This window comes from Larimichthys crocea, chromosome XIII (genome assembly GCF_000972845.2).
Source record: "Larimichthys crocea isolate SSNF chromosome XIII, L_crocea_2.0, whole genome shotgun sequence".
Classification (NCBI taxonomy): domain Eukaryota; kingdom Metazoa; phylum Chordata; class Actinopteri; family Sciaenidae; genus Larimichthys; species Larimichthys crocea.
In genome coordinates this window covers 44,353,551-44,641,908 of record NC_040023.1, presented here as the reverse complement: position 1 = coordinate 44,641,908, position 288,358 = coordinate 44,353,551, and the positions used below count along the sequence as shown (strand labels likewise).

The 288,358-nt window shown below is 42.8% G+C and overlaps 5 protein-coding genes across 9 annotated transcripts in view; 3 read left to right on the top strand and 2 right to left on the bottom strand.

Moving 5' to 3' along the window:
* Positions 1–87,720: 87,720 nt before the first annotated feature.
* Positions 87,721–191,567, top strand: jarid2b (jumonji and AT-rich interaction domain containing 2b). The gene is made up of 18 exons (XM_019263299.2): positions 87,721–88,376; positions 136,852–136,975; positions 144,187–144,310; positions 161,185–161,408; positions 170,789–171,007; positions 174,357–174,601; positions 179,852–181,313; positions 182,497–183,044; positions 185,566–185,658; positions 185,785–185,903; positions 186,038–186,108; positions 186,286–186,400; positions 186,495–186,600; positions 186,696–186,878; positions 187,707–187,837; positions 187,929–188,115; positions 188,590–188,697; positions 188,943–191,567. Exons 1-18 carry the CDS (start codon positions 88,332–88,334, stop codon positions 189,204–189,206), a joined length of 4,368 nt encoding a protein of 1,455 aa, XP_019118844.2. The 5' UTR covers positions 87,721–88,331; the 3' UTR covers positions 189,207–191,567.
* Positions 191,568–192,960: 1,393 nt separating this feature from the next.
* Positions 192,961–222,937, bottom strand: dtnbp1b (dystrobrevin binding protein 1b). Of its 3 annotated transcripts, none has more exons than XM_010734995.3 (4): positions 222,417–222,937; positions 199,409–199,576; positions 195,759–195,902; positions 192,961–194,759 (listed from the first exon to the last, which is right to left on the bottom strand). In XM_010734995.3, exons 1-4 carry the CDS (start codon positions 222,460–222,462, stop codon positions 194,443–194,445), a joined length of 675 nt encoding a protein of 224 aa, XP_010733297.1. In that variant the 5' UTR covers positions 222,463–222,937; the 3' UTR covers positions 192,961–194,442. The 3 variants fall into 3 exon arrangements, with proteins under 3 accessions (XP_010733297.1, XP_010733296.1, XP_019123951.1); XM_010734994.3 differs by lacking the exon at positions 222,417–222,937 and adding an exon at positions 203,764–204,125; XM_019268406.2 differs by lacking the exon at positions 222,417–222,937 and adding an exon at positions 203,764–204,125 and having other exon boundaries at positions 195,759–195,893.
* A 16,762-nt stretch (positions 222,938–239,699) lies between these two features.
* On the bottom strand, positions 239,700–261,275 carry LOC109140745 (uncharacterized). 3 transcript variants are annotated; one of them, XR_002042537.2, is made up of 4 exons: positions 261,120–261,275; positions 247,364–247,524; positions 247,054–247,124; positions 239,700–243,983 (listed from the first exon to the last, which is right to left on the bottom strand). XR_002042537.2 is itself a non-coding variant. In XM_027286273.1 (2 exons), the coding sequence occupies exon 2, from the start codon at positions 258,174–258,176 to the stop codon at positions 257,328–257,330; it is 849 nt and encodes a 282-aa protein (XP_027142074.1). In that variant the 5' UTR covers positions 258,177–258,231; positions 261,120–261,275; the 3' UTR covers positions 256,950–257,327. The 3 variants fall into 3 exon arrangements, 1 of the variants encoding a protein (XP_027142074.1); XR_003463505.1 differs by lacking the exons at positions 239,700–243,983; positions 247,054–247,124; positions 247,364–247,524 and adding an exon at positions 253,816–253,917; XM_027286273.1 differs by lacking the exons at positions 239,700–243,983; positions 247,054–247,124; positions 247,364–247,524 and adding an exon at positions 256,950–258,231.
* A 113-nt stretch (positions 261,276–261,388) lies between these two features.
* On the top strand, positions 261,389–277,422 carry mylipa (myosin regulatory light chain interacting protein a). The gene is made up of 7 exons (XM_010734993.3): positions 261,389–261,616; positions 262,936–263,126; positions 271,793–271,978; positions 273,020–273,217; positions 273,325–273,489; positions 274,485–274,908; positions 275,724–277,422. The coding sequence occupies exons 1-7, from the start codon at positions 261,530–261,532 to the stop codon at positions 275,919–275,921; spliced, it is 1,449 nt and encodes a 482-aa protein (XP_010733295.1). The 5' UTR covers positions 261,389–261,529; the 3' UTR covers positions 275,922–277,422.
* A 10,102-nt stretch (positions 277,423–287,524) lies between these two features.
* Positions 287,525–288,358, top strand: part of gmpr (guanosine monophosphate reductase) — a 6,704-nt gene continuing 5,870 nt past the window's right edge. Inside the window, exon 1 of the mRNA XM_010734992.3 lies at positions 287,525–287,867. Within this exon, the coding sequence (XP_010733294.1) occupies positions 287,781–287,867 (87 nt within the window). The 5' untranslated portion in view covers positions 287,525–287,780. The remainder of the gene's footprint in view (positions 287,868–288,358) is intronic.

Genomic DNA, 288,358 nt, shown 5'->3' with positions numbered 1-288,358 from the left:
AATTATAAATGATGTAACTGAGTATAGTAAACAATAATATATTGCATGTAACTTGATAGGGTTCATCATGAATGCTAAAGCTTAGGGCGCCCACTCAAGGTCAGTGTTAGGTATTGCACCACATCAGGTTCCATTTCTTACAGTAATGTTGTGCCATTTCTAAATAATTTCTTATTCAATAAAATTATATGATTATCTAGTTATCGCTGATCATTTTGGAGATGATTCATGGGACCATTGGTTTTGTTGTTCTAACACGATGAAGACTAATGTCAGATCTTCCATTGAGGCAATCTTTCCGCCTTTTAAGCAGAAGAATCTGATAAAATATCTCAGTGGAATTTGAAATGAAAAAACAAATCCTAGTCAAAAATACTTCATAGTCTTCCCCTGAGACTTCATGCTCAGCGGGTTGTGCAGGGCAAACAAACAAATCTGGAGCAGAAACAAAATGCACGAACAAAATCATGTCAAAGATTGCTTCAAACTGAAAAACATACACGAGTCAGATCAAATAAAATCAAGAATCACGCGTATGTATCAGGATCAGGAGCCAGCCCAATCATACCTTGGCTAAACAAAACCATAGAAAGCTTTCTTGCTTTATGAATTGTTATTGTGAAACATGGCACAAGAGGCTGCAGCTATTTCAGTGTTCAGTCATTCTAGCAGACTGAAGATAGTATTTTATTGCAGGTGACGCATACAAATATAATCTAAATGTTGGCTGTATATGTAGACAGGAGACATGGACGTATCTTACATTTCAATGCAAAAGTCTTTCCAGAGGCAGACTGAGGGTGAACTTTTTGACCAATTGAAAGTCATTCTGTGACATTTAGGACTCTGTCTGACAGTCCAACAACAAGGAGGACAAGCAATGATATTATAATGCCTACGTGGTGCCTTGACACAGTCGTAACATTAGGATAACTTACCCCTCTAATATATAGTGCCTTTTACAAAGGCAAAAGTCAGTAAGAACTAAATTGCACATACATGAGATGCAGTAAGTGCAATCAGGGTTGCCAAATGCTACATGTGTGAGTCAATAATTAAGTCTGTGGGTACCTTTTTCTAGGATGAAACTCAACTATCATTTTCCCCTCATTATTGTAATTAGTCCCACATATGTCCAGCAGAGGTCAGCACACACCCACATAAAGGACAGTCTCCACGCAGAGGGCTTTGTCAGGCACAGAGAGCGCTGACACAATTACCAAGCATGTTGTTTCACTTTCAGCCTAAAAATGCCTGAATCATATTACCACAATTGCAAGATTTTTTAGTAGTGTAACATGCATGCACACATAAATTGCAGCAGCAGAAACAGAACAGACTTTGCACCCAAAACCAGACTTGGCAATTACTGAAACAGATAAAAGAGAAATCACTCGGAGAAAAATCTGTTTTTCTGTGATGCAGAGAGACAGATGGTTTTGAGAGACTGACGGTAGAGAGCTGTGATGAGACAGAAGGAGGTTTTAGAACTCAGGAGACGGGAGAGAGGGGGAAAACAAAACAACAAAAAACATCATTTCTAAATTTCATATTAAAGAATATATACACAATTTTGGATAAATGACTGCTAATTAGTAAGCTAAACAAATAATGTATTTTTAATATAGCTTCAGGTATAATAGAATGTCAAAAATCATTCTGACAAAATGAATTTGAAATGTTTACAGTGCTGAGCCTTCTGAAGCTTGATGAATAAGGCTCTCGAATAAGCCCAGATCCAGTATCAGTGGGTATATGTGAATGAATGAGTTTTTAACGACATCACTGAGCTGCACTGAAAGACAAAGACAAGGACAAACAAGGCTAGACAAAGAAGAAGGCCAGGATGGATGATAAAAATGTTTGAGGAGGGGAAAGGAAATGAACAAAAGACAAAAAGGATTAAATGAATGAAGGAAGGAATGATACAAAGGAAAGGTAGAAAGGAGAAAAAATCAGGGTGGCTGAGTTAATCATTGCATTCAGTCTGCAACTCTTTCTCTCCACTTCTCATATGATGTTGTGCGTAATGAAGAGCATGGCAGACTGTCACTTCATAACCAGAACTCATTGCTGTGTGTGGTTTTAATCCAGCTCCATATGTCTGAATTCAGGTGGTCCTCTGGTGGTAATGTGAGAGGAGAAGATTACAGTGAGATGAAAAGATACTTGCAGTAATCCATCCCCTCTATAGAGAGAGAGAGAAACATGCGGAGCTGGTTATAGAGGGGTATTTAGACGGCAGCAGTGCCAGCCTGAAGTCAGCCAGACCGGCAGAAAGGCCCCTGATTCAACCCTCCGCTCTGTTCTGCTCCACTCGCTCTCTGATTAAAGAGAAAGGAGGGCACACACACACACAAATGCTGCATTCATATGCATCTCCGGGTGATCTCAGCATTCAGGTCATATTGAACAGACTTTGTGGTTGTGTTTTAACATAAGCACAGCTACGGCCTTTCCTCTGGATCACACTGAGTAATGACACACCATCAGACTCTCCAGCCGTGTCCTCTGATTCGTCTGCTCTGTGGACAAAATGAAATGCAGGCTCTGTGCAAGTTGCAAAATGGAAAAGTAATTTTTTCACTGTTGCCATCACTCTGTCTTTCTCTCCCGCTGTCTAGTCTCACTCAAAGTATATGTCTGTGTGTGTGCGGCAGAGAGAGGGAGGAGGTGGAAAGAAAAGAGGTCGCAAAGGATGGTGAGAGCTTGTGGAGGAGGTAGAAAGACAGACAGCGAAGTGAACACATGCAGTGTTGTTGGCAGAAGCTCTCTAGAAGGCTGTCACCTCTGTTACGGGGGCGACTTGGCTAAGTAGTGCTGACCGCACATCTGCTGTCATTGGATAAAAAAGAAAAAAAGAAACATCTATACATGTGATGCTGGTGACTGCTCTACTCTGGTAGTACTAGTCCTTGTCTGGATTTGGTCTTGAAGACCTTCCTCTTCCCACCTAAAAATCTATTTTTCAACTCACTCTTCAACTCTTACTCCATGCACCTACAACTGTGTCAGATGCAATTTGAAACTGAACATTGTGCCACTCTGCTTGATAACCTCTGATTGATCTACTCTGGCTTGGGCTGTACCTCTTAGTACCTTGCTTTGTACAAAAGATTCAGCTCAATCAACAAATGTAAAAAAGAAAAAAAAAGAAAAAGTGGGTTTAACATTTCTTATAGTACCCTACTGTGGTTTAAATCCTATCTTGCCCATATAACGTTGACTGCTGAACCACTGTAGAAAAGGCTTCTTCCTCTATCGCCCATCCTACTTGTGGTGTTCCTTAAGGCTCAATTTTAGGTCCCCTATTTTTCTGTATTCATACTTTTTGTAAATGAATTAACATTTTTATGCTGATGACATCCAGCTGTATGTACCAATAAGATCTCACTACAAGCTAGCAGTTTAGTTGCTCAGTTGAGAACATGCTACAGATCCAAATGAATGTCACTAAATCTGAAATTGAATGCACATTTCAAGTCTTAAGACATCCTTTTTTCTAGTCCTATACTGCAATTTTATGTCTTCCTATTGGAGGCAGAGTTCTCTGCTACAAATGCTACAAAGAGCAAGGATATTGACCAATTCAAGAGAGCATGACCACATTACTCCCATCCTAGTGTACCTTCACCAGCTAATATTAAAATCAATGAAACATTTTTAGTGATTACATTCCAGGCAAAACTATAGGCCTGTTCCTTGATCCAGGCTAGCAAAAAGAAATGACAGAGAGGTATCAGGCTCCCTGCTTTGTAAGACCTTGCTTCTATTTAAACTTTAAAATCCCTGTGTAAGACATATTTCTCCAGACAAGTGCTTTAATATATGTACAGCCTCCAGTTACAGCCACTGCCTTTCTGGTGATGACTTTATTTTACCCTTTGCCTTGGATATTAGTGGTTTTTATCTGATGTTTTATTCATTATTGTTTCATCTGGTCTTTTTCTTCTCTTTGTTTTTTGTTTCATTTTACCCCCGTGTGCTGAGGTCTTTGTGGTGAGTTTCTTTGTTTCCATGAGTTTTGAACTCTGAAGTCAGTTTAGATTTTATAAGTAAAAATGAGATTTATTCATCATGCTTATTTGACTTGACATGAGATGCACACAATACAAATAGAAACATGCACATACCCCTGTCACGAAACCACCACCACCTGAGGGTGCCATTGGCATACTGGTAGCTACATGTGAACATGCGTTCAGGCACGTAAAACAGACCTGTGAAATTGCTGCTTTCACTCATTCATTAGATCTCCTTCTTGCAACACACACACAGACACGCACACGCGCGCACACATTTTCACACAATGCCACCTCTCACACATTGACACCTGCTTAGTTTCAATCCCGTATGGACGCTGCCTCTCGTTCACGCTGTGTGATTTGTGGAATCTTTTGATGTGTAAAGTGGCAAAGACCTGCAGCCTGATCTGGACTTTGTCAGAGTTTGTATAGTCAGCAAAGTCTTACAGGCCAATGGAAGAAATGAGAGTGTGTAAAGGTGCTTTTACATTGGCACATAAGTCCAAATCCAAAATCTGGTAATATGAATCCTTTTTTATATACCTGTGCGAGGTAGTCAGAAAATCTACCATACTGGTGAACAAGCAGTTTCTTCCTCCTCTCAATATCAAACTGTTTCTTCTGGTTATGATATATCAGTTTGGCCTCATGGGAACCCAGTTTTCTTCACAAAGAATATAAGTCTACAATGGCTCCCTCTGATTCAGCAATAGCTCTATGTGATCCCCCTGCTGATAGAAAACCCTGTCATCCTCCAACACATTCGTCCTCCCTCCCGTCTTGTGCCACTGTGCGGTGTAGAGCCACTCCAGCTTCATTTCTTCTCCCTCCAGAATGAAAACATCAGCCATCTGGTCCAGGGGTGAAAGGTCAAATCTCAGGCTGGTAATGAGGATGGCGTCGCTAGGGGTATGTAGGAGGGGTGTGTGTATGTGTGTGCGCTTGCTGAGCGTGTCTGCTTCCTGAGTGAGCATTAAACATTAACGAGTCAGCTCTCTGAGTCTGGAGAGAGGAGAGGGGAGACGAGAGGACGGGAGATGTGAGTAGAGGCAAAGTCACTTCAGAGAGAGAGAGGGTAGAGAGATGTGTGCAGGTAGACACATGAATGTATGCACACAATACTAACACACACACACACACACAGGTAGAGAAATGAACAGAAAGATGGACTGCATGTGGATACACTCTTTCCTTTCAGTCACTCACCTCTCAAAAAGCTTTTCCTCTTGTTTATTGACTCAGCCTTCCAACATTCAGTACATCAATAGCTCTGGTCGATGAGAAAGAAAAAGGCACAGAGCCTACTGCTGTGATGGAGGTGTTTGTGTGTAAGTGTGTGCGGCTGCATGTTCACCAGCCTTTTCTTCCGCCCAGCCCATTTCATCTAACACATCCCATAATTTGTTCCAGTTATTTTCCACCATGACTGAGAATAATTTTCTCTGGATTTCTACGGGCAGTAACTATAACATGCAGGTCTATCTGAAGGTGAAGCTGTTAGATAATAGTAAGAGGTCTCATTTGGCCTCTGCAGCACAGCTAATTGGCTGGAAATAACTACGGGCTAATGGTGAGACTCAGCAGTGTAATCAAGTACAGAGAGCTCACAAGTAAACTGACTTACACTTCATGTTATGCTCTTTATCATGTGTGTCTCTCTGTGTATGTGGGTGTTGGTGTAGTTGCCATGGAGATGCAAAAGATGGGAATAATGGAATACCCATGTCCTCAGCGGTAAGCCCACCTTTCGCACTGTATCAGTAACCTTTGGGTGTGATCTTTTTAGTCGCTGTCCTCAACCACAGAGCAGTTTACTAATAATGTATGCACAGCAGAGGGTTTCTACATACATTACATGTGCAAACAGTGCTACATATGGTGTAAGGACAGCGGCTCTCAGGGGGGCACATGGATGATGAGGAGGCAAAATTGGTCCCGGTTTCCACCTCAAACCATCAACCATGTTACAGTACTAATGGAAAACTAACACAGTTTTAATAGAAAAAAAGAGTTCTGTATTGCAAATTCTATAGCACATATACAGCAGTGCAACAGGTTGCCCAGTATATTTTTACAGGGGTTTTGCAGCAATATTTTACATATTTAGGTACATTTAAATGTTTACATATTTACATGAATTTTTACATGATGAAAGGCGTGTTTCCTCTTTTTATTTCAGTACATTTGGAATTCACTAATGGCCACTAGAGGAACATCAAAATCTACTCCACTTTTCAGCCATTGTGGCTGCAGTTTGATAGATTTCTCATTTAGAATTTTCAGTGCAGTGAAATTAAACCAACAGTGTGTAAAGCTCTCTACAACAGGACAAATATATTTCTCTTTAAATATTTAAAGGTTTGCTTTTCTTTACAAAGACGCTTTGTGCAAACACACTTGTTAAAATTCAGGTTGTAGATTTGGGCTCTTCTCTGCCCACAGGAATTGAAATTGTTTGTCTCCTGAACAGCTGTGAGTCAGAGGAAGCTGGACTCTCTCGATTTTTAATGTTTTGCCTCCGATGTCCCTTCGGTATCTTTTGGTATAAAATATCAGAGAGTGGCTGGGTTCTAGCATTTGTGTGTGTGCTGTATACTGTATTGATTATTTATCTTTTAAAAGTGCAAGCATGAATCTTTCACTCATGGGAAAAAAAACTAGGGAGAGTTTGTGCTTCTCCCCTCGCCTCGAAGGCAGGATAAGTACAGTTTGTCTTAGAATCTGAATACTCATGGACAGCCTGGAGAAATTAAAGATATAATTCACAATGTATTCACAGAACGTCTGCTGGTGGGAAAATTAAACTCCTCTTTCTGACAGACCTCGAGACATTTTATAACCATACCCTCTTTTGTTTTTACGATACATAAGGCCTTGAGGGCGCATTTTAGTCTGGTGAATGATTTCTACATAGATGAACTTCTCATGCACATGCAAAAGCAGTCATACTTAAACTCAAATGCACTCATGTAGTTATCAGCCCATTTCCTTGTGTCTGCTGGGCGTAAAGGACGACATCATAGCAATGATAGCGGTACATCTTCATCATCATCCACACTGTCACTGCCTTGTGGCACTGAATATCATGAGTAGGCCAAACGGAGGTGAGATGAGAACATTTGTTGTACCACTAACAAAGGTTTGTCTTTCTAATGTCGCCACACTTTCTTGTAGTTCTTCCGTACTTGGGAGGAAACAACTGTAGCACCCCTGGATGCAACTGCTAAATTTGAGCTATCCTTTTCTGCTCAGCTCTGGGCTGTAATGACAGTTTGCCTTTCTGTACTTTGTGGAAGTCAACATTTAACTATCCTGGCCTGATTCAACCCCAACTATCTCAACTGACACTGACACAATATTATATTTTAGGGTTACTTTAAATAAGTAAATGCTGTACAGCAGTCAAAACTTTAAAGTTTAAAATATACAGGCTACTGTTTTCCTACATGTTCATGCCTTTGCACCAATGTAGTAAAAGGCACAGGAAGACAGATTGCTGGAGAGAAATCTGGGATGAATTCAAGGTAGGATAAATCCGAAATGACTATAATATTAGTCTAGATCAGCTGCTACAGCACTGCCGATCATGAAATCCACCATGCACAGTTGCATTTTAATTGAAAACAAGCCCCGTACAGCATATGTTGTCAGCATTTTGAAACCTCTAGAAACACGTAGGTTACAGTAAGTTCCCATGCGAAAAGTTCCCATCAGGCCTTCAGAGAGAGACACATCGACGGAGACGGACATGGAGATGGAGACAGTTGGATGCAGACACAGTGTCTACGCCTGTCTTCCTCCCTACACTCACAGCAAAGAGTGTTTATGCGAGCAGTCTTCAGCGTGAGCGCGTCCCACACGGCTCCTTGATTGAAAGAAAACAACATCAATCTAGCACAGGCCCCAAGGCCTTTAAATAACCGTCAGGCTGTTTAGAGCAGAGATCATTCCCTCCCTGCTGCTGCTGACTGTGGACACAACACACACACACACTCACACACACACACACACACACACATATATATATATCTATGAATATATAGACAGATCTTTGTCTCTCTGCTACTCCTTCACCATTTAAACCTCACTTGCCCCTTATCATCTTCTCCTCCCTTCCCTTCTCCTCACTCCCTCCTTTCCTCCCAAGTGTATTGTGGTCATTTTCATTCATCGCCCCCATGATGCTAAAATGTCAAGGTTAGAGTGTGCCAGTTCTCACACACACACACACACACACACACACACACACACACACACACACACACACACACACACACACAGCCAGAGGAGAGGGAAAGGGAAAGGACTACCGACTCTGAATACAAGAATTAGTCAAGCGTGCATTTTCCTTCTTCTCCCTTTCTTTGCTTCTATCGCTCCTCTGCTGCCCCCTCTCTTTGTTGGTGGGGGCCTTTGGTGTGTGCGTGTGTGAGAGACAGACTTTAGGGGTGAGGAGTTGCAAAGAGTGTGTAGGGGTCTATCAGAGGTGTGGGCTGGGGTTTAATGTGGTTTGGAGGTTTCATTTGCGCTGGTGTTTATGTGCATGAATTTGATCTGGATAGACTCAAATTAACAAGCGGCGTAAAACAAACGAGCATTCCGGTGTTTATCAGTGTTTTTCTGCCTTTTTTTACAAGCTCACTTGACAGCCAAATTGAGACGCAGACCATCTGAAAGCATGATACTTGCTTGTTACAAACTAAACAGCGCAAAATGAAAAAGAGTCCTCGGTTGACGAAGACTGCTTTGTGATTATGAATTTCAGGAAACATTTACTTTCCCTTTCAAAATTGATTCATGCGGCACATTGAAAATTCACTTTTGAATTATTTTTGAGAGAAGCAGAGAGAAAGCAGAGCAGAGGAGAAAGAAAGCAGCCAGCAGGGATTCATGTGCTTCCAGACGTTGATGTTTTTACCAAATCTCCACCCACAGCTGACTATTTATTTTTTCCTCCGCGTACAGTACCCCCACACCGCTCGAGTGTGAAAGTCTTGCGAAGTGAGGGAGCGAAATGTGTGATAGTCTGAGGAAGTGATCAGCGTGTGCAGGATGGTTTGCTGTTTATCAGATTGTGTGGGTTAGATTTTTTTCTCATGCTTTGTTGGGCCCTCTGCCAAATGAAAATAAGCCTTGTTAAGAGAGGCCAGCGCAACTACACAACTACTAACCCTGATCCTAACCCTTCCTGAAATATCTAATTTTTACCCCCTCCTAAAGTCCTCCCCAAAACTCCCCCTTCCCCTTTAGAAAGAACAGGCGAACCCCCCTGACACCATCCCTAAAGCAGTGCCCCAAGAGAACAGAGGTAAACATGCCCCCATTCCCCTCACCGCACTCCTCCTCCTCCTCCTCCTCCTCCTCCTCCTTATCCTCTTTCTCTGTTTGTTTGCCAACGGGCTGCTTTTTGGACTTTTTGTTTGGTCGGTACGAGGCCTCAAACTCAGGGAACACTTTAAAGATGCTGCAAAAAAAAAAAGAAAAAGAGGCAAACCTATGATGAAGATCAATCTGTAAGGTTAGGGGAGCATCTGTGCGTGCTTTCTCTGTGTGCACAACAAGAAGTCATTGGGCTGATGGCTGCCACGCCGCCTAGCAACTGAGACGTTAACACTTAGCTCTCAGTCACCTCATTTTCAGGCTCAAAACAAAGAGAGATGCAGGAGGAGTGTAGACAAAGCTGGACAATATAAAGTGAGAGCTGTTATTACAATGAACGGGTCAAGATTTGGAAAAGATGCTCGCTCACAATCAGAAATTGTTCCTTTAAATTATGTTCATCCTTGAAGAAGATATCCTTCATTCACTCCAGCTATTTTCAGAGAGAGAGAGAGAGAATGTCAAGACGTGTCCATTTTTTTAAATAGATGACATGTTTACAGTATGTTCATGCGGTGCTGGAGTAGAGACTGTGTAGGAGTGAAAGGTAAGCGTGGGAGAGACGAGCGCAGAGGAAGGAGAACTGCTGTTCGGGGCTATGTGCGTGTGTTGTTTTCTTCCCTGCAGTGCAATTAATGCTCATTCCACGAGACAGAGAAAGAAAAGAAAATGTTAAATGAGTTGTACTACTACTACAAGTGGAAAAGTCAAAACACTGATTAGAATAAAATACAAATCGTATAAAAATGTGTGTCTTCTCAGAGAGGCACCACATGTGGAAAAAGGAGTTCTGAGGAGATCTGCATACCAGCTTTACACCAATTTGCATCTTATCCATCTCCAATCACCACCCCCTCCACCCGTCTTCACTGCAGATGTTGAGATGGATGAGGCTTTGTTGTGCATCTCTGTCACCCAGTGACACAGTCCACTGGGTCACCGAGTAAAACAGCTCAAATGGTGGGAGGTTTGCGTGCACGCACATGCTGTGTTAGTGAAGGGTAGAGCCTGCAGACTCTCCAAAATGTCTCCTCCTCTTTTTAAACTTGTAACATGATGCAGACCAGTCCTCATACCTCCCCCCACTACACGCACATTTAAACACACGTACATTTCAGTGTTACGAGGTGTCGCTGGTTGAAGACAGACAAGGCTGGTCTGGTTAGGATTAGTTCACCACGACCCTATAGCATTGCCCCAACAGTCTGGACTTGGCTTCCTTGTCTTAGTATCTTTCTTCCACACCTGTTCCAGCACTGATTTGTACAGTAGCTCTCTCAATACTTAGCTATTACATTTCCTTTGAACCCCCGTTTTTCTTTTTATGTGTGGATATTTTGTGGCAGCAGATACACAGCAGGGATTCAGAGTATTAGAATTTTACACTTATCTGCTGCTGAGAAGTTACTGGAGCTCGGTGAGAACGCCATGTGCCCTTCAAAGGTCCCTACAGGCTGAATTTATTTGCTTCAGAGCCTCCAGGAAACAATCTCAATTGTTCTAAAGGTTCTCTCCCCCCTGAAAGACTCTAGGGGTACGCTACCTCATAAAAGAGACTGTTAATGTACTCTGACCCGAGGTGGGATTAATATTTCGACAGTCTCTTGGCAAACAGGGAGGATTCAGCTCAGTGTACGGCCTGCCCGGCTGGATCATTCGGAGCAGGTTGGACAAGGTGCCATCAAAACACAGATGTAGGATCAGCTATCAAAGAAAGCTAACTAGGTGTTTTGGCTCAGCTTGTGACACGTGAGCGGTGGAAATGAAACAAAGGAAATATGTACAAAGACGGTTTGATGCTTTTTGCACAAGCGCACACACAGATATATATAAAGAGCGTGTACATGCTGACAATCACACAGACAAACTGTTTTCTCAACAAATCATATCGCTGTGAGTGACTGCGCTTTTGTTATGAACGTGTTTACTGGAGGAAGTTCTCTGAAGTTCAGAGCAGGCTGACGCATTTTGTCATCTGCGCACACAGATGTAGAAATGTGGAGCGGTTGTCTCTGTTTAAACTTGTGCCAGAATAATTTGGGTGTTTTTCTTTTTTTGCATGATAGTTGCACACATGCACTAAGAGAACCACTAATGAAAAAAACATAAAGCCATGATTTATATTGTTTTAACAACAGTGTTTCAGCATACAATGTGAGAATGATAACAAGGGAATCACTCATAGTGATAAGCCTTGAGAGTTATCACCTGAATCTGCAGCTCCTCTTGGCTTTACAGAGATTTGTTAACTGTCCGGCCTGCAACTTTATCGTTGTGGTTCACTCTAACTGTTTTCACAGCATCGTTTTTAGGCAGCTGTTCTTAGTGAAAGGGCTGTAAAAACCCACTGTACACTACCTGCCAAGCACCAAACATCAGACAGACGCAGTGAGTGACTGGCTGGCAGCTAAAGGGACAGATTGCCTTGGAAGTTGAAAACAGAGTGAAATTTAAATTTACATTCACCAAGCTGACAGTTACAAAACTGCAAATGAAAGATAAAGTAGTTCTGTAACTGGTGGATGTGTCAGGAATTCATTGTTCCACATCAGCTAGAAAGGTGATGGTGAGCACTGTTGCCTCACAGCAAGAAGGTTCTCGATTTGAAGGCATGGGGCCTTTCTGTGCATGTCCAAAGACGTGCAGGTTTATAGGTTAATTGGTGACTCTAAGAATTACCCGTGAATGTAAATCTACTGTACCCCGCCTCTCCCCATGTCAGCTGGGATTGTTTCCAGCCCTCTGCAACTCTGATAAGGATAAGCTATTATCGGAAAAAAATAATACAAGTTTTTTGGCTGGATACCGTATGTCAGTTACCTTGCTACCTTGTTTCTCCTGCCCCCAAGTGGCCACTACAATTAGCTAGAGCAAAAAAAAAAAAGAAAAGAAGAAGAAAAAAAAAAAGTAATGAAATCTCCTTTGTAACTATTTCAGAAATATACAGAACATCTTCATTTATTCATGTTTGGACTGAAACTATCAGGCAAAAACCTTAAAGCCAGTACAGAACTCAGCAACTCAGCTGTAAACAGAGGAAAGCATACACAGCTGTTGTTCTATTCTGCTTTTGCTGGTTTAATATAACTTCATCATTGATTTTAAGCTTCTACTCATCACCTATAATGCAATCAATAGTCTAGCTTCAGTGAATTTGCCAAGCTGCACTCATGAAAGATTCAAAATCTCAAATAAAAACAAATCAAATGAAAAAGGAAGGAAAATTTTCTCTTTAATAACTGAATGAATTGTTTTTAATTGTCCCACATTAAAACAAAATCATAACACAACATTTGTGTTGAATTCCAGTGTAAATAATTGTCCTTTCAACACATACCTTTCATTTAACTATGATAGTAAATGCATACATAAAAAAGAAATACATATAACATTTTACTGTATTTGTATTTATTAATTTTTACTGAGGCATCTTTAATCCTTCACATAATTCTTCGTACACTTTAAAGACCCAAATAATTTCAATAGAAGTTTCTTTTAAGACATTTTGCAATAATTTCAAATGTCTCATTTTTAAACTTGTTTTTCTTCCTTCTTGCTTTTTTTTGTTTTCAAGACCTGTAATTGCAAACATGAGAGTGTGCTGTAGTTTGGGCTGTAATGAATGATTTAATGATTCCATTTTCTCTTTTTTGGTCAATAAAATAGTGACAAATGTTTCCCAAAGTGACATCCAGTCCAAACATATTCCATTTATTCTCACAGAAAACTAAAGAAAGCAGAACATTTGAGAGGCTGAAATCAGAAAATTTGCACTCATATCAATTCATTTCATTTTTAATTTCAGTTGACAACTGATCGATTAATTGACTGGCTGTTGCAGCTCGTACTGTAACAAACAAAACCAAGAAATGAAATCATCTTGCAGGCGTTATTCTCACTCTATGATTTTGAAACTTGCAGATGTTGCCGAGGTGTGATTTGAACTGCTTTTATATGCCTGTGTTTGTTTGCTTCTGTGCACGTTTGCTTGTGTGTTTGTTTGTCTGCTGCACCTTCACACGTACGGGACCTCACAAAGCTTGTATAGCTTCTGGTGCACCTCGCCACATATACATGCATACACACATAAACAGGAGGCCCTTGAGGAAGTGGTTGGTTTGGTTGGTCTGGTTTCACATATCTTGTTCCGTTTGCATGCATGTGTGTGTGTGTGTGTGTGTGTGTGTGTGTGTGTGTGTGCGCACATGGCGGGTATTAAGAGAGGCCCAGCTGAAGGTAAAAAGACAGACATGGTCACTCCTTCCTTTGTCTCACTCTTCTGTTCTTTCTTTCTCTCCCTTTCCCATCTTTCCCCTCCCGTCCTCTCTCCTTTCTCCGTCTCTCTCCCCAGTGGCACAGTGATGGATGGCAGACTGCAGGGGTGAAGGTGGAGGAGTGTGTGATCAACAGCCAGGCCTCTGTGTGTGTGTGTGTGTGTGTGTGTGTGTGTGTGTGTGAAGTTTCCTCCAGGACTGGTCGTATACAGAGGTAAGCAGTATGCGGTATGAAACCTGTAATGATGAAATGAGTCACTAATCACGGTGATTAGCGTGTTGATGAGGGGGAGGCAGTGACTGGCTCAGGGATGGTGCTGCTTTTAAACACCAGCAGGCTCTGAAACACATGCAAAAGAGCACATACATGAACAAAAACACACACAAAAGGACTTCTACGCAGTTTAGCAGCACATACACACACACACACACACACACACACACACACACACACACACACACACACACACACACACACACAATGTATGTCCTCCAAAGATTGAATCATTTGGAGATACTCACACATGTGCACACACATGTGGTTGCATAAAATTAATTCATTGAGCTCATTTAATGGTCTGTGGGTTTATGCTCTCACGTGTCACCATCACTTACAATGGAAATAAAACCTTAGCACATTACACTTCAATTGGCCGTTTAATACAACCCATTAAATGACTCCTTTTTCAACTGGTGTATGATAACAGTTTGAAAAGTGATATAGGATTTTATGGGCTATCCTCAGTAAATCTATACGATAAGGGGCCGAAGGTGGCGAGACTAAATATGGTGAAATTGAGCAACGATGATGTGTCTTTAAGGGGAAGACCATTAAGATAAAAAGTCATAGATTATCCAGGACAGGGTAACATTTTGGTGAACTTACTGAGATCCTCAAAATGCAAATTTTGCGAGGGCTCCTGGAAGTAAAGTTCGCTTCTGGTAAAACGCTGGAAAGGTTTGTTGTTTGCACCGTACTTAAAGGTCCAGTATGTAGAATTGAATTGTATCTAGTGGTGTGATTCCTGCATTGCAATCTCCTCACATCACCCTCGCCTTCTTAGTGTAAAGGAGAAACAACTCTTTAAGGGCCCTGTCTAGAGTCAGTATTTGGTTTGTCTATTCTGGGCTACTGTAGAAACACAGTGTTTCAACATGGCGGCCTTCACGAAAGAGGACCCGCTCCCACTGTAGATATAAAAGGAGAATTTTTAAGAAAAACAAAAATGTTCTTATTTTCAGGTGATTATACATACATGAAAACATAGTGTAGTGCTGGTTACTCTTAACGTTAACTATAAAATTGACTTTGACTTTGACTTAGTTATATTAGTTGCAGACTGTGGGTCCAGCAAACACAACATGAATACTTTAATGTCCGTCTCAACCATAGGACAACTGAACACTGACCAACAATGTGATACATCATATCAGTATATAAAATATAGTTCTTGTCCTGAATTAAGAAATAGAATACAAATATGTATTAATTAAATTATACTAGTTCTCTGATCATTTTAAAAATAAATCTCATCTTACAATAGTTATGAATAACATATTTCATGCCTGCCTTCTTCTGACAATAGAGGTCCCAAATCTTACACACTGCACCTTTAAAAACGTGTCAAACATATGTCAGTACACTGTGACAAAATATGTAACTGCCAAACTAGCTCTGCTCTCTGATCACATCTAAATACAGAAATTATAATATCTGGTCACAGGGCATTTAACTCTGCAGCCATTGCTGTACCACATGTTCTAACTGGAAAAACTGGTTTTAATTACTGTGCGCCTCACAACTGTAATGAGTTACAGAATGTTTTGAAAGTAAAAACCTCTCATTTTCTTTTGAAGAGCAGAACATTGTGAATGTGTATTGTGTGTGTAGATTGTGTGTTGTGGTGGGTTTTGTCTTCTGCATATGTTTATTCTTGTACACAGGTCAGTCTTGAAAAAAGAGAGCTCTTGATCCTGATGAGGCTACATTTAAAGAACAAACTGTATTTTAAACGACTAACATTAGCTGCATATAGACCAGTTATAGCATAAAAATACTGCTTCTATGTTAATGCCTGCACAGGATATTTGTTACATTCTGCAGATAAGAATTGTGGACTTCTACTTAAAGTGGCTATTTTATTCTAAAATATCACATAACAATTCAAAAGGGGGTTCCTTGTTGTGATCATCACCAGGGTCTGCAGCTCTGCAGCGCTTTTTTGCAAGTTTCAGTTCATTGCTGCTCGGCTATGTGGCCTGCAACTTTACTGTTTAAGTTCACTCTCACCACTCTCTCATAGAATCGTTTTCAGCCACAGCGGCCAACTGTTTTCAGCAACAACAAAAAAAAAGCTCCAAAAAAACCACACTACCTGCTCAGAGCAGGTCACAGTTCATGACTAACTGGTAGACACAGTGGAGCATCTAGCAGCTTAGGAGAAGAGATATTCTCCTTCAGGAGTCGATAGAGAACAAAAACAGAGCTAAGAATGAGTGGTTATAGGGCTCACGTTTGGTGGCCAGACACATGACTCCAAATGAGTGTAACTGCTGGATGTGTATGTCAGTGACTGCTTGAGAAAAAGTTCACCACATCATCTTAAAAGGTGATCACACGTCAGTGATGTGTTCACTTTTTTAAAACTTCTGCCTCCAAATAGCTGAAAAGACATCTGTTATAGCAAATGCAAACACATTCTAACTGAGTATTCTTATATTTTAAGGTACTTTTACTGAATTAAAGAGTATGAACATTGTTCCACCACTGCAAATATTAAAATAAGTCTTGTATTTATTGTCTATGTGTACATAAAGCCAGCTGAGTTCTCATGTTTTCAGATTAAGTATGTGCTATTTAAGGCTTCCCTTTCTTCACACATATTGCGCTGTATAGATAAAGTCACATGGGAATGTTTCGGTCACCTTTTTAGAGATGCTTTTACGTAAACTTGTTAAATGCATTTAAACATCTTACACATGCTGCACCTTACATCCTGTGTGTGTGTGTGTGTGTGTGTGTGTGTGAGTGAGAGAGATCACACAGGATAATATATGTCAAACCACTGCGGTGTCTCACCCACACCTTAAACACACAAGTTTTTTTTTTTTTTTTTTTTTTTTGCAAATGCACAAGTGCACACACACTTGTACACAAACGTGCAGCCATGTAAAAGTAGCATGCAAAACAAGCCCCACCACCAGCAGCGCCATGATGAGGCCTCGGTGTTCAACAAGGCACACACACGTGCTCCTTTCCAAATGCCAAGCAGAAAATAAGCAGCTATAAAGACACAAGCAGCCCTTCTTCTTGCCAAAACACCGACTCTGGTTTGTTCCCTGCGTGTTGTGCCGCTGTCTGGATCTTACAAGCCAAAACAAATGAGAACCATGTCCTTAAAAAAAACCAGATGCATTGCTAAACGATGATCAGTGTAATTCTTCACGGCTATGTGTTTAAAAACCAGCATCCTCTGCAATTTATCATTCTCAGTGTGTGTGTGTGTGTGTGTGTGTGTGGGTGTGGGTTTGTGTGTTGATGCTTGTTGATGCTTATTTCTGCATGTCTCTGCTGGTGATTTGTCATGTACCTACAAGCCTTTATGTATATCAGTGTGTATCATTGTGTGTGTGTGTGTGTGTGTGTGTGTGTGTGTGTGTGTGTGTGTGTGTATGTGTGTGTGTGTGTGTGTGTGCAGTCTATAGCATACTAAACAATCTAGCGGTAAGGAAACTGTGATCATTTGATGATTGCCTGTGGGCAGTATTTATTAACATCTCCATATTAGTGTAATGAAATGTTCAGGCACATATTCTCACACACACACGCACACACACACACAAACACATAAACAAGGGGGAGCAAGACAGAAACCGTGAGCCTGATTATTTGACCATCTCACACTATAATCACCATACATTCTGTCGAGGGTGTAAATCATCTCGGTGGTTTCTGTTTTCCGATATCAATTTAGCCTGAATTAGAACGTTTCCCACACATTTTACTTTCTGCTGCCAGGAAATTCACACTGTATAATCAATACGTCGCATCACTCCAACCACTCCAACACCTAATTATGTTGTTATCAGTGCTCACTGTATATTAATTTAGATGTCATTTGTTTGAGACAGTAAAATAAGATGCTGTACTTCCTCTGTATATCTTGTGTAAATGAGCCACCTTAGGTGTCTTGAAGAAATCCATGAAGTATAAAAATGATAATTAATACAGTCTGCAAATGCTCAAAAATGAAATCTTGTTTTCTTCTGTATGTGATCCGCACTGGCAGACATAAATATCACACACACACACACACACACACGGGCACAGACACACACATATTACGAGCACAGAGGGAATTCACTACCAGAGGCGAGCCTGCCATGCTGTCCTATGCTTGAACGGCATCAGATGGATTATGAGCGTACCTCGGATACCTGCAGGTAGCAAAGGAATCCATTTTGGGACAGACTGTCAAGCGTAAAGTTTTATTTTGCTCATCAATGGATAGACGCTGCTAATGCATCCATCTTGGCTCCCGTGCAGCGCTGCGAGCAAACTGTGTCAGAGATGATAGCTATCTGATAGAGGCTGAGCTAAACAATTCAGCACTCGTACGTTCACCCTGTGGAAAACAAGATAAGGCCGAGGCCTTGTGGAGGCTGGTGCAGCAGACAGCGCGGTAATGGCGTTGATTCGGGTTGCGTTTGATGTAATTCTGGTTACCTGGGGTGCATAAGAGGTTGGATGTATGGAAAAGTATGTTTAGATCACAATCACAAACATCAGGATGTTGTCTGGAGAGAAGAACATTCCTACAGTGCTATGAACTCTCCAGAACCAAAAGAATTGTGAGTCAGTAAAACCACCTGCATGGACCCTGAGGAGCAGTTTTCAACTTAGAAGGATGTCTTCAGAAGCACACATCCTCCTTACACACACAAAACAGCTCTGAGCTGTTTGTACAGCACAAGGAATTAGAAATAACAGTCTGTTTCCCCCTCACCTTACTATGAAATGACTCACTTTCACATTATTTGTTCTTCCAGATATTTCTGCATGCTGTGATAAGAAGTGCTGGTGAGGAAATCAAACACAGCATCTTTGTTTCGTCTGTGTTTTTACAAGTTTTCATCTGCATATGAATTATTCTTATGAGGCCACTGATCCTCTGTTCCTTTTTATACAACTGTCAGACGAAAAAGTCAAAAGTTCAGCTTCAGTGGGGATGCTTCAATGCTTTTTCTATACTCAGTTATATATATACATATATGTACTGTCTGAAGTTATTGCTGATTGGCTGGGTGAGGTTCAGCATTATGGGATAGATGGATCCTATTGCTAGTTTTGACATGGATGAGGTTGGAATTCTGTATACATACGCACATAATGATAATGGACCACAGTCTTAATTTTGTCAAGTTTCTTATTACATATCAGGCAAAACTAGCACTGTGTGTCTAATACCAGCAGGAGTAATGAAATTTTGCACAGAAATTAATTAGCAGGGATCAGCTTCATGCCCCGACAGGCTGGAATTTCTGCAGCCGGCACAAACACAATAATTCAGCTGGACTGTGTTAAAAAAAATCACACCAAAGATGTGAATTTGCCCAGGTGGAGCAAATTGACGCAAAGATTGTTTCACCCAAGTTTAAAATGTTTCAGCTTGAACAAAATCATTCACATTCATCCCTCTTCATGAATGTGCTTTGTAAACACACAGAGAGGAAATGGGAATGGAGAGAGACTGGAGGGACATGAGAGGAGAGAGAGGAGTTTCTGGCGAGTTCTGGGATCACATGGAGAGCTGATCTGTTGCTAATATCTGTACAGTTGATACATTGGCTGTTTGGAGGTGAATCAACATGGAGACAGCCCAGTATTTTTCTGAAACCCCAATAGTCTGAAAAATGTCTGACTGGTACGAATGCCCTTTTGTCTTACAACCAGTTAGCATGAGAACAAAAGTCTGCTGCTCTAAAGGCCTGTTTTTCCACTTCTTAAATATTTGTGTATTTGTACATACAATAAAAGACAAAATCAGGTGACCTTTGTGGTCATGGTAACAATAATGTACATGTGGTTAACTTTGTGAAATGGTCACAGTTTTGTCAGATTCAGGTATACTTCAGGTTCAGATTTAGGAAAAGATCACATAACGTTAATAACGTTACATTGAAATGTTGCTGAAATCAGAGTGTATTGTATTGTGTATTCTGAATAAACAGGCTTTCAGAGCAGTGGAATAATAAGGCTGTCACACAAATGGGCTTTTGGCCCAATGGGACATTTTTCTTTAGACTATTGGGCTTTTGGAATAAAAGGACATTGGAACAATGACATTGGCACCAACAACATAGAGTGCACAAACAATTCAGCACTCAAATTTGAGTGAATGATGAGAGGTGAAAATGCCCATTGCTTTTTGTCCGGACACGCCGTTACAACAAACACGGAAAAAAACAACAACTGTGCAACAATAAAAGTCATAGATCTACCTGTCAGAGCAGAGAAAGACTCAACTAACACATTCATTCTACTTTGCTATTAACTTCAGAGTTAAAGAAACACACTTCTTTGAAGTCACTCGCACACTTTTCCTCTCGCTATAATTCATTGTCAAAACAGTGATAATATTTAAATATTTAAAAGTGCTAGTGCTAAAATGTTCCCTCTACACGATGAAGGGTGAGGAAAGAACACTTTACTGTTGGTACTTACTGTACTTGTCTTTCAGTGTCCCTCAGACTTCTCTCAGCTTACTCACATCCTTCAAACACTTAACTATTTTCTTCAGGATTTATGCCTTGTCATTGCCAGAAATACAAAGTTTAAAAATGATGGATCTGGTCATATATTACCTATGCTGCACTTGTCAAATGTGATCCCACTGCCCTGTATTTGTTGATGAAAGGCCGACGCTGGCAGGGGTAAGTAAATCTAATTCCTGCTCAAATTGAGGAGATTGTCAGAGCAAAGCAGAGCTGACAGAGTCTCAGGAAAAACCCATCAGATCCCCTTCCAGGCAGAAAGCACCCACTGGATATGTCTGCACATTTAACAAAGCTGACAGACAACCACACCGGGCAAACAAGCATGTAAACAAGTGTATACAAACACACATAGAGCTACATCAGCTTGTGTGGTTTAGCAAATGTGCAGACACAGACGTTTAAGTACTTTGGTTTGGCAGAAAATTTATGACAAACGGACGCATAATTCTTTTGGACACATACACATTTTTTTGTTTAAAGTTTGTCTATTTTTTGATATGCATTTTTTGGAATCTGCAAAATGAAATAACTTTGAAAGAGCACAGAGGTTTGGCTTATGTCTGTATAACGGATTGAAATTGAATGCTGCACTGATTCAGAAGGGGGCATTCGAGACACACACACACACACACACACACACACACACACACACACACACACACACACGAGCACACGCACACACACACACACACACACGAGCACTCTCCCGGGCATGCACGCACAAACTGTCAATTACATGAAAATATTACCTTCCCTGATGGCACATGCTCCATGCAATTATTCAGTTTGCTTGGTCTGCAGATCACTGCTGCGCAGAAGACCTGATGAGCACAACTGAATCTGCCAGCCCTCTCTCTCTCTCTCTCTCTCTCTCTCTCTCTCTCTCTCTGTAATATGGGAGTATGGGAGGAGAACAAACAGAGAATAGACAGATTAAGTGGGAGAAAGTTCAATGGCTTTGCAGCCAATCTAAATCAGACTAAATGATCAAATTGTGTGATTGTAATTGTCCTTTTCCGGTTTACCAAAAGCACTCAACTGCTCTGCTCCAATGAAGTTAATAATTTTATATAATTAATACATCAGTCCTCTTTAGAGATACCAAACTATTTAGTTTGATTGTTATGTAGCTAGTTAACTTGGTGGCTTTGTTCTGTGCCGTGCTGATGTGGGATTAATTGATTTTAGGAGCTCATTACTTCCTTTGTATTATTATTATTAATTCTATATTTTTGATTTGTACTTGTTATTGTTGCTGACTTATGTAAAAAAAACTGTGAGCCACTGTGAGGTTTGTGTATTTTAAAGGGTTGCTTGACAAAGACAATACTCAACAAGATATAAAGTGAAACGAACAGCTACAAGGATTCCGTGTAACAAATTTACCATGCTGTCACGCTAAATAACTTAAAGCATAAAAGATCTCCTCCAATGGCACACTGCTGTGAAAGAGCCAGCCTTCAAGTGTTTACACAAGGTGTCACAGAAACTAGTTGTACAAAGCAGATTCATGAACTCATGCTGGTATTTATGAAAACACACGCATGCATTCAGTACATGTGTACATACACACACGACTTATAGATATGCCTTGGTATAGGGGCAGAGCTTTAACAGATCTGTTTGGGTTTGTAGTACAACCAGCAAAGAGAAGACAAGACAATAAAATCCAGTCTGACATGTTTTTACATTTCCAATCTTCTGTTGGTTTCTTTAGACCATACAGCTCTGTCCACAGGCTAGAACACATTCATGCTTTATGTTGTTTTGATTTGTTTGGTTTGGTTTGAACTCGATATCCACTTGCTACTTTTTCCCAGTTTTTCTTCTTTGGCTTGGTTTTAATTTCAAATTGCCAGTCAAACATGTCTCATTTGTAAAGCCATGTGGTCGTGTTAGTCAATTTCATAAGCACTGATTTTGTCCAATCAAACCAACCCAATATGACACTGATGTCATTTAAAGTTAACCAGGAATGGTCAAGTGAATGGACCCAGGCAAGTTTTTTTTTTTATTCTGGAAATGTTTTTTTTTTTAAAGATTTTTCTAAAAAATTACAAGCAAAAGAGGGAATGCGTTTTTTTTTCCAAAGCATCCTGGAAACATACCTGTGTATCATACCGCAGGTCTTATCTTTGCTGTATTTCAAACCTTCCATATCTGTGCTTTTCTCTCTGATCTCTCTATAGTAATTTGCTATAGAAGTTTTATCACATAGATGCAATGTCAGTGTCATTGTGTTCGTGTGTGTGTGTGTGTGTGTGTGTATTGACTTTTTTTAACAAGTCTTATTTTAGGGTTATTCTGATGTCAAAAATTCACTCAACTTCAACACAACGAAACATCTTCACCAATTTGACAGCACATGGGCAGCAGTCAATGAAAAAGTTACAAATAGAGAAAACACAGTCAGATACAGAAACATGCTGTAAATGCACGTGCATATGTCCTGTGTCATGTGTGTTGAGTTTTTAGGACCACCATAACACTCAAGCCAGAGCTGCACTTTCTATAAAGTCACTTCCACAATCTGCAAAACCTGAGCGTAAAGAGGAGCACATGCTGCATCTGTAATTTTTATACTCCTTTGAATCATTCCCACTTTTCGCCTGTTCTTGCATTATGTAACTTTGTGCTTCTGCTGTTAGCTAATGTTCGCCCAGTTTCCAGACAGCTGGAAAAATCCAAAGAAAAGACAATGACCGAGCAAGAAGCTGCTGGACAAGACTAAATCTAAAACTGACTTTTAGTACTTAATAGACGCCGATAGATGCTGTTGGACTAATAAGTAATATGCCGGCTGCTATGTCGCCTGTGTACTTGATTGATGTTTGGCTGTTTGCTCATTTTTTAAATCATAATGTAAATGTAATCACAACAAATACACGTGTACAGCTGTCCATATTTACAACAGTGGTATTACAATGCCAAACTGCGGGGCACTGAATCACAAAAATATCACTTTCCAAGCAGTGTTGATTTATTTTTCATAACTCATAAACATAGCAGTTTTATAGCCATAATTTCCTTATGCATACCTCTTTGTTTCCTCCATGTTGTAATGCACCTTGCAAATCACATTAGTGCCACCTGTATACCGTTCCAGCATCATTTCGCTAACACAATGTCACCTTTGTTCTCCAGGTTGCTACCTGCATCATCCCACTGTCACCCAAATGTTCCCTCAAAGACACCTTTGCATCACCTGTTAGTCTGACACGTCTGTGGCACAGCTTGGTGTCTTGTGTGACTGCAGAAAGAAGGAGACGAGATAGGAAAGTCCTTCCTCCTTCCTTTTGTTCCTCTGCGCCTCACTTGAGTCAGTCCTCCAATCCCCCCACTGTGTCCATCTGTTCATCTCTCAGCGGAGCAGGGTGAGGAGGAGGTGAGACCTGCATACGCAGGCACGCAAACACTTACATGGGCTGTAAACACGTAGTCTCTGCTGGCACACACGCACGCACACACACAAATAGACTACAGTGGAAATCCAGCAATCAGCATTACCTTGTCATTCTGAAATATTGCAAAATCATTAATATACTCAAATCAGTCTATGATATTAACATTATGTTTATGTAGTAAACTACATGTAGTATTTTTTGATACAAATACTTGACAGACCCGCCACATGATCAGTGAAGGAAGTAATTTGATTCCAAACAATTTATACTTACTAATATAAATCTCACTGCTCATATTCATGTTAACTGTTCACCACACACTAACTGTCATGATGATGGGGGTTAATCTTCATTATTAAAATATAAACTTCATTGTCAATTTCCTTTCGGTTCGTTATTTTGAAACTTTACTGTCCACAGAGTGGAAACATGTAACTGGCTTCACCACACAGAAAACACTTGAGATCAGATATCCAGAATAGAACTCGTTACATGACTTTAAAAGACATAAATGCACTTATGAAACATCCTGCGGTTGCACACATTTTTCAAATGTAACTTTACAAGTGCTAACGCATCACTAGTTGGATTTAGTAACCACACACTGGTGGGAATGTTCCCCCTGAGAATGATGTTACCACGGCGACAAGGGCGTGCCCTTTGCACTGTGGCCCCATGCCCTTTGCTACCCTTGAGGGGGCATGTGCCGTCAGCCCTGCAGAAAAGAGCTGACGGCACAGCCCCCTCCCACCCCACATCGCCTCTCAGAGCCGAGAGTGCACGCGCGTGTTTGACTGTGTGCGAATGCAGGTGTCTATGTGCGTGCATGAAAACACACACACGATTGCAAATGCACACAATAAAAAAGGAAGGAAAATGCAAATATTTGATCAATTGACAGCTGCTTTAATCTGTGAGCCAGCAGCCAGGCAGCAGAGGAACACTTCCTTTGTAGAATGAGATTCTCATTTCCTTTGCACACAATTGTTTTTCCTCCCGGTGTGTTCCTCATCGTGTTTCTGTCAGGCACAGCCGGGCCTCATATATAGACTCTCTTTCTCTACTTACAGCACATACTGTACATAACTCTTTTATATTTGCTGTAAAGATGTAGATCTGCTCAATATTAGCTGTTGAGGAGAACTTTGAGATCCTCTTAATATCGTAAAACTTAAAATAGACAAGTGCAATTCAGCCAGTTCTTTGTCAGCAATGTCTAAATATATCAAGATATAATAACATGATGACAGCATGTATATATATGAAACAGTTCATTTTATTTAGCTAATGATAAGGAACAGATTCTTTGACATCTCTATCCCTTACCGCTGAAAACTCACAGACAGTTCCACAACTATGCAAACACGAGCCAAGCCGACCACGCTCTAGGAACGTTTAACTGTTATTTGTCATTTCAAATGGCAGAAATCTTAAATAATAAGAACTTGGTTCACCACCTCGGTAAACCAAACTGCTTCTGAGTTGTGTATTCACATATTTTTCTATTCCAAATAACATCATCAAACATTTTCATTTGGTCTTTATTTTACTTTCCACATGCGACTCGAACACTCCCTTCCCTCCGTTGTGTCTCAGTTTCCTCCAGTTTACAACAAAGAAATAAAATGATCTGTTAAAAGCAAACACAGGCAATAAAAAACACTCACAGCAAGTGTAATATAAGAACGTATAAAACAGATGTGCACAGAAAAGACATAGTTAAAACAGAAGAAACATGAAATGAAAGTCTTCTAATAAAATCTAGCACGGGTTATTGTGTTGAATTTCCTTAGCAGAGACACAGATTGATGACTGATCTTTCTTTTTGAAGTCATCTCAACTGATTCGACCACGAGTGTTGAATTTTAGGTTTGTCCAGGCTGTTGTGTCGGCCAAATGCAGGTTGAAGTTTGGATTATAGAGCTTGTAGGGTTTAGAATGCATCCACAATCTGTGTCCTTCATTCTTTACTCTTCCTCTCTTGTCTTTATCTGTCTTCACACTTCCAATCTGTGTGTTTCTGCACATAATTGTAAAATACACTTCAGTCGTCTTAACAGCTTCTGAAGCATCGCCACTGCACGTCTGCTCTTTCAGCACTTAGAAAAGAAGAAACAAAAGGAGGGGAACGATTTTTTTCCAAGCAACATTACACTGGAGATGAAGCAATACAATATAATAAAGGAGCATAATGGTTTGTAATAACAGCCTGGAGTCCTAGCTCTATAATTTAGTCTTTGTTTTTTTGTTTGTTTGCTTCTGTGTTTGTGTGTGTGAACTGGGAGCAGAGTTTGATAGAGAGACTGATTGAGAGAGAAAACATCCTATGTGTGTTTGTGTGTGTTTATTTCTTGCGACCGCTTGTAAACAATCACGGGTCGCTCCTAATTTTGTTGTCAAACACACACACACACACACACACACACACACACACACACACTCATGTAAAACGGGGGCCTCCGTGTGCGCACAATGAGCACACACACACACACACACACACACACACACACCACTCGACCGCTCCTGCTATGGTGCTAGCTGGGAGTGTGTGTATAATAAGTGTGAAAAATCTCATTAATGCAGTGCGGCTGCTGAGCTGCGGCTGCTGCTAAGTCCCTTGTATTGTCACTTTTCTCCAGGGCCCCCGAGCGCTAGCTAGCTAACTAGCATCATCGCCATGGAGACCACGGCAGCTATGCCTCCCCACTCATCCTCAGCACTTTCACCCTTATACTGTGTACACACACACACAGGCAAGACAGGGAGGGAGGCGCGCACACACACACACACACACACACACCTTCCCTCCCTGCCTCGCTCTCCCTTTTTGTCCTCTGACAAAGCTTGACAAACCGCATGTGACTTGGAGGGCTTAGCACCGGGGAATTGTCACAGTCCCCCCCACCCTGTCCGATTCACACACAGTTCAAACTCTAAATAAGCAGCCATATTGATTTTTAATGATGCCAGCCAGTGGCAGACCCTCTCTGCTGTGGGGATGAGATGGAAAGAGCGACGGAAGGAAGGAAGGACGTAAAGAGGAAAGGATGAGCTGGGTCACTTTTCCTCTGTTTGCTGTTTTCTTATTATGTTGTTATCAGTTAAAACATCCTCGGTTTGTTGCAGGGAGAGTCGTACTCAACTCAAGAAGTTTGAACCAGTTCATGTGAAGCAAATATTACAAGTAAAATATGACTTCTTACGGCACGGTTATTCAAGTTACACGCTGAACACGAACATAGTAGCAGCAGCAGGGCGACCGCTATATAAAGTAGCCGCCCGAGCCGCTGTGACACATTTAGACACACGCTTCTGTTCTCAGCTGTTGCAGTCATGTTTTCTGAGAGGAGTCATCTGTTTAGAAAATGTGTGTGATAACAATCATTACAGCTTTTTTTTTTAAAAAAAGAACTGGACAATTAATCCATGATTTTGTAGTTTTCTTTACATTTTCAAAACCACACAGCAATCTGTCGTGCACAAATTCGTTTTACAGGCTTTTATGTCAAATCACACACAATTAACAGTCGATTACATCAAATTAAATACACATTAGTGCGCTCCAACCTTTACATCCCCACCACCATCTATAGATCAACTTTTATTTGTTTATTTCTTTGCTCTGTCTTCCTTTTTTGCTGGCTCAAAGGATTTTGGGAGACCCACATTCAACCACAAAGCATGCAACCAAAATCCCACATACAGTGGCCCTGCCTACATATACAAACCTCCCTCGCTGCTGGAGACGTAGCTGGTTACACATATGGAGGTGATTTCATAGATCAAAGTGTCGCTACAGCTAATTAATCTATATCAATGTTAATTAATCAACTTAACCTCAGGGTTTACAGACCACCCTCTAATCAGTCTGTGTGTGTGTGTGTGTGTGTGTGTGTGTGCGTGTGCACGTGTGTGTGTGTGTGTGCTGTAGAGAGAGCGTATATGCATATGGAATATACAAAAAAGTCAAGCAAATAATTGACTTTTAAATATATGAATGTAGTTTAAGAGAGAGAGCAGACAAAAAAAAAAGATTAAACACAGGATAAAGAATTGTTATGAGAGGAAAAAATCAGCACATACAGAAGTGTGTTGAGACAAAGCCTGTGAGCACAGTGTGCAGAAAAAGAACTGAGAAGGGGGAGAATGATTAACCTCTGAGACATTTGCCTAATTAATTCTGTCCGTGCTTTAAATTAAGTGAGCAACCTCAGAGCAGTAGCCGGTCAGTGGAACTCATGTAAAATATATGTCACCCTATATTACCATGTGTGGAGCAAGAGCTGCTGCTGCTTAATATAATGACACATGTAATCTTTATTCAGCTTGCACCCTGGAGGCGTGCAGCTTTGTTGCAGACACGGAAACAGCTAAACCTTTAGCCCAAAGCTGATGCTAAATAAACTGACAGTCTATTGACACAGGTGGGAGCCTATGGAGCAACGTTTGCATGTAATTATGAGCGTTTATGTTGGTATTAATGATGTACTAACATGGAATTTCAGCGGTTAGACGGAGTGAATTTCCAATGTTGCAGATGTATGTGTGTGGAATTATAGGAAATTGTTTTAACCTGTGGAGCTGCTCGTATGCAAGATGCCAAATCTGTGTGCAGACTTGAACTTCAACAGTTCAAAATGTAGAAACTAAACGTGTCTGTTTTACTATTTGAATTCTTTTGTAAGAATTTTGGATCTCTCTGTGAGGTTTGTAAGTGAAAACTACAGCAGAAAAATCAACTCATTTTTAAAAAAAACATCACGATATTTCAAACCACTCACCTGCTGCCAGACTGTGATTATGGCTTCAGTCCACCTCACGAACTAAATAAAGATAAAATTAGAAGTCAGACGTCTGGTCAACAGAATTTGCGACAATTTGCATAATAGTTAAAGTTGTTAATCAAGCAAAAAGCAAAAACTATTCACTGGTCCAGCTTCTCAAATGTGAATCTTTCCATATTGGACTTTTTTGTTTGTGCAAAAACAACCACTTTGAAGACAATCATTTCCCCATATTATAGACTAAATAATGAATTAATTAAAATAATTATTATATGCATCCTAGGATGAAATCTTGTTTTTGGGCAAGTAGGCCTAATAGGTTCTCTTAAAACACATTGACGTGATCACAAAACATCAAATGTACATTTACAAAGTGCTGACCAGTTGGAAGGTCAAGTTTTTTAAAACGTAGCCACACACACACACACACACACACACACACACACACACACACACACACACACACACACACACACACACACACACACACACACACACACACAAACATACAGTAGATCAAGGATTGTGGAATTCAGATGAAAACTTCCTTCAAAGGAGCTGAACGGGCTGATGGCAGCTGTCAAGTGCTGCAAAGAATCTGCCTGAGCATTCCTGCGGTTTGACACCCCCCGCTCGCTTCCACACTCCACCCCTGTATGCCATAAAAATATCAGAGGCTCCTGCCCACAGCGAAGAAAGGGAGGGAAAGAGTTTGAGGGCATGCCCCTGCACAGACAATCACACATGTACACATGACACACACCAGAACGTATGTGTTGTATTTCCTGCGTAAACCTTTAGTGGCTGTGGTCTTAAGTATACGGTGGCCTACAAGCAAAGACAGCATATGTTATAGTTTCAGAAACGATGATGTAACTAAGCAAAAGTTGTAAAAGTATAAAAAGTGTCTCCCATATTTTAGCATGGAGTGCACATGAGGACACTGTGGTGACACCTCAGCTGACTGCCAGCTGTGTGTGACCACCCAGCACAGATAAAAGAGCCGGCAGCTGTGGAGCCAAGGACCCAAAACTACAGTGGAAAAAAATAAAAGAAGCATTTTAAAAACCCAGGCAGTGTTAGATTGATTAGAGTTGCATCATTTGATACCAAACCAAAATTTCTTGACTAGATTAAGTGTGAAAGTTCAATCTTGATCTCTTGTCAAAATAATCTTAAAATAATCTAGTCTTATTGGCTTTTCCACTTCTTGTTGGAACTTTCAACAACATCTTACAGTCTTCATCAGTGTCTGGAGTTTGTTCATGGACCTTGTTGTCATGGAGATGACTCATATTTCAAGATGTGACCCAAGTACTGGACAGGACAGACTCCAATTCAACCCACTGGATGATTCTGCAAAGCTGGAAAGTTGCAGAGAAGTCATTAATACCAAGTTTGTCTGAATGTGGAAAATCTGACATATTCATTTTTCTTGCACTTATTGACATCTCAGGCTGTTTGTCTGTTTTCATAGATTGAGAACCTTGTCAGAATGTGCTTATACTTCTTTACACTAAAAAAAATGGAACATTCAGAGGTTTTTTTTTTGTAGGTTATTACACTGTGGTTTTACTGGTCCTGCCCACTTAGGCTGTATGTAGCCCATGAACTAAAATGAGTCTGACACCCCCACAGTTAGTAGACCTTGAGGTAAAGGAAGTTTGGCTGTCTGCTAAATATAAGGTTTAAACCAGCTGCCAGTTAGCTTAGATTACCATGAAGACTTCAATTAGAGGGAAGCAGCTCGTCTGGTTCTGTCTGAATGAAACATGTTCCGATTATTAACATTTTCTAATGCTCACAAATTAATGCGTCACATCTTGTTTGTTTGATCCATACAAAAGCCACATATAAAAATGACAATTTGAATAATTTGATGGTCCAGAAACAAGTTTCATAATGTAGTCTGCCAGATAATGGTTTACAGTTGTTGGTTAGAGTTTTTCAGCTTAAAGCCTTTGCAGAAAATGGTTTCAAGTTCCTGTTAGTCACAGCAAAATGAAGCTATATTTGTTTGTTTTTTACTTTAACATCCGGACAGGAGACTACTATCATTGATTCTGGTCAGTAATTGTGTAGTGTGTAGGGTCAGCAGTTCAGACCCATATTTATGTTTCTTATGACACATCTGCAGAATGTGAGAACAGCACTTGTCACAGCTGCACGTTGGTGGTTTCTAGAAGCTGCTCTGAAGTGACATTTTAATCTGACAAATTTCTCTCGATGATATTCAGCTTGGCAGCACTATTAACTCCCATCTGTTCCACACAAACGCTCACAAAAAGGAGGCATCAGATATGCAGTCATGACAGACCATTCGTGAATGTGTTTGTGCACTGGAAGCGCGTATGTGTGGCTTTATGCATATGCGTGAATGACTGTTTGCGTGTGTGGGAGTGAGCGTAGGCAGTAAGGGTGAGGCAGCCAGTTCACCACAAAAGACATCCAGTTGAACAGAGAGCACGAAGCATATGACCAGCCCCGAGGAAGTGTGTGTGCACGTGCGTTTGTGTACACTACATCTGGTGTATCACATCGACTTGTGCAAAACTTTCACTGTTTTTAAACCTCTGCAGCCAAAAAGCAGCAAAACACAGAAGAAAATATGAATCACAATGTTTCTTCTGGAAACCAAATAATGATGTTATCTGCCACATGTTCACTGTGAAATGAAGAATATACTATTCATAATTATGTTTCCATGCATGTATAATCACCTGAAAATAAGAATCTTTTTGGTTTTGTTAGTTAAAAAAATTCTCCTTTTGTATACAGTGGGAGCGGGTTCTCTTCAATGGAGGCCACCATGTTGAAACAGAGTGTTTCTACAGTAGCCCAGAATAGACAAACTAAATACTGACTGTAGACAGGGTCCTTAATGTGTTGTTTCTCTTTTACACTACGCAGGTGAGGGTGATGTGAGGAGATTGCAATGCAGCGATTAGACCACTAGATGCAACTAAATTCTACACACTGGTTTAGCACCTGTGATACCAAGGCAAATTAAAATTTAAAAAAAATATTAAAAAAATATCAAGAAAATCTGATGCAGCTTGAAGCATCATTATGTAGACAGAAATCTATAAAATAGTTGGTGGTGTGTGACAAACTCAGTGCTGTAAGGTGTTCGGAGATCGTAAGGAGTTAAATAGTGTGAGAACAGAGTGGGAATGACAGAGACACCATTTGCCTGATTACAAGTCAGTGAAGCATCAAAATGATTTATTTATTGTATGGTAAAAAAGTTTCACAATCTAGCTTTAAATACATGTATAATTTTATCTAAGATTTAGAATCACTTTTACATCTGTGGCAATGTGCCAAAATGAATAATATTTCTGTCCCAGGGGACATTTGACAATTTTATTCTCTTCAGAAAAACATTTTTAGGCATACCCGACTAAATATTCCTCCAAACATAAGCGGCTGCCTCTTCCAAATCCTTTTTTTCTTTCTTTGCTTTGTTGTTGATTTGTTGTGTGTGTTGAGTGATTGGTAATTTTATCAGCTCAGTATCCTATGAATTACCACCATATTTTACAGTTCACATCCACACCTCATAATTTACATCCAGCTCCAAAGTTCAGCGCCAATGCAGGAAGTAACGGGGCCCTACACATATGTAGCAGGGTGGAAAGAAAGGGTGTGGAAGTCAGTGAGGTGGATAGGCATGTAGCACATCTGACTTCACTTCCATGCTGCCTTTTAACTGTTACAACCATCTTTCCTTGACTTTACCGGAGCATTTTAGCTGCTTAACTTTGACTAGACCTCAACCATTATGTTTATCTGCCATATTCACACTATAGCTGCCATGTACCGATATGATGTGTCCCAACCCGTCCTCCAGATTAAATTACAGACTAGGTTTTGCATCTATTCCCCCTAATCCAGCACATAGAAGTGTTTTCTAAACTGATGCTCTGCCATTAGCAACATTTTTCATCATGTGTCTGTGACTCTAAATCTTACGAATCTCACAAGTCACTAGGTTTTATGATGCATCGACACTATGGTTTAGGATTGTTTTGGTTTTGGCACAAAAAACGACAATTTAGGATTTAGGGAAAGATCAAGGTTTGGGTTAAAATAAGTAGCCCTGGTTTGTTATGGACCTTCATCGTCATGGTTACAATAATAAACATATGGTTAAGGTTATGGAACGAGTATGGTTAGGCTTTAAAAAAAAAAAAAAAGCAATGCTGACAGGAAATGAACACCAATCTCCTGTGTTAAAGTCTGATGTTTTGTTGACCTATCTATCCACCCGAGCCTCCTGCCTGCACGGACTCAATAAAAAAATCACCTGACTTCCTCCGTTGCTCCTATCATAATTACTAGTGCTGCCGGAGGCTGCCAGCATTTCTCGTTTTGCTGAAACGACTGATGCTGTTGTTCCTCTTGGGAGGACAGTGTCGTGTACTGTACGAGTGCTATTTTAGTAATCAGTAGCAGGAATAATATTTGCATATTAAACTACAAGGGTGTTGACAGACAAGTCTCACAACTTGTCATGTGATCTTAGTTGAATTTGATGTCTCTTGACCTCTAAAATATGCAGAATTATTGCTTACCCAGGGTCTGTGATAACAGTTGATCTCAGTCTGAAGGAGACCTGACTGACATGCAGCCTCCCATACAAAGAATGCTGGGATTTTTGTGCATATACTCTTTTGTATCCTCGATGTTGGGGACACAATCTCAAAAAACACACACATAAAAGCTGATGCTGTGTATTAAACCAGTCTGGGCCAACTGTGTCACTCAGAACCAGACAGCCTCCATCAAAGGCGGCGTGCCCCGCTGCTGAGAAGTTGCGGTATTGCCTGCCGTAGGGGTTTGGCATGGAGGTTGAAATGTCATGTAAAGGGCCTCCTCTGCCAAATGACAAAAAATGTATTTAGTTTGACAAAAGAGGTGTGACATACTCTGTGCCGCTCTGCTGCCAAGCCCGCAGTGAGAGAATAACTCACTGAAAAATGGAAATATTCGCTGAAACAATCTACTGGATAATTTTGGTGCAAATTAATCTGCTTCCCTCTCACTGTTCTCGACTTCTGCCAATGTGAGGCGCACACTGGTTTATGTTCTGGTCAGACAGTGGTATTCTAATTTGATTAAATGGTATTACATATTTAGAAGCCCCTGCACGCCTGCTTGAGGAGATTTCAAGCTGCCTTGCACCTTCGGATTAGTGGCATTATATTTACATTACAGAGACATTAGATTTCCTTATATGACTTCCAGTGGCAGTGATAAAAGCCATTTCTGAATATATGCACGCTGCTATCCTGAAATCAATCGGCTGATTTCCATTTTTGGATGGGAACACAGCCTGTCCAATATTTATTCAGGTCAGGCCATCGTGTTTCCCCACATGCTATGAATTCATTTTGAGTGGAAATGTGCTTATATATCTCAAGTGTGTGGTGTTTTCTCTCTGTCTCTCCCCTAATGCTCACACAGACACACCATAATGGCATTTTATAGCAGTTCTGTGCTGGCTAATTGTTGTGTTTGGCTTTCTTCTCAGAGTATGAGCAGGCAGGTGGCAGGTTATGTTTTATTTTTCTGCAAATCTAAACAACATAAAGTGTTGGAGACAGGCAACTTCCCCAATTGAGCAGCCTGCAGAAGTCACTGAACCACAAAAGCTTTATTGCTTGTTAGGGAAGAGAAGGAGGAAGGAGAGGGGGAGGGCGAGGGAGAAGGTGGAGAAAACAAGTGAGAGAGTGAGAGATGAAAATAGACAGCATTTGTGTTTGTGTATATATATGTGTGTGTGTGTGTGTGTGTGTGTGTGTGTGTGTGTGTGTGGTTGGTCCCCAAGTCTAATCCTCGCTCCAATCTCTGGCCATAATAGAGGCGTTTGGTCTTCCAAAGCCAGAGGCGACGTCCACTTCAGTCAGAGGTTGGTGGGTGCAGAGCTGAGGTCAAAGGTCATCATCTGGATAGTTTTAGCTATTTGGCAACGTCCCCTTTAGCAATGATTGAGGTCATGCGGTGTGGCCTCAAAACCTGCGACCCCTAATCCCCTCTGCATCCCCTCTCTCATCTGGCTGTTGGCGTAGAGTTTCCACTCACAGGCGAGAAGTCCTTTGACTATGCAAATAATCAAGAAAGCCACAAAGGAAACCTGAATGAATTGAATGTTTTTGTTTGTTGGATAAAGATGTACCATGGCATTTATTTTTGACTGTCAAAGAAAGACCTTAACACACACACATAAATCAAAGAAGCACACATAGACTCACAGGTTATCTACAAACCATTTACAGAAAATGACTGATCAACATCAACCTGAATTCTCGGTTTGCACCAGCCAATGACTGATTGAGCCTCCGTGTCGCTTTATCCAATATACTTTTATGTACTCCCACTGTGTTAATAACATGAAGTTTATGGAGTGTGCTCAGTAATTAAATAATGCAGGATGACTTTGAGGGGAACACAGTGGATTTTTTTTTTCATGCGTTCTGCACCGCGGCCCTCTTGTGGCTCTAATGGGATACAGATGGTGGCCAGAGGTTGGCCGACAGGCGGTCGGCACCGCAGACTGAGACCAGCGGGGAGTGTCCTGAAACTTGTTCACCACATTACTGTGCCCCACATGCCATGCCTGGGGCCACTGAGTGTGTGTGTGTGTGTGTGTGTGTGTGTTTGGGACATAAAAAGATAGAGAAAGAGACTTCCACATTCTTATACACCTGAATCAGAGGAAATAAAAAGAATTTGAGTTCCACGCTATGTTGATTAATCTGCTTCATCTGTACAAAATGTCACATGGTAGCATGCTAAATGGCGAGCTTTGTGTTTGATATTTCATTACTGACCACATCAATTTGTTTTATTTGGTTTTTATAGACTTGTTATTGATACAACTTAATTTCTATCACTAAATAATGACTTCTTTCTCTCACTAAATGAAACTGTAGTCTTCACCAGACTCTCTCCAATTTCATACAACCTTCATGGCCTGGAGCAAGGCTAGACCATTAAAATATATTGCCACAGAAGCATCTGTTGGGTGGAAGGCATTAAATACAAACAACTTGACAGTAAAAGAGCCAATTTATCTTGAATCCAGACTGTCTTGCAGCAGCAGAACACTCCCTAATTATTAACCTATAACATCCACAAGTTAGTTTGAGATTAGCCAGACTGTGAACACTGGTTAGAGTTTGAGAAATGCCATATACAGGCAGCACATACTGCATGCGGTGACACAAGTCTATTAAAGAGCTTTTGTCATTTTTCACAGGCTAGAATTTGTTCGAATTCGACTATTTCACTATTTCATCACGCAGAATGTTTCGGGGTGTTTTTGGTACATAGCAGTAGTTTGCAATAACACCAGAAACCTCCTTTTTTGTGTGCTAAACTGAATCCCCAACAGCCAATAGGGATTGAAGAAAATCTGGTTATTTCTAGTGATATTATACTGTTTAAAATAGTTACAGAAATCATATTTATTCCCAATAACACCAACACATGTAAATGCTACTGTCTGTCTATATGACAAAGGTTTGTGCACAGTGTCTTTCACTATATTACAATTACAGATAACACACACATGAATCCACAAGTGTTACAGAGGCATGAAGTTAATTTGCTGTGTTGACTCTGCTCTGTGCTTTGGGAAAAGGCTCACAGTGGGACAGTGCTTAGTTTGGGACACTGGGAGGGAGAGGGGGTAGCCCTTTGATTAATCATACAAATCCTCCTCAGAATGCTCCAGAGGGCTGATGGGATGTGGCGTTTCAAAAGATCCCTGGGTCAGAGAGCCTTTGAACTTTGACCCCTGAACTGTGGCTCTTCACAAAAGCCAGAGACAAAGGAGGTAAGGCAAAGTCGCACCTCCTGAGCCGCACAGCGTGAGCATCGTGGGGCATACGTGAGGCAAACAGAGCTGGAAGACGTAGAAGGGTTAGCAAACTAAGGTTCTGTAGCGTTATCAGGTGAGAAAGATGAAGTTATGAAGGGATCATAATGCTAATTGCTGTGCTGATAGGGACAATATCCAACTTGGAAAGTGCATGCATATTAATAAGAAGCTTGGATCTCATAAAGAAATCATAAAGAAGAGAAAATGAGAGTGTGTAGGACAGCTAGAGAAAGCCATCGAGGGTTGGCAGCCCTCCAGTTTGATTAGCCATTAGCCTCTGGTGATGGGAGTCGCAGTCAGAGCGCCACTCCCTTTGATTACAGCACAGGAGAACACTGGGAAAATAAATCTCCCCAGCCAATACACATCACTTCAGGGGGCTGATTTGGCTTGTTGCTTTTTCACTCCCTCTCATGTTGTAATCAGGCATGCTGTCATTTGGAAAAAAAAAACAAAAAAAAATGAAACATAATCATAAATAAACATGATAAGTAGAGTCAGAACTTTTGAGGGAAGGGGGTGACATTTGTTGGATTCCAAAAAGCATCCTAATGAGCCAACAAGCTTAGCTGAAACTACTTTAGAGGACTATCCGGAGAGCTGAAATTGACAGATAGCTTTACACACCAGGAGTAATTTTCATGCGGGGAAGGCAAACAGCAAAGTGTGAGAAAGAGGGCACACCGTAACAACAGAGTAGATGAGGTTTTAGGATCCACCCCTCCTCAGAGCAACACGGTGAGTAACATTTTTATGATACCAAAAGGACTTTGTGTCGACCTAATAAAGCTTTCCTTTCAAGTAAATACCCACACAATGCTACAGGTCCAACAACAAAAACAGCAGATTACTTACAGTGTAATACTATAGGCTGCTTTCAAGGAAACTCTCTCTCAAGGCTTAGGTTCAAATGACGGTGACAAAATGCTCCCGTCCCGCTGAAGCGTCCTTGAAAATGACAATAACTCCCAGCCGCCTCCAGGGTCACTGCTCCTTACTCAAATCTCCCTGAATGGAAGTTAAATTAATCTTCAGGGCATCAATTGTGTGTCTCATTTTATAGAAACCTGAATGGAAAAACATGGCGAAATTTTGTTTTATTGTGACAGACGTGCACAAATAAGAACATGGTCAGTGGTTCATATATGATGCATCAACACTCACAACACCTGAAGCTAATCTTGGACTTGTGATCCAGTCCGAGATGAATTTTTGGCACTCTTTACTCAAGGAGAAGTGCAGTGTTGAACACAACAGCTGGCAGTTCATGCCCCCTGCTATTTTCTTTCCAACACACCCCTAATTTCTTTTCGGCTCCCCCTCCCTTGCTTTCATGCTTGACTTGCAGCAGCTTTTGTCCAGTGGCAGAGGAGCTCATCAGGGAGTGGAGGGGGTGGGGTGGGGGGCGGCGGGGGCAATGGATGTGGTGGTGTTGGGGCCCAGTGGTTAGATTGTGCTTTAAGATGACTGGAGGAGGCTTCCTAGTACTGCCCTTCCTCGTGCAGATGTACGGTCAACATCTGAAGAACATGCTTTCTTTGTCTTGAGGCCTGCCAGGTGCAACATCTGTCAGTAAACACACATGCAATTCCCTCTTCATTTACCTATTCCCCTCTTTCAACCCCTCCCTATCTCTTTTTTATGTGGGGGTACAATCTTCCCCTTTTAATTATCCCTCTTACACACTCACAACAAAACTCCACCTGCGAGAAAATACCTCTTTACTGGCTGTGATGTACAATGCAAAAATGGCCGTCCAATCATCGCCCTGGCGTCTGCTCCATTCACTATCTCGAGTCTCTACAGGTTCCCTGGTGAGCGTCATGTGTATGCGTGTGACAGCCTGAGGGCTACACGGCTGACCGTCCACTCACAAGACCTCCTGCAGTGTTTGTAGCCGGGGTTAAATCTGCCAAACATGACAAGCAACTTAAAGCGTAAGAGAAACATTTATGTGAAAAACTAACTGAGAGTTCCTGGGAAAAAAAAAAGAATGTGCCTAAATTCTTTGTTTCTTCACAACCTGTTTCAGCATTACAAAAAGATGCCCTTATATGGGCTCTGTAATAAACATTAGATAATGTTAATGACGCCACGGCATCGTACTGAAATGACTTATTCCAACAGGAGAGAGTCTGGTGAAGTACACAACTGAGTAACAGTCTTTTGATGTAGCCCTCAGACAGATGATGTACACCATAAAGAGCCTACAGACTCCTCGATGCTGTTCATCTTCTCAATGCTAATATGCTGATGTTTTGTATATCCACTTTTGGATTGTTGTGTGTTAGTCTGATAACATTATGTAGTTAGCACTGAGAATGAGATAAAAATGTGTTTTTGCACATATTTGGTCATAACCCAAAGTGTTGAGCCAACTGATGGTGCTAGATGAAAGTTAAGAGATCACAATATTAGTGGAAATTGACTTCATCCTCATGGGGAGGTGAATGTCCATACCAAATTTTATGGCAATCTATCCAAGAAGAAGGAAAGATCAAGCAATCACCAAAGTCTGAAAGCTTCATCCTTATGGGACTGTGATTGTCTGAACAAACAGTCCATCCAACAGTTGTTGAGTCTGGACCAAAGTGGTGGACTGACAGACAATGCATTCCCCAGAGCGAGGCCACTAGCATGGCAAAAAATATGTTAAAAAAAAAAAAAAGTCCACTACAAAGGGGATGGAGGGAGGGAGCCAGACAGAGGAAATAGCTGGGCGTTTGTTGGCCTGCTTGTATTAGGGAGTGTTAGAGTCAAACGAGATTGTAAAAATGCCAGTCTTAACAGGCAGCAGCAGGATGTGTGGCTATTAAAGGAGAACAGCCAGGTACACACATGCAATGCAGCACAAACACACACACACACACGCACACACATGCATGTAGTGATACGCACTGAAAACGCAGATTGCATGCAAATGTGCCGATGCATCACACTTTGTAATCAGACTTTACACTCCCTCCCTCCCTCCCTCCCTGCAGGTCGGCCACGTGCTTCGTCCCCACAGCATTGTGGTTAATTCTGCCATTGACAGCCAGAGCTGCGCGCTAAGCCGTTACTAGATTGTGGAAATTGATTAGTGTGCAGAGGACTCGCCCATGGTAATGAAGTTAGAGCTCAATCAGCTAATTATAAAGCATGTGACATATGTGCATGTGTGTGCGTATGTGGGTATATGTTTACACGAATGCGCAAGCGTGGGTGGATGGCAGACATTACATGTGCAGACATGTTGGTATACACATGTACGCATACACATCTGCATGTAAACATAAAAATGTGCAGCGTAACATGATAGCGGTTAAAAAATTCCTTTAGGGGCAGTTTAAGAGGTTCAAAGTCCTCATAGTCCTCGCTGCCTTCAGTGTATATACACATCCACCAAATCCTGTTTTTCCCTTTCTACTTGTATGTCTACCTCTCATTCCCTGTCTGTCTGTCTCTCCCTCCACCTAAACACAGGCCCGGCTGTCCATCTCCAGTATTTTAAGCCAATCAACCAGGCGTTCCACACATCCTTAATGAGCTCACGGGGGATGTGACTTGAATATGTCAACAAGCGCCCACCGCTTCCCAAAAAATCAACATCCAGCTGCTAGCGTCTAATTGTCAAGTAAGTGGCAAATCATAGTAATATGGAATGCAGTGGGGAATCCACATTTTTTACAGGCACTCACACACACACACACACACACACACACAGTCCTTGTTTTCTTGATTGTAAATTAATTTCATCTGTAAAATTATTCCCACAAAATAATAATAAAAAAAAGTTCAGACTACAGCACATTTGCAAACAGAGCATCGTTTCACAGTTTTACATCACAGTGGTCAAACACTGCCTTCGTGCTTCTGGAGATAATCAGAATCAATAATAAAAATAGTTTATTCATTTTGAACCTAATTTAAGAACAGAGCTGACATTAGACTACTGCATTAGTCTTTCTGCCCCGCTTCATTAATCCTCTGTCCTGTTTTTTTTCTGTTGGATGCAGGCTGAGTGTACTGGTCGCCATAGCAACATAGTCATAATTTATCATAACCAAGTGGCTAATATGCCTATAAGCACTCTGTGATCTTTGACCTCACACTCACTGGCTGAAACACTTAATATTCCCATTCCATTGTCTGTTAATTCCCCCATCACCATCACCACCACCACCCCCACTCTCTCTCTCTCTCTCTCTCTCTCCCTCTCTCTCTCTCTCTCTCTCTCTCTCCAGCTCTCGTTAAACGCATGTAATTGCCTAATTCAACATGCATTAGAAATGTAGTGTTTAAGTAATCATCTCAGATAAGATTGGGATAACATTTCAATTACCTTGTCGTTGCGTTATCTTTGCCGCAGTGTACATAACAATTAAATAATCAGCACAGCTTGACAGCAACAGCTGTTATGTATACGCAGCATGTATTCACATATTCAGAAGTCTCATTTTATAGAATGTGTTATAGCACATGTTTTCTCTTCGACTGGGAAAAAAATAAGAGGAGGGCAGTTTGAATTCAACTTGACTGAGCCAAGCGCATGACGGGCTATAACCTGCAGATCAAATAGCAGCATTCACGTTCTTTTGTGTTCATAGCCGCTGTGTTTGTACAGAACCTTTGCAAAAAAATTAATCTCCAGGTGGTTAATAAGAACAAATAATCTTAAAGAGAGGAAATCAGTGAACTTGGTCAAAGTTGATAGAAACAATCTTTTCCTGCTGTTTGAGATGATTTTCCCAAAACTGAGCTCCCCTGAACTTCATGACTAAAAGCTGCACAGATGACTTGCAGAAACAGTAGCAGATGTTTTCTGTTAAGCAGGGTTGCCCTTAAATAAGCTTGGGTTGCCACTTCCACTCCTTCCCTTCCCCTACAACACATTTTTATTAAAAAACACGCAAGGAATGTTCTCTAATAACTTCCTGACCGAGTCTTGCGGCTTTCTAGGTGGATGGGATTGTGTACATGTTGTTGTTACTGTTACGACCTAGTAACAGAAACGCGGCATCCAGAGACGAGCCATCTGGAAATGTTGATATCAACAGTTGCGCTGAAACTGCATTTTGATAAGGCAACAATTAACCCCTTTAACCACTACGCACACACACATACGTGCACAAACACACACACTGGGCTTTTTTGTTTCTGCATGACTCAGAGATAGAGCAGTCTGAAGAAACAGAAGGGGAGATACAGGTATGCTGAGATAAAGACAAGGGGATATGGTGATAAACTCCATGTTCATGCCAGCGTGATAACCCTGCACATATTCTCAAGTGCTCCTGTTTGTCTGGCATGTGGGTTGGAACATTTACAACCGGATATCCATTTCTGCTTCAACTTCAAAACTTGTTTTTCACTGCCTGAAACAGATAGTGATCACAAACTGTTCACTTGCGACTTCAGAGTAAGTCTAAGATTTGTGATATTTACGAGGGGAAACTCTCACTGCACTGTTGCAGGCCAGGGCTGATGAGGCCATACTATAAATTGGTAGAAAAGCCTGCAAGGAAGTTGCGTTTCTCCCCTCTTCTATTTATGGGTTTGGGGGGAAAAACACACACATAGTAACACACACACACACGCACACACACACACACACACACACACACACACACACACACACACACACACACACACACACACAAAGCCACGAGTCCAAGACCTTTTATTCCACTGTCAGAGACTAGTCTGCACACAAAAAAGTGTCTCTTGTTGTTATGTTTATGAGAAAATAATGGCATTTCACAAAAAGTCTCGCAAATGACATCAAGGACATTTAGAGCTCTCGCAGAGCATCATCCAAAATCAAATAATACATCATTAGCTTTATTGCTATGTTGTTTACAGAGAACAATGAAGAATTTATGAGGAGGACCATTTAATCAACAAAACATACAAATGAAGATTAATAAGGAAGCAGAGGAGGATATCCCAGAGATGAGAATATGTAAATGTTTGCCCTCATTAGAAATCCTTTATTTTTTTTTCAGATTTGTTGCAAGGTTATATTTAGTATATGACAGTTAGCTCTTTGAAAACAAGTCTTTGTTTTGCTTAATGATCAAGGAAACACGCAGTAGTTAGTTCATAGATTTAAGACCCAATATTAGACAAAATTTAAGATTAGATACTGGCAGCTAAAATTAAGGTTTCACAATTTTTTCATTGTTTGTAAGTAAATGTGGCATTTTGACTACTTTTGGCGCAGAAAAAAAAAAATACACTTGATAGAGGCACACAGCAGTTAGTGGGTCCGACCACAGACTTATATTTAGATCAGGGAAACCACAATGTCTTGTTTCTCAACCGTCTCCTCTTCTCTCACATGCAACATGGAAAGAAGTGTGCAGCTCGAGCCATCACAGCGCTTTTTATCTGCCTGCCTCAGTCCCTCCCTCTCTATTTGTCTTTTTCCTTCTCACACATTCCACCTCTTTTGTTCTCTCACCTTTAAACACTCCGTCACTTGACTCTATACGTTCTGTATCTCACATCTTCTGTTATTTTTGTCTCTCACCAAACTTGTTTTTCATTGTTTCTCTCATCTGCTTCTTCTTATTTCCTTCACAAGCTGTCCTTCCTACCCTTAGGTCCTCATTCTTCCTCCATCTCACTGGGCTGTGCCCCCCGATATTCTTTCTCTTCATCTGCAGCTGCGTCTGAATTGAGCTGAGCACATCTGCCTCAGGAGCAGCCTTAAAAAAAGAGAAGAAAAAAATAAATCCCCGACAAAGTACAATTCTCATGAGCGGCGGCCCCTGAGGGTTAGACAGCAAGCACGAAGGGCCTTCGCCTTGAAACCTATTGTTCTCGACCCTGTTTGAGGGGAAAGATGTGTGGGGAGAAGAGGGCAGACTTGCCATGTACCTGAGGCTACAAGACCAAAGGCTTTATGGGGGGCACATTACTTTAAAAAACAGGCAAATCAGACTTGTGTAGAGGTGTACAGACTGTCTCAAAAGAATGTCCACAATCAGAAGCATCTCCACGTTCTTTCAACTTCCCTGTTTGTTTTCACTTTGTTGCACATAACCTGAGCCAGAACGCAGATTCGAGATAAATACGCGACTCTTCAACATGATGATTTTCAAAGGGGATGAGAGATGGAGAGTGGGGGGAGGGGGGGGGGGCACATCCAGTGATCCCATGATTTGCTCGCAGACAAGCTCTGTATAGCTCTTCAGCACAGGCACAATGAGCACTCTATCGAGGAGCTAACCAGCCATGTCAAACCATTGCCTGTTTGATTAAAGGGCAAGAAAGAGGGGCTTTATCTGCTAATGATTGGGGGGAGAACAAAACTTATTCTGTTTTCCACTGGTATGGCTGGGAGGAGGACTTTTCTGTGCAGGCTTTTTTTCTTCTAGTCATGCACAAGAAGAAAATGTCAATGTTTGACCCAATGTTTGGGTGGAAGGATATCGTGGCTTATCCAGGCAGAGGTCAGTGAGCCCACAGAAAGTCAATATGAGATACGGAGATGTATTCAGGCAGTCAGGCTTAAGGAAACATGTTAGCGCAGACACAGTACACACACATAACACATAACTGTTCACACACGTAGAAACCCTGTCTTCTGTCTCACTTCCTTCCCCCTTACTTTTATTATCTGAAATATTTAAGCCACTACATAATGTTTACACTCTAAAGTCACATGGTATCACTTCAGACAGAACAGCATGGTGACATGAGGCTTTGTTCTCGATCCCTCGTCTTGATCTTTGTCTTCATCCCAGTGTTAACTTACTTTTAACACCAAATAAAAAGAATATAATAAAATGTACACTGGTGGGCAATGTGAAAGGATTTGCTTAGTGATGAACCCACAGAAGCTCTAAAACCCACCGTACTACTAACAGGCCAATGTTTCAGGGGGTTACGGTAAAGCCAGTGGATATCCGGATGATGGATAATAGATCTCTGACAAAAACTTCCTCTGCAATCTGATGAGCAACTTGATATGCGAGAACGACGAGAAAGACACTGTTCTGCTAATGTCTATCAACAGATATCTGTATATGAAAGCTAATGGCTGATGCAACCAAAGCCCGTTCAAACATGATTGGTCAATACTACTCTGACTATAAATAGAAACCAGAACACTTCCAAACTCTTGGTGTCTTGCCTGCAGATGATGCATTCATATGCAGATAGCTATTTATAGAGAGTAGCATTTTTTAATTTAACAATTAAAAAGCCAAATATTTCCCTCATTTTACCAGGTGCCTGGAAACACAACTCCAAATAAATGACAATGTTGCCCCGTTACTGCTGGATGTGTAAACAAGCAATTGTTCCCTAACAAGTTCCCCAGAGCAACTTTAAAAGGCGATGATATGTCAATGTTGTGCTGACAACTTGTTTCCCCAAAGTGGCTAAAAAAATCACTAGCAGGTAGATAAACTGCTCCAGGCCTAAATCTAACTGAAAATAATGTAGATCCAAAGTCCCTGGAGCTGATTAAATGATACATTCAACCAAAATCTATATGTTGTGCTAAGCTGTGGGTTCTCCTCAGTCTTTTCACAGAGGAAATTTTGACATATCACATTTATAAGAGACATTATTAACATTTTTTGTAGCACAGGTGCTCCTCCTGTTATGACAGTCAGTGTGTGCTGTGGAAAATTGCTCCGACATGGTTTTCATTTCTCAGTTAGGGAGAAGCTTTTCTCTGTTATTATGAGCTGACATTTTGCCTTCCACAATGACTGCTGAGTGTCCTATAGCGTTCCACCGGGGACCTAAATCTTTGTATTTAAGGACCTATTAATTGCAAGCTCTCTGATAATAATGGGACTCTTAATTAGCGCCTCATTAAAGACAGGAATTCTGGAAAGGTCAAATACGAGCACGGTTGACATCAGTTGTAAGACAAATATACAGTATGTTGTCTGCTGCAGGTGTCTAATTGGAGTGATCAAGATTGAGGGCATTGCTAATTAAATTCAATGGTTTTAATTAAAGTAGTACCTCACAACAGTTAGCTCTTCTTCACCTACACCTCACTTAGTTAAGGTATTTACAATATTGTAATGTACAGTGAAAACAAACTCCTTAAGTGCAAATGTAATTATTTATTGACACTTCTGAGGAGAAGAAATATAAAAGAGTACATAAAGCTGAACATAAACATAAGAGTGGCTATAATGCTATGTAATCCTGTTAATGTATTGCATGCAGACATGGAGGGCGAAGCTTTTCAAGAACGAATTTGAAGAGCTCTGAGCTTGAAACGTGTTGTCGACCTGTATTTGCACACTGCATTAATTCCAGTCTTAACATCATGAAGCCCCTTGCTCTTCAGTCAGACTTCACAGTCACTCCCCTTCATCTGCCATAAACTAAAATGCCATCTCTTCAGTGTAGAACTCACAGTTGCCGACCTCCAGCCTTCCTACTCCTCCTACATACAATTCACTGTGCTTTTAAGTTTCCCCACTCATACAACAAAAGCACTCTTCTATCCTTTTTTTCACTTCCCTGTATGCAGATAATTAGCAATAAACAGGCTGAGTGTTGACCAATTCACAGTTTCTGACTTAAATGTCTCTAATGGGAAGTGTAAAGCTCTGAAATGTTCATTTTACGAAGTCCATCATCCAGTTTCTCTTGTATATGAGACCAGTGTTGGACAAGCATAACTTTTGTAATTTACACATTACAAAAAGTGAGTGGCCATTATTATAACGAATTAGTCAAAAGCAAAAGTAATTAGTTACACGAAATGTTATTTTACTTTAGTTATTCAGAGCAGCTCTGTCAAACTGCATTTCAAACTTTAAAGCCTCCCACATGCAGCGTCATCTGTGTTAGCATATGTAGAATTATGTGTTGCTGTTTAAAAAGCATCCAGCCAATGTTTTGGAGGTATTTACTGATCATCAACAGCCAGCTTAACGTTAAGTCGCAGTGATTGTGAACTAATCCAGGGAATGTTAGCAAACCAGCCATAAAAAACAATATGTATTCAAAGATTTTCTATAACAGAACATAACACATTTAAATCTATGGCAGTGATATGAATTAGTATACACTTTCTGTAATCTAAGTTGGCGTAGCCTTGTGAACCATCGTGTTAATGGATGAAAGCAGACTGAGTTGTACCAGAAACGGTTCATAAAGTTATTTAAGCTTTAGTTCAGTTGTTATAATTCATCTCTGGTGAAACAGACCGACTCATTTTCTCCTGATCTGTCTGTCTGAAAATAGCATTTTGAATGTTCAGAAGATATGTCGCTTGTGAGTCCAATATTTACATCAGTGACTTTGCTCACGTTCACGTCTTCTATTTGAGTCAGCACGCTCAACCTGCTGCTGGTCTCCTAAAGGGGAGCCTCAGTGGCTAAACCGTCTCTGATGTAAATAAGACAACTGAAAGTAGCTCAGCTCACCACACCTCCAGCCTGAACTACCAGAACATTCATTCATTACCAGCGGTCATTTTAGCCTCTTTTTAGCGGTGTTCACACACACAATGACCGCAACATACTGGTAAGGGGTGAAGTTTTATTGTTATCCCGACATCATCAAGTTTCACTTTCATTTTTCGGTGGAGCTACTACATCTGAAGGTAGACGTTGGAATGCAAAGCAGAATGATGACGGTCACAAGCAATCATTAACAAACGGTAAGACCACGAGCCAACAGTCATAAAGTTCCTCCACACTAAACTCACAGCATGATGTGAAGCAGCTCATTTTTAAAAAAGGAAGAAATGAACGTGCATTTTTAGTGCAACTTAATTCAAAATCGTATTCACAAGACTGTGAACTAGTTTGACTGAGTTTAACTTTGAGCCAGCTCTTGTAAAAGTGTGTGTAAACACCTCTCATATCAAACCTCCATCAACTACTAACTATACTATTAAGACGGCAAACAAGCTGACCCCCAAGACAGATAGATAGATAGATAGATAGATAGATAGATAGATAGATAGATAGATAGATAGATAGATAGATAGATAGATAGATAGATAGATAGATAGTTTGAAGCAGCTGTTTATTCTATCAGAGTGTACTCTGCCTCTTCTTCTGGTGCATGCTGGGAAAGTCCACCGACTCTCAGGCTTCTCTGTCTCATGGCAGTCATAACGCTGCTGTCAAAGGCTCCAGAGTATATGTGTGTGTGTGTGGTGTATGTGTGTGTATGTGTGTGTGTGTATTTGTGCGTGGGTGAGTGTATCGTTTATAGTTCAGTAGTGCAATGGGCTGTGTAGGCCATAATTCATAGTCCACACACATACACACACACGCACACACATTGTGTACACGTTTATGTATCAGTCACAGAAATTCAGCCTCAAAATTATTTCCCTAGAACAATAATATTTTATGATATCATACCATGTGATGAAACTGAAAGAGCGCATCAAACAAGATGTGTTTGTATATGTGTGTGTGTGTGTGTGTGTGTGTATGCGGATGTGATTGCCATTGAGTGTATCTCAGTCCTGCCAAGCATAACATTTTCCCTTGGTTTATGTATCAGTGAGTGGCATGTCGAGGGAGTCCTAAAAACAAAGGCAGTTTTCAAAAAGCCTGTTGGCCATCAGGCCGCTATGATAGCCATAACAGATGTATAAACACACCTCAGACTTCCCACTGAGTGCTAAATGTTGGGAAGTCACACAAGTGTGTGAGTAATGATACAACATCTGAACCTACAAAGTTTTACGGGGCAAAGTTTTCATTTGGCAATTGTAAAGTGGAGAATAGATTAGAGGATCATTAGGAAAAAGGTGATTTTTCTCTCAAGAGTGTAATTAAAATATGGCCCCGATTTGAATGCAAGCAACATCTAACAAATCTGTATGGAAATGTTTTCATCCACACAATGAAAAATGACCTGTCAACCATGGCAGAGGTTACTGCAACAAAGTTTATACATCCCCCAGGATTAGAAATCTTTTTTTTTCTTTTTGCTTCTTTAATGATCTTCAACTTCTAACTGTTAATCAAAGATGTGGAAGTCCTTTGCTGAACACAGACAAGATCTTATATCTCCTTTTAATAATCAGGAGGTGTTTTAAGGAAGTAGAACAATGATCTTGCCAGTGTTGCTCCTTGGCACAGCAAGCAGATGATGCATTACGGCCATTTGCTTCGCACTCGGTCCCATCGGGGGGAAAAACTTTCTAAAAAGAAACTTGTTTTATATCTGCTATGCTGTGATGCAAAATACGTGAAAATTTTTGCATTACTGTTTAATGTTTAATGCCAAATTAACATCACACTTTGTAGTTTTTAATGTCCGGTGAATCAAAAGAATATAATAGTATAATCACAAGGGGAAAGACAATGCATTTTATAGTTCCAATCGTTCCAATCTGCAGCCCAAAGGGTAAAACATTAAAGGACTTAACTGCTTGGCTAATATGCCTCAGTGTATTCATTGACTAGCATCGTTGAAAAAGAGCTCACTTTTCTTCATGATATGGTTGAGTGGTTTCAGTGGGCCATGTGGTTCTACAGTCTGTGGTTAGTGGGTGTATCTTTTGAATGAAGCCATAGGGTGCTATATTTTACAAGCTGTGCCACTGGAGGAAGTTTTTGTGAGGAACAGGGCAGGCCATTTGCATTTGAAACAGACTTGCCCTGCCCCTTTTTCTGCCTCTCTCCCTGCCTCCATGGCCCCGGGCTAATGCTCTCTTTTCCGTCCAGAGCAGGCCTGTGCACCTGTGGATTATACACACACGAACATGGAAACACACACACACACACACACACACACACACACACACACACTCCATGGTCCAGCTGTGGGCCGGGGTGGGCTGCTTGGTATAGCTAAGCTAGCAGTCCAGGCTTCGTAGGCCTAATGATGTGCAACTGGCCATCTGTGAGCCTCTGCCTCTCTGTGACAGGAGAGACACGGAGGAGAGCAACCTCTCTTCCGCTTCATTTAAGGTAGTCCTGCTAATGAGGGCCATGAGATGCCTGCCAAACATGCGTCTGTTTGATAAATTCAGATATAGACTAAAGACGATATGATCTAATCACTGCTTTATCTGTAACGTGATTACTACAAGTCCTCTGTCTCCTCTGTTTGCTGGTTGATTGCAGTCAGAGGCTATGCACTGCAGAGCCATCCCCTTTGTCTGGTAAGTAACCAGTGCACTGCAGTTCTTATTACTGTTAGCATCCATTGCACATGGAGGGTGTTGACAGAGCCCATAGAGACGCCAGTTGCTTCCACTTAGACCTGTGTAAGTGATGGGCTTCACCTGAAGGATAAACGACACAGGGAGGTTTAGATTCCAACCCTCTGTGCCTCTGACATTGTGTAGGGAAAGGGACATGATCCCTCACTGACATCCCACCCCATAAGACTGGCAGTTGTGTATGGTAGAGGACATGCCAAAATTAAAAGGACCACAGCTAAAGGCTGTTTGCAGGAGTTTCCACTGACTTTGTGTGCCCGTGAAAAATCTTTTGGGTTTTGGCCATTAGCCTTTTGTCTTTCACAAGCCTCATGGCCACTGTAGGTTCACCTGCTCATTTGGAAGAGGAAGGTGAGTCGAGCGGTTATTAGATGGTTGCAGTGTACAACCTCACTGCCAGATTCCACTGTATCCTGCACAGTGGACCTTTAAATCTCTCTTGTCTTCAAATATGTGTGTCAACAACAGAGTTAGAGATGTGCTTATTATATTATCCCACTGACTTATCACTGTTCTGCTGTAGATTAATGCGAGGGATTGTAACTTCTTGGGCTCTGTTGGCCATTCCAAAACACAATTTTGATCCGTCTGAGTAAAATTTCATGAACTCTGTGAAAACCTAGTTTGAAAGATTTGAAACTGGACATACTGGTAAATGGAACTCAACAAATTGGATCTTTTTTAAGTTTCTGGAAGCATGGTGTGCTGAGACTGATGAGGTGGTCCCCTGAATTACATTACTGTACATTGTTGTCGAGCAGGGACTGTACAAGTGGAGAAAAAGACTATCTTTCAGTTTTTCAAATGATAGCATTTCATTACATGTTGTACATGACAGCTGCATGATGTAAGATTGAAGCTTAATGGAGCTGTATACATGTCCTCAACACTGATACTGAACATAACAATAGAATCATCACAGTTATTTTTGCTCAAATTTTCAAGGGTAATAAAACAGTTTGTACACATTTCTGTATTTTCTCCCTTTTGTTTGCGTTTTGACAGGGCTAAGTTTGGCACAATGGGCCAGATTTATCAAGGCCATTAAAACACAAGCTCTCCTGTCAAAATGAAAGCATTCATTTGAATGGAAATGGTTTCTGTGTCAGGCGTTTGTACTTTCCCTCACTGACAGTAATGTAATTCAGGGGACCACCACACCGTGCCAGTTGTCCGGGTGCCAGGCAAACTGGCACTTGGGGCACTTAACCATTTAGGGCATTGGCATGGCACCTGTACAAGGCCTCTCATCTATACATCTTGGCGTTTGCTGGCACTTGAATCAAAACACAGAATCCAGCTCCTCGAGATGGTTTCTCTGCTCCAATTCATTTAACGGGAGATTTTTTGAAGCTTTTTTTTAAGCTTTAATCCATAAAAAGAGGGACAAAGTCTGTCCTTGCACTTTCCCTACGGAATCACTGAAGCTTTTGAATGTCTATCATCTTTTCTGCATTCTGTCACTCTTTAAATTGGGCTTTGTATGCAGCTGGCAAATGGAAGACTTTGGAATTGTCCTCTAAAGACACTTTAATTTCATACCGTATTCTTAAAAATGAGTGCCTTAACCACAGTATTAGAGAATCATGAGGGAAAACTGTGGTGCTGGGGACATTTCACCCGTTAGAGAGCAAGAAGGACACCGTTGATGTTGTTAAGTCTTTAATACGGAACCTTTTCAGCGGGCCGATCAATACATACATCCGTCCACAACGCTGACTCTGACCCTAACTGCCTGACCTTAAACAGACTAATTAAAATATGCCTGACTGAATTTATTCAGTTATTCAAGTCAAGATTATATTTAAACAAATTAACATATTACAAATATGCATGTGCCTACTCTCAAGGGGAATTTATAACACATAGGCTTTTAAACTCCCTGCATAGTGAAAGAGTAATTTTTTCTTTAAACAAATGATGGTCTCTATCACACACCATCTTCCTTTCTTCACAGCTGAGTGTTGAAAATCTGTCTTACTGTGAAGGAAAGCTCGGCCAGATGTGAAATAATTTACAAGAGTCAATGTAGCCTTTGATGTAGAGTCAAGGAAGCTCAATTGGTTTCCATGTATGGCATGATCATTGACTCGTGGTTTCCTGTAACGCGCCTGTATGAAACATGCAGCATTTTCAGCCTGATAAAAATACAGTCCACAGCGTGCTAGGATAATGACTGTGGGCTGGGGAATATCCAGCACAGACATTCACATACACACACACACACACTTGTGAGCACTGACACTCACACAGCATCTACTTCATCTTTTTTCTGTCACTCCACTGGCAGAACACAGTGTTTCTACATCTCAGACGGTCGATATCCAAGTGCTTACACATTCTATAGCAACAGAGCAGGTCTGGATTGATGAATGCTGCTTAAGTGAGAGAGAGGACTGACCATATAGGGATCTCAGCCCTGAGGCGAAGTTAAGCCACTGTAGGGGGGAAAACAGGAATATGCTGCCACTTTACTAGAAGGCATTTCTCTACTTTTTTGTGTCTGTGAAACATCTATATCCAAAGTAAATGACCGGGACATGAATTCCCACATGGCTCTGCAAACCAAAGGAAATTACCCTAAAATATCCCAAAAGATTTCCCTTGATTTATTGTCCTAAATATGTCTAAATATGAATACAAAAAAAGATGCCTATTTTTGATAATGGGATCTGGGAATATGGGATTGGACTATGGGACACTGAAATAAATATTTAAATATTTTTCATACTGGTTCAATGACACTGTGTGCTAAAGTATGTGCATGAAAAGGCACAACTGCATATCTGAAATAACTTTAAAGAAACATACTGGATACTGCTTTTACAGGAAGATGCAAATAAATTACATTGAGATTAACTGAAAATGGCTCATAACATAACATTCCAGTGACATAAGAAATTTACAGAAACAGGGATGGTAGGATGTCAGAACATAATGTATAAAGTGCATTTAAGTGAAAAACAAATTTAGGTCCAGATTTAGGTCCTAATACATATTGTACAAATTAAGATTCCATCTTTTAACAAGTATAAAGCAGTAAAGAAGTGCTATATGAAGAATGAAAGTATCATATCGCTTTTTAAGGATTTACGTAACGTTGTGATGTCACAAATATACAGTCCATCAGCCACACCCCAAACAAAGATTGCCCAGATCAACCATCCAGGAGGAATACAATTCGTTAGCTGTGGTTGGTCACTCAGAAAACAGCCAATAAGAAGAGAGGCTCCTTAATATTATGAAGAAAAAAAGGCAACGACTGTCCACAAATGTCCCACAAATCCATACAATAGTTTTCACGACATTTTACTCAAAATGGTATTGGGATTAGAATTCACCTTCTGTGAACCATGAATGTATGAACACATTTTGTACCAGTCCAACTTGTTCCAGTTCTAGTTAATATTTCACTGGATAAGTGAAATTAGTACAGGTGATGCTAAAATTAAAGCCAGGGCATCACCAAAGTCAAAAGTATTCATCTTCTGGAAACCATGAATATTTGTACCAACTTCCATGACAATCAATCAAGCAATCAAGTTATCAAGACTTTCCTCTAAAATCCAAATGTGTCAATTTCATGGTGGTGCTAGAGATAAAATCAGAGGATCACCAAAGTCAACAAAGCTTCATCCTCTGGACACTATGAATAAATATACATAACATTAACATTACTACTACATTATTGTGTTCTACTAATACAATCGACAATTTTATGGTATTGTGTTCAATAGATATTTGAGTCTGGATGACAAACTGAGAGACCAAAAGACTAATGTTGCCATACAGCCACAAAGAAAGTCTGACTAAAACTGAAACATGAGACAAAAGACAGGATGGAATAAAATCTGTCAGCGATTCAAGCTCTTCTATCAAGAAGAATCTGAAATTTAAGGACACACAAGACAATTCAACTGGACAAGCCAACTGCTTCTGTCATCTTTTTCCTCCACCTTTTTTCTCTGGCATCATTTCGAAACACTTATCCAGAGAAGCTGGGAGTGTAATGGCACTGTAGTTTAAGCTGCCATCAGTCAACAGGTCTTAATCTGTTGAGTCCTGCTCAATACTCCTCTGGGAGAGAAGGCCTATTAGATTTCACTTATTTGAGCTCTCATAGTAACAGAAATACCAACTGACCAACTGGGATTTACAAAAACCACTCTCTCCTGCTAACACATTAGAGCCAAGAAGTCTTTTACATTCCCAGACACATGTACATGCACAAACACACCTATGCTTGTTCATGGATACTCGCATGCACGGCAACTTGCTGTGAACACACACGTCTAAAGAGTACACCAAGTTGGCAAATGCGCTTGAACAGCTGTGCTGAAGTGATGGATTTTTACTTGTGTTTTACAGGCTCGAAAGTCAGACTGCTGGATTATTTCTGCTTTAATGATCTATGCACTGTGGCCTTGCCAAGTGTATATGAAGTGTAGAGCTCTTATTGCGGTCATGCATGAAAAGCCGTCGCTTCAGATCTAAATGAGGTCTGATGTGTATCGGCTTACACTTCCTGCCTTCAGCCCAGCGGTCATCCAACCCCCAGCCTAATCCCAAAGTGAAAAAAGCTTCACCCAGGCCCTGTAGTGAAGGTCACAGGTCAGGAATCATTCATGCAAGAGGCAAACAAGAACAGTTTGTGTCCACCTGAAAAACACCACTAACGCAAAGACATTTTTCCTTGATGGTTGTTTTTTGCGAATGGTTTAGAATGAGGTAAAGTTCATCGAGTATTGGTTGATAAATGGAAAAAAATGAAAATATTTGTGGGTTCCCCTTCACTGAATGCCGTATCTCATTTGCATCTCCCCCCATTGGGCTGTCACAAAGACCAATGAAACTGAATGTGGGCGTGTCGGCAGGACAATGCAGGCCAGAGTCCATTTATCTCCATACGTCAACAGTGCTGGTAGAGCAGAGGCTTTGAGCCAGCTACATTCTGGTTAGTTTAAAGAGTCTGCTCCACCAGACATGAGTTAATGGGCTACTGATGGACACGCAAAGGCAGGTGCTGTTTTTGTGGGCTGGAGCTTTGGACAAAAAGCCAAAGGCTACTGCCTGACTTAAAGCTGTAGTACAAAGCACTGCAGAGTCTGGGGGAGCATCAAGTGACAAATTTCAATACAATTTTCTTCTTGATTTATTTGCTTCTGGGCGACCAGCGTTTAAAGCTAGCTTGATCCAGTTTAAGGGTTTTATTTCTTTAGAAATGGTGGGTGACATAAAAACAATTACAATTAATGTTAATACCATATACCATGCCATCATTTTAAAGCACTGTTAAACTTGCCAATTCCCAAGTTATGACTGACAGGCAGCGGGATTAAATCCTCAAATTCTCTGATTGGACATCACAATCATCACAGTCAATCACACAGTTATGCAACGCAATAAAACTCAATCCAAGATGAAACAAGGAAACTGCCAAGACAATTTGCTAACAAAGACCTGGGGAGACTAACAGACACTGATTTACAACAGAGAGAACAATTAGCGTTGAAAAGGCTCCAATTAAAATGACTCCCTTTGATCAGCAGAGGGAACGGGCCCGTGCGCGCCCACCATCTGCGATGGCGTAGTCAGATCAATCTGAAATGAAATAATTATGGCAAATTAATGGGTGTAAAAGTCACCAATTGATACGCCGAGGATGATTTCATATGTCTAATTGGGAGAGGGAGGAGGATGCGCCCGAACAGAGAGATATTTTACAGGATTACAGCGGGGGGGGGGAGACTTTAAGAGATACACTGACAAGAGACAAAAGGATAGATAGATAGATAGATAGATAGATAGATAGATAGATAGATAGATAGATAGATAGATAGATAGATAGATAGATAGATAGATAGATAGATAGATAGGAAGATAGGATAGGAAGGAAAGGAAGCCAAGGTTTTGACATCTGCATCGCTCTCCTCCCCGGCATATGACTGTAGACAGAATATTAAAGCACACAAATCCTGTCACTGCAATATTCCATAAAGGTGCAATAAATTCATTATGGATTCAAGAGAGGCCGTAATGCTTTCAAATCATTCCCAATACGGCTGCGATCAAAACCAACAGCCGCAAATCAAATTTGGACCAAATAACTGTCAAGTGGGGTAGATTAATGAGCGCAATACAAGTCCTTTGACGTGAAATGATACCGCTCGAGAGTTAACACTGGAAAATATGTGTTCATATCTACTTTGGAAAACAAAAGAAAAATACAGCAGCTGCCAAGGACTGTTATTGGATTGTATATTTCTGCTTCTGCGCTCACCTGAAAGCTGTGTGACAGTCCTGGTCGATATTCAAATGCAGACACTCAAGCATTCTGCGAGGAGGAAAAAAGAGAATAACTGAATAGTTAATGTACCTGACAATGGTGTTGAGTTGTTTTGTTGCCTGCTTTTAGACGGAGAAAAAAAAAACTTGCAAGGAAAGGATGAATTTAGGGTAAAAATCAAACTGTTCAGATGGTGGAAAAACTGGCAAATTAAACCAGATTTGCACAGCTTATTTACATTTAATGTATTCCTATCGTTTCTGATCAAATCACTTCAGATTCCTATGCTTCCTATTTCTGGAATTCTCCAGTCTTTTTTCCCCCTCCTCAGCAGAGATGACTGGAACACCTGCTGACTGAACAGGTGTGACGATCTTCCAGGAGGAAAAAAAAAAAAAACAGGCTCCTGCTCGCTCCCTCTGAGGAAACCCAAACACCCCGAGTAACTGAGGTGTTAATTAAAACGAAAAGGGAGAATGTTAAAACAGTGAGAAAAACGCCCGCCCCCCTCAAGTTCAGCTTGGCTTGGCAGACGGCTGAGCCGGGACGGGAGGTTCATGCTAATTGTCATGGCCTTTCATTTTGGGAAGGCACGTCAGAATCCTCAACGGAGGCTAATTTGTAAGTTTCCCTCTGAGTATGTTCAGTCTGTCCCGTTTTTTTTTGTCATGTCAAATATGCCTTTCCCCCCCGCTTCCCCCTCAATTTCCACAAATAGCCAAAAGAGAGTGTTGATCTCTAAAAAAGAGGAAGAATTTTAATAAGATGCAACATTTTTAACCTTTTTAAGTGTTGAAACCTGCCGGGATCTCCAAAAATACAACAGCTGTTTTCCTCCAGCTTCATCATTTTGATAAATCACCTCAGTGCATTATTTTCAAGCCAAAAACTGCAGCGTGTGCATATGCAACGGCGAAAAGAACTGTTTAGATCAAGAAAGTGCTTCATATGGTCGAGACTTGTCCAGCTGTTGGATCATTTATCATGCGATTTGGGGTGTTGAAGTTGGGACGAGTGGAAAAAAAAAAAAAAACACACAAATTGTGGCAGGAGTTTCTTTTTTGGGGGGCAGCTGTGATGAAATGAGGCCTGTAAGTAAATGAGGCATCAGCGCATGTGTGGGGGTGTGTGTGTTGGACCGGTCTGCCCACAGTCACGTTTTTTTTTTCCTGCTGACATAACCAATGCCAGCTGAATCACGATGAGGACGGAGAGACAGAGAGGCTACCACGTCCCTCTGCAGCCTCTGTCTCACTTTCTGTTCATTTGAATACTTTGATGAACACGAAACAGTCACACACACACACACAAGTCTATTAAAGTGCTCTCTCATCAGCGATGTGGGAGGGTATGTGTGTGTGTGTGTGTGTGGGGCAGTTGTGGTAAGCTGAGTCATTCACACACACACACACAAAGTTCTCAGGTACACTGGAGTGGGATCACACAAAAGAGAGATAAGGATAGGCAGATCTACACACACACACACACACTAATACAGAATACACACACAAGCACACATACAGTGCGTCACCATGTAGTTAAATTGTGGTTGTCTTGTACCCCCCTCCCCTCTGTCTGCCTCCTGTTTACTTTAAGCTCTTGTTTTCCTTTGTGGCTTGTTTGAAGGGGGTGAGGTCTGCCTGCAGAGCTTCACTATTCTCCCAGGAGCACGTCTGTGTTGTGGCCTGCCATCCATGTACATGTGTTTCAGTGTGTGTGTGTATGTGTGTAAATATGGTGGCTCTTATAAACAGTACCTCAAATGATTTTTCATTCGGTGCTTTGTCAATTCCATCGTTTTCTGTTTTCAGTCAACTTTGAGGAGCGGTGAGTGGACACGATGTGTGTTTGTGTCTTAATATACAATGGAAGAGGCATCCAAACATAGTGGCTCAAGTCATTCCCAGTGAAAGTTGCTTGATTTTCACATATGCTGTAAAAGGTTTTTTTTTCCTACTTGGGTGTCCTAAACTCATGCAGGTTTGTGTCTTTCCTGGCCGAGTGCCCACGGATGACACAGCGCTTGGTGGTTTTTGTTTGTGTGTTTTAATGGTTCAGACCATTTGAATACGTGTGTGAATTTGACTCTTAGTTTACATATCCTCTGTAGTGCGTGAGTAAAGAGTCATCTCTGAGATCTCAGAGTGCTACATGATCCGCTTTTCCGGATCTGGCCACCACACAAAAACTGACACGTCGCCCTCGGAGCTGTTGCCTTGCTGCCCCGTGGCGCATAAACAGGTTCTGGTGTTGACTTGATTTGCTGCACTAACATTTGTCATGTTCACTTGCTGTCTGGAAAAACTGCACACCCTGCACTATGATCAAAGAAAAAAAGTGCAAAAACAGACCCACCTAAAGTACACAAAACTGTTTTGAGGTGATTCTTCTCTCTTTTTTTTTCCAGTGTCACATTAATCAGCACAACATTTCAATGTCAGAACTTTCCAAATCAATTTCCACACGTCAAAATAAGATCCATGGCAGGCGTTGCTGCTAAAATCCCTGAACTGCTGAACAACTTCACTTACTAATATCCCACTTCAGTTCCAATGTCTGTTCAGGATTAAAGCATGGTCATATACCATTATATAGACATACTGCACATAAATTGCTATTAGTTGTATGTGTGTGTGTGTTTGTGTTCTGGTCTTCTAAAACCTTTCAGGATAAACAGCATGTCTCCTTTGGGTTTTCTGAGTGCTCTACCCATGCGGAATAGAAACAGGTGTTATGTGTTGTCAATAATTACTGTGTATAGCTCTTCCTCTCTCTCTCTCTTTCTCTGTGTGTGTGTGTGTGCACGTGTGTGTGTGGTCCCATATGGTTTTGATTGGTATTTGGACAGGTGACAACATGTCAAAAAAAAAAGGAGAAAGAAAAACAACAGGCCTGTGGAATTCCCTCGTGAGCTTCTTTTGCAAGTAGTACATTATATCTTTCATCCACACTGGTTTGTTCTCTTACACATTTTGGTCTTTCTATTTGATTTTTCAGTGGTGAGACTTCACCGCAGAGAAACATCACACTATTTTTTCCTTCCTCTGTTTAACTGTGAACTGTGTTTGACTTTGTTGGGCATCAGAAGACATGAAGAAGTCAACATCTTTTCATAGCCTCATTTTTCTTGCACAGAATGTGATGTTACATCAAGGCCACGAAGTCGCAGCTATTATCATTTAGAACAAAACACATTCTTTGTGAATGCTTCACCAGATATGTCCTTTTTGACTTCTTATCTAAATAAAACTCAGTATTTAAGCTGGCAGGTTTTTTTGTGCGATGACAATAAACTTTTGTTTTTTTCAAGTCAGAGGGGCTCAAATGTATGCTTACTCAACAAGTGTAGCACAAGCATCCCAAATGACACTAAGCTCTGAATGCAGTGCTTTGAATCGAGAGCAACTTTTTTTGTGTGTGTGTGGTTTTGCATTGTGCCTCAATGTTCAGACTTCCTGTAGTAGTCTCTCCAAAACAAAGCCAACAATTCTTCTGCCGGTACAACCCCACCTCCGCCTTCCACGTGTAACAAATACTTCCCCAGCGGACTCTCCCTGGTGAACACAATCAAATAAACAATACGGCTTCTTTTACTGAAAAACCAGAGTGCCTATTAGAGAGAGCAAACGACCTGATTGTTGATTGTGTTAGCATGTCTGAGTGCCTCACTAAATTGCCCACAAGGGTTGAACGAAGGAGTGAGGAGGGAGGGGAGGGAGCGCAGAAGGGGTGAGAAAAAAAAAAAGAAATAACAAAACTCTTGACTTCTAGATGAGAGGGAATAAAATGAGTGCTCGTTTCGAGACACGGGAATAGATTAGCCGGGGTTCTGGGGTTGGAGCGTGATTACAGAGCTATTGTTGCTGTTGGAATATATCATATCGCAGCGTCTCCTGCAGCCTTGGCTAAATAAATCTGTCGTAATCCCCCTGGTGAGCCCCGGCGGCTTCGCGAGCGCCTACTTAACCAGGCTAATTAAAACTCTTCCTTGTCTTGCTTTCCCCAAATTTACATGCCAGCTTCTGTCTGTGAGGTTGGAGAGGCTCCATTGGCGGGATGCATCTTATAAAATAACACCCTCCTCCCCGCTTTTTCTACGCCCTCCCTCAGCGTGTGCACACGCAGAAAAAGAAAGAAAAAAAAAAGAGCGGGGGAGCAGAGAAACAATGTGAAACTTGCCAAGGAAATGTGCTTAGGAATTGTCCTTGTGTGTTCTAAATATGGGGCATTTCATTGATGACCCACTTTATCAGGAGACACATGAGGAAGAATGAGGAGAGCTGGGAAGTGTGACTTCATACACACATGCACACGCTTTATCAGTTCAACAATTATTGTCACTGGGCTAATTATGAAAGGCAATTAGTACTGCTTACATGGCAGGGGAAAGAAAGATGGAGAGAGAGAGAGTGGCATGTTTTTTTTTTCTTTTTTCTCAGCACAACATTTCAAGATTTGCATCTTGAAAATTGGAAAGGAGAAGAAGCGTTGGGGTTTCCTGGGAAATAAAGCTTCCTCACATGGGAGTGCTTGTCACTTAATCATCTGGATTTGTTCAAGGTGACATGGTGATGCACTTGGGAGCCCGCGGTCCAATTCCTCCTCTGGGGTGGAGGGGGCTTAATGAATGGATGTGTCCTCGGGCGACCTGCAAGTTCCACTCCTCGTGGCACGAAAAAAAGATGGATGAGGAATTTTATGCCATTTCTTTACTTATTACATTGTGTACAGTGGAGACAGATGAGGATGATGGGAGATAAAGAGGATGACATGTGGTCAAGGTTGTAAGTCAGGTTTGAATCCATAGCCCTGAAAGAAAACATTTGTCCTCTTTCATTAAGCTACAACAACAGAGAGCCTGAATTATCATTAATTTTGTGACAATAGAAACAGGAATAAAAAAAGTGACTGATGTTTTATTGATCGGTTTCGAAGTGAGCTGGTAGGGATTTAGTTTTAGTTCAAGGACCCTACAGCAGGGTGGATTTTTTATGCCTTTTCAGAGGCACACATTTGTTGTCGTGTTGTTTGCTGGTGAAAAAAAAGGGGTGAGAAGTTGTTATTTTAAGCATTCTCTTACTGTTTTGGAACTTGAATGTGGACATAAAGCAATGAGAATAGGCACCTGTGTGGATGGAGCTGAATTTGAGGCACAGCAAGTATATTTGCTGTCTAATTTCATCATATATCTGTGTTCATAGACGAGAACATTTTTGCTGCATAGCAACAGCTAGAAGTGCAAACAACTTACACGCTGTTAGATGCTCCGTCATCTTATGATATAGTTTGTTCTTGCTCACATGTGATCATAAAAGAGCTACATGAAACCAAAGTACCCTTGATATGAACGGATCCATCAGGATGCAGCATCACTTCCCTTTCCTTTCTTCTTTTAATTGTCCATAGTCGTTCCTTTCAAAACAGTTGACACGCAGCCACACATGGTGTTGCGAGTTGATTTGTGATCATGAACATGCTGATGAAACAAAAAAGAAATGCCCCCAATAGATTCACAGTTATTTACAGTCACAGTCATGCTGCACATATGTAAATGATTGTTTTATGCATGGGTTATTAAATCTGAACACGCAGACAGCTTTTTTTTTCACTAACTGAGTTGAGGCAATCTCCATCGTTAATCTTAGAATAACTTCTCCAGAACTCTCTACAGACGCAAAAAAAAAAAAAAAAGCTGGTGTACGAGTTGCACTCCAGAACAGTAGCAGACAGCCCTCCCATAGTGAAAGACAAGCACAGACTAAATATGACAATGTTGATTGATTGGACTGTAGATCCCTGGCTCCCTGCCGGCACTGCATGTGCCCAACCCAATCGTTTAAAAAGTCATAATGTATGTGTATTGTGCAGAAAGAAAATACAGAAAGTTAGCTGCAACAAAACCATCCACCACCTGGTCTGAGAAGACAAAAAAAAAAAAAACCTGGACAGGACTAATGGAGAGTCGCTGTGCCTCACTGGAGCGACTGACCTAATTGGAGCAATTGGAGATGGACACACTGCCATCAATCACGACACGACACAATGGATTTGGGAAGGATTTAAACAAGGGAAGAGGGACAGAGAAAGGCAAAGCACGGGCAATCAGGTGTGCACTTGAATGCGTGTGCAGACTTTTGAAGGGTGGGGGTCGAATTTGACACATTGCCAAAGTTGGATTTTCCCCGGGTGAAACCTGAGGCATTTGGAACAGCAGGCTGCAGCGTCGGCAGGCCTGGGTTTAGGGTCGCTGTGTTTTTGCAGTGCTGGGTGAGAGGGGGAGACTGGGGGGGGGCAGCTTGTCATCTGTAATGGAGGAATGTGGGGTAGGGTAGGGTATTCCCTTTCACACTATGGTAAAAAAAAAAAAAAGAAGGGCAGGAGGAGAGGGAAGGGCTGGGTGGAGTTGGGCCTCTCTCTCAGACGTTTGAAGGGGTTGGACGTTGTGTTCCAGTGGCCTATTTTCAGTTCCTAGAAACTGCAGACGGGCTGAACCTTCTCAAGGTAATGCCGCTGAACAAACTCCTGACTAACACAATCAAAGCTGGAACCATGTTCGCTAAAATCTGCCACGGCAGATTTAGTAAACCGAAACCAGCTCAAGACATTAATCATATGTTATCTAATCAGCCACATTCAGGCAGCTGTTTAAAATGTGGTCAGCTACAATAAAAACAACATTCTTGTAATCAATCCAAAACAAACTGATTACAGTAACGATTTAAGCACATTAATTGAAGAATTTTGGAAAAAGCAAATTCCATGTGTTCAACCTGTGGAAACGCTGGAATACATCAAAATATGTCACCGTCTATGCAGCACTGTAGCTGGCAAGTTGAAGAGACAGTAAGCAAGTCCTTTAAAATGTGTTTGGAGTTTGATTATTGAAGTTCCTGGAGATGAAAGAGAAAATGAAAAGTTCAAACTCCAAAACTTCCAACAATTTATTTTACTTAAAAAAAAAAGAAGTAGAAGAAAAGTCTTCAGACTCTCCGTGCGCTTTTCTGAAATCCAAAACTTCAAACTTCTCTGCAGTAACTTCAGCCTCTCTAAAACACACACACAGTCTTAACCACAGCTGCTGCAGCGGGACAGTGAAAGTGCAGCTAAAGATCTCCAAAAAGATGCCCCACAGATGTGAGCCCACATGTGTTTTTTGAAGGATGTGTAAGTATTGACAGCGAAGGATAAGCTCCAAATGTGGAATGCCATTAACAAGATCAATGCCTTCCTCTCTGAATATGGTATGTTTTCATGTTTTATGGTTACAGGGTTTGAAGATGGAAGTGCTGATGTCAGGTTGAGCTCCAGGTTGGGGTTGGGTTCATCTGCGGTTCACTTAACTTGAGGCTTCCTTCTGTGCGAGCAGCTTGCCGTGACTCTTGTAGGTGTGTGTGTGTGTGTGTGTGTTTGCATGTCTGTATGTGTTTTCGCAGTGGGTGTGTAAAGTATCCAAAGTGTGATTCACTGGTATCTGTTGATCTTCTGTGTCTTGATATGCCCACTCTTTTTGTATCCTACATAACACTCACACACAGGCACACACCTTTTTCCTTTCACGCAGCTCTTTTAGTCCTTCACGCTTGATTTTCCTCCCTCGCTTTAAATTGAAAAGACAGGGGACATACTGTATTTACACAATGAAATAATTAGAACACTCTTTGGCACGTGTTTGGAGGGGAAAAAAACGGGTCCATTCAGACTGGAGACCTGCTCTTACCACCTTTGGCCCCTGGCATCTGTCACCGACATCAAATGGAAAAAAATAAATACAACTGAGTTGTATTTATTTTGGTGTAATCATTAGGATTAAGCCGGTGCAGAAACGCATTAATTCCTAATCCTACCCGTGTCCCCCTCTCCCTATCCCATCTCCTCCCTTGTTCCCCCTACCTCTCCTTTCTCCTCCTCTGTCTTCCCTCCCTCTCTCCCCCCATGCTTTACAGCACCAAACACTTTTAATTTGTCAGGGAGGGTTGGAGGAGTTGGAGGAGGGAGGAGGTGGGGGGTTACTTAGAGGCACTCGTTCAGAGCAGCTTTGAGCCTCTGCCAAGCTCTCGTTCGCATTGTGCTGCTTACAGCTGGGCTTGCCCTCCTTCCCTGCTCTCTCCCTCTTTTTTCTGCTCTGTTCTTCGTCTCCCTTTCTTTTCTCTCTCTCTTTTCTCTTTTTTTTTGTGTGCGGCGGCGCTGTCTGCTTTTCTTGATGGTTTCTGCTACGGGGAGTTGGGGAGAAAAAGGGGGTCACTCGTCATGGGGCCAACTTTCGGGGTTTCCATCCCTTGTGCATGGACACACACACACACACACAACACACACACACAAAGACACTCATGCACATACACATGCGCACAAACACACACCAGTGGCAATAAACACCAGGGAGGCAAAGCCTGAGGGGAGGAGGGACAAGGGTTGAGGAGAGAGAGAGAAGGGGGGGGGGGGGGGGGGGGGGGGGGTGGGGGGGGGGTGGGGGGGGTGGGGGGGGGGGGGGGGGGGGGGGGGGGGGGGGGGGGGGTAAGAGGGAGGTGAAGGGGGCAACATGGCACACTCTTTCGAGGCAACCTCACAGCTCTACTTTCACTTTCTCTCTCTTTCCCCTTTCCCCTTCCTCAGTCCTCTTTCAAGGTTTTCGCCTAAGTACAAAGATGAGTTGGAGAAGAAGAAGGGCAAAAAAAAAGAAGGAACATCTAGAAAAATTGTAGACCCTAATTATGTCAGAAATAAACTAAGACACAGTCCGCAAAAAAGACGGGATCGATGGATGAAACAGAGTGAGAGAAAGAATCAAAGTGGCAAGTGTAGTGATAGGAAGTGTGAGCGCTGCAGAAGAAAAGACAGAGATAGAGAGAAAAGAGGGGGACAGATGAAATGAGAGAGATAAAGAGGGGCAAAAACGAGACAGGGATGCAGCAGAGAAACTCCAATAAAGGCGTGGATCAGATAACAGCGTCTCTGAGGACTTTCAAATGTCTTTTTATCTCAGCAAGAAACGCTGATATTAAAAACCAGACTGAGATAGTGTACCATCATTTACTGCCTCTACCAAGTAGTGAGTTATTACTGTAAATTGGATCAGAAAATACTCATCTCCAACACACTTAGTGACTAAAGTTTCCTCTTCCAACGTCTCATTGTGCGTCGCTCTGACAGCATATTGTATTTGCTGAAAAGACTCGAAGGAAAGAGGAGTGACACATTCGTTGGGTAAAAACCACACAGTTAGTCAGGGCTTACTGACTCATCCTGTGGGCTGATTTGCCAGTCAGGTTATCCCACAGTATCAGGTGTATACTTAGTTAGATGCCAGATGTCGCCTACAAATGTGAAAGACACATTTAGTTCTGTTTGAATGGAGAAGAACAGAGATGAATTCTCTCAGAATGGGAGATTATATATGATTCAAAGGTCAGTTTACAAAATGTCTGCTTTATTGTTGGCTAACGGTCTAATAGGCGAGTAACGACTGATTCAGTGCTAACTGAAAGAGGCCCTCTTGTAAAAAGCCCACTTATGCAGTCATGTTTTGAGATGAGATGAGACATTTTAATTTAGTCACAGATCATTTTAATATCACCACTTCTCAGTTTGAGAAATTGTTGTCTTGCTTGAATCAGATCCAAAGCTATATTTGAAATGGCTCATTATTTATATATTATTTCACAGATTACTTCCTCCAAGACTTTTGGGGAAACTGAAATTGTACAAGTTCATGTGACAATGATTTATAGGAATTGGTCTAAAATTGTCTAATAGAGCAACTATACAAACGTAGACGTAGGTCTGTGAACTTCCCCTTTTTGTGCAATCTTTACCACTTTTCACAGCAAAAACAGAACAGATGACTAAACAAGTTATGGGAAATGTGATGACTGGAGCTCTGTCATCCAAACTCACCAAATCCCTAATAAATGAAACATCTTTATCAGCTGGCTGTAAAGATAATGGTTGCCAAAGCAGATCCAAAAAAAAAAAAAAAAAATCACATTTAATTTGAATAACAATTGAATCCTTTTAGAGCTGCAATTTTCCTCAACGTGCGTGGATACGGATCTGACTTCCAAAGGGTTCAAATTCAATTTGGTAAAGGTTACATCACCATGACGGTGACGGTCATCAGAGAGGGCAGTTGATGGAGGTGGGGGGCAGGTTTCACTGATGAGAACCAGCGGTGAAGGACAGCATGTCTTTCTTATATTTAAATAGAATAGAATATCTTTATTGTTAACCATTGAAATACTTGGAGTGTTATTGGTGGATATAAGAAGAAGAAAAAAAGTTTCAGTTTCAAAAAAAGTTTTAAAGAAAGAAAAATGTTACAATATATATGGTCACCTATATATATATATATATATATATATATATTACCTACCTAATATATTTAGATGAAGATTATATTATATACCTATATATTTTTGGGCGTCCTTATATATGGATGCCCAAAAATCCCCCAAATATGTTGTAACATTTATTTCTAAATTAAAAATCAGGCATATATCTTACAGAACTTATGACAGATACATTAGAGGCCATAGCAACGCTGCCTGTGATGTAGCCTGACATTTGCTGATTGGCTGGAGAAAGTCACGTGATTCTGCTCCTACATTGAGAGAACGTGGGGCACCGTTTTAAAAGCGTGTGGAAGTGACCATATTCCTCGCCTGATGAAGGGTTAAAGATTCCCTGAAATGACACAGTCTGGACAACGCATCAATCCAGACTTTGGCGTCAACGTGGTCAGACAACATGGAGCTTCATATTCACGTGTATAAAGAATGAAGGAAGAAGTTTTTTTCTGTGTGTAATCCTCACACACACACACACACACACACACACACACACACACAGTCTTCTTCCTATAAATTATCCCATGTTATTTTCTAGCAGGTGTAAGGCACATATCGCCATAAGTTGCCTAAATGCATTCACGAGACATAGCAGGAATTCTCGTGTGACACAGCGGCAGCTCGCAGATGTAACAGCACAGAGGCCTATTCAGCTACGTAACACACACGCACACTGCAGCGCGTGGAGGGAGTTAAGTGAAACAATGTGCTCAGGATGTACTCAGCAGCAACACACATATGTAAATTTTTGGCATCGGGCTGAGCTCAGAGCAGTTCGGCCCTCCTCGGCTCTCTTCTCTCATTCCCTTTAAAGCACAGGAGGAAACATGACCGTGCCGTGACTCCTCCAGGCTTACATTTCACTCTAATCGCCTGGGAAAACAGGAAATTGCGGTCTTGGAAAATGCAATGTTTATACTTAGGTCACATTTACACAAGAGCCCCTCCCCCACCTTGGTGCTCCTTTTGTTATTTGATTTTTCTTTGTGTTTGATCTTTGTTGATTTTCCCATTTGATTTTTTGACACCTCTCCTGTGATGGGAAGAGCTACCACACTAAAGTTTGTAATAAACCTGATTTAAAGAGCGACGTCTGGACTTTGATTACTGCAGTTGCATCAAACAGCAACAGTAACTTTGCAGAGGAAATCAAATGAACAGAGCTAACTCTGCCTTTAAATCAGTTAAAAGCACATTGCTCCACGACTTGAGCAAAGTGAGACCTAAAAGCAGACATGTGTAGACTGATGCTTCAATGAGGTGCAGGAGGCTCGAGGTTTCTTGAAAACTCAGCATCGTATTTTTCGTCCTCTCAAGTTTTATGATTCCGTGAAAAGGCTTCGACCGCCGTGGTCACAATTGGCACGCGTCCAGTCATGTGCTCGCTCTGTTTGTCACTCCACCCTTCACTCCTCTGCGATCGCCACAAACCACTTGATATTTTGTTCTCGTTTCCTTTCTGTGCTTCTCTTTTTGCCTATCTGTGTGAACCCTTTTCATACACTCATGCGTGTTTTCATTTATCTGCCTAAGTCGGTGTCCATATCTCTGTCCTACCTGTAACACTACCTGCAGAACTTCCTGATCCTCACCATCAATCATGCCGCTCCCTTCCTCTCCGCAGTTTTCGCACTGGCCTCAAGCCCTTACTCCCCATTTCATGGATCATGGACCTCCTGCATACTTCTACGCACTGTTGTGTGCCCGTGTGAGTGATGAGAAACAGCAAGAGAGAGAGAGAGAGAGAGAGAGGTGTAACTTGATCGTTGGACATCTTGAGTGCCTTTGCCTCTGCTCCGTTCTTCTTGACAGGATGTAAATGGCAGACAGGTGAACACACCTGGAGCCCCGCGGCGCCACGTGCACACAGACATACACACACACAAACACACACATTCCCAACCCTGCTGTAATGCCTCTTCAAAGCCCTGGAGTTAAAGGGCGAGCCTCTTGGTGTCTCTTTTTACAGGACTGTGAAGTGTTGACAGTTGCACATTATGGAGACAAATTGAGGCCCTGAGTTTGGTGCGTCTCCAGACGTGTTAGATGGATGTTTCATAACGCTCACAGGATAAACTAGATGGAATCTCAGACTTTTTGGAGTAATCTCTGCAGCCTTGGCTTGTGGTGTGCTTGAATGACAAATGAGGAAAACTGGAACAAAAAGCTCCATATGATTCCTCATGTGCAACTGAAAATACAAAAAGTGATGTTGGGCAATAAATGAAAAGAGAAGCTCCTCTCTGAGGAGTGAGAGGATGGAGCAGCAGCGATAGATTTACAAACCTTTTAGCCTGATATAATAATGTCAGTTCCTATTGTAACACCGGGGCTATTTTGGGACAGGAAATGGAACATCGGGAAGTTATTTCTGGAAAAGACTTGTCTACTAAGTGCTTAGATACATGGTGGTCAGGTGGACTTCTCAGATTTGCATTCAAATACCGAGAAATTTTTAGTGTTGGCGGCAGAAGGGCAGACGGGGGTTAAGTGGTCGCAGTGAGTCGGTTTACCCAGCAAGCCTTGATTTAGTCTGTGGCGAAGGGCAAAGCTATCATTAGGAACTCACCAGGCTCACCGCCACTACACACTGATAATACACCAGTCTGGTTCAGTCTGCTGGAGGAGAGCAGCTTGTACGGCAAAAGTTTGTTCCAACTTCTCACAGCAGTGATAATCCTTTATTAGTTTCAGTCTCGGTAGAAAGAAAAGAAAAGCTCACTCTCTCTGCAGGAGAGTCTCTGCTGGTTTAAGTTTATGCTTTAAATGAAGCTTCTTTTTAATCCTTTTTAAATGGTCCTCAGACTGCGTTTGTTGATGTCTTGTAAGAACCATGTATCTTTTTTTTTTACTTGAAAAATTATGTGGAAATGCATTTTCAGCTAATTGGTTTTTACTTAAATGATTTATTTAATTCAGTAAGTAAAATCAGTTTCTTCTAATTCTTCAGTTTAATTCTAAATTGGGTCAAATTTGGCGATAACTGTAGTTGTTCTCTTTTGTCTTGCATGTATTCTGATGTCTGACATTAGCAGCTCCTTAGTTATTTTACTTACATTTTGAAGGCATAAGCATATATGTATCAGGGCGATATTTGTAATATAGAAACTCACAACATATTTCATTATCAAATCAAATCAAATCAAATTTTATTTGTATATCCCGAAGTCACAAAGTACATTTGCCTCAGAGGGCTTTACAATCTGTACAGGGAGTGACACCCTCTGTCCTTAGACCCTCGGTTCGAGTGAGGAAAAACCTGCCCACAAAAAACCTTTAACAGGGAAAAAAGGTGGAAGAAACCTCAGGAAGAGCCACAGAGGAGGGATCCCTCTCCCAGGACGGACAGACGTGCAATGGATGTCACGTATACAGAACAAACTGTATATATATATATAAACTGTAACTTAAAGACAACCTTTCACTGAACACACAGATTCAAAACAAATGAACACAAATAAAAAGGTTAACACCAAGACTAAATATCAACAGTTTTGACAATGAAGAAGGAATAATTTATTCTGTATTCGTTTCCCACCCAAACTTTCAGTAAGTAGCTGCCCCACTTAATTTTTCTTTTATAATTAATATTCTAAATATATGGTCATCGTCTATATTTAAAATGTCTACTTCTTTAACACAAGTTTGCTGAACAAAAACATCAAAGAAATCTGTCAAAAAAGCCATAAAAAATTATACAGTGTTCATTGAAATATTCACATTTGTATTTATTTTGACCATTCATGATCCTTGCTCATATCTTGGTGAGTGACCTAAAAAACTAAACTTTTGAAGTTTGATATCTTTATTTACTCATAATTTAAGTTTTACATTCACTGAATTTTTTTTTTAATCAGGCTTCTAGGCCTCTGTGTAATCCAATGATCTTGGATTTTTTTTTAAATGACACAGCAGGCCATGGTCAGGTCAAAAAGCCACAAAAACCTGATTTGTTGTTGATTAAGAAAGTTATGCAGTTTTGTTTGTATAGCAGTTAATAGTTCTTTTATCGTGTCATCGTGTGTTCCTTTGTTGAGCAACACCTAAACTCTTGCATACTTTCACACCACTGACCTTGTGCTGACATGTCTCTAAAAAAGGATGTGCATTTTTTCGACATGGCTCCAAAAGTGTTTCACCCTGATATAGAATAGATTGCATCCAATAAACATTTTGTAGCAGTCATAGACTCTATAATTGACACTGACATGTTCCTCTCATAATAAGTCAGTCTATTTATAACCAGAGCCACTTGCGGTTTCACAATTAGAGCACAGCATCTACAGTGGTAGCACATGTAATTAGCAGAGTGCGTGTGTGTGTGCACGTGTGTTTGTTTGTGTGTGTGCTAAAGGAAATAGAAGAGAAGTGGTGAGCTGTTTCCTGCCCCTTAGCACCTCTCTGCCTTTGTCTTGCATTTTAAGAGGGGTTCAACCTCATTGTCGACAATAAACACTACAAAAGGGACTTACCACGGCCCTCCCTTGACACACACACACACACACACACACACACACACACACACACACACACACACACACACACACACACACACACACCAAACCTCAAATGGCGTAATTTGAATTTAAATAGAAGTGTACAGTATTGTGCACCGGTGAGTAAAGTGCATCATCCATTAGTGAGGACATCCTTAGGTCTCCTTTAAATAACCCCTTTGCTCTGCCTCGCCCGCTCCGGCTTTGTTAGGAGATGACAGGACAACAATGAGAAAATTATCACAATCCTCATTCAGATTTTTTTCCCCCCACTTTGCTCTATTAATATTAGATGGTATAAAAATAATTAACCTGGCCTGGCAGAATTAAACAATAGTTTCTTTGAAAAAACAAACCACAGGGCCAAGCACTGACTATTAAAGGCCTGGTTTTAACATGTTTGAACAAATCAGTTATAAATTACATTATTTCTTGTCTTGAGACTTGCTTGGGATAGAGTAAATCTATTAGGCTAAAATAATGTTTTGTTTGAATCAAAAAAGCTGTAAAAGAATTTGATTTATGAGTGATAAGTTAAGACAATCAAAGCCAGAACACAAACAAAAAGTAAATGGCAGATTTGGTTCATTTCTTGGATTCTAAAAGTTGGAACGCAAGTGAAAGCAGCAGCCAGAGTTCTCTTTCTGCACAACTGCTTAATAACACAATGAAAACTGACAGCCATTTAGGCGACAGCTTGTTTGCGGTCATTAAATCACTCTAAAATTTCACAATGTGCTTTCATTAATGGCAGCATGTTAGACGGGATAAGATGGCTTGTTTTGATCTGCGCCTGCTTTCTTCTGTAATGACACATTGTGCTTTTGCAGGGAGTTACAGTATGCTGGACAGTCTGTTGGGCTTCATGCTTTTTAGACAGAGAGATACTTTATTGTCCTCACAAGGAAATTTGTTACCACACTTTGTACAGAGTCTCACATAAATACATAATTAATACATTAAATACCACAACACAACCACATAAATAAACTTTCAGTACAGTGCATTTATTTCACTCTTATCCCATCCCTATAGTTCTCACATTGCAGCTACCACCGTGTTTTGTTAAGAGATGCTCTGGCAGAAGGGACAAAACAAACTGCTAGACTAAACTGTAATGTGATAACTGATGGTTACATGAAGTAAATGCAGTGGAATCTGGCTACTGTGAACAGAAATGCATCAATAGCATCAAAACATCATAACTTAAAGTATGCACTATAAATTGACTGGCTTAGATGTGCTATGATACTCGTGTTTGATAGCGTTGTGTAATTGCAAATCCATGGATTTAGATTTAATTAGATCCTTTAAATGATGAAACCTTGTTAGATTCTTTCTTGTCAGACATCCAGAATATTCACAGTTCAAGGGCAAATGTTTTACATTACCTAAGAGTACACAGCTGTCTTCAACTACAAATGAAAAAGACCAGTTTCAGTTTTTACCCACCGGCCAAAAAAACCTAAAACAGATTTTTTGGTATATGGCCCTTTGTTTGAAAGAACAATTGCACTGAATCACATCAACACTTGGACAATGTATTCCAGATTCTGATCATTTGTCTCAAAGCCTGCAACATGTGTAAAGACATCTAACTAATTCTCCACTGACGAGTAAAGCCGTTCTTCCAGACTGACGTTCTGTGGCTAAAATAATGTCAGGGACAGGAAAAAGCTGTTGTGTTATCTTGTCAAAGCACGGGGGCCACGTAACAATGGCGAAACGCGTCCGCTGCCAAGGGAAGCGTTTTATACGTAAATTGGGGGTTGATGACATATATTTGATGACTGGCAACGGTTTGAACTATGAGACTGACACTTCAAAGGGAATCGGGTTTCCTCACAAGTTTATTTCCAGTTCCTCTCTGCAATGAGTTTTTAGTGGTGTGGGCTTGGCTGAGGGAGAAAGGGAAGGAGAGGGAGATTTCACACACAGGGACGCACAGATGTATGCAGGCTTGCTCACGCACACACACACACACACACACACACACACACACACACACACACACACACACACACACACACACAAGGGCCTCGACAGAGTGCTTGCACTTCAAACAAATGGGACTTCATCAGTGTACATCAGTAATGGTTCCAGGCTGCCCCAACAGCCCTAATCATTTCCAGAGGGAGACATAGAGCGAGAGACACAGAGAGACAGAGCTAAAGCCTCGGTTGCAAGCAAGTTACCTTGAGCAAATCAAACATTAAAGCACATTGTAGGATGCATTTCAGCCTGCTAGAAGAGACAGGTGAAGGACACTACGAAGAGAATATAAAGGCCCGTGCTTTTATTGAGTGTAAGCACTTCCACATTTCCTACAATAAAAACAGTGTTTTCAACATCATAAACTACTCTCTCAGCATGTTCTGTGTATGTTCAACCTGTACAGGATGCAAGCATAAACATAATCTCTGACTGTCTCTGTCTACGGTTTAACTCCACTGTAAAACAGGTACACAAACAGAGACCAGGAGAGGTAACGTTCAAGAAACCGCAATGGGACCTTTTGTTGCAAACAGCTGGCCGTGTGATTGGGAACAAAGTGTTGCAGGCTCGCCTTGAATAGCAATATTTCAGCTGAAGTGATCCGACTGAAGCCAAGATGTCCTTTTGTTTATGTCCAAAACAAACACGGTGTTTGTTGTTCCTCGGAGAGTTAATGTAGTGTGGATATCCAGTGCAGAATCTCCGTATTTAGAATGAAACGAAGCTGAAAATGGCCAGGTGTTGTAGATACAAAAAGCCAGTCATCGGCCCGGGTCAATGTAGGCCGCAACAAAGAGTGCGATAATGTTTGTGCACCTGTGGAAAATCTTTTGTGAGAGACACGGCGTGTTCTCAATTTCGAGAGAAAAGAAAAAGAAAGTGGGAACTCCTCTCACTTTCATCTTTTCATCTTTTTTTTTTTTTTAACCAGCCTGTAGGAAGGCACAGGAGAGTTTTGGCAAGATTCATAGCCATCAGGGGAGTGCAGCTCCAGAACCTGCGCATTGAACCACTTAGCTATCTGAGCACAATGTGTGTCAAAAACGCACAAAAAACATACAACTACAAAAGGATATGATCGGGCTCCTATTGAAGTCTACTTCCTAACTGCAGGAAAAGCATGTTTGAATCCAACAGAAAAAGGAGGGTTTTTTTTATCCCCCTTCAGATAACAAGGATAAATGGATGGATTGTTTCTCCGACACAAATGGACAGATTTGAGAGAGAAAGAGACCATGTGTGGTGACAGTTGGTCCCATCATGTGACGCCCCCTTGGCAGACCAGTGGGATCTGGGCGTGCTGGTTGGCTAGTTGTCATTGCTAGGTCACGCCTGATTGGACAATGGTCAACGCACACAGCCACACCCCTCTGTGGGGAAGCTAATCTCTAGGTAGCAGGTCCATAAGTTAGGAGACAGAAGACAAATGTATGTGTGTGTGTGTCTCTAACACACACACACACACACACACACACACACACACACACACACACACACACACACACACACCAATTTGCACTCACAACAGTGCCAGTTCATGGCTGCAGTGGAAACTTCCCTATCTGCACACACAGAGACACACAAATACAGTATCTTCTACACCACCCACCTTTCCTGTTACACACAATCTCTTCCTCTTCTCACACTACTGTATTTACACACACACACCCACACACACACACACACACACACATACGCCCACATGGCGGTGGTGAAACAACCCCGTGTGGGAAATAATCTGTAACATAGATTCCCTGTGATCATTTTGGTCATTTTCCTGTGACCTTACACCACAAACATCTGACAAACGACATGCTTCCACGATATAATACTAATGCAGTTTACGAGCCATTACCGGCCCTGACATCCGCGCGGTGCTTCCAGTTGACACAATTTGTGGTCGCAGCTTCATCGCCTCACCAGTCAAAACAGAGAACAGTTCTTGACAGTAAATTATTACTTACCTTGGAATGTGGAAAGGGCTTTGCAGCCAGCGAGAAGTGAAAAGATTCGGAACAGAGTGAGAATTCATAGTGCTTTGCGACGAGGAAAGAAAGTGACTGTAATCGAACAATGGTCGCAGCCAGTGAGCTGTGTTTGAGGTGATGCGCCATTCTAATAAACACAATGTCTCCAAAAAGCAGTGTAGCTCAGCTGTCGGGTCTGTTCATGTTTTTTTTTTGCAGGTTTAATTTCAGTCCAGCTTGTCTGTCCTCTTTTGTGCTTTTAATAATTCCTTTAATTCTTCTTCCTCTTTCTGCATTAAAAAAAGCCACCTTGATGAACATTTCCATTTTTTTATTTACTTGTTTTTTCCTCCTAACAAATACACAATCTGTAAATGTATGTCACTGTTTCTTTTCTTTTATATTTACCAAACCTTTCCCTTAAATTAAAGAGACAAACAGCCACTGAAGTCACTTTGAGCAGAGTGCATTATTAAGTTTACAGTAAACGGCTGCATGGAAAATCAGTGGATGGGTTCACAGAGATCACTCACAGTTTATGCTGTAGGGAGCAATGACAGCTCATTAAATCAAAGTTAATGGATATTACCTTTAATAACAGAGACACGGCACAAGAGCTGGTCATTCTATATTGTGATTAAATAGAGAGTTGGTTACAAAGTGAAAAACACACACTAGTATTGTTTTTCGTGATGCTTTCTTAATATGTGGGCTGAACCCAGTGAAAACCTGGTGGAAATAATATAGAGAAGCATCACTGCCGCTGTGTCTGAGACAGATATGGGAGGACAGAAGGTTTTGTCAGACAGCTATCACCGTTTAACTTGTAACTAGTCGTGACATTGAAAAACAGACGTCCACTGTCTTCCTCTTTCTCAACCACAACTCCTACTTTCTTTATCTCTATCACTTTCTCTTCCTCTCTTCGCCCAGTGCTGCATGTCGAGCTTGTCACACACTCCTTGACATGTTGAGTATGGCTGCTTATCTGGCTTGCTTGTGAAATTGGCCACGATGTTCCAATGATGTGGTCAGACAAGCCGGCTATACAAAAGACAGGCAGCAGGAAAGAGACAGGGACTCAGAGAGAGGAAGCGTATTTCCTGGGAGGGATATTGATCTGATCATCTCTTCCTCTCTTCTTCCAGCTCTAGCTCCTTTCCTCGGAGAAAGAGGCTGAGTGACAAAGACAGGGGGAAGAGGATAGCGGCTGAAAGAGAGTGAAGGAGACAGAGAGAAAGAGACAGATAAGGGGATGATGGCGCCAAAGCAGCGTTCTTTCTGCCAGGCCCACAGTTCAGTAGTATACAGCAATGGCACAGGGAACAGATTAATAATATATCCACACAATCTCTCAAGTGGCGTGGCTCCCAAGTACTCCATTATAACCACAAGTGCACGAGCTGCAGTGAAGCACTTTAGTCAGCAAGCCCTCAAAATGCTCTATCTGTCCATCTGAAATGCACACCCCTCTTGCTCAAGTTCATCGCTATCAATCACAAGCTATTAGGCCCGAGGAAAAAAAGCCACAACTGATAAAACCCTCACCGAAGTACATCTTAATTGATGCTTCCATATCCATCCTTCATATCCCTGTGGTGCGACGCTGACGTGATCTACAAGCTCATCAGGAGGAAATTAACCAACTCAACAGGCCATGCTTAGTCCAGTGAGACCAACCAAATAAATATCCTGAACTATTTGACCCACGCATTACAGCACTATCTCCACAGTCCCACTATCTCTCACCCCCTTCTTAGATCCTCTGGGACATATATGAGATTTTAGTGCTGCAGGGGTACGTAGTGTACAATCTCAACAATCTACCCTGAAATGAACTTAAATTAATTACATTTCTGTTCAGTATATCCTGGATGTTTGAACTAATTTGTTCCAAACTGTAATCAACACAAAGAAGAAATGTAAGTCTAATTTATTTGCAGTGACAGAAACCCCGTCATTAGTGTCAGTGAGCATGAATTGCCGCTGTCAGATTAAGTTGCTACTGGTAATTTGACGGATGCAATATTTGCGCTAAAAACTGTTTGTAATATTTATTCAGTTCCAACAGCTTGGGGGGTTGATGTAAGCATTTGCTTATTCTCATCCGTGTAAAAGAGTACTTCTTATGTTATCATGCCACAGTTTGAATCACAGACTAAGGTATAGAGTGCTGAGGGTACAGGACTACTCATTGCTATGAATTAAGATTCATTTGCCATCATGGCCATCACCGCTGCTATACCCACGAGACAGTTAATGCTTGTAGAGCCCCTTTCTTTGAATAATGTAAGACTTCCGCACGCTCGGTATCCAGTGCCTCGACAGGTGCTGAAATAACAAGAAAGAAAAGTACCATGTAGTTCAAATCAGTGCTAATGTTAGCAAGGGGAGCTAACTCGCTTTTGGTTTGGAAATGACAACTACAAATCCCAGCATGCTAACTTCTACTTCCTAGGCGGAATGTAAAAAACTGTGCTATGTGGGCTTGCGTTAATGTTCGTAAGCTATACAGGACTATGACGCAAATGTGTCTTCTATAACAGTATCATTATGGTTCATATTTGCTTTTAGAAAAAAGTAGAAGATTCCTTAAGTGTAGATTTGCAAACAAGTTTGCATGAGTTGATTTAAGAAGGCCGCTGTTCATCTTCCATTAAATGGTGCTGCTGATTTTTTCACGTTTCCATCTCAGGCTCGTGTAGAGTGCTCAGGCATGTGAAATATGTGGCTTTATAATGATTCATCTTATTCAGGTTGAAGGATATGAGTCGCTTGAACTAAAGTTTCAGATGATAGATGATGTAAAATGATATCACCTAAGGTTTCATGTTACTGATTTTTGTGCGCATCATAAGTTAACAAACCTGACAATATGAACATTTGATGTAACATACACACACTGTGTGCGATGACTTATTAGTAACTATATTGAATTCTACAAAACGCCCCCATTATAGCCTGCATCACAGAATAATCAGACCCTGCAGGTTTACAAGCATATTTGGTGAGGCCAGTCCTCCCTGGATCACCACCCTTCTCCTACTGCAGCCTTCCTGAAAACCTGAGCCTGTCCCCCTGCTGCCATTGGCATACATGCTGCTAACCTGTAAACAATTCATGAGGGCCCTTTCCATATTTCATGGGGCGGAAATGGATGTTTCATGTCAGAAGTGAGGAAGGGTGGAAAGGGGGAGAGACAAAGCAACAAGATTGAGCGAGGGACCGGTGACGAGAGCTAAAGCAAAGAAACCAGACGGGGGGGGAAAGAGATATAAAATAGGAGGGGTGGTGGGAGAGATCTGTACAATCTGTGCCATGGATTCCCTCACAGCTCATCTCAGATCTCTCCACAATTAACTTCCACCTCACCTCATTCATCCATTGGCCTACCCTTGACAGTATGTGAAGCTCCTTGGACTCGTTGACACGAGAAAAACAGAAGGGGTAAAACAGCGGCTGCGAGAGGAGGAAGAAAGAGAAGAGGAAAGACAGAGATGGAGAAGGAGAGACACAGAGAGTCACACAATCACTCGGCTCAGCTAATGAATGTACGGCGGCGGGTGGCGTCTCCTCCACAGGGAGCTGCCCTCATAACCGACAGGGCCTGGCTGGGTGTAGTAATTGAAAGTAATGATAATTAATATCATCGGCATAATCACCATTCGTTATTACAGGGAGGATGTTTATGGCTTCCTCTGAAAGGGAGAAATAAGGCACAGTTTGTTCAAAAGAAGGGAATCTCATTAACCTTTTAGCTATCCTAATCTTGTTTAATATCGGGGAGAGAGAAAAGTGGTAAGTGTTTTGCAGGAGTGGCTGGGTTATTATTTAGAAATATTTAAAAAAAAAAACATTAATTCATATTCTGGTGCTTTTCCCCTCCGTCGAACTGAAAATTGATGTTAAATCTGGATAAACTGGGTTCGATGTCATGGATAACAAGTTGGGATTAACACACGTGCGACTCCTCTGCACCAGTGGAATATGCATTTTCAGATATAGGCATGTCTAACATCATACAGCAGAGCATTTGAGAGGCAAATTATGGTAGTCAAATACGGGAGATAAGCAGCGAGCTATGACTAGGAACAAAGTAGGTCCTGAATTTATGGTGGCTTCTGGTTGGTCATGTATCAGCCGTACTAATGTTGTCTGAATCTCTGTGGATTCGAAAGGAGAATGTCAAACTTAGTGCAGAATAAGTGAATGCATATCATGAATATATTTCCATTTGTTTGAGTCAGATATATTATGTATTACCACAGGAAACATGGAGGCTGATTAGTAACGTTATGAATTCAGTGGAATATGATACAGGCTGAACTGCTAGAATTATCACATGTAAGCAATCAGGCTAACTTCACAGTCACGTGCACTGTATTCAGCCACAGCTATAGACCTGCAGAAGGACAGGTACTGCTATGTGAATGATATCCCGTGGAGAAGATTGCACTCAGGGATGAAAAGCTTCAATCCAGCCTACAAAAAACACCTTTCTCCCTCACGTACCCTCTTTAAAAAACCTATAGTTATTCAGTTAGTTCAAGTACAATTACGTGCCTTTCAATTGCAAATCAGAGCAGAGCTGCGAATCCGTATAGACAATCAGCAAGGTCGCTTCCAAAAACACAAGCCTCGCTTTAAGCCAACTCTAGCCTATTAGGGAAGGGACATATGTAGCTAAATTACACCATGCACCCAGGGGATATGCAAATGTGCAGGACCTCCCGCATGACTTACCTTCTTTTTTTTATCATGCAAACCATGTTGGTGTGATAAGCCTCGTATGGAAAAGCACAGGGATATTGGCTCACCGTGTGCATGTGAATGCGTCTCTTTTGTTAGAAGGGTTATCAAACGCTTTCCTAATATCCAACACTCTAACTTTGGTGAAAGGTTTAATTAAATTGTTCTGATAACGGCAGCTGGATTAAAACAGTGTTACTGTGAAAGGTGGAGAGAGCTTGTGACATTGTTTGATGTATGTTTAGTTTACTGCAGTATGTGATGTGCTAACTGATCTGTTAATCTTGCCAAACAAAAAGAAGAAAAGTCCTAATTATCATCCTGTTATTAAAGACATTTGTAACTGATTTCAAATAGACAGTCATTGTTTCTGCACAAAAGTGGCATCTCCTGCTTCCAGTGTGAGTATTGGTAGAAGGGCTTCTCTGAGTAATTAGATATTGATGTGTATCGATTTGCCATAATTGCGTGGATAAAGGGGAAACCCATGAGTAGCCTCTTTTTCCTCAGTTGTCTTTACCTTTCTCGTTTTCTTTCTCAGCACCGCCTCCCTTTTAATAGCTTCTATTTTCAACATCTCTATCCGAAACCCAAACCCTTTCTGTGTCTTTCATTCTCGCTTATTTCTCCTCCAAGCTCACACCCTCTCTTTCTCCCTCGCTCTCCAGACCACCCAGACTGCCGTCCCTGTGTGCTCCAGCTGTTCCCCTGCTGTGGCTCGAGTTTGTGTTACTTTGTTTCCGCATGGTTACGATTGAGGCAGCCCCCACCGCGACCCATCCAACCCTGTTTCTTTCTCCCTTGCTTCGTTCTTCCCCACGTCCTTTTCCTCTCTCTCTCTCTCTCTCTCTGTCTGTCTCTCTCTCTGCTCATGCCCTCAAAGAATCGGAGAGAGATGGCTTTTGTGTCCGGTGCAGGTGTCCCGGGTGGGTGAAAAGGGGCGCAGAGGCTGTGGCTGCCTACTGTCAGAGGGGGGAGGTTATTCAGCCTGGGATCCCCCACCTGTGGCAGGTCTTGACCCACATGAGTCAGCCAGTCACTCCTGGGCTATAGAACCTTTGTGGCTGAATGCTATTACTCTCTGTGTGGCTAGATACACACAAGAGACCTGGCAACGCTACAACGCTGCTTGTTCCTCATGAGTGATTCATGCTTAGCTACTCATCCACACCGTACTCCAGTCCAGACTGGTTTGAGGTGAGAAAGGGGAACAGGAGTGTTGAACCGAATGGGGAGACCGGACTTACTATGGAATGGATGCGTAAATACAGATGGCATAAAGATCAGTCATTAATGAGGGCCACATGGGGACGTTATTCCATTTCAAAACACTGCATATGTGAAACAAAACAGAAGCATGTATCAGAATGAAAGAAAGAAAGAGCGCAGAGAAGAAAATACAAGTTCTTTTTTCCTTTCTATTTTTTGTAACTGTGTGTTACATCATGGGACATTAAAGGAGGCATAATGGCTGACAAATCCATGAAAACTTTGATGTGGTGAGTGACCCGACCACCACTGAGACACCACTGAAAAACGTGCAAAAACATGCCGATCATTTGAGCATGCATTTGCTCTCAGAGTCTACAGTTTACCAGGGTGGACTTGCGGTTGCCAGGTGAGGTTGGGGGAGATGTGCCTCATTAGTGAAACACAACAACAGCCTTGGGGGCAGAAATAAGCACGAGTCATCCCTCAGCTCTGATCTTCAGGCGGTTTTGCATTTAGCTTCCAGATGGGTCAACTTAAAAGCACGGCGAAGACAGCGCTCATTCTAGTTACGTGCCCTGAGGACAACTTTACCCTGGAGCCTGAGGGTGTGGATATTCCTCCTGTTGATCCTGTCATAGCCCACCACAGCCACCACAAGCTCAGGAAGTGAAGTATTCAATGTGTGAATTGAATAAGAAAGAGCCACTGCCAAAGGGGGTTTTCAAATCGAGCTTGTATTTAAGGTTCAAACCGAGTCTGTGTCTCTGTCTCATCCTCACTGTTGTGCTTATATTTGACAAACCTGATATGAGTCTACACCGCCGGTGCCTGTTTTGTTTCTGCAGGGGATTTCTCATACTGAAGGTGTCCAATTATCCATGGTAGTAGAGTGGGGACTCTCAAGTCCCTTCAGAAAGGGAGGTGTGCATACATGTGTGTGTGTGTGTGTGTGTGTGTGTGTGTCGGGGGGGTTGTCGAAAAATAAATTGTGTTTGTGATCTCAACGAGTCCCTGAACAGTGGAAAGGGAGAGGTGGTGGGGGTGGCTGTGGAGAAGGTTACCCTCACTTTAATGAGAGTTCTTATAGGATTCAAATTTCAGCGGAGTAATTCAAAGCCACCATGACCTCCAGTCTGTCTGCCATCATCAGAACCATAGCACTGCAAAAACAAATCCTCCTAAACAAAAAAGATTTCTGGAAAACCAGGATAAAGATCCAGCCCCCAGGCTTAACTCCTGTAAAATGTGTTCATTTTAAGCTTCATACGAGCAATTCAACTTTGAATTTCAGTTCAATGTTACAACATTTTTCAGGCTTTAAAACTTAAAAAAAATAATAATTACAAAGACAAATCTGAAGACCTTTAAAAAAGAGACAAGTATCCCTCTTAATGAGAGGAGCTTCCTCAAAAAAGCCATAACATCATAATTTCTATTCTACTGCAGCATTATTTTGTCTTTTCTGTTTTTTTCTAATGGATTTCTGAAGCTTTCAATAAGTTCACAACATTGGCAGACTGTTTTTGAACTGATGTTATTGACTCTCACAGGTTTAAGAGTCAATACCAGACAAAATAACTTGACTTGGCCTCTGGCATGTATCTACAATAACTCAAACAAAAAGGATTATTTATTAGGATAGTGCAGCAATACTTCATTTATACTCAAAGCAAGTTAAACTGCATTTAAACCTCAATCTCAGATTATCTGGTTGATTAAAATACACCGTTTTTGAAGTGTAAAACCTTTCTCTCTTTCTTTTATTCGCAGCATTCAATATCCCTGGTGCTCATATTACTTGAGCTTTAACAGCCTGCGTGAAAAGAAGAGAATTGTATGAGCCTTGATTTTACTGCTTCCTTATCCTCCTAACCCCCTGCTAACACCGTGACTCGTTTGTTGCCGTCCCCTAGTATCACATTCAGCAAGTTAATTCCAGCCCTCCCTGCAAATACTTCCCTACCCCTCTGACTGAACAATAAACATCATTTTATGACCCTGTAGACGATCAGTGCAGAAGAATAAAAGATCAGGAGTGGCGTACACTATCACTCCTACAAATGCCAGGGGGTAAATACCATTCTTCTTTATTTAAGGTTTCATTTTATTCCAGCGTGATGATAATATTTGTAAAAACGTTTGAACTTTCAGGAACTTTTGACTGCGAGATTAAAAGCCTCTACTGTCAGAGCTGTTGTAGTAATTTTGGCAAAAGCGCACTAATGTCTACTTCAACACAGAGATAGATTAGTGAGGATTTGAACTTGATGCAGCGCCAGAATGAAACAATTGTTTTTAAAGGCTGAGTAATTTCAGGGGAACTGGGCAGAGATGAGAACATCAGGTCATTGTTGAACTAAACCCAAAGGAAGCTTTGTCTGAGAGCAGAGGCAGCATCCACTGTAAAAAAAAAAAACCCCAAAGCCTTTTAAATACAGGGGGAAGAAAACAAAAGGTGACATGGCTGAGCATTTTTCTGTCTTTATTTGAATGCATCTTCTATTCTTCGTTACAATCGTTTGAGTTTTCTTTTCTTTTGAAGGAAACTCCTTTGGGTTTATTTCCACAGTGTGCAATATTTAACCATTCAATCTTTCAACATTAATTTGGGATTCGTTGCCCCCACCACCACCACCACCACCACCATCCATGCTGCCCAGTAAATCAAGCCCGCCCCCCCCCCTCAACACCCTCCCTCGTCACACGCACACACACAAACACACCCAGACTCCCCTTCTTCTTGGCTATCGGACATCAATCTAGCCAGCACCGTCTGCTAAGCCTCACTGGGCAATTAACCACATTGAGAGTGAAAGCTCTAATCAATCCCTGGCCTTCTCCATCACACATATATAGACATACACAAACACACACACACTCCTAAATCCATTGGTGTAAATGTCTCCATGCCATTTATACAAGAGCAGAGCTGTCCAAACACTTTTGAAACCTGCTGTCCCTTCAAGGACAAAAAACACAGACACAAACACACTCTCGGTTTCTTGTGCTTTCACTTGCATAAATTATGAATAAAAACAAATCAATCGTCTAATCAATCATTTCCTGCATTTGACCAACATCTAAAAAGGTTTAGAAGGCATCGTTCAACTTATACACACCTTCTTCCCAACACACTAAAAGTTTTTCATGTACATTTTAAAATAGTGACATTTTTTTATAAGACTGTGAAAGCAGCATCATTTTGATTTTGTCAGAACAGAAAAAAAGATCTTGTCCACTTAGTGTCAAGCCTCGTTTTACAAATCTGCACATGGACAAATGAGGCTAAAAATGTCTCAAAGTCTCTCTGCGGCCTTTTTGCCTGTACATGGCGTGGGCTAAATGTGAACCGTGAGGCGGGCTGCTGTGAAATTCAGGCATCCCTCCACAGCTTGTCTCATTGATTCATGTGGGCCTAAATGTCAGCACCAGCAGGGCAGAGGACCCTGGTAAAGCCCCTGAGAGTGCAGGGTGATGGGGGCTAAAGGCAGTGAGCCTCATCTCGAAATAGCCTGCTTGACTCTGACGCTGTCAGAGCACAAGCCATCATTGATTTAGGGGTGTAAAAGAATATTATGTTCACAGATAAAGGTAGTGTAGAAATTTAACAATTTTTTCTGATAGATACTGTCCTTAAAATAAAGGGTTACAATTCAAGCATTTATTGAAATCATATACCATTATCCCTTCTCTAAATCCTGACACTCATGCTTCTGTCCACACTGTAAAACTTCTGGATTCCTACTGATCCTCCGATATTTCTTTCGTATTCTGTTTTCATATTACATGCAGCGTGACTTAATGGGGTGCTACATACATACCATGTCATCTGCTAGCCATGCTTAGAATTATTGACCCGTCAGCTATTGATTTGATGTCTTTGTTCATGCATTCATGGGTAAGTTCAGTACTTTGATCATTTGGTGCGTTATGCTAAAGCTACATCAAACACAGAGGAGGCATCGATAGCTCTTCCTCGTTGCATGAATGATAATGAAATCAGCATGATTGCATGGACGCTGGTGAGTGATCGTAGTCCAGCTTTTAGGGGTTCAGGGAGATGCTGAATCTATTTTTAACATGTCTTGATCATACCGGTTTCCTCTGTCAAGACATGCAGGAAAAATGAGATAGAAACGTTAGTTACCTATAGTTGTTAGGACTTTAGAGAAAACTTGGTCAGAACTATTTTTTTTGACGTGCTGTCTGACCACTTCAAGAGTTTAAACCACAGGCCCTCTGCTTACTTTGGCCCAGCTGACAAATCACAGTGTGGAATAGGTATGGATGTCACACACAGACCCTCCTAATCCAATGTCAGAAAACTTTGGAAAACCAGATGAATTTTGACTGAGCACTCTATTTATTGATAATCTTCAATTATAAGTAGTGCAGAAGTAATGGCTGCTGAAATTCGCCTGCACGGTCAACAGTTCACTGTCTGAAATCTTTGGAAACCAAACAACAGTGAGAGAACTTGTCTAACATTGATCCCAAACAGGTACCCCTTACAAATACTCAGGCCCACAGGTGCTACCTATGAATATCTAATGTACGTAAAGAATTTCATGTCACCTTAAACAAGACAAAGAGTCTATTCACACAACTGGCTCTTTGAGGCTGTACTTAAGGCACAGCAGTGCTTTGAACTAAATACTTATGTTAGCATACTAACCATGACAATGCTAAGTAAGTATAATGTTAACCCTGTTCACAACCTCAGTGGTTCTGAAATGAAGCCAATGCATAAATGCCAAAAACTGCAGTTACTCAAATGGCCACTTGAGTCAGTCTCCATAAGTCCCCATGTTCAAATGTCCAACTTCACAGCAGAAATAAACATGTTTACAGCCTGGTACAAAAAACAGTTTCTCTTTAGCTAATTTCCCCGTTCATGACAACTGTACTGAGGATGAATTTCTAAATACGTTAAATTATTTAAAGTTATGCATATTTAGTGTATATCAAGTGTGGCTGCTTTGATTGACAGATGTTGTGCTGTTTTTTTTTTTATCTGTGGTAGCAAACAATTCATCCAGTGGTTGTTGAAGCATTTCACTGAAAATCACAAATTTGAACCTCATGGTGGCGCTAGAGAAAAAGTCAAGAGATTATCAAAGCCAATGTGCCAATCCATTATGATAACTCTGGGATACTTTAAAATATTAATTTTGACCTACTGGTGCTATTAGGTCAAAAATCAAGGCATTACCAAAGTCATCAAGATTCATCATCTGGATATCTGTAGGTAGATGTTCTTAAGATAAAAACGTTGCAAAATGTAAAGCCGTCAACAAATTCAGTAGGACTCATCCTCTTGAGACCACAACTGTCATAATTACATTTTTTGGAAATCCATCCAATAGTTGAGATATTTAAGTCTGAACCAAAGTGAAGGACTGAGTGACAGTGCTAGTGCAGTTTTTAGTTAACTAATCCAGGTCATGACTGACTAATTATGTGAGTTTATATACTGTGGAGTTTACAAAAAAAAAAAAACTTGTATTCATTCAGTCATACCTTGGAGACAAGGCTACAACTATATTTGTGTTTTGAAACACACACACACACACACACACACACACACACACACACACACACACACACACACACACACACTCACATCATTTTTTAACCTACTGGGTCTATATGGAGTAACCGTCCCACTCAGTATATTAGAATAACGACACAGCAAACCCACTTCTGGTAAAGGGGGATAAGGACAGAGTCAGTTAAAGTCATCATAGAGTGGTTAACGCAAAAGTGAATGACCTGAGCAAATATGCGTGAGTCCAAATGCAAATTATACAAAGCCATGCAAATTGAAGGGACAACCTTCAATGAAAATGTGCAGCCACTGTATGCACTCAGATAAAAAGGCCAAGAATGTTATCCCATGATTTTTTTTTTTGTTTTTTTGTTGTGGGTTGGAAGTGTGTGACTCACTAACTCAGATTTACAGGTAGCAGCTAGTTTATTTTGGACACTACTGTGTGTTTTCCTGTGGTGCTCCAGAGGGATTATGTAATTTTACTATAAGGCCAGGAAACAGTTTCTGAAATACACTGATTATACTCTCCCTGCCCTGTTTACCGCCACACCTATTGAGGCCTAAGGAGAAACTGTGGTGGATGTGAAATGTGCGAAAACCACAAACGTCCCTGTTTAGAGCCCATGTTTTTAGTTTGTCTGTTCTGGGCTACTGTACAAACATGATGGCCTCTGTTGAAGATGACCCACCATGTCTGTAGATATAAAAGTATCATTCTAAGGTAACAAAAAACAAAAAAAATATTATACTCAGGTGATTGTACACTGATGAAAACACAGTTATGCAGATGATATTCCACTTTCTGAGCGCCCCTAAATCTTACACACTGGATCTTTAACTTTTCTAAAATGGAGGGCTCCCGAAAGCAAGTCTTTCTAATGTTTCACTCTGTGAGGGTGGTGTGGAGAGTGGGGGTTGGGGGCTGTCATTTACATACACATTTAGAAGCCACTTCATGTTCTTTTTTTCCTGGGACTTCTTGTTTTAGCTAAAAACACAATTTCCCTGCGGAGATTAATAAAGTATTTCTGATTCTGATTCTGAAAACACTAAACAAGTGAACACAGACATCATAAATACCGTCTATCTAAACATTTGATTGTTCCTCATATGATCATAACAGGAAATAAAAAACCCTCTAAGGTCACTTCTTCTTTATTTATTTTAGGCTATGTATTATCTGCTTAGGACTATTATGATAACAGAGGATTTAAAATAGTACCAGCATAGGGGAAGTATAAACTTACCTGTTACCACCCATGTCTCCTTTAAATGCCACAGACACACACAAAGCCTCAGTGCTATAACATTACATGAGTTATTTTGGGTAATATCACTGCAAACACTCTCTGCTGAAAATGCAACAAACACACTATGAATCCACGAAAAGGGGACGGTAACGCGTTATTTCGCAGTGTTTTGTGTCCGGGGTCGTGTCACTGGCATTTTAAAGTTGCCGCTGATGGTGAAGGATGTGATAGGCTGAGAGGCTGAAACTGGGGAAGAAAGAAGCTGCTCTCAGTCAGTACAGCCGTGCCGCTGGAGAGCTCTCTCGTCGACCGTAGGCTCCAGCTAGAAAAAGACGTGACACCTAACGTTTTTCTTTTTTTAATTTTTATTTATTAATATCTCGTCGTATCGTCACCTCAGAACAAGATGTAACTTGTTGACATCACCTCAAGTATATTCATGTATTTGAAAAGAGCCGGGAGCGAGTGCGCAGAGACTAGAAGCCGAGCTGTTTTGGCGAATGGAACTTATTGTTGTGCATTTGTTTTGACTATGTTATCCCCGAGTGAGTTTGGCTTCAGCCCGTCTCTGTCCGTCGTCGACCCTTGATTTTTTTTGTGGGGGGGGGGATTTATATCCGAATAGTTTGAGGGGGAAACACCGAAGGAGGATTCTGCAAAGCCAGCGAGCTTTGCCTACAGAGCCGGGGATTTAAATCGTCATTCGGTGGTGCTCCGGGAGAGGCGAGAGTCAAAGAAAGAAATTCATGTGGCCATTCTCTCTATAGCCAAACATTTTTTTGGGGGGATTGCATAATGAGCAAGGAAAGACCTAAGAGGAATATCATTCAGAAGAAATATGTAAGTAAACCCACGTTCTCTCTTTTTTTTATGCCTCATTTGCTCACAAATGCGATCGCTCTATTCAAGTTTGCCTCGATGAAAATGCATAAACTTTCATCACGGGCTGTGAAGGTTACCATCAGCCTGTCTGTGCACTATTTGGGTCAAATATCCTTTTTAAAAGGTAACGGCTGTAAGTTACCTCAACGTGTTAACAATTACATGCTTTGTATTTAAAGAGACAGCGGTGTTTATTCAGTGTCTGTGTTGCAGCGTTTCTTAGACATCAGACATGTTTTAGGCTATTTGAACATCGGGTGCTTTGGGGAGGGAGGGAGGGGGTGACTGCTTCGCTCGTTTTGCCCCGTTTTAACGCGTGATGGGGGGGATGCACGGTGTGTCTCTGCTGCGTGATAAACTGTGAAAGGTTTCATATTAAAAAGGACTTGGCAAAGTGTTTCCAGAAAAGGCTTTTGTTCGGCTTTCACCCCCCCTCCCCGTTCCTTCCTATTCAGAGCCGCGAAGACGAGCCTGTCGGCCATGGCTCAGCTATTTCGGCTTCCATTTCGTCCCATGCCGAGCATTTTTTATCTCCGCTCGGAGCCTGTGAACATAAACACATTCTGGTGCTCGGGCTTAACGTTTTAGACTTTGTGTTGACGCTAGCCCGGTGTCTGTTTTTTCCGCTGTGGGCTCTGGCAAACCGACATGTTTCGCGGACTGTTGTGGCTCTTTAATTTCCTCCATAAAGAGTGAGGGAGAGCAGCAGGGAAAGGGGGTCATGCAATTCAGCATATTCCTTCAATTTCCAGCACTGGAAACAATGTGGGGGCACTCTTGTGCTCGCTTGTCTTCGTTATTAGCCCTCCCGTTAGCGAGCAGTCCGTCAGGGTCTCGGTGGTTTCGCAGGTCTCCGTGTGACCTCTGTGAACGAGCAGATATTGCAGCAGCCCGCTGAGGGATAACTCCATTTTTTTTTTTTTTTTTTTTTTTTTTTTTTTTGCAATACTACCGGGGGATTAGCTTCCAAGCGTTTGAGTCCTCGTCCTCCGGCTACCGAATTCACATTAAAGTGCACATTACGTGGTCGGTGCGGTTGAGCACAGTGTTTGTGAATGAGCCAATCTTTTTTAAAGAGGCTGTGTTCAGTCGCATTGCAGAGGCTCATGTATGAAGCGATACCAAGAAGCAACCATTTTCTTTCTGCAAGTAACACTGCTGGATTTCTGTGTGTGTGTGTGTGTGTGTGTGGTGGGGGGGAAAGAAGGGGGCTAGTTGAGCCTGAGCTCGGCTTAAATTGTAGTCCTAGGTCTAGGCTTAGGTCTGGTGAACGCCTATTTGTCCTCCCCTCATGAATGAAACAAAGACTTTTAATCTTGCAAAGTGTGAATGGCTCAGCATATCAGTCGACTAAGTTACCGTGTATCGTTTTTCATGCACACTGCTCTCTGCCCGGGCCTGCGTGCGTGTGCGTGCGTGCGTGTGCGTGCATTAAAGTTTCCCTGCACTTGTTTTGATGTATTTTTAGATTGTTGCTGTGAATTATCGTCACGCGCTTAATGGGACACATTGTTGCGTTTAATTGCACGAGGGCATATCATATCTGTTAATGCTCTGAAGCTGGAGTCAGCAGAGCCGACCCCCCACCTCCACCTCCAACCCCCCATCCCCAGTCCACAACACGTGGAGTGTCTTTTAAAAAAAAGAAGCTGTGTAACTCCTGCAGACAGTCTGATAACTCAACACACTGCAAACGGCACAATCTGTCACATGTATTTAGTGCTTGAAAGGAAATGTGGCAGGAAAAAAAAAGAAGAAGGCCTAAGTGAAGCAACAGGTTTGCAGGGAGCAAGTGAACAATTAGATTAAATATGAAGAGGTTTGTTTGCGTGCAGCTTTATTCGGCAGCGTCTCTCAAATCTGGAGAATTAAACTCATTTCATACGCAGTCAATTAAAGCACACTCTGACTATTCCTGCTAATAATAAGCTGGATATCCTCGTGGTTTCCGTCTCATAACTGGTAAAAATGTGGAGGAAAAAAATAGATATGAGCAAGACAAATTAATTTCTGAAAATGAAGCTTTAAATTGGCCACTTTTTAGGGTGGTTTCTCCGCTCCTGTCTGTTACATACTGCTGTCTCATTGAAGATAAAAAAAATATTAAAAAAAATCCCCTCTCTTAAAATGATGTCATTCTAACACGCCTGTATGACTTCTTATGGTGGCACACGTATCTCACACAGCATCACGGGCAGGAAGACTACGTGCTGAAACACTGCAGGCATCAACATTTCTTCGCTGGAAGACAGACAGCTGTTTAAAATGATCTTACGTGGTGCATTGCAGTCCACGGTGTTCTTTATGTTATAGTCAGAGACAAGTGGGCTGAATATTGCAAAGAAAACAAAGTTCTGGGTTCTGTGAAGTCGTCGTAAGCCTCCTGCTGAATTGAGGAAACAGGATGTGCCATAGAATTGATGACTAGCTGAAACAAAAGTCCCCACTTAAAATTGAACCAGACTGTGATGGGCACCAGTGTCACACTCTCTAAATTTAGACAGGCTTTATTTAAAATCAGTCTATTCATAGCTTACTATTCATACGAACATCAGGGATGGGGAAATGGTTTGTCTGTGTGCCCGAATGCAGGATGCATGTTTCTGTCCTGTCTGTGTGTGCATGTGTGTCACATCTGTCATGTGTTTTCAGCAGCTGCAGTTAATGCGTAAAGTCTGGCTCGGACCAAATAAGGCTCACATACGTGCATTACTACAACAACCTGGAGGACTCCAGATCCCCAAGAACCCCCCCTTACACACACACACACACACACACACCCTCCACCTCCGGGCTTTGAGACAGGACTCTTGGCCCCTACTGATCCACCCCTCCCCCCATTCCAACCCCCCTTAATTAGCGTAAGACAATTATACATGCTTGGCTTAACCATTTCCCCTGAAACACAAGTGTGAGTTGTTGCCCCCTCCCATCCCCACCTCCTGCACCCAACAAACATCCACTATCTGCGACCGATATTAAAATTCATCAGTCATAAAATGATTGAAAAAAAGGGGGATGAGTCCTTAATAAAAGCAAATAAGGCAATTACCATTCACTGCTTGGATTGATAGCCGTCAACTGAATCCAAAAAGGAAAGCCAGATTGCCCCGTCAGTTCTTTTTTTCTTTTTTCCAAAGATGCTTCGTCACTAATGTCATGTTGAGTGACACGGCAAGAGCGAGCGAGCACGCCGTCTCTCTGCTCTCATTAAAATGTGTAAAAAATGTGTTGTTCTATGTTTATTTTTCTTCATTTCTTGGTGCCTTCCAAGCCAGCGGTTGAGGGGTAGGTGCTGTGCATTGACTGAGGTAGCAAGTGCTAATGTGCGGCAGTGTTGTTCTGTCTAACGAAACATGACACATACTGTGTGTGTGTGTGTGTGTGTGTGTGTGTGTGCGCATGTGTTTGTGAATGTGTGTAAGCTAGAATAGCAGGAGAGTGCGGCAGAGCGCAGCTCAGTGCAGCCAGGGCCATTTTGTGCAGAGTCTGCTCTTCCTGTAGGCCCCAGCTGGGGCTAGGCCTCCGATTCAAAGGTTCTGTGTGTGTGTGTGTTAGTGCGTGTTTGTGTGCACGCATGGTGTGTGTGTGGGACAAGCACAGCTGCTGCAGGGGCCTTTACAAATGTAAAGAGGCTGTCAGTGTTTGTTTCATCAGGCGCACAACTGATGAGGGCCAAGTTGAAAATCCATTGCACTGTGAGTGTGTGCGTTGAGCGTGCACAAAAAGAGGAAACAAAAATAGAGAGCGGGGGCAGAATGGGGGAGTGCAAAGGCACAGACTCTCCCCCTCCTCTCCTCCTTTTCCTCTCTTTATCTCCCTGTCTCTCTGTCTCTGTCTCGCTCTCTCGTTCTTGGGCTGTCCAAATGAAATGTGGGCCTCATGTAGGACCATGAAGAGAGGGTCACAGGGTTGTTTTTTCACCGTGCCTGAGCCTCAATGCGCTTCATTTAACCTTATGTTTCAATGCAAATTATTCTTTCATAAGCTCCCTTCTCCTCACGTGTGCAACATGGCAGGGTTCACTTTGCAACCTCCCCGTCACTATGGCTACCGGGGCAAACCAAAGTGTACTGTGGCAAAAGCTATGTTTTACTGCCTGTTTATTTGACCACGTTCACTATGGTTACGTTCCACGTGGCACCTGTGAAAGGCACTATGGTAAGAGATAAAAGTGCTTTCCATATGTGCTGCTGCATTCTCAGTGACACCTCAGACAAGTTTTTCTGTGAATGTATACCCATGCAGAAGTTTGACTCCAGCGTGATGTTCAAACTTCAAGGCAACAGAGAATCATTCTTTTTCATTTTAAACTAACACCAGCTTTATTATTTTTCATTCACTGAAGGGGAAAAATCAAAGCGGGGCTACTTTGATTAGGTTGCCAAACTGTATCAGCGTGGCATAAAAGTAACTGCCAAGAATATAAGAAGTCTTCTTGAAGATGCCAGCAATTTACACACAATGGAAAATAACTGAAACAAAGTGTGTGTGTGTGTGTGTGTGTGTGTGTGTGTGTGTTTCACAGAGAAAACATAGAGCACACCATATACTTCATACCATTTCTAAGAAAGAGGAAAACGCATAACGGGATGTGTTTTTACAGCCTTCTTTCTCCGTGTCAGAGTAACAATTAAAGTTTCTGCTGCACTGAAATTTGTCAGGTAATTGAACATTGCCTCACTCTACTTGTCCTCTCCTCAACAGTTTTTTTTTTTTTTTTTTTTTATGTGTTGAAGCAAGGAGGAAACAAGTCCTTCCCATGCTGCAGGCACAGCCTCAGCGTCCCTTCGGCCTCATCTCTCCTCTCGCAGGGCCTGCAGCCTTGACAAACACTGCCAGAATTTTTTTTTTCCTGGGAGTGAAGCTGGCGAGCCCGGCCTCTTTTTAATTCAGCCTTATTTATTTATGTATTTATTAAGTTTGCACTGAAATGAGGAGAAGGGAGCCCTTTTTTCCCCTTAAATAAAGTCAGCTTTGCCAACAGAGAGTTTACTGCATCATTACAGGCGCTCTGTGAGCTGCCGGCTTCAATTTGGACCGGCGATGGATGTTCAGCGGCCAAATGCATCACCACTCAGCTCTTTTCTCCGGCATAAACACAGACTCCCTCCCTGTTTACCCTTTACTGTCTCTGTCTCCCTCCCTCCTCTTCTTTTGCGTCGGTTTCCTACAGCATTATGTCACACGCACGCCACAAACTCCGGTTATGCAATATGACCTTTTTCTCTTATCAGCTGTTGACATTGACCACAATCTCTGACTCTTTGCTGGCACCAGCACACACTCGCTCTCTCTCTCACACTCACACTCTCTCTCACACACACACACACACACACACACACACACACACACACACACACACACACACACACACACAGGCAAAGGTCTTTAGGTGTGCACCTGCAGTCACTACGTGAGATAAACCAGTTTTAAGGACAGCCTCGTAATGTATCTTGTGGCTATCAGCAGCGTAGCATGTTTAAGAGTAATGACATAAAACTGGGCGTGACCGCCTTTGTTATATGGTGTGTGTGTGTTTCTGTCACGAGCAATGTGTGCACAGGCCAGTGTAGGTGTGTTTTACAGCATATGCTCCAATAGTTGGACACAGTGCAGTTGTGGACGGCCAATGCAAGCGAGGGCGTGTGTGTGTTTTTGTGTGTGTGCACGTGCGTGTGTGTCACGTACACCACGTGCGTTCCCTCCGTGCGCGTCTTCATTCTGCCGAGTGATTTATATCCTCCTGCTCCTGTGGGTTTGGATGGAGATGGGGGGGAGTGAGACAGCTGGTCAGGCCCTGAGAGGCTGTGTGTGTGTGTGTGTGTGTGTGTGTGTGTGTGTGTGTGTGTGTGTGTGTGTGTGTGTGTGTGTGTGTGTGTGTGTGTGTGTACACACGCATGCTCACTCATGCATGGGTGTGTGTGTGTGTGTGTGTGTGTGTGAATGAGTGAGTGGTTGCCACAGCTTATCCGTTCAGGATCCCTATGAAGCTGAATCAACACTTTAGCTTTGTCTTTGGTTTGGCCTTGCAGGCTTTATGGGGGCCCACGAAGGACATTTAGCAATAGTAGAATGAAAAGAAAACAATTGAGTTTTTCTTTTTTTAATTCACCATATCTTCCTGTAAGCATTGACACATATGTATTTTTAGAAAAAAACCCACAAAAACTCACAAATCTTGAGTTACCTTTTGTTTCCAGCTCACATTACAGCCTGGTCTTTAAGCTGTGAGCTGGAACAGGAGGCATTAGGTTGTTTTTCATCCGTTTTTGAATTGTAGCTTAGTCTGGCATTAGCTTTAATGACCATTATGTACATCTCTCAGACAACCTCTTGACCGATCTCTGCTCACCCTCTCCCAGCTCTTCATCTCGGCTACATCAGTTTAATAAACACTCCTTACATTTTCATCCCGTGGTCAATCCCATCTGATCCCCTATTGTGACACCGTCGTCTTTACACATCCAGTGAATTAAGCCTCGGGGGATGAAGCAACAGAGCAGAGGCTCAGTCAGTATCGATCCTCCATTACTCCCTTCTCTTTCTGCCCGGAACACCACAGTTTCACTGTCAAACATATGCCAGTAAGACTCTTGCAGGCAGCATCATAAAACGTCTCGACTGTGATGCTAAGATGAAGAAATCCTGAACCTTCTCAAGAAGATGCTTTTATGCTGATTTATCATTTTCTCTGAAGATAGTTGGTTTTATGGCGTCATCATATTTCAGTCCGGGAATACTTTACCATTCAGTGTACATTCATAGCAGTTCTTCTTATGCGTTGCGGTCTCACAAGCCTTCTACCAAGTGCAGCATCTATGAATCATTTTCTTTATGATGGAGCAGTTTGTTTCTTCCTGCCAACAAGCCACCGGCCACTCTATTCAGGTCTTCTTTGGAAGGGCGCTGCCTTGGCAAATGGGCCAATGAATCTCTCTCTCATTTAATCTCTCATGAGGGTATTTTCCTGTGATAACTTATATGTATATATATTTGACTATCATTATCTCTTTTTTTTCATGACAGTCATTTGTGGCCCTCCAACATGCGTGGCTAGTTCTCCCTTCTGTTAAAGTGCTCTTGAATGCAACCCTTTTCACCGAGCGTTTGGCCCCTTGCGAGGGAGGCCTTAATTCAGGGTGGCAGCCCCCCCCACCCCCAACCAGGGAGTAATGAGCCAGTGGAGCAAAGTGGCTGGGTGACCACTGTTGCTGCCTAATCTCTACTTTTCAGCCCTCACTGAATGGTTTAAAAAAAAAAAAAAAAAAAAAGTAGATGTAGGAAAGCTAGTGTGGTGCCAAGACGTTTTATACAAAGCTTATTGATTCAAGGCATAATGTTTTGTATATCTTGTGGGTTTTGACTGATATTTAAGGAAAATGACTGGTTATAGAAAATGTGTTAACTGCATCTGGCCCTCACTTGTCCCAATTCTGCCCGCAAATCTGTATTTGGAAGATGGACAAGGGCGTGTTTTTTTATGCTGAAGCATGGCAGGTGGAGGGGTATCCGTGATGCTGCTGAGTTGTCGGATGTGCCGGTTCCTGTGTCAGCTCTTGTGTGAGAAAACGGGAGGAATGAGGTGGAGGAGGTGGTGGTGGTGGTGGTGGGAGGATGAGGGCTGTAAGAGGCAGAATAAATGGTTTATTTGATTCGCAGGTCAATATATATACACATTCTGTTTGCGTCTATCCTACAACCTCATCCTCCAACCGCCATGAGAAACGCATTACTCCCCCCCCCCCCCCCCCCCCCCCGCCCCACCCCACCCCCCACATCTTGATCTTGTAACAGAATACTGAGTGGATTTTTTTTTTCCTGCTCCACTCTATCTCTCACCTCCTCCCTCTCAACTCATTCGCTCTATTACTCAGCGCAGCTACAAAGGGGGAAAAGAGGCATCGGGAGCTTTCGTGGGATAGCGCTGGATGGAGGACGGAAGAAACGGGTATTTTCCTCCTCGCTTGGCTGTGAAATTGCCTCGCAGTTGCAGAGGAGGAGCCACCGCGCGATCCGCAGGATCTGTTCCCTTGTTTCTGCGCTCAGTCTTAATTTTACTGAGTGTGTGTGGTTTGCATGTGATAATCTTTTGCTTGAAAGATCAGACTGCTTAGTGACATGATTAGGTTGTTGGTGTTTTTTTTTGTCGCTCTCTCCTCTCGGTCTCCCACTCAGTCAACGACTCGCATTCCTCCATCCGTGTTGTTTTGATTTGCTCTGCCAAAGGAAACTTTGGAATCCTCTCCAGTTTGATCTTACACAGCTGTGTGAATTAACCCCCTCCAAACATCACCCTGCCAGACATGCACACACACCCTAACATACTAACATGAATGCACACGCATAATCTGGCCCTCTGGGGTTGTCATTTCGTACTTGGTAAATCTTGTCCCAGCTGTAATGCCTTTGCAAAAATTTGATTTTTTACATTTTCAGTGTTTGTCTTTTTTTTTTTTTTTTTTTTTTGCTGTTATTGAAAATTTTTGTTTATAGTGCATTATATTTCCTGTAATATTAAATGTTTATTCATTGTAATCTTGTTATGCGAAGCACTTTGGGGCTGTCACTGGGGTTGCCCTTATTCTTATTCCCATAAATGAAAAGCAGTATGAAAAACAGTATGAGCTGACAACAGTCAGTACAGGAATATTGATTTTTCTTTTCTCTTTTTTTTGTGTATTGATTTTTTTTCTCTCTCTTTTTGAGCAATAGGTGCTTTTTTTTTTTTTAAGTTTTTACACAGGGAAAAGCAGAGGGTGGGTCAAAGGTATTGTTCTCCCTGTTTTTAACCTCTGCTCAATAGATGAGGGCTTTTATAATTCTCCTGGCTGTGTGATTTCCTCCAGGCCTCACAGCAGGGCGCTAGAGTGCATGGTACACTGAGGGAAGGGCGCCAGAGTCTGGGCTGAATGTCTGGCTGGCCTCCCCTGGCCCTGGATCAAACATCACAAGGCCTGAGGGGTGGGGGAGAGGGGGAGACAGGGCCAGCCCTGGAAATCACAACCTGTGATCGTCAAGGAGAAGAAATCCAAGAGGATAGAAATAATCAAATTAGGCACAAAGTGGAATGTCCACAGTGACGGCAGTAAAGGCGAGGCCCGTGTTCTGATCTCTGTCAAAATAACTCGGTGCAGAGTGCAGCTCCTGAAAAAGCACATCACAAAGGCTGACGTAAGCCATCGACTGTTTTTAGATTGAATTGTTTGAGAACGTGGATAGGAAATGAGATAACCACTGGTTGAATCCAAGCCTTACGCTCACTTTCACACATCTGAAATGAGTAATGCAGGTGGTGGTTAGCACTTTTAAAGGTCCAGTGTTTAGAATTTATTATGACTGCAACCAACTGAATACCCCTTGTATCACCCTGGCCTTCTAAGCGTGTAGGAAAACCTTTAGTGGCTGCGAAACATGTGAAACCGGTATTTGGTTTCTCTGTTCTGGGCCACTGAATCTCAGTCAAATATAACTTATTAAGACACTTATGAATACTATATTCCATTCCATAGATACTCCTAAATCTTATTAAATCTTACAGGCCTTAAGGAAGATATAAACAAACCCTGGGTAAAGATATTTTGAAAGCCAACTAGTGGAAGTTACCATGACAGTATAACCCCCTAACCGCTTTACTGTCTTCTCTAAGCCTCTGTTGTGTATGTGTGTGGGATGGACATGTATGACTGAAGGGGGGCTTTATACCACCCACCCTTAGGTTTCTATAGAAACAGACATACTGACAAGGTTTCTGAGCAAGTCAAACATCTCTTCCTCTTTGTCTCGCTCATGAGGGTGTGGAACTAGATGAAGAGTAAAGTTAGATGGTTGTTGGAGCATCTGGTTCCTGGCTGCATTGTGGGGAAGTCACTAGATCCTGCAGATGCCTTGCAATCATGTGAGTCAGAGAAATCAAGTGTGCAGCCGTGAAACTGAGAAAATATAGCCGAGAAGGGAAATTTTAGGTTCAAAGGTTGGTATGCTGTAAAACTAATACAAATTTCTTCCAAGGAATGAAGTGTTGATAAGAGAGAGAGAGAGAGATGAGAAAACAGATCATTATTTTCTAGTGTATTCAGAGAAAATGCTCAAATTTAGTCGTCTGCTTGTATCACCCAGCTGTCGTGAAGTAACTTTTTTTAGTCATGAGAAACTTGTAAGCTTTCACAATTTCCTGACAGCTCCTGACATCAGTTATTTTACCATTATCGACAATCATTTTCAGTTTGACAAAAACACCCCCACCGCTCAGTTGCTAAAAATCAAGAGTGGAATTTCATATTACTCATATCACTGGGTCATATATGACAGTTGTTTGTAATTCTGTGTTTGATTCCTGTTGTGTTCCAGAGGTGACGCATGAATTAATGATGTGTTTTTACTCATCCGCAGAAGAAAAGCACTAAATCTGAAAACACATTAGTGATAAAAGAAGTCAGCGGTAGCGGGTATAGATCTACTTAAGTGTTCCATCATTATAATTGATTGATCAACAATGTGTTTCTAATGTTTTGTAATGCAGTAGCTGTAACTACAAGAGCAGCTGTGACTTGCGTCTTAATGTGGTTTTGACTCAGACCGCCTTGTGCATGTTAGTCTGCACGAAACAACTTAATACTAAATGACAAATGGTCAGACGACAGTTCTTACTCAGTGGTACATAGCTGTTTGCTTTTAATCTACTAATGTTTCATCATCCAAACAGAAGTGCTGTTGAGGTTTTCTGACTTTAAACCTTCAGTGCTTGAAGCTTTCGTCAGGGTGGCAGCAGAAATCTTGGAGACGTCCCTCGCAAACTGACCCTGTGATTTGACCCTTTTTAAGTACATGAGCTACACTACTAAACCCACAACGTAAATGCCCTTATTGAAGCAAACCATGTGTGTTAAGACAATAGAGGACTTCAGATCCGTTCATAATCTTTATGACAGGTTGGAGAAATGTAGTCATGAATTATATGGCAAGTCTTTCCAAGAAAACCGGTTAACAGAAAGCGTTAACTACAACCCAGGTGGGCTGCATGTGCGATGATGGACTACAGCTCTGACTGTGAGGTTTACTGTATCGCACGATAAATCATTAATAAATGATTTAGAACGACTTGGAAAGTGGAAAGCGCGAGAGACTCGACGTCCAACTCGATCTGTTTGCTTTGTTATACTGACAACATCGTTACTGGATTTCTTTTGAAAGACTGAGTCAGACAGAATATATCCGGTAATGTTTTCTAATTTGTAGATTAGTCAACCAGCTCGCCAGGTTATTTTGTAACAAACCCACGCCTTGAATTTAAGTGCCAGCAGAACACCTCTCCCGTCTGTGACGTACATTATCCATACCTGATCGACCACATGTACGAGGCTGATGTTTGTTGAGCCCCTTCTTTCTTCTGTTTGGACATTAATTCATCACTTTTTCTTCCCATCCAGCCTCCCTTTGAGGTCAATTATCAGTGATGGAGGCCACAATACGTGTGTGGGCGCCCCTCTCTCTCTTTTCTGTGAGCTGCTAGCTACCCTGACGCCATCTAATCGCCCCTCATGCATCACCTTCATTCCTCATCCCCACTGTACCAACGCCATTATTCACCTCACGCTCACACCGTACCGTCACCTTTGCACATATTTCTTTTACACCTTCTCACTATTCTTATACTCCACTTTTTCTCTCTCTCTCTCTCTCTCTCTCTCTCTCTCTCTCTCTCCCTCTCCTGTATTGTTCCCCCTTTCTCTGGGCCCCCTCAGGCCTCTGAGACTTTGCCTTTGTGTGTGCGATAGTGGAGCAAGAGTAGGGGGGTGGTGAGGTATGAGGGTTTTGTCCCAAGCTGTGAGGTGAAAATCATTTCTTAATTGCCTCTTGTCTTTTTGTGCCAGCGGTTGTGCCAGGGAATGGACTCCTGGGCCTGCACTACAACTCCCTAAGCAGAGGAACTCCCTCGCCTAAGCCCTGGCTTTGTTTCATAACGTTCTCTGGCTACAGTGTAATCTGCAGTCATACAGCAACACACACACACACACACACACACACACACACACACACACAGGCTTTAAAAGGGCTTAAGATGTTGGACACAGCAGAATACAGAGAAAATAGGCTTTGGATGTAACACTATGAGGTCTAGGTGAGTTGTAAATGAGCAGTTGTACTGCATTGTAAATTGAGTGTGCTTCAGTGTGGAGCGCAGTCAGTGTTGTTTGGCAATTGAAATATCTTCACACAGTAATTTTCTGGGATCATGACTAACATTTGTGAACAGTTTGAGCTCCCGCTGATTTTATTTTGTGCTTTTTAATCTCATTATTTGACATTGTATGTATGTGTGGTACAACAGCAGCCTGCCTCTCACCAGTCCCGTGTGCAGGACTGTAAATCTGATTTGAATCAAATTATGTTTGTAATTTTGGTCTCTAAACATGATGTGGTAGTGTAACACTAGATCCAAATGTAAATATAGAGCTGAGAATATGATGTGTGAACATGCACTCAGCATGTTTAACTATTTCTCTAGATCTTCATGTCACAGATTCATTTTTGGTCATTGTGGTTGAGAAACTTAAGTCAGGAACTCTCCTAAATGTCATTTAACCATTAAAGTTCAGTAGATACTGACTCATTTAGTGGGCTGAATCCACGTTTGTGTTACTGGTCTGAAAGGAGGCACTGGTGAGACCATGGTCAGGCCCTGTTCCTGCCTTTCCTGTCAACTGTCAGCGGAGGGCTGTGGTGGCTTCCATTAACCACCTCCCTAACTGGTAATCTTATCTTCCTGACAATCTGCATTAGGCTCAGCCTGCTGCCGGTTAACCCTTTAAAGGTCACAGCACAGGCATAGTTTTTCTTTCGTCCCCAGTGGTGCAACGCTGTATGTCGAGAGGAAGTGTTGTCGTTTGGGGTTTAAACTCTGGCTCGCTGAAAAAGGCGCAAATAGGGTTTGATTGACGCGGGGCCCGCGTTCTGCACAGGATCAGTCGGTCGTAGCTACTTTGACGTAGAGGGGAGCTTATCTCCGCTTTGCCTCCTCCCTCTGTCAACTCATAAAGAGGATGTATGAATTTCGAGCTGCTTGCTAGTCGCTCGCTCTGCAGCACAGTCAGAGACACGCATCCCCTGATGATCTCCATTAAAATCTGTCTCCCACTCTCCCTCCCTCAGTCTGTCTTGCTCCCACTCCCCTTTAATTTTACTGGGGCCGCAATATCCTACCTAGACTGTGATTGTTGTTTTCGGAGAGAGCCGGAGCGGTGTTGTTGTAACATAATCATTTAGTCTCCCTCCCGTGGTTCTGGCAAGCTGCAGGCTGAAATCTACCCACTGCTCATTTTTATGGGGAGTGAATTTGTTGTAGCTACTGCGACTGCTGCTGGCTTTACCTTTTTTTCCCCCCCCGCTGTATTTACCAGTGTCGATGGATATCTCCCCTGAAAAACATTTGAGAGATGACACATGTTATGTACACATTTAATATACCCCAGAGGTCACGCTTGTGAATTTGATTAGCGTGGCTGAAATATGATTGTTGTGATATCGAGTGACTTGGCCTATATTGAGTTTTTAATCTCTGTGTCGACTTCGCCTTACATGACGTTCCATTTCTCCTGATCAGTGCTGTTGGTACCGGAGCGAGAGAATTGTTTAGTGCATTGAATTAGTATAGTTGAACGTGACAAGTCAGGGGCTTGTTTATAAGGTTAACGCCGAAACCTCCTTGTGGTATCATTACTGGAAAAGATAAGAGGTTGTTGAGGTGATCACAGGAGTGTTTTTTACTCAGACTTGTAGGTCAGACTTGTTGACCCTGAATGAGTGTTTGCAAGATTCAGCAGAGAGGTTTAGCCTCATGCATATCATCTCAAGTGGAGCTAGTGTCCAAGGTGGTATCAAGGGAAATGAAGCTGCTTTGTGTACTCAGCATCCCTGACATCGTCTGTTGGTCGCACACACACACACACACACACACACACACACACACACACACACACACACACACACACACACACACACACACACACACCTCCTCGGCCTTTGCCTCGATTTCCCTTTTTGGCTTTGTCATGTTCCTGTGAAGCACAACCGTGCACGCTCACCACGTGTCATGAAACTTATTGCGCCGGACTGTCGATCATCCCTCCACGCAAAAACGTATAAAAACTCTCGCACGGCTCTAAATATTTGACTCACTTGTTATTGCATCTGTAGCACATGTTAAATCCCATTGATTACTCCCTTCACTTGTGTCACAGGCAGAGGCACCGTATGGGGGGGAAACCCCCGATCGATTTTAGAGGGCCCCAGAGCTGCACAGGGGCCCTGTAACATGACAGGGATTAGATATTTATTGTTTCAGGCCTGGAGTGAGCTGTTGACATGAGGCACAGAATTCCTAGCTGTGTCTGTGGTTGCAAGATCACAAGAATCTTATGTTCAAATCTCCTTTTCTCCAACCTCTGCTGCTGTAACAGATTTTAGGGTTTCCTACACAAATTTTAATGTTGGCCACTTTCCGTTTTTATTCCATCATTCCGTGTCTCTACTGAGAAATGTCTGGCTGTGTCTAAATTTGCAGACCTCCAAGCAGGCACAGTTTATTATTCTCTCCCTTGTTAGTGAATAGACTGCCATAAAAAATTATCTTTTTTTTCTTCCGCGCTGCTAGAACACCAAATGAATTTGTGCGAGAATTGGATAAGTCCCTTGTAAATGCGTCTAGTGCTCGACAGCGGGTTTGCATATGATTTCCATAAACGAGGGTGTTGATGTATGAATAACTTGTCAAATGGATTGATTTATGAAGGCGGCTGTCACTCACTGGTGGAGTTTATTCTGAGCGTGCCCAACCTCACCCATCAGAGTCTGGCTGATTGAATGACTCGCTGGCTGATAGCCAATGCAAGGTTATGGAGTTATATCTACATCCACTGCTTTCTTCTTTACCGTCATCTCACTGTAGCTCATTTCACACCCGAGTGGGGTGTTTATCGTTTTTGTCTAATAAGAGGAGGAGAAGTTGCTCTCACACAAGAACTTCAATTTTCTTAAGGGGAAAATGTTCTGCATGGCACCACAGTGAATGGATATCCATTGACAGGCTGCGATGCCTTTTCCCTTCCATTTCTCTTTGTCCCCTTTCTGTGCCTTCTCCCTCTCCTTTTGTATCTCTCTAGCTGGTAGGTGTTATCAATGCAGCTATTGTCAGGGCTGAAAGAGCAGGGGGGCTCATGAGACCCCCCTGACAATGGGCACATGCTTCCCCCCTCTGTGGGCTTCCTGCGTTGTGTGTGTGTGTGTGTGTGTGCAGTGGTTGGAGGTCTCTGATAAGGCTTTTGTGTGTCTGGGAAGCACCTCTCTTCCTTATGCATATTCACCTGTTTTAGCTGCAGGTGTTATGGCACAAATAGTTATGATCGACCAGCTATGAATGCACGACCGTGGCTAACTGCGACAAAAAAAAATGCACCGCAGCTGCATGATCATGTTACACTGCATTGATTTAACCAGAAACGTTGTATGTATCAAGTTCTATGTGGAAATCACCTGAAACCCCGTGTTTAACTGGCATCTGGTACAAACGGTTCACCCAAATGTGTCTTAATTTTAGAGCGTGAAACTCCATCCTGAAGTTGTAATCCGAGACAGCGCCCAAACCTGCGTCCATCCAGGACTTGCTGAACAAAAATTAAGTGCGAGTACAGTCCTGTGGGGTTCTTTGGCGGTGATGGATCTGAATTGCAGATGACTTTTCGTGCAGGGTTGTTTTTTTTTTTTTTTGTGTGTAGTATGCTGGAGACTTGCGTATTCACAGGCTGTAATCCAAACGTTGCTTATCTTGACTGAGTGGCAGTTGACTTGAGGCCGAACTATATCAATCTTTCAGGTGTTCGTAATAATAATAACCTGCAAAAAACAACAACAAGTGGCTCAGACAGAGGCCAGGACTTTGATTGTTGGTGCTTGAAGCACTTTGTGCTTAAGAAGAAGAAGAATGGCTTTAAGTACAGCAGCAGAGAAAGCATGTCAAGGTCGTTTTTGGTTGAAAGCAGTATGAATGAAGCTGTCCGCCGCTGCGACCAAAAAAGATTTCTCGCTGTCACGAGACATTCACAGGATGGAATTCAAGATGTGATGTTACAAAACTGCAAAAATGACATTGTTCATAGTTGGCATCTGAAAGTTTAAAGGCCCCTGGGTGATAACACACAGACCCACGCACACACACTTTCCAGACATCTTTCTTCTCTCTCTCTCTTTTTTTTTTTTTTGTTATTCAACAAACAGACAAGATGGCTGCTTGTGGCTGTGGCTGGCTGTTAACACCTCTAGTCTACAGAAGGGGGCCTCTTTTTGTTGCTGTACCCTCGCCACAGGAACGATAGAGGGGAGGAAGGGGGGGGGGTGCGGGAGGTGTGGCGGGTGTGAGGTTAGAGTCCTCTTTTGATCCTAAACATTCACATCATGCATGCAGCTTTATTGCAGAGTTTACATTGAGAGCGAGCGCGCCCAGTGTTTGCCTCTGAGTGACAGTAAAGAAGTAGGTCAGCAGAGAGACCCCCGTTCAACACGAGCGTGCGCGTGTGTGGAAGTGCATACATACGTGAGTGCGTGCGAATATGTGTGGGCATGTGTGGCACAATGTGTAATTTGTTTCCTTCCGCTAGGAACCAGCCTGACCTCCCCCGAGCTTCCACAGCATCGTGTGTGTGTGTGTGTGTGTGTGTGTGTGTGTGTGTGTGTGCTGAAGCCCTGGCAGAGCTCTGTTCAGTGTCGCTGTGAGCAACAGAGTCAGCAGTCATATGCAGACTGACAGTCGAGGGTTGGCTTGGGGGTGGGGGGGCACTATTGTTGAGACGGCGCAAGTGTGCATGATGGGAGATTCAGAGGAGGACAGAGGGGCTTTGGTACGAGAGGCGAGTAAGGAAGAAGAAGAAGTAAATTGCAGAGAGGGAGAAATTCGCTCCGTCTCTCTCATTCACTCATCTCACAGCACGCTGCTGTTGTTAGGGGATGGCTGAGCTGCTCCACCCCTTCCCCCCCACCAAGAGCCAATCCACTATCATATTCCTCCCCATCCTGCCGCCTGATTGGTGGGCTGTCTGAGCCAGTGAAATAAAATGGGATTGATGGGTAATCTGGGACCGGAGGTGTGGGTAAAGCGAGGAGGAGAGAGGTGGAGGGGGGGACGCTAAGGGGTAAAGGGGTAAAACTGACTTGGCCACTGGGACAGGCATACAGGACAAGGATAAGATCATGGCAGTGCAGTCACATTACAATGCAGCGTTTCCAAATGTGCTGGATTGAATTTCCACACTTCAGTCCCAAAAAAAAAAAAAAAAAAAAAAAAAAAACCTGGCTACCTGATCGCAGACCACATTCAGTTGAATGAGATATATCTGCTAACTCTCCTCGCTTTAACGCAGCTCCGTGTCACGTGTAGTACTCTGTGCACAGCACGGCCACTTCCATTTCCAAACACGACCTCGGCGGCCTTGACGATGCCTCCCCAGGGTCGCTGAGGTCGCATCTCCTCACACGCTCTTCTGTTTTTTTAATAAATACGGGAAGAGAAAGAAGGTAGGCAAATTAATTTCAGTCCCGTTTAGTAACAAAACAATTTCATCATCTTGCAGAACGTGGGACATTTTGCTTGGGTGTATATTTAGAGCGAGAACTGACTAATGTGAGGGCCTTGGCAGAGGGGAAAAGCCAGGGCTGCACTGTCTCCCCCCCTGGGTATTGTCATGGCTCTGAATGGCTAATGGGAAGTGAAACCAGAGCTGGAGATTGCTCCGTAATGGCTGCTGAGCTATGTCCTTGGGTATGTTATACACTACACAAGAGCTGCATTTTGTTGAACTATGTTTACATATTTGGCGGACTTTGTAAAGGCGGATCAAAATAGAAAATGTGCGCGTAAGCAAACACACTTCAGACGGACGTTGGAGGTCTGCCACGTTTCTGTGTTGGATGTAAAAGATAGTTCAGATGTAAAACAAGCGTCTGTCTCAACTCCGTTTCCTTTAGATGCTTACTGATGTTCTGTCACGTACACAAACATGCAGTTCAATGTTAACACGCTGTACAAATGGAGTATTCTTTCTCATCCCTTTCATTGTCTTTCCTCTGACTACTATCACCCTTTCTCCCTCTGCCTCTTTAAGATGCTTTAAGTGTCCAAATGAATATAGATGAGCCGAGAGATCAGCACGTGTTCAAATCAATGGCCTGCCAAATACAATAAAAATTGCTGCTCGCTACCAGTCACGTCAATACAACATTGATCCGGAAACGCAGGCGTTTTGTTGAGGCTCTTTACCCCCCTCCCCTCTTCTTGGTGACTTCAGCTGAGGCAAACTTTCAATATGTGTTTTCACTAACTGACATGGATTAAAGTTACATTGACAGCTAGTTGTTGTTTGCATGAAGCTTTCAGTTTCATCCGAACTGTCAAAGCTAAACGTACAAAATGTGTTCCTTTACGCTGTGACGTTTTCCATTACCGGCACTCCAGTTCACACAGATTTCTTATCATATCTGTATGATACACCCATCACCAAGAGTCAAAAGCACATACACAGAAAAGTAGCAGAAATCCCCGTGTTTTGGGTAACTGGGAACAGATCAGAGAAGCTGTGCATCATCTCATTTTGCAAAGGAGTCTTTTCTCTTTTGTTTTCTTCCTGAAATGACTTGGCTGCCACAAACCACAAACTTTCACACCCTGACGAGTAGAAAGTGTGTGTGTGTGTGTGTGTGTGGTGTGTTCAATTGCAAGTCCCATAAGAGCCAGCGCTGTCTCCCCATTTTTAGCCAAAACCTGAAGGAATTAAAAAGGGTGCGTCAACGGTCCAGCAGTCCTGAATAAGCCCAGAGGATAAACAGGCCCCAAGTTAATTATTCAAACCAGCGGGAGAGACGCCTGGCACGCAAAAAACGTGTACAGGGTTTTCCCAGGGATAATGCAGGGGCCTCCTGTTCGGCCTCCTGTGGTCTGGTCATGCAAAATATCAATGCACATGTTGTATGATGTCGTCAGCTTTTTCATGTTGGCTTTCTGAACGTGCGTTTTCCAACGTGAAATGGAAAAGCTGCTGTCTTCATCTTCGGGCGGACGCTCTCGCAAGAAACACTATTTTCAGAATTTTTAAAATCTTAGTCATCCTTACACTTTCCCCTCCACCACCTCCTCGTCGGCTACACTGACAGGAAGACTACCTGATTTCAGATTAGTTTCACTATGACACAGCTTGCAAGAAAAAAAAAAGCCTCCATCACCAATGAGCATCGAGAGCGTGGAGAGGGGAAAATCTTTGTCTCATCACCGCTGCTTTTCCAAAAAGTAGTTACAATCATGACCTCTTGTTTTTGGTCCACTCAGCTGTCTACATGCCAGGAAATAGATTCTATGTAACCTTTTTGATTTGATTAGCACAGTTCTTAGCGTCGCACAGTGTGGCTTTCACCACACAGTGCTGTATGTGGTCACACTGTTTTTACAGCAGTAGTTTGTAACAGAACCTGACATTTGCCCCAGTGTGACGCTCACTGTCTTTGATCCCACTTATCCGTGGATAACAAAAGCGAAATGGCACCGTGCTGCGTCTATACAGTAAGCCCACATCATTACATCTCGTGGATGGTAATTTCACAGGGTTCTAGTTAGTGAGTGACAGGCTGCGTAGGTGTGTGCGAGCAGGGGTGTAGCATTTGTTTGAAACGGCAGGCCATGTTTGCTCTCACTGTATAGGCTTTCCATTGACACGGGAGCTATTCACTTTGCCAGGAAAATGGCAGATGTGACCTGGGTGGTAAACGGAGGTGTGGGAAGCGGAGGGAGGACAGTCAGTACGCATCTAAAAGCACCAACACGTACTCCTCCGTTGTGACGAGCTGTGCTGATGGCATGAAACACTCATGCCGGAGAAGCTTGTTGAGTGTGTGTGCAGGCGATACACCACCAGACTGCTACACCTAGGAGTGACATCTTGGTTTGAATTCTAGTTTGGTAATGGTTTAGCTGGAGGTGTTCAAGTTCCATGAAACACACCTGTCCTGAGTCGCACTTTTGTGATCTAATCCCACTGCTTCGTTCCAAATCCATATCTTTGTGCTGTTAATGTGCATGTTCTTGTACTGCGTGGTTCACAGTGACAGTGTAGTAGTGTGGCTCAGGGACACAGCTCTTGTCCCTCCAGTCATGAGAGCGTATCTGTATCTGTTAGCCCCGACCACGTGTGGGTTGCTGGCTGGCTTACAATGGCTTCAGTGTAACGGCCTCTCTCTCCTCACTGAGTCCTCACTGTACTCGCTGCTCACACAGAGAATTCCTGGATCTTTCTGACAGGATACCATCCCTCCCCCACACACACACTCTCTGAAGTCTTCAGTGGGAAAGAGAACCCGAATAGTGAGCGATCGCAAACCAGGGGATGGGGGGGGAAATCCTGACAATCGTCAAAATTCCTGAGTCTCCCACTTGGTGGTTTTATGGCAAAAAAACCAAACAAAAAAAAAAACACAGGTCTCCTGCGATTCACATCATTTTTGTAGGAACGCGAGGGGATTGATTGTGTGGGAAAACAATCTTGGGAAGTGGAATATAGAGAGAGAGGGAGAAGGAGAGAGGGAGAGAAGGGGGAAGGCTGATTTTATGTTGTGAATGTGGTTTGCTTGGCTATCAGGGCAGCCTGGGTCGAATCGGCTTCCTCGCCGCACAGACCCACCACTTACAGAGCCGCGGAGGAAGGCAAGAACAGGACTTTTAATTCAGTGTGGAGTGATTCCTGCCTGGTGGTCGAGCTGCTGACTGACGTAGCTTGGCAGAGGAGAGAGAGAGGGAGGGAGGAAAGGGAGAATAAGTGGTGGGGAGGAGGTGCGAGAGGGGGAGCAGGTGTGAGGGACAGAGAGAGAGAGAGAGAGAGAGAGAGAACAGATGTAGAGAGAAAAAGGGAACAGGAGATGAGGGAAGGGAGACAGGGAGAGATCAATGGCTGTTCCTTAAATAACGGATGTTTGGGGCGGCAGCTCTCTGGCCTGTCTTCCGCTGTGTGCAGACACTGGCAGTTAACCTGTCTCCAGCGCACAGGGACACTGCGAGCTCACACACACATTTAAACACACACAGTCGCTCCCCTATGGCCTCCCCTGTACTAATTCTGCTTCTTTTCCCAGTTGCGCTGGTTGGAGTCGGTGTTAGCTCCAGACTCCTAGACTGCCCCTGTGGTCAATAAATCCCTAGAGCCTCCTGGGAGTTGTGGTTTTTTTTAAAGGGCCAGAGTCACAGTGCCCCCTCCCCTCCAATGCTCCCCCTAACCATCCACTGAGAGGGCGTGTGGAGTTCATATACAGTCTAGCAACATTACACTGGGCTCATGCTGATGCCTGCGTGTGACAAAGAGTTGTTTTTTTTTTAACTTCCTGGCATCCTGTGAAATATTTTATCTCCTTCTCTTCCTCTCCGCTCTCAGGTTTGTCATGTCAAACCAAATGTTTCGCCTCAGGATTCCCAGGAATGTCAAACCTCAACGTCCCTGCACAAACACACTCACACCTTAATGCCACGTCATTGCCGCCACAACGCATTTCTCTCCGATTGATTTACTTTCCTCTCACTCTCCCTGTCAGCGTGAAACAAAAGGGACACCATAGATTAAGATTGATTATTTTTCCACTCAGACGAATGTGAACATTTTTTTTTCCGAGCGCCACGCTGTGATTGATTGCTTTCAGTGACCCTTTGTCTTGGGCAAAAAAAAAGAAGCGAGCGTGTACACGCCGGGCATGAGAGCGTTCTCAGTGTGTGTTTTCAGGGCGAGACAAACGCATCGCAAATCATTTTGAACTTGTTCCCCCTGCTCGACCGAGATAACAATACTCATGCTGAAACTCTTGCAAGTGCACGTTTCACACGTTCTCGTCATCTTTTGCAGGTGAAATCTATGAACAGAAATCTAAAGTCGAGGCCAACGCAATGTGGCAATGTTTGAGACGAGGCCCTAAATGTGCTGTACTCTGCTGGAATGTGCTCCCCGGCTCTCTGGCACTCGTCCAACTTCTGTGGGTGTGTGTGTGTGTGTGAGAGACGGGGAAAGAGAAAATAGGAGTCTTGATAATAACGAGGAAGAAGATATAAGAGTGGACTTAGAGTTTCCTTCTCTGATATGGGAGACAACATGAGAAACGGGGTCATTTCTGGGTTGAATGAAGAATTCAGAACTTTCTTTTTTTAACGTTGGGGAGGGTGAGATAGATTTGGAAATAGAAATACTGCATCTAAAATTTCTCCGGGTCTCCAGTTGCTGTCATACCGCGCAGCAAAAATCCGAGACAGAATATTTTGACTACCGTGGTTTTCAGCTTGTCTAAATGTTGAGGCAACGAGGGCAAGCTTTGAAAAGCTGGCAGCGGCATGCATGACCAATGGAACATCTTTCTTTTTTTTTTTTTTTTCTGCAGAAAAACCTGTCATCTCTATTTCTCAAAGCTTGATGACAGCGTGCCCACGCAGCCACCATTAGCAACAACTTTTTCCCCCCCCCGGCACACTTGAAGCAGCTCTTTTCTAGTTTCTCTTTGCCGATTCCAACATGCCTCGCCTTCCCGCCGCACACAAACGTTTCCTCACGAGAAACCTCCTCTGGGTTTCATTAAATAATGACGCCGACATGAAAGAAGTGATTCAGGGGATTGTGACTCAGACCTGGATTCACCTCCGTCAATCCTTCCTTCCCTTCCCCCAATCTTGCATCACCATGAGCCTTTTTTTTTTTTCTTTTCATAACTGGAGCGGGTCACTGCACCATGTCACTGACACACATTTGAGTCAGCTAAATGATTTCCTGCATGTGAGTGGCGGCTCCTGTGCTGCTTTTGTTGTGGTTGTTTGCAGCGCCGTCATTTTCCTGAGACAAACACACGAGGAAACCCCTGGAGGTATTTCCCAGACACGGGGGCACAGGCTGATGACGTAATGGTAACTGCGTGTGTGACGTGGCCAGACAGAAAGTTCTTTGGAGATGAACACGAAACTCTGGCTCTGGTTAAAATGTGTTTTCTGTTTTCATTATTATTAGCTCTGTGGTTTGTCATTGTGGTTTGACCCATCCTCTTGAGTATACAGTTTCCAAGCTTAAGACAGACAGTAATTATGGCCAGAAAAAAAAGGCCTATGATTCAGCGGGTGCACCACAACAGACCAAAACAAGACGGAATCGCACTGAAAACGGCGATATGCAGCCAGAGATGTTGGTGATATTAAACAGATTGTAACAGCCTGGTCTGTGGTGAATATCAGAATCTCGTTTGTGGTTCAGAGTGCGCCTGTGTCATACAGCTTGTCTGAATCACAGCAACACTTTGAGATGCCACCAACTATTAATCCCTGTTGGAGAGACTTCAGATGCAGTCCACCTCTCCTCTGTGCGGCTGGTGTTTCTTTCGGCTTATGTCAAAGCGTAGCGTCGTCTTAGTCACCAGTGAAGCTGTGTGCATGGCATAGGGTTGTCTCACCAGGCTTCCATGTTTCATTAAGGGCCTATATGGATGGAGTCATTTTGGAGAGCAGTAAAGTGACCGGCCTATAAATCGAGGGTTGTTTAATGTGTTTGGGACGCCTTTTTTTTTTTTATGACAATATGCAAACAGCTTTGAGTTTAAACCAGTGAGCTGGCCTCTCTGTGGCCAACTCACTCTCCTTGTCTTCCTTACTCACTTGCCCCCAGTCTCTCTGTCTCTCTCCACCCCCCCGGGCACTTAGACATCGCTCACCCGACCATGCTCCTCCGGTTATTTAGGTCTGTCTTTGAGCTCGCTTTGATCCTACATAGTAAACCCCCACCCCTCCACCTCCATCCCCTACACAAGGCTGATGATTAAACAAAGGGTCATGGAGGTTGGTTGAGGAAGTTGTCTGGTTTTGTGTGTGTGTGTGTGTGTGTGTGTGTGTGTGTGTGTGTGAGTGTGAGTGTGTGTGTGTGAGTGAGAGTATGCATTCGTGTCTACGTGGATCATGACAGCCTTCGGAGAAAATATTTTATCAGACCAGACGGGCTTACAGCCATCCAATGAGTGCATGTCATTCCCAGTGGACCAGCGAGAGAAGAAAAACAACATAATATCTCAATGCTGATTCCATACTGGGAAGTAAATGTAAATGGAGTTTCACGACCAGATGCAGAACAGAAAGAGTGTCTTGTCCGTCTTTTTAAAGTGGGGGCAGTACTGGAATGCAGTTTACACTACGACGCGGAAGCGCTGATGGTCTTATATGGATTTATAGCAGGCAGGGGAGCTTTGAGTGCAGCGAGGGAGGATTATTTCAAAGCTTTTTGTTGGCTTTGGAATGTAAAATGTTTGGATCACCCTCACTCTGAGTTCCAGGGGTGTTTGGGGGTGCCTCTGTTCAAAGATGGCAAAATGAAAATAGTTTGTGAGAAAGAGAGCGAGAGAGGAAACAAAAAAAGTATTGCTCTGTTTAATTCAAGAAATAGATCGTGGGTCAGAGAATGTGACCACGACAAAGAAACAGAGATGTCTTTGTGTAGAACGGCAAACATGCAGCTGCCCCCCCCGAAAAAATTTACAGCTGAAACTCAGCCTGCACCACAAGATATAAAACTCTTTATAGCACTGCCAAAAGATCTCATGAAATAGACCTATAAAGTACAGAATTTCAGGGTGAGCCATCGCTGTGTGTTTCTGCATATATCTGTGCTGGGCTGTGTGGTAGGGAGAGATGATCCCGAGTGTTCTGCACTGAGGTGTACGAGTGCAAAAAGTAATACTTTATCCAACGGAAAGATAAATCTGCTTGTGCTTGAGTTCTGACCTTCCGCTATTACACTCTGAGTGTGTGTGTGTGTGTGTGTGTGTGTGTGTTTCAGTGAGCGTATCTGTCTGACAAGTTATGTACTTGCTCAGCTCTGTTGTGATGAAGCCACATTTACTGGCTGCACATCAAGATCACTTCTCCCTCGCTCGGCCTGATTCCTCTCTGTCTTCTTCCCCTGTCTGTCTGCCCGTCATCTCCTCAGCCTGACTCACACAGGTCTCCAGCACAGATGCCTTGGCCCACATTCCGCATGTGTGCGAGCGTGTTTGCGTGAATAAGTGTGTGTGTGTGTGTGTGTGTGCGCGCACACCTCCTGCTAGCCCTCAGCAGGGCTGCCAGTCAGTTTGTGACTACACTCCCACACATCTCCGTCTCTTCTGCTTTCTCACCATTCCCTCCACCCTCGCCGCGCTTGCGTTTTCCACCCGCCGTTCCTTTGGCCGTCTGTAATATCCTAATCAAATCAATGAAGTGCATGTTCCACGCAGGGCGAATGACGCCTAATCGCAACATTCTCCATCTCGCCTTCATTAGCGCAACTTCACGTCACAGCTTTAATCCATGTGGTCTGTTGTTTATGCTGAAGAGGAAGGATGGGAATTTGGGATTTGGACGAGGGCCGGACACGTTTGCGAGAATGGTTCCCAGATCATTCTCAGACCACGCCTCATGATGTAATGTCTGCCAGAGCAATGACAAGCCCCGCTAAAGCTGTGAGCCCGTGTGTCTGTATCTAAAAGAGGGCTTTTTTTCTTTCTTATTGCAACTAGAGCTGGTATTTTGGGGAAGTTGGCGTAGATATAAATATCTCTCTGAAGCCACTTTATGAGCGCTGCCTTTTCATTCAGCTGCTCACGTCAAAGCCGTGCGTACACACTGATGCAAGCGGGTGTTGACTCCCAGCGGAGATTCTGTCTCCGCAACTGCTGCAGAGTACAAACGGACAGACAGGATGCTGCGCGCACACACACACACACACACACACACACACACACACACACACACACACACACACACACACACACACACACACACGCTGTGACCACGCTGACCTTTTAGCTCGCAGAACGAGACTTGATTTCCAATATGGGTTTGTCTTACAGCACTCTCCCTCCATCCTTCCTCCAGTCAGTGTTAATGTGATTAGGCCTGCGCCTGCTTCCCTCATGCTGTTTTCTTTGTCTTTCTGCCTCTCTTTCACTTTTTCCTCCTTCTTTTCCTCCCCGACTTTCCTACTGTAGCCGAGGTAATGCCATGCTGGGGTTCTTTTCTGTGCACCTCTGCTGCGTGCTAATTCACTAATTCACTTTACCAATTGCTCTCTCTTCGTGGTAGACCATCTCCTCCTTAATCTAATCTGGTTCACTTCTAGTCTGTTCTCCCCTCTCCCCCTGTGGTCTCCCCCGTTCTCTGCCCCTCAACACTCCGCCCTCCCTCTGCTCGCCAACGTTAACACAATGTCATTTCCTGTCCAAATTGGGTAAACGTAGCAGGGCCGAGGGAATCGCGGCTCGCTTAATGAAGCATAGCGGCCACTTTACCTGCCAGAGGCCCTGTGCGTTATGTGTGTACACTTGTGTTTGCCAAGGCTGCGTTGTTTGCTTCACAAGCTTCACATTACCTCTCTGTTTACCTATCAATACGGCGGATATCAGTCTCGAGTTAAGTCTGCGGTCAATCCGTGTGAGGAGCGGAGCGCCCTGTTGTGAAAACAGCTACAGAGTTCCGTTTTAACCGTTGACATGACCTTTTTAAAGAAATTCCACAAGCAAGAGCCCGCTTCGACGAAGGTTAATTTCTGAATTTGCTGAATATTTCTTTTTCCGCCACGCAGGACATGCCACCAGTGGCTGCTCGACACTTCATTCATCAAGAACCCAAGGCTAAAATTTTCAAAAGCGAAAGAGGTTTTATTGAAACCAAAATGGTTGGTCGCTTTGGCTTCACAGCTCATTCATTCCCCCCAGCATTCCCAAATCTCATTAAGCAGCAAAGGCCCCCCACGGGTGGTAGTAGTAGTATTTCTAGCTTTGACAGAGAGAGAAGTAGGCTTCTTTTTTTTTTAAGCAGGGCCTTATCGGGAATCGTCTTAGCTTATATTTAGCTGCTATTATCTTGATGCGCTGAGTGGGAATAGACAGAGGGCATTAAAGGGAAGGTGGGGCCGACTGAGATATGGTTAGAGATGACAACCAGGGGAAAAAGATGACCTCACTTAGGAGCCCTTTGTGGCGGCGCCTCCTAGACATTCTGTTTGTCTATCTCCTGTTCTCCTTTTCTCTCTGTTTCTTCACTCCTACCTCTGGCAGCAGGCGCCAGGCTGGCAGACTTCAAGAGTATGTGTGTGAGACTGTGTTTGTACTTTTGGACGGGAAGTTGTGGGCAACTGGATTCCCCCTTTGCTTCTCCTGAATCCAGGGTGCGAAGGTGATGTGGAGAGGTTTTGCCAAGTGATAGAAATTTCTTGCCACATTCAGAGCTGACTCGGAACGTCTTGATCATTTCGATGTATTCTTACCGCTGGTAGTGTGTGGAGTGTGTGCTTTCGATGTTTGCCAGAGGGCATGTTGCAGGGAGGCAAAGCTCGAGTGCAGTCAGGTGGGGTAGGGCGATGTTTTCGGGGTTAGAAAGGGTGAGGAGAAACAACCAGACTCTGTGAAGGCCAGCAGTCTGTTTGGCCCAAGAGCTTCGAGCTGTTCACCAGCCAGCCTTGCCTGCCTACAGCAATATTTACGACCATTTTTTGGCAGGTGAGAGTAATTGAACAAGCATTTGTTATTTGGCAAACAAGTCTCTGGCTGCTGTGCCTGGGTTCAGAGAACGCCCCTCGGGTTGTAGTTTTTAACACTCTGCTAATTGGGCCACACTCAAACAGCGGTTGTAATATGTTTCGAATGATCAGAGGGGATGTTGTACTGCTTAATGTTTTATAACTGATGAAAATTTGACAAACATCAATTTGAAAAAATGCACATTTAAGGGCTCTAACTGGCAGTTAACGTTTAGTGTCAGCTGTGCCAAGGAACGATCAATTCAGAGGTCTGAAAAAATGTGAATGGTTTTGGATAGAAAGTTTCTGCCGGACAATTTTTGCAATTACAGAAACAAACATCTCAAGTTTTTCCAGATGTAAGCAGCAGAGTAGTGCAGAGAAACCCACTTCAAATCCCCAGGCCTGAATCATTTTCGGATAGCAGGCAGGGAGTCGCACCTGAATGAGAGCCTGCTATTATTTCAACGTCCTTGTAATTTTAGATATTAATAATGTGTTGGAAGCCGAGTGCAGAATAAAGCTTTGCTTTTACTCACCCATAATGGCCCAAAACCACCACACTGAAATGTAGAACAGGTTTTTTTTTCTCTCTCTCTTTCTCTCTGCCTTTCTTTTCTTTAAATAAACAAATGTTCTTTTTGTTTTAACCACTCCACCTCTTCTCCTTTTTAATCCTGCCTTTAATGTTAGCTGGCAATTACTCCAACAAAAAAAAAAGAAAGAAAAAAGGGTGCTGGTGGAAAAAAAAATTCAATGCAGAATGTTGATTTGATTCCATATTTCTGATGTCTTTAGCACATTTTTTTCGCTCTGTTTTTTAAGCAGCACAAAAGCAGAATTGAAGTTGCATGTGGCGTGCAATTATGCCCTTGTATTTCCTCTGCTTCTCTGCTGCGCTCCCTTCATGCTCTCTTTTTTTTTTTTTTACAATCCCTTGTTATAAACGACCGAGAAGGAATAAAACCGTCGATGGCTCCTCACTGAGCTAATACAGCAAAACGATTGTGAGCGTTCTCTAACAGAACACTGGCTTAAATTAAATGGCACATTTTATGAGAGCTCTGTAAATCACGCAACTCGGCACAAGACATGTGAAAACACAAGCTTTACTTTAAATGGTACATTGGGCACAATTAAAGGTACTGATGGCACCTTCTTTCTTGGAAAGGTGCTGGCGGTAGATGGAAAAGCTCTCTTAATGGTCTTTAGCCAGTCAGCCAGATGTGAAGTATTTTTTGACTCAGCATGTTGTTAAAAGGAGCCTGTTCTCTCATAACACAAGCGTGTCTCCGCTGTTGTCACGGTGAATGGCCCATTATATCATAATGTTCGCAAGAGAAAGAGAAATGGAGACATGGGGACAGGGTATCACTGTGCCGTGAAGCCACCAGGCTGTGTGGGTAAAGCGGGCCAAGAGCAACAGCTGACCCCCCGACACACACACACAGCTCACAAAGAACGCTACACACACTCTTTCTCCGCTGCTGCAGCAGCTCGAGAGTGGAATGTTTTTTTTTAATTTGACATATTTTTCACGTGCAGGCATACATCAGCTGGAAGTGTCTGTCCTCCTACCCACACACTTTGCGCCGCTCTTTTGGCTCTGCTCGTGTGCGCCCTGGTAGCTGTGGCACAGAGGCCTTTTTTAAAGCCCCACGTTTTCACTCCTCGACTCCTGATTCCATGTGACAGGTGCATTCCTCCGGGCGGGGTAGAGTTTGAGCTTTTTATTAAAGCACATGAATCAATTAAGAGCCACAGTGCTGTGGGGCACAAGCACAAGGCACACTCTTATTTTTCTTTTTTTACCCCTATGCAGAATCTCGCCAGGATAAGGGGCTGACGTCAATAAAAAGCAGAGCAGGGCCCGGCTTGTATCGAGACAGGGTGTGTCATGCATGGCTGGGTGTCAGTTACCAGCCTGTCCAGAGATAAGTGAGGCGGTTAAGGTCGATACTGTGAGGGTTTGTCGTAGATGAGGTTTGGCAAGATGAGCAGGTGATGCAGGGATGGCTCATTTCCACGAGAAAATAACACTGTTATCTTTGTGAAAAGTTGCTGAACAGTGTTCGTCACAAACTGCCTGAGAAACTTGATAAGTCTTTCAAGAGCATGCTGCAAAACCTGTCACGCGTGAAAGACGTATGAAAACATGTTGGCAAAATAAATCCCAGTTGTGCGCCGCGTTCTGTTTGTTCCCATTGTTCCGCTGGGTTTTATCCTTCTGTAGCACAACCCTAAAGTCAGGCCTCGATTGTAACGTGTTTGTATCTGGACACAATAGGTCACAGTCGGACACAAAGTAAAATGTCAGTCTGAAACACCTCCCTACCGGGGAAAACATGCACTTGATGTAGCGCCGTAGGCTCTGAAAAAAATCTACTTCCAGAACACGGTACCTGGAATGTTTCACACAAATGGAAGCATTTCAACTTTTCAAATGTGCATTTGCAGGTCACAGCGTGCACACACACACATTTAGCTTTTTCTCCTTCTAGAACCCATCCCACACACCCCTCCCACCAAGTCTGTGGCAGGTTAATAAAATAAACATACATCCACCAGTGGCGATGGCAGGCATGTCAGACTCCCTTAGCTGTCATCAGCCGTGTGTGTGTGTGTGTGTGTGTGTGTGTGTGTGTTATTTGATGCATGTGTGCGAGTCTATTTCCAACACAGACTGTCACTTTTAGCCGGGGCTTGTCTGTCAAAGCTCTCTCTCTCTCTGTTAGTGCCCCCTTGCTAGGCTCACTGGAGCCCATATGGGGCCGGGGAAATAGCTTAGCACACTGTGTGCCAGTCCAGTTAATGGATGTTCATCAGAGTTCACTGGGGCGGTGTGTTGTAATTCTATTCTGGTTGGTTAAATAGTGCATTTTCCTGTGGGAAAATGATGTGTCCCTGCCATTTGATAGCTCTGTCTGGTAGTAATCCACAGTAATATTGTGTTCATATGTGTATTGTGCATTATGATCCAATTTGACTGAATAAAATGAGTTGTGCATGGTTTTGCCCTGCACCGTGCTGGATTAGAGGTTTATCATACCTAGTTACTTTCTTTAGAGATTAACTAGTGCAGGACTGGAGAGGATGTTGAGTAGCTGTGTGTGTGTGTGTGTGTGTATGTGTGTGTGTGTGTGTGTGTGTGGCCTTGTCCTCTAAAGGCTTTGTGGTGTAGGCCAAGCACAACACAGCTGCCCACCCACCCAATCTGTCTCTTGCTCTCACACACACACACACACACACACACACACACACACACACACCATCTTGCTCTCTCTCCTGCTTTGAAGTTTGTCCCAGTCTAGTAGAGTGGTACAGGGTCAGGATGGAGAGGAGGATTAACGAGGCCCCTGGTATAGACGGATGAAAGGATGGTGGGATGAATGGTCTTCTATGAAGTGTTAGATGAGAGGAGGGAAGGCCAGGTGATGACGGCTAGTAGACATTGGTTCTAAAGCAGACACGGCGGTCGAGAGCCCAGATCTGAGGTTTAGATTTAAAGACGGCATCAGTCCTAGCCGCACTGATATCAGCACAGGACCCTGATGCATGTCACTGCGGCCACATTTACAGTCGTGTTTAATGTTTCACCTCTGGCTATCAACGGGCGTCAAAGACGCTCTTTGTATGGTAGAATGTGTGAATGTAACTTTCATTGCTGCCTTCAGAGGTGGTGGGCTTGAAGTTTAAAACACAAATGTTTAGGGATGTATGTGTCATCAGCAGAAAATGTTAAAAAAGAAAAGAGTTTTGACCTGTGCACCTCAGTCCACGCGTTGCTTTATTCATCATTTGCCAACAGTGAGGCTCCGCTGTGGTTTCCGTTGGCCTGTTGGGTTTGATTCCACGTCCACAGAGCTCAGATTCAAAGTGTCACACACACACACACACACACACACACACACACACACACACGCTGAGTAATGGCATCTGCTTTGTGTCGTTCAGCTTCCTCTTTCTCACGCGCTCAACAATATTCACACGTACGTATGTGAGCACGCACGCCACCGCGTTGAAACCTCCCCACCTCGCAGCCTCGGCGCGGCATTAAACAGACAGTGATTGATCTACGGTATGATTGTTTATTTTGCCGTGCTGTCAGTGATGGATTAAGATTTGTGCGCATTTGAAAAGTCCATGTGAAATATGGTTGAAAGCAGGGGGAGGGGGGCTGTTTTTAAAATCAACTTCCCCAAGGAGAAATACCAGCGGGCCTATGGGACGACCTGTCACCATACCTTCACCTCCACTCAAATTAAATGCCCCCCCCCCCATAGTGCAGTAGTAACTCTGCGATCGCCGTTTTAATAACTGCAGGATGTAAACAGTTATTTTTCTTGTGCTGTAAATTGTCTCTGTGGACGCTGCATGTGTAAAGGAATTCAGTGCTCTTTCTTTATTAAGGCTAATCAGAGTCTCCCTACGACCCCATTGTCTTCGCTGGCATCGCTGCAACATCTGAAGCTCACGGCGACATACATTCAGCTGCAAATGTGCGACAAGTCTCTTTTAAAATGCTAACGCTATTGATATTCAGTGGGGCTCTGTTGTCCTCTACAGATGCCAGTTGATTGAATTCCTTCATCCTTACAGGGCGGCGCATACAAAACTTCCCTCTGTCCGCAGATGACAGCCTCCGAGCAGCAAGACATTTCTAACACCCTCTTTAGTTACCTTCCCCCCAAGAGGCCAAAAAGGAACCAGTGTGAATGAATAGAAAGGGGAACTCGAGACACAATGCCTACCTGTCCTCCCTCCCTCTCTTCCTCCTACCAACTCCCCTGTGACACCCCTTCTTTTCTTCTTTTCTTTTTTGCTGGCAGAAAACTGTCTGACTCCTCCGATTCTTTTCACACGGGCAGATGGCTCGATCGGGAGTTTCTCCAGCCCAGACTCAAAACAAAATCAAACCCCAAATCCTCGATCTTCCCTGTACTAATATACTTCTTTCTCTTTTTTTTTTTTTTTTTTTATAACAGACGCCTTGTTTTGATGCCAGTTTTTGTAAACCATGGAAACCAGGCTTCCCCTTTTTCACATCTTGTTTCTTTCAAAAGCGTTTGCTTTCACTTGCCAAAACATCTCTCTCAATCCGAGCTCATTTGAAGACAAAAGAGAGACGGTTTACGTCTTTTTTTTTTTTTTTTTTCTTTTTTTTTGTGTTTCTTTTAAGAAGCTATAACTTTAGCACATTGCACATCATTAGTGAGGGCGAGGTTCAGAGTGAGGTGACTGAGCTTACAGCTGTGAGCTAAAGTTGTAACACATGCTGTAGTTGTAGCGTTCAGAGCACCCAGCCTAATTGGTTTCTAGTGTGCAGAATGTTTGCTGTTACAATGAGAGGCTGACTTTAAAAGAGAGCTGATTATGTCTTGACTGGCTGGAAATGAAAGAAATGCGAGAATAGCTTTTAGGACATTATTTTCAAAGCTTTAAAGATTAGATGCAGTGATCTAGGACATCATGGCCGTGGCAGCTTATCTTTAATTTAAGATCAAGCTTGTGCACAATATTTGATATGATGTCGGGCCGGGGGAATCCGAAAGTTCCCATTTCACCTTTTGAGTTTTAAATTAGAACCATGTGACCATAACCTCTTGTGGGCAGAGGATTTGCTCCCCACGGCAACTGAAAGGAACCTCTTTCTTTTCTCTGCCGGGTCTTCCACAGCACTTTGTCATGTAAAGAGGCCCTTATCTGCCTCTGGTTGGGGGGTAAAGAGGCTGCAGAGAAATAGCAAGCTGCATCCCTGGGGCCAACAGTGATCGACGCATGGTAAATAAGTGACTGTGATTGATGGGTCCTTTGAGCAGAGTGGCTTAGGCCCGCCCACTGATGTGTCAGCCGGGAGGTCAACTTTGACCCCTTCTGGCCACCTGCTTGCCCCTGACCCTTGACCTTTAGCTGGACTCTGTGTGCAAAGGCCCAGGACATCAAGTTGACGTAGACCTTTAACCGCATGTGTCCTTTGATTAAAACAATTAGGTGTATTTTCCCACATATATTTATCTAACCTTTTTATGTTCTAATCCGTAAGTACAGCTGCTGTCTTATGTTTTTCCATTCCCTCCCCTGTCCTGTCGCCCACTTTAAAGCTGCAGTGCTCCTCTTGCCACTCTAAATACCTGCGTGACCCCATTTTACCGTTAAAAACTGTGATCCGTCTCATTGAATATTCGGGCAAATGATTTCTCATTTAGCCCCTGCACCCCATCCATCCGTCCACCCACCCAGTGCGCCGCAATTGTCGCCATGTCCTCTGGCTTTCTGCTCCGCTCCTTGAGCGTTACATTTGTTTTGCTGCGTCTCGTAAATGGCTGGCCAACAATGACAATTTAATGGACGAAACGAGGGGCTGGGAAGTGTAGCGATTTCACAAGGCCTGATTTAATTTCCCTCATTCGGGGCTAAATTGGGCCACGGTGTCGGGGTAAATAAACAGAATGCATCTGGATTGCAATAAAGAGAGTGAAGCAGCAAGAGGGTGTGTGTGTGAATAAGAGGTTGTGCTGTAAAGGCTGCTTTTTCCATCCCCCCCTGTGAACGCTTATAGATTTATTACAGAGTGCTTGTCTAGCACTTCGCTTGTGGACTAGCTTAGCCTTTTAAATGGTGCAGTAAATAAAAAAATTTTAGACGTTTGCATGCGTGTAGATGGGACCGTGTGCATGCTTACACATTGCTCCCCCTCAATGTTCATATTAGAGATTCATTGCAGTTTGCAGTTTCATTTAACTTTATTGGCTGTGATTGGTAATTTTGGCAATATTGAAGTTTATGAGATTTTTTTTTTTTTTTTTTTTTTGGCTCTGGTCCACTTTAGCCCACTCACTGAATATTGCCACTCATTTCTGCAGATTCTGCACAGCAGTCACAGCTGCCTTTTCCACAAGGCTTCTGACTGAGACGACATAAGTTGGTCTTTGTTGCCAGTTTCTAAGAAAAAGTCTCGGTATGTAACTAGCCACAGGGCAGCCATTTTGTTGAACAAAACACTTGGTCATGTGTCTGCGCGTAGATGGTTTATATGAAGCGTTTGCGTGCATGCATCCTGAAGAAAAGTCCCTGAGCTGTGTGCCATGGGAGACATACGTTTACCATGACCCCTGTTGTCTGAGATCAGTGCCGACTCATGTAGGTTTCATGGACTTTTGAGTAAGGTAATGTGCATCCTGGGAGGTTTAAGACAAGGGGCGAGGACTATTGTATGTATCTCACGTTCCTCAAAGTGTGAGCCGGATGAAACAAAAGCACTTTGCGACGCTCACACACTCCCTCCCTCTCCTCTCCTCTCATCTCTTCTCTTTGATATTGAATTACCTCAATGACCAGGAGATGCAACAAACTAATAACAGCCCCCCCACACAGAGCTCTTTTCTAGAACAACTCTGCTGACGTCAGCTCCCCCAGCATGCAACGTAAGCCTCTGTGCGCACTCGGAGTCTCATTTCCATAAGGAAAATAGTTCACTAGACCCGGAGCCAGAGGGTAATTATTTGCTTTGTTAAATTGGGTAATTAACTTGTCACCCGAGTGATATTTGTGGCTTGTTCACAACACTTTGATTCATTTTTGCCCCTGCAAAGCAATGGGAGACTGTGAAATAATTGTGTTGTCTGTGAAATAATAGTTATGTTGTCTAATTATTGCTTTGTTGGAGTGGTCTCATTTGACTGGCAAGTTACATGAAAAACTGCACACAGAGTATTGTTAATTGCACGCCATCAAAAATATTTCAGCTGCCGTCTACCCATCCATTCATTCATTTCAATAAATAGCTCACTCTGGAGTATTTTCCTGGTTTCAGACGTTCAGCTCTCTTGCCGGATGAGGTGCGTTTTGAAGGTGGGTTTCAGATACATTCCTGTTTGTTTGCACTTTAAAAAGATGACGTGTAGGAGGTACCGCTTCCTGGCTCGTGCTTTTTTTTTTTTTTTTTTTTTTTTTTTTTGACTCAGACGGTTTCTTTTGATTTCATATGTAAGCTACATTTGAAGGCATATAATTAGCAACCCACGACTGTGCGTGCTCAAACACATTCTGACATGCACAAGAGAACCTGCACACGGATCGTAGCGACGTCACAAACAGCTGCAAGAGAAGGGATGGATGTGCATACCTCTTGGCCCTGGCTCTGTGTGTGTGTGTGTGTGTGTGTGTGTGTGTGTGTGTGTGTGTGTGTGTGTGTGTGTGTGTGTGTGTGTGTGTGTGTGTGTGTGTGTGTGTGTGTGTGTGTGTGTGTGTGTAGTCTGCCAGTAATGATCCAGACGAGCACTAGTATAGTGTGAGCTTTTAAGTCCTTCAGAGACATTCCTGTGTGTATATATATATATATATATATATGTGTGTGTGTGTGTGTACAGTGGAGAAAGAGCTGTGTTGCAACGTGCTTGTTAGTGAGATTGTCAGCCAGAGAGAGACTTGACCTTACATGGTCTGTACAAGCTACTCTGTTGTTGCTGTCATCAGCCCCAGTCACACTGGTGGAAAATGGGTCTCTTTGCTTTGTCCTAGCATGGATTTATTTATTTTATTTTCATAGTACATCAATTGCATCACTGGTGTAGGACGCCGGGCTAAAAGACATTATCAGCACATTTTCCTGAGAAGAGTCATATTGGCGCACAAATTAAATTTTGCTTTTTATTTCACAAATGTTCGAGCTATCACAGAGACACAGTTAGTTACACAGGAGAAGTTTTTAGAGGTATTTAAGAGGTACTCGCAGATCCCTGTCCAATCCAGAACCATCCACAGCCTCCAGTCGGACAAAGCTGTCCATTCAGGAGTGAAAAATGTATATTATTCTGGAGTGGAGGTAGAAGAGTGAGAGCCCGAACTTTGAGGAGTTGATATGTTCCAGTCCAAGGTTATCCACAGGCCCGGTGTTTTCAAATGGGATTTAGGAGCACCGGCCAATATTTTGTCATGTTCTCATCTCGGCTCGGTTTGGTTTGTTTATGGTCTGGATCCTCACTCCATGTACCACTGCAAGCAGCTGCACGCAGACTCTCTCACATACGCGCGCGTGAGCAGGCATGTGCGCACAGTTGCATACACAAAGTCAGACTTACCCTCAAGACTCACCCTGCAAGCGTGCACACAGGGCCAACAGAGGGCATCTCAGGATACACACACACACACACACACAGACAGATACCCAGAGCGCTGCCCACCTCCAGCCTGGCTAGTTGTCGCCCGCGTGCCCGCATGAGCCGTCTGCCAACAGGCGGGTTAATATTGCCACCAGCTGCAGAGGGGGGAGATGCCAGCCAATGCCAACCGGCACCAGGCCCAGAGTGGCCACACAGGACCCACTGTGTGCTTCTCGTCTCCTCTTCTCTTCAAACTGAAATTTCAATATAAAATGTCGCTGTGTGTGCATGCATGCATATACATACAGAGTATGAATGCATGGATCCTGGCCATTCGACGGGGGTCATCCATCTCACTGAACAGCTCTGGACAGGGCATTGGCTGCATACTGTGTGTGTGTGTGTGTGTGTGTGTGTTTGTGTGTGTGTGTGTTTGTGTGTGTGTGTGTGTGTATGCAGTAATGGAGTGGTGCATTATGGGCAGGGCCTTGTGTCTGTTGCTTCCTCCACCTTTCCTGAGAACATGTATCTCCGTTTCAGCCGGGTTCCTTTTTTTTTTTTTTTTTTTTTTTTTTTCCTGCTGTGTAGTTGGGCTCACGTGTGTTTGTCTAAAAACCTCAATCTCATGCTGTATCTGTGGTAATGGCTGCTGCTTCCCCGTTGCTGCTATTGCTTCACAGTCTGTTACCATCGGGCGTGAGACCGCAGGTGTTAGTCTGTGCCAGGTTTGTCAAGAGAAGTTGGATGGCAAAGGACAGAGACAGAAGGGGGGGTTCAAGGTAAACATTACTCAGAGAGTTGCAGAGGAACAAATGCACACACCCAACATTTCATCATCACATGAAGTCTGTCCTGTGTGTCAGATGAGTGGATAAAGATTAGGCCAACACGCCCAACTAAAAGAACCAAAAGTGCTGCAGTGTTTTTATTAGATTTAATTTAATTTATTATAGATTTTATTTATTACATTTTGTGGGGTTGGAGTGTGTTGGATCATCTTTGGATATTATTATATTATAATTCAACAAATCAAAACCGATCAGGTGCTTGGCCCTTTTTTTAAACTGCTGTCAGAAGCATTAAATCGTTGGCCATGTTTGACATTGCTGAGGAGGAGGGGGGAAAAAAAAAGGCTGGGTTCTAAACAGAACGTTGCAAACATTTGAAGTGAATGTGGCTTATATTACCCACAGAGCTGCTTTTGTGAATTGTTAGAATGCAGGCACACAATGCACGATGGTAGATGAGATTGGGGAGGGGAGTGCTTTGTGTAGGAAAGTGTGTGTGTTGGTGGGGGTATGAAGAAAGAGTTTATTTTGCGGCTACAGAAGCAGTACTTTCGCAGGCCTGTGTGGCCGAGGCTACTACTCAAGCACCCTTATTGACCTTCTAAAGACTTAAACGTGCTCGCATCAACAGACACGCCGCTGCTCGGTGTGTGTGTCTAAAAATAATTGTGCTGAGGTTCAGCTTTTGCGTGGAGGACTCAGGAGATGGGATGGGAAGGTGCAGAGGTCCATCTGTTTTTGTGTTCCCGTGCATTTTGTTAAAAAACAGAGACACGTGAGCAGGATTCAAATACTCCGAGACATTCCAGGCATCGGGCGGGAGACACAAATCTCCACAAATGTCCTCATTTGCGTTAATCTAACTTGCGTCTGCGATACACAGTCATTTAGCTCTTCACTTGTGTGGGCAAGTGGCAGCCTTTTTCACACGCTCAATATCTTTTTATGTCCTGGTTGTGAGAAGGGAAATTAATGAGTCTCTCTAGTAAAGCAGCTTGTCTTAGCTCGTGCAAAGTTCTGCGAGGGTAAATGAGTCTAATGCCCCGGGCTATGAGTTGTTGTTGTTGTGTAAGTGTGTACGTGTGTGTGACGGTGCTTGTGCGCTTCTTCCTGTCTGATTGTTTACAGCCTCACCTAACTGGATTCCAGATGTAATCCTACAATCTTTCTGATGAGTCTGACTATCCAAGGCTAACAGGGTAGACTTTCTAGAACTCCCCCTCAGGCGTCATGCTCACACCAGCTTGCTTCCATACAAATGGCATCTTCCACTAGTAGCGGACAGATGCTGCATAAACTGACCAGAGGCCAGTGGGTTCTCTGTATATATCCGTATAAGCCTGCCAGCCTGCAGGCTGTTCCTGTCAGACGACGCACAAGGCTAATGAGGTTACTCTGTTTCCTGTTTCTGCCTTCCTGTCCTCCCCCCACTCGTGTTTGTGGGAGTGCTCCAGCTTTGTGGCACGATATGTTTATACAGTGTAACATAACTTACATATGCTCTGAAACATGTTGTGTGGATGTATGCACGCAGACCACCCATCACTCAGTATTTGGCTCTCTGTGTTTTTAGTATGTTAAGATCTTCCAGTCCTGTGATGGAACCGACACAGTAGTTCCATCCGTTAGTTAGTAGTAAGTATGTAATTTTAAAAAATACAATCAGTGCACGGCCTGTTTCATCATTCATCTCTTTATTAAATATATCATTTATCAGTGTGTTTTTCTTGTGGCAAAAATAGACCAAGCGTGAGTCTACCTCTACAGATTGTGACCCAGCTGCTGAGCTCTGCACACTACACGCTGTGTTAACGGCCCAATTGGTTAACCTGGGTGCTCGAAGGAAGCGGGGCAGCGCTTCGGGGCACTTCAGTCTCCTGTGTGTCCCTGGTGTAGAAAGTGCTGCCACATTTAAAGGCCAGAGGAAAGGCCTGTCACCTACTGTCTGGTCTTTGCCAGCATATGGAATAAATACATTTTTGGTGTTTTTACTTGAATCTAAAGGTGACCTGTCTATTTGTATTATCCTAGAGCACATTAAATGTGCCTAAGAGTACATTTCCATCCATCTATCATCTATAATCATTATTATCCTATTCTGTTATCCTTATAAAAGTTTTATATTTTTGTTTCAGTAAACCCTGTGCAGTGGTAGAAGTGTGACCTTGCTTGTAAAGAAGGAAATATTTCTAGAATTGCCCATGAGCTCTGCCACAGCCTCAGGCAGTTTGCTGGACAAGATAGATATATATATATATACATCATGTAAACCCACGTCCACAGATTTCTTCCACATTGTGACCTTTCACACAGCTCCGAGTACATTTGAACACGTAAAAGAAATAAACTATTGATATTGATGTTAGAAGTCATACCTCACTTTGTGTGTGTGGAGGAGAGAGGGCCAAGAGTGCAGCTCCGTTAAGAGGGATCAGCAGCAGGGTCTTCCAAGACCTTCCCAAGGGAGTAGCAGAGAAAAGCGCAGGAGCCATCGCTGCTGCCGCCACTGCCACCACCGTGATGAATGACGGCATGTCAGGGGAGCGCTGTCGATCAGAACTCGCCGTCCACGTGACCGTAGTTAGTGAGCTGGTGTTTTTTTGTTTTTTTTTTCTGCATGTGCCTCACGGTGCAGGGAATCGAGTAAAACCTTCTGGTCAGCTGCAAGTAGCCAAAGTGAAAATGATATTGTGACAGAGTTGGAGGCTGTTATTATTGAATGGGAGCCATTTGTTATGCAACCTGACAGAGAACGCACAGACACACACACTCACACACACATACACACAAGGATTGCTTTATACTAGATTGTAACACCACAAGACTGATTTTTAGTCTATTGTAAGGCCGGATGTAGTCCAGTCCTCTGCCTGAGCAACCTCAACCTGCCAAATGTAACTTAAGAATATGAAGAATTTTCCTCAACTGAGCCCTAAAAACCATGGCAACAGGGCTGTGAAGCCAAAAGAGTTACTTTAACATTCCACTTTATGAGAGACGCTTAAAAATTCCCACAACAACAATTCCACCGTCCTGTCTTGGCGTTTGCAGCGCTGAGTGAATGAACAGGAAACAGTTGCTTTGAGCTCCATCTCTTTACGGGGTAATGCTCCTCCGGTGCCATGTGCCATACATGCATACCGAGACTGGAAGCGAAGCTCCTTCCACGTTCTGTTTAGATAATCTGTCAGTACTGCTGCAACAGCTAGTGTTCCAGGAACGTGATAAACAAACCAGTTGAACAGATTAGCAAGGGGTTTATACTTTTCCTAATTAATCTGAGTTTTATTTCTTATTCTGACTTTGTTTTGGAGTTTTAAACCACAAATGAATACTGTCTGTTTTGAAGTTAATAAAAGATTTGGCTGAAATCTTGGGAACAGATGGCCAAAGTAATCAATTTCTTACATTCTTGGGATGTTTTGAGGCAAACACAATTGCCTTTTTGAATCACAAGTGCTATGCTGCATCCACGTGGGGAGCAGAGAGGTCAGACAGATGGGGTCTTTAACACGACGGCTAAGAGGATTTTCCTTCATTCACCTAAACTCAAATCTTCAACACAAACGCTCCAAATCAGATACTTTATGTATCTGATTACAAGATGCAGAACGTCTACGTGTTGGAGGGGGGTTGCATCAGGTGGTGTGTGTGTGTGTGTTGGTGTGTGTGTGTGTGTGTTTTAAGGTTAAGGGTCAGAGTGTAGGGGTCAGTTGGTCACATAGCCAGTGTGGGTGGGCAACCCAGTCAATTTAAACTCCTTATTATGCAGCCTCTTCTGTTCGCATGCACACACAAACAGACACACACACACAGGATCTTCAAAGTCCTGTGACATTTATTTCTTTCAGTCAAAATAAACCCGGTCACAGTCTGTATTTTTTAAAGCTCTCTCCCTCGCTCCATCCCTCTCCCGGCTCTGCACGCTCTATTTTTTACCAGCCTGATAGCGTTTTATGCTCGACAGGGCTGAATGGCGCTGGCAGTCTGTCACTTATGTACGCTCAGATAGATTCAGACCGTGCGTGCGTGCATGAGTGTGCAAATGCAGACAGCTGATATGATTGACAGTGTAGACGCGGGAGGTTTGTGTGTGTGTGCGCGCGCGCGTCTGTGACACGGAGCTCAGCAGGAGAGAGCATCACGGCCGGGCTGCAAACAGAAGGCATTGTTCTGAGGGGAGAAACCTTTATCTGCTGCATATGTAGGTACAGGGAGGAGACGTAGAGTGGGAATGCGGTCACACAGCCAATTTCTTCAATGTGGACCGTTTAAAAAAAATGTCTCTTTTTCAGAAAGAATCAGTGTGGTTATGTGTGTGTGTTTTTTTTTTTATATAGTTCTTTTATATTGTTGCTCAGGGAAGCTGTGTCCAATATCATTTCTGCTTATGGAAAAACTGCGGTTTAAGTCGTTTACACGATTGCAGGAGGTACCTTCAGCCCTTTCCTCTCATCTTGTCCTCTCCTGCAGATGGAAATGTTCTGGACCCGTCGACTCTAAATGTTGGGGTAATCCCAGCACAGCTAGTTTAAAGGGAAGGCCCTGTGGCTGCACACACACACAGACGCAGACACACACACACACACACACTCATACATTCCGATGCAGTGAGCTTTTGGTGTAATGAGGCGATTATATAGGGCCTCTCCTCCCCGGCGACCCCACAACCCTGTTCCATTCGTGTTTTCTCTGAGCGCCAAGCTGAGCTAAGCATCCGGTCTACTCGAAGCCATAAGGGACGTTAAGACCAGGATGTAGTTAGGACTGGAATTTGATCTTTTTTTTTTTTTCCTTTTCTTCTGGAGCAAACACGTGCTCCGTAGTTGAGGAAGTCAGCCTGTTTTTTGCGAGCGCCTCAGTTGTTTGCAAATCGTGCTGATGTCAGAACTGCTAAAAAGCTTTTGTCACATTTTGTTGGAGGTGCCAGGAGGAAACAAAAGCCATCATTTCCAAAAAACAAAAAAAAACAAGTGGGCAGTGGGCTCGAAAAATATGTCACAGTTTCCAGTTTTCTAATGAGTCACCTCTTTTCAAACATGCTTAGATGCTCTTATTTGCATTTCCATCTTTCACTCACAGGATTGCTTTGAAGAACAGACCATGATTGTGGTGGCATAATTAGGACCTCTCGCTGCCTTGTCTAAGCTTTCATTTAATGCTTTGCAGTTGTTGCTTTATTCTCCACGGGGTCATGCCTTTTTAAATGTTTTTAATCCACAAAAGGTTGATTGTGACCCCGAGAAAGGTTACGCTGATGTATCTGGGAATGAAATCATTGTTATCGCCGTCATCTGCACCACTTGTGAACCCTGAGAAGTCGTGTCCTTGCAGCTAATCATCTGGGGCCCATGTGTTTGGTGAAAGATCAAGATGCGGAAGGAGAAGGGGAAAGAGGGGAGCTGTAAAGACTGTCCTGACTACTGGATACAATAACCCAGCTCTGTTAAAATAACATTTCTCCTTCATCCATCTGTCCATCCATCCCTCCATCCATCTCCTGAAGAGAAATGTGTGTTAGAATAACAGATTTCGGGCCGGTTTTGTAGAGCAGATCGCAGCTGGCGCGTGGCCCACATTCCTCTGCCATGACATCCACACAGTCGGCAGCAGCACGGCGCTATTTTTAGAACAGCTAGCGAGGACATACACACACACACACAGAAGTGAACGTATATGCAGATTCCCAAGTGTGAATGTATATATGTTTGAGCATGAGGGGTTTGTTTCACTTCTAAAAGAAAATGTGAATGTTTGTTTGCGCAGTAGTCGTGTGGATGCATACCAACATTGTGAGTGATTATAGCATTGGCATCTATACACACACACACACTGATATATTGGATAATTAATTAAGGTATAAAAAAGGGAATCACTTGCAACCAAATATTCGAAAAGTGATAAATCAGTTGTTTCCATCTCTCCTGTACAGTCAGCACTGGCACGCCTGAGCTGCAGAGCTGACGTTAGTGTTGGCTTTCTGTCACACTTGTACACACAGACCCAGAGCGCAACACAGAGGCTCTGTGATGCTCTTAAAGGCGCAGTGTGTGTTTTTCAACGGAATGGCATAATAAGCAATTTCACACATTCAAATGGACACACTGCACATCCGGCACTCTTCATCATCTTTGCTCCTTCTCTTGTATCTAATACTGCATCCAGGGGGCTTTTTTTTCCCCCCTCCCCAGCATCCATTATCACACACAGCCAATGCAATCCACTTGTTTCCTCATCAACTCTTCGAGTTATTGGATTTGCCTGCTGTGGGGAGAGAGGATTGTTGAGTAAAGGCCGGGGTTATGAAGTGGAACCAGCTCCACTTTTCATCCAGTTAGATGAACAGATAGAGATGCAGCCATGGATTAATTCCTCTCAGACTTCTTATCATTGGCACACCACCGCAAGCCTTTTTTTTAAAAAAAAACGTTTGCTCAATTCCTGGAACTGTTTTTGAAAATTCAGTTTATTCACTTGAGTCGATCGTGATTGTTCCGTGATTGTTGGCCTGAATTTTCTCTGTGTTTATTCCCTGGATCTTTTTCCTCTCTCTCTCTCTAATGAATTTAAAATGTGCATATTTTCAATATAATCTTAGCAAAATCTCACAACAACAAAAATTGCTGGTTAAGAAAGAAATAAACAAAAACTCAGGCAGCAGGAGATGACTTGATATCGAACCATAAAAAGCCTTTTTATGCGCCAGAATAACGTCAGGAAAATAATTGAAATGTTACAAGAACTAGCATCTCTGGTGTGTGTTCAGTGATATTTCCCTCCTCCACACTTATTGGGGTAAAACATTTAAAGGTGGTTATGTTGGTATATTTCCAAGCACTGTCTGATTTATCGCATCGTATGTGTGTGACAGAGAGAGCACAGAATCCCTATAGATGAGTAAGAGGGTTTTTTTCCCCCCGCAGGTTGGATTACCTGCATGTTCCAAAGGAGTTGGGATTGGGGGGGAGGTGGGGTTGCCGGGTGACAAGTAGGCACACAGCGATCCTGACGCATCACTTGGTTACACACACACACACACACACACACACACACACACACACACACACACACACACACACAGGGATGAGGCATGTGCACAGAAAAAGGTCCCTGCGCTCATTAGTGGGATTCCACTAGCCTGATGGGAGCTGGTCGGGGTGTAGATGTGTGTGTCAGTGCCAGGTAGCGCTCTGCTGGCATTGCTCTGTATAAGAGCTGTCTCTAAAGAGCTCTGGCAATACCTCAGAAACACACACACACACACACACACACATACACACACACACACACACACACACAATGTCTGACTGAGAAACTGCGATGCAACACAATTTGGTTTTTATTGCTTATTTGACTTTACCTTCCTCCATCTTGCTCCTCTCCACCTCCTGGCAGGCGGTGTGAATGTCTTGCATGCTATTGCTTTCTGTCCCTTCTTTATTTTACACGCACACACACAGGGGCTGGCTTAAAATCCAGTAGAAGCAGCCTTGGCCTGAAACAGATGGCAAAGTACCTCTCAGGTCGCACAAACCGTTAACCTGCAGTCGAGCAAAGGTTGTGAAAACCCATTTAACCGATGATCCGAAGTTATGAAGCCCATTAGTGAGGTTTCAAGGTACAGCAGCTGTAAGAAAGCAGAGCTTTAATGCTCCTCTTTTTTCTTTTTTCCTTCCCCAGCTGATGAAAAGTCAGTCAGCATTTTTCCCCCCCAGACGTTGTTGCTATGTGTACACAGTGCAGGAAATATCTGTGGCACGCTGCCAACGACTGTGAGGAAACCAGAGAGAGAAAGAAAGAAATGCAGATGAACTTTAAGGTCAATTTTTGGAGGGAATATTTTTTTCCCTTTCGGTACAGCTGTGTTAGAGTGTGTGTGTGTGTGTCAGGTGGAAATACGGATACCATAGAAGCTCTGGTATGTGAAAGTGTTTGTAACCCTGAGATATACTGTCAATGCTATGTGTGTGTCAGTGTACATTTGGCCTTGTGACACACCAGGAGGGAAAGAGTGCCAGTGAGCTGTCTAGGTAATTGGTGCTTACCTGGCAGGCTTTTGCACACACACACACACACACACACACACACACACACACACACACACACACACACACATTTATACACACACACACTCATGCACCCGCACAGAATGGATTAGATGACATTAACTACAGGAGAAAATGGCATAATTGAACGCTCGCACTTACCTTTCTCGCCGGTGTGTGTGGGTGCGCACTCGCGTGTGACAGTGTAATGAGGGACTGCATGCTACACACAAAACACACCCTATCATCCTCTGTCATAGGCTGCAAACTATCGCTGCACCGAATGGTCTGCTCGTGTGTGTGTGTGTGTGTGTGTGTGTGTGTGTGTGTGTCTGTGTGTGTGTCTGTGTGTGTGTGTGTGTGTGTGTGTGTGCCAGCATGCGTACTGTATGCAGGGAGATGTGGCTGTCACCCATCAGCTCCATCATGTGCAGACACCAGCTTTTAATCTTGCCCCCTCACCCCCCCACCCCCTCTATCCTCCCGTTAGCTGTGCTGAGGCCTCATCCCCAAGGCCCCCCGAGCAGACCTGGAAAAATCAAAACAATACTCTGTGAAAGCTTATTTTTATTTTGCTGAAAACACACAAAAAAAAAACCTCACACAAAAGCACAATACGCAAGCAAAATGTTTCGGCCTTGTCAGTATTGTCAAAAAATATTAGGAGTTGTGGAATGAACGAAGTGAGTGAATGAGGCCAAATTAGATTTGTTCTAATTACAGCAAGTTTTCAATTACACGCAGATAATAAACCATATTTGCTGATTTCAAAGTAGCTCTTCTCGTCTCTCATGATCCACCTGTGGCTTCAAAGTAATCCACTAAGAAGCCATTTTTGGCTGCTTTTCTAGTGTGTCGAAGAAGAAAAACCCCCCCGCAGCTGGGGAACTGTGAAAGAAATGTCATCTCGGTGTCCTGAACTCTGAAACTTTGAAGTAAACGCACGCAGACACATTTGCGCACACCCTGTTGCGACGCCCCGCTATAATTAGCTGCGAGTTGTCTGCACTGATCAGAAGGCAGATTTTTATCCAGCGCATCTTTGGTATCTCGGTGTGTTTGAATGAGTGTGAACAGTGTGTGTGTGTGTGTGTGTGTGTGTGTGTGTGTGTGTGTGGGTGTGTGTGGGTGTGTGTGTGTGTGTGTGTGTGTGTGTGTGTGTGTGTGTGTGTGTGTGAGAGAGAGACTGAAAGACATTTATGAGCAGTCATTTTTGTAACATTTTATTCACTGGCTGTGGAAGGCTGCATAATGTTAGGATGAGATTACACACACACACACACACACACACACACACACACACAGTGTTATGTGTTACCCAGCCACAGGCATGCAAACTGAATTCCTCACTTTTGAGGCTTTTTTTTTTTTTTTGGTGATCTCACTCTGTTCTTTAATGGAATGCCATGACGATTATTTAGTTATTACAGCAGCACTGAAACATCTTGGAGTGATGTATTTTGGTGTGAGGTGATTTTTTTTTTTTCTAACTCTGATGTCACCGTGATGTCCGCCAGCCTGAGTCAACGGGATGATGATCATACCACTCTCCCACACACGTTGCCATTCACAGTCTCACTGACTCAGACAGAAGGAAGTGTGCGTGCCGGGATGAGCCAAACAGGATCTTCCTCTTTTTTTTTTTTTTATTCAAATAATTAACATACATTAGCTTTTAACACAAAGACACAAAGTGTTTTCTTTTTGTCGCCCCATGGCTTGACTCGAGAGAAAAAAGCTATTTCCAGTTTCCATTATTTATTAATACCTCTTTGTTGTTGCTCATGTCCTAATCTCATTTCCTTTAGTCATTAGTGTTGTACGACATCAAACACAGCTGCCAGAGCAATGAGTGCAGGGGAGCGAGGGGGAGAGAAGTACGGCTATTGCTGTTGGACACTCACTAAAGACCCTTTTAACAATGCTCGTCGCTGTGGAATATTTTTCTGTCAAGCTGTTTAAATTCTCAATATGAGCAATATAGCGCTTTGAATAAAACGACAGCTTTGGTGTGTTTGTGCTGTTGTGTGTTTGTTGATCCAATTGAAACTGACTGGAGGAGGAAGAGGGGGAAAAAAAAAAAAAAAAGACCACGTCTCGGAGAAAGGATGCGCGTGCGTGACTTCTGGTGACCTCTTCGACAATAACGTCTTCTGTCTCAGTCTCCCCGGGAGAGATTAGCAACACATGAACTCGCAGTCCCATGATGCTTTTTTCATTGGCTTCCTACCCATTCATCACCATAACGCTCTCCTATGATGGCATTGTGGCGAGATGCAGTCCTCCGTGCATTCTCATGCTAATGTCGCCGCTCTGTGTCCTCTTGCAAGCTAATGCTATGTTATGCAAATGCTGTGTCATGCTTAATGTCACGACGTAGCGAGAAATGGTGAACCGGGACAATATGGAAGGAGATTCTCTGTTCTTCAAAAACGTTGTCTCTTTAATAAAGCCGCCATAACTTTTCATGCATTTCTACACTGAATACAGCATCTTTGTGTTCCTCTGTGTCTCTGTATGAGATCACTGAAATGCTGATTGGCTGCAGCTAATGATGTACACAAATATTTTTGAGACAGTTTTTAGAGTTTTCATATTGCAGAGTGACTCTGTGGCTCCTAATTGGCTGAAGAAGGTGAACCTGGACATTTTGTGCTGAGTCATCAGCTTGTTAGGTTTCATTTTTATGGGCATGCTGTTTGTCTGCCAGCAGAAGCAAAGGTGAAAGATCAGGTGAAACTTCAGCAGAAAACAATGCTCGCAAGTGTCCAACTTGCTAACCTGCAGCCTGTGTTGTTGGGTTGTTCTTTGTCTCGTTTGCCAGCTATGATTTTCAAAAAAAAACAAACATTTCATTCTGTGACAATACTTTCTACTGACCCGTCCTCTCTCTCTGGATGTTTCCACAGGATGATAGTGATGGGATCCCGTGGTCGGAGGAGCGGGTTATGCGAAAGGTGCTTTACCTCTCCCTAAAGGAGTTTAGGAGTGCACAGAAACGGCAGCTGGATGACGGAACCACAAACTCCAATGGTAAGTTCACATCCGTGTCCTTTAATCCACTGTGCCTCCCACCCTCACACTTGTGTTTTCCTACTTGGATGGATATCAGATGACTGTATTTGTGGCTGTCCACTTTACCACAATATGATATTTTGGTGATTTTTAGTGTATTCAATGCCATGTAGTGATGTATACAAGTGGAGGCAGAAGGCAAAGGTTTGAACAAACATTACCACTGCATGCCAGTACAAAGAAGAAGTTTAATTCCGCATTTTTTCTCAGTTTAGGATCTTTTTGTCACCATGTACTTGGAAATCTTTATTTATTTATTTCACTGAGATTCGACGAAATGAACAAAAGAAAGTGTTGCGTGAGCATTCCTGGAGCAAATGTCAAGAGTTGCCAATTTTGTCTGGCTTGGCTGACACTGGCGTCTCAGTCTCTGTAATTGCAGGCGACGGTTTTATTAGTGGGTTTGTATGTGAAGACTAAGCATGTTTTCATCGCTGACGGAACCTGATTTGACGAGACCAGATGATCAAGGACTCTCATTTTGCTTTTTGTTGTGGGTCAGTGGGCAGTGAGCTGTAGTCTTTCACTTCGTTGGTTCAGTGTCACATCCTCAAAGGAACCCTTGAACTGAAAGTTTTTTTTCCCCATTTATTCTCAGATGTTTAGGCACCAAACACAGAGGACTCTGATGAGGTCTTCCACAGTACAGCGCGCCAAGAAAAAACATGTGTGGAAGTGTTGTTAATCTTTTTCAGCTCGGGCATTTACGCTGGCCCCTCGGCCCAGACTTATTAAAACATAAGCCCGACATGAATTAAACACTTGAAGTTGCTTAGTTAGACAGAAATCCAATTCCAGGTGGGAGCCCCTTCTACATTAACAGTTGAGGGACTTTGCTGTTGTGCTGCGTAAACCTGAAACAACACAAGAAGAGTGAGAGCACAGGGGGGTTGGGATGGGGGGGATGAACAGCTTGTTTTGAACCAAGCTGCCACCGTGTCTTTGTTTGACACCGGTGCTCCCACACAAAAAAAAAAAAGCCCTCAGCCAGCCAACAGTGGAGATTTGAACTTCACACGTGCCTCAGAAGCTATTCTCAGCTGACATTAACACAACCCAGACACAGAAAGAAAGGAAAGTCATCCAGCTAGGCAGGAAGGGAGACAGGCAGGCAGACAGACAGACAGACAGACAGACAGGAGGGAAGTCTCTTTTGAAATGTAGCTTATCTTTCATACCTGGCGTTTTTTCCCCCCCTTTTCTATTTTTCTCTTGTTTTCTTTATTATATGTTTTTCCACACCTTCATTTCTCCTGTGCGTCTGTGCCGAGCGCCCCCTCCTCTCCCTGTATCTGTGTGTCTGTCTGGCATCTCATAGCTGCCACTCCACAGCTCCTCGGGGCCTTTTAAGCCGCCGCGGGTGAGCTGACCTTATCGCCTGAATAAAAATGACTCATTAGAAAGCGACGGCGGCCCCGTCGTGCCGGGGGTAACGACAGCAGCCCGCGTTGACACAAAAGGGAGCTGGGGCTGAATAGACGGGCCCCGCTGTTTTAGAGCACCGTGGGTTAGCAAGGCTTTGGAGGTTGTACGAGCGGCACAGTTTCCCGTCTCGACTAGACGTTGTGGTGAAACTGTCAGCCATTTTGGAGGATCACACTCAGCGTGCGCTTACATCCTGAATGGGCAGCCCCTGCTGTTTTTAGAGGACTGTGGGTTAGAGAGTCTGGGCTTATGTTGGAGCCAGACATGTGCCACGGTTTTCAGCCTCACAACGGTGTTAATGTGAAACTATCAGCCATTTTGGAGAGCACGCGTGTGTGTGATCATTAAATGTGTAATTGATAGAACTGGAGAAGATGATGGATTAGAGAGAACTGTCATATCTATCAAATTTCAGAGTAAATGATGTGCTTTTGGACGGTTGGTTAGACAGAATTTTAAGGCATTGCCTTGGATATTATAATGGACATTTTTTTAAGTAAAATGGTCATCAAAATGCTCATTATGAGATTCCAGGGCCACATCAAGAAATATTTAGTTTTGTCAGACTAACCTAATCTAAATATATTTACACCATTTCTGCTTAAAGAATCAACTTTGATTGTCTAAATAGTTGCTGATTGGTTGACTAATGGATTCATCTCATTGTTTCCGCTCTGTTTGAAAGATTAATGTAAAAATAATGTTTGTTAAAGGCCAGGATCAGGTCCAAATAAAGGAAAAGCTTTATGATAAACATCCACCATTTTGGGGAAATAGGTATCACGTGACTGAAGGAGGTTACAGCACAACCTGGTTGCTTCCCTCTGTAACAACGGCGTTTCTCCTCCTCCCCAGGCATCTGTCTCTCCGTCTCTCCCTTCCCACATACCACCATCCATCCCCAGCCTCTCCCTTCTTCTTCCTCCTCCTCTCTCGCTCCCCGTGTGGCAGCAGTGGCTATCTGTTTTAAAGGGGGTGTGGCAGTCTGTCAGTCAGCTGTGTGTGTGTCCGTATGTGTGTGTGCGTGCGCGTATGTGTGTGTCAGTCTATCTCCCCACCCACCCCAGCCTTCTCCCTGCCCATAGCCAGCAATTATGCCATCTCCCCAGCCACTCTACCTCTCGCTGCTGGCAGCCGTCCATCTCCGTGTCCATCACACTTCCTGCTTCTCCCGCTCGCCGCCTGCATTATTTAACAAATGACATTATGCCCTCCTGCGTCCCGGCTTCCGCTCGTTCACCCCGCTCACCCTTCTCTCTCCGCTCCATCACGGCCAGGTTCTTCCTCTTCCTCTCCTTTTCTCGTGCCCCGGTCTCCCTCCATCCGACCGTCCTTCCGGTTGTCTCTCCCCGGATGCAGGGTTTCATTACACATCAATAGGACTCTGGTTACTGCCTTCTCTGCAAGCTCCTGTCTCCTCTCTCCCTCCCGCTGCTCAATCTCCTCGACTATGTATCTCCGCTCCTTCTTCCTCCACACCGTAGCCTCTCTCTCCTCCTGTTCCCTCCATCCGTCTCTCTCTCCCCTTTTTCTCACCATCTCCGTCTTTTCCGCTTTGTCCTTCCTGTCCTCTGCCCCCTGTCTGTCTTAACTACCTACAGTGTCTGTCACCCCCCCCCCCCCCTCTTCTTCCATTCTTCCCCCACCATCGCCGCTCTCCCTCCCTCTCCCTCTGTCCTGTTTCCCACCCTTCCTCTCCCACTCTCAGAATCGTTGGAGCTGCGTCGTCTTCCTGCACCTCCTCAGTTCGCCCATCTCCCTCGGCTACACTCGTCTACAGCTCTCCTCTTCCCCCATCCTTTCCTTTCCTCTCCATTTCCCTGAGTGCTATTGATGGAGGAGCTGGCTCCTGGCCAAAAATCAGGAGGGGCTGTGGAGAAGGGGCTCCCTGTTTGCCCACATCTGTCTCTCTCACTGTCCCCTCTCTTTCTCTTCCGGTCTGTCTGCCCATCTCAGAACCTGCCGTTCCTCCCAGTTTTTTTATGCATGCTGTCCCCTTTCCTTCATCACTCGCTCTGCTGTCAAACTGCTGTCTGTCTGTATTTCCCATGCTGCCAGCCCTTTGCATGAACAGAGTGGCAGCCCGTGGCAGCTGAAACACTGTGTGGGCCACTATTCTCTCTGTGGAATAGCAGCAGAGAGAACGATAGAAGGTGAGGGGGGGATCACAGTAGCTGAAAGAGGGTGACTTTAGGTAATCTACCCTCGCCTCGCGTGCTCCTTTTACACAACAGCTCCTGCCGTTTCAGTATCCCATCTCTGCCTTTGATGCTTTAGATTTACAGCGTCGAACTTCACAAAGCAGATGCCATGTTTCTGAACTGCACATTGTTGTGTATGGCTTTTGTTCTGGCTTGCGGTAAGTGTCATGCAGTGTTGTTAGGTCCAATTTTGGACGGAAGAGAGCAATATATTTGGGGCTATTTGTAATCCTCTCACCAGGCAGTCCGGGTTTAGTATCTGCTACAGCTCTGGAAAAAAAAAAAAAACGTCTGGGAATGGGTACTACGGAGAGTTTCCCCGAAAATAAAAGTACCCATTGTTTCTTTTTATATTATCCCGCAGTTTTAATTGTATACAGGCACAGAGGATTACTCGAACAAAGGGCATGAAATAGAATTTTAGTGCTCTTGTTTACTAGAGGCAAAGGGAGATTATGGCCTTGTATAACATTAGAGTTTAAACTGCAAATTGTACAGAATTGTTCGTTTATTAGAAGGAAGTCAAAAGACAGATTACTACCATACATCTAAGAACAAAGTGAGCGTTTTATCACAGCCATATTCACAGCTCCCTGTCGGTTAGGAGTGGAATTGTACTCTCTGTTTGTAAGTGTAATCTCTGCCTCCATGATGATCCTCTCCGACTCCAGACAACTCCGCTATAGTTCCACTTATTACTGCAGCTCCCACTAATAAGCTCCTCTCAGCCCTGTGATATGCCATGTTACGCTATGTACCGCTGCTCACTCCCTCCTGCTCTCTCGAGACTTTGAGGTGAACATAGCGAGGCGATGGGCTTAGTTAAGCACGCCCCCCCATAGGAGCTGCTTTTGGGATGGCACAGTAGCATTTCCCTCCGCTGCCCTATCTCATTCCAATCTGCCACCGCTCCAACCTCTTGTAGGCCTCCACCAGCACTGTGATCTCCAGTATGGCTCCCCCCGCCTGTCTGCCATGCTCTCCCATCCCCGGCCCTCTGCCTTCCCAAGATTCCCAGCTCTGCCCCTCAGACGGGCGTTCATGTGCAACCAGCATATGTCAAACAACTCTTCGGAGGACTGGAGGGGAGGGAGCGGAGAAGAGAAGAAGAGAGGGGGTGGAGAGACGGGCCTCCGCCTGTTTGTTTTGCGTTCTGTGGGGACATCATGCGTCAGTCATTTTCTGAGCACAATTAAAGTTAATGAGCTATTCCAGGGTTGTTGGGTTTTTTTTTGTTGCTGTGGTGCAACTTTCACTGGCAAAACACGTTGTCCAGAAGCCGTGATGAGACTCTTTGGAGCTCCTCAACCAATTCTAATTTTTAATCAGTTCCCCCAAATTAAAAATTCTTTCCATGGTTACACATTAATTACTGAAAAATGTCTTAATCTGTCACAATCTGTGGAATTTATCCTAAAAATGTGTAGAAATTTTCCACAAATGTAGATGAATCGAATTCTCTGCTGCCATGTGAAGGTTTTTTTCCACCCGTGCGAAGGGTTAACTTCAAAGGACTCTGAGTGGAACTCTTGATTGATTAAAGGCACTCGGATGTAAGCCCTTCGTGCTAACCATGACATTGAAAAGCAGTGATTCACCCCTGCCCTATAGACTTGCAGGCTCTCCAACGCCAACATAAGCGTTGACAGCGGTGCAACGGCCTTACTCATCATGCCGGCGCTTGTTAACTCTCTGACCGCAACGATCTGTGGTGATGACTGTACCTCCGCTTTCAGGTACTGACCTGCCCCGCGTGTGTGTGAGAAAACCAAACAAGCCTGTGTATCTATGCAATGATGATAAAGTGCGGCTGCCTGTGTGTGAGCGCCATTCAGCCCAAAACACATTTATAAATCTCAGTTAAATCATATGTTTGAAAAACTCCTTTTACCTGCTCCACAATTCATCCTGTCTCCTACACTGTCATTTGATCTCAATATTCCCCTTCCCGTGCCATCTTCCTCAGATGACACAATGCCCGGGCTTGTTCAACAGTAGCCTCCTCTCTAACAGGATATCATTCAAGTTGCCACTTATCCTAACCTGTGCTCCGCTGTCGTTATTATCTTAATTTATTTTCATTTTGACACCCGCTATTAGGCGTTTGCGGTGCAGGGTGAGTGACATATCCCTCCAAAGCATCAGTCAAATGGAATTTCACTGCGCTGGGAAGGCAATGAACAAAGAGCCCCGTCAGCCAATGAGAAAGTGACATACCACTGGAAAGGTAAATGAAAGGATTTATGACAGGAGTGTTTCTGGTTAAACAAACCACAGAGAGAAGGCTTGACTGTTCAGTGAGTCATCGTTTTGTTTTTGCAAAATGAACATGAATAATTTACCAATCTGCCAAACTGAAGTCCAGTCAGGCATGAATACGCATCAAAGCGGGTCAAAACGGGTGAAATCTGATTAATTGTTGTCGGTGTTAAATTGATTGCTGTGTTGCTCACTCGCTGATATAAATCTCCAGCTTTCAGCTCTGCAGAGTGATATTTCAGCTGGCAGTTTTAAAACCTGTGACTGCCCCTGTCTCCTGTCGGCGTCTTCGGCAGTTCCCGCATTCTTCTTTTACTAATAATTCTTGAAAACCTTTGAACTTCCCCCAGCCGTTTCCCCCTGATAAGTTTGCAGATTTGCACGCTACTGTTGAATCAGACAGTTAGTGTGTGTGTGTGACACATTCCAAGAATCGCAAGAGCTGCCCATGAGGAAATCAAGCTTTGTGATATCGTTTTAATTTGGTTGTCTCCCCTAATTACCATTGACTTCCTCTCCTCTGTTTGACCTAATTTGAATTCTCGCTGCCTGTTGTTGCTTTTGATTTAAGAATCTGTCTGGGGGCTTATTTTGTTTGTCTGAGTTGCTTGCTAAATATTTAATTAAGGCTCTGTCAATTGGGCTCACTAAGAATGTCAAGTCCAGCAATATCTGCTCACTTCTTCGCTGCCTCGGGCTTGTTTTTTAAAAAAAAACTTAATCCTTTGTCAAAGGGCACACATCATGTACATCAGCAGGGAACGGCAGTTGTGTCCGACGAGGGAAAATGTGGACAGATATATGAATAAATCTCTCCTCGCTCCAAAACGAGCTCCCTGTGATGCTGCCGTAGACGTGGCAATACGTTATGTGAAGAACCGTGTGAGACTTTGAGTCACATTCACCGCATAGACTGTGTCACTGTTTTCACATTGACTGCGGATGCTTTCGGCTCAGCATCTCCTTCTGCGTGTTGGTGAAGTCTAGATGCTTGAATAATTTGTGTTCTGTCTGAATTCATGAAACTCCTCTTCTTTCTGTCTCTCTTTTATTCTCCATGTGCTGCGCGCTCGGGCAGATAGAGACACACACCATAATCTTATCAAAAGAAATATATCTACTCTGCCTTCAGCTCACTGCGTCAAATCAGAAACAGAAGGCTTCATTAACACAACATTGTTTGTTCTCTGGAGACTTGAGCTATATATTTATGCAACATTAAGCCCACAGGTTCATAAAATATCCACAGATATCTGATAACCCTTTTGGATCTTCTCTCCTCAGGTTCCCTAGCCAATGGGCAGCTGAACGGCTCGGGGTCAAAGGGCAGCCACAAAGAAGATGGGTCCTTGCGCTCTCAGGGCCTGGATGGCAGCAAGTACGGCGAGGACGGTCCTGTAAAGAAAAGGTGAGTCTGCTGAGTGTGTGTGTGTGTGTGTGTGTGTGTGTGTGTGTGTGTGTGTAATCGTGTTTGTGAGTCACTGGGTCATCAAAGAGCTTTATAGGGCTCTCAATCTTGTATTGGTGTAGAGCTGTGTAGTTTATATGGAGGCCTGCAGCTGCTGCTGATTGTGTGTGTGCGAGAGTGTGAGGTGATGAGAAACTTTTTTTAGTCGTGATGAATTTCCTGAGCTGTGTGAGTTAGGTAGCTGCCATGTGATACCAGCGTGGCACACACACTTACACACACACTTTATCTTACTCTTTTTTCCTGATTTGCTCTCTTTCGCTCTGTGTAACACATTCTCTCCATCTCTTATACTTCCCCGTGCACCCTCTCTAACAACATCCCTCTGCAAAATCAATTGAAAATGTTTCACTGCCGCTTTGTCCATTGCATCGATTTACAAACTTAGTGCGCGCACTCTTTTTGTCATTTCTTCCTCTACCCTCGTCCGGACGAGAGAGCAAGTTGCCCATTAGTTTTGTAATAGGAGATGACAGTCAACAGAGAAGTGTAAATGGTGGCACCCCATAAAGGGTGCGGAGGTCTTTTAATGAGCACGCCCCCTCATCTTTTAACGCGAATGCCATTTCACTCATTTATAATTAGCCACTTAAAGGAATGCATTTCCAAATTAATCACTTCAAAATTGAACTTGTCGCAGACTACAATACAATACGCTGTTCATTTCCAGCCTGCATCATTAGTTTTTTTGTTTGTTGTTGTTTTAAACGAAGGCATTTATATCACGAGTGAATTATTGAAATGGATTGATTTCGTCTGTTTAAAAAAAAAAAAAAAAATCAGAGATTGGTATGAAACGCTGCTGTCTCCCTGTCTCTCGCTCTCTCTCCGAGACAAATGTTCTTGGAGAATGGAATAAAGGATCGTTGGAAAATGTGATGCTTCTAATGCATTCAGCATGAAGCAGGTTTTGAAATCACAAGCTGGAAAATATGATTTACAAATAATCACGCTCTATAGAGTGTACAGCAGATTAAAATGGCTGGTGTGATGTTTCTCCCTCTGCCACAAAACCACACGACACACGTAACACACACTGCACAATACACTCACATTCATGCTTGTGTTTTTCTTCTATTGTTATATTTTCATTCTTACTCCTACGTTTTATTCTAGCTACTGTAGGGTGTGTGTGTGTGTGTGTGTGTGTGTGTGTTGTTTTTGTTCTGCCTCTGGTCTCTCTCTCTCTCTCTCTCTCTCTCTCTCTCTCTCTCTCTCTCTCTCTCTCCTCGCTCTCTCTCTCTTACACACACACACACACACACACACACACACACACACACACACACACACACACACATTGACAGGGCATCAAAGCATCAGTGTAAAGCTAGGGGCGGAGTCTGGGGGGGCCGGACAGCAGCAGATGTCCTTCTGTAATGAGCAGCCCATACAGGCTCCATTCAGTGCGTGTCAAGCACCTGCCTAAGTCCTCCTAGCTGTCATTCGATACTGTAACCTCCAAATCTGAGCTCGGTCATTACAAGCTTTCATCTACCTGGCTTCCAAACAGAAGAGAGGGCCTCTGAAGCAGCTGATAAGAAATTATTATTTTTTTCCCCCCCTCGCAGTCTTAAATGCTTGAATCATTGTGGTAAAGGAAAAAAGAGAAAGAGAGAACAAAAATGTGCTGTTAACAGGTGATCTTGAAGTCAGCCAGAATAAATAAGGTCGAACTGTATAAACAAGAGAACAATTGGAGTGGGGACTGACTGACAAAACCAAAAAAGTGTTGACTTGAAAGTGACCCTGCAGCTTATAGTATAGCAAAGAGTAAACACTTTACTGAGGAAGAAACGTAAGGTAGAAACGCTGATAACGTAGGACAAGGACACTCTCACACTTTTTTATTCTCTCTTTGCTCTGATGGCCTGTAGCGCAGTGTGTGTGTTGAGTGGAGTTCAGTTAGAGGCCAGCCCTGGTCTGTGGTTTTCATTAGTGCACATGCACACACACAAATGTGCATACACACGGCAGGACTGAATGAAGAAAGGCTCTCTATCTGATGCTAATGAAACACAAGCCTAGCCAGTACTTGGCATCGCCTCATGCCCTCTTTTAAAAAGCCCATTTTGTGTGTACTTTGTGTGTGTGTGTGCGTGCGTGTGTGCTTTATGTGTGAAGGATGACTCCAGTGCCCTGGCATGGCTGCCCCGCACTGTTCCCGAACAGGACTAACTGAGATAATGCCAGGAGCTTTTACACCTGGCAGCGGCCAAAACAGAAGGGAGGAGCAAGTGGCGTAGCTGGTTCCAATTTTGAGTTAAGAAAAAAAGTTTCACACTGTGGAGAGAGGATGAAGGGATAGAGGGTTAGACAGAGAGGGGAAAGACTGGGAGGAGCGGCGGAGGGAGAGAGGAAGCAGACAGAAGGACAGGTGCGAGTGATTTTTGGCAGGAAGCAAGCCCCCTTTAGAAGTCTTTGAGATCAACTCTGTGTTTGCCTTCCCATGCTCCTGAGATTGGTGCAGGAGACTGGCAGCACATCCCCTCAAACATGCCAGCTCATTGTAGCCCTCTCCTACCAGCATGACCATATTCTCTAAATGGGGTTCCCCTGCCAAAAGTGGGCCCTGCACGCACGCACACACACACACACACACACACACACACACACACACACACGCATGGAAACTTACATTCACAGCCCGGCACAGTCTCATCTTCACTGCCTTGGTTTACTGACCTAGTTGTATTCTGCTCCCTCCTCTCCCATATTTGATTTAGGCTGAAGGGTTTCTGTGTGTTTACGAGTCACTGAGGTGTCAAGACAAGTCCCAGAGCAATGCTGATGTCGTGGCTAGCAGAGAACTGCAGGTAGCCTTTTGCATGTGTGGTGATAAGACTTTAGAACAACTGCAGAAACTTAAGCTCAGTCATCCAATATGCTGCTGCCACAGAAGCCTCTTCTCCAATAAGCTGTCATGATTCTGGCATTTAGTCAGCACAATAATTACAGTCATAAATGAAATGAGTAAATCATTCTCTGGTATTTAAATTCACCCTCACAATAGTCAGTCTGAACATGACTCCAGTGTGGTTTGCTTTGTCGTGATCAGGACATTTTTGTGGCTTTGGTTGTGTATATATATTGGAGTATGTAGGTACAGCTTTATGGTTTTTAATTTGCGTTAATTAATCTGATGCAATTCAAGGTTATTAGAATCTTGGATGAAATCAAAACTAGAAGGAAAAAAAAAAGATTTATTTTTTGCATCTCACTTCAGCCCATCTGATGCTTACAAGAGCTTTCATGCCATAGCCACCAGCGACTCAGCTGTTAGTTCAACTGTGTGAAGTCTAAAAAGAACTCATGAAGCACTGTAAAAGTGTGTGTGTGTGTGTGTGTGTGGACCTGAAGTTGAGTGTCCCTCTTAAACAGACTTCTTAACTTAATTTCGAAGTTCTCTTTTTTGGTTGCTCTTTTCTTTTTTCGTTTTTTTTTCTCCCACTCTCTCTCACTGTGAACCCCACTTTTGGCTCTCTTTGAATCTTTTCTCTCTGTTGTCTGGGCCAAGACACACACTCACACACTCAGCTGCTGCTGCTTGTTTTGTTTCGACTTAATGAATGCCAAGTGTGTACACACACACAGACACACACACACTTGTCTTGTCTAGCGTAACCAATGACTCTTGTCAGTAATGCATAATCACCATTTCCATTTATGAGGGATTACATGCATGTGCATAGGCCTACACACACACACACACACACACACTGCAAATATGTGCATAAAAAGAGGGCCATAATGTGTGTATTGATTTTTCTTAAGATGGTATTGTGATGGCACCTATATGTAATGTAGCACCTAGTCCTACTAACACCCAATGTTGTATTCATATATAATACTCAGACTCACAAACAAGCAGACAAATTGAGCTCATTAGAGAGCTAGACAGACAGTCCACTGAGCTTTTAGTCCGTCAATTAGAATGCCATCTTTGTTTCTGCAATCAAATAGAAGCTTTTTTTAAAAAAGCAACATGACAAAATACTGTCTGTGCTCATCCCAGCACACTCTAAAACTGCCCGTCTCTGTCAGTGAGTCACCCCTCCATGTCAGTCTCCTAAAAAAATCTTGTCTAAACTCTGCTCTCATTGTCGCTTGCAGCTTTATGAAAGCCTTCTGCCCAGGCTGAAATGGCAGAGCGAAGGAGTATTAAGCATCCACCATGGCACATAATGTCACTCAGTGCGCCGACTCGCTCCCGTAATCACTGTCAAACATGAGCGCGAGAGCGCCGCGATTGTTGCACAGATTAACCGTGTTGCAACTGGTTTGCGTGACGCTTCTCATGGCACAATGCAACAGAATCTGAATAGTTCATAGGATTTACTGTACGCTGTTATTTTTGTATCTGGAACAACTTGGGGCTGCCAGTCAGACAAGTCTTTTAATACTCTGCTTTCCTGCACAAATATGTCGTAACTCAAGCTGTTATGATGACTTGGCATACTGTATCAGTATATTAAAATAATAAGAATCTCATTTTGAGATGAAGCACAGCCCTCGTGTGTGAAGTTATGTGTTCAATGAGACTATTCCCTTTTTAAATGTAGCTGGATAAAGCCAAAGGCAAGCTGCACTATTAAAGCTGGAGTGTGTGTGTGTGTGTGTGTGTGTTTGTGTGTGCGCGTGTAAAGAAAAATGTTTCAAAAGTGTATCAAGAGGTGTTCCACTGCAGAGTGCAGCGACCCATTAAAAGGGTCAGTCTTGTCATCTCAACCTGAGAATCTTCTGTAAATTGGAAACGCACCAGTGAGAAATTGATCAGCTAGGAGCGGTGTGTGTGTGTGTGTGTGTTTAGCACTTAGATCACTATGCTTGTGTGTTCATGTGTACTTCAGGTTCTTTCGAATCTGTCTGCTACGTTGTTGTGATTGCTGCACCACAGGACAACAAGACTCTTTTAAAAGTAGAAATCATTAAAATAACAGAAAAAGCTTCATTCAGTTCATGTACCTGTTTTATCGTATCTGTTCTCCACTTGTCCTCCATCCTTTGTCTGAGCCACAGCCCTCCTGTGTCCCTAGCCCCGAGGCCTCAAGTCCAGTCAAGGTCTCCGAAGGTCCACATGCAGGACTTTGGCTTAATTAGACTGATTGCTAAGCACATAGAGAATCATCTCTGATGCTTATTGACCTGGCTGTGGTCAGCCTCTCCCAGGGGTGATTTAAGAAGAACCGCAAGGTCAGAGGTCATAAGGTTTGAGTTCAGCCTGTGCTGTGGGGGAGGGTGGGTGGCAAATAGCCTTGAGCAGTGGACCTTGACTGCTAACAAAGCCCTACATTTAAGTGCCGTGTTTTATCTTTTCTTTCTGGCCGTGAGTGAAAAGGAACCAGAGCAGGAAGTACTCCTAATTCTTTTTTTTTCCTGCTGTGTAATTCACCACAAATTCAAAACCGCTGGCTTCATCTGGGTGAAGCTCTTATTAGTGTTTTGAAGTTATTCCAGCAGCGTTTAGCCCAAGTGTAGTGCCACTTTTGAACGTTAACACTCTTTAGGTGACAAAAGGGAAAATGGCTGACTTCCATCTGACCTAATATAGCATTTATATATTCACAGAGATACGGCTAAGCTTGATCTATTGTCAAGATGTCTTTTCTTTCCACATCTGCCTATCAGGCCATCTCCACTCTCATTGTTTCATTCAAAAAAAAAAGAAGGAGGAAGGGTGGGCGACAGAAAATCCAAGGTTATATTTAAATATGCACACAGGCCCTGTTATTTCTTTATATCTTTAATCTCAGATGAATATGAGCTTTATTGTGACTGCTTGACGCTGTCACAGCTTAAAACTGAGACACACGCTATCACACCTCTGGATAACGCACCCACATTTATCTTGTTGTCAGCGCGGAGCAGTTAAGTGTTAAAACCGCACGCTGACAAAATGTACTGTATGCATACTGTATGTTACTACCGTGGTTATTAAGCCCTGCCCAGCTGGACTACTGTGTGCACATTTGTCCTCCCAGCAGACTCATTGACTTATGATGGTGTTTATTTGTGTTTGCCATGCATATGCTCAGCATATACTGTATGTGCGAGCGGGTGGAGGGGTGAAGGGTTCTATATGGAGGTTGTTTGCGTATGTGAAGCTCACAAGGTCAGTGGGTCAGACCACTGCAGCGCTGTCCTCCTAAATGCACAGAGACAGGAAAGCAATAAACACACTGAGTGTTCAGTTACGACTGTTTACACTGACCACACATCGTCCCTTTCAGGCTCCGTGTTGGGTCTTAATACATCATTATCAACCCCGGTAGTTGCTCTGACACAGGCTATAAAGTAACATCTGTAAAAGCCAGCTGATTCATTTTCTTCATTTGATATAATTGGAACTGTTTAATGTGTCAACTTAAAGGCATACAGCAAATGAACAGTTAGTTGCTTGTTGAAAGGTTCCATGTTAAAACATTGTAGCCGTGCTGGTTTGTCTCCTCCGTACACATGTGCTAATGCTCATATTCACGCCATACATATGGTGTCGGTTACATTGTGATCATTGTGCATACACACTATTTATTTTCACTCATTTATGTGCTGATGGATTTGATCTGAGCAGACTGCCAGGCAACACACGCAGAAATAAATACAGATCGACGAGCAGAGACATTGATTAAACACATGCACGTTTCGTGAAGCTTAATCCCCGCGTATAAACACTCATACTCTTATGTACATAAACACGTACATGGATGTTGCTCTGATCAGGACAGAAATGGACTCGAGCGCTCACACCACAACAGACGCACGCACACAAACAGTCTCGCAGAGACAGCTGCAGTGAGGTAGTCTTTTATCAGGACCATGTGGGCCATCTGGAGCCAATTAATACAACCCCTAAGGTACAGACTCTGGATCAGCGCTCTTCTCCTCACACAATAGCCTTTACCATGGGAGGGAACACACAGTCTGACTGGAGCCCAACCTCATGCCAACATCGATCAAACCTTTTGGACACGGCAGCGGACAAGCTCGAGACTTGGGCTTGATTCAGATGTGCCATATTTCTGCAAAAGCCTAAGAAGCAGTAGGCAGGTTTAGGCTGTCTGACGTATTTTGAGAATCACTTGTACTGATGTGGACGCATTTATAAACATGAAACATTTTTAATGACAGAAACACATTCAAATTATACAAAGATATAATTATTCAGAGATAAACAAACAATATATGCTCTTATTTTTGTTGTATCTTTTGGAAATTTCTGTCAGTCTACCAGAATAATTGGCTGTTTTAATCACAATATTCTAGCCTGTTACACTTTCACACTTCTTAATCAGGGCCTGTCTTTTCTTTGTCTTTTTCTTCTTTCCCTTGCTTTCAGCCTTCTCATCCTACTTCTAGTGGTATGTGTGGAGTGGATGCAATTAAGACAAACAATTATTTTCCAATTAGTGCCGCATTTTTGGCATCGCTAGTGACTGCTCGCATCCAAAGAACTTCACAGTATAAAGAGTGCAGACTGCTTTAAAAGTCAGAGGCTGACACATTTGCACAAATCAACACAGGGGACTGCTAGCTCGTGTTCCACTCGCCAGCCTTATCCAAATATCGGGTTACAGCGGTACAGCAAAGGTCTGAAACCAAACCACACAGCGACTGCCACACATAACAGCCAAGGCCTCCCCTGTGGAGGACCCAGACATCGTCTACAAGGCACACAGTGTACAGTATGTGACCTCAGGACCACAGACACACGTCATTAAATGTCTTCTCACATTAAGGTGCTCAGCGTGTCACTCAGTCTACTAATTCGTTAGAGGATTCAGCTCGGACGCTTTGTTCGGCGGAAAAATAGAAAACCTGGAGCTGAAAGCAGAATCTGGCTTTACATGTCCTATAATCAGAGAATGGGCCTCACATTAAAATGTAACCTCGGTATCAGGCTTCACGTCTAACTTTAGAATCAGAAACAGGCTTGGTATCTGGTGTTGGTTACTTGTTTCAAGCTAGATTTCACCCATTAACACAATTGCCAAATACAAATGTTTTCTCAAGCTCCAGCAATTAACGCTGAGTCATCTATAACGTGCTGTTGAGTTCAAGTCTCAACAGTGTTGGAATCACTTCATTTGTCCCGTCTGCTGTTCTAAATTATATACCGCTTGTACTTATACATATTAGACTGCATTCATCAATATTAAATATACGTAAAGAATTGAAAGAAGCTGATCTGCTGAGCCAACAGCTTATTCTATAAATCAAACGCACGGGAGAGGCTGCTTTTTCAACAAACCAGCCCCTGCCTAATTGGCATTTAGAGCATTTATCCTTTGCATCTATTATAAGTGTTTTATGCACAAATGAGTTGCTTTGCTGTTTCATAAATCAGCTGTTAAGTCAGCTCTGTGTGCACAAACACACACCCACACACACACACACACGTGCTTAGTCATCTAGTTTCTTGCACCCTGCTGATGTGCTGTGCTCTGGCTGACAGTAAACTGGTGTAAGGAGCCAGTTTGGGTTGGAGGTTTTTATTTGCGATTTTCTTCTCCTGCACTGAGGGTTATTGAGTTATTGACTGAGTGCGAAGGAGAAATTCAGTTTTTGCTGGCGTCCCTCCAGACGGGGAGGGGAGATGAGGGTCTAATCCACATCCCAGAAGCTGGTAGAGGGTGTAGTCTGACCTGCTGTTCCACCGGACGCTGCTCTGCAACGTTGCGTCTGTGACGTAATTTTGTTAACGACAAGTGGGCAAAATGATCCGTGAAAAGGATCTGTGGTGTCCTATAAGATCTTGTGTTTTTCCACTTCCCCTCGTCATCCATGGTGTCAAACATCCTCTGACTGGTTGACTTCTGGCCTGTTTATGACATGTAGTGCTGTGGTGTACGTGTTTATTTTGAAAATTAAACACGTATACCACAGCACTATATAAAACAATGTCAGAAAATGACCAGATGCACTATTCCACCCCTGCTGTGCTGTGCCTGGCTTCCTGCCTGGCTCAGTCTGCTCTTCTGGGACACTTCTGGTGAAATCACAAGCAGCATCTATAGTGGCTGTGCGCAGCCCCGGCAGCCGTGCCCGGTGGCGGATGCCCTCAAACCATAAGTCAAAAGTTGACCACGCTGAGAAGTCTTTCCATTACTGCAGTTCCCATGGAAACGGCCATGGCCTGAAAAGTGTTATAAGACATATAAGATAAGATGGAGACTGAAGACGAGAGCTGGAAGTCTTTGACTGACAGAGTCTGTGTGCATGTGTGGGATCTATGTCAGCTGTCCACATCTATGGTCCGAGTAAAACCCATTAAACTAGCTGTAGCTCATCTTTCACTTGTCCCTTCATCGACACCTCCTTCCTATTTTTCATCTTTACTTCATTTCATGTGTTTGAGGGAAATCACAAATGGCCCTTTATCCTCTCTTCTTCTTCTTCTTCTTCTTCTGCTTCTTCTTCTGCTTCTTCTTCTTCTTCTGCTTCTTCTTTTTCTTCTGCTTCTTTTTCTTCTGCTTCTCCTTCTTCCTCCTTTTCGTCTCCTTTCCCAGGACTGCTGGCTGTCAGGGTCGTCAAAATGTTCTCAGTCTGTTTCTTTCTGAGATAATGCTCTAGCAGCTATGGTGGCATGTGTAATATTAGACATTAGAGCAGCCCTTTGATGGCTAGATGGCTTGGGGGTGGGGGGGGGGGGGGGGGGGGGGGGGGGGGGGGTGGTAGCAGGAAAGGATGGAGGGAGGAAGGGATGGATGAAAGGTGGATTAGAAAGGGATGAATGGGGACATCCTGCTGTAATCTCTTTGCTTTTTCTCCCTCTATTGGATCTCTGTTTCCTCTTTTACTTCCCCGCACTCTCTCTCCAGCTCTCCTCTCATTCCCCATCAATCAGTCTAATTTTTCCTTAGGTAAGCCTCACGTTACCTACTGTGGCTCTGTACCAATCAGTATTCTATAGTTTAACACGCATGGGAACATGGTGTACCCTGGCTTATGCACACACATACACAGGCAGCGCTCCTCTGGGCAGACGGCGGGCTAAATGAGAGGCTCATGTTACCACTCAGCCCTCAGCGCAGTGGCAGCACTTACAAAAACAGTCATGTCGTTGCAAATTGTTCCCATGCTGATTTCTCAATATTTACCTGATCTTTGGGACTCTGAAGAGTGTGTGTGTGTCATCACCCTTGATATTGATAGCAGCAGTGTTTTTTTGTTTTGCCGCCCAAGCATGTGTGTCGTTTCCAAAGACAAGAGCTGTCTGTCATCTTTTAAAAATAATCTGAAGTTGTAGTCCTCACAATGGAAGGTGATCCCCCCCCCCACCCACCCACCCCTCTGCCTGTGGATCGGCTGCCAAGCCCGGCATTATCACATCATCAGTGAGGCAGATCTGTTTTTATTACCTTTTTATTAGCTCTGCCTCTGCTTTTAGCGTGCCAATAAAGAGAGGAGATGACGTCTGATAATGCATAGAGAAATGTACATACAGAGAGAGATTTAGTCCAATTATTAGAGATTACTTTGCAGCCACAGATGTATTTCCAGTGACTTTGGGAAAGCCCCCACAGCATATCTCCCATGTTAGTTAATAGGTAACAGATAACAGAAGATCGTCCCAGGAAAACCTGAGGCTTGTCTAAAGAGGCTCTGGTTGACTGTCTAGACAGGATGTAGTAAGCACATTGCTTTATTAGCTCATCCGTCTCTGTCGCCATTCTTTTTCACAGTTGTGTGTGCTTTTTGCTTCTGTTGTCATGCTGCCTGTTTTTCGTTTTTGTGTCAGTTATTCCCCCCTTCTCTGTCTCTCTCTCTCCATCTTTCTCACTTTTACATAGTTAAATAGGATCCTATTCATCTACAGTCAGAACAATAAAACTAACCAGGGTCTAGTGTACTAAAGAGCTCAGTCTCTGCTATCCTCACCATTTAGAAAGTGTTCATCGCACAGCTCAGTCTGCAATGTCAAATTGTAGATGATTGGATTTGTTGGACGGTGGGGCAGGTTTGGGCGGCTGCACATTTCAACCATTACACAGACATGCATATGTACACAGACGTGGACACATGGCCATGATAAAAAGCATTAAGATATTTCATTGACGTGCTTCTGTGCATTATGTGCATGAATTGAAAGAGAGGAGGAAGGATGTGAATCAGACGCGTGTTAGAAAGGAAAGGCCGCGGATGACGATCGAAGGACGCACTTGTGAGAGTGACAGAAAGCATCCCTGTAAACAAAGTTTGAAGTTTTATTGCCGTAAAACACAGTTCAGCACATGAAGCCAACACAGAAGTGGTTCCCCCAGTATATAGTTAATATCAATTATTATAGGCAGTTTGCTCAATTATAGGCTGTGCCGTGATATGAAGCGAGAAGAAAATGCTTTTTGGCTCTGTGGTGTTTGGACAGTTGCTTTGGGTAAACAGACTTTACAGCAAACAGGCTGTGAATTCATTCATGTGATTCATTTTTATTCAATTTATCCAAATACTGTTACCAAAAACAGTTTTTAGAGAATCTCATGAAGCCCTTTAACACGTTCACTACACAGTAACTTCAACAAAACTTCAAAATATGTTTCCTCATGTTGTGTTAAGTGTGTTTTTATGTAAAAGACTGCCCATACATGTAGGAACGTGTCTCTGTGTCGAAATATATACGTGGTGTAGTGTTTGCGGTTAAAGTTGCTATATCTCTGTGTATGCTTTCTTCCCCTCTTCTACCTTCTTCTCACGCTGCATCTTACCCAGTCCCGCAGTCACACAACCCCCTCCTGCTTCCATCTTCCCTCTGTATATCACTCATCTCACTTTCTTGCTTCTTCCGCACGTCTCTCTCTGTCAGTATGCCCTGCACGCTCCATCCCTGGTGATCACAACCCAAGTTTTATTGTGTTGCTCGCTCAGAAGCTAAATGTTTCATGAGGACAGACTTGACATTGGGTATATGTGTGTGTATTGTGTGTCTTTTGCACCCGTGTGTATGTGGAAGTGTTTGCATTTGTTTCTCTGTGCCCCTCAAGTCAGGCAACAACAACAAAAGGCCAGCCTAGCGGGCACAGTGTGGATGTGTGAAACAAAGAGGACTGTGCTTTTTACCCCTCACACTTCTCTCATCCTTGGTGCTCGTTTCTAGCTTTTTATCACACTCTTCTTCTGTAACTGGCCTTGAATGGGTTTTGATTTTTCATTTGTCCATTCTCGTTTCAACGGTTCATTTTTCTGTCTTTGTCAAGTCCATTCTTATTCTCCGTCCCTCCCTCTCTCTTTCTTTTAAAGCCCTGTACTAATATAGCCATCATCTTACAGATGTAGCAACTTAAAAGTTCCCGTGTTTCCGTGACGGAACCGTGACGGGACCGTGGCTGTTCCGTCACAGGTCCTGTCAAGGTCCTTGGCTGGTGCGTGACCGAAATGTAATCCCCCGCGATGACGTAGTCAGTGAGGCCCCGACTGGAAACGCCCCTAAGCAGTCTGTGTGAAAACCAGCTGCAATGCCTCATTTGTCCACGGGGAGGAGCAGTGATGTTCCGCTCTCACCGTCGACTGTCTAAAGACACATCTGAACAGATACGCCGGGGTGAGCTGATCAGCTGATCAGCGGATCAGTTGATGGAAAAAAAAAAAAAGTTGTGATAAGATAACACTGAGGCAGCAACAAGAACATGCCAACATAAACGCGTTATTAAAGAAAACTCCGCTCGTAACGTCCGTAACATAGCCTAGATGTTGTTGATTTAAACAGTGACCATAGGCTAAATGGCGTAAAGCGCAAATCGAAAGAATTACGGGTGAATCAAGTATGAAATAAGTCAAGTATTTTTGGTTTTAATAAAGTTTGCAGTATAAGCTTACGAAACCATCAAACATATATTTAGGCATTCCATGAAAGACTTTATTCGCAAGGAGGCTAAGCCAGGCACAAAACAGGAGCTCGTCGAGGACATACAGACGTTTTGGCAAAGGAGAGTCACCGTGGACTTTTGCAACAGACTTCTCTCTGGACTTTAAAAAGCTGTGCCGTGTATTATTATAATGGAGGGAGGCATAGTGGAAAATAAACAGTGGTGTCCATGTAGAATAAAAACATAACATATATACTGCAAACTTTATTAAGACCAAACATACTTCACTTATTTCATACATATTGTAACGGGCTGTGTATACACTGTGGCTGTTGAGTTGTGTTCAGTAAGTTAGGCTGCAGTGTATGGGGTGACGCCTGGGGGGGTGGCGTTGTTAGAGGCTGTGAAGCCTGTCAGTCATGGCAGTTGCCATGGCGATGAGGGGCACGAAGTAGCTAATGTGTTAATGTTATATGCTGCTGTGCTTGCCTGGTTTTATTGTTTTTTTGCCGTTGGCTACGGCCACAGGAGCCTGTGATCCAGATTAGGAATAAAGTCCAGCAAAACCCGTTGCTTCGTAGTTTCATTGTTCCGGGTCACTACAATATTCTTTCCATTTACGCCATTTAGCCTATGGAATGGACGAAAATGAAAAGGAGTCATTCATGTTCATGAACACACTCAAAATCACAAGGCTACTGTATAGTATGCAGTACTCAAACCAGCTGCATTCTTCGCTCTGTGATCTGTGACACTGGGAGACCAAAAAGCCCATCAAGTGCAAACAATGAGATGCTAATGAGGTGTTTGTATGGTTTACCTGGCCTAAAGCGTGCACTACAGTAAATACCTGCATAACAAAGGGCTTCCAAAACGCTCGTCTCTGCAGCTCTATGTCGCACAACAACAACGAGCCCTCCCCTCCAAATAAACTGTTAATTAAAAATAAACCATCGCTTGTATCTGCAGGTCTGACACACAGGCCTGGCAGCCCTGAGACGTCCGAACCGTTTTTTGTAACTTTTTTAAGGGTTAGTTTGTTGTTTACATGCAGATAAACGAGAGAGAGGCGCGAACACAAGAGAAGAGACGCTCCTGTAATTATGCAAAGACTAGTGGTGGCCATAGATTAGTCGCGCCAATCAAACAGCTGATTGCGCCAATGCCGGCCGGCATTAGCGCGATCAGCTGTTTCTCTGAGTAAACAAAGGCAGCTGTCCAGGTGGAAGCGGCATTTAAAAAACATCACCAAGAAAAACCATGAGAAAAACACGACAAAAGCACAAAACTCTCTAAACTGCTATAGAGATCAGGACTCCACGGAGTTACAGTGAAGAAAACAAAAACGAACAAAAGAGAAAAAAGTCAAAAAGTAAAAAAGCGACCTGAGAGGCTGGAACAGCTTTGAGAATAGATTAATGGTGATATTTTTTTTATCGCCTGATAAGAGTCTCACGTTAACGCAGATAACAGCCCACCACTAGTAAAGACAGAACAGACTAGATGTTGTTGATTTGGTGAATGCTGACATGTTAGATATAAACACCTTAAATTTAATTTCAATTCATGTACACGCTCAAATTATACGGCTACTGTACAGTATGCAGTAGTCAAACCAGCTGCATTTTCCGCTCTGTGATCTGTGACACTGAGAGACCAAAAAGCCCATTACTGTAAGCGCAAACAAAAGGTTGAGCAACGAGAATGCTAACGAGGTGTGTAAGCTACGTCATCTCCAGGTAGAACAACTGTAAAAAAGTTCTGTGAGAGAAGCGCCATCTCCTGGTCATACCCTGTAATTACACGAATGGGTGGAGTTACAGTAAAAAATAGACACGCCCGGGAGAAGGAGGGGGGTCTCTCCTTTCCCGGGACTTTGCAGGGAACCGGCTGGAAGTCAGCTGGAAGACGGCTGCCATTCAGCTGGCGTTCAGCTTGAACGGGAACTTTTAAGTTGCTACTACTGTATCTGGTTTACAACACCGGCAAAACTCAGCCTCTCTCTTTACCGGCTAATTCTTCTCTCTCTCTCTCCTCCATTCTTTGGTTTTATTTCAGCACTCTCAGGCATCTGCAGCCTTCTTGCCCTCAATCTTTTCTCTCCTTACTTTGCGAGTAAATCACAGCCTTGTGTGTGAAGTGACACCTGTCCCCATTGTGTTGTTCTGCCTATTGAATCGGCGTGTTCTTTGTTCTGTAATACCAGGGGAAGACAGAACCTCCTGTGCGCACGTAGCCCTGTATGTGAACGCCGAAATAAGGCAGCACTTTAACACGTTCAGTGACATCAGTGATTAAACATTTGGCTGCCGCTGTTTGTTTGCAGACAATTAGATTTGTATAAGTGCTGATCACTTTTGTGTACTGTTGAACGTGACAAGCCGATCACAGTCATAGGCCTTTGTGCGCCGAGCGTTTTGGTTGTAAACACACTGGGCGTGTGCAGCCAGCTGTTTGTTCAGTTTCCTCACACCTTGCGTCCGAATGCAGCGCTCCGGCACCGCGCGTGCAATCATCTCTCAATTTCTCACATATCGAGCTTACACCGGTGTCACGGCAGGAAATTGACACGTTTTGACACCGCGCTGTTCCCTGATTGAAGTGTAATCGGAACTCTGCACCTTTTCGGTGCGCCAAATGCATTGTGGGTGTTCTCCAGACATGATCCTATCTTCCCTTTACTTCAATCCGGTCCGCAGCAAATTGACAAATAATACCAGGATATCACATTGCTTCTATCACGACTCCTTAACGTTACACACACACACACACACACACACACACACACACACACACACACACACACACACACACAGCTGCACTAATCGATTGAGGCCACTTGCTGGTTCATGTGGCCCCTGACAGTCTAGGACTTTTATGGTTTGTGTGTGTGTCCACACCTTGGTGTGTGTGTTGTGTACAAAGGAGGCGGTGTGACAAGTCCATCGCCTTCTCTCAGACATCCACTTCTTTAATATTCTCCTCCTTCCCTCGCCTGCACTGACACACACTGTGAAATAAAGAGAGAAGAGCGAGGAGAGAAAAATGAGAAAGACATCTCAAAGGTTTTGCGCGCCACATAGGAAAGTAAGCACAGCACAGCGTGGAGAGGAGGGGTGAAAGAGGGAAAAAGTGGAAAATAAAATAGTGGAAAGTGAGAAAGATTTAGAAGTTGAAATGAAAGTGATGAAAGAAAGATGGAGAGATGAAGGAACGAGTTGTTCTCTGGCAGTTTGCGGTTGTTTTTGCAGACAGATGTGTCAGAGGTGTGTGTGTTTGGTTATTATCAGCTGCTGCTTCTGCTTTATAGATGGCTTAATTATCTCTCAGTCAACAGGAATGAAACAGGAACTACTCTGTGTGTGTGTGACACTACACAAGTGTAGTTTTTGTTGTAACTTACACACATTTGCACGCAAATACGACTGAACAACCATGTCAGCCAGGGAGTTGAGTGTGTGGGTGCCTGCACATCAAAGTGATCAAACCCATTCACTGAACACACACACACACACACACACACACACACACACACACGTAAAGGTGATCAATTCTTCATCACAGGGTAATTGTTTCAGCAATCCGCCCTGCAGTTAGACGATAGCCACAGTAATAAAAAGTGTGAAGTGTGTGTGTGTGTGTGTGTGTGTGTGTGTGTGTGTGTGTGTGTGTGTGTGTGTGTGTGTTTGCATGTGTGTGATTGTGATTCTAATCAGCTGCAGACTGTTTTTTTTTTTTTTGTTAAAAGTGATGAATACCTTTATACAACGTATATTGAGTTCTGTAACTACACACTTTTTCCTAAAGTCTAATTATATTTGATTTGATTTAGATCGATGCGATCGTCTTACTTATTAGTCCTGTAGTGCTTAGGGCATAAAATCAGATAAAATGTATTAACTTATTATCTCAAGCATTAGTGGCAGCCTCTGTATCGTGGCAGCTCACTGCTGTTGTGCTTCAATAATACATATCATTGACTTACTCTCTTCTTTTTCTTCCTCTCCCTCTCAGGCCTCGGCTCCAAGCCCAGAGGAAGTTTGCCCAGTCGCAGCCGAACTCGCCCAGCACCACGCCCGTCAAGGTGGCCGACACGAGCAACCTGACCACCGGACTGGCCACCGTGCCCTCGTCATCCCTCTCGTCGCTCTCTTCTTCGTCCCTGTCCTCTTCCATTCAGGACTTGTCCAGGCGCAAGCCCAAGACGGAGGATTTCCTCACCTTCCTCTGCCTCAGAGGTAAGACGGAGCAGAACGGAGGGGATGGAGACATGATTCGATTATTAGAGGTTTTTTTAGACAAGTCTGAGACACAGGCTGGACAACATTTAGCTGACTGTCTTTGAACCGGCACTATGCACACTTCTAATAGCGAGCTTATGAGCACACCCAGTAATCAAGCTGTCATACAGTATGTGCACCTCTCACATGAAGGTCTGAAGTGAAACCTGAGCTGTGGTTAAATACTTAGCTCTACTTTTTATTTCAGACACGCACGCACGCACACACGCATGCACATAGTGATATTGGAGTTCAAGTTTTGTGAAGTCAAGTTTTGATCACCCTCCACACACACACACACACACACACACACACACACACACACACACACACACACACACACACACATCACACATCACACATCACACACACTACAAATTGTGTACTTGCCCGAGGCTAAGATTATCCTGCTTTTCATCAGCTTACACATCTCTGCCTCTCTCCTTTCAACAACTATCTGTCTCTTTAACACCTTGCCCATCACCCTCTACCACAACAGCTGTTCGTGCGTATACTTCTCACACAGTCGCACATGCTCCGACACTACAAATACTACACAGGTTCATCGACACTATGTAGCACCTTCGATGTCAAATGAACTGTAAAAGCCATGGCAGAGTAATTAGCGGCAGAGTTAGTGTCTAAGTAGTGTGTGTGTGTGTGCGCGCAGTTCCCTGGTGCCACATGCGTCAGATTTATTCATTGGGAGTGTCTTAACAGGGAAAACTATTTGGGATAAATGCAGCCACAGTGAGATCCCATCACACACCCCATACTTATGATCTACGCTCTGCTGACCAGCGGGCAGATGAGGTTAGTCCACTGCCAGGACGCTGCAGAAAGTTTCTTCTAAAGTTCTTCCAAACACATGAATCCTCTTTTAAAAAGCGTGCAGAAAACTGTGTAAGAGAGAGAAATTGAAAATTAATGTAACATCCTACAAAGTGCATGTCAATCCAAAAGAAAGGGTCACTGTGGAAGAAATAATCTCGTAAATAACTGACAACAGACATCATGAGTGCTATCTAGAATTCTCTATATAGATATCAGTGTATCTGTATCTCCCATTTTCTAGCCGCGCACATCTCTACTACATGTTTTGTGTGAAGGCAGACGTGTACATAAAATATACGCAGTGCACTGACCCTGTACACTTCAATAAATCATTATACATTATACTTTTACCTTCCATTCATTGGTATTGAATCGTCCCTTTTCTTCTGAAATATGAAGAGAGAGAGAGAGAGAGGCACATTCAAGACCTGGATGATAAAATAAAATAAAGTTCCAGACCATTTTCTCAGACAACCTTGACTTCTCCCTTTGATAAACATCTCACTCACCTTTTTCTTAAACACGTCTTCACAACCAGAATTAACTCAAAAAAAAGAAAGAAAAAAGAAGCTTCAGATTAATTTACCGTTATCATTATTAACCTCTGCCCGTCTTACAAAGTAGGCTAAAGCCTCCGGAGAGGCAAATTTAGATTAAAGTGTGCTGGGTCGCCGTGGCTATACGTTGCCATCCTGATGAATACTCCCATTATGGAATGTCATTTTAACCTTTCATGGCTGGTTCGAGAACGTATAATTGGAGGTTGCTAAAACTGACTGACGCTTTCAGTGAGAGGGGCTTTGATTTGCATATATAGGCCAGGATGTTACATAGGCTAATGATATAATGTCCCATATACTTTGAAGTTGAGATTATTCTGGGGGTTCTGGGTGCTAGGTTAACCCCTCCCTTACTGTATGTGTGTGGAGTGTGGAGACTAATGAGGTGTAGGTTGCTGGTCTTGACTCAGTTTTGCTGCTTTCTCTCTGTATAATTAAGGTTAGAAATGGTGCTTTGCAAGCTGATTTCTTGTGTGTGTGTGTGTGTGTGTGTGTGTGTGTGTGTGTGTGTGTGTGTGGCTAATTTTAGAGCTAGGCATGCTAAGCTAACGATTGAATGGTTTTCCACTGGGCTTTTTCCACTCTGCCGCTCCCTGCTTTACCGCTGTATTTATAGACCCAGTTTAGCTGTGTGTGTGTGTGTGTGTGTGTGTGCGTGTGTGTGTGTGTGTCTACTATCCATGCTGTGAGGATGACATTTTCCTGCGTGGGGCTTCTTCTGCTCTGTTTATCCCTTGGCCTCTCATATGACCCATATGCAGGGACCCTTACCAGGAGAGGGACATGGGAGAATGTCAGCAGAGCCCTTGAGGTTGCGCGTGTTCAAGCGTGTGCGTGGGTGCAAATCCATGCTCACCGCCGATGTCGCCTGTTCCGCTTATCTCCTGTGTGCCCTGCCATTGTGTGTGTGTGTGTGTGCGTGTGTGTCTGCACACATGCAGCATTCAGGGTATATGACGAGACCCAGCCCACGAGGACGGGGCCGCGTTAGCCTGGTTAATCTTTTCAAAGGGACTTTGATATCGTCTGAACCCAAATCCCCCTTTAAGATTGTGATACATGTCGCTCTGGTGATGTGACCACCACACACACACACGCATTAGGCTGCTTCATGTCATGTGCTACCACAATCTCTCTGACAGCATCATCCAGCTGTTATATGGAAATCTCAAATCCATCATTTTCCAGATTTATTTTGAAGTTGGAAGGGTGGGTGGGGGGGGGGGGGATCTCTGGATTCAGTCCAGTCAAAAGCGGTCATAATGTGTAAACACCCCCCCCTCCTCCCAACACACACACACACACACACACACACACACACACACACACACACACACACACACACACACCCACACCCACTTCGGTGTTTGCTTTTCTTATCTGGTAAACATTACACGTCCACCCCAAAGGCTTCTATTCATCACTCATTCTGACAGCTGCATAAAGCAGTTAAAACATGAAGCGGCGAAGTTAGCAACCAGAAAAGAGAGCGAAACGTTGTGAAAGCTGGACTCTGGTGTCACTCTGCATTGTGAAATCACAGCTCACGTTTCCATCATCCTGCTCGTTACCTCGTGTTGCTCGGGCATCCAATTGGAGTTTGTTTTTTGTTTTTTTAATTGACAACATCCTATCCTTTTGGGATTTTTATTTCCGCTGCTGGTGGTGGTGTTGCTGTATCCAAGGGAAAGTTATTTTTAATTCCTCCAGGGTGGGGGGGAGCGAGGGTGCCCGATTATTCTGATGCAACGTGGGAGTAACCGGACAGAAGTGTAAAAAAAAAAAAAAAAAAAAAAAAAAAAGATTTCTGTCTACTGTATAGAAGGATGCACTCCATGTATGCTCACCACCCACACTGTCTAGGACATATATTCTGTATTTATCTCACTGCTCATCTCCTGCAAACACACGCACACACACACACCCTCGCACATAAGCTGAGTGCTCAGTACTTGCTTGTGTTCTCAGAATGGTGTTTATGTGTGGTCCAGGCCTGTAGTTGGGCTGTTTATATCCATGGAGAAAGCCATTTGGGTGGTAGCCAGCCAGTCTGCCTCTGGCTCTGTCTGCCTCTGGTAACTTAGGGGGTGTAGTGACGCTGTTGGCAGGGTGGGGGCAGCACTGAGCGGAGCAGGGTTGAACTATATTAGATTCACATCCAAGCGCTCAATGTTGGCCTGCTCCAGGATTTCCAGGTCATCCAAGGGTTTCATTTCAAAATGAGAGAGCCACAGTTTAAGCACATGGCACGGCCTTTGAGTAGTGATTGTTGTGCAAGCCTCATGTGTAAAATATTCAGCAATAAATGAGGAATTGTTTGTTCCGTGCACACACACACGCACACGGTATACACACAGACATAGATGAGTTAAGAATAGATTAGAGAGTAAATGAATAACTGTCCGCACGCACGCACGCACACACACACACTCACACTCTCTTGGAAACGCATCTCTTTCACAAGACTTATTTCCAGGAGTGTGTGTTTGTGTGTGTGTGTGCGTGCATGCGTCTGCGCACCAGTCTGCCAGTTTATGTGTGCACGGCTCGCTGTGTGTTTACCTCTCTGCCCTCTGGGCCTTCCTCCATGCCCGCCAGCCACAGTGTGCGGTGCCTCTCTGTCAGGTTCAGCAAGGCCAGTTCTCTCTGCTGTGCTTACATAACCTCCCAGCCCTGACCTAGTGAACCAGAGACCTCAGATTCTTAGTACATGATTGCACATGTGAAACAAATGTGGACTTTTCACATCTGGTTTTTAAGAAAAGGCTGCCAGTCCTGGGAATTGTGCTTTGGACCTTTTTTTTTTTTTTTTTTTTTTTTTTTTTTTTTTTTAATCTTTGTAGCTAGATTCCTAGATTTGATTTTGTTCGATGGTATTTTTATTGTCTGAGAATCTCTCTTAACTATAAGCACATTTTCACTCCTGGGAATAGAATTTCAAGTCCGACAGCTACTCATGTCTCTCTCAAGTGCATTGCTGCTGTGACAACTGAATTTCCCTCCGGGATGAGGCACTTTTCTCTCTCTCTAATGCACGGCTGCCATTTGATTAAAGCTTGGAGACTGTTTTGAGTCTAGCTGTAACTTTCCTGTCGCCGTGCAGAAGTCGGTTGTGCGACGCCAACTTGTTCTGCACTCTCCTCTCCTCCAAGAGCGGAGCCTCTGTTTGCGAGGTTAATGGTTTAGCTGACATCAAGGAATGTCAATTTGAGACGTAATCCCTAATCCTCTCACAGTTTCTCTCTCTCTCTCTCTCTTTCTCTCTGTTTCTCCCCTAGTGAGTGATGAAGAGTTTTGGCAGAGCTCAGCTGTAGTAGATAACTTTCCCTCCACATTTCCACAGGGCCTAGATTTGTCTCCCTCTCTAACCTTGCCTTTAAAAGCAGCACTTCCTGTGCACACATGCAGCACTTTGCCCCAAAGTCAGCACGTCCACACGTCCCCATGGCAGCTAAAAACCTTCCTGATTGACTATTTAAATAGTCTTCATTGTTTCAGTTCCAGTTAAGGGGACAAAAGAAGGGTAGCCAGAGAAAAGAGGGTTTGTAATTATGCCCCCACCCACCCAAGAGCCCCGTTAAAAATGACAATCCTAATAGACTCTTTCAGACCTAATTATGATTTGTCTGCAGTCGGAATGAGGTGGATGAAAAGCCGATGTAATTGGGGGACTGGGCTCAAACCCTGTTGGAGGTCTTGGAAAAGGACTGAGTTGTGTTTTTTTTTGTGTGTGTGTGTTTTTCTGATAGATTCTGGGTCTCTGGTTCTGCGGCCACTCCCATAGTCAGGATGCCAGTGGTCAGTCCTGGACCGCTCGTTCTGTTTGGCAGGCTGGCTCTGTGTGTCTGTCTTTCTTTGTCTCTCCTAGGCCGTCTTGTTTTGGGGATCTTGGATATATTAGAGGATATAGTTGTGCTGTTGTTACATCTGTTTCTATCTTATCTCTGGCCTGTGTTTTCTACAGCAGCTGTTTCTCACCTTCAGTCTGCTCCACCTCTCTTCCTCTTGTCAGTTTCTGCTCCGTATCAACAATCGTCTTCCCATACCTCAGAGAACCTTCTATTGAATGCATTTATTCCCAAACCCTGAACCATACCCTTTTTAAATGCTTCCCTGACAGCCAAAACTACTGTAAAGGCACACACACACACACTGTATTTCAACATTTTTACTCGTTCGTCTCCACTTCCCTGCACCCCCAAATCAAACACACACTCCTCCCTCCATTTCTGCCCCCGGGTGCGCCTGTGGTCTGTTTGCCATTGGCCCTCTGACCCCTGTCCGGGGCAGTAAATTACAGGCATTTAGCTAATGAAGCAAGTCATTAGAAGCTGATTGGGCCAGTGTGTGTGGTGCCTCTGTGTTTGTTTGGTCTAAGAGAGGAGAGTTTGCTCTGTCGCCAAGATAAACGAGATGTCTGCGTGTGTGTGTGTGTGTGTGTGTGTGTGTGTGTGTGTGTGTGTCTTTAGGTGCACGTGTGAGGCTTTTTATAACGGTCAGTTTTTATGTGTGCTGCGGTCACCAAAGCTTCTAAGCCTGATCCACTGGTTGAAAGCCAGAAAATTGTACTCTGCTGCACAGGTTAAACCACTTATAATTGTCTGCATCCTACTTCAGATGCCGTATGCCAAGAAACCACAGCGTAAACACACACTAGGCATGGGTTACGAGGACTTCTTTAACCCAACGCAGTGTGAGAATCCATCCCTTACCACGTGGGTCACCGTGGATTATGTAAAAGCCATATTTCATTGTTGTTGAGCAGTTACTTTTTGCCCTACAGACCTCCTTTAGAAGTTAAAGCGAGCAGGTAAAACTCAACAATATTATCTGTTCAGAGAATCTGCTGCCACTACACATTTTTTTCTCTCTCCAGCTCTCTGAGGAGATAATTAGAAACTGGCAGGGCTGCTCTGTGAGAAGTGTGATCCAAGGCACAACAAGATGTATTATTACCAGGCTTTATTTTTGTAGTGTTTGGGAAAGCTTTGATCGGAGTTAGAATTTTAAAACTAAGCTCTCAAAATAAATTTAACGTGACATGTGGTGACCACAGGTCCCCCCGACTGGCCAATAATAGCAATAACAGTTGTTAGCGCACTTTAAAGCGAAAATTAATCTATGTTCAAAGACGTAGCTTTTTACTCTAGAAAATCAAGCTGGAATAATGATTTCAATATGCTTATTATTTCATGTTCTCATCACAAAAGCAGAAAGCAATCCCATAAAATCAACGTCATTTAAGGAGCTGATTTATTGCAGTTTGTCGGTGGAGAAAGAAGAAGTATTTTCTAGCTTTCACACTCAAGTGTTCCCTGAAGGACTCTTACTTTCTATTCTTACTTTTTCACTTCATTCTGCAGTGAAGGCTGTTTTTAAAGGAGCATGCTTCAGTATTGGACAGCGCTCTGGTGTCTGCTCATGCTGCTGGTTAGCACCAAGCACTAAGTCTTTGCACCACTGTTCTCTCCTTTGTCATCAGGAAAGCCCGGGCTTAGTCATGGTGTCAGCATACAACAACAAGTGTTTAGTGTTTCAAAGCTGAGCTCCATTGTCCAGTTGACTGTGCAAATGTGTGTCTGTGTGTGTCATATTGCACATGCAGGGTTACGTTCCATTATTAATGTCTGACTAATGTCTGACCACTAATGACTGAGGGCATGCTCATCAGTCTAAAACCTGTGGATGAGAGCTTGTGAAGTTCTGGCTTCTTCTAAGATATATCCTTTCAGAAAATTGAAATGTTCCCGTGTTATCTCTGTATTTTTTTATTAAGCCACTTAATAATGGACTGAATGTGTAAAATCTAAGATAAGTATTCAGCACCCTCCAAAACAAGAGTTCTAATTAAATAATCGTCTTGGCTAATTCCTAATTCACTCTCATAAGCACCCTGCATAGCTCAAAGCAGGCTAGTTAAATTCAGCCTATTTTTCGGAGGCTTAACTTTATTTTAATTGACGTATAATCACGTATTGCTTCTCGCTGACGCCCTTTTAAACACCGTGGCCCCCTAAAAGGGTAATAAAAACCACGGCAAGTCGCTCATGCGACGCAATCAATTTTACAAAGGACCGGCACATTCATAAAATGCAGTGTTTCCTGCTCATAAACAGCCAGATTTAATCAAAGCGCTGAGGATGTTGCACAATCACACACTTCAGTTCACTCTAAAGTGACAATCACAAACACAGTTATGAAATAACAAAGCCTAATTGTACAGATTAATAATTATTTTATCCGAGTCTTGCCACCTTTTCCAGTCGCACACATGCTTACACAGGCTTCTGTGACTGACTCAGCACGACGTGGCTGATGATGATCCTAATGCAGAGACTGTTTGTATACAGGGAAGGTTCATTCCGTCTTTTTCATACTGGCCCTGCAGACGTAACACCTTCCCGTGAATCTGATGTATGAAATGACACACACAGACACACACGTGGGTGTATGGTTTCCAAAACAGGCTTGAAGTTATAGATCTGGCATCTAAAGGGGGACAGGCCTTTGGATAGAGGTGGAAGGTGAGAGGTGGAAGCCAAGGTCGTCAATTCAGAAGCCATACGTACTTTTTTACGATGTTTCTGGAAGCACGCGGAGACTCCATGCAGTAAAATGAAAAAGAAACTGTGCTTATGTGTGAATCTATAATTCTGTTTCTATCCAGACATATAGTGCCAGCCAGTGCTGCAGCGCTCCACAAGTTTCAGTTTTTTATTCCTGCATCTGTATGACTGAACCAGCTGTTTGCACACTGATTTACGAGTGCAACATTATGAGATTTAATAACATAGCTTTGGGCTTTATGACCTTTTTATGAGAGCGAGTGTGTGTCTACATTCAGCTAACTGAGGTAACATTATAGGCTCACCACTGCCAAACACCATTTACCTCCTTCCAAGCGCGTACTGAGCTAGATTTCGGAGAGATGACAATGAAAGTGATTGAGTGCGACAGAAAGAGGAAAGCGAGCGATTGTGGGGTTTTCTTCTCCTATAGGGGGAGAGATTGACAGTAATCCTGTTTGGATGAGTGAAAGCGACAGATTTAGGATTAGCTCAGTGGTGACGCTTTTGGTAAAGTAACTCTTTTGTAGAGTTAGATATTTGAGCACATGTACAGTATATATGTCTTAATAAAACTGTCAACATTGAGAGTCTCTGTGGAAAGACTGGCTGTTATAGTCCCAGTGCTCTGGCTTTAGTTTTAGCTATCAGAACATGTTGCGAGTCATCCCCTCCCTTTCCTTCTATAAACACTGATATTGCTAGAATCACCGCCACAACCGCTAATGTTTCCTCGTGGCATTTGCAAAAACGTCGTAACAAGAAACAGAAACGTTTTGCAGCACAAACACCAGAAGCAAAGGTCAGGCACTGTAGACGAATGGTAAATCTATAAGATGCAGATGGAAGAGGCGAGTAGACGACGGAGGGTTTAGTTTGATTCAGACGCAGAATAAGTGCTGTTAAAGTGAAACCGTCATCGCCTCGCAAATCATTTCAAGACAGCGCCGTGCATGTCCGTGATTACGCGTGTTTGTTTGTGTGGCTGTGTGCGTGTAACAATGGAGCTGCTGTGTGCAGAGCAGTTTACAAAGCATCAATAGGCCACCAACTGAGATAATAAGCGATGGAAAAAAACAGCAGCACAATCACCATTTTTCACGAGCATTCGAGCAACTTCTATTTTTACATTAATATTTCAGCACTTACATATTGATGTTGATTCATTTGTAATGTCAGAGATTAAAAAAGATGAAAGAAAAACATTTTTTCCATACACGGAAACAGCTGGAGGATATCAACTAGGATAATATTTTGGACTTTTTTTGTTCACAGTGAAGCTCTATTCTTTTCTCTCACTCCTTCCTCTACTTCTTTATTATTTATCACCCCTCTAATCTCATCTGTGTCCCTTTTTCCTCCACCTTTATGCACTCAGGTTCATCGGCCCTGCCCAGCAACATGGCCTACTTCGGAAGCTCCCAGGAGGAAGAGGACCTGGAGGAGGAGGAAGACGAGGAGGAGGAGGAGGTGAGGAACGGAGGCGGTGTCCACTCTCACGGTGCGGGAAGCAGCAGCCAAGTGTCGGCCTCCTCGTCCTGCCACTCGACACCCCGCAAGGGCAAGCTCCCCGCCAGGCAGCCACTCAACGGGCACGGTAAGGAGGAGAGCTTAGAATTAATATTACTGACACACTTCTTTTAGGTGTCAGTTTGAGCCCCACGTAGAGTTAACTCCTTCCCTACATATTCCCAGAGCTTGATGGGAAATGCAGTTATTCATGAGTAGGAACAGGTTTGTGTGACTCTCTACAAGGACCACAGAGAGAGATCTGTCAGAGGACAGACGGAGATCAACAAAAATAGAAGAGTGCCATGTGTAAGTGATGAAAGTGAGTGAAGAAGAGGAAAAGATGAGGCACTCTGAAGGAGAGAGAGAGAGAGAGAGAGAGATGGATGAAGAGGGAGGTGAAGGGCAAAGGGGATCGAAGGATGATGCACCAGCAGAATAACTAGGGAGGAATGGAAAGATCAATTCTGAATTCAGAGTGAGAGATGGAGAAATGCAACGGGCACGGGAGAAACACGGGCCAAACAGGAGTACAGAATGAGTCATGGGGCTGAAGACGGAGTAGTAGCACTCGTCTGTGTGTGTGTGTGTGTGTGTGTGTGTGTGTGTGTGTGTGTCTGTTTGTGTGTGAACGTGAGCAATTTTCTAAGTTTGCACTCTTGTTTTCCACTGCGGAGAACCGGGTAAGTCACATGGGACAGCGGAGCAGCACATCAACTCTTTCCACCCCAATTAACACTTAGCTTACTAAGCCCTAACAAGGTGTTTATGCACGCACTGCAACAGCTGGCCGGGGGCCTTCGACACACATGCGGCGCAGTGACAGCGTACACACACCCTCTTGGGTGTGCATAGACATTTGGATGAATGCACATACACACTCTTGTGCACAAGATTTAGGAAACTGCATGCATGCAACTGAGCCCATGAGAACAGACTCGCTCGCAATGCCAACAATGACTGGAAGAACGTGTATGCTGCGTAAATGTTCGTCATGTTTTCTGCTCTCCAGAAAAAAATGGAAAAGTTCCTGGAACTTAGAATCTTTTTTAAAGACTTTTAAGGCAACGATTGTGAATAAAATTGAATCAAATGCAGCTTGGTGGCACATTATTTGTTTGCTATATTCACCTTTTTTTTTAGCTTTAATCCAGTTTTTCACAGAGCGGCAGAGAAACCTGCAGGCCCTCCCTCCCTGGCAGACTTCGGAGACATACAATCCTTCCGGCCAGGCGTTTCCTCATGAAACAAGAGCTGGATTTCATAGTTCCCTCCTTATTTTTGCCCTCCCTGACTCTCTCTCCCTCCCTCCTTTAGTCTGTAGGAATTGCCGCCAGAATGGTTCAAAAGGTGAACGCTTTGCTCAGCTCTTTCCCTCTGTCATCCTCTCAAGTGGAATGTGGAGGAGGAGAGACAGGAGCGAGAGACCGCTGGGATTAAGAGAGACCGAGGGAGGGAGGTCCATAGATTTGCTTGCGCTGAACTCTTGTAGAACTGTGCACTGCTTTTTGTGTAGTTCACCGGCAGTGTCTCCCGCCCCGACACTCACGTCGACACATATCTCTCATTGTTTCAAGAACATCTATAGCTGCAGCTTGAAACATGAACTACATATCCACATATCTGTATCAGTCGGATAGTGAGACCTGTTTGAACGGATCCAGGCTTGTTGTGTGCACGAGGACAAGTTAGTCTCCTTTCTTATCTCATACACCAACACTGTTTGCAAAGCAGCTTGGCGCCTTCGCTGCGATATGCTAAATAAATAGATAAGAGGGAAATAGGCAGATATACTGTGCAGGGGACAATAGAGATGAGAGGGTTAAGGACACTGAAATAGACGGGCACACACACACACACACACACACACACACACACACACTCAAGACTGGGTCATTGCTCTACAGTGTTAAAACAGTGTTTATGCTGTGTTGGCTAGCAGGCAAACACACACACACGCACACACACACACACACACGCACACACACACACACACCTCGGTACATTTTGCGGTATTAAGAGTGGTGTCAAACGTGACACTTTAATATGCAGTTTGGGCCACTCTCCAGCAGGAGCAGGGTTATATGGGCTCTTAGGAAGGAGGAGAGGAAGCAGGGGGGAGGAGATAGAGAGGCAGCTGAGGGAAAAGGAGAAATGGAATTAGTGGAAGAGAGAGAGAGAAACATTTTATTCTGGGAGGTAAAGAGAGACGGGAATGGCCCTACATTGTAGGCCATTCATCAGCGCTCCGTCTCTCTGCTTCTCTCTCTTCTTTCTCGGCCATGTGCCATGTTGACATAGCTAAATTAAACAGCTTTTATTGGGCTCCGTTTCTTGCTTAGCTCACTTCTCCAAATGTCAGGATTTCTCTCATTTTTCTTTGAGCCAGGAGCCCGAGAGACCCACAGACGCTCAACACACACTGACACCTCTGCAGACAGAGGTTAACTGATGCTCCACACTGTGCATATACATTATCTAACACCAGAGTATACTGTATATTTTCGGCATCACATCTGCAACTGCGAATGTTCTTGCGTGTGCCAAGGCCCGCTGTCATTCTTTCCACACGAGCCCGTCGCCGGTTGATATTAAGACGCAGTGAAACTTTAAATTGAGCCTCATAAAGGCTGAAGAGGGAGCTATTGAATGTGTATGTTAATTGCCTCGCTCCCGTTCGACTCGTTTAGCATCATCCCCGTGGGGTTTGTGTAGTCTGCGTCTATTTTGAACAGGTTCATTGACATGTAGTATAAAGACGTTTTCATACACGCCTTAAATCATGCATATTTTACTGATTGGGGGGCTATATGTCAGCCAAAAGCCTGTCACTCCAATGTTTGTGTGAGCTTTTCCACTTCGGTCGTTGTGGTTTGGTGCCAAGGGTTTCTAAGCCATTCTGCACTACAGGGGGGGTATTGAGACTTATGTCCACATATTGGCATTGGCATAGGTACACGGTAGCCTGAAAAAGCAAAGTATATGTCCTATTAAGGGTATTTATACCATGCTACCTTATAGGAACTTTCCACAGTGTCTTGTTTTCTTTACTGAGGCTTAATTTGTTATGTTATTTATTTACTTTGACTGGTGCACATTAGGAATTTATACTAGGTTGTAGAACTGCAGAAAAATATATAAAATGTGTACATACATGCCATTTATATTCCTTAATTGCAACAGTGAATCATGCAGAGCTTTACTGTGGCAGTCCTAGCAGAGTGCACAACCCTAAAGACCCTCTATGATTTACAAAATACATGAAGACATGCCTGTTTCATGTACTGGGAGCAGAGAGACCACTAAAACCACTTTATGAATGACCACTGGTCAAGAAGCGGGACAATGTTGCGACCTCATTCAGCTCCCCCATCCTCATCCCTCATATAAATTTAAGGATCACAAAGCCCCTGATTGCCTCTCTTTCTCCCCTCCAGTGTTCAACAGCCACGGTAAAGCAGGGACCAGGGAGAGTCCGAGGCCCAAGGCGGGAAGTCACGGCAGGGACGCGCCTGCCCCGCCACTGCCGCCTCCTCCGCCTCCACCCCCGCCCCTCCTGAGGGAGCGCAGTGAGCGGGCGGAGGCGCGGGAGCATGTGAGGGAGCAGCAGGCCTTGGCCAGCGGTCGGGGTTCAGCCAACGGGCTGCCACCGAGGAGAGCTGCTGAGGAGCTACGCAAACAGGTACTGCACGACATCTCAGTAAGAGGACTGAGCTGTGACATGCTGAATATCACACAGAACGGGAAGCGGAGGCTCGGAAAATGTGACAGAAGCACGAAGGGAAACACTAGCTGAATGGTTTATATCTGGAATATTCTGTCTTATCAGGCTGGAGGTGCAGCAGCTTGTTTGGCTCTTATGCCCATTTGGAACACTCCCGTCTCCGGACTCATTCTTTCATTTAGCCATCAGCCACATCCTGTTTTTGTTCCTCCTCTCAATGATTTTCCTAAACTCCTGCGCCTGCCTTGTCTCCCTCCCATACTTTGTTTTTATTGTATTTGCTCCTTCGTCTCCTCTACGCTCTTCCTCTACTTTCCTTTTTTGCACCTCCTATCTTCTTCATCTCGTTGCCTTTTAACTCGTCTCCTCTCCTCTCCTCCATCCATTGTGTCTGGGAGAGTAATGATTGTGTTTTGGCCTGCCGTGACTGCAGCTATATTTAGTAGTGCTGGCTAGGGGCTGTGAAAGCCTGCCTCCCTTTCTGTGGCACTAAGCAGGTTTCAAGGAACCCCGCAAAGTGAAAGAATAAGACGGGAAGGAGCAGTTTGGGGTGGAGGTGGCTTCAGTCAGAAAAGTGACACTGGAATGATCAAATCAGCTGCCCTCCTGTCTTCTTTTCCATTTCCTCCCCCACCTTTTCCTTCCTCTATCTCGTGTTGTTGTTGTTGTTGTTGTTGTTGCTGTAGTAGTAGTGTGTTGCTGTTGATGCAGACTCCACAGGCATATGCTTCAGGCTTTTAAAGTGGTTGGAATTGTCCGGTAAAACCAACAATGAATCTCAATGAGAGTGACTGCCTGCCAAGACAAACTTCAGCCTCACTTACTCACTCGTCTCTTCCTCTTTCTCCCTCTCTTTCAGTCCACTGTTGGCACTCTGCGTGATTCTTTTGACTTCTCCTCTGCATTTGTTTTCCCCCCTGCGCTCTCATCCTACCTACCATTACCAGCTCTCTCTCTCTCTCTCGCTCTCTCTCTCTCTCTCTCTCTCTCTCTCCCTCTCTCTCCCCTGTGTCAGACAGATCTTGCCCTTGACAACATGGCTCCAATCGTTTGGAAGGATTAGTGCTTTTTTTCTTCTTTCTCTTCCTTCCTCGCTCTCCCTTCAATTAGCATGAATAGTATGTGTGTTAACCGTGTGTGTGTGTGTGCGTGTGTTCGAGACACACTTAGACTCACACACACACACACACATTTATACACATGACCAACTGTGAAAATACAGGCTAAGCCATATAAAAGGTTAAGTGATTATGTAGCCGTAAAACGAACTGTGGAGGTTGTGTGTGTAAAACCGGAGGGTAAAGGCATTATCATAATTCAATTCACCGTGATTCAGTTCTCCTAAATTTAATAGCTTGTATCAACAAAAATACATGCGCCGTAACAGGACCCTTTTTTTTCATAAAACAATATGATTCTATCCATTTTAATTAAATAACAAAAGTGGGGATGTCAGCAAAGCGGCTGCACACGGCAGCGAGCGCAGGTGGGGCATGCAGGGCCGAACCATTTAGCCGACTCGGCATTATTTGAAAAGGACTCTGCACTTTCTTGTTTAGCTGTTTGTCCTCCGCCGTCCTCAATTAACCTCATCCTGGAGTACAGCGTGAAATATTGCAAGATAACAAGCGAAGCGATGAGATTTAAACACTCGCCGGATGGTTACATAACGTGTCTTTCTTTTTGTTCCATCGAGAAACGTGAGCTGCTACTGTATGTAGATTTCTCCCTGTGACTTTAAAAAAAAAAAAAGAGGAGGGTTTGCATTGTGTGTGTTATTAGTGCCAGCCTGTGGTGACCTTTTTTTCTATCTGCTTAAAAGTCAACCTGCCCAGGGCCGCGTCGCATCGCGCCCTAATAAGACAGCAGAGGGGAAAGAAGGCTTAAGCCGGATTTATGCCTCGCCGTCAAGGTGTTCCGGCAGTCGCGCCGTAAATGACTCTGGCATAGGAATTGATTTATAGTTCAGCATAGGATTTAACCCGTTGATTGTCATCGTGCCGCCACAACACTTGATGAATGCATGTCACACGCTATCGAGCTGAGTCGTGCATTCATTATGCGCCCAAATTTATGGTGTTTACATGATTTCAGTCTCCTGCCGTCAGAGAGCATCACAGTGAAGAGGAGGAGGAGGAGGAGACATTACAGAGCATGTCTTCAGTGTTCACTTCAACAGTCTCGACCAGCAGCAGAAACACGCCGGAGAAAGCACAAAATAGACAAAGCTCAGCTGTTACACATTACAAAAGTGTGTAAATGTTCCTGACAAACAGAACAATGCTGCGTGCAGGGCTGCTTGCGCAACCTCTTCTCCACCCACCCCCCAACCTTCTTTTGTCGCTCAGCAGAGGGTTAAACTTCCTCCTGTCTTCTTCTGTCCTCTGGCTGGCCTTCTCTTGCTGCCTGTCTTTATCTCTCTCTTGCTCTCTTTCTCCCCCCTTTTCTTCTCAGGGCCCGGCTCCTGCAGATGTTGCCTGTTAAAAAATCTTCCTGCCAGGCCTCAGCTGGGCTATAGCAACACATGATGTCATCTAGACCCACCTCCCTCTCCCTCTCTCGCGCTCCCTCCCCTTCCCCTGCTCACATGCGACCGAAATCCACTCCAGAACTGCCTGTGTGTGTGTGTGTGTGCATGCGTGTGTGTGTGTGTTCTATTTTTTCCCTTTGGCTTCAGTGTCTTTCTTGTTCTGTTCATCGTCCTTCTCGTTGCAGCCTGAATTCTCTCTGCCAGTGGCTGTTAGCGCGAGTGAATTTCCATATCCTTCCTTTCCTTTCTTTTCTTTTCCTCCCTTCCCCAGCAAAAGTATCTAGCTCTTGTCTCCTTACCCTTCCTTGTATTTACACTTCTCATCATCACTCTCCTGCCATCCTCCTCTTCCACCAGACCAAATAATTAAAAAGAGAAAAGTGGGGGAGACTTGCCAACCCCCCCCCCCCCCCCCCCCCCACACCACACACACACACACACACACACACAACACAACGCCACCCCCAGCACCTCCTCCTCCCCCTGAAGACAGCCAGTCTGCTGAGCCCTCCTGTGGCAGGAAGCGGTCATGACAGAGTGTCTCTCAGATTGGAGGCTTTGTCAGCAAACTGTGGCCGGACAAATATAGCAGCTATCTGAGCAACTGCTGCTCGGTATAACGCTGAAACTGCCACATGGAGCTTTGTTTTTAATTTGACTAATAAAACAATCAAACGAGCACGCTTAGACTTTGTGAGATTACTCACGATCACATGACGGCGTGTAACTTTCAGCGAGGAGCGCACATGAAGACAGCCTCTCTTCATCCACTCGTTTTGTTGCTGCATTCTCTCATTTGGTCTTCCTGTCATCCTTTCCCTCTCCTAACTCCTCGAAACGCCTTCTTTCCTCCCTCTCTCCTTGTCACCTTGTGTTTTTCCATTGTGGGAAGGTGTGTGTGTGTGTGTGTGTGTGTTCGGGAGGAAATGATTGACGGAGGCAGGGTTAGGTTTCAGTCCCCCCTTATCTTTTAATGGCCTGGTCTTTGTGTCGCCCCCCCGCCACCTGAGACAAACACAATATATACACACACACACACACACACACACACACACACACACACACAGATGCACACGTGCACACTAACGTGACATGAGAGCCCTTCAGAGACAAACCTGTCAATGGACCGGCTGTCACCTCCCTCCTGTGGCGCCCCGGCCGTGATTGATAACTCCATCTCTGCCATCGCTCCTCCTTTTCTTCCTTCCGTGATTCACTTCCAGCTGGTCTGGACAGGAAGACACACACATAATGTAGATAAATGGTTGTAAAACACGATAAAAGATGCAAATGTTTGTTTTCTAATGACAATCAGGGCTCTGTGATGGCCCTACTTTCTTCGTTTAGATATTTCTAAACATAAGGAGGAGCAGGTTTGAAGGCTAAAATATAACCACGTGTTGAGATAAAGTAGTCCTAGTTCAACCTCTGACAGACATTGGCAACCAAATAGTGTTCTTTAACTTTAAAGTGCTCTTAACACGGGCACACACTCAAGAGACCAATCAGAGGGAAGGGAACGGAAAGGAAAGGGAATGAGAAACTTGTGGCGGCACTGAAAGTGGGCCATGAAAACAATATGAAGACGGAGAGGAGGGAGAACAAGAGAGGAAAAGTGGACATTCTAAGAAATGCATACAGTGGAAATATATAAGTGGAATGAAGGGAGAAACAGCTCACACACACACACTTGAATTTTTACTCAATGGATTTTAACATGCGCTGACCCCGCTGTAAAGCTCCGCGCTCCGAGGGAGAGGGTGTTTGTTCCCACAGCTGTAGCCAGTGAGCCAGCCGTGGAACCAGACACCACTGTACCAAACCTCTGATCTACAGCTGGGGGCCTCAAAGACTTCACACACACACATTCATGCACACATACACACTAGCTCCCTTTCTCTATCTCACTCACACACACAAACACACACAGGAGCTTCTTTCTTTTTTTTTTTTTTTACTCACAGCACAAAAATTGAATTATAGCGTTTTAAGGAAAGCCGTGGCAAATAAAAGGCTGTTTTTATGTGCCCGGATGGAATTTTATTCCATTCCAATGACCCCACCTCCTACCTCATACTGTCCAGCCATCTGCTAGGAGAAACCATCCCTGCTTTCCCTCTCATGTCTACCATCTCTTTTTTTCCCCAACCCATTCCAAACTGTTGTTTATCTCGGGATGTCGTGGTTTTGGTTTTGGTTTTGCACATATCCTTTTCTAAATCTCAGCCTTTGTGTTGACAGCAGTTTGAGTTTCAGTTTACAGAAGTCTACTGCATTTGAAAGTATAGTAATCAAGACATTTGATTGGTTCTCTAATGAATAGCGTAGGCTTTCCACAAATAGCTTTGGTCTGACCGGCCAAATGTTTTACTGCAGAGCTAGCATCTGAGTGTTCGTCCTCTTCACTGTGGAGTGTGGGTGCGCCCACGCCCCTGTATGTGTCTTGCTGTACTTTCTGATTATAGAATTGTATCTGCGTGTGGGTACATCTTGGGAAGTGTTTGCTATCTAAATTTTGCATGTGTACAACATTTAGAGATCTGATACTTACCTACAAGGTCAGCATACCTCCTCCTTTCCTTTCCAGTTTTTTTTCCTTCACATTGATGAATCCACAGCGTTCTGATAAGATTCATCTAACTCGTACCATCCCTCTCCCTCTTTTCCTTTGATCTCAGGTCTCTAAAGTGAATGGGCTGACGCGGGCGGGCTCGGCACAAGCTGTTGGTGGTGCCAAAAAGAGCCGCGACTTCCGACTGCCGTCCAAAACTGTGAAGAAGTACACAGCCACCGTGTCCAAGGGCCACGTCACCTACACCAAAGCCAAACAGAAAGAACTGGGCAAGAAAACCAAACTCAGCAGCAGCAACAAACACAACAGCGCCGCCTCGGCAACATCGTCAGCGAACAATCACAATCAGCACAGCCAGCCAGCAGCCAGCAATGGGCTGGCCAACTCAGGAAAAGCAGCGGCACCAGCCCACCACAGCAATGCAAAAACCCGCAAACAGGTGCTACTATCCAATGGGCTGCACAATGTGGCTGCCGGCGTCCGCCTCAACGGCAGGCTAAATGGACAGCGGCACAACACCCTGGTCAAGGAGGATGGACAGAGACAGTGCCAGCGCCAGCAGGGCCAGGGGGAGTGCCCAGGTCGAGAGGGACTGCGTAACTCCAAGCGGCGTCTGGAGGTGGTGCTCAACTCAGTGGGGACGGGGGTTGTTGAACAGAAAGCCAAAACCACTGGCAACGAGGCCAAGAAGGCCAAGCTTCAACCCACGCCTCTGGAGACACGCAGCAGCAGCAAGAAGGTAGCCAATCAAGAGAAAGCTGCCATACAAACCACCACCCCTACCACTCCAATTTCTAATGGACATGAATCAGAAACACCACCCTCTCCTAAACAAACTTCTCCTGCTACCCCAGTTCCACCTCCCACCCCCCCTCCTCAACAAACTCCCTCTACACCAGCAGCCAATGCGGAGCCGGTGAACCAGCGACCCAAGCGGGCATCGGCCGGCAAGCTGATGTTGATTCGACAAGCACAGCAGCAGCAGAGCAGGTCTCATGGTCGGAGCTCCTCCTCTTCCTCCCCTTCATCAGGCCAGAATCACCCACAGAACCCCAGTCGTGCCAGCACTACCTCAGACCCCCAACAAACCTCTGTGTCCTCCTCCACCACCTCCTCTCTGCTTACTTCCACCAACAACCCTGGACAGCTGAAACCAGCGGCATTGCGGCCTGCCGACCGCGACAAGGACTGGGAGCGTGAGAAAGAGATGACACGCCAGAAGGAACGCGAGCAGGAGAAGGAGTGGGAGCGCCAGCGGAGCAGGCCAGAGGGCTGGGCAGCGCTGGGTGAAGCCCCCGTCTTCCGGCCAGCGCCGCGGGAGTTCCTGGACCCCCTGATATATTTGGACGCGGTGAGGGAACAGGCCGAGGCAGCTGGCATGTGCCGAGTGGTGCCGCCACCAGACTGGCGGCCGGAGTGCAAGCTGAGCGAGGAGATGCGTTTTGTTACACAGGTCCAGAGGGTCCACATGCTGGGCCGGCGCTGGGGCCCCAATGTGCAGCGGCTGGCCTGCATCCGCAAGCACCTCAAATCTCAGGGCATTACCATGGATGAGCCACCTGTCATTGGTAAGCAAGCCAAACAGACAAACACACATATGTATATGTGAATGTACACGAGGTAAATCAGTGGACAGAACTGAACTGAATTGATTAAATTAGCTAAGCGATAAGCTACAGGTTTCTTCCTGCAGCCTGGCACAGAGGACCAGAGCTATCGATTTTACAGGAGTGAATTAAAGCCAGACCCACTCCACAAAGTGAGGCCTCCTCTCAGCCCCATCCTTACTCGTGGTTGTTTCTGTCTCAGCGTCTCTTGAATGTAAAGATAAGAAAATGATCAGTTAGATGCATCAAAACAAGATAAATGGCCAAAAAAAGGAGCGGCTTTTAAACTGTGTTTAGCCGCTCACGCTGGGCTTTAGCACGCATCGCAAATATCGCTGTTTTCATTGGTATCAGCTGTGTCCTGAAAGCTTCAGTTGCATTTCGCCTGATTTTTATCTTCGTGTTTATGGATGACAATAACAATGTGGAACAACGTGGCGAGGCCACAGAAACAATATTCACTCCAGATCGTCCTGTCGTCTTTCATTTCTCTGCATTTTATGAGCCTGTAAAAGGCCCCAGTTTAGACACAAACTGTACATGTTGGACTTTTCTGTATGTGTGCACATATGTGATTGTTGAATTTTATCCGTTTTGCGCTCTGCCGTGTTGCATACAGCTGCGTTCAGATCGAAGAGAATCAGTGTGACTACAGTTGGCCAGAGAGACCTGGCAGCCAGTGAAGCCACAGTGGAGTGGCTTCGGCACGCCAGGATACCCCTGGTTCCAAATGACTTCCTTTACTGTGCCCAGCAGATCAGTTGTAGATTAGCAGAATTTGTGTCCGTTTGGCAGAACCATGGTATCACTTTAAAAGGTGATGGCTCAATTGGCCGTTTGAAATCAAATGAACTGGCCTGGATGAAATAGCATGTTTAGCCAAAGGAGCAGATGCTCCAAGATGGCAGTCGTCTTCATTTGATTTACTTTTTTTTTTTAGCTTAGACAAGTGAAAATGGACAACTTCTTCATGTACGCAGCATTGCTGGGCAGGCCAACACTTCTGTATTGAAGATGATGAACAATAATTTCACCTTTGATTGGTTTTAACGTAGCCTATAAGTCCTGTCAGAGCTGTCTAAACTGTGTAAATTTCACCATGCTAAGCAAGTTAACCTTCTCTGTGTGCTTCTGCTCCACACAGGTGGCTGTGAAGTGGACCTGTCACGTTTTTTCCAGCTCATCAATGACATGGGTGGCATGCAGCAGGTGATGGACCTGAAGAAGTGGACCAAGCTGGCCGATCTTCTGCGCATCCCTAAGTCAGCGCAGGACCGGCTGGCCAAGCTGCAGGAGGCTTACCTCCAGTACATCCTCTCCTATGACTCGCTCAGCGCAGAGGAGCGCATCCGACTGCTGGCCGAGGTGCTGCAGGAGAAAAAGAACCTGGAGACGCGCCGGGGACCTCTGGAGGGTCTCTCGGACTCCTCTGCGCCTAGTGCGCTTGTGCTGCCGCGCTACGAGCCCAAGAACGGGCTAGTGGGTGGGATAGTGGGAGGGGCGACAGGGCACCACCGCACCAATGGAGTGTATCACCGTCTGAAGGAGCTGGAGGCTCAGGTCAAAGCGGGCCGGCGCAGGCTCTTCGCTCAGGAAAAACAAGGCAAAGAGGACAGGCAGCATGGGGAGGAGCAGCCGCAGGAGGAGGAGGACAGGGGCGTCCTCAGTGACCAGCACAAATGTATTAACAAGGTGAGGATGAAGGAGACGTTTACTGCTGATGCAGACAGGCAAGACGCATGGAAGTTTGTGAAGGAGGTTTTGTGATTATGTGCTGTTAACAACTGTTATCGACTACTGTCATGTACAGGTGGTCATTTTTGCATAGAAACATCTCTGGATGTTGCCATGTTGTCATGGTTACCCTTGTTTTGATTTTTGTCTGTTCAAACATGACTCATCACAAAAGAAGCCTCTGTCATCTAACTATTTAAAATATTAGCATATTTATGACAAATAAAAGACAACTGTCATACTTAGTTCATTAGCGCGTTGGCGTCCATTATCAGGTTTGTTTCAGTCCTTTAATCTAACAAGCTGTTAATGGCATGCCTTCACTAAAATCAAATCTGATACACACATTGTCTCCATCGTATGATAAATGCCAGACCTTTCGTAACTCGCCGTCAGCGCCTGAGCGTCTTCAAAAGCCTTGTTATCGCTCAGCCAGATGTCTGCCATCACACTACAATCCCAATCAAGACTGATGTCACACGTGACGTGTAAACAGCCTACACCCGTCGTAGTACCACCACCAAAATTTGAGTGTTTCTATGTCAGTGTGCCAGATCTCAGCGAGAAAACATGCATCCTATCTTCAGGAGGAGCTGAGCTGTGCTATGAATTGTCACAACATGCTATGACTGTTTTTTTTTCTCTTAGGGAGATTGCTACTGTGGTGTGATCTGCAAAGATGTGAATACCTATTGTGCTGCTGCCTCTCTCATAGTTTGTGGTTCATAAAGGCAAACATAAGAGGTTTGCACACCTGTTTACATGCAGCAGCACACGGAGCTGCGTTGGTTTTTATCGGCGTGAGAGCGACGGCAGCTTTTGTAGCTCGCACGTCTTGTGGTTTTGTCGAACGTCTCCGTGCAGCTGTGTGTGTGTGTGTGTGGTAAGGTGGTCAGCAGTCCTGCTTTTGTGTGTGTGCGCTCACACACATTAGATGTATTCCCACCTCCTCAGTCCTGCTGGCAGCTGTGTTGATTCTGGCTGGCTGAAATGTAGGTCAGAGAGAAGGCAGCCCCCCCCAAACCAGCCCTTCCCCTCACCCCCTGTCCCCGCCCCTCCTTCAGACCCCGCCTCCTCCAGCTCTCTCCTCCCTTCACTCCTTTAATCCAGTCCTCTCCCCACGGTTCCTCTCCTTCAGCTCGTGCCCTTGCTCTTAGCCATTTCACCCAAATCTGCAGTCCTCTTGCTGACCCTCTCTTTCTCTTTCATGCTGGTGCTCTTGCCAAGCCCCTCTGCCCCCCAACACACACAATCAATCAGTGCAAAGGCTAGCAGTTCTGTGGGTGTGTGTGTGCGTGTGCACACACACACGTCTCATTTCTTTTTCACAAAACTGTGTGAAATATTGCTGATAGACAATGTTTATTTACAAAGAGCTTCATGCCACGTCATGCTTGATGAGGTGAAGCAACGATTATTCCAGTAATTAAGATAAGTTTGTTGTGTTGCCTCTCTGTCTCGAACTGCTCGACTCTCCAGCCATCGAAAATGTGGATCCCATTTGAGTCCCCCCACCCCCCAGCTCCTTTGGTAACTAAATCCCTCAATACGACCTCCCTCTGAAGAACTGAGATATTGTCAGCAGGCTTGACCCAGTACAGTCCGTAGACCTCTGAATTATAGAAGTACAATTCAGCGCTGTGACATGTGAATGGCTGTCACCGTCCTGACAGGACAGCCTTGTCTAAATATGACCCATCACTTTTCTCCACAGCCCAGATTTGTATGCGTTTTTCATCACGTGGGGCCCCCAAGAGGAGGTTATATTTCACTTTTTCTATCAAGAGAACAAAGTGCATGTCAATGGTATAATTAACTCTAATTACAGCAGGAAATGCTCGGATAAGTGCCGCTACCGACTCGCCTAAAGAACATCTCATCAGTTCTTACTAGGTCACTACTACATTATATTATTTAACAACCCTGTAGCTATTGTAATAATAGGAATCTGGAATGAGGTCAGTCACTTTTTTTTTGAAAAACATCTGGACACCTGAGAAGAGGGGGGAAAAAAAGGAAAGTCAGAGTATCACAGCGAGGATAAGAATTCCGCAAGGTCATTTTTCAGCAGGGTCTGTGCATCTCCGGGCCCGGGGCGGGCAGATTTATGGTAACCTTCAAAGCTTTCCCTGTAGCAGGAGTGTCTATGGGAGAGAGGATCAAGTCCAGGGGAAAATGTCTCTGGGGAATTGTAAGGGAGGCACGTTACAGTACATGTACACATACAGTTGATACATGTCTGTGCTCACGCAGCACATGAATCCTTTGCAACATATTGCTTTCGACACTTACGCACATGTGGTGGGAAAGCTTTCCCACCACTTTCAGGTCATCGACGTCCAGCAGTATTTTCTTTCTTTGTGTTTTGGTGATGATAAAACAAGTCATGGTTCACATTCCCTGTAGTTTGTTTATCCCGCAGTAAATCTGGACTCTTTAGCACACTGTGACTCATCATGTGAACGCCTCTTTGTTGCAGGGGAAATCGGTGTCTTTGACTAACTTCTTCAGGATAGCCCGGAACACCATGACCATGTGCTTTAACAAGGAACCGGGAGCTGCTGAGGTCGAGGTTAGCACGCTGACATCTTTATTGTTATTGTCGCTTTACATCTTGAACTGAACGTAAATGAAAGGTCAGAACTGTTGATGGTGTGTTCTTCCACTGATCGGCTCTGCTTCCTCTGTGTTCTCGCAGGAAGAGTACTGGAGGATCGTGGAGCAGAGAGACTGCCACGTGGCGGTGCATTGTGGGAAGGTGGACACTAGTACACATGGCAGTGGTTTCCCCACAGGAAAATCAGAGCCATTTTCAAAGTGAGTAGCTCACAGACACACTCAGAGGCTGAGACGCCTACAGAGTAACCACAGAGGTGCCCTTGACTTATTTTCTGTACGCATTCTTTAGTATAAAACGTATAAATGACCATTTGCTCTTATTTTCTCCTCAGACATGGATGGAACCTCACTGTCCTCCCCAATAACTCTGGATCCATTCTGAGGCATCTGGGTGCTGTGCCTGGTAAGGACATAAAAAGGCTTATATAGCTGCTCCATACTGTAGTAAATGTGTATATATATATATATATAGCACATAAATGACTTTTAAGCTGCATCTCTCCATGTCCTGTGACATTGTTACTGCATGCTCTGCAGTTTGTATTAACCTCTACTTTCATGTGTGTGTGTCTCTCCCCAGGGGTGACCATTCCCTGGCTTAACATTGGCATGGTCTTTTCTACCTCATGCTGGTCTCGAGACCAAAATCGCCTTCCATATATTGATTACTTACACACTGGTGCTGATTGCATTTGGTAAGTATGCGCCGAGTTATTTGCACACGATCATGAGAACCAAGTGAGGTGTACAATCGACTGATGTCCGCATGTGTGTTTGATCCTCCCACAGGTATTCTGTCCCTGCTGAGGAGAAGGCTAAGCTGGACAAGGTGGTCCATACACTGCTTCAGGCCAATGGCACCCCAGGACTAGAAATGTTGGAGAAGAACATCATGGTCAGTGCAAATTAGGTGTTTTCAGTTCACTTCAATACAAAAAAAAATACAGTTTGAACAATGTAACACTGTTCTTTCCCTCCTTCATCCTGCAGATCTCTCCAGAGGTGCTGTGCCGCGAAGGCATCAAGGTTTACCGTACGGTCCAGCGGAGTGGCCAGTTTGTGGTCTGCTATCCCGGTGCCTTTGTCTCTAAAGTGTGCTGTGGCTACAGCGTGTCAGAGACGGTGCACTTTGCCACACCGCACTGGATGAACCTGGGTTACCAGGCCTCAAAGGTCAGCATGAATCTGACTGGGCAGATACTGAACAGTGTATATGTGCTAAACAAAATGTTCAATAAGGGAGGAAGTAGAAACTGTAAATGTCTCTGAGGTGTCTTTGGGATGAATCTTTTGGCCTGTGTATTACACATTTTACATGATGTGTGTTTAATGTCTCACAACACTGGCCCCCTGTGGACGCTGGCAGTTAAAGCTCTGATTTATGGAGAGTTGATTGAAAGTGAAATGGATAAATGAACTTAGAACCTAGAGCTTGATTCTCTAATCAGCCAGTGTGCTGAACTTTACCGAGTAATTGCAGCTGTAAGCCTCCCTGGGGAGTGTATTTAGATTTTTTTCCCAGTGATCATGAGCAAGCCTTTGGACCATTGGACCTCATTATAGCAGTAATAGAAGAGAAGAAAATGCTCTTTACTGTCATTATGGGCATTACGCTGATGGAAGCATGTATACCTTCAGCAATGCCGTTGTATTCATAGCCACAGCAAAGATTGCTCTCAAGGGTAATATGACATTCATGCGCCGCACTGTGTTGTGCTGCACTGCCTGAAACATTCTCTTCCAAATGGTGAATGCTCTTTTTTTTTTTTATACGAGAACGACAAACAGCAAAGGACTGGTCTGACTGATCCGAGTGTGCAGAGGTTACAGCAATCTGAATATTATTAGCATTGTCAACTTGATTTACTCAAATAAATTTCAATAAATGAGCGATGTTGACGGAAAAGTGCAAAAGACTTTTTTATTTTGGTGCACAATAACAGCAGTCTGTTACTGGTTTAATTAGAGTCCTAATTAAATGATATCTGATTTTGTGTGCAGGACCTGAAGTGTCGTCGTATAGCCAAACCCTTCTCCATGGAGAAGCTACTGTACCAGATTGCCACAGCCGAATCCAAGAGGGACAACGGCCTTCTTCTCACCACCATCTCCGCCCTACTCAAAGACCTCAGGTAAGATGCCCCTCTCACTCCCACTCTCTGGATTTTTTCCAATAAAAAAAAAAAACATCCAACCTAACGAGCATCTTTCTTTGTCCAACAGGAACATAGAGATGCGCCAACGGCAGGAACTTTACAAGGCAGGTTTGCTCTCCTCTGCCCGCTACGGCACCCATGACGGCGGCCTGGGGCCCGGTGAAGGTCGCAAGAAGCCCCGCGGGAAATGGCTGGCACTGGAGTCCTCAGAGAGACGCTGTCAGATCTGTCAGCATCTCTGCTACCTGTCCATGGTGAGAGCAGAGGGCACAGGCCTAAAACCATTATGTCAGAATAATGCTTAGAAGATGGGGGATTTCTAAAATGCTGTGGCTTGAAAACATTTTGGGTAAATAACATGGTCTCATTTTGTCAACCAAGGACATACTTAAAGAAAATAAATATTTATATTGATGGAATCATCAATCTTGCAAGAGCTATATATTTTTATTTTGGATTCTGCCCTGAAAAAACATCTTTATATACATTTAGTTGCTTTTTATTGCTCAATATCAGATGATGATGAAATTTAATCAACTTTTAGAACAGCGTTCAAACTGAACTTAATACCATTATATTGTAATATATGCAAACTTACTAACTTGCCAGTGGCATAAGCCAGCTAGTGTGGAAGACGTCTAAATGATTTATCAGGTTTCTCATTATCTCAGTAATAAGAGACGTCTGAGCTGACTGTCTGCTGTCTACACTCCTCTCTGTCTGTGCAGGTGGTTCAGGAGACTGACAACGTGGTCTTCTGCCTGGAGTGTGCCCTGCGCTATGTGGAGAAGCACAAGTCGTGCAGAGGCCTTAAGATGATGTACCGATATGACGAGGTGAGCTGCCGGCGTTTTGTTCCCGCTGTGACGCAGTTCTCTGTCTGTCCAGACGGGGGAGACATCAGCTAGGTTTCCACAGCTGTGGGAAGTCGATAATTCAGCATGAACAATGATCATGTGCTGTCAGTGCTGTAATCTCAGCTGTGTGTGGAGTTATAGATGAACAAAATGATGAAAGAGGTGAAAAAATGAAAAATCTACATTTCTTAAATCGTTTTTTTTTTTCTGTGACTTTCAATCAGGAGCAAATCAACAGTTTGGTGAACCAGGTGTGTGGCCGGGCTATATTAAAGAACGGAGGCGGAGGAGGAGGAGGCGGAGGCGGAGGCGGCGGTGGTGGAGGTGGAGGACTTGTCGTCAGTGGAGGAGGGGGGGACCCCTGCCACGGCTTAAGCCCCGCCAAAGCATCGCCGGCTAAGCGAGGCCCCAGAAAGCGCGCCACCGTGGAGGTGTCCCTGGCGCGCCTGTCCTCCAGCCACATACCCAAGGCCGCTGCTGTGTCCTGAGGGGGACGCCTTGACATCACCGCCCGGTGCGCTGTGCCCACATCCTGCCCCCCACCTCCCTGAACTCCCCTGTTTTTTTGTTTTACATTAAACAGGGTCACTATCAATCCCTCCTCCACCACCCCATATTTAAGAGCGATTGTTTTTGGAGCTTTGAAAATCCCTCTCACCTGACCTCAGTCCCCCCTCCAAAAAATATTCACCTCCCCCCTTAGTATGACAGGCTTGTTTCTTTATAAAAAAAAAAAAGATGGAAAAAAAAGAAACGGAAAAAAGAAAAACAAGATGTCTTTTTTGCACTAGTGTGAAAGAAGAATTTGTTTTTATTCTGGATGGTTTTAGAATCCCCCCACCCCCCCTCCCTCCTGAAGTCGTCCTTTACAACATTACAAGCATTAAGTGTAACGTTCACAAGAAGACTTGATGGGCCCTGTTATACCCTTTACCTCCACACCTCCATCCGCCCTTAACTGAAATGGGTTACATTTGTTACCTTCTTCTTGCATCACTCTTTCCTGCCCCCCATCTCGCCCCCTGAGACTGAACCCCCCACATCCCTTCTCATCATGCGTCACTCAGCTGTGAACATGGGACAAATGAAAAGGCGGCCTTTTTTTTTTTTCTCTCCCCGGTGTTCTGAAATGAAAATGACATCAAGTAGTTACCCAAAGTTTCTCTCTGTCCTTGGTTTGAGGAAGAGGAGTCCTTTTTTTTTTATTGATTTTATTCTCTTGATGGTCTTTTTTTTTTTTTTTTTTTAATGAAGGGGGGGTGGGGACGCGAGGTAAAAACTTGAAAGACGATGTTGGTTTCTTGTTGGTTGGCTATGTTTTTTTCAAGTTCTATTTTGAATTTTAGCTTTGTTTTTTGCTAGGTTTTTTTTTTTTTGGCGAGAAGTCTTCTGTGTATTTTATTTTTTTTTGTCATTGTGGATGTTTCTGTTCGTTGGTGGATGTGAGAGGGGGGGCAGAGCTACAGCTGCTTGACCTGTGAAAGGTCATCGCTCACCTCACTTCCTGGTAGTATGGAGGGATCCCTCCTTCGCTAGCAAGTGAAAACTGTGCCTGAAACTTAGCGAGGAGATCCATTTTATTGGTGCTGTTGGTTATAATTACTGTATAACAACACAAAAATTTTAAATCTGGGGGGTCAGCGCCTGCTATCGGCTAACTATCGGCTAGTTCACGCGCCCCCCACCCCACAGGGCAGAAAGGCTTTCAGGCTTTTCTGGTTCTAGATGTGCAATCGTGTTAACATTCCATTCTTCCAGTCCTCTTGTTTCATCTGTACCAGTAAACATTAATTATTATATTATATTATTATTATTATTATTTTGTGTTTTTTACTTCTGTTGATCTGATGTGTTATCTCAAGTAGAGCCACTAGTCAAAGAGTGTAAAATGTGAATTATCAAATCCAAGGTTGTTTTTTTTTATTGTCTTTTTGTTTTGTTTTTTGGCTTTTTGCATTTTTTCCCTTTTTCCAGATATATTATGAGTGCTTTTTTTTTTTCTAGAGAGGAAAAAGTCCAACACAAACAAAACATCAACTTTTTTTTGTACATAATCCTGTAAATTTCTTTAAATACTTGAGCCTTTTTCTGGGGTTAAGGAAGAAAGAAAGGAAGGAAGGAATAGAGGAGAGAGAGAAAAAGTTCCAGAGGAGATGCTTGATGAAGAAAAAGCCTTACATTTACCTTTCTTCATCCATGTGAGTTTGATGCTTACAGGGTTGCTCTGGTAAACATGTATAAAAATTTTAAGTGCTGCTTATATCAGAAAGAAGATATCGAGTAGCCAACGACTGCCCCCCAACCTAGTTTTGTTTGTTTAGCTTTACTTTTTTAAAGAAAAGGGAAAAAAAAGATATGTTCACAAAAAAAAAAAATGGGTTTTTACATTTTCATTACTGAAAATTCAACAAAAATGTAGTAGCTACTCATGTTGCACTGAGCTTGCCAGTGGTGACTGTCAAGGAAAAATCCTATAATCCAGTTTGTTGGTTGTCGTCCCTCGCAGAAGACTGAACTGTTGTAGGACTATTTAATAAAATACCAAGTCGGGTGTTTTCAACATAATAAAAAGTGGTTGTCAAGTTTTTATGGCCTTACGATATATTTTATTCTGATGGGATTTTTTTGTTTGTTTTTCAGTTCTCTTTTTTGTTTGTTCGTTTCTTCCATTTTCTACAGTATAAACTACTTGCTCACGGTGGGGTCTCTGGTAACTTAATTTATTAGTGCCGCATCTCGGCCTTTCCCTCCACTCGGAAAGAGAGTCTCATGTTGGTTATATTGACAGTTTTTTACTTTTGCAGTTTGTACTTAAGGTTTAATAAAAACTTACCGACAATTCACTGTCATTTCTTTCCAACCTGCTTGTGTCTCTTTTTGTGCAGACGTTTGACCTGAAAACAAGTTTTATTTATATTTCATACTTTAGATTTTTAGTTCTTATCTGGTGGTGTCTGGTGTCATTAAAAGGGCAATTTTATCCTTTTTTCCACTTCTGTGGTAACAAGCCTAAAACTGAAATGATAAGTTGGACTAACAGAAAAATGAATCAGCAGCTAATGTGACAATTGATTAATCATGTGTCATTTTAAAGACTGCCTCTGAGGTTTTCTTAGTCTTCTATCATAATCAACTGAATATTTTTTATTTATTTTAGGCAAGTGGCAACCTCTGTGGCTGTGAAGTGAAGCCTATGCAGAAGTGCCAAAAACTGCAGTTCCTCAAACAGCCACTTGAGGCTGGCTACAGTACAAGTCAGCCTTCTATGTTAAAGTGTCCAACTTCACAGCAGAAATAAACATGTTTACAGCCAGGTACAAAAAACAGTTTTGGTCTCTATAGCTAATTTCCCCGTTCAGGACAACTGTACTGAGGGTGAATTTTTAATTTTTAATTAGTCCAGGTATCATTAAACCCGCCTCAGGTGGATCAATGATCCACATCTTTGCCGATTTTTAGATTAGCCAGGATGCTGAAAAGGCAGAATTGCCATCACGGTGGTGGCCAGCAGCACCACACTGAGCTTCAGAACCGTTCTTCATAAAACCTGTGGATGACATCATGGGATACGATGTCTATTCGGTCACTGGTTTAAGGCAGTTGGTCAGACAAAACCAGCAATCTGAAGACATCACCTTCGACTCTTTTGGGAACTTGTGATGGATTAGTTGCCTACTTTGGCCACAATCATCTGCGTGACCACAGACCTCACTGTAAACAGTCTTTATTAAAACTATTTATTTGGTAGAACAATGTTCCCATTCAAACTTTTTACAGTGAGGCATGTGGATTGTCTCTTATGTTCATTCAACAATAAGCTTATCACTCTATTCACATGTTGCATATGCAAACTGTTGGAGGACCGTGTAGTTCTTCATAACATTAAAGTGCACTGGAGTGACACCAGTCGACACCAGCTTTTTACTATTTACATGACATTACTATTGCTTCTCCTTATTTTTCACTTAAAGGTGTAGTTGTAATAATGAATATATACATATAAAATACTGACCCCCCCAGGAGAAAACACCCCATATTGCAAAGCCCCTTTCCCCTGCTGCACAAGTCTCTGTCCATCTGTACATTCCTCACCGTGTCAGCTTTCCATTTGTACAGAGCTCAGGCCGGGCTGTAAATCATGAGTGAGCGCGCAGGGACTGTTAACATGCTCCGACTCTAAATCCTGCTCACATTTCATTCTTTAACATGCTCCTGAAATGCTTCGATGAAAATTAAACAACGCTGGGGGAGAAACATTTATTACCAACAAGTCAGAAATTGTAGGCAGGGGAAAAGAAAGGAAGGAGTAATGCTGTCACATCGCACAAATGTCAACATTTCTGTACAAAAAAATCTGGATACACTTAAACCTTCTGGGTCATGTCCAGTGCATAGCACACAGTCCAAACAGAGATTTGGTCCTCGTTCAAAAAGAGAAGTTCACCCACATATTATTTGGTCAAAGGAATGGCAATGGGTAACTCTCCTCTGTGTGTGTGTGTGTGTGTGTGTGTGTGTGTGTGTGTGTGTGTGTGTGTGTGTTAAATCACTGATCTCCACCAGTCTGTCAGCTATACAGTACTATGTGGTATCTAACCTACTGCCAGGTGACTGCCAGTTATTACACCATGTTTAACAAAGCCAGTGCTACTAAAGTATTATCTAATTGGTAGTTAACATTTAAAATATAGCAGTCTAGATCATAAACCAGTCAAAGAAATACAACAACCTTTGGGGGTTCAGCTTATCCACTAAGTCATAAAAAAATTCATCCATGTGCTCCTTGCAGGTCATTTGTCAAGTGCTCTGTGCAAATGATTTAGTATTTGCTGTGTTAAAGGTCAATTCACCCAATTTACAAAAAAAAAAGAGAAGAAATCTATTCATGTTAGCACAGGTTTTTATACGACAATGAAGTCTGTGAATTAAGCATGACCAGGAAGTTATTTCTGGAAAGACACGTCGTTGTTAAACTTTTTTAATGTCATTTTTTTTTGGATGGTTTTAGCATTAAACATGACATTCCTTTTACCTTTGTTGCATTTGGGGTGGCTGCACTGATGACAGATATGTCCAAACTTTGGGAAATAAAATGAAAACTATCTGCATGGCTGGATGCCACTAAGGGTGAGTGGGTGACAACTCCAAAGATTTTCTTCTAATAATTAAAAACTTCTTTTACTTGTGTGGCCTGCGGTAAGTTTGAAAAATGAAACGTCTTGAAGACAGACCTGCTGACAGTCTTTGACATTCATACTCATATTTAAACTATGAAACTAAACTATTAATGCTCAACAGCTGCAGTCTGGCAGCATTTGAAATGTTAAGTGTTAGCATGGAGCATGAAAACAAAGAACTACAAACAGGAAACACGTGGATGATTTTAGTGTATACTTCTCTCTATCACTTCTCAGCCTCCTCTGGTCTCAACATGCACAAACACAAAAATATTAGAGCATTCTCTAAATAATGTCAAACTATTTATGTGCATGTTAAGCCATTCAATGCTATTTACGCTGAAGGGAACTCAAACTTATTTTACAGGATTCGATTAGAATTGAAAAAGCTCACGTTAGTGATCTTTTAAGGCAAGGTCATTTGGCAGTTAGTGCAACCTCAGTGTTTCTTTCATATGTTTTTCTTCCGTATGAAAGGAGTTGAGAAGGAAGCCAATATAGTTATGTTTGATTTGTGTGTTTGTGGTGAAATCCAGTCCATCCCTCCTCAAACCTTCGGTCTGCTCTCCTCACAGTCTTTGCTGTTCTGGTCCTCTTGGTCCACTAGTGCTGTGTCGGGGTGCACCTCCTCTTCATCCAGTGTCACCACCACTGGGGGTCTTCTCCTCCTTCCTCCTCCTCCTCCCCCAGATCCTCCTTGCTCATTCTCCTCGTCCTCTTCCTCGTCGTCCTCCTCCCCGGCCTCTGTGTCCTGGCTGGCTGAGTCGGTGCAGGTGGATGAGAGGGAAGAGAGCTTGTGGCGTAGCTCAGCCTGGGTGGGGACCTGGAGACTGATCTCTGTGGTGAAGGACTCAACATCTGGACCTGGGAGAGAAGAGGAGTCAGAAAGATAGTTTCAGACTTTGTTTGGATAAGGAGGTGGATAATAGGTCCATTGGTGACCACTAGGGTTGCAAAGGGGTGGAAAGTTTACATTTCTGGAAACTTTCTGGAAACATTCCATGGGAATTATGGAAATTCATTGTAATTTATGGGAATTAACTGTAAATTATGGGTAATTTAAACAAACTTTATCATATCCAAACATAAATCTAAACAAACAAGCAATTTCAAAATAAAAAAAACAAAAAAAACATTTTAGCAGATTTATTTGAAATCACCTGTGCAGGTAGAGGGGGCGTGGCCTCAACAGCCCTGCAGTAAGCAGTGTGCTATGTGCATGTGACTGAGGAATAGCAGATATTCAACTGGGCCTGCATGAAATCTAGTTGTTTTAGTCAAGATGATGCTAAACATATTTTCCACAACTATATTTAAGTCCACTGTTAAGGGCCAACCTTCAATTTTTTATTTCTGTTCTTAAATTCCCATTAATTCCCATGGAAAGTTTCCAACTTTGAAAATTCCTGGAATTTTGCAACCCTAGTGACAACCTCCTTTCAGTGTTTTACAAGTCATTTGGGAATTGAACCCTTTTATCTTACAAATAAAACCCAAACAGTTCTATTATTTAGTATTATTCATTTTTTATTTCCTATCTTTGAACAACGACTGCAAATAAAAGGAGGGATCTGCTCTCTTTGCTGGAGTTACTTCATATCTTTGGCTCAGTTGCCTCCAGGCAAATAAAATGCAGCACAGATTTGCATGCATCAAATTATTTTTAGACAATGATGAGCTGTCAGTTAGACGCTGTAGGTTCCTCACTGTGACAAGAATTTTCCCAGGCAGATGTGGACAGATGGTGTTGTTGACATTGTTCTTGTCAATCTTCCAAGTCACATATTTTCTTCTTCAGCAAATCCTTTGATATGATGATTGTGTGTATTATTGTTGTTTGAATGAATTTAGTGAGATACCTACCCGTGACAGGCGAGACAGCGCTGTTGTCCTCCCCCCCTGAGTGCAGAAACACATCCAGGGCTTCATGGTCAGACATGTCCATCAGATCCATCTGCTCCAGCATGTCCACGTTCACCTCCATGGACGACATGCTTCCTATTGGCTCTGGACACGACACGAGACAGCGAGATATTAGCCTCATGCAGGACTGAAGTGTTTAGATGGCAGCAGCAAGGAGCTGAGTCCAGGAAGAGAGACGCTCTGAGTATTTCTTTGTTCCAAAATTTGCCAAGCAAGAAGCGAATGGGCACATTCAAGCTGGATGGCATTTGAAATGGATAAGCTTGTGTACGCAGCACAGTGTGTTTACTGTACGATCCAAAGCATTAAAAGAAATAATGGATTGGCAGAAGGAAGCTGTGTATGAAGGAGACAAGCAACACCTGCAATAACATCGGTTAAGGTTCACAGGTTTATCTTAATGCCTGCATGCCCATATGTACATCGAAAGAGTCGCTGTAATCCTTCCACCCATGTGACGCAACACTCACACATGAAGCTCCAGCAGGCAAATGAGAATCCTCTGGTTATGTCATTTTAGACTGCTGAAGCATCATATTAACTATGGCTACAATGTGAAGACTTGCTGACCTAATCACTTGGGCCATATTCAGACCAAAGCGTGTTGCTGTGAATTGTCGCAGGGTTATGTTGTGGCATGTGAGGTGGGGGATTTATGGGGGGGTTGCTGGTGGTGTGTTTATGTGTGCTGTATGTAACAGCTATAAAACAATTAAACTGACTGTGGAGGAGGTCCACGGGTCTGATGGTCTGATTAGCTGCTGCACTGTGATGTCAGGTTGTCCTTCTTAAGTTTCTCCACTACAAGTCAGTGTGTTTGCACTGCCATAGTCAAAATGCGCCGCTCCCACTCGTGATATCGTGAATCGGGCCTTACACTGATATTACACAGCCATTATGTAGAGGAGGAACACTTGCAGCCAAGAGATCTTTTTCAATGCACATTTGGGCATGTGAGTGTTGTTTTGCAAGAGACTTATATGTGAATATGTGAAATATGAGAATTCCACCTTAAGAGGTGAATAATGCTAATCCTCATGGTACTTAACACCTTAAAGTTAAATTCATGTACAGTGGAGTTGCAGATTGACCTGGTCACATGATTAAATGAACCCAGCATCAGTCGGCTGAGGGACCATTAAGTAAGATCAGACATAACCTAACAGTGTTACAGTTGATTCTATATTGTCCACATCATTTCTGACATGCAACAGGCAAACATAGTCATGTTATACCAAACTAAACAGGTGAATCAACACACCTAACAGTCTCTGATGCCTGTGCTGATCTATATAAATGTGGCTGAACCAGCATTAAACTAGCTTGTTAGCTTACATGCTGGCTATGACTGTCCTGGATTCACCCCCCCCCCCCCCCCCATGATGTGCTGCATGCGTCACAAACAGCCAGTCAGTTGCACTGTGGGAATGGAAGGAGCGTGGGGTGAGGTGAGGTGCGGTGGGGTGGGGGGTTGAGGGTGGGGGTGGGGGTGAGCTTTTGCGAGGACCAGAGGAAGAAGGAAGGGCGAAGAGCAGTGAGAGAAGATGCCGTTGACTACCGTACCTCAGGGAAATGAGGTGAGCAGAAGAGGGCAGCACAGGGGAGGAAGAGCAGAAGAGTGAAGAGAGAAAGAGAAAGAAGGGGGATGTTATTTCATGTGGAGACCGGCTCAAAAGTCTCCCAGTCCTTTAAATAGCAAAACACACACACACACACACACAAAAGATCACACACATGTGTGTCACTTTCATATCGATTAACTTTGGCAGTTCATCTTCATGTATGTACTTGACACATTTTATTCACCAATCCACAGGTATAAACAGTTTTCTCTTCTCGCTGTCTCTCTGTGCAGACAGCGGTTGTGTTTTCTGTGACACGTCTGGAGGAACTCGGGGTCTAAATGCTCGCTAATGAATTCTCAGTGTGTCGCCTCTCTCTTCACGTGCATTTCCACATCTGGCCTGTCAGCTATGCAATCACCGCCACATAGCAGCCATTCATCCTCATAAAACATGCTACGGAGGATGTTTATTTAGTTTACATCCCCAAATGGAGCTGTCTTTCCCACACATGAACAAAAATAAACAAACACAAACACACACACACACACACATACACTTGAACCAACACTTTGGCTGTAGTGGAAGTCTTGGTCCAGAAAGTACTGCATTGAGAGCATCATTTCCATGTGACTGCCTCTAACATGTTCTTCTTTTAGCTCTGCTGTGACCTTGCCTAAAAGGTTTCCCTGCTGGGATGGACTGTTTCTGCCTGCGGTGAGATTGCAAAGTGTGTGTGTGTGTGTGTGTGTGTGTGTGTGTGTGTGTGTGTGTGTGTGTGTGTATAAGACTCTTGAGACTGGCTTTTGATGGCTCAGTGGCTTATGACATCCGCAGCCTTTTCCTCTCTTATTCTTCACTAACTCCTTTCAGTTTATTCTCTGCGTCTGTCTCCTCTTCAGCATCTCCAGCTGTATCCTCGCTCCTCAGTGGCGCCGCCCTGCTGAGGGGATTTGTAGCTGCGTGAAGAATAATGAGCCATCGTGTGCTTTATTTGCCTCAACTCTCACACCATAGCCTTAACTCTCAGATGTGTTTCACCAGGATTATGATGTGAGCCTCCTCAGCAGCTGATTACAAGTATTTTTATAGCAATTATGGCCGGTCGATTCTAATTCAGTGGTTGTGAATTTATGTCGCGCTGCCCACATGCTTGCCTTTGTACTGTGAATCATTAAATGTAAACATTTTTTTCTCATCCTGAATGAATGTAGGATACACAAGGTTCTGAATAATCTTTAGATAATGAGCTCTGAATATTTCATTCTGCACTTGGTGGTTGTTGTTGTCATGGAGGTCCATTATAAAAAGAGAGCACTGATAAAAAAAACAACGATAATAAAAACACTGTTTTGATTGACAGTGAAAGCAGAAGCCAGTTTCCTTTTTCGCTCCATCTCTCTTCCTTCCAAACTGCTCCACAATCCTCTTTAATAAGCCATTTCCAGAGGATTAAGGAGGCAGGACAGATGAGCAGAAGAAGAAAAATCACATCACAAACTCTGCACCAGCAGAGTCCAATACATCTTTCAGTGCAGGCTACATATCTCATGCAGTCCCTGGTTTCAGCACATCCTTTGGGTATTTTAGCACAGGCTTTTGGCAGTAATACATGGGGTAAACTGCAGTAGGATTCTATTACAATCCCAGTGGAAGACTACATTTATATGGCACAGTGGCATTTTTCAAAGTAATGGCTCTACTTGTGTGTTTAGCGACAGGCACTCAGAGTATGGAGCCTCGCCGCAGAAAGCTATTATGGCTCAATCTTGTGATATTCACTTGAAGTGTGGAGGGTTTCGGCTGACGGTATCAGAACGCTGGAATTAATTCATTTGAATGCCGGGTGGCTTTGGGTTCACCCTCCAATGAGTTACACACACCACAACCAAAACCTCAACATTTTCCTTTCTCCTTTTGCGGGCCTCAGACACCATGAAATGCTACATGTCAAGCTGTGAAATATCATCAAAGAGCACGGCTACGATCTGTGACGAACGCCTGACCTCAGCGCTCCTTGCTTCTCACCTCTCCTCTCGGCGATCTGCAGGTAGCCGGTAGACAGGTACTGCTCCATGTCTTGCTGAAATGCCTCCTCAAAGAACTTCTGCCTCTCTTTCAGCTTGACCTGGGCGGGTGGGACTCCTCCTTGTTCTGCCCCGGGGACTCTCTGTGCATGCTCGGCATCTAGCTCCACTAGGAAAGAAAAAGAAGAAAGCTTTTAAAAGTTGGTCGTTCATTGGTTGCTGCACATGAGACAAAAACATGGATGACTAGAGAGCATTTGAAGAGCGCAAACCTCCACCAAAACTGAGCAAACTTAAGATTCTGAATCTCGAGAGGTCTGATGCAGGGAAACCTGAACAATCTAATCCATTTTTACTTGGCTCATGGTCCAGCTGCTGTCCACTAAATGTCATACAAGAAGAAGAAAACATCCCCTATTTTTCAAACACAAATGAACGTTACCTCTATACACATTTCTCTGTGCAAAACTCTTCCAAATCTAAAATGAATGAGCGCTACGGCAGATAGAAATCAGGTTGGAGACCATCTTTACCGAAGCAGAGCGACGTTAAGCTCGATGCTCTGCAGCATTTACGTATTCTGCGACTCAACCCACCCTCTGTAATTTAATACTCTGTCTCCCGTGTGTTGTACAGGAGGAATCCCACTCACTGAAGTCTTGTGCATGCAACCCCCCTCTGCTGCACACCCACTTCAATAAACCAAGACTCATCTCCCGCTGTCTGTATCCTCAGTCACGCTGTGGCAGTAAAGAGGACGTTCATCACTGCTGTCTGCTATGTTTGTTGTATTCTTGAATCGAAAGAGGCCCTTCAGTTATTATTTAGCCACTGAGTCTGACATCCATTAGGGGTCTGTTAGGTACTGAATGTTTGGCTTTGCATCATTAAAAAGCCTTTGCATTTCTCCTCCTACATCATCCCTTATGAAAAGAAGACTCTGATTGGTCTGAACAGATCATTTGGCCCTGTCCTGGCAGTTTAAGATGTCTGGGAGAGGGAGGAGCATATTGAAGAGACGGGGTGATAGAAAGCATGGCCCTGCGGATAGAGAAACCCTCAGTGTGTGTGTGTGTGTGTGTGTGTGTGTGTGTCTCTGTGTGTGTGTGTGTGTGTGTGTGTGTGTGTGTGTGGGCAGGGCTGCAGCTTGGAGTGTCTGACAGGCTGTCTCTTTAGTTCTCTTTGATAGATGGCAGCATTATATAAGACGTCTTGCTGACACTGTGGCAAGAACCAGGCCGCAACATATAAAATATCTGATGTGTCCCATATCTTTGATCCTGGTTTAAAATGGACAAATTATATCCAATTCAGGAAATGATGGTTAAAAAAAAAACTCTTCCCAATTAAAATTTAAGTCTGTTCTTTCTCTATTTGACATCAACTGACCTCAACATGTGGATCAAGTACATTGCATACTCTCCCCCGCTGTTCAAAGCTTTTTGTAAGTCTGTAAAGAATTACTTAAATGTCTGGCTTTTGTAACACGGGTCTTTATTAGTCTATTAGCAAATAGAGCATAGAAAACAGACAATTTAAACTTTATACTTGAGCAACTGAGCTAGGTTATCAGCCAAAAGTGATGGCAGTTATCGGCAAAAATACTGGCAGCCATGTAGGAGGTCTGAGCTGAACCAATGTGTGTGTATGTGTCAATTACAACCGGCTCTGCAGCTGAACTAAAAAATTAATGATTTAAAATGGACCTTCTTTAACTTCTCTTTATATTTTCTGCGATTATATCCTCCACTGGTGAGAGCCTAACTAAAATCTGGTGGTTCTTATTGTTGTTACCACTGAAGCTTTACCTTTGCTGTAAGAATCTGGCTGCACAGAGGTTAGTGGTCGTCTAGTGTTTGGTCCTGTTTGTGTTTACATCCCAGGTCATATTATACAGCCTGTCTTACACAGCTCTGCACCATTCTCTGCCTTTCCTCCATGTTCACCAGCACGCCCAAAATCAATACACTGCTTCAGGAGTGTTAACTCTACTGCAGGATCAGAGCTGGGGCACCCTAATGCAGACCAGAATCCTGATAAAATAGGCTGGACCCTAAAGGGGTTTGCAGCAGATGGAGACATACACACACACACACAAAGAAGGGAACAATGAGGTCCCACCAGAGTTCCCTCATGATAAACATCACACCAAGAGCCCTTGGAGACTTGGAAAAGAAAAGCTTTCTCTCTCTTTCCGTGTCATTCCTCACTCAGTGTCCAATTTATCTCCTTTCTCTGACTACCCCTCTTTTTTCTTCATCACTCCCTCATTTTTCCCTCCTGACTCCATCCTACCCTCTCTGCTGGCTGGTATGTGTGTGTGTGTGGATGTCTTGTAGAGACTGCTCTATTAGATTAGGGGCCTCAGGGAAGCTTTGTTCAGATTGTCAAGCATTGTGTGGGGTTAGATAGAGAGGAGCGAGGGAGAAAGAGGGCAGTGCTTTTAGTTATAATTAGGGTTTGCGGACAGACAGCATTAATGATAGAGCTAGATCATGTCTTTTTTATTTCTCTGTCTCTAATCATATTCACTATCCATTATTAGCCTGAGCTGTCTATTTATTTAGACCATCTATGTATCTATGGAGTGCATGTGAAAATCTTTTCTTTAAATGAAGTCTATACAGTCAAACAGTTTTGGTAGAACACAATAAAACAAACCACAACAACAACAAGTTAAAAGCAATAAATCAATAAAATGTGACATAGAACATAAAACATTTAACTAAAGGCCCTTTTATAAAAGTGTGTTTTTAAAATCAATTTAAAAGTTGATCAATCTGAACCGAGGAACAACAGGAGCAATGCACCTGAGGATCTCACTGACTGAGAGGGGACATTGGGCACTATAAGTTCAGCTAAATACATTGGGGTGAGGCCTCTCAGGGCTTTCTAAGTAATCAACTTAAAATCACCCTGTGAGTAAGACAGAATCTGTGCGAAGTGTTCATGTTTCTTTGTTTGAATCAAAATACTGGCAGCAAAGTTTTGGATGAGCTGGAGACGACGGAGGGTTTATTTTACTGACCCCAGAGAGCAACGAATTACAGTAATCTAGCTGACTGGTTATGAATACATGATTGACAATTTCCAATTTTTTTGCAGATAGACATGATCTGAGCCTTAAAATGTTTCTGAAGTGATGAAAGCAGAATTGAATCATTGAATTAACACCTTTATCTAAACTGAGATTTTGATAAAAAATGACACCAAGGTTTCTGCAGTGTTGATTTATGGAAAGGGACAGAGCAATAAAAGAAGTGTTTTCATAATCTTGACCTATGACTAATAAGTCAGCATTAAGCTTCAGAAAACTTGACATCAACTTGTGGATCCCCTGAAGGCAGATAAGAAGGTTAGCAGTATTCTAAAAGTGATCTGCTGGCTTAGATAGAGCTGGGTGTCATCTGCATAAAAATTGAATTTTACAAAGACATGTAAATGGAAAACAGAACTGGACCTAGCACTGAGCCCTGAGGCACCTCACAATGAACAACATTTGACCTTGTATCAGCAATTCCAATGCAGAAACGCTTGTCTTTTAGCCATGACCTAAACCATTTGAGCAGAATTATTAATTCCAAATGCCTTTTTAACCAAAGCAAAACATTAAACATAGATTGGGATGATTTATGTCAGTACTCACTTCAAACTCTCAGATGATTTTCTGTTTATGGAGGATTTTTTTTCTTTTCAGGCTCTTTGAGAACATAAAACCACCTGTCGTATGAATTTCTCTTCTTATGCAACGTCTTTCTAATCTCTCCTTCCTCCCACTTCCTTCTCTTGGTCTTTTCTTCATTATCATCACCAGATAACCATATCCTGCTACGCATGTATCTACGGGGTCTATTTTTAGCTCTCGCTCATATTTAGCCCACAGGATTAAGTTTGTGCTGATGACTTTAGTGTGAGATGCAAGTCATTAAATCCAACAAATTCCATCCTTGCAGGCTGTGTTGCATTTTCTGTTTAAACAGTTGCACAGACACTGTCAGATTAATGTAAATGCACATTCAAACACTCACGCAGCCTCACAAAACATACTATTGCACGCTTGTGCGACATGATTCATATGAACAACAGTGACTACACACTCACGCAGACATACACATGTGGAGATGATTCATAGGAGCTGAGGCAATTGCATTATCTTAGTCACAGCAGATGATTTCCAATAACATGACATAATTTTATTCAATTACAAAGTCAAATGTTTCTTGATTCTCAGAATGAGCTGCTACAATCTAAAGCTGAAGCACCTTTTCTGAGATGAACACAGAGCCTTTACCAAAGAATTTCCAAATGAAAAACTTCTACAAGAAACACATGAACTGAAAAATGATGGTGTACTACCTGAGTTTGTACTTGCTGTGTTACTTGGTGCGTCATTTCCCGCAATCATCATGCAGGCCAGGAAAAAAAAGTAATAATGTCCCCTCTCAGGCTGTTGCTGTTGTTCGGACACACAGCAGGCAACAATACACACCGCGTACTCACAAAGTGATGTCTGCTCTGCTTCTCACCTCTCCACCGTGTGACCCAAAACTCAGGGGAAATAAATAAATTGCATTAAATAGTCCCGTTCTGCTTGCTCAGACGGCTATTTGTGCAGACGGATCAATATGAATCGAGACTTTTAATGTAATTATGCTCATATCATATCGTTTTCAGCGGTAGAAAAAAAACACATCTGGTATGTTCTGAACAAATGCAGGAAGCAGAACCCACAGGAAACAAGGCTGGTATGTGTGTGTGTGTGTGGGTGAGTGTGTGTGTGTGTGTGTGTGTGTGTGTGTGTGTGTGTGATAGCGTTAGCTTGCCTACATGATTGTGTGGTTCATCATGCACGTGTGTGCATCTTTAAATATACCCATTCCATATTCAGACATAATAAAAAAAGCATGTACCTGCTGATTAACTTTGCTATTTACTCACTCTCATAAACATGCAGTCTGTACTCTATTTGCAAAGTGTGCAAGTTTGTGTCTGCGACCAAAACAGAACTGTGAATGTACTTTTATGTGGCATGTAAATGCGCGTCCGTATATAGAAGTGCATATATCAAACCTAGCCTCGCCCTTTTATTTGCAGCTATTGTACAGCGAGAGAAGGAGCGCAGAATTGCAGCTGAAAAGCAGAGAGGAAGCACGCCATAAAGGGCAATTCAAATCTTCAGGATACAACTCAAGCTTTAGATTTGACTAAATGCTGTCATTTTCCCACAGCTTGGCTCACAGAGCAAAAACGCAGATCTTCCAGTTAAGTGTTTATTATACAGGCTTGGTCACCACATCTCTTTTGTACAGGCAATGCTAATTTGGGCTCACTTGAAACAGGAACTCATTTTATTTCTTCGAGGACGTTCTACACGTCTTTTTTAAGCATCTTAATTAGAGCCCTTTCAGAGTTTGGTTGAGTTAGATTCCTTAGGTATAAAGCATATTGATTCAGAGCACAGGCAGGCCCCATTTCATTGACCATAAATAACAAGTAACACTATCAGCTCCCCATTCAAATGGAAATATATCTTTTTATGAGTCATCAACAGCCAATTCAAGTCACCGCTGCCTGGTCCACAGTCATTTACACTTTGTAGTGTACTTCACATATCAGGTGCCACCATAGGCTGTGCCAATGGAGAGGAAAGGTTATGTTTGAAGCCTCTGTGGACACATGAATGGACAGCTGGGCGGAGGGATGAAAGCGTCAGTGGGCTTGGTGGCCAGTTTGTCTTTAAAGACCAGGCACAGGCCTGAGACTAGAGCCAGTGTTTGTGTGCAGATAGACATGTAAATGGTCCTCTGGGGCAGTTTGTTTATGTGGGGCATTTAGAGACGGGAAGTGGGATGGGTGGTGAGAGGCAGGATGCGTAGGGGGGGTATGCATGTGTTTCAACCGCGTGTCATTCTTGGTAGAAGGAAGTGACAAGAGGACAGGGACATGGCCACGGGGCGTGACCCTGAAGTCGAGGCTGAGGAGGTCACAAAACATGAAACAGTGAAAGGCTTATGTGATGTCAAGGTCTGTGCTGCCATGAATCCACCCTGAGTCACTGCATGCATTTAAAACCTGCTCAGTATTTTAATGATTTTTTAATTTGTCAACAAAAACTTTAATAGCCTCATGAGCTCAAATGAGCTTTTATTCCCTACTCTGATTATCGCCCAAACAACACATCCACAATCTCATTATAGCTGTTTCATACACTTTACATCACCAAACACATCAAACGTTCCAATATCTGATGTAAAACTCTCTTGTCTTGCTCGTCACTTTAAATGAGCTGTCTGGTCTCAGATGGATTTGTTTCCGTTTGCTTATAAAGGCCTAATATTTCATTTGGAGACAGCAGCAAGCAGCCCTGAAGACCAAGAGGTAGGCTTGACAGTGGAGACAGCCACCGCTTCTTCTTCTTCTTCTTCTGCTTCCTCTGAAGCCCCTGCTCACTCAGCCGTGGTATTTTTAGATTCTGTCCGCCTCGCTATATCTCTCAAGTGCTCAGGTTTCTGCCAAAGGCAGCCCCCGTGCTGTAAATAACACACACAATGGCTTCTTCCTTTGTCACACGCCTGTCAATATTACTTGCATGTCAAGTGACAAAATGTGCATGATACAGAAACTGTGTACTGGATAAACCTTGTGGGTGTGTGTGCAAATGAGACGTGATTAAGCATGCACAGGTGATGAAGTACATTACACACAAGTCACCCAGCCATTTATATACATGAGTACTAATTGCTTTTATTGGCTGCTTGATAGTCACTCTGCTGGCCTCGCAGTGACTTCACCTTCAAACCGATCATCTTCACGCTCTGTGGCTCACTGACACACACACACACACACACCACATAGTGCATGTTCACAGCTCAAACTTCCCCCACATGGTGCCTATCTTCTTTCCCATCGATAACACCTGTCTGTTTTCGCTTTCGCTCCGTCTGTTGAACCGCAGCAGTGTCTGGCTCTGTCAGATTTCTGTCCACGTCTTTTTCAGGCTGCAAAACATCAGCTGGGGAGCTTGTGCACTCACACAATCGCTCGGGAACGCCTGCAAGGCTGGAAGGGCGTGTTTGACCCTTTTGTGCCATTTTTGTTTGACTCAAGAGAGACAAAATCATCAAGCTACAGTATTATTAGCTTTTTTACATCACTGGCACATTTTAAATCTGATATTAAGCCTCCGACAGCCAGTGTTATTGTTATGCTTTATAGTATAAGTTTGTTTACTTATGAGCTCTTGCCTTGGGGATCCAAGATTGAAACCGTGACTAGAATTATTGTACTCTTTGTTGAATGTGGTGATGTTTTCAAGAACAAAATCTGTCTTTCTGCAATATTGTAAAAAAAAAAAAAAGTTCCACACTAGCTGCTGGCGTTACTTTGTTCTAATTTTTACATGGAAACAATTTTATAAGAAACTTGTGTGAACTTTCTTGTAAAATTCAGAAACCACGTGTGAATTAAACGAGCCAAGGCCGTGAGAGGTCGGTGGAATATGGATGTGAGGTGTGTGGCACCTGTACATTTTACTGTTGCTTTTAAAATAGTCGTGTTTGATGCAGCAGTGGGCTGTGTTACAGAGGAGGCAACGCTGTGTGGCTACCACATGCAGTGTGGGTGGTGAACAGAGTTTACCAGAACAGTTTGTGTTCCCTTCAGTTTTTTCCTTGACCTCACATCAGCAGAGAGCATTGATTTCTTTGTGGCTTTGTCATAAAAACACACATTCACCTTCAGATTCTGTAGTGAGAGAATATAAAAATCAAATATAAATAAAAAGTTACCCTGATCTCTTCTAGTGAGTGCATGTCAGTCAGTCAGTTATGAGTGTTATCAAAAATGAAACCACAAAACACAAAATGAAAGATCTCGTATAGGTCTCTACAACTTACAGTGCACCTTTTTTTCTTATTTATACCCTGTCTCCTTCCCCGTGCTGAAACACACATTGTCCAGGACAAACATTTCAAACATTTCCAGTAAATTTATGCCTACTAATGAGGCAGTGTTGTGCTGTGCAGAAAATCGCTGCCAAGCATTCACAGCTGGCGAGTGTGCAGAAACTAGTTTGCTCTGGTTTGTAATCAAATGAGTGTTTGCAGTGATACGGCAGTCAATGATGGAGATCTAATGAGGGGGCTAACTGGTAGGAGATGAACACAGTAACAATACTGCAGTGAGATTATTTCTGCTAATTCTAAAATATTATTGAGTCATGGATCAGTCTGGAATCATGTCTTGAGTGGAGATGTCTAGTCACACTCTTTGTGCTGGAAGCTGTGTTTTGAAGATGAAGATGAGGGGGGTCAGGAGCTCCTTCTGATGCACCTGATTCATGACTGCACACATCAAGCTTTTTTTTAGTCGCCATCGTCTAATTTGAGTGGGAGTGAAAACGCACATTTAACCAGTTTTGCTAACTACACATGTAACCAGGCAACTGCTCACCAACATGTAAGGCAAAGCTCAGTGGGAGGGCCTCTCCCTGCTAAGTCATTCACAGCCTGAACACCACCCGAGGGTGGAACGTTTTTCATTACAAATGAGGAATTATTATGTTACAAGATAGTGTACAGCTTCAGAGAGCCCTGTATGAAATGTAATGAGCCAAGCTGCCACTGTTATTTATCTGCTTTACTGTCAATTAACTACAGAAATAAACAAATAGTTAGGAAAGAAGTAGGAAAGACTGAGAAAGACTGAAAACAGACAGACTGAAATGTGTGCAGAAACACATGAACACACACACACAGGAATAGATAGAGGATGGGTCACGACTATGCCTTGTTGCAAATCAGAGGTGTCAGCTAGCAGCCCAACCATTCACAGTAGGAAGGCTGTACAGCGGGATTGTGAATGTATCAGTTCTATGAGAGAGGGGGGTGAAGGTCACGACTGTAAGTGTGTGTTTGGAGGAGAGTGAACATGCCACTCTTCTAAAGATGTCCTAAAAACTTTGTGATTGTAATGAGCAAAGTGAAATCAATGGCTGCTGGTGAATAACTTTACACTCACCGCTGTATCAAAGTCCTCATTTATCAGCCCAGTGATGAAAACGTGTGGTAGTCTATATTGCCCTGGCCTCTCCGGGCTCTAATGTTGCTGATGCTTGAACACTGGGGAGAGTCTGGCAATTTTACAGTGAATGCACTGCAGGGGATTTAAATGCAGCCTCAGCCCAGATCTAAAGAGCTTAAAGCCAGGTTTGATAAAAGCCAGGAGACTAACAGAGCATTTTGACTGGAAGGTAATCGAAGCAGCAGCAATATCAACCGTCTGGTAGAAATTAATACAGCTTAGGTTAGAAAGTCTTGAATGACCACAGCAACTTAGGTCAAAGAAACCAAATTTTCCTCCTGAAACATACCTGTATTCATTTCTACCAAACATTTGATATTGCTGCTTGCCTCACTTAATTGTATATAGTTTTTTTTAATCACTATTTGCAGGTCTAATTCTAAATTCTAAATCTATATCTATCTATCTATCTATCTATCTATGGCTATTTTTATCTATCTATATCTATCTGATTGATTATTTAAATGATTATGTTAAAAGTTAAATCTGTTGGTTTTAATTTTGCAAACATCTTAACAAATGCAAATACGCCCAAAGTTCAGTTACACAATATGATGATAATGATGATAAGTGCATCCTGAATCTCATTCATTATTATTTATTCTTTTTAAACCAAAACTTAAAGTCACATTCGACCGTCTTTTTACTGAGTCTTGTTGCTGCAGGGGCACACAGCGAGTGGCTGCTCTTGTACATCTCAGCTCTGGGATGAGTGGCCATGTCTGCCTGTTTGTTTTGTTCCATTGCTGCGAGGCATCTGGCCCTTTTGAAATGTGTATATTCAAGCGTAAAGTATATATAGTGTATGTTAGTGTGGACAGGCTGGCAGGGAGAAAACACAGTTTACACCAGCAGGGGCCAGATGGTTAGAAAGGTCAGTAGAGAGGAGATAAAAATATGGAACATATACGCACAATGCTTTCGCTGGTTATATCAATGAAAAATAATACCATGCAGGAAATTTAGATTAGGAAAAAAGCTTGTATATATTGTGCTCGACAAAGACTGAACAGTTAGTGGCTACAATCAATCCAACTTATTGTGTAGCTGTTTCGGTGGAGGTTCAGTAGGAAATCAGGCTACCAACATCCATTATGTCTGCATTGGAGTGACATGACTATTAAAGTGACACATTAAATGTGTGGCATGCTTATTTTTTGATGGCATATTGGTTGAAATTATGAAGTTTGCAGAGTCACTTGAAAATGATCCAACTTAACACTCATGTCTGATACGGTTCTGTGGCCTTGAACTTGTGTCTTGATAACTGGTGACAAAGACAGACAGGAGAGATGGAGGTAGGTTGTTTTATCTGACAGCACCTGACTACGCCGTCAAGCGGAGGGTCCATCCATCAAGAAGACGGAGGAATAAAGGGGAGGTGTACATGTTCTCCGAGGTCAGCTCTTCACAAGCCTGTCAAACTGCCCACCTTATGCAATCTCCTCAAAAAAACGTCGCTCTCATTTGCCAACACAATGTCTTGGTTATTTGTAGTTTGTCGTAAAGTCTAGCTCTTGTTTGCATTAGTCGAAGCAATCAAATAGCTTAAATATAACTTACTTACGGCTTTGTATTCAAAAGAGTCGCTGGGATATATCTGAGCAGGAGAAGCAGAAATCATGCTCTCAAACTGAAAATCTATGCTCTTGAATAAAGATAGGATAATTATTCCATAACGTGAACCTTCTTCGTGTTCACAGGCGCCGCCTTAGCCAACTGTATCCGGCTTCACTCTGTGATTCCTACAAGGATACTGAACCATGCACTTTAAATTGAGCACCCACTGCAACTAATGTTTGAGGCATGGGTGATAAATGATGTTACCTAATGTGTGGAAATTGAATTCTTGGGCTAATCAAAATTTTGCAGTTCCAGTCCCTGCTTCATTTGCCATTCAAATGCAGCTAAACCCATCCTTTCAAACGGGGATTAAATGTGTCTTAATGAATAATGAAAAATTAAATTTCCCATACTCTTTCCTGTACTCAGAGATAAATATGGGAGAAGGAGAATCCTTGGGCTGCCAAATAAATCAGCGTTCAACCAATGGGGCTTAAGAGCCTGACAACGAGGAATCAAACTATGGTGCAGCTTGACACAGTTTATTACCTTGGCAGAGGGCTTTAATCATATGCACATACAGTAGAATTATGTCATGTCTGTACTGCTGGAAACAGATTAAAAATGACTCTGCTTCCCAGGAGACAATTAAAAAAGCTTACATCACCAAAACCTCTGCACTGGTAATAGGTGCTAAACATAGAGGTGAAAGGGGGGAGGAGAAGAAGAAAAAGTGAGCATGAGAGGCATACCTCTCTAACAGGTTAATTGCCTGCCTTGAAGGGAGCTTTACTTGCACCGATAAGGGTGATGTCTTGTTTAACGGCGAGTAGCGTGTTAATGACTGTGTGCTGGCTTCTAAATTAGGAAACCCCAGCCAATCTGATCCTCACAACAAGGAGGCAGCGAAAATCTCTACAAGGCCCCGCAGTGAAGACACAACAAAACCAGAACAGAAAAGGGAAAGCAGAGTGCTCACATGCCCTCGGGTGTTTTGTGCAATCTAACTCAAGCAGCTGGGCAGTCTTGGACAGGCGGAAGCTCTTCACAATAAAATATTACTGTGGCTCGGGTAAAATGGTCAGCTAGAAGACTTGAAAAACATGTCAAGGGTTTGTGAACTTGGTATTTCCAAATGACATGCATGCACCCATGTTTATCTTCAGGAATAACATTTCTCACGCAGGCTTTGATGCATTATGCAGGAATCTCCTCTTTTCTCCCTACACCACAACAAATCAAGCCTTACATCAGCAGAACCCACTGCATGCTCTCGGTGAAGACGCCTCTAAAGAATGACCCGTTCACTCCTATCTTTATTTCTTTATTTCACTAAGCAGAGGGAAGTGAAGAGAGATGAGAGAGATGCAGAAGACAGAGCTGTGCGATGGCATCCATCTGACTCTGTGACGCCAAACTGGAACCTCCAACACTGTAGAAGCTCTGACACAAGTAGACCAGAGAATTCAGCTGTGCATATGCATGTGATGAATAATAATAAGGTGCTCTGCGGTTGTCACCAAATGACAAATTATTGAAGATCAGGTTTGGTGCCATTGCTCATCACTTTAAGCTCAATCAACCAAGTGAGAGACAGTGGAGTGCTGCAAGTTCATACAAGCATAGCAAAGGCAGCAAAAACCAGAGCATAGGTTAAAGGAAGCGTATGCACATTGTGGAATGACAAAAACAGAAAAATGTATTTCGCAAATGCTAATACAACTGGATCGAAGTGGTGGGGGTGCAGGATTGGTATTCATCCATCAAGCATTACCAAAGAAGAAGACTTTTGAGTCTCCTTGTGCATGAATATCCCATCATCTCAGCTAAGAACATGTGTTTCTATACAGAGTAACCACACCGTGCACAGAAGTCCCACACGTATGTTCCTATCGATCAATCTTTCATCAGGACTCATGTCGAACGGGTGAGTACGACTACTGTATGCGGTCTTTTCATTTAGCAAGGCTGATAAATGATTGATTAGTTTACATGCATCCTGTCTGGCTGAACCAAACTAAAAAAAACTCTAGCAGGTGTTCGGACATATGTGCAATATGGTTGTTTTATTATTTAAAGTTAATTGAATCAGGTAGGTTGGTTGGCAACAAATGTATTTTTCTGCGATCACCTGGAACGAGTCAAAAGGTCTTTGAGGATGGCTGGGAATTAACGCTGCAATCTGTAGCTACAGTATGTTGCTTTTTGGTGTTTGTTTATTCATAGTTTGAGTTGCAGCATGTGGATTTTTTAAAAATAGATTTCCATATTTTAAAACTTTTACAAAACCAACAATAAGTCAATAAACCACAAATGCATCCCGCATTTCAGTGAGGTTACATGTATGTTAAACCCATGGTTACTGCTAAAATAACTATCTGCAACTTATAAAGTCAGTTGCAGAGATTTTGGCCCGCGACCTATGAAGAATTATATTCCCGTGAGCTGTTAACCATCTGTGAACATATTAAATATTAATTTCTGAAATATGTTATTATTTATATATATATATATATATATATATATATATATTATATATATCTATCATATATAAATTTTTAAATCTAAATCTTAAAAGAGTCTCAAAGAGACGGTGTCTTTGTTAAGTTTTGAAGGAACAAGACACAGCTTTGTTTTATCATTTTAATTAAAAATCCTCATCAATCTGTCCACTAAAAGCAACATTATATACTTTCCTTCTTCCTTTTTGTATTATTATCCCTCAGGCTTGCCGTCTTCTTGTAGATGCTCTTCATGTCTGATTTTCTCTCTTTCATCATCTCTAACCTTTGCCTTCATTTAGTAACCTCATTTTCTACTCACGTGGCTCAACAACAATCGAGAAGCTTCCAGCTACAGGCAGCAGTTACAGTGTGTGTCTATAGATTTAGGTTAAGAGTCAGTCAAGTGGAATAATGGAACTATTGCATGAATCTGCAAATGTGATTCCTTCATGTTCCAAAGAGTCGGTTATCCTGTGGAGAGACAGTGGGAGAGAGGAAGAGACTGAGATGTTTTTTGAGTGTGTGTGTTTAAGTGTTTAGTCCACGACCTTGATAACTTCATTACATACTTGTAGTTCAGAAAATCTGAAAACAGAGTTTCTGCACATCCCCTTAAGTTATTATTTCTCTCTTACTGTTAAATCATTACAGCCATACTGCATAATTTTACTTTTTACATGGTGTGATCATTGACCTGCAAGTTCATGCACTTTAAGAGTTTTTAAATTTAAGTTTACAAAAAATGATGCAAAACAGCTGAACACATTCCAGTGTTGTGGGTAGAAATGTGTAATTTATGAGACAAGGCAAAGTATACTGAATGGTTGAATATAAGTTCAGTGAAGGTTAGAAAAAGTCAGCACAACAGTTAGCAATAAAAAGAGGAGGCTAGGATGAGCACATAATTATTCAAATATCCAGAGTCTGGAAAAATGTTTTACCTTGAAAATATCCCAGGTGGATTTAGAAAGATGCCAAGGAAAAGACTGGAAAGATCCATCCAGCCTGCTGTCAAAAGCACTGCATAATTTCGGAGCCCCAGAAAAGATAAAAATTGTTGCTACCCAGGTGATCCTTTCATGGGATTATACTAATCTTTTTCAAACTGCCACCTCCAGCAGGAAAATGCACCTACGGTATTTTCCAGGCGGTCCAAGGAAGACGAGAAAAGACTTTATGTGTCTCCAATGTCCTGCACAGCTCCCATATATCAATTCAACACATCGCCTCAAGGTGAGGCTGACAGGATGGTCACAACATTACCCATACGGCTGAAATATCCACAGAACCTCAATCACACCATCCAGTCAAGACACTTAAATGCAGCTAAAATTCTACTGAGGATTTTTACAACGGGAAGAGTCAAATGTTGCCTAAATAAAGCAGGCTGTTGAGGATTTGTGGGATAAAGAGGTCACAGAGAGTTTCATTGCTCTACAAACAGACTGCCGTGGCAAAATGCTACTGTACACAGGAGATATTTAGATGCACAGCTGCTGTGCTTTCAATACAATTTCCATTCGCAGTGGCCTCAAAATGTCACAAAATCAATTTGTCTAAATGTTTTCTACTGTATAAGCATACAGTAGCATTTTGTCATGGCAACCTCAGTTTGTAGAGCAAATAAACTCCACTACTTGACATCTTCATCACAAATCCCCTCAGCATTTAGCCTGCTTTATTAGCACAACAATTGGTTTTGGCTCATCCTGCTGCGAGCAGGCCCCACACGCAAATATATAAATAATGTTCCTGCACAAAAGATTTCTTGTTCAGCCTGACAAACTGTTATGCTGTACTTTTCCATTCCTTGCACAAAGGTGTCATAGTAATGACTTGAAACTAAACAACGCGTTGTACTAACGCTGTCTGAAAACTCAAAACTATCAGCTCTCTCTCGCACTGTTGAGAAGTGAGCTTGTTCTTCTCATCTGTGCTGAAGTCTTCCCCTGAATCTTTCAAAAGTGTTTTTGTTAGTCCCGACACAGATATCAAAAGCCATCAGCGGCGTCTTTTTATTTTGCCAAGCTCCACTTCTCCTCTCAGTCATTGTGGATTTCTCACATTCTCTTCATCCCTCATTTACACCCTCTTTTATCTGCACTCGGAGTTTACCCTCATGTTATCCCTGGCATCAATTTTTAAAAGCCTGAGCTTTTCCAATGTGAGCAGTGGTACAGAGATGAGACGGCACAAGAGCATGCATGCACACAACGCCACCATGGGCATGTGTCTCCATACTGTACTCCATTCTTCGATAGCATCTCATCTTCCCTGTATTATAGCATGATCTAATATACAGTAGTACTGCACGTGTACCCCTGCTGCATCGTGATCATGTGGTTCAATACTGTGTTCTGAATAGATATGCCTATGTCCTTGTAGTGCCATGTTGCGTACGTTGTCACCTCCAAATAAAAAGCTATTGTGTTTGCACGGTAAAAACCTTGCAGTATTGAAGAAAGACGTGGCTATTCAATTTATTATGTGTCCTTCACATACTAACTTACTGATTTATATATTTTAAATGTTTAACAGCCGGTGTGAAGTAGTGGATGTGTTTTCTTGTTGGTTTTAACAATAGCATCACACCTTGAGATAAACCACTTGATTACTGGCCCAGTGATGATGCTGTATTGTCGATCCATCTGTTGTTTTTGTTGTGTTGGACTTGAAGTTGGGCCACACACAGTCACCTGGCACACAGCGGGAAATCCTTCCCTCCCCCATGGCAACCTGTCTCGCTCTCTCCTTTTGTTCGTTCAAACGCTGCTTACAAATCTGCTGAACACGCTGGAGAAAAACCAGCAGACTCAGTTCACTGATATCTGTACCCTAACATGCAGATACATGTGCACACACAAATGTGTGCAACACCTTTCTGCAGAGTAAGGTACACAGAGTCACAGAGACAGAGAGACAAATGGTGTGTCAGGGAGATAGAGGAGGGGAAATGTGTGTTCCATGACCCCAGTTCAAATGAGAGGTCCTTGAGGGGTTTATCTGTCTCTGCCTGACCTGAGTTATTTACCCTTATATAAGGTAGCTGGGGGGTGGAGGACAGTGGGAGAGTACAGGCAGAAGAAAGCTTTGGAAAGAAGCCTATAGGAACCCGAGCAGCAAGACACAGGAGTGCTGATGACCTCAGCACGTAGACGGCCACAGAAAAACTCAAATAATACACAGACAACACCTGCGAAAGTATGTAGGTGGCTGCAAATACAAATACATAAACATTCAACTCACAGGAGCTTAACTTTATAACAGACTCCTCTGTGCCTCTAAACACTGTCTGTTCAACCATGGACCTAATTAGAGCAACTCTCTGGCTGTCTGACCAGACTACTGCTTATTTCTCGATCCTCTCTTTCTCCATTTCCCAGAGGAGTGGGAGGAGAGGAGAGAAAAAAAAAGAAGCGATAACCCACCTGCTGAGGTGCATCGCACGAGGATGGAAAATGCAATTTCCAAACCATCTGTGACCAAAAACACAGATGATATCTGCCTCTATTTGACTAGAAAATAGATTTTGTGTTTTGATAGACAGATAGATGTCTGCAGGAGAATACACGGCGGTCCTCGTTCGTCTGTGTGTGCATGTGCGAGTGTGTTTTTGCAATGTTAACAATGAGTTCTACATCATCCCACAGGCACATTTGAGGGGGCGTTTGAAATCATCTGACACATTTAAATTCAGATTCATCCCTCTGACGCTTACTTTACCACTAAAGTAACCGAGGTACGCCCTTAAAACAAAACAAGTGCCACAACTGTGTGTGTGAAATTACATACCAGTCACTATTGTCCCTTTAATTACAATCATTATGCCCCTCATGGATCTGTCCAAGTATTTATTCTTTTGTCATGCTGCACAGCTCGGAATATAATTTCTCAGCATGATGAGAAGTGGGAGCTCATTTGTAGCTGTGATACTGAAAAATAGCAGGTAACACAGATTCTACAGTTTCACCATCACGGTGATATTAATGGATAGATGAAAGTGAAGCATTGCCAGTGATCGCTGGACAATCAACAGTAATCCCAGTAAGGTATTAGGCTTTACGTTCTAGCACAGCACACATGCATTTAAAACAACGGTTGGCGGCAGATTTACTTCTCGTTAGCACTCCCATCGACAATGGAAATCAATAGACTCTTAATTTCAGACAATGATAGACATGAACCATCAATTTCATTTCTGCTAAGCTATGATTGAAAAACAAGCTGTTTGGAGGAGGGGTGTAGCAAACTGTAAGATCCAAAAATACTTCCAGTTTCACAGTATAATCCCTCTGTGGTAAATATGTTCAGCTGTACACGTGTATTTGCTGATTACATTACTTCTGATCAAAAACTGTCAAACAGTCAAACATCAACCAGGTCACCAGCAGCAGACACAGCAGCAGCTAATATTACTGACTAGTCCAGCAGCAGTCAGCCCAGCTCAGCGTCTGTCTTTCAGCCTTTTGTTTCACCAAGCTCTCACCAAGTCAGTCCTGCATTTATTCTTGTCTGGCGCTTAGTCACTCTGTCATCCTCCCCGATCTCTTTGCCTCTGCCATGCTCTGACTGTGCTGTGAGTCCAGTTATGTTGCCAACTCGCTCTGGTGCCCATTCTTGCGTCACTACCGATCTGCATTCCCTGATGCCCTGGGCCTGAAAACCTCCTCTCCAAAATGCCTGCGGTATAAACAAGCCTCTGGCGCTCTGAGCTCATAGTCCGGACAGCCCGGCTAACAAACGGAGCTAACAGACTAGCTAACAGCGGCTATAGCTTGCAGCAGTTTTTTGCAGTTTTTTAAATTACGGAGCATTTACGTACTTCTTGTGGGTGATCATATCCGGAGCACAAAGTTGGATACAGGGTACAGAGTGGGAATGACAGAGACACCATTCACCTGATTAAATCAGTCAATCCTGATTAAAATGACTTTAAATCTGTTATTTTATAGTGGAAAAGCTACACAATGTAGTGTTAAGATCAAATCATCACTTTGTTGTGTACAGACAGGTGTCTGCATGTCTGCTAGTTATACTTGATTGAAAATGCCGTGCCTGCATTATTAAAATAGATCATTAAATGTGCTAATCTGCTCTTAAACCTTACTAAGTGCAGAGAGCCAACAACTCAACCAATATGTTCAAGCTCAAATAATGAAGGCACATATTGTATGTGGCGAGGTCCTATTTTCCATTGTCATTCATTTTTAAAAAGGAATGACATGTTCTGTCCTCCAGATAGCAGAGGCTAGAAATGATCCATTTCTGCAGTCTGTGATCTCTGAGCAGCCTCCCTCCTACCACCACCACCACCACCACCACCACCAATTAGCAGACTCCCAGATAGTGTGGAGAGCTGTCTTACTCTCCTATGTCTTTTTATTATTCTTTTTCATTATCTGTAATGTGCTTTCTGCCTAATTCATTTTAATTCCTCCTCTTTACCAATATTCGCTTTCTATTATTCTCAAATCACTCGTTCTCTGTCTCCTCACCCACTTTCCTTCATCCTCCACCTGTTATCTTTGCCTTCTCCATTTTACCCCTCCCTCTGCTGCTCTGCTCTCCCCTCCCTCAGCTGTCTTCTCTTTGGTCTGTCTTCTTCTTTCCCCGTTCATTGTTTGTCTCATCTCCTCATTTTTGTGTGCTCTTTTACTTCTGTCTTCTGAACCACCTCCTTACTCTCCCCCTCCTCCACCCTTCCTCCCATTGTCTCCTCTCTGTCTTTCTCCGCCTGTGTGGCACTCTTTGTAACACGCTGAATCCCAAAAGCATCCTCGCTGCGAGACAGTTCCCCCCCTAATCTAATTGAACAAGGATGATCTTAGTATAGAGATTGCTGGGAAACCCTGGCAGTAGTACAGTGGAGTAAACAATATGAGTGTTGAGACAGGAGACAACATGCTTAGGGTTTGCCAACAACATCTGTTAAGCCAGGTGGACCCTGCTAGCAAGTGGTAGGAAGAAAGAGAGGAAAGGACAACAAGGTAGGAGAAGTAAAGTGAGAGATAATGTGTCATCCATCCCAAAGGACTGTATATTCCTGAACCATGGCAGACATTTCAAGGATGGATGGACTACTGCTGCATCCCACCGGGGACTAAGGTGACGCGCTGTGCATACATTGTAATGCCGGAGCTTATAGCAGCCATTCTAGTCAGTGTGTGTAACCCTATCATAGGTGCATAAGCCAAAAGGGAAACAATGTGATATATATTCACATATTTACTCATGGTAGAAGCACATAAACCAAGGAAAGATTACCAATTTGATCAAGTACACAAAGTGTGACGGGCAAAAGGCTTCACTTCTGAAATGCTCCACGTGGAGTTTGAAGTTGCGTGGAGAACAGACCAAAACAGCGTCGCAGCCACGACATGCCCGGTAAGACTCTGCCATTAGCATCATCACACTGCGTGGAAAACATTTTGGTTATGTGCTTATGTATGCATATTGGTGACCATGTGCATGACATGACATTTATGCAACAGTGGGAGCATGCTACACAAAGATTTTCACATAGAACTCAAACACTGACACTTAAGGCCACAGATATACGGAGTTAGTCAAGGCTACACTGTGATTATTATGCCTTATAAAAAATCAAGTTGTAGTCTGCCTTTCTCTTTGTCCTTTGACAGCACAGATTCTTTCATCTTTTGACTAAAATCCATCTTTAAAGACAATTACTACCATCATTCCCAGCATTCACCGTCTTCAGTGGCTTCAAAGGGAGCGTGCCCTCCTTGAAAATGAACAGACAAATGAAGACGTGTCTGCCTGCCTGTGTTCACATGCTATGCAAGAAATGTTTGAATCTTCTAATTAGCAGGCTAACTGCACTGTGGTTACGAGTGATGGAGGTGCACGGGAGAATGTGTGCATGCACAGATGAAACAATAGAAGCACACACACACACACATACACACTCTACAGCATGCTCTACAGATGCAAAAAAATGCAGGATAAAAAGTCAACACAGGATTCACTTGGCAGAAAGTGTGTCACTTACAGTAAGTGTTTAAACTAACTTTTCTTTTTCTTAATTTGTCTATTTCATATCAGAACTAGGATGGAATGCTAATTGCCATATATATCAATGGTGCAGCATATGTATATAAATGTGTGTGTGTATATATATATATGCATATATGTGTATATATATATATACATACATACATATATACACACACATACATTTATATACATGTGACATGTGCTGCTCCATTGAGATATATATATATATATACCCTTTAAGAGTTGAATTTATACAATATTTTACGCAAGAACAATACATTTTCTAAAATACTCTAAAATGCTTTCATTTTATTCCCGAAAAGCTTTACTTCTTCAAAAAAGGCTCTTTGTGGCAGCTTATAAAGTCGAGTTTGCCCATGGCTTTAGACAGTGCACGAGCCAGCTACTGTACCATATTTCAATAGTCCAGACCCCACTCATTAAAGCAGCACAAAAGACTAATCACATCCACAGCGCTTTGATTTACATGCAATTAAAGTTTCATGTGAACCCAGATAAACCAGACAGGAGGAGAGCAGAGGAGAGAGGGATGAGAGAGAGAGGAGGAGGGGGGAGGAAGAGAGAGAGGGGAAGAGGAGTGCTGTGGGATACAGAGAGGAGATTAAGGAACAGATGAGGCACCAGCAGAGGAGAGAGCAGATGTGTACAGCAACCAGGCGCGGAAAAAAAAGGTGGGGACAGAGGAAAAGGAGGGGAGGACAGGAGGGGAGAGTAGACGAGGAGAGGAGAGGTGAGGCAAGCCATCATTTGGCAGGAGAAGTGATGACACAGCACATCCATCTCAGTGGCAGGTGCCTGCTGCTGCTCCTTTACAGAGGACACAAACTATCAGGGCGAGAGAGCTCTGCAGCAGCATTACACTGTGATAATACCACATTTAAAACCGCTACTTGTCATCTTATCTAAAAATATGACTGCCTTACAAATAGTCCATAAATAGGCTTCACTTCGGTGCCATTACAATATCATATTTGCAGCCATTTTTAATCAGCAAAGTGAGCCTTTGCTTTGATGTTTTAATGAGTTTCTATCATAAATGATGATAGAACTAATCCGGTAATGTTTGGACATGTTTCTTTGATATTTACACCACTATTAACAACTCATGAAATGGAATATGATTTTTTTTTAAATGTGTCCCTGCCTGATTAAATGACTCCTTTTTTTCATTTCTCCAATCATCAGCTACTCTAATGTTCATTTTTCTTTTCTAAAAAGCTCTTGTTAAGCCAAGAATATTGACTTGTTTCTGCAGAAGCTGCATTTGATTATGTAACATTATGGTTAGTAAATCAGTAATCGTAGCCTGAGGCAACTTGATATTTCCATTAGAAGCACTGCTCTGTAAGGAAGTAATGTGATGGATGTGTCTCGACAAGGAACAAACTGGTCAAGTACAAAAACAAAAAAAAAGCCGCCAAGAAGTAGAGCTTAACATGTAAAGGAGATGTGGGAGTCATACAACGATAAGCATATTTCTCTGCCAAATAATTGAACACAATAATGTAATTGTAAAAAAAAAGCCCATTGTCATAAACACACAATAGGTGCCTACTGTGGGTGGGTGTGTCAGTGTGCTATCATTAACACATCAGCCAGACACACAAAAGGTTTCCAGGCGAGTTATATTCAAGGTTGGGCAGTAAATAACATCCAGAAAATAACAGGGGGGTGAAAGCAAGAAGAAGAAAGGGGGAGGGGGGTAATAATAATGAAAGCAATAAAAGGATCTGTGCCTCAGTCACGGCAGTCAATGTGTGTGTGAGTATGTGTGTGTGTGAGACAGAGAGACACAGAGAGAGAGAGAGAGGGAGGGAGAGAGAGAGAGAGAGAGAGAGGGAGGGAGATTTTCTGAGTGTATGTTCCCACTGAGCTCTTACATGAGTCAAAATGAGTCACATCATTTTATCAATCACCCACTTACAGTACAGCAATCCTTTGGTTTTGTGTGTGCGTGCGTGTCAGTGTGTGTGTGTGGGTCAAGTCCCACATACTGATACACAGTGCCCTGCAAAGTTACTGCTACATATACAAACACACAGTAGATCACCACACTTACAAATGCAGCCAGTAGTGTTTCATTCATTCATTTAGCTAAACAGAAAACACAGAAACTGAAAATGAAATCCTGATCATGGTTAACGGGCTCTGCTGTCTTTCCAGGAAAGAAGTGAAACACTGTGTTTGACAGTCGTGAATGACATCAGCAAGTCATCTGATCTCTTCCCCTCTCTGAAAAGATACAGCTGGCTGGTTGTCAATCGATGCACAGCACCTTTCCAGTGGTTCCACAGCTGGAGACGCTCCAGGGAATATGTAAACACACTCACGCATGCTCCCACACACACACACTCCTACATTACACACCTCCCCGGGTTCTCCTTTACATTATGTAAACATGTACAAGTATGCACACACACGCGCACGCACAAGCGCGCAGGATTCCCTTTTACTTTTTACTACTGTACATATCATCTTCCTTTATACAAACTGTAGTGTTACATAATCAAACTCTTCAATCCTACTCACCATGTTTCTGCTGCACACACACACACACACACACACACACACACAGCATTCTTGATTTCACTTGCTGTCTCATCAATAATAACAATGTATTTGTTGTTACATCCTTCTTCTGTCCTGATCTATTTGAAGGGACAAAAGAAAGGTTGGTTTCAAACACCCCACGCAGACATCTGACATACTGACACACGCACACACACACACACACACACACACACACACACACACACACACACACACACACACACACGATCACCACTCCCAATTGCAGAGGAAGAAGGAGAAAAAGTCACTTACAAGAGTTCCTTTGGCTCCCGTCTGTTGCACCAGGCGAGGTGGACATCCCAGCAGGATGCTTTTTACCCTCACGAGATAACCAAATGGGAGCTGGAGGCAGACTGCACGACGATAGTACACCGAAAACTCCACTGATCACCACGACAACACCTGCCCACCACGCATCCTCACGCTGCTGTCTATCACTCCACACACATGCTCCTCCATACAAAATATGCTCCAGGACACACTCACGCACACATTCTCACGCAGATCATCAGCTCACGCACTTGCACACACTCCAACGGTGAGCGTTCTCAAGAGAAAGCCCGGCGCCCACAAAACACACACGGGTGCATGTGTGTGGACCGACGATGCACCAGTGTCTAGCTCCGCTGTGGAGACTACTGAGGATGAGATTGGGGGGAGAGAGAGAGGGAGAGAAAGAAAAAGAGAGAGAGAGAGAGACAGAGAGAGAGAGGGGAGTGAAGATGAGTGGAGCATACCACTGAGTGCTGCTGAGTGAGGCAGGGAGGAGGAGGGGGTTGAGAGGATGAAGAGAGGGGGTGGGAGAGAGGGTGTGTGCGTATAAAGAGGAAGGAAAAGAGAGCGCAGATGATTATGAGTTTGTGTGTGTGTGTGTGTGTGTGTGTGTGTGTGTGTGTGTGTGTGTGTGTGTGTGTGTGTGTGTGTGTGTGTGTGTGTGTGTGTGTGTGTGTGTGTGTGTGTGTGTGGCTGCGTATGTTTCTATAACCCATGAACACATTTGCCTCCGACCTCTGAACACACACACACACACACTAATGCCTCTGAACCCAGCCTGCATACTTTATAAACCTCCTTTTGTTGCTATGACTCAGTGGCTACAGGAGCAAGCTGTTTTCATAAATACTGATGAGTGCCTAATGAAGTGGATTCAGAGTAAAGATGTCAAGGCGACATAACATTTGAAAAGGTTAGGTCTCTCTTCTCTGCTTTTATCGTGCACACAGCCTTACACACAAATCACATCGTCAAAAGTGAAAACACTTGCGTCCACACCCACTCGGTCCGCCTCCACCGCCTGAGGGGGGGACATAATAATCCTCCTCATTAGCATGATGCTGCGAAGAGCAGCACAGTTCCACCTAGCTCTGTCTCCTTCTCTCATGTCCTTCACTAACTCCTCCCCTCTCTTTTTTTCCCCCTGAGATGTCTCCTCTTTTCCAATGCATGTTAAGTGCAATTGATGGGAAACCACTAAAGACACATCTCTGGCTTCTGCAGCCATGCATGAAAGTGATTAGAGGATTGTGGATTAGAGAAATATCATCAGTACAGCTAACAAACAAACAACATATGACTTAATTAAAAAAAGTGTAGTGAGTCATTCTGGAGAAATTACACCCTCAAAAACACAAACACACACACACAGACACATAAACCCTAGCCTTCATCTTTATGACATCACAGCCCTCAATGCCCATGGGGGGCTGCTGTGCAGGAAAAAATAAGATACAAACACCACAAGCAGCCACGATCAATAGTGTTTGGCTACAGCTGCACAAGTCACACTGCTGGGAACTCACTGGAAATATCGTAAGCTCCTTAATTAGCTGCGGGTGATTATCACTGTGCCACAGAATGAGCTGTGGGAGAGGTGAAAAGTGCACAGGCCAGCCTGGGATGGACATCATACGACAGATTATCAGACAGATAATTAGAGTGCTCAGTTCACATTAAGAACCTGAGAAAACACTAATCAACAATACTTCCACGAGTATGTGTTGCTTAGCAACTACTTTGTTTAGATGCCCTTTCAAGAGGTAATTATTTCATAATAAACAATAAGGACGATGAAGTAGTTGTTCTGTTCAGTACAGTGGTGTGTTGCTCATGTGATAAAGTCCGAAGGTTTTAACTGAGGGTTTCTCACAAATCTCTCACGAAGCCAGCGACTCCTGACCGTGACCTTTCCACATTCACGATGGAAATTGTTGCACTCCTTTTGCCTCCTTGCTCTACAAACACTAAAACGTGAGGTCCCTTCATCCCAGGCACTCCTAACTATTGACTAGTGATAACACCTTAAGCCAACAAGGATGTAACCAGTACATAACATAACCTTGGTCGTCCAGCGAGGAGGTGGGCGGCAAATGTATGATTCATCGGCCACAGGCGTCGCACTTTTTCTACTCTGACAAAAAGCCTCATTCGATTACATTTATTGCATTTTATGTGCTAATAACTGCAATCACTGAGAGGATTTTATATTAAAAAAATACTTTTTGCAGACTAGACAGCAGACAGAGTGCTTACATTACAGGAATAATTTTAAGCTCTGTCTGACAATTATGAAAGGAGAGAGAAGCTAATTTCCCAGGAGAGTAACCTTTCATATTTGCTTGCCAATTGGTCTGAGATTGATAGTACCGTCTAGTAGCATTTTCTATCATATCTCACTATTTAAAGTGCAGCTAGGGAAAGGACCCTTGACACATGGACTCAGAGCAGCTGCTCTGATGCTTCACTAAAACACCCAATGGACTGTGAAAATAATGAAGCCAATCAAAATGGTTCAGTTCCTCTGATACTAACATTCTTTAAACCATTCACATTTTTTACTTTCATGTGAAAGTGTAAGGAGTTTATATTTAATGGTTGCAACTAGACAACAATCTTGGTGTGAAAAAAGCGTGGGTGTACAGAGAAAATGAACTTCCCTGCATTGTAAACTTGAATATGTAGCTTGTAAATTGCATATACAGTGTGAAGTGCTACAATTGTGGCTTATGCATAAAAATGCTAAATCACTATATAACCTTGTTAATCTTTATGTTTTCTGCACGTCTGCTCAAATATCCCTCTCCACCTGTATACAAGCCCTCTATGATTACTACAGAATATCAATCGTCCCTGTTTTTTAACATTAGTTATAATGTTTTATATGTTGCAATATATAGAAATATGTCAGTTAAATGTCTTAAATGTGAAATGCAACCAACTCTGAGCCATACAAAAATTTTAAAAAGTAAGTAATCTAGAAGTTGTTTAAGGCCTCTGATAGTATGACAGTATGAATATGGATGTTGTATCCATGACGTCACTCAAGCTGAGAAAGTGGTCGCACTGGCCACTTTGCCTCCTCCCAGCTAATCTAATAAGTTAAAGTTAAAGTCAGAATTCTGAGTTTAAATTCAGAGTTATAAAGTCAGAGTTTCGGAATTCTGTGACCCTAATCCTCTTCCATAGTCTGCAGACCAGAGGTGGGCTAAATGACGTCTGGCTGGTCAAACAAGCCACCTGTAACCTGTGATTCAAAGTGTCCACACAGTTCATTCTGCATAACTTTAATCCTTAATATAACTTGAACAGGTGAGTTGTATAAAAATTCACCCTCAGTACAGTTGTCATGAATGGGGAAATTAGTTAAAACTGTTTTTTGTACCAAGCTGTAAACATGTTTATTTCTGCTGTGAAGTTGGACATTTGAACATGGGGACTTATGGAGACTGACTTGTTTTGTAGCCAGCCTCAAGTGGACGTTTGAGGAACTGCAGTTTTTGGCACTCCTACATTGGCTTAACTTCACAGCCACAGAGCTTCCTACTTACTCTAATGCAATATTTTAGGTTTCAGTTGCATCTGGAATTGCACTTCCAAGGCTGCATTATAGCCCCAACCACTACTGGCTAGTTTTCAGTGCTCAGAATCAACACTGTACAGGGTTGCTGAACAATATTTATTTTCTTTCAATCTCAGTTTTAATACCTCCCTCTATAATTCAGAGAGTCACAGAGTCACAATTGTTGGTCAGGTTATTAAGCAACATTGTTTAGCAGATAATTAGATTTTCCAGCAGTCTGTTAACAACTCAGACTTGGGCCTGTATACAAAGTCAGATAACAGTGGAAGATGCACACATGCCTACATACACACCCTCATACTGAGAAGTACATGCCAAAAATCGGAACGCAATTAAACATTCTCTCCTCCTCTTCTCTCCCTCTCTTTCTCTCTCTCTCAGTGCTTTTCTGTGAATCAGTATTTTTTCTTACTACGCACAGAGAAGTCATTTCCACGTTTTCATGCCTTCCTTCCTGCGCAATCACAGCTTTTGTTAAACACGTTTTCCATTTGACACTTAACCAACCATTACTAAAGCTTACAAACACACAGAGCCCTCATTTGACAGAAAACTGCCAAGTGTACTGAGAAAAACTGACAGATGAGAATGAGAGCAAAAGACACAAAAATACAGTTGCCTTGGAAACTGACATTCTGCAGTCCAGTTTTATGTAATCTATGCAGTGACAAGCCAAATTCTCCAGGCCACCCATAAACTTTGAAACTTAAACACATGTTGCCTTTCTCTTTTGGCATTTTATTGATAGCATATAATTGCCTGGAATATTCATCTCTCCATATTACTTTAAATCAAAGACTTATAACTAAAACATGTTAGTCAGTTCTTTTATTGGTTCCCTACAGACTTCCATTTTGAGCCTTGGGCTAATTACATTTCTATTCCACCTCAATACTTGCCTCCCTGTCAGCGAATATGAAATAAATTACTAATCAATATACAAGAACAGGAGGTACAGATGAACAATTTTAACAGATAACTCAGTAATGATGGTGTTTGTTTATTTAATTTCGTGTTGCTATACACTTTATAAGCCATCCAACAAATCTGGGTCTGAAAATCATATTTTTGCTTTGATGAATAACTGACAGGCTGAGATATTTCAAGTTCATCAGCACTGCAAACAGAAGTCTCTGTGTCCAAATACTGCAGTGTTGCACAAACATCTCTGGTGTTATTAGATTGTTTAAATTTGTTTATCAGTTGACTGGATCCTTATAAATTCACAATCAAAATATGTGTTTAAAAGCTCGTCATTGTATTTTAACAGATCACCATAGTGACTAGGTGCATTCTTCAAACTTCTCCCAGATTAGTGAGCTAGTCTGAGCACTAAGATGTTTTGTGAATCCGACCCCGGAGCTTCACTATCTTTACTCTGCAGAGAACTGTAATCTAAACATTATCTCAGGATAATGGTACAGCTGGGCATGCTGGCTTTCAATAATATAATAACCGTGCATCAGCAGAGGCAGCTTGAAAGTCAAAGGAGAGTTTATGACTAGAGAGCCACTACCCTGATTTTTTGGATTGCACAGAAAAATGACACTTCATAACAAATGAAGAGGGGAATGGTGGACCTACCAACTAAGAAATAGAAGGCATGAAATCACAGACTGTACTAAAAGAGGGCAGTACTCAGAGAGAGCTAGGCTCATAGGAAACAAAAATTATTCTATTTATTTTGTAACACTAAGACGTTTGATGCTGCATTTTTGCTATGTCAGCGGAATAGAAGGGAACACATGCTCTTATTTTAGCCCTGTTGTCACAGCATTTAAATACATGCATGAGCTACTTTCGTAGCTACAAACGGTGCATGGCTTCTTTTAAATGAACCACATCAGTTGTGTTAACATTGGATTATATGTAGATGTAACTGCCAGTGATGCTGGCTTTGCAGCTTTGCATTTTGACAGTTGTCTGTTAAGATATTTGTAGCTCTTCCCACCGAGTGGGACACATTGTAGCTGTCACAAATTCCTGATATCTTGGAATTGGAATTACTCAGAAACTGACATTTTAACTCAAACTATGAGGCAAGGCAGCCAACAGGTGAATACTGACAATCTGTTACTTGATGGCAGCTGATGTCAGTATCCAGCTTTGCAATCCATCCACCATTTGCTCACCATCTGCAGCCGTACCCCATAAGCCAGAGGTTTGGTGAGGTGCCAAAGAAAAGAATATTGTGACTGACACCACCAACAGTAGGTGTAGTGATGTTGGCATTGTGCTAAGCTGTGGAAGTTGAGCTTCAAATTGACTACAAATTTCGTGGCCAGTGTTTTAACTTACTGATGCGAGCGGTCAACCTGGTGTTCCTCCACAGGTTACCTGTCCTCTCTCTTTATCATAAATACGTGTCCAGCAATCTGGGAGGACTTTTGTGTCAAGTCACTGCTTTTTAACACTGAAAAGGAGCCGCTTGATGTGGTTCAAGCACCTGGTGCCCCCCGAGGGACTTCCTTTTCAGATCATGCATGACTGAATTAGAAGAGACCCTGGAGCAGAGCCAGAGGGATTACACATCCCAGCTGCCCTTCGAATGCCAGAAAGAGCTGGGGGACATCACTGTGGAAAAGTTCATCTAGGCTGCTCGGCTTCCTCTGATGCCACCATGACCCCGATCTAGATAAATGACTTGATGACCTGGATGGACTAATACAATTCTAGTTGGCTGACACTGTAGTAAGGTACCAGCTAGTGACTGTATGATGGGGACAATTACACTTTACAGACAGGAGAATCATTCACAATCTAAAACAATGCAGGCCTTTGTATTTAATTTTATATTAAGGTGTTCATAGCATGTATGCTTGTGGATACTATTATTACAATAGCAGGTTATCAGTGTCATTACTAAATGTATTCATCGTTATTGGAGACCTCATGAAACCACACCTAGGTGTTCGTCACAACAATGTTCACTGTTTTCTGTGACTTCTACTAAAGAATTTCTCCAATAGTTTGTTTTCATTTTGTTTTTGCAGCTGCTTGTGTGGGTGTTGTTGGAAGCAGCTTTAAAAAAAAAAAAAAAAAGGGTCATAATTACAGGGGGACCTCCAACAATTGTTAGTTATCTTTGAACCATGAAAAGAAAGTGTACAGCAAACAAACTGCTAAAATACTTTTCACCTTTTTCTAATAGAATGCAGGGGATGACTGATGTTTAAGGATATGTATATTATGTAAAAACATATGTAGATATGTAAATATCCTATCCTATTTTGTATGGACTCACATGTATGTCACTCTTGCACTTCCCACTGAGGCAAATGACTGGTTATCGTGCTCTTTAAGGCATAACAAACTGCATGGAGAGCGCAGAGAAGGCTGTGCCAGAGGGAGAAAAGGGGACAAAGGTTACTGACACAAACTCACAGAGACGTTTATCCATATATGCACTCGCCTTCATCATTTACATGAATGACTACGTATAAAACTGCGAGAGCTATATAACCATATATGCACTCATTCTGCAAACAAGGCCCACTTACCAGGAACCCATGTGAGAATATATACAAAGATCACCTTTATATTAAAGGAGAGAAAAACTGGGAGTCAGACACTGCTTAGCTTTTCACCTTTGGACATTGCAACAATCAAATATGCAGGGAACAAAGAAGAAACCAATAAATTGTTTTCATTGTTTTTAGACAGAGACTCTGAGACGACCGACCAGCTAGGACAAAAAAAGCATCTTGCAAGTGATTTGACAGTGCCCTCGCCAGAGCCCCTTGTTATTTTGTCGGCCCTAGGGATGTATGATGCCTGTATGTATGGTGCTCTGTGTGAGGCAGCAAAACTGAGAAAAAAAGTTGGAATTGCTGCTCAGGGGAGCGATGGTCTCCAAAGAGGGAATAACCAACCTCAATCTAGCTGCAATCCCTGTGTTCAAAATCCTCCCTAAGTCCTAAGGAGAAACCAGCAAGACGGAAGGATGATCCTTCGTGTGGAGGAGGAAAGCCTACATGTTAAGTCAGACCAGAACAACCACGACCATGAAGGAGGAACAGAGTATGCCTCAACACTAAGAGAAAAAAATCAATTTCATAGTCTTACAGGTAACCTCCATACCTACAGGTAAAGAATCAAAACCCTACAAAATCTGATCCCAAGGGCCCACGGTCATGCAGTGGTCTTCCTGGTGGCACTGGGAATTTTAATTAAAGAGAAAACAGATGACGTGATTAAAGGGGTGAAAGTAGCAATAAATGTGATAGAAAATGTCAGTATGAAAGTCTGGATATCAATAAAGTGCATAACATTAGACCCATCTCATGTAATAATGATTTTGATATTATGTGATATAATATGATATTCTTTACATCAAACAGTATCTTTAAGAGACAAAAGATCATTTTAAGTGTGCAGGCCTCTTGTAACAAAAATGTGGAAGAAAACAAAACTTCAGAGAAGTGCAAGTATTGATAAATATTGTATATAATAACCCTTTTTTTGTAACTAACACCAGGAAAAAGCCAAATTCCCCTGGTACAAGAAGCATCTGCATTAGACCATGTTATAACAGGAATCCAACAAATCAAATAAGAGCAGCAGTATGCTCAGTCCTATATACAGAAAATGAAATACAATAGTCTTCCATAATGGTATACAGAAGGGCCTAAGACGGGAAGAGCCCAGATGTCCTTGGAGGCACACCAGCACCAATAGGGTCCTGAAATGTTTTCCTCCTTGGACCCAAGGCCTGAGCTCTCTTTCTGCCTCACCACAAAAAATAGACTCATACATAAGCTGTGTCGTGACTAGCTCCTTGTGGAACTCTGGGATGAGTCTACCCTTCTGTAGCTTTGGCCATACGCATCAACACTACATCCTGGGGAGAAACAAGACGCCACAACAGGCAGTCCAACATGTGGAGTGGGATCCACCTTACAATCATCTGTGAGACTTTAAAGTGGGCACATAAAATGCCATGATGTTAAATCCAGTCAGATGAATGGAAGAACAAACTGACAAGAAGATGGAGACATGAAGTCCATGGCCTGCGCTGTATGTCCGACCCTGACCGTCAAGTTGTTGTCAGCTCATGTGACAACACTTTCTTCTTAATCAGTTTAACTTCTTCTCCTCCTTTTCTCTCTTCCTTGCCTTTCACCAGTGTGTGTAAACCAACTTATATGCTGGAGTGTTTCAAAACGTCCTTGCTGCAATCTGATGAAGGCCAACTTGCACAAAGGTGGGAAGCTGTTGCCAGGCAACTCTACACCTCAGGCAGTTCTCTTTATTTTCCTTTTTTCCCCTGTTGGCTCACATTTTCTTTGACATCACTACAAAATGAGAGTAGTTTTATGCTGGTTCATAGGGAGTATGAACCAGCATAGCATCTTATTGCCAGTGAAGTCAAACATAAAAAAAGACAGGATTTAGAGGGAGTTGCCTAGAAAGTTGGCAGGGACTGTGGGTATCAGATCCAGGGAACATGAGACTGAAAACTGGGACTGGGGACAGATAAGAGAAGAGACGAATGATAGAAGGAAAAATAGATAGACTTTTCAGACAGTGTTCAAATAAAGATTTTACATATACATTACCATTTTGATCACATTTGGGTAACTAAATATTACTGCCGTATTTCATGTACATGTAAAAACAGTGAAACAAGGTTCCATGTCTCAAATTTTAACAACTTACCTGAGTTTGTGAGTTTGACTTTGTGGTTAAGGAGTAAGTAGCAACTATGTGAAAGTTTACGTTTCTGAGTTCTGTTTCTTGTGATACAATGGAAGCCTTCTCTCATTTTCTCTCTCACTTTCTATCTGTTTCCTTATCACACAGTTTGCACTGCTCTCTTTTGGCTTCTTTATCTTGTCTCAACCTCAAAATGGACATCTGAAGGCGATTTATATTTTGTTTAAAACAGTGTTTGCATGTGCTTGACAGAAAGTCAAAAAAATAGGTGTAGAAGGCAACAAACACTGTCTTCAGATGTCAACATTTTAGCTTCTGTCATCATCCTGCTTGACATCTTTCATGTCAACAAGTCTCTCATCTTGGTGGGAGTATTAGCTGGAGGCTGGAAAGACACATTGCACAACACCTGTCACGGTATCTGCCAGTCATAGTTCTGTCAAACACAGGAGAGCGGCTAGCAGACTGCAAGGAAACAAGGAGAGGAAGTGATATAGACAGAGACCCCTGTGCCTGTTCACTTACATTAGATGTAGACGGAAAAATCTACTGACAGGAAGTGTAGACATGCTTCCAATACCCAAGGTAAACTTCACAGACATGTTTTTACAGTGGCAAGGCAGTATAGGTATGTGTAAGTATACGAATAAAAAAAAATCTTAAAACATGAGAAGACATTGGATTTTCTTATTCTTATGTAACCACACTGGCTGACTAAGAGCACGTTCTTATTTAGAGCAACGGCCTGAAGGAGCAAATGTTGGAAGAGAAATCTAACACACAAAATGTTCAGACATAAACTGAGTCACGAGCGCGCTTACTTTTCAAAGTTGTCACAGGCACAGCGAGCGTGTCTGGATTCAACCCGTGGGGCCATCTGTTCTGGCATTGGCCAATTTCGAGGAGACACAAACTCAGGAATCATTAAGGATGCAATATGGCTCCCGTGTTAATCACCAGCCTTCGTCATTTGCATTGAAAATGAGCCGCTGAGCGACAGGGGAAGTGGGGACAGTCGGTTCTTCACAATCTGTTCAAAGAAAGCAACATTTTATAGGCCATTTTCATGACAGCGGGATAGACTGTGAAGAATTCGGGCATTAATAGAATAAACAAAAGCTAAACAATGCAAAATCAGTGTGCACTGACACCACACTACAACACTGTAATATTATTATTAGTCTCACTTCTACTATACCAGAGTATTTCATAAAGGATCTGACAGTTCAGTGTGTATTCAATGTATGGCAAAGGAAAAGGCTAACACAGAGTTCTTTATGTGAAACTTGAGTTCATTCAATGACATTAACTTAGCATGTAGTGAAGAAGACTACTTGGATTCTGTTGTCTAATGAACATGTGCGACTGTCTTCTTGGCTTCATGGTTTGCCAAGTGAACAGGCTGGCATTGAAGTTTAAAAGCTTTTCACATTAGTTGCTCCCACTCACTGCCGTGTCCCTGCAAACCCTCACCCTAAACTCAACCATGAGCATCCGATTTCTTTCTCTAGTGTTAAGTATAGTGACCTCTCTGTTCTGCTACAGGCAATGACTGACCCGTGCCACTACCTTTGTTATCACTTTGAATTTTTGCCACTTCATGCCACAGGGAGTCTTTTTGATAGATGCATTAGATCACAAAAAACAGCCCTTTGTAACTAACTTGTTTTTTCTTCCCCCTCATGTCTCTCTTTAAAAAAGTGGCTCATGATTAATGTCTCCTCTCCCAGTAAAGATTTCTATTTAATGTTAGATGGTATGGTGCTGCCACCACTGGCCTAGTAAGTATCTAAATCAGAGTGAGACCAGGACAAGTATCATAATTATGCATCAAGTATCATAATTATGGAACAGGGTCAACGGGGACTAATATATCATACTATTAACAAAATTACCCTGACAGCCCAACTTAGAAAGGTGACTTTCAACACAGAGGCACACTGCAACTTAGCTCAGTGCCTTATCTGAACGGGCTTTAAGTAATACAGATCACAGAACAGAACACAAAGTGCTATCAGTAGTTTCCACAAAATATGACTCTATAATGTGAACGAACGGCAATAGCTCATGTAAAATGCATAAGCACTGAGTGCTGATAAAAACCTGAATCAGCAAATTAGATGGGTTCAAATAACACAATGCAAACAATGTTGTGTGGTACCATAAAATCTGCTCTTAAACACAGGTCCCAGGTCTCCTCAATAAAGAATGAGAGGAGAAAAAAGGGATTTGGTAATTACTCTCATCGCACAGCTGACTGCGCTTTGCGAAAAATGAGCCCTGGAGGTCTACTGCGGATTTTAAGGTTTCCACTCAAAAGCAGAATGTGTTAGGATTATCTTACCTAATTACCACTTGATGATTCTGTGATGATAGCCAAACAATATTCTGACCTTTAGCACACATCTAATAGGAAACTGTTTTTTGTTCAGTCTACTTTTAGGTACTCTCTCCTTGTCCCTCTTTTAATATGTTGCTTCCTGACTTGCACATTAGAAGTGGATGTCACCTTTTCTGGGTCTCTTGTACAGAAAGCCCAGGATGAATGGCACTGAAATGGTAGGTAAATTGTTGTATTTTGCTTTTCCGATCAGATTCAGTAATATCATACTGGACAGGGACAGCAGAGAACATGATGTCTGCATCTAAGTGGAATGGAAAAGTCTCATGCTGAGATGATGGCTCCGGCCTATGAACAGCTGGAGCAGGTGTTCTCTTTGTAGCTCCAAGACATAGAGAGGTCCTCTGAGGGAATACATACTGTATAATAACAGATTATAACAGGACAGGGTGAAAGTAAACATGATGAGACTTGAAGCTCAAAATAGAAGATCCATCCATGTCCACTTTTATTATTGTCAGAGGTTACATAATCATTGTGCAGCAATGCAGTGAACAGTATTCAAATCAATTCTAGCTGCATGGCCACAGTGATGGGTTACCTTTGACAAATACAGAAGCAGACTGAGGAGTTGTATTTGCAGGCTCATGTTAGCTAATTTTCAAACCATAACTCAAACTGCATGATCAGAAATGCTACATAATGAGCTCTAAATCTCAATGTTCACAAGCTAAAAGGCACCAAAAGCATACACTGAAAAATGCCTCTGCTCTAAAATTAATAAAAACCTTCAACAAATCTCAACAGTTTACCCTCAAACTGTTAAATGAGATTGCGATGAGAAGAGAATATCTCTTGACAGAAGACGCCAACAGCAAGAGAGACAACTGTGGGAAGATAGTGGCATGAATACAGAACAGAGAGACTGATTAGCTTTTTCTGCTGCAGCATTGTCATTCAGGCCAGCAGCTCAGCCAAAACGAGGATTAGATAATGACTGGCTTTGTGGCTTTGTGGCCTTTACTGTGCTGTCAGTACACAGATGTCCATCTTTTACCAATATTTTCACATTTATTTATTCATTCATTAGTCCAGCTCTGTCACTGAGATACACATCACAAGTATGTATGCTCCTCCAGAAAGCATGGCTGGAAACATACCACACACCTCTGAGATACAGATATTCTCCTCTGATAAGATTCAATATTATATAACATCACTTTTATCTCTAAAGCAGCGGCAGGTTCATTTAAAGTGGAGCAGCTCTCTTCTGTTTGATATTCAAATTGACAAGTTTCGAGGCGCTGTGTGATCCAATAAAGGATTTCAGCAGAATTCTCTCTTAATTCCTGTGTGGGCACCAGAAGCTCATATATATATTCACTGTCCTCTGGACAGTGAAAGATTACATAGAGTGTAGGACGGCCTTCTGGTGTACAGCAGTTAGCAGGTGTGGATGTGAGATTGCATGAACTCCTCGGCTGAAACCACGTTTTTTTCTTTGTTCGGAATTCAGAAACAACAAACTGAAATCTCAGTACTATTTCTGCCTCTGGAGCGGACAGAAGCACATGTCAAATGTATGACATTGTTTATGTACGTGGCATATGATGAGACACTCGGTAAAGCGTCTGATCTGGTCTCAATCACATGTTGCTGGTTAGACGCATTGCCCACATCAAGAAGCCGCATGCCTCCACTACACACGATGACAGCTGCACTTAATTTCCTCTGGATGCTTTGATAGTCCAACCAATCTGATCCGAGGACAGCCCGGCTTCTCGTGATTTATTGCTGCATGCTAATGAGATTTGATAAGGTTCCATTTGTCTCTGTCCTGACATATATGTGCTTTTGACCCAATTTTGTATGTGGACTGAATGAGGTTTATCTTACTTGTTAAAGAAAAAATAGCAAGAAATACAAGACGTGGGTTTGTAGTTCGACAGGGATGCACTGGCCTGAGAAAAATGGCTGGTTAAATGTTAAGTTTGGTAAAATATCATTCATTAATATTACACGAATAAGAAACACTTCCTCTTGAAAATGCTCTTAAACAGTAAACCCAAAAATACCTCAAAGGCAAATAAATGGTGAACTCTGCCCCGTGCAGGTCTCACTTAATGATTAGTCAAACTGTTTAATGGTGAAGCTGAATGAAAGTGACAAAGAACAAAGTAATTCCCAACCCGTTTCACCAGAGTAAATGTATGAATACGGCTGACAAAGACAGAAAATAGAAGCGGGAAATGAAAGAGAGCTGGATTTTGGAGGCATGGAATCAGATCCTCACATTCATGTCTTTGGCTTATTGAAGCGTTACATCCACAGACAGTATATTCCCCACACACACTCCGCCTATTGCCTCAGAAAGCTCCCAGGGAAGTCAACTCTTTCCTTTTACTATCCCCAAAGTCTGTGCAGAGAGGCTGTGTAAAGATTCACTCAGTCTGATGGGATAAAGTCAGCACTCAAAGCAGGAGAGAGATTTAGATGTGTGTGTGCATGTGTGTGTGTCTTTGTCTGTGCACGCTCTCTTATATTAGCAGAGGAAAGAAAGTGTTGTTCAACAGTCTCTGGTAGAGTGTGGGAGCAATATGATGAAGCAAAATAAAACCAGGCGAGGAAAAAAGAAGAGTGGAGTGAATAGGAAAAATAGTCCCTCAGGCTCTTCTGTGTGAGCGGACTCCATCTTTCCTTCAGCTGGAGACAGTCTGTCACAGTGTATTCCACTGAGACTGCCCTGCCTGCATGTACTGTTCCACACACACACACACACACACACACACACACACACACACACAAGGAATCAGGATTTTGAGGATGCATACGTGTAGCATGACTGTTGTGCTGTATCAACAGTGTGATATATAGACTTTAGTGATATTTATATGCGTGTGTAATGTTTTTATTTGATCCTATTGAAATCTTTTTTCACTGCAGTGCCACTAGACATCTTTCCTCTAATTATACCTAATGGGATTCTGACACACAGCTCCAGCAGTGAAAGAGAGCTCATCATTCTTGGGAGTTATATTTTAATGTGACAATTTAATTGGCACAATGCAAAATCAGTATTGGACATAATGACAGAAAGTTGCACTCTTGCATGGAAAATTCTATTCGATTATATTCTTATATTCTAATTTTGTCTAATATCCTCTCGTGTCAAGCTTGATTCCCGTCATCACTCATCTTCTTAATTAAGCTTCGATCCACCATCTTTATTAAGTAAATAATATTTGGGCTTTTGCCTCAAGTCAAAAAATAATTAAATTTCAGCTAAAGTTCAAAGACCTCTGATTAAAAAATAGAAATCTTACTTCATGTCATCGGTTAAATACATTTTTCTAGGTTCTTTTGGCAATAATTCTGGACTATGGGGCCACATAAACCAGAGCAGTTAACTGAGGACAGCCTGACAGACCTCCACTGGCTCTAATCTGGTTTTTATTTCAAAATGTATGTAAAAACTCAACTTTGTTTTACAGTAGAAACTAAGAAGTCACAGTGAGAACAGGGATGATGGTGGATCACTGGATATTAAATAGATCAATGTCTCCATCTAGTGGTTTGATGTAGTAGTAGCAGAAGGTAAAAGCAAAAGAGTAGAAAGTTCAGTGAATCTAGTGAAATTATTGGTTTAGTGAGCAGGCTAAGGGGTTTATTTTATCGACTATTGAACATTTTATATTGTCTTATAAATCTTATCTACAGTCATAGAAGCTATGACCCTACAACATACAGATAAAAAGCTATGTGTGTCTTTTATCTGTCTGGCAATAAATGAAGACAAGTTTATTTTTGTCTCCACACAATCCAAACTATCAAAAATAGATAAATACAGGATACCATAACCCCCTGATTTGTACTGAGGTATTTTAAGAGAGTACAGAACATGTGCAACAGGCAACAGCTCCTATAGTAGCTTGCTGTGTCTGATTTGTGAGAACTGTAGTGATTTGCATAAAAACATCCATTCGTAAATTATCTGTAACCTCTTATCCTCATCAGGGCCACAGTGGGGCTGGAGCCTATCCCAGCAGACTTTGGGTGAAAGGCGGGGTACACCGTGGACAAGTCACCAGCTCATCACAGGGCACATAGAGACAAACAACCACTAACATTCACACCTACCACACCTAATTTAGAGTCACCAGTTAACCTGCATGTCTTTGGGCTGTGGGAGGAAGTACATAGAGAAAACATGCAAACTGCACACAGAGCGGTCCCAATCATAAATAATGATGATTATTAATAGAAATCATATTATGCCAGTTATTTCATCACATGTTTCTGTGGAAAGATTTTTGACTACTGTTGGTCACCTTTTGACCCACATATGGCCCGCTTCTGTTCTGCTGTCAGACACAATGAGGGAAAAGCAACAACACAACCTAAATTGCAGTCACATTGCAGGCTACAAACAAATTATAACTGTGTAACCAAATAGAATTTGTATTTACTTTCCCTATTATATAATCACATGCATGATTTAAATATTAGGGCCATAGTAATTTCCCACTGTTGAAGAAGAAGAGCTATGGTTAGACTGGTATTGTGGATTGAAAAACTCCAAGTTATGCCAGTTATTTCATCACATGGGTTTGTAGGAATCAATTAATATTATACGATTGTTAAGTTTTATCAATAACTGCACAAAACTATAGATTCTTGTGGAGCTATATGAATTAATGTTTTTGTACACACTTAATTTCATTAGAAGAATTCGAGCAATTTTTCTGTGAGGTAACAACCAGCAGAGGGTGACTTCTTCCCTCTTACAGTTTTTTCCATTTGCTTAAACACAATTTTGCAAACTAGGCTGGTTTTATCAAAATACTAACACAATTCACCAAACCACACACCCAAACTGCACAACACCTCATATATCCTGCAAAATGAAGCACTGCAACCAAAATCAAACTTTTGCACCAGATGGCACGCACTTCATTGGTATTCATAGATTTTTGTCTAACCAACTACACACTGTTGAGCATAATGAAAAGCACTCTCATCTTTAGTATGCTTTGCCATCATACTAACATAGTTCAAACTGTAGAGAATTCTTCGGATTGTCCACATGCACAGAAATATTTGCAGATACACACACGTGCTACTGAAATATATTTATTTTATTTATTTTTCACCAAACAAATCAGTGCAACATATGCACAGCAGATATATTTACATTGGAGTGAACTAAAATATGCTCACGAAACAGTAAGCTGAAAAATACAATTGCAGGAAAAATGTCAGAAAAAATAAATACATAAAGAGGAAAGCAAAATAATTTGACAACACTGCTCTACCCCGACCTCTTACTCTTCCTCCCCCTCTCATTCTCACCGTCCCTCTTCCTCTTCCTCTCTCAGCAATGTCTTCCAAAGATGTTCACCTATGGTCTTTTATTGCTTACTTCCTGATTGAAGTGTTAACAATTACATAACACCATGTTTGGCCAGGTGGCACATGTAGTGGCCAATGAGCTCATGTAGTGTCATTTTAAATGGCAGTGTTTTGAAATTGCAAACATGTGACTTTATGTCAGATTGTTGTGTCTTATGCAGAGAACTGTGTTCAGCACACTTTAAAAAGAGCCACTTTGAATCGCAAAATGTGTGTGAAGCAGAAAGTGTGTTTAAAGTTTTGGAGATTTGAGATGAGGTTTTGCTCCCTGTGTGTCAGTTTAAATATTTGTGCTATCCATGTCATCTCAGTGTGTTAGCAACTGGACAAAACTGGAATAGGCCACATGTTTAAGCACAGTATTAAGAAACACTTCCTGCTACCCCTTCTAAACACATGACAAGTCTGTTGTCCTGAACAAACCACCTCACACAAAGTGGTCTGACAAGCTCTAAGGATCAGATGACATACTTTGAACACTGCTCGCAGACTGAAGACCAAACCTCTCTTTGCTGTGGATTCCTGATGAGGGCAGTGTAGCTCAGTAAAACCTGTTCACACGACAGCTCTGCTCCTCTCCCTCCTTCTCTCTCATGTTTCCATATATAACACAGGTCTGGTAATCAGAATAATCATGCCTCTGCATGGATTAATTATGGTTAGTGTGGTACTGACAGAAGTCAGTGATGACAGGCTGATGTGTCCAGTGGTTTGGCTCTAGATAAAAACAAGTAATCCACATGCTTCTGATTTCTGAACCAGTCTCTGCGTGAGCATCTTATACATATTCACTATAAAATGTACTTCCATCTGCAGGGTTTGAATGTATAATGTGTTGATGCAGCTGTAAGAAAAAGTTCTGCATTCTGAAATATTAAAACATTTTTTTTAAAAAGAGCTCTTATCGTCAATGTGACATGTTGAGAAGAATAATTGCATGTCTCCTGTCATTAAATACAATAAATTAGTCTTATTTGTTTTATATTTATGGGGAAAGAATACTCTCCCCACGGGAAATCCATCGTCATACATGTTTCCTCTGTTAAAAATAGACTTCATTCTGAATTCCTTATTTACAGAATTAAAGATTAAACACTGGCATGTTGGTTTTGGTCATGAATAAGAGATGAAACATGATGAAACACAAGGATTGCTCCAATGAGCTGACAGATAACCTAGCTAAATAAAGCATAACACATCCTCGCTCTCTCTGAGAGAGGGGTGAAATCTACAGTACATATGAAATGTATACTACTCCTTGTCTGTTTCACTGACCTAGAAATATCCTCCTGACTCAGTGAACTCGGATCCGAAGTGAAGCTTACTCCATATGTGTCAGAAAGTGCTTCTGCTTGGTGCTTATTCTGAGGGATGAGGGGCAGATGCAGCCACTCCGCTACAATTACTCACATTTTAAACAGAAAACTTTTACATAGTGAAGGTGTGGATGCTTGTGGAGAGGCCCAGTGGTTCTGACAGCTGCCTTACACACGCAAAGGATGTTGGGAAAGATTTTTGACTACTGTTGGTCACCTTTTGACCCACATATGGCCCGCTTCTGTTCTGCTGTCAGACACAATGAGGGAAAAGCAACAACGCAACCTAAATTGCAGTCACATTGCAGGCTACAAACACATTGTAACTGTGTAACCGAATAGAATTTGTATTTACTTTCCCTATTATATAATCACATGCATGATTTAAATATTAGGGCCATAGTAATTTCCAATTTCCAAAGAGTACAAAGATTTGGTGGCATGGGCTAATTATACACAATCACTTGAAATTAAACAGGAAAAAACAAACGATAGACTCACGTTTACTTAATATTCATATGATGGATACAGCTATTCTGGGACAACATTGTTGATATGCTAATTGAAATATTCTTTTCAGGTAAAAGTTTAGAAAAAAATAAGAAATGTGATCGTCGTCACTTATAATTTGGTAGAAACACTATTCATGATATTCTCATCAGTTGGGACAAATTACAAACCTTTTTGCCACATTTCCACAGTCGCCTTGCTCCATGTTGTGTACTAAATATTAGACATTAGAAAAAAGTGTCTGTGACTGGTTGAAGTTATTTATAGTGTAAATGTACAATGAGTTGTGTTTCTGTGTTAGCTCTGTGATGGGTTGACCTATCAAGAATGTTTCCTGCCTTTGTACCCAATCTATTTAGGAATAAACAAGCCTGAGAAGGATCCCAGGCAGGGAATATGCTTTCAACATGTTCTCCAATATTTTGACAATATATTATAAAGCCTTAGACAGACGTATGAATAGTTCATTATTTCACAGATTGATACAAGATTGTCACACACTCAATCTTTTAATATTCTGTGATCCATTTATCCGTCAATTTTTTATACATTCTTATTCCTGATCAGGATCTATCCCAGCATGCATTCAGGAAAGGCAAATAAACACACTTAACCAGTTCATTGCAGGCCTTCTATAACTCATTTCATCTAAACATGTTTAGTTATACAGCCATCAGTCTGAAAATCAAATCTACTGCATCACATTTCTTTCATTTGTTTTTAATTGCCAGTGAATTAGCATAGCCTTTCCAGTATAATTTGTAGCTGTGATATGCCAAACAAAAGTGTTCCGTAGGGGAGATGTGCTCTGGGACTTTATCACAATATGAGAAGATTGATATGTGGCCTTATGCTTTGTTGAAGTCCACATCACATATCACGTACCCCTATGGGCAGCAGTGCTGGCAGCTGTCACAGCCACCAGGAGGTATGCCAATATGGACCTGAGCCAACACAACACATTGGACAGGCACAGCACAGCACAGCACAGCACAGCACAGCACAGCACAGCACAGCACAGCTCAGGACAGCTCAGCACAGCACAGCCACTGTCCCTGTTTCCAAATACAAGGTGACCAAGTTGTCACGTGTACATCTGCAACATCTACACATAAGAAATATGTCAATAAAAATTTTCTGTTTTATTGGCAAATCATTTATCTATCCAGTCACATAATTCATCTGCTTTGAGTGCATGATCAGAACTATTAGGCTTTTTTCCCTCATTCATTTAGTCATTAACACTACTACAACTGACCTGGACATTTGACAATCTACTCTTTGAGTACACAGATAATATTTAGTTAATTAAAACTGTTATTAACTTGTGTTTCATGAAGATTGGCAGCAGTACGTATAAGTTCACTTTAAGTATCTATCCAATATTTTCTAGCTCATTATTATAACTGTCAGTTCTTTATGTTTTATTACTGTGCAGTGCTAGGTTAACAATGTGAAGCAGTCCTATTCCTTAAACATTTCATTTAGATTATAAGTAATCCTGCAGAATCCTTTTCCATGTATTACATTTTTGATACAGCTGCAGTAATACCTGCTTTGAAGCACTTCCTCAGGAAACCGAGAGACAAGCAGAGCCTTTATGTCTCTATATTATATCAGTGCCAATGCTGAAAAACACAGTTTGGTCATATCAGCATTTGTAACTGAAATGAATTCATTTCGATGGATTTTCGTGTTGAAGCAAGTTTTTGCATACAGTTAAGATTTAGTGACCTTTGACATGCAAATCTGCTGCTGATGAATTGTAAACAGTGCAAACAGCGCCTCGACAGTGCTGACCTTTAGGAAATGGAAAGAACCAGAGTCTAAAATGGACGAAGCATTCATATTAAGCCGTGCTGTACCTTCCAGTTTCATACAAACTGCTCCACAAAAAGATATCCAGCATGTTCTGCAGTCAGTCATCAGAACAATACGTTTCCGTTACGGGGGTTGTGATAAGTTGTCTGGCGAGAACACAAGTCTGCGTCACAAAGCTTCCTGCACCAACTGTTTTGCACACATCCATGCCCTCAGACTAATTTCACTGTTCTGTCATGCAGAGCTCACAATCAAAATATGATTGTTGTTGTTTTGACCAACACATAACAGCAAAAGCTGTATGGTAGCTAATCAGTGAACTGATACAGTTCCCTGGTTTAAAAACATCAAAAGAAGGCCTGTAAGCATAACAAAATGACATAAATGCTTGTTAGTCACAAATAAAACAAATATATCTTACAGGAGTGTGCAGGCTATGTACTGCCTCTATCACCCATTCCTATTTCCTGCTCCATTTCTTCTTGATGCTCATCCAGTAATGAATATTTCCCTCTCTTTTTCTCCCTCTATCCTAGGGCAAGGTGACATAGAAAGCAATGAATGAGCTCTAATGCGTATCCAGACACAGCTTGTCGGCTTTGAACTATACTTGTCTGACCATCTTCCCCATGCCCATCAGCCAGCGCTAGAGAACTCTTATCCTAAATTGATTCTGCACTCTAAAGATCTATGAGGAAGGGCGAAGACAACAAAGCCAAGACTGGCAGCAGGCTTGTACTAGTACTTAGGGCATGTGAGAAATAAAAAGGCAAGAGACGAGTGATAGATAAAACGGGTGAGATATGACAGTGATGTTTTGTTCGGCTGCAGGGCAGAGGTTCACATCCTGGATTTGCACCTTGCCCAGTGTGAAGGCAGCGCTTAAGCAGATGTGTTTCCTGATCCGGCCACTGCAAAAGAAAGTGACGATTTAGTGATAGTTTGGGTTGATACCTGTGATTGAGAGGTCTCAGGTTTAATTCCGATGACTAATGTGATGCGACAGAGTCCTTGGGCAGCACAGTGACCTGTTATCTGCTCACATGCTGAACCAACAGCTAAATGACTAAAACTGTCAGGTTCGAATCAAAACTTTCTTGATTTTGCAAGTACATTAGAAAAAGATTCACACAAGATTGACAAAGAATGTCAGAACTGTCAAGGCCTATGACTACTTGAATGAGAGATATAAGATGGCTGCCTCTAAAATGGCAGTGAACAGCAGTGTCTAGATTTCAGACAAGATGCTATTTGACAAGTTTGTTCCACGATTCAAACTGTAGTAATAATCCACACTTCACTTATGATATCTTGTCTTTAGCTAATGTGCTTCCATGGATTTCTGTTTAAACTGCTTTTCAAAACAGGTTTATTGATAAAGGGATTTCTGTCTGGAGATGAAGATATGATACAAAACACCCACTGACACAGAGAACGATGCATTATCTTAAAATAAAAGGCCCCTTTTAAAAAAAAATTGCTTGTGAGTTGCCTGAACATCAAGAATCATGTCAATTTCTAATATTTAACAACAGTTATCTATTGCTACATATGCACGCTACATAATGGACAGTCTCATGTACTGTATAATCAGTAGATAGAAATGAACATGCAAACTCATTAACATACACCATTTAGCAGGATTTAACATTTATCTACGACTGTGGCTGGACGCCAGATTTTGTTACATAAGACATCGATGACAAGAAAGTTGTCAGTGTGCCAGGGACAGTGGCTAATCTATCCAGGGTAAACACATGTGGACTAAATGTACATGAGTGATACGTAACAGTTATGTAACAGTAGTATGTACTGTAACGTAACATCACTTTTTTTGCAATTTACATTTGAGTACTGCTCCTAACCAAAAACTTGTTTGTGTGCTTTTTAAAAACCTAAAGTACAAATCTGAAACTCGGAGCGTACATATGAGCCATTGTTTTAGATCCGTTACTGTTAAATAAGACAATATAATAACAATATATCAGGATGCACGTTGGTAGATTGGTACAGATGCAGCACAGAACACATCAGATCTCTGAAGTATTCTCCTCACAGTCTGTCTGTCTGAGACATGACAGCTCTGCGGGGTAAAGAAGCAATTAACAAGGAAAACGATTAGTCTGATTGAAGAGAGAGAGAGGCAGAGAGGAGGAGTGGGAGAGATAACGGAAAGAAAAACTTATTACAATGACTTTATGACACACACACACACACACACACACACACACACAGTAGACTGATTTCCCCAAGAGCCTTCAGGCCTGGACCACGGTTGCCTTTAGAGATAAAAGCACTCGGCTATCACTTGGAGATTTCACTTTCCCAGCACCATGAAAGCTGTCGCATGCGTTTTTTTGATGTCAGTATAAAGTGCGTCTTACTTCAGCCTGCATGTGTAAATCTATCTTTGTAGTTCACAGAGCTCATTCTTACCTCCTGTTACAACCACACTGCTGCTTTTCTAAAAGATTCAGCAGAGCTGTCCAATTACTGTACACGTGTAGATTTGTAAAGTGTTGTAAAATGGACAAAAACTACACAGGGAACAACACAAAATATGGATTGGTTTGCCTTCCTCCAGCGTTCCGCAGCCTTGCTTAGCTGACAGTATCTGACTTGGTGTGGTGACAGCCCCATTTATTCTTGTGGCACGTAGATAGTGAACGTACACTGAGACATTTTCAACCGCACACCTGGGCAAGGGAACATGTCTCCTAATAATAAACCGTATCAGCAAAAGTGTTTGTGCTGAGTGTGTGTGTGTGTGTGTGTGGAGGTATGTGCACATGTGCAAATGATATTCCCACGATATTTATCACTCACATACACTGATAATGGAAGGGGTGTGCTGCAACTGCTACAATTGAATTAGTGACAACTGTGCTATGCTAAACAGAATCATGACATCTTTAGTATTTATGAAGTTTCATCCTTCAATGCAATATTCCAGGCTTCAAACCAAGTTTATGCATACAGTGGTAGGTGTCGTTGATAATCCCATCGCTTTGCCCTTTTGTCACCTTGACAATCAGCACAATTGAGTTGAGTATGAATCAGTTTTTTCATGATTCCAGCCTTGTGAATTAGAACAGGTCTCTCTGTAACATGTTGGCCAGGACAAAAATGCAGCATATAGATAATAAAACATCCAGTCTCTTCACTAAAATGACTGCAAATGGGTCATTTTGACCAAAGCACAGGATCTCGTAGCATTGACAGTCACAGGAACACTTCCTTCTTTGACACAGAGATAAAGCTGCAGCATTCATGTCAGGTCGGCAAAGACTGCAGTGACTTTTTACAGTGTTGTACATGGTTAGTATATACATGGTATGTCTCTAAACATGGCAACTAGTAAGTATCTACTGACGCATTTAAAAAACAGTGTTTAAAATTGTTACATATGCCCGAGGACACAAGGCTCACAGAATCAGTGAATTCTTTTAAATCACTTCTTAAAACACTTTTTTTTTCTTCATATTTTTTATTAAAATGTGGTGTGTGAATGTGTATGGGTCACTCACAGTGTGTGTTTTCTACCTATTTTATATCATTGTTTTATGTAATTTATCATTATGTGTAACTTCAAATCTTAAAATCTTTCATTGTTTTATATTGTCTTGTCTTATAAATGTTGTTGGTTCTTCTGCTGAGTATCCTGTTTGTCTGCCAAAGCGTGCACATATGTATGCACATATACATAATGTGAAGGATGAGAACCAGAAGAGTCACTTAACACTAAGCATTATTATTTGGGGCTAAACGGGCATAGACAAAATATTGTCAATAAGTATATTGTCATTCCTGTTTCTGAAGTTTTAATATCAAAATTTGAATCAAATAAAGTCAGGACCAAACATGAGCATTTTCTGTTTTGGCTTTCCTGCTCGTCTGGATCTCAACCCTTAATGCTGTAATCAACAAATTCATTGTGCATCACTACATTTTTGGAAAGGTGTGTTGGGTAGTTCTACTTACCTTGTCCAGTTGAGAAAAATGTGACGACAGTGGATTTACAAGGTGTTTCTTTTTGAGCTTGTCATCGGTTTCTGTAAAATAGTAAAAACATCACATGAAATGGACCAAAGAAAAAGGTGCAATGTACAAATAATGGAACCCCGGAATAGATTTCAGTGTTAATGTTTATCATTAACCCGGAGCACTGGTGTTGAAGTGAAGCATCATAGCCCATTTTGTATCATAGACCTTCAGGTAGTTGGCCGGAGGCGCTATTGTAAATCTTATGTAAGCAGCCTCATTTGGGATATACAGTACAGAGTGAACCTACTTGTCTGGTCCTGTCCTGTCCTGTTCTCTGAAGGCTGCACCTCTATTGGCCATATTCTTGTAGAAGGCAGCCCATGAAATGAGGCAGATCTGCCAGGTCATTTGGCCCCATCTGGTCTTTTTCCTCTTTTCACTGAAGGACATCCACATGTTCTATCAATCCTAATAAGAAAGACAACACATGACACAGTTCCAAAATAAAAAAAATATATATAATAAGTAACAGTGTTGTTTCTCCTTATGTAATCAGATTAAACATGTTGCAAACAGAAGAATTCTCATTACATAAACATAGACAGTGAACATTATTTCATTCGCTCTTTCATCTCACTAAAATAATGTATTTCATTGTTATGTCATATTTATGGCTGCTACTGAAAGTGTTCAGCTTGGATGCCAGAATCCTCAGTGCATGTCACTGCAGTGCATGTAACATACTCTGAACTGATCACTGAGGCATGCGGAGTAGTTACAGTCGGCCAGATGTGAATGTGTCCAAACAAGCTCCAGCTGAATTCAGTGAGGCTGGAGACACACACACACACACACACAAGCATGAGCATGAAGAAAACGCATGGACAAGTGTGATGTAAATGCTGTGCTTGAGAAGCAATAGACATGTATGGGCATCTTGTTCGGAACAGGCAGGGTTAACCACGTCTGACTCTCACACACATAACCGACTGTAGCCTCCTCTACGAGCAGTTAGCCCTGAGGCAATAAAGACAAACTGAAAACTCTCGAAGCAGCAGATAAGCAGACAACTGAGGTCTTCGTTTGCATTTTAAGAAGGCGGGCTATATTTAGGGGACATTTGATAAGATACAGAGCCTCATTTTTTCATATCTTTCATGGGCTCTGTTCTGCTAACATTAAACAAATAGAGTGAGCCAGCGTAGCTTTGATTTGAAAAATAATATTTGAATTATTTCTCGAACTGATAAAGAGTTACTACGAGGTACATGAGTGGGCTTTAAACCATAAACACTTGAAACAGGTGACTGAAAAACCTGCAAAAAACTTAAAACCAATATTTGTTTGTTGTCTTTTCTCTGTCTTCAGAAGAACACTGTGTTCTTGTGCACAGCACAGCAGTTAGTTCATATTTTATGTGTTTGTTTTATTAGATATTTTATTAGATAGCAAGTTTGTTTCTGTGCCAAGACAGCTACTTTACAAAACATGATTTGTCTATTCTTAAGGGGAATTCTATGGGTGCTCATGCAAATGCTTAAGTTACATGAGGCTGGTGTAAATGTTTATGAATATAACAATGGCTGCTACAATACTTTGAATTGTTGCATGCTGTATCCAAGGAGTTTCTATGTGGGAGTTAAAAATTAACCACAGGCCTAATAAAAAAAAGCTTATTCAAAAAGTTAAAACAGGTTAAAGGTTCTCAAAGTTACATTTAACTCACCTCACTAATCACAGCACAAAGTGATTTTCTCAAACACTTACTGCAATGAGCATCAGGGAGGGAGCACTGACCCGAGATCTGCAGCTGCTGCAACAATGTGTGTTCAACTCATGTGTGCTTGTGTATACTCTGTAATCATTTACTTTACAAATGACCTTCTCTATTGACCTCTTTATCTTAACGCTTGTGAACTATGCTGGAGCTAAAATGGACATAACCATAATAAGTGTACGTGTCTGTAAAATGTTAAATCATGTACTTACAAATGATTTGTAATCTGACATCTTTTCTTTTCAATCTGACTAGATTGCAGTTACAGTTACAGTATTTCATGGAATGGTTGAATGTAGTTTCTGTGAGGAAAACTGAGCTTATATCTTAAAGAGATGAAGACCCACACCAAAGGATTCATTAAAATGACCTAACTCACTGCCAGACTAGTTCTCACTGCAAAAACTTTAGTATTCCTGTTATTACTGTTCTATCCAATCCAATTAAATAGAGATTAGTCGAACTTTAAAACAAGCTGCTGATTATGTTTCCAAGATTTTGGAACATTCGTGCAAAGGTTCAGTGACGTCTTGTATTTCCCTTCCAAAATGTGTAATGTCACTGTGTAACAGGGCTGATTTTTCCACTACTGCTTCTTGTGAAACCCTCTTGAGGCATTTCTAAGAAAACCATGACCACTGTCTGATAGGAACCTGTAAATGATCACCCAAGTGCATCAATGTAAACAGTATTCAGACTCCTAAAAATGCCTTCTCTGAGCTACTAACCAGGATTGATCATCAAGGCTCAGCTCACACTGACACATAAAATAAGATTACAGGGAGGTTTTGACCATTAAATTGACCATGCTCACTGTTTTGATTATATAACAGTTAGTTTCCCTTGATAATACTACAATATTACTAAAAGAGCAAAGATAAACATTCCTCTGCAGCAAAAGCTGGAGGTAGACAGAAGATCACCATCTATGTAAAGGATCCATGAACCTTGTCATTCTGTGAATTAAAAGCTGGATTACACATGGACAGTAAATACAGTCCATTTCAATAGACATTAAAAAAGAGGCCAGAGGTCTGAGATGTACAAAATCAACAACAAATCACTTCGTACTGCATCTTGGACATAGTTACGTATTGGCAGGATGCATGTTATAATTGATGTCTAATACATAATACTGTAAGTAAACCAGGGCTGGTTTTATAGTCAAAGTGAGAAAACTAAAACTGAAACGATACTCTAAACTTCAGCCAAACTACAAAGTAACACAACATTTTTTATAAAACTTTTATTTCAGATTTTCATTATAAAGTTGGCATATAACCGCAGAATATCGGAATTACTCAAAATGGTTGTTGTTTCAATGACTTAAAGCTGATGCCTGGTTCACAGCCTGGCAACCACTTGTAAAAGTTAGCTTTCAGCCCTGTTATAAAGGATATGTGGTGTACAGTACACAGAATTTGGATTGGACTCTTTTTATGTGTGTATTCAAAGTTAAGATGGAACTGTTTGTGTTTATCAGCCACATAAAAAATGGCAGAAAAAAGTCTCTGTCAAACATGACCCAAAGCAGGACATCATTGCTAAAATGATGCAGGATCAGGAAGCTGTTAAAAAAAAAGCTGGACTCCCTTAAAAACTCCCAAAGGGAGTATAAAAAAATAAACAAGGAGCTGTCTGTACACAACGCTGCCCTGAGGAAGGAGATGGCTGCAAATCGATGCAGTTGGGCAACAGAGCAGACTAGACTGGAGAAGGCCCTAGAGAGAGCGAGCACCTCCCAACAAGAAAAAAAGGTGAGCGAGCAAGTGAAGGAGAGAGAGGAAAAGGTTCGTCTCTGCATGAGCAGCAGCGCCTGACCAAGGAGGTAAAAAGCTCCTGGGCTGAGGAGGTGAAACAGGTCGTCCTGGAAAAGTCCTGTTTCATCTCCTCTTCTCATAAGGAGTAGCATCCTTCCTTCTTCCTCTCACCAGCTTCTCCCATTTCCTCCCCCTTTCCTTAACCACTATCCTCCCCTCCTTCTGTCCTTCCAATGCCTTTATCCTTACTGCCTTTCTCCTTTCTCCCCTCTTCACCCCTATCCTTCTCCCCTTTTCTAATAACTTCCCCACCTACCCTCCATTCTCGCCTCCTCACCCCTAAACTCTACTCCACAGCCATGGACTTCCATCATCCCATCACCCATCCATCCGACCGGCACCTCGGCTGATCGCTGCAGTGTCACAGCAGAAAGAACAAGCTGCTGGTTCTTCTGTGTTCATGTTATAAATACATATGCAAGGACAATAATGTGAAGGCCTCGCTGCAGACAGCAAGGACATCCTGCCCTCCATTGATCAGAGTATAGACCCTGAAGTAAACATTTTAATACTAGATTAAATGTTCAACTTTCAACTGATTCCATGACATGAACACAAGTACACTGACTTAACCTCCAACAGTGTGAAGCTCTTGAGAAGAGCACTCATCCATGAAGGCTGCAAAATAGTAAAATAAGTTCAAAAACCAAGTTAATCTTATTTATCAGCTGGTTTGCAGTGAAGGAAAAAAGAAATACATAATTCGTATATGGTAAATGGATAATTAAACTTAAGTTACTGTTGACAAAGAATTAAATGACAATTAATAATGTTTATTAGTAATTAGTATTATTAGTAATATTTATGCATGCTTTACAAAGCATTTATTATCCATCCACACAGTAATATAAAAGTGTGAGAGAATTTTAGATTTAAGGACAAAGTTATATTGTGGTTCTGGACAGGTTTTAAACAAACTTCTTTTAACCCTGTCACCCTGTTATTTGGTGAAAATTAAAAATGTCTTTGTCATCTCGGTCATGAAATATTACAACTCTATCTATCTAACAAGGTTTTATTAATTAACGCAGTAAAATCAGTTGCTTGAGGCTTTCTGGATTTTATAAATGAGGGTGAAATATGGAGATTATTCATGGGAATTATTAGTGAAAAGGCCCATCCCTCTCAGCGGCAATGTCCGGTATTGCTCTGAGACACATAACTCCCAGCTGTGTGAGTGAGGTTCGGGTGAGGACTGCAGCTTGGTAATGTTAACCACCTAACACTGTGCATCTTCTGAGTATTACATGGAAAACAGAAAAATACCCAGAGTACCACTGTCAGACACAACTGTGCTTGTCTAAATGGTGTTACACTGTGTGTGTGTGTGTGTGTGTGTGTGTGTGTGTGTGTGTGTGTGTGTGTGTGTGTGTGTGTGTGCATGTGTGCGTGTGTGAATACCAAGGTGGCATTATGCTACAGCACAGGGCTGGTTGACTCTGTGATAGATTACTATCATGAGAGCCCTCCATATTCCCTCCTGTTGTCATCTGCGCACACACTCACACTCACACACACTGTAGAGTCAGCATGCAGCAGACTCCGAACGCACAAGGACGAACACATCTCATCCCAAGAATCCCAAACCAGCCACCAGTGACGTCACCTGACTGCTTTTGGCTATCTGTAAAGCCTGTCGGTGGGAGTGTGCACGTGTGTGTTTCCAGGGCTGACTAATCTTGGCCGTCAAGACAAATGCCCCGCTGGAATCATCCATCACACTCTTCTTTGTCCTCCCACACACTGCACACGTAAACACATACACACACACAGCATCGACTTCCAACTCAAATTCATCACCCTGAGTCAAGTGTTCAACCTGCCAACTGTCCCCTTTGCCCCACTGTGCCACTATCAGTATTATTTTACTGAGGCCCATGCATGCTTTGTATTACACATTCACATGCAAATGATAAGATCCATCTATAATACATAAAGGCAGCAAAGTGAGCTGGGATGAAGGGGATTAACCTCCATTTACCAGCACAAATCAAACACTTTGCATTGGTTAAAAATGCATACACAGATGTGCATAAGGAATTATATACCCACTTTATTCTTACATCGATTTAAATTATCCTGCAGAATACACACCTGCATAGAGTACCTGGGCTTATATCAGTGAAAATGTGCATTTATTGAAATATAGCCTACATCTTTATAGACGTGAGCAGCTTCCTAATTCAAAAATGTCTTCATTCTCCTGAGAAGTACTAAATTAATATGTTTTGTTTCTTGCAGGATGTTAACATTGTCTAAAAATACAGTAGGGATGTGGAAATGAATCTAATAATGGCAACTGGAAGGAAATCTTTATTACAACTGTGTGAGAAAATCACTTGGCGATTGGCAGTACTCTTTTTTTAACCACAAGATTGATCTCATTCAGGTCCATCATTAGATTCAGATGTGGAGGCAGAAAGTGTGATACATTTGAGAGCCTAACAAAAAGAAAGGGGGAAAATCCCAAGCGATAACTGATCCATCACAGGCCTTACACAAATACACTTTGAGTCATGTAATATACAATATATTAGCGTCTCCACTCCATCTGGCCTGCATGCCTGGGAGGAAACCCACATAAACTTGGGAAATGACATTGGGACCTGGTAGCTGTGAGGTGACAGCACCAGCTGCTAAGTCACAATTGTGTCTTCATCGTGGCGCAGTTCCCATTTTCCTCAAGATGTTTAGATTTCAGTGAAAGACCTGGACAAATATTATATAATATTCTAAGTGTGTAGGGCTGCTGACGGTCTTTGCTTTTGAGATTATGTAAAGACTGTGGTCATTAGATAATTGACGAGAGGGTATGAAGTGTTATGTCTAAATGCGTTTGAAAAGCAGCAGTGGGTTTACATTTGGGGGTAATAACTTTTCTAGAAAGCTTTAAATCTAATAGAATATAACTAAAATGCTAAGGAGATAAAGCAATTACTGTCTGGCTAGCCTCCTAAGATCTCAAATTTCCATGAAGTCACATTTGTCCTTTAGTGACGGGAACACGCGTCCTCTGCTGGGAATTGCAGCCCCTTGCCCTGTTATGTAACTATCAGTGGGGACGGTTCCTTCCAGCACACTTCCATAACTGAGAGGATGAACTGCAAAAGAGGAACTCGCCGTTCCATACTGTGTCCCTCTCTTGAAGACAGATGAGAAACACTTGCCTCTTGTACTCTTGCTAGTCTTGACGATTGCCAGCCTATAATGTTGTCATTACAATCTTCAGTTTCCTGCCAGAGGGGGTCAGGTTGTTGAGAGTTTCTGGAATAGACAGCCAAAGACAAAGTCGTGAAAAACTTTATGTACAGAAGTAAAACTGTTGGGGAACTGTTGGGGAGTGAACACAAAGGAAAAGACTTTGACACTAAAAACACCTTTCTGCTTACGGACCGGTGTCCTAACAATTTAAACTAACCACTGGTTATTAACTTGAGATCATCAGATATATATTGCATATTGATTTCACTTGATTCATACAGCATACAGTGCCACAACAGATTGCAGATGTTATCCTAACTGATATCACTGATTTCATATGAAGAAACCTGAATGTTTCATGACTTTGCTGCTCTGCCAAACCAAAAAGAAATAAAACTTTAAAAAAAACTTAAATCATGCACTGTTTTACTCCAGCAACACCTCAAGCTTTCTGGAAATCTTTTTTATTCTATGTAAATTTTGTAAGATAACAATTTTCTGTTACCATCTGAAACTACACTAGCCCAAACTTTGGGATGTTTTGTTACTGTTGTGATATACTTCTTCAATGTATCATTGTTACTTGTATATTCATTCTGGAAATAATAATAAAAAAGGTTTGAAACGAAAAAAACTTCAAATCTAATTTTATTATTTAATCTCGGATGCTGTCCAACACAATTTCTTACACTAAGAAGATTAGATCATTTTAAAGGTGTTAAATCTTTAGTGCTTTCAGGAGCTGGACAACACGTTGGAGTTTCATAATGAAACTAAAATGGCAACGGATTAAATTTGGAAGGATTTCTCTACAGGGAGCAATAAACTCTGTTCAACTGTATATATCTTAAAATGTCTTACCTAGTAACAATGGGCCTGGCAAATATTTAAAGGAACCATGTGTAGGATTTAATGTCATCTAGCAGTGTAGTTGCAGATTACAGCCCCCTTGTTTCACCCTCTATTCCCTATAGCGTGAAGAAGAAATTATGCTGGACGTGAAACATGAAAAACGTTAGTTAGTCCGTGCCGTGATAGTTTCTCAATGCTTAATGTCATCCTTACTTACATTTTCTTTTGAACTCCTGTTACCATTTCTCTTTCCTGTCGATAGTGTCATTACAAACAGATCTGCTGTGTGAGGTTAGAAAGTTAAAGAGTGAAATCAGCTGGTAGAATCCCAGAGCACAATGCAGGAACCAAATGATAGAACTGTATTTGGTGGTGTCTATTAGTAAGGACAGCAACATTTAGAAGTCAACTGATACACATCCCTAATATACACTGATGCACTCCTGCCATATTGTGTGAATAGAGCCACCTAAATTTTACATACTGGACCTATAAAGTAACTAATAATTGCCTGAATTAATTAACATACAGTAGCCATAGTGTGGTTACCTATTGGTCATGTAGGTTTCTTCTCGTTTCAGCACAGTATAAGTCCGAGATGAGGAGTCATACATCCAGCATTTAATCGTACTTTACCCAAGAGGAATGGAGTTATCACTGAGAGACTGTGCTACATGTATCATTTGCCTAATGAGGCAGTCATTAGTGGTGATGGGTTGCAAGTTTTGTGGCTTTGGGGATTAAAATCCACATTTACAGATGAGACTAATTTCTTTCGTCTTCCTTAACCTTTTCACATATGCACACACCACACCAGGTGCTTTTTCATCCCCTACTCCTATACAGTATAAACAAGCGTGTTTGCTACATACATGTGGCTCCGGGGTGTCGTTTAGCTCAGTTGGTAAGAGCGTCCGACCCATGTACCCGTCTCTCTCTCCCCACAAACATGTTGATGGTGTCTGGAGTAGTAGTGCAAGATGATTTATTATTGGCTGAGATAAAAATGCTCTTGTTATTAGTGGTTGATAATTCCAGTTTACTGCCTTCATATGCCATCGTGTTTAAACTCCTGATTATTTGTCATTCTCCTCCATCTCCCTCCTCTCTCACCTTCCCATTTCCTCAGCACTCACATGCCAGCTCCTCAATGCAAATATGCTCCATTTTCCTGCTGTCACAATAACCAGTCACAAGGCTGAGAAAAACTAAATATGTTCCAGTGATAGAACAATTTGTTCTGTGTGTTTAGTTACAAGATGTAATTTGTATGATGCTGGTTATGAATGTGTGTACAGGAACAGGATGTGACTTTAAAGAAGTGCAAACATTACAGGTAAGCTATAAAATGCAAAAAAGAATGACGGTGAGAGTACTACTGTATATGAGTGTATAAAAAAGCTAAAGAAAACAATACACTTGTTGGAGTGAGGTCTTTACACTCTATAGTACCATAGTCAGACGCAGTACTGCTGCTTAAGATGCTAGAATAAAATAGGTTGCTAAAATATGCTAAAATAGGTTACAGCTAGGCACAGAGGCACAGAGGGATGCTCCTGTTTGTGCAATAACAACAGCATTTTTTTTTTCATGTAAAATCATAATTATGCAGCCACACATTGTCAAATTGCATGTGATGGCTTCAAACAGTGCCTCGATGACTGTGAGAATAAGAGGAAACCGCATTATATTCACTTCCTTTGTTTCATGTCATAATGAGAGGCTGTTAGATTTGAGCTGAGATTAAAAGGAAAAACACTCATAATTCTCTTCAGACTGTTAAAAGCTATTTGGAAATGTCGTTAGTCTGGCAGACATTAATGACATTTAAATAATTCCCATCATGCTCTCACTCACACAACCCCAAAGACATTTAACATGCTGTGAGACTTTAAAAACACAAATCACAGAATTAATGAAATTTTAATTTGGGCGTAAAGCAATCTGTGCTTCTTTGGTATCTACATGTATAAAACCCACATTTTTATTGGATTGTTCTGATGCACAATGATTATAAATGCTATTCTGCTGTAAAATTATAAAAAAAATTATGAAATCAAAAAGCAAAAGCTCCAAATTGTCTTCACATTGATTTGTGGGAAATCTGAGTGTGAACTTGCAATAAGGTTGGCCCTTTCCAGCATCACTACATTCAGATTACCTGTATTTATTATCCATTAGTTTCTATTAAAAATGAACGCCACACCACTAAAAAAGTATTTTATTCAGAAATGCATGACATACTCTATTAGGTCTTCCTTCCAAACTCCCACACATGGAACCAGCCATGTATAAAACGTTCTCGGAAAGACCCAGAAAGGCGGAAAAAAAACAAACATTAACTGTGACTGTGCTGCGTTTCTAAAATAGCCTTTCTAATTAGTTAGCTACAGTCACTGCATTTGTATCAGTGCACAGGGTTTACACAGCCGTCATGCAAAACTAATCTAACTGATTATTCATTGAAATCTAGGCCACTTCTAATCAGCGGTCACACAAACTAAGATGAGATAAATATAATAACAAATGTACTGATGGTTGTGATAACCCAGCTAACTTGATGGGTGAATAATATGAAGACTCTCCCCATCAAAAGGCAACCAAACCTCCAGCTTGATTGGTCAATCCATCAATTTTTGGCTTCGAGAGAGCCACACTCCCTCTGCCAGTTCCGTAGTTCTCTCTGACAGCTTCCACTCTGCCCGGTAGCGTAAATCTTCCCTCTCATCACCTGAATCTATCAGCTCAATCCTCAGGAACGTTTCCTTCTCCAGGATCATTGAAGCTAACACCGAGTCTGCAGCTTGTCTGGCTCTCTGCAGTCTGGGAGAGGAATGAGATACCCAGCGACAGGGGGGTGGACCACTTTTGACCCCTCTGTTTTTGACTTCCTTGACTTCCTCTTCCTTATGTCTCTCCAACATCACATCTCTATCGTCTGAAGATGTACTTGAAGAGCTCTCATTGGTTGTTTCCGAGCTGAGGGACGAATGCGTGTCCTCCAAATGGTCGAGGTTCACTTGGTAGACTAGTTTCCTGTTAGTTTGTCTGTTGACAGACAGACAAGGAGGCCATCGAAGGGAGAGGCATCTCCTCATCGCCAGCCATAACGCTTGAGGCCTGAACAAACCTGACCTCGAAGGTTGATTTGTGTCACAAAAAGTGTCCCGTTTCTCCGGCTGCACACGTTCTGCATCCAATTCTGCCTCCACCAGTTCTGTGACGGGTACGCCATTAGAGTTCAGTTCTTCACCTTTTGTCTGGAGCTGATGATTTTCTCCAAATCTGAAAGAGGTGTTGAACCTTTTGCTCCTTTTAATCACCTGTTCTGCCTCCACATCTGAATCAGATGATAAATCTTCATCTGATGAGAGTCCACATGGTGATGAGTGATCTTTGGAATCCTTTGACCGTGGCCCTTGACTCTCTTCGGACTCAGAGGAGCTGCTCGTCGTCTGGCCTTTCCTCATACTTGGGTAAACAAGTCCTTCCTTTTGCTTAATCTGTCAGCTGCTCTTCTTTTCGCTTTACGACACACGGATTAAAAAAGGAATGAAGTAATGTAATCAAAGCTACCACAACAACAACAGCCGCAGCAGCTCTACTAGCATGGCACTTTCTGCCATAATCTCTGCTTCGACAGGCACAGCTTTGGCTACTGAGATGGGCAGTGATGACGCTGTGATGTCATGTGGCCACACACACACATACCAACACACACACACACACACACCCATGCATGGTTATGTGTTCACGCTCCAGTCGAATGAGCGGTGACTTGCCTCAGAGGGAAGTGATGTCACATTGGGTGATGTCATACCTCGCAGCAAACCAGGAGTCTGCAAACGGTCTGTGTTTGTGTGAGAGCACAGATGGCACAAAAGATGCCCTACCCCTGGAAAAAATGACCTAGATGTGCAAAGGGAGAGCCTTAATAGATGAATGTTGTTTTTGTTTTCCCATATTCATCTTACTCTAGCTCTTTTTGCAGATACTGTATTAGTATTCAATTCTCCATAATATAAAATATATATAAAATATTTCTGTCTGTTAATCTTTGTTTATGAGTGTAATGGTGCATGTGAGCATCTAGAAACAGTAGTGTCTCAAACAGTGATGTGAATATAGAGTAGTGGTTCCCAACCACGACTAAGGGTCACGAGGCCTTCTTGATTTTTCAGGGGTGAAAGTACTGTAGTAGTAATAGTAATAGTAATATTAGGTTCAAATCTCAGCATATCAATCATTTCTGTGAAGAAAACTGAATGATTGTTATTTCTAAAGTTTTGATTATTATTTAAACCATAACCTTAATAAATATCTGACAGGATAAGGACGAGGTGAAGACCTGAACAAAAGCTTTACTTCACTACTCTCAGCCTCTTCCTGTTAGAACAGTGCACAGTTGAAACAACCAAAGAGCTCATAGAACAATGGCTAGGGAGAAGAAAAGAAAACACTGAATTTGCCTAAAAAGAAGCTTATTAAGTATGTATGATTATTAAAAAAATGCATAATACAGACAGAATCATAGAAAAAGATTCAAGAGAAACTGACTTGTGATGTAATATTCACGGGAAAATCTGTTTGCTTTCGCGTGTTGTTGTATTTCAGAGGGCTGTGAAAGCGAGAGATAGAAAGAAAAACAGACGGCCACCAGCTGTGCACCTGGAGGTGTTCTGTGTCTAATAGTACATACGTGTGTGTGTGTGCGTGTCTGTGTGTGTGTGTGTGTGTTGTCTGCTCATTGAGTACCTCCGGCCCCCACGTCGACACTGGATGTTAGGTCACTTGCTATCTTCCTTGTCTTTCCCATTTATGGTTATGAGGTCTACTCAGACAGCACGTCTCTTGTTCATTCATTGTACACATTCTTGCATCACTTCAGGGCAAAGGGACACGAGCCACTGACTGACCATACGCACACACAAGCACGTGCGCCCGCTGCAGCTGATAAAACCCCTTTGAGTCCATTTTTGTGTGTAGGGGGCAGCATGTCATTGAGACGGAGAGAAACTCCCTGGAATGGACCTGAAACAGTTCCCGAACACATTTTATATGCTGACACAAGGAAATGTTTGTCATTTACTTTCTTTGTCTCTTCACAGCCAACACGGTGTGACCTATTAATATGTCACTCTTTGAACTGACTCAGTTGTAAACACAACACAACTCCCTTTGTGAGAATGAGGTCACAGCTTTGCTCATTGGAATGGCAAATACATATTATCATCCCTTTGCTCAAAATCATAAGACTGAACAACTTTTCTTACTCCTATAGACTAAAACGAGGCTTCCTGTGAATGATTCCACATGAATCAAAGTGCGTCAGTCGCTCTGTATAGCTCTTATCAGCATTCTTCTTATCACGGCCGCAAACATCCAGATAGAGACACGCAGACAGGTGCACACCCAGTGCATCTTCGAGAAGATTAGTAGATTAATCAACGGGTTGTCTACGAGCAAATTAGTCGCCAACTTTTTTGTGTCATTTTTTAAGACATTTCAGCTTCTCAGATATGAATATTTTCTGGTTTCTCTAGTCCTCTATGACAGTAAACTGAATATCTTTGGGTAGACAAATAACTCGTCAATCAATCAAGGAAATGACGTGAAAATGAAAGCAATCTTCACACACGCTGTATGTAAATGTGAATCTTATCTCACACTCATTTTAGGCAAACACATCAATGCAGTGGCCATGAAGTGACTGTCTTTAGCAGCTCCTTCTGGGTGCTGTTGTATCTGAGTCACTGATGCTACGTCAGGAATGCAGTGGTGGAAGAGTACAGAAAATATGGAGAGGCACACTGCCTCTACTCTAAAATGTCCCCTGGCAGACAAACACAGAGCTTGGCTTAACACCATGTCTCCCTAGTGTAAAGCGTGCGTGTGTGGCTGCAGTTTTCTGCAGTGTTTTCAGGCCTGGCCTGTCTCCCTCTGTAGGAATCACAACACTTTGTTTCTAAATAATATACCATAAAATACTATGTGTTGTGAAAGAGATTAGGCTGAATAAACATTTCATTTAATGGCTCTCTATCACTGAGATAAAAATGTGTTATGATTTGATTACATTTCATATCAGCACTGATGACAGGGAAGTCTGTTATATGTTGCTCTTTGTTTCCCACCATGATGATGTAACTTGTTCCCTGTCATTTTAACAAACGTGTCTTCAGTTCAAGGACAGAGGCAGTAAGTTACACGAGGAGGGAGACTGAGAGAAAAGGTGGAACTAAGTTGGAGACACAACGGGGCCGCCATCATGAAAAATTCATAAAAGCTTTTGAGAAGTGCAGATTAACGTGGCGGGGATGTTTGTTGTCACAGCTATTTCTGGACTACATCCCCCACATACATTATTCACACACAGCGAGGGAAGAGAGCCGTATAAAAGCCATTAAACTCACCGAAGTTCTGCTGAAATATGTAATTCATCAGGAGGAGCAGGTCCAGGTCCAGGTCCCAGCAACAAGCGAGCCAGCTGAGGGCGCCATGCACTCCTCACACTTCCATGCACGGGAGGCGAGCTCGAGCCAAGAACAGCGTAGAGGATGTAACGCGACTTCCCATTGGTTAAACCTTCGCAGGGGCTGTGTCAAAGCGGCCGTCATTGGACGGCTGCGAGTAGGCGGTGCTGCGCGTGGCGTTTCATTGATATAGGCTACAGCTGGTGGCTTCAGATCCGCCACACAGAGTGGAAGGACTGAGAAAGTGACAAAGGCTTCATGTAGGGGTTTTTAAGAGGGGCACGAGAATTGTTTTATTCTTTTATTTTTGCAAAAAAAAAAGAGTGGCACACCAAAGACTCACAGGCAAAATGCTCTGCCACGTTACTCGTCCGGATTCGGTGGTGATGGAAGTGGAAGTTGACGCGAAGGCGAACGGTGAAGACTGTCTGAATAAGGTAGGCTGTGGTGGAATACACATCGCGTTATGTTATTGTGACAGCTTTTTTAATGGACACTGTCGTGGTCAGGCAGGACAGCCGTCCTCTGGTTGTCCTGTGAAACTTCAAAACATCTATTTTCCTCAACTTAAAAGACTTCGGTTATGTGTGACTCAAATATTCAGATAGAGGAACTGACCCCAGCCTGTGCTCGACGAGGAACACTTAAAGAAAATGTGTTTGCTGCTTGACTTGATATTCAATTTCTCAATGTAACTTAGAACAACCAAACTATCACACACACACATTACAGTACATACATAGGCTTTATTGTTGCGCGTCGTGATGGCGGAAACAAAATGTTCTGTTCCGCACAGGGGTAAATAAATAAATAAAATCCACATCTGTTTGTAAGAATGAAATCTTAACATGCAGTTTCAGAGTCTCAACATATGACCTAATACACATGCAGGAAAGTTGTTGTGAAGCTGCATGCTGTCCTCTCTGTACCTGCACGGCTCAGTCACAGCAGATGGCTGTCAGGGTTACTAGAGTTCATCCTGCTGCTGCTGCACGCGCTCAGCGCTCTCGCTCCAGTCAGAGCGAAACTTGAGCGTGCACTAAAAGTTGTTAAGATTCCCTCCAAAGTGAACATGCACAGTGTGATTTTCTTTTTTCCCTTTCATCAGTAGCCTCAAGTTGTTTTCTCCCCACGCACCCATAGAATGCAAAGCTATTTCACATGCGTGGCATATTCCCCCCCCAATTTGCTCGTGGGTATGATGAATGAGTTTCATCTCCAGCCCCTTTGGGTCTCCCTTGCAGACGTCCACCGGCAGTTATGTAAGAACCTCATGGCCGCCGCCGCTAAGAGGGCGTGGGATCGTGGGTTTGATGAGCCCCCTTTTCACCCCCGCGAGAGCCCCCTCCAAGTTCACTTCACCCTATCCTGAGGCTTTGGAATATTGATGTGGTTTTATCTGTGTGAAAGAAGCACTGGGGATAGAGGGGAAAATCCCAAAGAACAACGTGATAAAAGGACTTGCAAATCTTGTTGGAATTCTTGATTCTTCACACCGTCCACAGGGAGTCTGAAGCCAGTATGGATTGTCTTATTAAAGAACATTTTAGCCTCCTGTCACAGCTCAAATCTCAGCCCTCTCTTCACATTATACTGTCCTGCTAAGAGCAAAGAAAAAAATTATAGAAACCTGTGAAGCTTCCCCTGTCTAAATGATTTAGTATCCCCCAATTCTCTTCCCCACAAAGTTGGTTTAAAGATCCTCTTTTTTAATTTCTCCGTCCACTTTTGTGACCCATTTCTTTGATCTCTCCAGGTTTGCAGAAAGTTGGGCATAATTGAAGTGGACTACTTCGGGCTGCAGTTCACAGGCAGCAAAGGAGAGAACCTGTGGCTGAATCTGAGGAACCGCATCTGCCAGCAGATGGATAATGTGGCGCCCTGTAGACTGCGGCTGCGCGTCAAGTTCTTTGTGGAGCCTCATCTGATACTGCAGGAACAGACGAGGTATGTGAACCAACTCTGGCACCGTGTGGACTGTGTACAAATCACTTTTTGTTTGACACATTTGCAAATCAACTTATTTAAAAAAAAAAAAAAAAAAGTTTCAGAAATCTAATTTATTTATTCAATAAAATCTACTTTCAGAGCACATGCTGGGGAAAAAGCAATCCTTGCAGAGTTCATAATCTCATCACATTGTTTCTAATACAGTGAAATGCCCTGTAGTAACCTCTTCCTGGGTGCTCCAGGGGTTATTAGAGTTCATTCTGGCAGGAAATGTGATCTAGCAGCTCTGGGGCTGTGTGTGTTGATGTGCGCCTGCCCTCAGGGAGCCTCTGTGTGGCAGCCAGGACCTCTGTCACTGCCCCCATTCAACTTCAAATAACTTTTGTTGTGCTTTTTTTGTTTCAATTGTTTGTGGCCATTTTTGTCTGAACAAAAGGCACAGCCCCTCCAGCACACAATTCTGCAGATGCTGTTTGGAAATTGTTCAAACAGGCCAGTGTAGGTGTTTTTCATGGCTTTTGTTTTCTCTGGATTAAGTCATCATCATAAGTCACTGTCGCATCTGGGAAACAAATTTTAGTGATTTATTTTTTTTAATCACATGCACCTTTAAAAATGATGTTTTAGAAATGCCACAGCCAGCAAACATTTGCTATAGCAAATATTATATTAGGTGTTCCCCTTATTATCTCTCCTGTGCCAGATTGGAACAAAAAAAAAAAAACAGTACATAAGAACAAAGTAACAAGCCTTGATAAGTCTAGATCCCGGCTCAGTATTCCCCCAGCCCCAGTTTCATTTGAAGTTATAAATAGCAAGTGCATTCGCAGTCCTCGGAACCCGTCCAAAGAACTTGTTTCACATGCAGTGTCTGTTGTGATACCGAGGATGTTATATTCGCCCCAGGCGTTGCCATCGAGTGTTTTGATACCGCGGGGTTTAAAAGCACGGATGGCGGAGGATAAATTTGTTTGGTGTCTTTTTAAGCTCAGCCACCACGCTGCTCTTGCCCTCTCACACTCACACACAGCACGCCACTAGAGCTGTTCATTAAACTGACATGTATCTGCTTTGGCTCGTGTGGCATTCCAGTAAGCTCTCAGTTGCTCCCCAGTTCACCAACTGCTCACCCTTCAGCTGTTTCTCGCTCCCTCTCCCCTCCCGTCACTGTACTCGGTCAAATATAAAGATATCAACTTTGCTCTCTTGCCATATTTATATTTTATCCCTGTCAGATTCAAACTGTCACAGGGCACACTTCCCCTCAGTCTAGCTCACTCACCCTCCACCCCCCACTCACCCACAACCCCCACCCTGGCCCATATTTGGCAAACCCTTTTGAAGGGGGGAAAAAAAAGTGAAAGGCAGTAGGGGGGGTGAGCGTGGAGGACACTTGGCTGCCTGTGCTCTGACCTCCACCAGATTAGCAGGGGTTATCAACAGATGGCTGATGTCGGGTGGGGGTCATGGGGGTTGTGGAAAAAAGGTGAGATAAAGATGTGAGATGGCAGGCAGGGGTACGAGCGGTTGCTGCTAATAAATACTCACACATGGCGCACACACCAACACGCTGTCAAGTTATCTGTTAAATTATTATTTTTTTTAGCCCACCCTTCATGCCATCCATCTGCTCATATGATATAATTTAAGTGGCGGGGGAGCAAACACTGGCATCGGGTTTTAGAGATGAGATCAAGGTGTTGACACTACACAGCAGTGGCATTTTGTGGACCAACACACAGCGCGGGGAAGCTGCTAGGCTTCATTTACCTTCATTATACCTCCTATTATTCACTCTGTCATCTCTATGCCAATAAATTCCACTGAATATTCACTTTAAACCTCTAGGGGAAATGTCTGTACTTTCATTAGTTTGAGTAATTAGTGCTCTTATAAACCAGACTATCTGATTTCACTCATTTCTTGTGTTGTCACCTTTGACCTACTTACTGCCACAGCCAGCATTCAACTTGTTCTGCCTTGTAGGCACACCTCATCATGACAAACACAGAAAAACTCCCCGTGCAGCACATTTGTTACTCGCATGCCTACAGAAAACTTTTATCTGTGCCTCGCATGAAGTTTGCTTAGTTTACTGTCAAACGTTAGTCAGTAAACACGTTTAAGGACTCGACACACATGCTTCATAGACGCAAGCAGCATGTTTCAGCAGCACACGTACGTGAGCTAGACTGAATGTTCTCAGCAGCGTATGAACACAGCAATCAGAGCAGTACGGTACCACAACTCTCAGCTGAGCTGAGGGGTGGGCCTCTTTTTTTTTTTTTTTTTTTTTCCCCTACGCCCTTCTTATAGGCCCTTATTACATAACCAGTGCTGGACTGAACATGCAGAGCTGCTTATATAAGCTGCCGTGTACTCTGCTGCCAAAAAACAGCCTAGCAGGTCACTTGAGCGTTCATGCTCACGTGCAGATGAGCATTGAGGTGCTTTTGTGTTCTAATTCATTGTCTACTAGTGCTGGAAAATATAAGTATTTAAATCTTAGAGTCAATACTGGCTGCTCATAATACACTTGGCTGGTCTAATTTCTTCCACTCAGTAATGTGTTACCTGTATATCCTTTGGAAGGCGCAAAAGAGTGCAGGTCATGTCTATTTGTGCTGCAAGGCTTAATTGAGCTTGATTCTGTGGCAGATGTGTTCCCTTTCTTCTGAAACCATTTTTAAAATCTCATTCAGATTCTCTCTCTTTTTTTTTATTTTTTTTTTTTATATAAATACAGTATTTCTGAGCTCGCTTTGCAAATTAGATATGTTTTGCAAATATATAACATGTCTCTCAGCTACTGTTTGGGGCAGCTGGTGGTGCTGTGTTTATTTTTTTATTTCAAGCCAGTCAAACTCTGAACCAGTTCCCTAAAATACAGTTGCTTTGTAGAACATCTACATTGCATTCATTTGTTCATCAACTGGTCTGACGTAACTGGTTACTTAAAGGAAGTAGCACTTTTTATCGACAAAGCCTGAACAACAGCCTGTGTTATCTGCACCATTAAACACCACTTGCTAGGGGGTGTTTCTGATTTAAATATGTGAATGTTTCCCCTTCATTAGCCCTTGTATTTAACATTCTGATCAGGCAGAGATTGGTTACACACAGCTATTAGAGGTTCTGACTGTTAACCTGTTTACCCCTTTTGGTGTCAAGCCCATCTTTAACTTAAATCCAAACCAGAAGCCAAACTAATTAACTAATCTAGGAGTTAAATCTAAAAAACACTGTCTGTCTTTCTCTAATGCTGCACAGTGTTCAATACCTCCAGGCTAAAAATATGAATGGATGCCTTTTTTATTGTCACTATACGCATCTACAATTAGATTAAAAGCCAGCTCCAATAACAGTGCAATAGTGGAAAATATGAAACATAAAAATATACAATATAAATATAGGCAAGAAAATGGAAAAAAATATAGAACATAAACATAGGCAAAGAAAAAGGAGGTAAGGTGCACAGTCCTGAGGAGTATGTACATTTGCACATTGAAATATTTAATAAATATTTAACTCAACTTTGAGGACTCTGTCCTGTGAGAGCAATGACAGTAATAGAGCAGTGTTCTTTCATTCTTATATAATCTCAAGCAGTGCAAAGACTCACTGGTCAGGGAATCGGAACCCAAATCTGTAAAAGTGAAAGTGTCGCCTGCCTCTGTTAGTCTTGTGACAGAAATATCGATTTTCCAAGGTGTTCCCCTGCCTTTCCCCCAGTGCATGGTGGGATAAGTTCCAACCGCATGTAGAGTTTGTTGAACCTATCAAATAAAAGATTTTACCAAAAGAACACAACTTTGCATGGCTGTACCATCATTTACAAAAATCTTTAACAAGTCGCAGCACGCTACAGTTCCCGTGCAGCCAGAGCAGAACTCCATCTCTCCTCATGTTTATTTTTACAACCTCAGTCAGTTCCTACGAAAACGAAGATCATCATCTCTCAGACAAAATTGCCACACTGCCTCTTCAGCTGATTGTTCTGCAGAAACAGTTTGAGGTAATTTATTCAGGTCACACACCAGTTATCATTTCTAGTTTTCTGTGGCAGGCTCCAGAAATGATCAAGCCAAAGATCACACGAGACGCCTGTGGGTCTTCAAATGTTCCCAAGGTTTTTATCAGCATGCTCCAGCGTCTTTGATTAGACCTTTTTACTTTCCCTGTGAGTTTCTTCCCTCCTCAGATTGTTGTGCACTCGAGTAACCTAGCCCTGCTTTGTCTTGTTTGAAGTCAAAACATTAGCCCTTGTCCAAGAATGACAGTCGAGTTGTTATATTTCTTTGGCGCCTGAACTTAGGATGGATGCTGGGCTGTAATCGCTGTTTTACCAGTCAGTACAGAGCACCGGCCTGTAACCCAAGGCATTTAGCATACAAACAGCTTCTTTGTTTTATTGCTGTATAACGTGTGTGTGTGTGTGTGTGTGTGTGTCTTGAAATGATTATTTTGCAACCCTCTGGTAAATTAGACGATTAAAGCTACAATAAGCGTTTGTGTCTGACTTTCCATGCAGCCTACACCTCGGGAGAAGATGCTCAGCAGAGTTTACTACAGTTCATTGACAGATAGTAACCTCTGAGCACACAGCTACTGCCAGTGTGTTATTTGACTAGCTCACAAACCGCATTGTTGAGAGCCCGAGCGATGAGGTCTGAAACTCCACTGGTGATTGGCTGGATGAGGTGCAGTCTCTAGGCAGAGGTGTTGGGTTTCATTTTGGTGGGGACGTTTTGTTCTTCTGTGCAGCGCTGACATTCTGCCGGCCGAGGTAATAGACACTGGAGTTGGGGCAGAAAACATTAAAATGAGACAATGGTTTTATGGGTGGGTGGAACGGACTAGAGAATTTGGTTGACTTGGTGATGAGTTAGTAGAAAAAGTCTTTGTGGTTCTTTCTTTTTTTCCCCTCCCTCCTGCACCAGAGTCATAAAACACTCCAAATAGTTCAACATTAAGTTTAAAGTGCACGTGCTGCATTTTGGGGTATTTCAGTGTTTTTAAATTTGAACAGTTCAAGAAATCCGCTTAGTTATCTTAGCTCTGTACCCACTGACCTATTTTCTGATCTTCTTTAAGGGTTCAGGCCTGCTTTAATTTGATTATTCCAGCAAGGCAATCAAGTCTTCACACATTCCTGCAGCACCTTACATGACCCCTCCTAACTTCACAGCCACTGTTTTGAAGCGTGTTTCTCCTGTGCTGTTTTATTTGCAGGGGAATTATGAGTGTAAATGAGTAAGCCTCTTAAAGACTGATTGTGTTTATCTCTATGAAGGACAAAACAGCGATGAGGTTGTATGCGATCTAAGAAGGTAAAAGTGGGGCAAGAGACTTTAGTCTCTGCGTCAACTTCCTGGCATTCAGCCTGTGTCAAAAGAACAAGGCAATGCCGTGCTGCATGCTTCACGGATGACATGTATGCAAATGTGTCTGAATGTGTGTTGTTCCCTGAAATGGTGAATCAGACTGATGAATCCAGAGGAAACCAGTACGACGGATTTCAGAATTTTGTCTGGCACCGTAGTGATTAAAACTCATCTACTCAGCATGTTTGGTTGAGCACGGGGGTCACACATCCATTCTGTTGTCTCTCGTTACCTTGGTTACACCCTGCTTAAACTTTATCAGCCTGAGAGAATGACATCCTCTTTAAGGCCTGTCCCCACATATCCAGTCCCGTCACATCAGTGTGTCTTTTAAATCTTGTGGATTTATGGACTGTTGTCTCTCCCATGCCCTGAGTTTAGGATGGACCTTGACATGTGCTGAGGCAGCACCACAGCAGCTGAGAAGACTGATCCCAGGACAGCTGTCTGAGAAGGCCAAAGGGAAAAAATGTACGACTGAAACCGTTGATAGAAAAGCCAGGCTGTGTTTAGGGTAATCTGTACAAAACTTCTGCTGTTGTTTATCATAACCAGTGAGTTCTCATGGCCATTTTTTTTTTTTTAAAGTTATGTTTATGGTATTTGTCTGAGCATATATCTGCTAGATGTGCTCTCAGTGAACTGTAGTTACCTGTTCTGCTGTTTGGCTCTTGGATTCTTCAAAATGATAATTGGAATGTTTTGGCCTAAACTCAGGAAAGCACGCACACCTGTTTACACATGTGCAGCCACAACACTTGAAAGCAGAAGTGTTGCTCAGCGGCCAAAAAGTTGTAGAACGTTGTTACAGTGCAGCTTTCATTTCTTTGTTTGTTTTCTTCCACATTTTAATGTCAGTTTTCTATGTATGCTTTTCGACCTGCTGAACTGGTGTTCATCTTTATTTAGATTTATTCGTATTCTTATTTGTTACGTACCAAAGTGAACTCAACCTGATTCTGATGAGACCAAACCAACAGGCCTAGGCATGTCCTGAAGGAAGCTTTTATCACATGAAATGCCTTGCTCACTGACACAGTGACTGACATTAACCCCTCGCTAATCCCCACCTGAACTAGAGTAACCTCCGCGGCGTGTCCTATAGTAACCCTTTGTCAGCACCCTGAAGTAAAAGTCTGCTCTATTGTTTCACGTCGGGCAGGTAGCTCACTAGCAGCGCTCCGTCACATGACGCCTGCTGGGCCTGACACAATAGAGCGCAGTGTTTTTGTGCGTGTGTGTTGGAGGGAATGGGATGTTTAACACCATATCAAAGCACTGTTTGTTATGCCTGAGGCTAGTCAGCTCCGGGGGCTCCGTTGTTATGGTCTGGCTTTATCAGGGGCGGAGTAGGCCGATATTTTTTTTCTTATGTTTGTGTGCCTCACAGCTGCTTTTTCGCTACTGTTGTTGCTCCTTTAGAAGCACCATGAACATGTGCTGGGCGAGGTGTGTCTGTGTTATTGCACAGCAGAGCATTTGCAATACGCACGTTTGCATATTGTGCCACCAGTCGCACAGCCGCTCCCACAACAGTCTGTTTTCCAGTCCCACAAGATTACAGAGGAAACATCACCTCCAGCTCGGTCCCTCGTCCTTTGTGGCTCCCCCAGACAGCTCAGCAAGATGCGTTTCTCCCTAAACAAAACACAGTGCATTCATATAAAGCTAATAAAGGGACGATGAGTGCCATCCACTCAAAACATCCCTTTAAATCTCAAATGCCCTCAAGTCATAGTTTGACCTGATTTACACAATGTCTCTCTTTGCATCATGCTTCAAAGGGGACTGTAACCCGAGGGAGATTTATTTTATTTTTTTAAACTCAATAACAGTTTCAGGACTCTGCTTTTAGTCATCCGCATCAGGAGGCCAAAACATTCCGGTTTAAACTTGAATTGCTTTACTGTTCAAACTCTTGTCAGCACAGGATGCTAAAGTCATACTTTCATTTCAGGTGTACAGTTGTGGTGACATACTGTAGGCCTGCAGAGCAAACAGTGTGCGATTAGGAGGGTTACATTAGGTCATTGCGGCAGTGTTCATGCATGTGGCGGAAATAAGGTATGAAGTTTTGTTTAATGCGGGGAGAAATGTGTCCTGACGCTGAAGTCAGCCGGGTCCCAGCTAGTCAACAACAATCGCAAGCAGAAAGCAGTCCAACCTGTTTGTCGGACAGAAGCAGGTGACTGCAAGCAGGCTGCCGTGTGTGTGTGTACAATCTTCTTAAGGTTACCGTGCCATAGGTCATCTCAAGGAAGGATCTACTGAGGTTACTTTAGTTCAGCAGCCTTCAGGCTGAAAGGATAATGTTGGTCAGGGTGTTTCTCTCTCTGACATCTCGTCTCCTGTTGCTACAATGGAAGAATTCCTCACATCTTCTGCTCAAAACAATGGAAAGGACCAGCCGCGGTTTCTGTTTAGAATAATATAGCTGTTTTCCTTGGCCGCACCAGAATTCCGTGTTCTCATTTAATCATGCAGCCTAAACAATAACAGTTTATGACCGCTATTAATCTTTGACTTATCAAAGATTAACAGTCACTACATAAACGCACCTCGTTTTCATCAAGAACACCCTTGTGTCAGCCAAAACGTCATTAGTGGTAACTTGGTTTGTCTTTTTAAAAAGACATTTTATGAGTTTGGCAGTTATTGAACCACAGAGACACAGACAGGACGCCGGCCATTGTAACTCATTTTAAGTCCCATTATTGTGTTCCTGACTCAGATTTATTGCTTAACGGCACGCAGTGGTGGTCAAACATTGGAGCAGCAGATACAGTATAAACACTGTTGCCCTCTGTCCAAGTACTTCCTCTACATGAGAAAACTTCCGTTCAGTCTGGTGTCCGTATTCCACCTCAACTTCCACTTTTAAAGCCTGGAGTGAGTTCACACTTAATGGAAGTGCCAATAGTGTGTTTTTGAGGAAGAGACTGAGAAAGGGAAAGTGAGTCATTGTGAGTTGCACTTAACAAATGTGACAGTTGCTTTTTTTTCCTTTCTGCTATACACACAAACGCACACAGACACCTGCCGCCTGTGATGAAACTCTATCCCTGTAACGACCACCTGCTCTGGGCTGCATTCCCCAGACTCCTCAGTGCTTGCACATGAAAGTCAGCTGAAAGATGAAAGTGGGCACTGTCCTCTTTCTGGAAAGATGTAAAGTTAGTCTTGCTGTGATTATTCAGTAAACCCTTGTGTACCATCTCACATTGCCAATCTAAAGATTTCTCATTTAACCACGGTTTTTGCTGTCTTCCTGTCCAACAGACACGTCTTCTTCACGCATGTGAAGGAGGACCTCCATAACGGTCACCTACGCATGGCCTCGGAGCAGGCAGAGGAGCTGAGTGCGCTCCTGGCACAGGCCGAGTTTGGCGACTACAATCAAAACACAGCCCAGTACTGGTACTCCGAGCTGTGTGGAGAGGAGCCCAGCACCGCCACCATCGACAGGTACAACACCAGCAAAATGAAAACACTTTAACCGAGACTCACTTCATTGTTCTGCTGGCCCAGTATGTTTTTGTTCTCGCTTTTACTGTAATAAAAACTCCTACCCTGACCCGAAACCACCACTAATGATGCTGGGGTTTAGTTAGAGTTTACACAAGACATCTGGAATTTGAACAATCATGTTAATAACCCGTGTACATACAGTATAAATTAACAAGCTCTGGCCAATCATTAAAACCTGTTTACTTTTTCTGTGTCAGCGCCACTGAAGCTCTACTCCCTCACTGCCACCCCACGAAGACATGATGAAAAGTAAATAATAGGTCCTGGCAATGAGTCAATGATATTATATAATGTTGCAGTTGATGTTCAAGTAAATTAATTTTAAATCTTAAACAAATAAAGGCTTCACTGAGTTGCACTGATAGTGCCGTCTTTTATATTCTATTCATAAACTGAAGTGTTTTTTCAGTAACTTTATCCATCTGAGGCGAAAGACTTAAGAGTGCATACAGCCTACAGCGAGTGTGTACAGTTACACACACAAACACAGGTCAGCCAAACAGAACACTTAACACAAGACTACTGTACATCTCAGTAAACAAGAAGAGGGTGAAATAAATTTCACACTTTAAGTTTTTGTCCTGTGCAAATGCCACACTAAACCTCCCACAGCGACGTCTGTCCCACCTGCAGCTGCACCGTGCAGCCTTTGGCATGCCCACTGGAACCATTTGTTGTGCACGTGGCACAGTTAGGCATTTTCTACCAGTCTGTAGAAATAAACAACTTGACAGGCAGCAGAGCTGGGTGCTTCTTTTAGCCTAAGCATTGATCTTTAGAAGTAAAGTTGTCAGAAAAGACAGAGTCTAAATAACGCACGCTCACGTTGCAGTTATCCTGCTGATATAATAAACCCGCCACAGTGGGTGTTTATCTGTATGATAAAGTTTGTGAGAAAATGTCACTTCCAATCTGATCTTCAGAACTATATAAACTTAAAAATGGTCTTTTCTTTTCCCAACTTTGTCTCTCCTGCAGCATTATATCGAGACACAAGGCTCTGGAAGGTTCAAGCCAGGGTTCAGTGGAGTATCAGGCCCTGCAGCTGGTCTCCTCTCTCGAGCATTATGGAGTGGAGTGGCACTGGGTTCGTGATGCAAATGGCCAACGGCTGGCCATAGGAGTCGGCCCAGAGGGTATCGCTGTTTGCAAGGAGGACTTCAGCTTAGTCAACAGGTATGCTCTAGATATCTGCAGATAGCTCTATATATATTCTTATAGTGATGCGATGGTATGTTTAAGTATTCAGAATCTAACAGTTTGTTCTCTTTGTCTCATCTTAGAGTAAGCTATCCAGTCATCCAGATTGCCACGCAGTCGGGAAAAACAGTGTACCTGACAGTTACCAAGGATACAAATGACAGCGTGGTGCTTCTGTTCAAGCTCATCAGTAACCGGGCAGCCAGCGGCCTGTACCGGGCCATTACAGAGACCCACGCCTTCTACAGGTGAGATCCAGAAACATACAGCATTTAATCCCAGATCAATAACTAACTAACACACACACACACACTGCGGCTAGATAGCTGTGCCGTTTGAATTGAATAGATGTGGAAGTCAACGCTGCCTTAAATTCTTCTCAGACGGCAGCTCACCTCACGTGGTGAGCCGAGATAACAATTCAAATTCATGTTAAACTCAGCTGCTTGTTTCTGCATGCATGTCTGTCTACAGTCTTTGCTACAGATGTTAGTCACTCACAAATCTGACCTGCTTTGGAGCCGTCTTATTCACTGTACACAGCACGTTTTCATGAAATAGAAGGTTATTGTTCACCGTCCTTCAATAAAGACTAGTAGATTATTAAACCTGACCTAAAACATGTCCTGTAAAGAGTTGTTCTGCTCTGCTTGGCATACAGTGCTTACTGCACTCTCACACATTTGTACACATTGACTAAATGTGCCCCTGTTCCCTTTTTAACCCCTTATTATTATGGCAAGGTGGCACACATGGCCACATAAAACACGTCCTTGACCTGAATGAGTGTGTGTGTGTGTGTGGAAACATAGATTTACAGGACAGTCTTCAGTGTGTTAAAAATTGTATTTTTCCTTCCCATACACTGTGTGTGCCTGCAATGAGCAGGGACAATTCAAATGGCTGAGCTATGAAATTGTCCTCTGTCAGTCACAATAGTACAAAGGTACAAAAGACAGTGCTGTCCTTTTTGTTTCAGGGATGAGTTTTAGCTCCGAGTCTGCAGATTTTTATTTTTTTGTGGGCATGTCTTCATTCCAGTTGCTGAGAAACAAGTGTACAGTGTTTATCTCACCAAGTGGTGAATGTGGCGTCAGAGCGGGAAGAACATTGTGTGGCTAAAATAAACTGTGGGGAAGAAGAGGCAGCTGTCTGACTGCAGGTCATTTTGGAACTGGTTTATTGGGTCAAATGCTCTGATTTTGCTGCCATTAGTAATCATGTTTTATCTTTTCATTTTTAGGTGTGACACCGTTACTAATGCAGTGATGATGCAGTACAGCAGAGACTTTAAGGGCCACCTGGCTTCACTTTTCCTCAACGAAAACATCAACCTGGGCAAGAAGTACGTCTTCGACATCCGCCGCACCTCCAAGGAAGTTTACGACCACGCCCGCCGCGCTCTCTACAACTCGGGCGTCGTGGACCTGGTGTCGCGCTCTGGCAGCGGCGAGCGCTCTTCTCCGTCGCGCTCCCCAAGCCGGGACGAGCAACAGGACGAGGGGCTGGACTGTGGCAGCTGCCAGCAGAGCCGAGCCCTGCAGGAGCGGCTGCAGAAGCTCCGAGAGGCTCTGCTGTGCATGCTGTGCTGCGAGGAGGAGATAGACGCCGCGTTCTGCCCCTGCGGCCACATGGTGTGCTGCCAGACCTGTGCAAATCAGCTCGAGGTGAGACTTTTTTTTCTGGAACAGCCGTAGTTGGTGAGGGCTTTTCTTTAGTCATATATTCTGAAACATGACAGAGCTGCTGGCATTAGCTATACTGCAAATGCTGATGTGAACACTACCTTTTTTAGAAGCAGTACTTTAAAAAAAAATTAATTGGACAACAAGGCAACGGTTTCTTTATTTTCAGCCCGTAAGTTTCCAGTTGTGCTTAAAGCTCTTTAATTACACTTTAGCTCCAACTTCTGATCATTTTTATGGTCCTTTAAACAACATCCAAAGCTTTGCTCACACTCTGCTGACCTGAATGCCCCCCCACTCCCAGTTAATCAGCTAAAGTGTGTGTGTGTGTGGATTATAGCAGCCAGCCAAGTCTTACTTCCATTAACTCAGCTAAGAAACGTGGCCCAGCTAATAGGCGAGTAAATGAGTCAGTAGAAACAAAGACGACTGCTCTCAGACTGATTGTGGAAGCTGTTTTCACAGTTACATTGGTTCATGATTCAACTTGGGCTGACCCTTACTGTCAGATATTAGTTCACACCCTGCAGTTTTAACACAACTCAAGTCAAGATGGCTTCGGTGGTGCTAGCAGTACTCATCTCTTCAGAGAGCACTCTTGATTGTGGTTGCAGACACCTCTTGGTTTCACGAGTTTAATACAAGAGCTGAACCACTTCAGTCGGCTCGTAGCTCACCACTTCCAGCTTCCTTCGACAGGAAGTGTGCGAACTCCCCTCTTTAGCCGACGGCATCTGCACACGAGCTGTTAGAAAATAAACTCTGTGCTTAATTACTTCTTCTTTCTTCTCCCTCAGCTGTGTCCTGTGTGTCGGTCAGAGGTGGAGCATGTGCAGCACATCTACCTGCCCACCTGCACCAGCCTGCTTAACCTGACGCTGACAGACAACCACCAGCACCGGAGCAGCAGCATCCCTGCACCCATCCACAGAGAGATGGCTTCCCCTCACAGCTGCTCTGCCACAGAGTACGAACACAAGATCTACCACACATAAAGACAACTCCACTGAACCCCACAAACTCCACTATGAACACTTTGAAGCTGTACCAGCCAGATTAAGGTCTCACAAAGAAGGAACATTTCTCGTCCGACTGTTTCCTGCCTGGACTACCATAAACTACCAAACGTATACGAGCATAATCAAAGATCGACACACTTCACTCGTGTCTGTGTTTTTATTGTTCTTTCATGTCTCTTCCGACTGTCAGTCTGTTCGCTCTGTTCTAAGTATTGTTGCTGGTTTGTGTGTTCTGTGTGTGTGTTTTAAATATCATACTCCTCTACCACAACATGATTTTAGATCAGGCTCTTATTGTCCTTTTTAAATTATTGCATCAGTTGACCTGATACAGAAAAGCAACATTGGTTTGTTTTTGAGCTAGGCTTTGAATTTTTGTTTGTTTTTTTCATATCAGGCTCCTAGCCCCAAAACCATATGATGGACGTGCGTGTTTTAGACTAGCTGAACACTGTACATAATGGTTGAGTCTTTTTTTTTTTTTTTTTAAATGCTTCCTGACATTTTAAAGTTCATCTGTTTGATTTGAGAACAGGATTTTATGGTGTAACAGAGTGAATTGCATTTTTATATTTTATTTTATTTGTTTTTTTTTCCATGTTCCATGTTTTTCATGCCAATTAGGGGGTATTTAGAGGCTATGCAGCACTGCTCTGGGTATAGTACTGCATATTAATAAGGCCACCACAGCTCTGTTATTGTGACCTGTGGGTTAAATTTTAGTCCACCGGGCTGTGGATGTAAAATGCAGTAGGCCATCTTGCTGACACTCCCACAACCTCCTCCACCTCGTAACAGGCCTTGTTGATTTACTGCCACTCGTCCAAAACAACAAGCCTGATTTCCTAGACTGCTGCACCTTTACATTTTTATCTCCATGCCAACAGAAAGTTAGAAATCAAGCAAACAGAATGTTCTTCTACTAGACAAAGAACCACAAGGATATTTATATATCTGAAGAAAAAGGAATTTGTCCAGCAGCTGCTGCTTCCTCTGAAGACCTCCTCTCTAGATCTCTTCTCTGGGGTGTACTAGTGAGTTCCTTTTGATATTTTTAAAGGGTACTGGGAGATCTGTCTGTGCAATACTTGCTTGCTTTTGAAAAGCTTTTCAATTTCAAGTTTTATTTAATTTCAAAGACTATTTAAAAAAACAAAAAAAAAACCTACATTGTCACTTTACCAAGAAAGTTTTCCACATCTGTAGGGAGTCTGGCCTTAATGTAGCAGCAACACCACCGAGTTTATGATAAACTTTCCACAGACTTATTTAATAAGAAAAGGAAAACTTATTTCTTTAATGCTGACTCGCTTAAGCTCAGTCACTGCAGGGGAAGGACTTTATTTTTCACATGATACAAGTAGCGATTTGTTTCTGTTTTCTGAAGCAAAAGCCACTGTGCTCTGTAAAATAACTCTTAGAATGAAATCATTTTTATATATTCTGTTTTTAACAAAAGTATTAATAAAGTTGTTTTTTTAAAACAAACACTGGATTTGTGAGACATTTATCACATTTTTGTATGTTATCTGAAAGCACTTACACTTGACACCCTTTTTAGAAGACCGCAGTAAAACCAAAAAAGTTGATTAAAGGAAAAGGAATTTTCTTACTTTCCTTAAATTATTGAACATGTTGACCTCTCTAAGACTCTTCAGTTGAACTGCATATAAATCATGTCCACTAAGGCCTTGACCTATGATGAGTTCAAAGCATGACCAAGCAAAAATATTGAACTGATCTATACTGACACCATCTCCCTCGTGACATCACTTTACATTTACATCAGGCCTCTGTTGCAATAGGCAGATTCACTGATAGACAGTAAAACCTGGAATTCCCTGAAATAAATCTGTTATCAGTCGAGACCTTTTTTTTTTTTTTTTTCTGATAAAGTTGTCGAGATAGATCGGTAAACCTGCTGTCCTGAAACAATCAGGCCTGGAGATTTCAGATGACACATGTTGAAGAGGGCAAAAAAAAAAAAAATGGCATGTCGTGTGGAGTCCTCCCTTTCCCAGCACCACAGGTATATCGTACACTGAAAGGTCAGCACGTCATTTGTCATTGTCAGGCGAGGGAAGGGATTTGAGAGTTGCACAGTCAGTGGTGCAAAGAGGCTTTTTGTCTTGATGAGAAATGACAAGCTCTACTGGACTGTGATTATGAAGTCCACAAATACGAGTGAAGTACAGCAGCTATTGATTAGTCAGACTTCATCCTGCTTTCTCCCTCTCTCTCTCTGGGCCCCCTGTGTCGTGTCACGGCCCTCTGGATGAGAATACTTCTCTCTTTTCTTTCCCGTCTTTCGTCTTATCTCTTTTTATTTGCTCTCAGGCATCACCGCTGTTAAACAAACTCCAAGGACACTGATGACAGCGAGGCGGGGGCGCGGGGGTGAGGAAGAGTGCTCTGATTTCTAGTCAGTCAGCCATGCAGAACTTCAGTATTGTTGCAGATTTGAAAATAAAAACAACCCAGTAACTACAGCCATGTGAGAGAGAAACAGAGCTACCTTCGACATAAAGGTTAAACTTTAACCATAATGTACAATGAAGTGAATTGAAAAACATCTAGAAATAGGACAAGCTGCAGAACAGAACAGTGGCACATGTCTGTTGACATCAACAGCAATCGCTTATAGTTCAGACTGCGTTCTTGGCACACGATCACACATACACATGTAGCCACAAACCGGGTTTGATGCTTTGCCCTGACCCAGTGACATGTAAACAGGAAAGCCATCAGTCATGTCAGGAAAAAGGTGGATGAGCTTGTAGCATTATGATATATGGCTAAAGAAAGAGGCTGCAGAGATGTTAAGCTCTTTGAAAATCTGACAGCGTTTTCTTTTGTCACACTAATCCAAAACTGCATTAATCTCTTGTTGAGAAATTTCCAACAAAATATGGATTTTAGTGGGAGGTGACATGTGGAGCCATGTGTCACAGAAAAACAGAAAGAGACAACTAAAAAGGCTTAGTGGTGACTGTGGATTGTGGATTTGCCTAATCTGTTTCATATTTATGTTCGACTGGAATCGTGTTTCAATGAAACGATTTGTTGAGACAATTAAAGGATAGGTTCACCTTTTTTTTTTTTAAAGAATATGTAAATCTCTCTTTTTAAAAGCAGAAAGCTCACAGCAGATTCAGGCGTATCTTCTCATGTTCTGCCAAACAAATAATCACAAAGCATTCCTCCAACTGTATCAGGTTTTATTGGCTTTATTTTGCAAATGTCCCTTTTCTAGTGTGGATGCAGCAATAGTCAATAAACCCGACAGAGGCATGCCCTGTGACCCATTTTCATCTGCAGAACATGCAGATATGTGTGATTACACTATACTGAGAGCTGCTGTATTATATTCAGTCTCTCTCGGTAGGATTGCTCTCTGTAAGTATAAATGATGGGAAACATGGTTTAAAGCACAGGCTAGAGACAGGAAGGTGTTTCAGGTGGGATGTGATTTGTAGCTGGAAGTAACGCGTAGGGATGACGCAGACACCATCAGCCATTTCCTCACGATAAACCCCCTGTTGTAAATGTTTTAATTTATGAAATCCCGATCTCTGCTCTTACTGTCATAACAGATTCATATCTAATGGTGTGTGCACAGTTGGCTCCCTGTGTGTTTATAGTGCACTTCCTTCATGGGCACTGTCAAACCCAGGCAGAGAGGTTTTCCAAAAGGCCTGCACTGCTGCCATCAGTGTTGAATTACTTCTCAGTCACATGCTGAGAGCGACTGTCATGGAAACATCTGCTACATTCAAGACTGACTTGGCAACTTGGCTGGTGTTTACTCCATGTGCCCAGGGACAAAGAGAAGAACTCAGTAAGCCTCCATTTCATTTGAAGTTCTACCAATTCAGACAGAAGTGACTGATGTAGAGCTTGTGCCTTCATGAACACTGTCCAGTCCTTCATCAAGACACAACTCCAGTAATACAATACATATTTTATTAGACAAGATATTGTTGTTTATCACACACAAAGGAAAAGGGAGCATGTAGGAAACAGATTTATGAGTAAACAATGTGCTACATTTCCCTGTGTCGCTGTGAGAGGACTTGCCCTGTGGATGACATTATGACCCACATCTCTGGAGTTTGAACTTGTCATTGTTATTTTTACACTTTGGTCTGTACAGAAGCCAGGACTTTTTGAGAAAGTGCTGCAACATTTCCTGACATCGCCTCCCGACTTATATCGATCATATTCTAGTTCATCACTTCAAACCCTCACAACACCGAGTGGCAGCACATTCCCCCCCGATGGGAATTCTTCACCCTCAGTACCTGAGCTACTCACATGGCAAACAAATAGAATTTTTAACTTCTTCTTAATTTGACTCATGCCAGGAAAAGGAGCTTCAAAGATTCTCACCAACTTCTCCCACCCACCGCCATGTGGTTTTCACATCTGCTCAGCCCAGTGACACACTGCCAGGGGAAAACGCTGCTTCCTCTGAATGTGTGAACTGACTCAGAGACATCTTTCATTTAGATGTTTATTTGATGTTTTCTGTCATGAATTGATGTTTATTTCAGCTCATACAGTCATTAGAAATGATTAAACGTGTAATATAAATAAACAAAGTGTAATGTCATAGGACCCAGTATAACGGGTCATATGACCGGAGGAAACATAAGGCCCCAAAATAACCTTTTATTCTGCATGTGGTCCAAGACTATTTATTTTTTATTTGTGTGTAATGTTAATGTGCTGTTACGTTCACAGTCTGTTACGTTTTCAGCCATTTTATTTGATTCCATCACATTTCTTTGTGTGCTAATGTGGTCCTGTAAATGGATACTTGTTTGAGGGACTTTAAAATAACAGAGAGATGCCTATTTGAACCTTTTTGTAATTTTCTTTCACAGTGTTTTCTGACTGAAAGAGAGAGAGCTAAAATAAATTCTCGAAAGATTCATGATTTATGATGCATGGCCATAATATACTGGACCAGTGTAGTTTCCTCGAGGCAAACATAGCTCACCTCCGGATATCAGCTGGTAACTGGATACAGGGTGAGACAGTCTAATCTGTGTGTGTGTGTGTGTGTGTGTGTGTGTGTGTGTGTGTGTGTGTGTGTGTGTGTGTGTGTGTGTGTGTGTGTGCATGCTTCCAGATTTAGATGGGTGTCAACAGCATGCTGGTGCCAGGCTGCACAATGTTCTCCATGCAGAGAGTTGTTGGCATGTCTACTTCACTATGTTAAGTATGGAGCTAGACACTGATGGCCTGAAAATGTTAATGAACATGTAAAATGAAGACACGTGTTCTTTTAATGATTTATTCCAAAGTTGTTAAGAGAGAAAAATACAACCAGTATCCAGAGGTTAAAGTATAGTTTTTTTGTATGCTTTATGTCCAGGTGTTCACCTGAACAAATACAAGCCAGCAAAAACACCTGCAGTACCAATAAGTCATAAGTTTTATGTGACTGTGCCCAGTGCCCCAAACCTGCATAAATGTGAGCAGTGAACATGATGACTCCTGTGTATATGAACAAAACTAGCTCTGTGAGGCTGTACTCAGGCGTATTAGTGCTTGCTCTTATCTAAATGCTAAACCCAGCCTGCTGATGTTTAAACAATATAATATTTACCATGTAATGTCATTTTAGTTCAGCTCGCTAACATGCTAACATTTGTGAATTCATTAAACACAAATTAAAAAGCACAGAGACTGATGAGGATGTCATTAACTATGCAGATATTTGGTCATGAACCAAAGTGTTGCACAAATTCTAGGACAGTTTGTGGACATCAAGTTAAAGGATTTGTTCGATTTGCAGCCCTACATCCTCATCCTCTCGTGTTGGACTAAATCACTGGAGACAACAGTGGCTTATTATCACCTCCTGAGGTACAATATGGTATACGGAACAGGACAGTCCCTGACTAAGTGACTAGAATGCTCACTTCATAATACATACACAACGTCACATGACATCTTTGACGTGTTATTTTTGAATCTTTTTGGACTTAAACTCTTACACATAGCTCTTTTAAACATTACAGATCTTGCACATGAGTTCACACAGTGAGAGTGAATCATGTCATACAGGCAGTAAAACCCACATGCATACAGAGATAGCTACTTGTTGCACTTTCACCTACTTCCTACTGCAGCCTATAACTCAGACGAACACCTGAGACTCCAGCTGTGGCCACGCCAAGCTGACACAAGATACGCGGAGTACACAAAGTTAAAGCCAGACTGTTCTTTTCTTATCAGTTTTTACTGAGGCTCTAAAAGGCTGACCTTATTCAGCACCTTCTTATCAATGCAGTTTAGTGTGACATGTACAAGGGGTTAAAGAGCAGTATGTCTATACCAGCTTCAACTGCTTGACCTCGCAGCTGTAAAGGCTGATCTCATCCGTTATATAAAAATAAAGCATGATATCAGTGGGATCAGTGCCAATCATGATTATGATTATTACTCAGATAAACACACAGTTCAAGCTTTGTTGTAAAGCACTTTTTAACTTTGGTATAGAAAATATGATAAATAAAACGTTATTGTTAGCTCAGTGTTACAAATGAATTTTAATCAAATTATTTTTACTTCACGTAAAAGTTCAAATGATTCTTTTATCCCTACAGAAATGCAGAGTTTGCACTGAACACTGAACTCCATTCACACTCTTTGTTACAGGCTTGCATTGCAGGAAATGAGAGTATGTTTGTGGAGAAACAGTTCATCTTTCTACAAATTCCACGCTTTCATGAATAACTGCTTCCTGCATGAAGTGAGTACAATAAACCCGAGTTAGAAAGTGTGTAACAGCGCTATAAAGGCTGTGACAAATAGACACATAAATATCCTAAAGGCACCTCTTGTTGCCAGGAAACACTTTAACAAGAGCTTTGACCCCAGTGTTCAGTCTGCTCTTTGTTACCAGCTGTTCTCTTCAGCTGTGCTGACATCTACTGGTCTCACTTTGTACTAACAGTAAACTACACATGCTGGGAAACTGATGCTCAGCAGTACTATGGAGGCTTTTATTTCATTCGCGGCTATGAAAGAGATAAAACATGATGTCAAGCTGAGATTAGATTAAATAAAGAAATATAATGACTATGTAATAAAACAAATAATGATTTAAAGTTGCTCATACTGATTCTTTGATCCTTCTGCGATGTGGTTGCAATTGGTCCCCTACTAAACCTTAATTATGTCTTCATAATGACTTTTCAGGACTATCTTGTGAGTGATAATTTGTATTTGTTACAGACCGCACTGTGTTTACAGTACATCATTTTACATTTAGGTCCATTTAGACGTCCATCGGGGGCGTGTCCATGTGCTGAAGTCACGCCCACTCGTGGGAGCAGTCAAGCAGCCATTTTGAAGCAACTGAAACATGTCAGATGAGTTCAGAAACTAACTTTGATACACTCTGAGATGAGCGTGAGATGAATTCATCTCTATCCGCTCTGATCGGGGTGGCCTCAGCGTGTCATCGAGCCACTCTTTAAGGACCGCCCACAAAATCCTGGACTGAAAACTGGTGAAAAACTGTTTGAACCTCTAACTCCACATTTCACTAATATATCTATCAAAGTCTTTTCACATGTTTTCAGCAACTATTTTCCAACATATTTATTGTATTTTGAAAGAAATCTCAGAACTGCCTTTACACAGACTTTAATACTTCCAGACACAAGAAACTGAAATGTATGGTAAGCACAGAGAAATGTTCCGTTCCGTTCCGTTTTCTTCCGCTTATCCGTGGTCGGGTCGTGGGGGCAGCAGCTTTAGCAGGGAGGCCCAGACTTCCCTCTCCCCAGCCACTTCTGCCAACTCTCCCAGGGGGACCCCAAGGCGTTCCCAGGCCAGCTGAGAGACATAGTCCCTCCAGCGTGTCCTGGGTCTTCCCCGGGGCCGCCTCCCGGAGGGACGTGCCCGGAACATCTCACCAGGGAGACGTCCAGGAGGCATCCTCACGAGATGCCCGAGCCACCTCAGCTGGTTCCTCTCGATGTGGAGGAGCAGCGGTTCTACTCTGAGCTCCTCGCGGATGGCCGAGCTTCTCACCCTATCTCTAAGGGAGACCCCAGCCACCCTGCGAAGGAAGCTCATTTCGGCCGCTTGTATTCGCGATCCTATTCTTTCGGTCACTACCCAAAGCTCGTGACCATAGGTGAGGGTAGGAACGTAGATCGACTGGTAAATCGAGAGCTTCGCCCTTCGGCTCAGCTCCTTCTTCACCACGACGGACCGGTGCAGAGTCCGCATCACTGCAGAAGCCGCACCGATCCGCCGGTCGATCTCCCGTTCCATCCTTCCCTCACTCGTGAACAAGACCCCGAGATACTTGAACTCCTCCACTTGAGGCAGGTTCTCATCCCCGACCCGGAGACTGCACTCCACCCTTTTCCGGCTGAGAACCATGGCCTCGGATTTAGAGGTGCTGATTCTCATCCCAGCCGCTTCGCACTCGGCTGCAAACCGCTCCAGAGAGAGCTGAAGGTCACGATCCGATGAAGCCAACAGGACCAGACCACTGAATCGCAGCCCCTCGATGCCCTGGCTGCGCCTAGCAATCCTGTCCATAAAAGTTATGAACAGAACCAGTGACAAAGGGCAGCCCTGGCGGAGTCCAACTCTCACAGGAAACAGGTCCGACTTACTGCCGGCAATGCGGACCAAGCTCTGGCACCGAGAGTACAGAGACCGGATAGCCTGTATCAATGGGTCCGGAACCCCATACTCCCGGAGCACCCCCCACAGGACCCCCCGAGGGACACGGTCGAACGCCTTCTCCAGGTCCACAAAACCATCCGCCGGATGGTGGTCCAGAACCTCCTCGAAGCCGTTCGAAAGTCGCTCTCCATGGCCTCACCGAACTCCTCCCACGCCCGAGTTTTTGCCTCTGCAACCGCCGAGGCCGCATTCTGTAGGCCTCCTTCTTCAGCTTGACGGCATCCCTCACCGCCGGTGTCCACCAGCGGGTTCGGGGGCCACCGCCACGACAGGCACCGACCACCTTACGGCCACAGCTCCGGTCGCCCGCCTCGACAATGGAGAAACGGAACAAGGTCCACTCGGACTCAATGTCCCCCGCCTCCCCCGGGACATGAGCGAAGCTCTCCCGGAGGTGGGAGTTGAAACTCTTTCTGACAGGAGATTCAGCCAGACGTTCCCAGCAAACCCGCACAGAACGTTTGGGCCTGCCAGGTCTGACCGCCATCCTCCCCCACCATCGGAGCCAACTCACCACCAGGTGGTGATCAGTTGACAGCTCCGCCCCTCTCTTCACCCGAGTGTCCAAAACATATGGCCGCAAGTCCGACGACACGACCACAAAGTCGATCATCGAACTATGGCCGAGGGCGTCCTGGTGCCAAGTGCACATGTGGACACCCTTATGCTTGAACATGGTGTTCGTTATGGACAATCCATGACGAGCACAGAAGTCCAATAACAGAACACCACTCGGGTTCAGATCAGGGGGGCCGTTCCTCCCAATCACGCCCCTCCAGGTCTCACTGTCGCCGCCCACGTGAGCATTGAAGTCCCCCAGGAGGACGAGGGAGCCCCCAGAGGGAGCGCTCTCCAGCACCCCCTCTAAAGACTCCAAAAAGGGTGGGTACTCTGAACTGCCATTCGGTGCATATCTCTCCATATCTCTCCATCTGTGGACATGTCTCATTAATGCATGTTACTAACCAAACTTCCCCGGAGTTTCTGTGCTCTGTCGTCCAGCAGGTTCTCGTGGATCGTGGCTGCTGCTGTGATCCTGCATGACGCCCACTACATATATTATTACTGTCATTATTACTACCTTATCTGCTACTGTGGTCATTTTATCATTCATTGTGATTCATTGTCATTTTGTCAGTCATTGTAATTGTACAATATGTTTGTGTTGATTTGTCCTGTACACGTGACATCCATTGCACGTCTGTCCGTCCTGGGAGAGGGATCCCTCCTCTGTGGCTCTTCCTGAGGTTTCTTCCACCTTTTTTCCCTGTTAAAGGTTTTTCTGGGCAAGTTTTTCCTCACTCGAATCGAGGGTCTAAGGACAGAGGGTGTCACTCCCTGTACAGATTGTAAAGCCCTCTGAGGCAAATGTACTTTGTGACTTTGGGCTATACAAATAAAATTGATTTGATTTTAATTTGTTAAAACTTTTAGTTTCAGTCTCTGCACATCATTCTGCACTGTGTACAGCAACACTGTGTAGAAATTGGTATTTTTGTGATTTAGTACCTCCAGTTTCAGACTGCAATACCTCTGTCATAAATATGGACAGCTGTACACGTATATGTGTTATTATTACATCACTTATAATCAAAACCTAGCGAGTCAACAACTTCTAGCACGACACCGGCTCTGCTTCCTGTCAGCAAATCTCTGCACCCTGAGCCTGAAAACCTCCTCTTCTTCCCTGTGGACCAAAACACCGGCAGCCCAGCAAACTGAGCAGACATAAGCTAACACCAGCTACAGTTTGCAGCGGTTTACTTTACTGTCCATCAGGAAACTCTGTAAATCACAGAGAGTTGATGCTGAGCAGACAGAGGACATCCGAGGGAAAACCAGAAAACATTTTCTCTATAAAATATGATCCTGGTTGCCGGTTAGCTCACCTGGTAGAGTGTGCCATCATGTACGACGGCTCAGTTCTTTCTTTGTCATCCCCCATACTCTCTCTCTCCTTTCCTATTACTCTTCAGCTGTATCTGTCAAATAAAGCTCAAAAGCCCCTCAAAATATTTTTAAAATATGATCCAGTTTCACTAATATCAGTGATATAGTTGGTGATGTGTTATGTAAAGTGTTATGTGGGAGAATGTAAAGTTACATCACCTGATTAAATGTCAGTGTAGCACAAAATGATTTAAAATATTTTATTACATGGTAGAAAAGTTATATAATATTGCCGTAATACAACACAGAATACAACAACAGAACATCTAATACGTTCTAAAGTAAAGTAAAGTTAAAGTTAAACTAAAGTTCTAAAGCCTTTATCCGACAGAAGGGATCAGAGTTGTTGGTGAATCAAAGGGTTAAATCTTGAATGTAGAAGTATTTCAACCTCTTTCTCTTCTTTGGTATACATACATGACATAATACTCAAACAGAACCAAAGACAGATCAACAGATGCATTAAACATGAAAACACGTGCAAAGAAACAATGCAGCTTCATATTGATCGCACACCATGACTAATAAATGATTTCCCCATTTGGCTTTGCTTGTCAGTGCACTTTAGTCTGCCTTCCTCTGTCTTTCTCTGCTGTCACTCTCCCTCTGTGCTGTTTGTCAGTGTCTCAGGGAGCAATGCCCCGAATGGACAGCAGGTGTGCTCTTTCACACTGCAGCACATACCCCACTGCAGTGCTACCATGTCTGTGTGTGGAAGAGTGTGTGTGTGTGTGTGTGTGTGTGTGTGTGTGTGTGTGTATATATGCGTCAGGAAGGCGTGCTTGCCAGCTTGGCCACTGCTGCTGCTGCTGCTGCCACTCTGCTGAAGGAGAGGGGGGAGAAAGAGAACGCTGGAGGAGTGGAGGGAGAAAGAGAGCAAGGGGGATAGAGAAAGAGAGACAGAGAGAGAGAGAGAGAGAGAGAGAGAGAGAGGGAGAAAGAGATAGAGAGAGAGAGAGGGAGTCCAGGCCCAAATAAAGCCATGGGGGCCGGGGCTGGGCTGGGCCCCCTTTTGCTATAAATACGCTGGCCGCCTGGAGGTTCGGTTTTGGTGGTTGGTGCTTTGGACCAGCGACCACCACTGCTGCAGCAGCCCTCCTCAGGGGATTGTCTTCCACATACTCCTCATCCTCATCCTGGTCATCAGTGTTCAGGCCGTCCAAGATGCCTCGTGTGGATGCAGACCTCAAGCTGGACTTTAAGGATGTCCTCTTCAGACCCAAGAGGAGCAGCCTGAAGAGTCGCTCAGAGGTCAGTGCTGTTAATTAGTTCTACTCTGATAATGCAAGCTATAAGTACATTACAGCTGCAGTTCAGTCAGCCATCAGACCAGGATACTCCTCAGGAGGAGGGTGATCTGCTTACTGTTGCATTCAGGAAGTACACTCACGCTCACGCCTCCATGGTGGGTGACGCAATGGAGATATGTTAACTATTTATATGTGTTTCATTTATGGGTCTACAGTAATTATCATCATGATTAGAGATAAAACTGGACATATTCATTCACAGAGCAGCAGCAATGACGTACTTAACCTTAAAGGATGTCTTACTAAAGATGAAAAATGAACACTCAGTGTAATTCTATATGTGTGCCTTCTGTTTTGTGTTAGCCTGTAGGTGCACACTGCCTTTCACCTACCGTGAATGAGCATATAAAAGTTAAATGACCTTATTAAAGGTGACACAAAACAAGGCCAGCCTGTGCTGTGCTGAGGGCATAAACAATAACCGTCTACAAA

Bases quoted from the DNA above. Each gene is read 5' to 3' on its own strand.
- jarid2b (XM_019263299.2), top strand. From the start codon at position 88,332: ATGAGCAAGGAAAGACCTAAGAGGAATATCATTCAGAAGAAATAT. The intron at 186,109-186,285 runs GTAAGGACATAA...GTCTCTCCCCAG, and splicing joins GCATCTGGGTGCTGTGCCTG to GGGTGACCATTCCCTGGCTT. The intron at 186,601-186,695 runs GTCAGTGCAAAT...TTCATCCTGCAG, and splicing joins TGTTGGAGAAGAACATCATG to ATCTCTCCAGAGGTGCTGTG.
- dtnbp1b (XM_010734994.3), bottom strand. From the start codon at position 203,815: ATGATGATTGCGGGAAATGACGCACCAAGTAACACAGCAAGTACAAAC. The intron at 199,577-203,763 runs GTAGTACACCAT...TTTCTTTCCTAG, and splicing joins CACAGCAAGTACAAACTCAG to TGGAGCTAGATGCCGAGCAT. The intron at 194,760-195,758 runs GTAGGTATCTCA...CTTCTCTCCCAG, and splicing joins CGCTGTCTCGCCTGTCACGG to GTCCAGATGTTGAGTCCTTC.
- LOC109140745 (XM_027286273.1), bottom strand. From the start codon at position 258,176: ATGAGGAAAGGCCAGACGACGAGCAGCTCCTCTGAGTCCGAAGAGAGT.
- mylipa (XM_010734993.3), top strand. From the start codon at position 261,530: ATGCTCTGCCACGTTACTCGTCCGGATTCGGTGGTGATGGAAGTGGAA. The intron at 261,617-262,935 runs GTAGGCTGTGGT...TGATCTCTCCAG, and splicing joins GTGAAGACTGTCTGAATAAG to GTTTGCAGAAAGTTGGGCAT. The intron at 273,218-273,324 runs GTATGCTCTAGA...GTCTCATCTTAG, and splicing joins GACTTCAGCTTAGTCAACAG to AGTAAGCTATCCAGTCATCC.